General features: G+C 40.1%; 6 protein-coding genes and 5 non-coding genes across 21 annotated transcripts; 3 read left to right on the top strand and 8 right to left on the bottom strand.

Annotated features, from left to right (window-relative positions):
- Positions 1-39,405: 39,405 nt before the first annotated feature.
- Positions 39,406-39,478, bottom strand: trnaa-agc (transfer RNA alanine (anticodon AGC)). The gene has a single exon. It is a non-coding gene; the product is annotated as a tRNA-Ala (tRNA).
- Positions 39,479-39,903: 425 nt separating this feature from the next.
- trnaa-agc (transfer RNA alanine (anticodon AGC)) lies at positions 39,904-39,976 on the bottom strand. Its single transcript has one exon. It is a non-coding gene; the product is annotated as a tRNA-Ala (tRNA).
- A 662-nt stretch (positions 39,977-40,638) lies between these two features.
- trnaa-agc (transfer RNA alanine (anticodon AGC)) lies at positions 40,639-40,711 on the bottom strand. Its single transcript has one exon. It is a non-coding gene; the product is annotated as a tRNA-Ala (tRNA).
- A 299-nt stretch (positions 40,712-41,010) lies between these two features.
- Positions 41,011-41,083, bottom strand: trnaa-agc (transfer RNA alanine (anticodon AGC)). Its single transcript has one exon. It is a non-coding gene; the product is annotated as a tRNA-Ala (tRNA).
- Positions 41,084-45,939: 4,856 nt separating this feature from the next.
- On the bottom strand, positions 45,940-46,012 carry trnaa-agc (transfer RNA alanine (anticodon AGC)). The gene has a single exon. It is a non-coding gene; the product is annotated as a tRNA-Ala (tRNA).
- A 62-nt stretch (positions 46,013-46,074) lies between these two features.
- Positions 46,075-62,085, top strand: brd8b (bromodomain containing 8b). 8 transcript variants are annotated; one of them, XM_072668117.1, is made up of 21 exons: positions 46,075-46,162; positions 46,765-46,861; positions 47,556-47,625; positions 47,744-47,793; positions 48,187-48,309; positions 48,436-48,516; positions 48,679-48,743; positions 48,905-49,047; positions 49,382-49,573; positions 50,701-50,742; positions 50,887-50,989; positions 51,931-52,056; positions 52,509-52,687; positions 53,026-53,514; positions 53,999-54,189; positions 54,324-54,416; positions 54,548-54,616; positions 55,188-55,470; positions 55,667-55,765; positions 59,667-59,711; positions 60,534-61,665. In XM_072668117.1, the coding sequence occupies exons 1-21, from the start codon at positions 46,144-46,146 to the stop codon at positions 60,591-60,593; spliced, it is 2,619 nt and encodes an 872-aa protein (XP_072524218.1). In that variant the 5' UTR covers positions 46,075-46,143; the 3' UTR covers positions 60,594-61,665. The 8 variants fall into 8 exon arrangements, with proteins under 8 accessions (XP_072524218.1, XP_072524257.1, XP_072524228.1 ...); XM_072668156.1 differs by lacking the exons at positions 59,667-59,711; positions 60,534-61,665 and adding an exon at positions 61,689-62,085; XM_072668127.1 differs by lacking the exon at positions 50,701-50,742.
- Positions 62,086-62,446: 361 nt separating this feature from the next.
- On the bottom strand, positions 62,447-65,110 carry LOC140549820 (DNA damage-inducible transcript 4-like protein). Its single transcript, XM_072673562.1, has 2 exons — positions 64,826-65,110; positions 62,447-63,779 (listed from the first exon to the last, which is right to left on the bottom strand). The coding sequence occupies exons 1-2, from the start codon at positions 64,974-64,976 to the stop codon at positions 63,328-63,330; spliced, it is 603 nt and encodes a 200-aa protein (XP_072529663.1). The 5' UTR covers positions 64,977-65,110; the 3' UTR covers positions 62,447-63,327.
- Positions 65,111-73,637: 8,527 nt separating this feature from the next.
- On the bottom strand, positions 73,638-88,289 carry sting1 (stimulator of interferon response cGAMP interactor 1). The gene is made up of 7 exons (XM_072673561.1): positions 88,236-88,289; positions 83,690-83,916; positions 81,235-81,412; positions 78,717-78,825; positions 77,665-77,894; positions 75,765-75,951; positions 73,638-75,465 (listed from the first exon to the last, which is right to left on the bottom strand). Exons 2-7 carry the CDS (start codon positions 83,902-83,904, stop codon positions 75,203-75,205), a joined length of 1,182 nt encoding a protein of 393 aa, XP_072529662.1. The 5' UTR covers positions 83,905-83,916; positions 88,236-88,289; the 3' UTR covers positions 73,638-75,202.
- Positions 88,290-91,027: 2,738 nt separating this feature from the next.
- ppp3cb (protein phosphatase 3, catalytic subunit, beta isozyme) lies at positions 91,028-173,207 on the bottom strand. 3 transcript variants are annotated; one of them, XM_072668214.1, is made up of 15 exons: positions 172,810-173,207; positions 155,119-155,386; positions 126,831-127,031; positions 122,988-123,112; positions 122,316-122,427; positions 116,564-116,709; positions 114,543-114,682; positions 109,937-110,014; positions 105,153-105,247; positions 104,833-104,958; positions 102,615-102,692; positions 101,421-101,505; positions 100,907-101,004; positions 100,253-100,300; positions 91,028-93,128 (listed from the first exon to the last, which is right to left on the bottom strand). In XM_072668214.1, exons 3-15 carry the CDS (start codon positions 126,997-126,999, stop codon positions 92,950-92,952), a joined length of 1,479 nt encoding a protein of 492 aa, XP_072524315.1. In that variant the 5' UTR covers positions 127,000-127,031; positions 155,119-155,386; positions 172,810-173,207; the 3' UTR covers positions 91,028-92,949. The 3 variants fall into 3 exon arrangements, with proteins under 3 accessions (XP_072524315.1, XP_072524295.1, XP_072524306.1); XM_072668194.1 differs by lacking the exon at positions 155,119-155,386; XM_072668205.1 differs by lacking the exons at positions 155,119-155,386; positions 172,810-173,207 and adding an exon at positions 172,118-172,253.
- A 5,144-nt stretch (positions 173,208-178,351) lies between these two features.
- On the top strand, positions 178,352-187,444 carry ube2d2 (ubiquitin-conjugating enzyme E2D 2 (UBC4/5 homolog, yeast)). The gene is made up of 7 exons (XM_072668093.1): positions 178,352-178,612; positions 179,962-180,025; positions 181,837-181,868; positions 181,983-182,060; positions 182,993-183,098; positions 184,466-184,559; positions 186,175-187,444. The coding sequence occupies exons 1-7, from the start codon at positions 178,589-178,591 to the stop codon at positions 186,218-186,220; spliced, it is 444 nt and encodes a 147-aa protein (XP_072524194.1). The 5' UTR covers positions 178,352-178,588; the 3' UTR covers positions 186,221-187,444.
- Positions 187,445-189,740: 2,296 nt separating this feature from the next.
- On the top strand, positions 189,741-198,807 carry LOC140544492 (CDGSH iron-sulfur domain-containing protein 1). Of its 2 annotated transcripts, none has more exons than XM_072668081.1 (3): positions 189,741-189,915; positions 194,127-194,299; positions 197,068-198,807. In XM_072668081.1, exons 1-3 carry the CDS (start codon positions 189,843-189,845, stop codon positions 197,155-197,157), a joined length of 336 nt encoding a protein of 111 aa, XP_072524182.1. In that variant the 5' UTR covers positions 189,741-189,842; the 3' UTR covers positions 197,158-198,807. The 2 variants fall into 2 exon arrangements, with proteins under 2 accessions (XP_072524182.1, XP_072524173.1); XM_072668072.1 differs by having other exon boundaries at positions 194,097-194,299.
- Positions 198,808-212,500: the final 13,693 nt, after the last annotated feature.

The raw sequence follows: 212,500 nt of genomic DNA, 5'->3' as shown, positions 1-212,500 counted from the left end.
ATAATTAGCCTTTAACTTTCTTTTATTTAGAAATAAAAGCCACAGATACAACCTTCTTATATTTTTTGTATTTTTTACAAGAATCTCATTATTCTAGATGCCAACATTTATGAGGAACACAGACATTCCCCTCAGAATACACACACACATTTACTGATGTATTAACTCACATACCAGTAAACACTAATGCAGGCATGAATGATTAATGAAATACTAAGATTATTTAATATCAAAGCTCTAGATTGAAAGCTAAGATGTTATTGAGGTCCAGTACTCAGACTAATGTTAATAATAACATTATTATTATTATTATTATTATTATTGCTGTTGTTGCTGTTGTTATTACTGTTATTGTTTATATGTTGTCGTTGTTGATGTTTGGTTTTCTAAGCTGCCACTGTTGCCTCCCTGAGCAAGGCCCTTAACCCTCTCTGCTCCAGGGATGTCGTAGCATGGCTGACCCTGCGTTCTGACCCTGGCTTTCTAAGCTGGTACATGTGAAGAGAAGAATTCCACTGTTCTGTAAAAGTGCATATGTTTAATGACAACAAAGGTATATTAATATTACTATTAATAATCATGTTAATTAGCATAACTGATGCTGCCAAAAGCACTGTTCAAATTAATGAACACATTACACTAACGAGCGTACTATAAATATCTCTTTACCATTAGAATCAACTGCAATTACACACAGATTATGCATAACTGATATCATTCCATGTATAATAGTGTAATTGCTGGTCAAAAGTCATCTGCATCAGTATTAACACACTATATGGACTAACGTTTTGAGACACTCAGTCATTGTTCTTTTACTGGATTTTGGAGCATTTCTGTGAGGATTTGATTGCATTCATCAACAACAGCATTATTAAGGTAAGGATGTTGGATAATCCTAAAGTACTGGATGGAGCACAATCATTCCAGAGAACACTCGCTCTGGGTGACTTTATACCCCCTTGGCCCACACCTGGCATTAGGCATGGTAACAATAGGTTTATGTTTATGCTGCTCCAGAGAGTCCTATTTTATTTGCCGTCCTTGTCTAAAGGGATGAGTCAAGCTGTGTGTGTGTGAATGCATTTGCACATCTGTATCAACAATGTGTGCAACTTAAAGTAGCTGGATGCATTCTGTAGAAAGGGTGTCTGCAAACCATCGGATATATAGTGTGTATGCTGTTCTATCAAACTGGTAGCAAAAAATTATAATTTTGCCTTAAAATCTGTAGATGCGGACATGTTGCAGATCACTCAGCGAAGACGAATTCACCTCAATGCCCGCACACACATCAGCAACAGCAGATATTGATGTATTAACTCAGGAAAAAAACGAGGCATCAGTTATCAATAATGCAGAAATGCGCAAATCGCACAGCGTTAATGGATTACCGTACATTACAAGATAAACACAGCCCCAACATTCTCCATGACTCATAAACTCTTAATGGCAGTGTTACGAGACTGCAGTGTCAGTGACTTTAACATGATAGCAGATACATAGCTTCAGTGTGCTGTACTGAAGAGGTTTTCCTTAATTACAGCCTTGTTAGTTAATTGACTAGCCTGAGCCTTTTCTGTTAGAATTGACACCATGCACTGTACATCTATCAGCTCAAACACCACTGTCTGTGTGCGGATAATTAACCATAGCCATTGTTCCTGCCTCGTTTGTTTGTTTGGGCTGTTTGACGGTAATTGTCTCTGCAATGATGTAGCAGCCCTGTTGCAGCGCTCCGAGGCCGCAGTCATGGCTCTATAGCTGGAACACCATCGCCTTGCTAGAATCCCCTCTCCGGATTGCTGCATTGGCATGACAGGCTGAGCTACTGCCAAAGCAATAATGAGAACTGTCAGACCCATACAAATGAACAGGTGACAAAGAGAGAGACGTGGATATGAACTATAGCTCCTGAATATGAGTCAAAAAAACACTCTGGCATAAGCATACACACATACACACACACACAGGATTAAACTAATGTGCACTGACCTACTTGTATGCGTACAGTATACAGTCATGTAAAAAAAATGAGTAAACCCCATTAAATATTTTGTTCTTAATTAAAAATATGGACATATCAATATTTAATCCTCTGTCAAATAATGTTTATAGATAGAGGTGATGTAATTGCAACACGTTTGCAAAAACAATGCAAATTTGACTGCCATCATTTATTAAACACAACAGTGAGACAAGATGCCAATTTTATACTGAGGAAAAAGTTAATAGAACCTTAGTCCTAATTGTCAGTATTTCCCCAGCAGGCTGAAATCACCTCAATTAGACCTATAACTGTTTACGAGTCAGGAGAAGGCACCGACTGGACAAGGTTTTTTCCAACCCCTCCAAGCAGAATTCTTTCAGTTGTGTGAGGGCTTGCCTGGCTGGAGAATCGAACCTGAATATACAGTACTTAGATACAACCTTCAGTTTCGTGTGGGTGTCTGTGGCTGTGTCCAAATAGTTTACTGAATTTTCCTTTACTGTCTGTGCTGCTTAATTCTGCTGATTTTATGGATCCACATGATCCACATCAGATTGAACAGAACTTAGGAAAGTACTTTTCAGTATTTGGATGCAGCTGCCAGAAGTCAGCTGACTAGCCTAAGGATCCACATGGCTACCAGATCGAACAGATCCTGGAAGAGGATGTTTCAGTATTCGGATGCAGCTGCCAGCAGTGAGCTGACCAGTTCATGGATCTACATGGTTACCAGATTGCACAGAACCTAGGAGAGGATGTTTCACTATTCGGATGCAGCTATCAACAGTGAGAAGCTTATAGATCCACATGGCTAAACACTGCCTCGCTGAGCTCCAACACAAGTCCATCTTTCTAGACAACCTGTCCACACAAAACAATTCATTAAGTAAATTGAATGTTCATAATATGTGTCCTCTCATTCATCATTCAGGTGTAATGAAATGCTACACATCAGATTTAGCTTACCCCCACATTAAGTTCAAATCACTGAAATGAATATTTTGAGCACTAAACTGATAAAGATTGTGACACTGTTGCATCTCTACATAAATGCACACTTCCAGACATCCATAACCATCCACTGACAGGTGAACTGAAAAACATTGATTATCTTCATCTACAGTGGCTTCATCTGTCAAGGGGTGGGATATATGAGGTCTCACGTGAACAGTCAGTTCTTGAAGGTGATGTGTTAAATGCAGGGAGAAAAAATGGTCGAGCATAAGGATCTAAGACACTCTGACAAGAATCAGATTGTGATGGCTAGAGGACTGGGTCAGAACATCTCTAAAACATCAGGCAGGTCATGTGGAGTGTTCCTGGTATGCCGTGGTCAGTACGTACTGAAAGTGCTCCAAGAAAGGACAACTGGTGTAGCCGTGGGTCATTAATGTGATCCATGGAGGCCCCACCTCACAACTTAAAGGACTTAAAGTATCTGTTCTGGTTCCAGATACCGTAACACACACACACACACACACAAATGCATAGATCTATCTGCCTTCAATACAAAAACATACTGTCACATACACACATACACATGCATAATGCAATATGATCGGACCTTCATCACATGTCCTCAGACTAGATAAAGACAACATCATAGCTTTTAAATGTATTTATTAAACAGCACACATACTCAGGCCCCCCCACACACATACACACACACACACACACACAGTCAATCTGGGAGAGCTGCAGCGACAGATGTGGCCACAGAATGGTGACATATGGTTGGCACACTACTGCAGGCATAAACACACATAGACATAGCAAATCACACTCTCTCCATCTCTGCTCGAAATTATCCAAACACTCCTGGAACCCATCTACTAATTACATCCACACCCTATAGATGCCCACCCACCCACACACAGATACACACACTCTCTCCTCCTTCTCACACACTCTTTTAGCTCAGGTAGAATTGTTTTTCCAGGCTGCTGTGTTTTCCCGTATTTCTCGCTGTAGCTGTGAACTAGAGTGCGGAAATGGAAAGGGGAGCATGTTTCAAATACAAGTCAGTCATTTTCCTCCAGCAAATCAAATATCCACACAGGCGTGACCAGCTGGAATTTACCGCTGTCGCTCCGGCCTTTTTGGTCTCCATTTCTCCATTTTTGACTCCCCAGTAAATTTATGCTGGATCTAGTCGGCCCTCAGAACTTGACACAGTTAGAATCAGGACTGTAAACCAGGATTAGGTTTAGACATGGGCTGCAGCCTCAAGTTGATATCAGATATCTCTGCCTCATTAAAGGAACAGTTCAGTGAAAAATCCAATTTACATAATTTCCCCCTTACTCTGAATGTAGTTGATCAGCCAAGAAGTTGGGTGTGCTTGGTTTGGCACTGAAGCTATGAAGCTAACGCAGCCAGCAAGTGATGCAGGATCTCTTACTAAAACTGGTAGCAGGCTGAATTTTAGCACAAATTTCATCTACGTTTGTATAGATAACAGTCTGTCACATAGTGTCAGACTAGCATGGATTTCTGCCATGGCATTTTTATGCCACACACATACACACTGTGATGAACACATCTGCTTCCAGATACAAATGTTGTCTGTACGGTCACAGGAATTATTCAATTTGCCAGACAAGTGGGCACAATTATGGTCACAACCTATACTGTACATATTAATTTACAGTGCTGCTAATGGCCCACAACTTACGACACAATGTAATATGATGGGCTAGTGACATATTTTTATTTATTGCTAATGGTAAATTATTTTATCCAGAGTGACTTACAGTTTGTGTGTAATAATTCATTAACATATAAATGATACACAGCTATTTAACTAAGCAGCAAGTGTATATTTTCTCACATATTTATAGTAGAATAAATGCAATTAATAATAGCAGATATTATTATTTTATGCGCCTGTGTGTTTATGTTTCGGTTTGATTAATCAATGCTTTATTAAGAGACTTTTCACACTTATTGTTTGTTTTCTGGCCCAAATCATTTAACAAGTTTGCAAACTTGGAGCATTTCCCCCTCGGCTTTGGTTGTTTTCACCAAGGGAAAAAACCAAGCGCAACAAACCACATGAAGACATTCTCTACACAGTGGAATTAAACCAGATTAAAAAGTGCAAGTGTGAAAACCATCATCACAATATGATGCAAAGTTTAAAGCTTCATAAAAACTCATCAAATCTTGTACCAATAAACAGCAGTCATAGGCTCTCTATAAGCAGTTGCCTAGCACTGCCTAGCAAAAACTTCCCCACAAAGCAGGAGAAAGCTATAAGAAAATAGCAGTGAGGATTCAGATAGTTATTATTCTACAGCAGAATAATGATCATAAGCACACTTTTTGACACATTTGGGGATTGGCACCTTTATTACAGGAGCAGTTTTGTGTAGATTTTATATTATAAATGTACTGCACTGCCACCTGTACTCTGTGGTCCTCTAAAACTGGCCCTGGTTTGTACACTGATCAGCCAAACCATTAAGACTATCTGCCTTATAAACCCTCTCCTGATTCCACAAACCCTCTGAAGGCATCCTGTGGTATCTGGCACCAAGACGTTAACAGCAGATCCTTGGATTACAGCCTTAGGTGCCCGTGACCCTGTCGCCTGTTCAGTGGCTGTCATTTCTTGGAGCACCTGTCTGATGTTTTAGAGAAGTTCTGACCCAGTGGTCAAACCATCACACTTTTCCCCATATCAAAGTAGCTCAGATCCTTATGCTTATCCATTTGTCTTGCTTCTAACACATCACCTTCAAGAACTGACTGTTCTTTCGACTGGAGAGTTCTTTGTGAGCCCCTCTGGTCTTGTGTTAAATTCTCCCTGCACTTATTTTCACCTTGTCGGCCTTATCATTACAACCATATGCCAAAATTGCAGTGTCTGTATGAGTGTGGTGAAAAATCCAAATGGTTGGAGGTGTCAGACATGTAGGGGGAAAACCACGCCTGATTTTACCGCCTGTGCATAATCACCCTATTGGCATCCATAGAACCAAACTGTGCACGCCGGAGGCAAAGCTGCTGGTTTCCATTGTAACGTTTGATCGATGGCCACTTGTGCTGAATATCTCAGCATGGCACATCCATCACTGCCAGTGTTTCACTGTAGGCTCAGGAGAACGGCACCTGCAATGATTTGGTAATCTACAGTACACACACACTCAGGCTACAGCCACAGACCAGTCACCCAGCGTCTGGGTCCAGTGAGGGCCCAGCCTTGCTCTCAGCACAGTAGGTCATGGAAAAACTAACATGGGCTGTGTCTCAGATCTACTACAGTGTATACTACACTTTCAGGGTAAGTAGTGGATTGACACTGGAAAATTCCACAGGTTGTGGTGTACTGTTATGGTACATTCGGGCCCTGGTGGTTTTATAAGACCTTTAGCATTAGCATTCATTTATCAGTTGCACATTGACCCCAGAAGTTTGTGTGCCAGATGGTGGCACCTTTGCTTCATGTGGAGTTTCTTACCGCCCCAAAACTTAAGTCAATGATATTAGTTGCAAATTCCATGTGACTAACTTCACTTCTTCTCCAGCTGGAATTCATAAATTCATATGAACTGTGAGCCATAGAGTTGTATGAGTCTGACATTCTTTTCATGCTCCGTAAGGTGTGGCCTCAGCTTGTGAAGTCTAACTCTTGTTTTTGAATATGCTAAGCCATTTCTCCCTTTTGCCTGCCAGATTTTGCTCTGTTCTGACTCATGCTTCATATTTTTATTTTGGATTACCTGACTTGCTCTGTTTGCTGCACATTCTGACTCTGGACAGGCTTTTTGTGATTTCTGGATCATGTCTTGCAATATTAAAGCCATGGTACCTACACATGTATTCACAGGCTTCAGACAACTAGAGATTCCCATTCAAATAGTCCACAAAAACATGCCAATTTCTGTAAGTGAATTACACAGTGTAAAGTGTAAAAATACAGATAGTGAAGTTCAGTGTATAGTGTAATTATATAGATAGTTAAGCACACAGTGCATAATGTAAGACAACTATGAAGTACATAGTGTATTGTGTAAGAATATAGAGAGTAATATACACTGTGCATACTGAACGAATATAGATAGTGACATACACAGTGTCTAATGTATGCATACAGATAATGAAGTACACAGTGTATAGTCTAACAATATCGATAGTAAATAAAAGTGTATAGTGTAAGACTACAGAGATGTATACCATGTATACTGTACAATATAAATAGTGAGGTACACAGTGTGAGAATATGGATAGTAGTGACATATATAGTGCCTTGTGTAGGAACGAAGTGCACAGTGAACAGAGACACAGAGTCTCTGGGACAAGCGTGTGTGTGTGTGTGTTTGTGTGTCTGTGTGTGTGAGAGCTGATGTTGGATTGTCTGGCTTTGTTGCCACTGGGTGTATTGATGAGGACCCTGCTGTCATGTGATCATATTCTGAACAGGTTTGATAAATGAAGCCATCTGTGCCATTCTAGCTGGAGTCTGTATGTGTGTGTGTGTGTGTGTGTGTGTGTGTGTGTCGTGCGCGCATGTGTGTTTGTGTTTTTGTTAACACTGCCATTGTTTGCGCGATATGCTGAGAGTGGCGCTGGAACACACATGCACACACAGATGGGCACGCTCACAAATGCATACCGGCGCACAGCATCACAAATCAACACCAACTTCCAAATGCATTTACAGAGACACACATACACACATTAACACACACATACACACACAAATATACCCGTACCTATATATATGTGATGACAAAAAAGTACCTATATGTAATCATATGTGTTATAAACAGTCTTATGCAAAAGCCTGGGCACACTAGGTCAAATTTACATTTACATTTAAGGCCTTTAGCAGATGCTCTTATCCAGAGTGACTTACAAAAGTGATTCACTGTTTACTCAGAAAACACCCTTATCTAGTTTGTTTAGACTAGGATCCAAAAGACACCACTGAGCTTAGAGTCTACTAAACACAAAAGTCAGTATGGAGGCCACAATACTCGGCACTACACTTTGCCCGAGTACTCTTGGAAGAGGTGGGTCTTCAGTCAGCATTTGGATGTTTGGCAGAAATCTGTGTGTCAGATGGTGGGAAAGGATAAGTTAACTGTCATCAGCATAGCAGTGGAAAGAGAACCCATGGGAGGATAGAGAGAGGATAGAGAGTGAGAATAGAAGAGGACCAAGCACTGAGCCTTGAGGAATGCCTGTGGAGAGACTACAAAGACCTGGTATAAGCGCCCCTCCAGATACGACGCCAACCAATACCATGCAGAGCCAGTAATTCCGAGGCTGGCGTGGACAGACACGATGATCTTGTGGTCCACTGTATCAAAAGCTGAAGAGAGGTCGAGGAGAATGTGGACTGATGACCTCTGCTAACCCTCTATGACTTAGAACCTGCAGGACAGTTCAGCTGAGTCATGAAAACAGTGCACCTTTCTACTGTGCAGCATTACTTGAACAAACCTGATGTTGAAAGTATGCCACAGACCTATACAACCCAGATAGGTTTTGGGAATAAGTGCTGTGGACTGATAATGTCAAAAAATAACTATTGCATAGGTGGTAGAAAGGGTACAATAAATTCTGCAAAATACCTGGCAAATGCTGGGTGCAAATATTGAACCATTATACAGATATAAAATGTCTGTCCAAAGGCTGAAGCTGAAAAGAGAATAGCTTCTTGATAATGATAGAAAACATATTTTAAAACCCACCATGGTCTTTTCTTTAAACTATCAAACTACACTCACTAGCCCTCTTATAATGAACTGCTCTTACGTTCTTATTCATTTGAGTACTGACAGGAATCACCTTTTCCCCATTACTCTCACTTGTATAAAAACCTGCACTCTTTGTCCTTACATTTGCGAAGTACTGCCAGTATTCTCTGTTGTGTATTGAGGTTCCTGTCTGTTTTCTGCTACTCTATGTTTGATCTCTGCTTTGTCTTTTGCTTCTGTTGTTTAGACGTCCCTTTTGTCTTCGTTGCTTTAGCATTTGTACTCCTGGTTTTGTCTTTGGCTTGTCTTTGTTTTTTGTTTCTTTATTTGCCCTTGTCTGCTTTGGTTACCTCACTGTTAGTGCTCTGGTTGACTGTTAACTCTGGGTTTGCTCAATTGTTCCTTGTTATTAAACCTACCCAGCCATTTTAAATCCGTAAGTGTCTAGTTAGTCCTTAACGTTACAGAGAGGTGCAAACTGAAGATTTTGGAATGGCGTTCATAGTCCCCTGACCCAAACATGAAAGACAACCCAATAGTGTCTCAGAATTATACGCCTTCTTCAAGGAAAAGTGGAAAAAAAGAGTCTGATTCTATAATGTGCCAAATATCATGCATGGACAGAGTAACCTGGACAGAGTTCCAAAAGTTTCAGTCTGTGTCTCTTCAGGTTGTCCACAGTTAACGTTGAGGTTTGTTTCGGATCATTTTGGATCATTGTCCTGTTATAGAAGCCATCCTCAGTTATTCTAACAGAAGATTTGACATTGGCATCCAGGATTTGCTGGTATCATGTGGAATCCATTCTACCCTCCACCTGTGCAATATTGCTAATGCCACTGGCACCAACACAACCCCAAAGTATGATGGATCCACTCTCATGCTTTACAGTTGGCAAGTTGTTCTTTTCATTAAATGCAGCCTTTCATGAAAATCTTTTAATGAACATCTTTTAATGAACAAAGACTGTAATTAAAAACATTTGATTCAAATGCTAGGGTGAACATATTTTTGCGTTCAAAAAAGAGGACACTGGTGAAACATGGGTATCTATCAAAGTTAGGATGACATGGCTGGAGGGTTTCAATTAGGCCAACATTGTACTGAATGAAGATGATTTGTTCATGTAGGCTGTTAAGGCTATTTATTGGTCTTTAATTAATTAATGTGTATGTATTATTGTACATTAACATACTGTAGTTGCATTGTTTGAGAGGTATTTCCATCATCACATGTACACACTGCCATGGTGCTACAACTTAGGCCAACTTGAAACCCTAACAACAGTGGATTCCCGAGTGTCCCCAGTGTCCTCTTTTTTAAAAAAGAAAAGCCTTGTCACCTTAGCATTTGGATCAAATGTTTTAAAGATGATGATCAGCACATATCAACTAAGATCTTTGCTGAATGTGCTGATGTTGTGTGATATACTATACCTGTTAAGATTTATGATGAGGGTCACAGGTAGAGGTTTCCTTTTTATGTGACCAATGGTGCTCAAACCTTTGCATAAGACTGTATATGTGTAAGTACTTATATGTAATGAGTGTATGCCTGTCCTCAAACCGTACAAATACCAACACACAAACACACAGCATATCCGCAGACACCCGTCTCCCACTCTATCGCTCCTATACAAGCACACAGACACACACTAATCCACCTGGGCCATGGGAGCTCTCTATGAGTGTATGTGTGTGTGTGGGTGTGGGTGTGTGTGTGTGTTTACCTCGTGCAGGTCTACGGTGCAGATGGTATTAAGTTTTTAGCGTTAGTTCTTTAATGCTCTGGCTGCATGTGGGCCAGCGTGAACGAGGCGCAGTAATTTATGTTTGCCGGCATCAGCAAATACACTCCTCTGGAGATGGAGGGATGCTATGACAGAATGATAGAGCACAGATGAAAAGAGACCAAGTAAGTAAGTGTGTGTGTGTATGTGAGTGTGTGTGTGTGACAGAGAGTGAGTGAGAGAGTATTAACATAGCCTTGACAGCATGTTTCCTGCATTTACCATAATTTCTTTCCCTCCTCCGCTTTACACGTTGTAGCATGAAAAATAAGGTTTTCATGGTGAAAGCGTCTCCAGTCTGGTCCATCTCGCAGATTGGGCCGCATTATCTCACCTGCAGCTCCGTGAGCAGAAAGCTGAGTGGAGGGAGTCACCGAGAAACAAGTTTGGCTGAAGAATCTGCAAGGTTTGAAAGACTGTGAGAGAGAGAGAGAGAGAGAGAGAGAGAGAGAGAGAGAGAGAGAGAGAGAGAGAGAGAAAGAGAGAGAGAGAGAGAGAGAGAGAGAGAGAGAGAACAGAAGGCATAAGGCGTAAGGGAGGGAGAGAGAGAGAAAGAGAGAGAGAATAAAAGGGAGAGAGATAGCAAGATGGAGGAACAAAAGGAGATATTGAGAAGATGAGAGAGAAAGAGAGAGAGAGAGAGAGAGAAGGGAAAAGAGGTGATAGTGAGAATGTGATTAAAAAGAGGTTGAGAGGTAGAAAAAGAGGTAGCGAGGAGAGAGAGGCATTAAAAAAGAGAGAGAGAGAGAGAGATGAAGAGAGAACAGGGAAAAAAGAGTAGAAACCTGAGAGAACGAGTGAATTAAAGAGAGAGATGAAGGGAGATAATAAAAAAAGAAAAAAGAGAGGAAAGGAAAAACAGGGACAGTGAGAAAGAGCAATCAAGAGAGTGAGAGAGAGTGAGAGTGAGAGAGAGAGGCAGAGAGAGAGAAAAGGGAAAAGAAAGGAAGAGAGAGAGAGAGAGAGAGAGAGAGAGCAGAGAACACAAGAGGCCGATTTGAAAGGAGCTGAAAAGGAAGACAAGAGCAAACGAGGGGAAATTGGGTGAAAGATTAGGGGAGAGGAGCATGAAATGAAAGTATTGAATGGGGGAGATAGGGAGTGGATAATCGAAGAAAGTAATAAAGTGGAAAAAGGAGGGAGGGAGAATTAGAGGAGGAGGTGGAGAGGAGGAATACAAATAGAAGAGGAAAAGAAGGTGGAAACGGAGGCGGGACTAAATCTCAGCCAGAGAGTGAGAGAGAGAGAGAGAGAGAGAGAGAGAGAGAGAGAGTTGATGGACAGAGATGATCAGAAGGATGCAGTGTAAAGGGAAAGACAGGAAGTATCATAAATGTGGAAGGGGTACAGGAGGAGATAGAGGGAAAAATAAGCATGAGAAAGATAGGGCAGGAGAAAGAGAGTGATGAGGAACATGGAGGAAGGAGTGAGGGATGATGCGGTGAGGAAGAGAGGAGGTGGAAGAAAAAATGGTGGAGAAGCGAGTGAAAAATGAGGAGACTGTGAATGGGGTTCGATGTGAAGAGAGAGAGGGAGAGAGAGAGAAAGAGAGATGCACAAGCACTGAAACAGGACTGGAATAAGGGATGAGTAGAGAGAGAGGGGGGGGTAGAAATTGAGATGAATGAGTGAATAGGACTGGAATAAGAGATGAGGGAGAGAAATAAAGTGAGAAGTAAGAAAATATAGAAAGAGGATGAGAGTATGAGGTAAAATAGGAAGGGTGTGTGTGAGAGAGACAAAGAGTATGAGAGAAAATAGAAAGGAGGAGAGAGAGAGAGAAAGAGAGAAAGAAAGTATGTATGAAAGAAGGGGAGAGAAAGGGAAAGAGAGAGAGAGAGAGAGAGAGAGAGAGAGAGAGAGAGAGAGAGAGAGAAAGTATGAGGGTAAATAGAAAGGAGAGAGAGGGTATGAGGGTCAATAGAAAGGAAAGAGAGAGAGTATGAGGGTAAATAGGTAAATAGAAAGGAGAGAGAGAGTGTGAGGGTAAATAGAAAGAAGAGAGAGAGAGTATGAGTGTAAATAGAAAGAAGAGAGAGAGAGCGTATAATGAAAATTAGAAGGGTGGAAATAGATCGAGAGCAAGAGAAAAAGAAAGAGAGAAACAAAACTGTAGGAGAGAGAGAAAGAGAGGGGTTGGAATATAAAGAGGGGGGAGAGAAAGAGGGAATGAGGGAGAATGAGGAAAAACAGCAAGAGCAGGAAAGGAAGGAGGAGAGAGAGAGAGAGAGAGAGAGAGAGAGAGAGAGAGAGAGAATGCAGGTCCATTGCCAGTACATAGTATTATAATAGGCAAGTGAGAGGAACATACAGAATGAAGGAGCAAAGGATAGTGAGAGAGAGAGAAAGAGAGAGAGAGAGAGAGAGAGAGAGAGAGAGTGGGAGAGAGAGAGAGAGGGAGAGAGTGGGAGAGAGAGAGAGAGGGAGAGAGAGAATGAGAGAGAGAGAGAGAGAGAGAGAGAGAGCGAGAGAGAGGGAGAGAAGAAAGCCCTCAGCGATGAGACCATTACATTGTGGATAATAAAGAGGTTCCACTCTGTCATGCTGAGCAGTGGACCTCCGTCAGACTGACCCCAAAGTGTCAACAAGTTAATAGCCTGAGTATCAGCCGTATTATGACATGTCACCCCGTGCACACACTGACACACTCATCACTTACTCACACACACATACACACACACACACACACAGCGGGTATAAGAAATAACCATACAAACAAGCAGACCCACACTTACTCAATCTGTTTCTGTCTAAACAGCAAACTACAACACACTCACACTCACACACATGCTCACACACTCACACACACGCTCACACACATACATTTTATTTAATGGTTTACACTTGCTGTATTGTTATATCTATATGTATGTGTGTGTGTGTGTGTTATTATCCCCCAACCCCCTCTGCTAAAGTGAAATTTTAAAGGCCCTAGGAACACAATTTTAATATATGGAATGTTTTTAAATAATACTAAACTTGGGCGTTTAGTGAAGAGCTCGGCAAAGTTTCAACAGAAGACGCAGATCAGAAATATGATAAAACGCTCCTCAAAAATCTGACAGTGACTGACAGCCCTCTATCAGTTGTTTACGTTACCATGGCAATGCATTTGTCAGCTTCTTACTTTGGACTGTGGTTGAGATTTTACAGATCTTTAGGGTTTACTGAGGTTCTGAAATCTGTAATTGAGTTACCAGCCCACATATAGATACAAGCTCAAGCCACAACTCAACACCCCGCGTCTCCCGTCATCCCGCCTCGCCTCTCTGCTTAGGTGGCTGGCTACACGCTGTGCCGATAGGGTCGGGTATGGATCCATCCATCCCCACACCCAGCTGCTAAAGTCCATGGTGAAGCAGAGAGGCGCTGGATACGAGGGATGATGAAGCACGCAGGGCAGTCGCTCCCCCAGTCGCGGCTCGAGCTTCAGCGCTTTTGCTTAAAGAGTGGGTGGAGCCATGTTAGCCTTGATGTTAGTGATTGGTCAGGGTTATGCTGACGTACACCTGACCCACTTTTATGACCCATTCCACATTGAGAGGAGAGCAATACTGGTGAAATACAGAAGCAGACTTTTATTAGACTTTGGGAAGATATTAATAAGACATACTTTGTACATTTACACTGGGGGCCCGAGGAGCCAGATTAACTTAATAAGAAAGTAGTCAGGGACTTTAACCCTCCAACTGTGTTAATTTTATGTTAATTAGTTAATTAGTTATTCCAGTTGAAAATGACCGCCTCATTATAGCTAAATAAAAATCCATAATAAAACACATATTATCATATTATCTGACCTGAGCTCATACAACTGGTATGTGAGTAAAAAGAGCCTAATATATGGATTATTTTTACTATAACAGATACGCAGATGATACATATTTCTCACAGAACTTTTTAAAAAGACGTTTTGATATTTTTGTTGTGACACAAACTAGTGTCCCGGTATTATTTTATTAGTAAATAAAGGACATGAGGACATAATTACACATGGAAATTTAACAATATAACAATATTATTGTTAAATATACTAAATATAAATGCATTTTTAAAACACTGTAACAAGTAGAAATGGTGGTTGGTAAGGTGTTGCTGTCTGGTTGCAAGGCAGTTGGTATGGTTTCCCAGGTGGTTGCTATAGTGTCTCAGGTGGTTCCTAGCCTGTTGCCAAGTGACTGCTCTGGTACCCCATGTGGTAATGACCACAGGTGTACAAAAGTTAGAGAAAATTCACAAAATGAATGTTCAGATGACTTGTGTAGACAAAGTCAGGAAAACATTTGATAATGAAAAGTTAAATGAGCTACATTTAAGTTATAGAGAACATGCAGAGCACATAATTTACCATAAGAGCACAGTAATTAAGCATTTAACATCAAACCCCTGAAAAGACTTAATTTACATTTGAAAGACTGAATTGCTGAATATTTAAACCTACATGGAATTCCACTGTAATTGGCTACTTACTAAATTATTGTGTTAACTTATGGTCCCCAAAGAAACTATACCTTTCCCAGGTTTGCCACTATTTTACCATCATTAACATTCCATGTAAAACCCAGGAGACACTTGTATGTTCACTGGAGGGTTTGGACTGTAAATGAATGTGCTGTATTTGTGTTGTAGACCTGGTGAGCACTGGTTCCCATCACCACCACTGTAAAGAAAGAGACAGTAGGCTTCTCTGCATAGAATCATTCTACACCAAAACCCTCTGAATGACTTTATTTACATCCTGATGACTCAATGATTCTGACATTTTGAAAAATCAATGAAATTCCACCTTAATTGGGTGCTCCTCACTACAGATAATGAATTGTCTGTATTTAGAGTTAATTAGTACTTTTCCATTGTGATATTGATAAAACTCAGAAGAAAAGACTAGAAAACTAGTGCGTTGATGAGAAACATTAAGACACAATTCGGATGGGACTAAATGTAAATAATTAGATATTTACCTAGAGTTACAGTCTACTGATTAAAGCAATACTGTGGAAAATGGGTATTTTTTGCTCCTGGGCACCCCCTACATTCAGGAAGTGTAATTCACACTTTGAGCCGTCCCTAAAGGACATGCTTTTCTGGACATGCTGAGATATACAGAACAGTCACTGAGAGTAGAGCAGAGTAATATATTTAGATTTCACACAAAAATGAATATGGGTTATACTATTCTCCCTATTACAGTCAGTGGATCACCACAATGATTCAGAAGCTGTTATTTTAAGGTAAAAATGCTACAAGATTTATGCATAGTTCAATTAATAGGGTCTTAATAATCACTTTATATAAACGGAGCATGCTCTGTATTACTTAATAAATTAGTAGTGAACATTCAGCTAATCAGCAGCTGCTATTTTATTGTGGTTTATGACCTTATCATGCCCCCCTTCCCTGAAGTGTCACTAGAATAGCTCACTCAGTCTGTTAAACCTCCATCTACACCTTCATACACCCCAACACATACACACACACATACACACACACACACATACACACACACAAACACACGTTAAATTATCATACAAACACAGATCCATGCTCACTCACTCACTCACTCACTCGATCCGTCTCTGACACACGCTCACACTCGTTAAAAGAGACTGGGGGAAATGTAATGTAAAAGAAGAGCAAGCACGAGTGTGACTCAATGGATAAGTGAATGAGCTGCTGCTCAGGAGCACAAAGAGAGAGGAAGAATAGAAAGAGAGAGAGTGTGTGTGTGAGGTTGAGTTTACTGGTCTTGGGGGCTGAGAGAGTGTGTATAATTAAAGGCGTGTGTTTGCTCTTTAGTACATTGGCAGTGTGTTCTTTTTTTGTGGTTCACACACAGAGATGGAGCTTTGTTCAATAAATAAAAATACAGAGAGAAAGAGAGAGAGAGAGAGAGAGAGAGAGAGAGAGAGAGAGAGAGAGAGAGAATCAGAGACCCCCCCCCCCCCCCCCCCCCCATCATTAATGGCTATTTAAAAAAAAATTTTCTAATTGAGATTCTTTCTCTCCTCTTTTTTATAGCAGGACATCTTTTCTTCCAGCCTTTAAAATTCCCTTTCACTCCCCCCCCTCTCTCTCTCTCTCTTTTCCTCTCTCTTTAGCTTTCTTGCCATTGTTACCCCCCATTTTTCTCACTCTGTTACTCTCTCTCTCTCTCCCTCTCTTTCTCTCTTTCTTTGTGTGTCTCTGATTCTCTCTGATTCTCTCTCTCTCTCTCTCTCTCTCTCTCTCTCTCTCTCTCTCTCTCCCTCCCTCTCTGTCTCTCTCTTTTTCTTTTGTAATACATCTCTTACTCTTCTTCTCTGTGCATCTTTCTCTGTCTCTCTTTCTCTCTTTCTATCAGTCCCTCTCTCCCTTTCTGTTTTTGTCTCTCTCTCTTGATATTGTTACTCCATCTCTCTCTCCCCCTCCTCTGTCCACGTCCTTTCTCTCTCTCTCTTTCTTACTATTGCCCTTCTCCCCTTCCCTCTTTGTCCCATCTCTTTCTTACTCTCTTTCTTACCTCTTTGTCTTGCTTTCCATTCCCTCACCCCTCTAGCTCCCTATCCTCCTTTTTTAGCCCATCTCTGTTTTTGTTTCCCTCTCTTCTCTTTGTCTCTCTCCTCTCACATGCTCCCTTCTTCTCTCTCATTCTTCTTTCCTTTTCTCTTTCTCTCTTTTGTCTCTCTCTATCTCTCGTTACTTACCCCTCTCTCTTTTTCTCAACCCCTCCCCAGTCCACCTTTCTCTCTCTTTATCTTTCTCTTGCCCGTTATTCCCCCCCTGTCCTCTTTGTCCTATTACTTTTTCTTTTTCTCACTTTCCATTTCTTCTCTTTATAAATTTTTCTAACCCCCCGCTCATCCCCCAGTTTATTGTGCCTCTGGGTTTCAGAGAAAACAGTAGCATTACCAAACACATCCTTAATTAAAACCAGAGAGAGGGTGTATGCCAGTATTTTGCAGTCCCCCTCCAACACCTACAGTTAAGTCAATGACAGCTGTTCAGTGTTGTTTTGACCATGATTAGTTTCAATGAGCTTTAATTACACAGCTTAAACTGGAAACTCGATGTTATGTGGACTCAAAATCAAGTGCACTACAGTTCCTTATTACATTTAAAGCTATTTTTTGCCAACATACTGTAAAGCCTGTCGGAATCTGAGGGCAGAGCATGAATTGTTTAGTAATTAACCTTCTGAAATGATCTTCACCTGCCAGGCGTTTTCCCGTACACGCGCCTCCTGATTTTAGTCACACTTCCTTTTTGCTACATCACGTCCGGCTCCTGTAAAAGAAAGGACGTTTAATGCGCCGCATTGTTTGTTCATTAAAAATTTATAGACGGCGTATCAGAAGGCCTAATCGAATCTTAGGGCCCTCCCTCTGCGGCGACAGGCTCCTATCTCAGCCAATTAGAGAGAGCTGAGGCTGACAGTAATGGGTGCTATCTGCAGCAACCCCCCCACCCCACCCCAAAGGGGAAGCTAGAGATGGAGAGCTGGAGAGAAGGAAAAAAAAAAAGAGAGAGAGAGAGAGAGAGAGAGAGAGAGAGAGAGATAGCAGTAGTTCAGGTACCATGGACAGTGGCAGCTCCCCTATAACTCCCTCCCATCCAGCAGGGCTAATGCTGCCTAATGCACAGGACGGCCTCAGATAATACCCAGCGATTACGGACGCATCCCTCTCTAATCCAATCAGCCATCATCCTGTCCCCCTCTCTGACTCACAGAGAGAAAGAGAGAGAGAAAATGAGAGCGAGAGAGAATGTGTGAGAGTATATCTGAGCATGTGAGTCTACGTATGAAAGATTTTGGATGACCCTGGTCATTTCTGTTAGTGTGAATAGCTATGTGAATAAAAGTTGTCTTGTTTTTTAAAAGGCATGAAGTTAAAGATTTAAATACACATTTACTTAATATTTTAAGCAAGATAACTTTTAAATGTCCATCTTTTACAGTTTCAGAATAATGAAAAAGTAAAAGGGCCTAAGGCACCTTGCATGGTCAGATTTTAGTAACACCCCCTTTGGCAAGTATTACAGATTTCAAACACTATTTGTAGCAGCTAAGAGTCTTTCAATTCTTGTTTGGGGGATTTTATCCATTCTTGCCTGCAAAAGCAAGGCCATCTTGCTGCACTGCCCTTTAGAGGTCTATCCAGAGATTTCCGATGATGTTTAGGTCGAGGACTGTGAAGAATTTGCTGTTATTGAATTGAATCAATTCTTCCCTCTACCAGTGAAATGTCTCCAAACACATCTCGGCTTATTGTGGCCAAAAAGTTCTGTTTAACTTCATCAGTCCACAGAACTCATTTTTTTCAAAATGCATTAGGCTTGTTTCTTTGAAAACTTCTGAGGCTTAAACTTGAAGTTATGACAAAAATTGTTTCTTCTGATTTTTATAATTTTAAAGGTCATATTTCTGCAGGTGTCACTGCACAGTAGAACAGTGCAGCACCACTCCAGAGTCTGCTAAATCTAATCTTTATAAAAGGTCTTTTGTAGTCAAACAGGGGTTTTGATTTGCCTTTTCTAGCAATCCTATATGCAGTCCTCTCTGAAAGTTTCCCTGCTCCTTTAAACCTCATCTTGACCAGCAGCATTTCTGTTAACTGTTGTTTAATGTTAATTAGTGATTAATAAATGGCTACCCAAAATCACTTTGCTATCTCTTTATAGGCTTTACCTGCTGTGTTAGCATCAGCTATTTTCAAAAAGCATTCCTTTTTCCACACTAAAATTGTACGAAAAAATGCACTAGTCCTGATTTATATGAATAGAAAGTTTTATCCTTAACTTTATGCCTTTTGGATATTGGTCCACCTTCTTTTACTAACTATGCACTGCAGGGCTGCGACAACTAATCAGCTTTGTCGACTAAAATTAATGACCAAGTTAGTTGGCTAGTTACGCCACAAGCAGGGAAGGGTTGACATGGCTCTGGCCAAACCACGTCAAAACAAAAGTCATTAATACAAAAGCCGCAATAACATAAAATACTTTCAAACTAAAATGAAAGAACCTCAGCTAGTTAATAGACTAAAAATTCAAAGATACCTCTAAGTTTAGACACTACTAAACACAAGTCAATAAGGAGACCACCCTGCTATTCACCCAAGTACTCTCAGAAGAGGTGGGTTTTCAGTCTGGGTTTGAAGACAGCGAGCGACTCTGCTGTTTGGACACCCAGGGGAAGCTTGTTTCACCACTTTTGTGCCAGGACAGAAAAAAGCCTGGACGCTTGTCTACCGTGGATTTTGAGGGATGGTGGGTCGAGCCAAGCCATACTTGAAGCTCAAAGGGCTCGTGGTGCGGATCGGCTTTTGACCATTGCCATCAAGTACGGAGGGGCTGGTCCGTTCTTGGCTTTGTAGGCCAGCATCAGGGTTTTGAACCTGATGCGGGCAGTAGTTACAGGAAGCCAGTGAAAAGAAATGCAGCAGTGGAGTGACATGGCAGAATTTAGGAATGTTGAAGACGACCCGTGCCGCTGCATTCTGGATAAGATGCAGGGGCCTGATGGTGCACAGAGGGAGACCAGCCAGAAGAGAGTTGCAGTAGTCAAGTCTTGAAGTGACGAGACTGAACGAGCAGCTGGGTGGCCTCTCTAGAGAGGAAGGGTCGAATTTTCCAGATTTTGTACAGGAGAAATCTGCATGACCGAGTTACGTTTGCAACATGACTTGAGAACGATAACTGATCATCCATGACTTGAGCTTCTGTAGAAGGAGTGACCAGTAACTAACAACTGGAGGGAAGTGCTGTATACCTGGCTCTGACGCACCGGCTAGCAAACACCAGTGAAATTTAAAAGCTACAAAAAAGCTCAATAATTGATAGATTGTTGTTTGTTGTAGCCCTAATTCACAATAACAGACATTTTGACCAGGGATGCACAAACTTTTGCATTACACTGCTTGTGTATGTTATGTACTGTATGTACCGTAAATATTTTCCAGCATGTTAAATCCACCAAATAATTAGAAATTGTGCTCTAACATGTACAGGGCAACAAAGTCTGTAGAGGATATGTACCAATATAGTGTATAAACACATATTTTTATGATAACTGTAAGTATTCAACATTGCTTTCATTGCTCTGGAAACAGTTGTAAACCTACAGTCAGACCAATAAAGCCATTCAAATCTGAATCACAGAAGGAGGGAATAAAACGGGATGGATGGATGGGTGGAAAGAGGAATGGTTGATTAGAAAGAGAAGGGGAGGTAAAGAGAAAATGAGGGGGGAGGAGAAAGGGCAGAATAAGACGTTTGTAGATCTGGAGACACCTCGGATGAATAATAATGTCATTCACTGCCTGGTGGATGAATTTAAGGTCGTTATGAAGTCATTAATGAGTTATGAAGGGAAACAGCCCCGCTCTGACAATGGGCTCGCTCTCTATGGCCCTGCCACGCTTTCATTTCAGAACAAAACCCCATTCATCTCTCCCTCTCTCGCTCACTCTCTCACTTCTCTCGCTTGCTTCACCACCCCGCTGCCCCGAACCCTGGTCGCCCTTTCTGCCCGGCCTGCAATCAGTCGGGAGATCTGTGTGTGTGACCACAGGGTGAAGGTCAAAGGTCCCAGCACTCTCCGAGGTCACGTCTCAGTGGTGGGTTTTTTGCCAGCGCTGATGCTGCTTTAGTTGAGGGCACAGCACAGTGGGCCTGAGTCCAGCACAGATGCACTATGTGCAGAATGTGCTTTCATGATTTAAAGGACCCAGATCATTGAAAACACACATTGTATTCTATTTGGAAAAATGTTTAAAGGATTAACAAACTGGCAAAAAATCTGGTGAAACTTCATTTATTCCCAATGGTGTTAACAGAGAGGTTAAGATTAAGGCCAGAATTAGCATCCGATGTATGTTTTTGGTTGGGGTTTGAGTGAGTGTTAGGCTTAGGACTAAATAGCTAAGGAGAATTTTAAGGTCATTTAGTTAAATGTAAATCAAATATATCAGGCATTGGTGTGCTTTGAGACCACTTGCTCTTCGCCACTAGTATTTTATAATTCTTCAAATCTTAACATGAATTTAGAATTTGGTGGTGTGGTATTTGGTTATGATAGCATGTACACAGCATGCTAAACAGCAGCTTTAGAATCATGTGGATGGTCCACTGTTTTGAATTTAACACTGATACATTTGCTGTGTATGAGAGCTTCTGATGAGCAGATCAGTTCCACCTGAGAGTTGTTTGAATATAAGCTTCAGTGAAGAGATCAGACTCAAAACACTTTCTGTACAAAGGCCTTAACACAGTGTCACACTTACATTTGAAAAGTGACTCAAAAACAGCACAAAATCATACAAACATCTTTTCTTCATTTAACTAATCATAACTTTCCTTTGTTTAAAATGTTTCAAACTCTAATCCTTTCTGATCTTTCTAGATCTAAAAGAATATAATCCCACATTTTCAATGTAGTCTAAGACTTTTGGACCTCACTTTATGACCGTTCAATCCGTCCACAGCTTAAATACAAGTTTTGGCTTGTCAAAATACTATGTGCTATTAGTACACATGCAGATAAACATAAACACATTAAAATGCTAATTTCTCATTTTGACAAATGTAGGTGAGATCTTGTGAGCTAGTCTGAGGAACAAAGCTTGGTTTCAGATTTTTCCTGGATGTCCTAGCCATCACCAGCTCATCTGCTTTAACATCAATAAGCACTAATTTACCAAACCAGGTATTTAATGATAGCTAGAAATAATACTAGACTCTCATGAGGAGTGCTTTGGAGATGTTTTAATGAACACAGTGATGTAAAACCACAACTTCTAAAATTAATGTTACTTGTGTTGCATTTTATCATTTCAAAATACAAATACAGTTAAGTAATTTTAGATTCAGGTATTCTATCTACCAGCAAGGGTGTTCTAATCAGTTAATATGGACATCCATAACATTCTCTCCATGCTAATTCTACACTGGCATCCCACACGGCTCACTGCAGGGTCCTCTTCTCTTCTCACTTTACACCCACTCTCTAGGAGATTTTATATACTTCTAAAGCATTTACACAGTACTGTATATCACCAAGATGTGAAGTCAAATCAGCTCATCACAAGTGTGAAACATTTGTACACAAAAATGAACCACACAACCAGACCAAACATCAGATCATAATGACGCACCACACCAAAAACTGCCTCTTACCAACTACTGCACTTGCTCACATACAAAACAAACCCCACCCTACGTCACACACCAAAGACCATAATGACCTGAACACGAAGTACACAAAGAACAAAACCATTAGCGCACAGTACAGCCAGACCAATTAAGGTTTTTAAACGTGTTCAGTTTTTTAAATGCATTAATAGCAGCAGGAACAAATGACTGACTGAACCTGGTTGTTATAGTTCTGCCCTTAATAACCACCCATTTGACTCATGCAGACAGCGAATGAAATCATTCAGGCTACAACTAGTTGTATTAAATGTAAGTTCAGCGTTCCTTTAGCGCTACTTGCCATCTTAATTGATTTTATGAATTTGAAGTTTATGATCAGTCTGAAAGCCATTGCATTTACACGGTGAGTCACGGTGAGAGAGAGCTACAGTCTTGGCTCGTTAAAAGTCAATAACAATATCCTTAGTTTTCTTAACATTGACTTGAAGATAGTTATCTGTGCACCGCTGAATACATTTTAAGAACTCGCTCTCTCCCTCTCAAAACACTCTAAGAGTAACAAAGAATCATCCCCAGACTTTAAAACACTGACTAATGCTGCATCAACTGCACATTTGAAGAAAATACAACTTAGCTGAGAAGCTTTCCATTGGTAAAAATAGCTGTATTGAATTTACTTAATCCAAATGAATACAATGTGTGAACACAGTTTTGTCTTTCTTTCCTGGACTGACAAGTGAGCCACTCTGTGAGAGTCTCTTACTGAGTCACTGACTGATCTCTCCCTGACTGACACCCATTGTTGAAACAGGCCTGTGGACTGAGAAAACATGGTGCCATACACCTAAATAACTGAAACAAGGTTGTCACCCCATTGCTTGCAGTAAATACAGCAGAGAACACGTCTTTAAGCCTCAAAAAACAAACCCTCAACTGTTTCTAAAAACAGGAGCATTATCTGCAGTGCTGTTTTTGACACTGGGGCACATGGTTTTCACCATGGTTAAGATGTTATGGCTGTGGGGTGCACATAGGCCTCAGTTGTAAGATGCAAGGTTTGGTGGTAGTAGTCGTAATAGTCATAGTAGTAGTTGTAGTATACAGTAGTAGTACACATAGGTCCATAAGTATTCAGACAGGAACATGTCATTTTGTATTTTTGCCTCTGTATATTTTTGAAAAATCTTTTGAATTAAAGCTGAAGGTCTTCATCTCACATCTTGGCTGCTTCATTTCATATCCATTGGGTTGCTAAAATTAAAGGGAAAATACAAAGCTCGTGTCACTGTCCAAATATTCATGGACTTGAAGTTAGGTTTATTAGCAAAACGTACAAACATCCACACAGAATGCTACTTTTAATGACGACTGCAGTCTCAGAATTATTCAACCCCTGAATAGAATCCCCCATATGAGCACACATTTACGTGACAGCAAAAGACCTGCACCAAGATCTGATGTAAAATGTATCAATTTATATGACCAGTTTCCCTGTGGCACAACAGATAGCACCACTACCTGCCAGTAAGCTACTACACCATGTGGGAGACTAGGGTTCGTTTCCCAGTCTGGGTGACTATGCTGTGCTACACTAATAAGAGCCCTTGGGCAAGACTCCAAACACTGCATTGGCCCATCTTTGTAATATGGGTAACCTTGTAAGTCGCTCTGGATAAGAGCATCAGCTAAATGCCATAGATGTAATTACTTTCTTTAAATATAAGCAAGCGGGAACACAGAGGAAAACCCTCATTCTCACTCTAAACACAGACGCTCTTTATACCAAATGTAGTCAATCAGTCAAGCCATGTTTGGTGTCTCAGGTTTGCTCTGGCAATCTCAAGTTACATTTATTTAATTGCCATTATACACTAACCTCGTCTCTTCACATATCCCAGCTTGAAATCCAGGGTCAGAGTGCAGGATCAGCCATGCTGCAGCACCCCTGTTCAAGAGCCCTTGAGCCGGCAACTTAGCAGACCTTGGAATCAAACCCACAAACCTGTGATCAATAGTGCTCTAACCACTCAGTCATCACTGCCCTAAACATGCTTCAAGCTGTTGTTTCTCACCATTGTCTTAAAAGATATTGCAAAAATTATTGGTGGACAGAGGTGATGCTTGAAACCAGGCCTACCTGGTATCACACCTGAAACTTAATCATGCTACTAAAAGACCGAACCCGCCTAAACATATTTACAGTGTTCAAATGTTCAACACTCTTTCCCTTCCTTATTCTAGTTGACAGTCACCTATCTTTAAGTTCGTTGGACAGATAGCTTTAGCTTTAGCTAGCTAATATGCTTGCTAGCATGTTGCTGCTTGGTGAACAACAAGTGGTCGATTGGTTGTATGTGTTTGTCAGACCCCTTATCAAACATGCAGCAATACAAATGGACCGGCTTGTTGCTCCCACAACATGCTAATGTTAACTTACTAACTACATTTTACACAATGCACAATGCTGTGTCACCAATCGCTTCAGTTTGCACTTTTTTCACACTATATTTCAGGCCATGGGGGCACAGACCGAGGTAAACACTGCTAAATGTCTGTTTCAGCCAACACAGCCTTTCAGTAGCAAGGTTATGTTTTAGGCTTGATACAATGTTGCACCAGGCAAGACAGGCAACTGCTTAGGGCCCCTAAGGACCGACAAACTTTAAACTACAGCAGTGGCAACGTGCAAAGTTTGCAATGACAGTAAGAGAGAGCCGACTACCCTAAGGGGGCCCCACCTGATTCCACTCACTTCTGTTGCATGAAAAACAAAAAGGAGTTAACTCATCCTTCTGGGAGTGAAAGAAGAAAGAAGAAAAAAGAGGAAGAGTAGGAATAAAGCAAGACTGCTGTGAATAGAGCAGATCATACGGATTAAATGGACATAGGGATATTTATAAGGATATATATAATGAAGATTAAAAGTGTAGCTTACTCTAAATTACTATGGTTTATTGGTGAAAATGATTGTCTATTGTATTGTATTTTTCATATCTGTAGTGTAGCCAGTGCAAGCTCCAGTACATAAGTTTAATACCACTGGAACGATTACATTGTCCCTATCAAATGAAGGGCCCACAGCATTATCAGGGACAGTACAAACCCTCAACACAGCCTCTTCACTCTCCTACCATCGTGCTACAGGAGTGTGAAGCCCAGGAAAGCCAGACTGACTAACAGTTTTTATCTACAAGCCATCAGGCTTCCCTCTTTCCCCCTTCCACTCTGAACTGGCTGAACTCTGACATGCACCCATTAATATGAGCCCACTACATATATCGCTGCTGTTTTACAAATACTGTTCTTTTGTACAATGCACTTTACACATGTACTGTACTGTACATACTGTACTGTACTCTTTAACTTGCTTTCCTTGTAGTGTTTTTCTTTTACTTAGCGTTACTTTAGTGTACTTTAGTGGGAAGGACTTACATGTGATACATAAACTTTTAACCTGCCACCAATGCCCCCAGCATCACTGCACTCATAACAGCTAACAAATGCATGTGCCGGCCAACATCACTTAAGAGTGATAAGAAGAGAGAGCGCCATCTACACACCCAGAGAGATTACCAGCAAAGAGTAATGGCTTTGGATTTTTAGTCGCACTTTTGAGTCACTCAGCGCTCCCGAGAAGAATAGTTGAATTTAAGAATTTACTAGAAGATTTTTTCACTTGATGTTATTAACATGTTAGATCTGGTATAAGTATATGATATACTGTATCACTTTATTATCTTTCTTCATGATCATTTCTTACGTTTCTGGCACCAGCCACAAAGAGAAAGATATAGTGCTCCCTATACATTTATTTATTTAAATACATGTATTTAATTAAATGAATTGAAATCAAAGCATTTACATTTTGCTTTTTTTGACAATTATTTATAACCTATTGGTGAAGCACACTGGTTGGAGAGGTTCCCTGTGTGTTTTTGCCTAGGGCTCCAACAGACAGAAAGGTATATTTGTGTGCATTTAGGAGCGCGCGGTCAGCACTACAAATCAGAGGTACTGGAATGCAGACCATAAAGCAGCTGACAGTTCCATTGATATTCAACACACAGTAGATGTCATGTGGAGGCATGTATAGATAGCCCAACTGGAAAACAGAAAGATTTGTCCTCTGGTTCCACATTGGCCCTACATACATGGATGCCCTACATGGATGCCCAACAGGGTCAGTGATGGGAAAAGGATGGGTTAAGCATGGGCACCATCTGGATTATACACTGCACATGGGGCCTGGATGAGATTAAGGTGGGCTGTAAGAATACGGCCCATTAGGGCAGCTCAACTGGGTCCCAGTAACCAAGTATGTACAAATCCACTCAGAGCCCATGCCCACCTGGAACTCACCTAGCCCACATTCCACCCATGTGAGCCCCACATGAGCATGTTGGCTGGGAAGAGGCCAGATTGAGGTGAGATATTACTGGAACAAGATTCAGAACAGCCCTTCTCCCAAAATCTACCCAAATCAGGTGTTTTTTATAAGTTCTCCCCATCTTTAAGATACGTCATAAGAAGGGGGTCTTAAAATCAGAAAATCCTGCCCTGGAGACTGTTACAGCACCATTGTAGAAAAATGGCATGTTTATGACAATTGTAGTGAAGTTTTTCTTTTTGGTCAGAGTTCCCTTTTAAATTTGGTTGGTTTGTACCAGTTTAGCCTGCTAGCTCCAGTGGAGTTTGGTGTTTCATGATTGATTATTTAAAACAATCGATTGGGCAGCTGCATGAAAGGTCTCTGGTCACTTTAGAACCACCTTTTTAGGGATACTTTGTCATAAAGCTGAGTGTGTATGTGGGTGTGTGAGAGTGTGTGTGCTTCTGTTTGTCTCACACAGCTGCCCGAACAGACAGCAAGATTTTCTCATTGCTGCGTTTCTTTGCATTTGGCTTTTTCAGTCAACAACATTCTGCTCCACCTGTCTCTCTTTTTTCTGAAATGCACACACACACACACACACACACACCTGCAGTCGTGCTGAGTGCTAAAGCTGTGTGTGTCTAACACTCTTGCATGATGGAGCGCAGAAGAGCCCTATGATTTACAGCACGCCAAAGACTGAAGATAGCGTCACTTCAAGACAGTAAGGGCGAGTGTGTGTGTGTGTGTGTGTGTGGTGAGTGAGTCTTTATGTCTGATAAGCCCATCTGGTCTGGGACCATCTCTGACGCATTCTGCAGTGTGTGTGTGTGTGTGTGTGTGTGTGTGTGTGTAAAACACACTATATTCAGTTACGACACCTCCCATCGTATGGTGTTATCTCTGCTGATGTCATCAGCTGAAGCCTTCCAAGCTCTGCTTCCTACAAGCTAAACATAGAACAGACTCACACACACACACATACACACACACATGTTATGCTAACAAAGTGCATCTGGACTCTGGACACACTCACCTCTTATCTATCCTTTACACTCAGATCATATCTCAGATCAGTACTGAACTGAACTGTACTGGGGTAAAGTCCCATTGCAATACTTTAATATTATACACTGAATTATGCAAAATGTGTAGTATACAAAATTATACATAATATATAATAATAATAATATTAATATAATATTATAATATTATTAATAATAATATTTGTTTTATTTTTGGTGTTTTATTTCGTTTTATACCCTATATGGGTACAAAGTATTAAACTTCTCATTAATGTTTTCCTCTGAAATCAAGTATTAAAGCATTAAAAGAGTTTATCCTGCGTTTGATGGAGTAACTGTCTCTACTGTCCAGGGAAGAAGGCTTTCTACTAGATTTTGGAACATTGCTATGAGGATTTGATTCACTCAGTGACAAATGTGTTAAGAATGATAGATGATTACCACCCAACCTCATTCAATGGACCACCATCCTTCCAGAGAACACAGTTCCACTGCTCCACAGCTCAATGCTGGGCAGCTTTATACCACTCTATCCCGCGCCTGGCATTAGGCATGGTGCCAGTATGTTCATGTTTATCTCCAGAGAGTCCTATTGGCAATACTTGTCTACCGGGACTAGACAAGCTTTATGTGTGTGTTTGTGTTGTATGTTGTCAATGGGTAACAATTAAAGTAACACTTTATTCATTAGAAGGGGTGTTCACAAACATTTGGACATGTATATAAGTGTGACTTGAGATGTGTGAGTGTGAATAACCTTTTACATACACTGAAAGATCTTTAGATCTTTTTTCTATAATACCTAAAAATGTTTTTCTCAAATTAAATATTTCAAGATCATTATCCCCAGGCAATTAGAAGAAAATAATTATCCCAATATATTTTATGGGTAAAACAATGCATGCACAATGACATTTCTTTTTCTCATTATCCTGAGAAAATTTAAGGTAATTATCCTGAGATACTTTATATTTAAAAATCTGGTCATTTTCAGGCAGTTTTTTATCCACTGTAGAAAAAATATTGTAAGATACTTTTCTTGTGACCATTAGGTGAAAAAGTCTATTTTATATTGTGTGATGTTTATTCTTCATGTCCTATCTGGGATTTCTTTGGGCTGTATTTTTAATTCCCAGCTGTTTGTATCCATCCCTATGAATATTAGTCAATAATAAACTGCCTTAACTATTTTGAGCCTTTCTAATCTATTAGGTTTTACAGTGGTACAGCACAGTACAGTAATTACACCTCCACAATGAAAACTGTTAGTTAAGAGAGGGATTAAGCATATTCAATATTCTGATAAATTCACTACAATATATTGCAATATTTCTACATATTGTGATTATAATAGGCCTTCAATGATTGCAATCACATCAGATCATATCGTATGCTTTCTCACACATGAATAAAACACACTCACACACATCACACTGTTTTCGGGGGGATTCTATGATGTCATGTCTCAGTGTCACCCCGTGTCTCGTGCCCCTCCCGTCTTCTCTCTCTCTTGGGACATTTAGCCAATTTGCCAAAGTGCCTGGCTCACTCCCCCCAACCCCTTCTTCACACTTGACCTTTGATCTTTCCATTATCTGTGCCAAGTGACACCTCGCAGTGTCACATCGATGAGACAACGGTCACACGTGTGCTCGGAGCAGCTACATATCACCCACAACTACCTCGTAATGTGTGTGTGTGTGTGTGTGTGTGTGTGTGTGTGTGTGTGTGTGTGTGTGTGTGTGTGTGTTTGCATGTGTGTGTGCATGTGTGTGTCGTGGAGGAGAGAGAGAGAGAGAGAGAGAGAGAGAGAGAGAGAGAGAGAGAGAGAGCACACAGGCAAATAAAAGAAGGTATGTATAGAAAGAGACTAACTTCCATGGTCCTGTATAGAACCAGCTATCCTGATGATGTGGTTCTACACAGAACCAGCTGTCATGGTTCCATACAGGACCAATCATCATGATTCTGTACAGCACCAAGCATTATGATTCTATATAGGATTCTATATAGGACTATATAATGATTATATAATGATTCACTACAGGATCAGCTACAGTGATACTATATAGGATAAGCCATAATATATTGATATAGGACCAATCATCATGACTTCATTTAGACAGCCAGGACATTTCTTTCATTTACCTGGGGGAAGAAGGGAAGTGGACGGAGGTAGTGTGCTCTGGGCAACGTTCTTCTGGAAAACTTTGGGTCCTGGCACATACCGCCCAGCTAAACATTGTTTCTGACACCTCTTTGTGACAATGGTATTCATTAGCAACACTGGCATCTCTCAACGGGATAATACAGTCTGCCACACTGCAGAAATGTTTGCAGAACATGAGAAAGGTTGAAGATGTTGACTTGGCCTCTGAATCCCAAGGTTTCTATCAGATTGAGCATTTTTGGCATGTGCACCTTCAGAGGTCTTGATATGTCAAACCATCAGTGACTTATTAAACCATTCAGTTATTTCCAGAATACTTCCATCAGGACAAATATGCTTCTTCATAGGAAAGGATCAGTCAGAATAACTCTGTTTTGATTTGCAGTGGACAAGTGGACCCAAACCAGTAAAACAGTCATTTACATATTTCCTACAATATAAAAATAAGGCCTGATTCTTTTAGAGGCAATCAGCCAATAACACTGCGAGGTCAGAACAAACTGTGGTATAGTGCACACTCTGGTCCTTAGTTATACAGGTATACAGGCCTGCTGTGCTAAGCACTACTGTGAGTGTGCATACATGTACAGTATGTGTATGTAAGTATGAGTGTATCTGTGTGTGTGTTTGTGTGTGTGTGTGTGTGTGTCTTCGGACATGTTTTGTGTGTGTGTTAATCTGGGGCTCAGGTGGTTTTTGCCCTAATCACCCAAACGAGGCCACGATGATGCATGGCCTGATTTCAGCCAGGAATATCAACAAAGTTTGGCACAGAGGACAGTTGAAGAACACACACATAGAAGCAAGCAAGCAAGCACACACACACACACACACACACAGATACACACATACACGTACACACACAAACTTGTTTTTTTTATTCAATGTCAGTACATGAGGTTATAGATAGCAGCATATGTCCCCATATATTTACACAGTGTATGCTCTTCTCCTGGATATATATATATATATAAGTATTGCCATGGGTTATGGTTACTCTTCTCAAATTACAGGTTATCTTCATTTTTCTAAGTGAATATGGGATCCTTTGGCACATTTTAATATTTTAGATTTTTTTTATTTAAAGCAGCAGTATGTGATAATTGGCTCCTGAGCTCCCCCTACAGGTTAAGATTAGGTTAGGGTACGGCTTAGGGTAAGGTTAAGGTTAAGGTTAGACTTAGGGTAAGGTTAAGGTTAAGGTTAGACTCAGGGTAAGGTTACGGTTAGGGTTAGGGTACGGCTTAGGTTAAAATTAGGTTATGGTTAGGCTTAGGTTAAGGTTAAGGTTAAGGTTAGGTTAGATTAGGGTTAGGGTTAGGATTAGGGTTAGGGTTAGGGTTAGGGTTAGAGTAAGGGTAAGGGTAAGGGTAAGGTAAGGGTAAGGTTAAGGTTAAAGTTAGACTTAGGTTATGGTTAAGGTTAGGGTTGCGGCTAGGGTAAAGCTTAGGCTAAATGTTGGTTATGGTTATGGTTAGGGTTAGAGTAAGGCTTAAGTTAAGATTAGGTTATGGTTAGGGTAAGGCTTAGGTTAAGATTAGGTTATGGTTAAGGTTAGGGTTAGAGTAAGGCTTATGTTAATTTTAGGTTATGGTTAGGGTAAGGTTATGGTTAAGATTAGGTTATGGTTAAGGTTAGGGTTAGAGTAAGGCTTATGTTAATTTTAGGTTATGGTTAGGGTAAGGCTTAGGTTAAGATTAGGTTATGGTTAAGGTTAGGGTTAGAGTAAGGCTTAGGTTAAGATTAGGTTATGGTTAAGGTTAGGGTTAGAGTAAGGCTTAGGTTAATTTTAGGTTATGGTTAGGGTAAGGCTTAGGTTAAGATTAGGTTATGGTAAAGGTTAGGGTTAGGGTAAGGCTTAGGTTAATTTTAGGTTAAGGTTAGGGTAAGGCTTAGGTTAAGATTAGGTTATGGTTAAGGTTAGGGTTAGGGTAAGGCTTAGGTTAAGATTAGGTTATGGTTAAGGTTAGGGTTAGAGTAAGGCTTAGCTTAAGATTGGGTTATGGTTAGTGTTATGTTAAGTTCAGGTTGATGTTGAAGTGTGGGTTCAGGTAGTAAAATTTCATTTCACTGGTTGCTTTGTTGCATTCTCTGTTCATCTCTGGCTGCGTCAGTAATCAATGCAAATGTACGCGGGTCAAACTATATTAAGTACAAATTGTACGAATCCTGAAATGGTCTTTTAGTCACATATGTATGAATTCCTCCTGTGACCAAGCCCCTGTTTAATGATGCTGCATTAGCAACAGTTGAAAATGTGGTGGTGCTTTATGTGACTCAGAAGAGGCACATGCTAGCTTTCATCTTCTCAGCCCTGTTAACGTCCTCTCTCATATTGGTTAGGAAAGAGGTTCACAAGCAGAAGTGAAGCCCTAATATGTCAGATTAGCTTGCTAAATATAATTAGGAACTGATGAAGGTAATAACCAGACATGTTCTGATTTTCATGAGTGGGACCGGTCTCATTCGGAAAAAGGTCGCTCTGGGCCTCATGGAAGTTCTATATATATAATTGACTGTAAATACAAGGGTAGCTTAACATGAGGGAGATCATGGTCATGTTAAAGAAAATAGCTTGGTACTAGAAGGTTGCTGGTTCAGTCCCCTGGACTGGCAGGACGTTGGGTGCGTAGATTTGGGTGTTACAATGGTGATACCATGTGTTTCCTTTCCTAACCAGGGTTCAGTCTGCTGTTAGGAATGGAAAACAGCAGCTGAATAAGACACTGTTACACTGCAACAGACAAGTGAAATGTATGTTTGTCTATTATAAGCTTCAATGCAAGCTTTGAGTGTTTAATACAGAACCACCTTTGAGGGTCCCAATAAAGGGAAATTTTAGGGGGCACCTCCCTTGTACTGCTGAGTCCAGTAGATGTACAGAAGAATCTGAAGCAGGTCAGTGTTTTCCACATGCCCCACATCTCCTATGCCCTTGTCCATATGTGTTCAATTAGGCTGAGATCTGGTGACTGTGAAGGCCGTAGCATATGATTTACTTCATTTTCATCCTCATCAAACCTTTCAGTGACCTCTCGGACTTTGTTCATCAAGGACAAGAATGCTTCTATCAGGACAGAACTGTTTCATCATGGGATGGGATTTGTCAAAATGACTCTTTATTGCTTTGCAGTGGCTCTTCTACTAAGGAAACAAGATGACCCAAACCATGGCAGTAAAATAGTAAAACAAAGAGTTCACCTGGCTTCAGCAAACAAAACAAGGGAACTGTAGTGAAAATGAAGGATCACAGATGGCCCATGGGGACATCGCTGTGTGGCACACATAGTTGTTCAAGGAACTCCATACACAACACGCAAAAACACATGTGATTGGTTGGTGCTACAGACATGGTACTACGTGGTAAATCACATAGCACAACCTGCAGGACTGGAGCACTCATTAATTTAGTTAATTGCAAAGCTGGGTTCAGCTTTGTAACTCTCACAAGCTTTATTTCTCTAACAATATAGCCAGGCCTTTGGGTGCCTTTCGTCCAATACTTTTGAATACTTAATTCAGATTTCAATAGGAATGATATAATGACAGACAGCAGACACAATCGCATGGCCACACATTGACGTTACAGTCCTTTGTCTGAGTTCTACATAGTCTAATGTATCCATGCGTCATCCAACAGGAGACAGTGGGGCAGGTTTTCAGTCAGTCACAGAAATTTTAAAAAGTATATCCACCCCCAGAATCAGCCGGTCTCCTGCATGTTTAAAAATTAACATAAAATATGTGTGAAAGTGTGTATGTGAACGACTAAATACAAAGTAAAAAACTTTAAACTTAATGAGCGAGGAATGAATAATTGCTGTTAACTCACATTCAGAGCTGCACAGTCCAACTATAAGGATACAACAAGACAACAACCGCTTTGGTTAAAACTTACTTAAATGTCTTTTTTTGCTGACTTAGCATTTTTCACGCATGTCAAAAGAGTCTTGTGATCACAGTTTTCCCAGCTGTTGGATTGTCAACAATCAAACAAAATTATAGCTAATGGAACAAAGTGAATAGTGAGAGCAAGCAATGGCTGTTACATATCTCAGCTAACTGCAGCTTTTCAAAGGGGTGTAAGGCTACTACAGCCTAACAGAAATAAGCGGCACTTTCTGAGAGAAAGGTCTATTCAGGGAGCGAGTCGTTTTACTGCAGTACGTCAATCATTTGTTCAGTAGCCAGTGATTCACTAGATCCCCAACCTCACGGGGATCACAATTGGGACACTTTTTGAACTGAGAAGTGCACAACTGTAAAAGAATGCTTACTGGCTGCAAAACAGTCTTGACAGAATTTACAATGCTGTCATTTTTCCTTCTGCTTTTTGCTTCTCAGAACATTTGGCATTATTTTAAGGACTTACTTACTAAATCAGCGAGCCTGCTCTACAATATTACCTGCATGTAACAAGATTAACAACACATCACATTAGAACTACATTTACTTGAAGTCTATACAATAACAACTCCCACAATAATGATGTATCTGACATTGAATATATATATTTAATATACATTAAAGAAATGGGTTAAGATTTTTAAGGAACACAGCCAGAAGCTGGAGTCTTGCTATGCGTCACGTTTGCATCAGGTCATAACAGCAACATGGTGCTCTTCTAAGCACAAAGGATGCTTGACAAGAAGGGGTAGAATAATTCTAAGTCTACAGAAGTAGTTAAAAGTGGCTTTTGTGCTACATTTGGAGAAAACACTTTTTCTATTAGTTGTGTTGAGGTATTAAAATTGGTCTTGTTTGTTTGGTTTATTGCAAACAGCGGAAAGTTTGTACATTTGGCTAATAAACCTAATTTGCACTGGGGATTGAATAATTCTGAGTGCAACTGTATATGTACACATACTCATGGATCAGCAGAAGCTGTAGAAACAGATGGACAGTCAGAAGAAAAAAAGGCAGAGAAATAGGCTCCCACTCACACACACATATGCACACACACACACACACACACACACTGCTCATGACCTCAGCTAAAACCCAAACTGGGGTTGAGCCATGAAAAGAATGAGAGAAAATGGGAGGGATGGAGGGAGGGAGTGAGGGAGCTAAAGAGAGAGAGTGAGGGATGATGGAGGGAGATGGAGTGGAGAGGGCCAGAGCCAGAGGGAGGCTATCAGCCCTATACACTGTGTTCAGGTCTCTGTGGTTAATGGACTCTGTGGGCGGGAGAGACAGAGACAGACAGAGAAAGAGGGAGAGAGCGAGAGAGAGAGAGAGAGAGAGAGAGAGAGAGAGAGAGAGAGATGGAGGGAGTAGATGCATTACTGTAATGGCACGATGCCTTTATTAATTACACAACTGTAATAAACAAAGTCATTTCAGCCTGGTTCTGACCATGCATTCTCCTCCTCTGTTGCTTATGTGTGTGGTGTGTTTGTGTGTGTGTATATGCCTGTTTGTATTGAGTGAGTAAGCCTGTATTGGTGTGTGTGTGTGTGTGTGTGTGTAAAGTATCTTTTGAGGGTCTCGCTCACAGACATACAGTAAATAGGTCACTTTATAACAGAATGCTGCCTGCTTTCACAAAACTACAAAAGAGCCATTCCACACTTTCATTCCTTGACTGTGTCACAGTCCTTTATACTGCTCCGACCTACCCCATCCCACCCGATCTACCTTATCCCACCCATAAATATGTTACCTTCCCTTCTCCATTTACCCAGTCCAACCCACACATCCCAAACCCCTCCCTATTTACCCCAGACCAAATCATCTTACCCTGCCCACCGCTTCCTATTCACCCCATCTACCCTGATAATCTCATTCATACATTTTATATACCCCAGCCCTTCCCACCCATACCATCCTGTCTACCCCAGCCCAACCCACCCATATCATCCTGTCTACCCCAGCCCAGCCCACCCATAACATTCTATTTTTCTCAGCCCAGCCCACCCATACCATCTTAGCTTCCCCAGCCCTTCTCACCCATACCATATCATCCTGTCTATCCCAGCCTAGCCCACCCATAACATCCTACCTATCCCAGCCCATACCATCCTATCTACCCCAGCCCATACCATCCTATCTACCCCAGCCCACCCCACCCATACCATCCAATTTACCCCAGCCCTTCCCACACATGCCATCCTGTCTACCCCAGCCCATCCCACACATACCACCCTATCCCACACATACCATCCAATTTACCCCAGCACAGCCCACCCATATCATCCTGTCTATCCCAGCCCAGCCCACCCATAACATCCTATCTATCCCAGCCCAGCCCACCCATAACATCCTATCTATCCCAGCCCATACCATCTTATCTACCCCAGCCCTTCACACACATACCATCTTATCTAACCCAGCCCATCCCACCCATACCATCCTATCTACCCCAGCCCTTCCCACACATACCATCTTGTCTACCCCAGCCCATCCCACACATAACACCTTATCTACCCCAGCCCATCCCACACATACCATCCAGTTTACCCCCACCCATCCCACCCATACCATCTTATCTACCCCCGCCCATCCCACCATACCATCCTATCTACCTATCTACCTATCTATCTATCTATCTATCTATCTATCTATCGATTTGCCCCAGCCTGTCCCACACATCTACAGCTGAGTGCCCCACCTATCCATTCTGTGTACCCAGCCCATGCCACCCAGCCACCCCATCTAGCCTAACAAAACCACCTATACATTCTTTCTACCCCACCCCACCACATCTAACCCAGTCCATCCCACCTATACCATCCTATCTACCTATCTACCTATCTATCTATCGATTTGCCCCAGCCTGTCCCACACATCTACAGCTGACTGCCCCTATCCATTCTGTGTACCCAGCCCATGCCACCCAGCCACCCCATCTAGCCTTACAAAACCACCCATACATTCTATCTACCCCACCCCACCACATCTAACCCAGTCCATGCCACCTATACCATTCAATCCTGCCCACTCAGTTTACCCAAGCCCATCCCACACACACCACCTATTCTACCCCACAAACCCTATCCCATCTACCCCACTCCATCCACCCTGAACCTTCTATTTATCCCAATCCACCTCATCCTCTCCAGCCCAACCCACACATCTAACCCCAATTTACCTCACTCCATTTACCACTCCCCAACCCACACCATCCTACCCCAGCACATCCCACCCAATCTACCCACTTCCACTCCATCTCCAGAATCCCCTTATACTCTATTTCTATACAGATCCACTCACCATTTGCTCATATCCACCACATCTAACTCACCACCTTTACCCCATCCCACCCCTATACCCCCAATTTGCTGGATTAACATTTGTATATCATTTCCATGTGAATACAGAATAGTAATTTTGAATTAAACTATGTATACTGTACACACTTCATAACTATATAATACACTTCAATCATCAAATCATGTTTTTAGTGAATCCCACCCCATTCCTTCCCAGCCCTGCCCTCTCTCTCTCTTTCTTTCTCTCTCTCTTTGCTGGAGTTTTCTGAGCGAGGAGTGCCATGCCCCAGCAGCAGCTGGACTCAAGCTGTACCCGGGCTGCCTGCCCAGCTGAACTCCAGCATGGCCTCGTCTCACTCCTCCTCCATCCAGCTCAAACACGCCCCCCAGTGTCCTCTGTTTTCACTGGCCTCCCTCCGTAGCTTTACCCCCCAGGGCACGTCTTCGCTAGGCTACACCGAGCAAGATGAGACGATCAATTAAATGTAGCCCAGCAAAGGTACATATCGATTCGACTGAATGCTGCTGTAGCCGCAGGATTTCACATTATGCAGCGCGTTTTTTTATTGAAATGAGCAACGGCAGCAGCAGGACTGGAAACGCATGGCAGGGTGGAGCTTTGGGCCACATTATACAAACTCATGTGTCTGTGGGCCTGGGGTTTACAAAATGCTGAGTCCAAATAAAAAGAAGTATAAAGTCAGTGAAATTTGCTGCTATTCACGTCATTACGATATCATGCGCATTCTCTGAATTTCAATGCTACTCTAAGTGCCACAAGAGTTCAGCAGTGTGGGCCTACGCCTCACTCAGCTCACCCCAAGCTCCCAACATCCAATGGAAAAGGCAAAGTGTCATACATGTGCTGTAGATCTTATTCATCATAGGTAATACACCATTACAGTGCTTGTGAATCATGCCCATCCACATAGACCATAATTATCGGCCGCTCTGGAAAAAAGGTTCACACGGTAGGCTGGACAGAGGGCATTTAAGGCAACTTTACAGAAGGAGGAAAACCCTTTCAGACATCTCCCTGTTCTTTCTTCCACTCCATCTGCGCTATTCTCACCGTACACCCCATCTCCACGCCAAACTTTTATATTTTGGAGCGTTTCTATTGGTTCATTAATTGTGAAATTTGGATACAATGTAGGGAACAACAGCCAGATTCAGATTTGTATTTATTTATTTTTAATAAAATAAACGTGGCTGGGTTTTAGAAAAGAATGTCATGTCAAGACTTAAAACTCATGTAATCTCATAAAGGCTCTAAACAATGTGATTAAGCTGCCTAGTTGACAGTGTTTCTCAATCCTGCTTCTGGAGTCACTGGTTCAGCTTAACTGATTGAACTCATCAGCTCATTACCAGGCCCTTTATGAGTGTGTTGGCATGGAAACACTGATGTGACTGCCGGAGCAGCACTGGTGTTCGGGGCAGCTCAGGTACACAGAGTGGGAACTTCTTAGTTATGAGAGTTTTATAGCTAATAAAGCAGTAAAAAATAAAATCTTACTGTGAAACCAGAGTGGGAGTGATATCAGACCAGAATATGAAGATGAAGAAAGCTTGAACATCAGTAGAGCAGTTCCTCTGAGGAGGTACACACAGCCTTATGCAAGCGTTTCTGCACCCCTGTTCAAATGACACATTGTATTGATGTACCAAGTGTAAATAAGTGAAACAGGTTCTCTCCAAGAAACGTAAATGTGGCATTTGTCTGCCTATTTTAAACACAGTTCTTATTTATGTTCTGAATTTATTATATTGGGAACACATTATAATGTTTTTATTGTGTCTTTACTTTTTGCTTTGTACTGAAAAATGAGACTCCGTTTTGTTTTGGTTATTTAGGGAAAAATCTTAAAAGCATATTTTTAATTCTGCATTTAATATGTGTGCTTGTTTCAGTAGCAAAGTTTATTAAGAGCAGCTCTAAAAAATGTTTAAAGGAGAATCTCCTCATGTTTAAGGTGTAAAGAGTGGTCTGGAAAAACTGTACAGTCTGGAGGATGCGGGCATCGATCCCGCTACCTCTCGCATGCTAAGCGAGCGCTCTACCATTTGAGCTAATCCCCCTGCACTGACGCCTGGGTATCACGATGACGTCACATCTCAAAAGTTCAAGCTCATAAATTGCACGTACTGATGTCTCCATCTGGTGGCAGTGGAGGAAACTGCGCTTTAAACACCCAAACGTCTTGACTTGTGTTTAATGTTAATAATGCAGTGTTTACTTATCATTATTTATCTTATTTATATTTTTATTTTTTTTATTGTTGACGTCGATTCAGAGAGTTACGTTAAAATGGTTGGATTTAAAAATCTGAGAGAGGGGGGTAAAGATGATCTTGCATCTTGTGTCTGGTTGTTAAAGATATATATATATATATATATAAAATATATATTTTATTTTTTCTTTAATGCATCTAAATGCCTCTCACCACCTGCCTCGCACCTTCTCACACAGTCACTAAAATGAATCATTGAAAAATTGTACAGTCTGGAGGATGCGGGCATCGATCCCGCTACCTCTCGCATGCTAAGCGAGCGCTCTACCATTTGAGCTAATCCCCCTGCACTGACGCCTGCGTTTCACGATGACGTCACATCTCAAAAGTTCATCATAAATTGTAGATTAAAAGACAAATAAATTTGTTTTGCTTGCTTAAAAAAACGGTCAGTGATTCTGAATGAGGACTGGTATTTTGAGCAGCGTTAGTAGAAGCTCTTGTTTTATATATTTTTTAACGTACTGATGTCTCCATCTGGTGGCAGTGGAGGAAACTGCGCTTTAAACGTCCCAACGTCTTGACTTGTGTTTAATGTTAATAATGCAGTGTTTACTTATCATTATTTATCATATTTATATTTTTATTTTTCATTGGTGTCGTCGATTCAGAGAGTTACGTTAAAATGGTTGTATTAAAACAATGTGTTACTTTATTATTGTTATTGCTGTTGTTGTTGTTATTTATTATTGTTAATATTTATTTTTTCTTACCGAGAGAGAGAGAAAGAGAGAGAGAGAGAGAGAGAGAGAGAGAGAGAGAGAGAGGGAGGGAGTAAAGATTATCTTACATCTTTGTGTCTGGTTGTCAAAGAAAGACAAGCGATATATATATTATTATTATTTTATTTTATTTTTATTTTTTCTTAAATGCATATAAATGCATCTCACCACCTGCCTCACACTTTCTCACACAGTCACTATAATTAATCACAGGAAAAGCGCAGTCTGGAGGATGCGGGCATCGATCCCGCTACCTCTCGCATGCTAAGCGAGCGCTCTACCATTTGAGCTAATCCCCCTGCACTGCCGCAGCGCTTTCACGCTGACGTCACATACCCGAGAGTTGCAGGATGAAAAATTGCATAGGAAAATAAATGAGTTTTGCCTGCTTAAACAAAACGGGCAGTGATTCTGAATGAGGACTGGTGTTTTGAGCAGCGTTAGTAGAAGCTTTTGTTTTTACATCTGACTTTATGAATTTCCTCAGTCTGTGTCTTTAACATACTGATATTATTAGTTGTCGTCGGTTCAGAGAGTTACGTTGAAATAGTATTATCACACGGATAATAAAATCACTGATTGAAGAAAACGAAAAGCTTGGAGGATGCGGGCATCGATCCCGCTACCTCTCGCATGCTAAGCGAGCGCTCTACCATTTGAGCTAATCCCCCGATGCGCCCTTAGCCTGGCTGAACCACTTTCCAGGATTCACTATTGCAGTTGTTGTCTGTAACAGCGTGCGACAGGGCTATCTGTGGTCTTTATGTAAAACTACACAGCGCAATTAAAGTGATTACAATGTGTGTTAATAAAAAAGAGAGGTTTTATGCACAAGCACAATTACTACACACTCCCTTACCATCCTCAAGATCGACAAACACTAACAGCTCATTTGTGATTTCCGTTGTATTAGGAATGGTAACGTGTGGTGATCACTATAGGCAGTTATTTTTAAGTGGGTGCCTTTATGAATGATATCGAAAAACAGCATTACAGTTCTGGGAAACCGGGATTTTTAGACAGGGGCTGAAGTTAGCCTCTTATTTGGAGTTCCCGGCCGGTAGGTGGCGATATTTGACAGATTCCCAGTATCAAGACTTCAGATAAGATAAGATAAGATAATCCTGTATTAGTCCCACAGTGGGGAAATTCTCAGTGTCACAGCAGAAAGGGATAGCAAGACACTCAGATAAATAATGTACACTATATACACAATATAAATAAGAATTAAAAAAGCAATAGAAATATTATTTACAGGTTATTGCAAACTATTCTTAATTGCATATGTGTGTGTGTGTGGGGGGGGGGTGGTATTGCACATGGTATTGTTACATTGAGGGACCTCTGTTCCCTGAACATGTGTGTGTAGTTAAGTGTGTGTGTATGGTTGTGCAGCAGGAAGGAAGGACCTGCAATATCGCTTCTTCACACACTTGGGATGAAGCAGCCTGTCACTAAAGGAGCTGCCCAGTGCTGCCAGAGTCTCATACATGGGGTGGGAGCTGTTCACCCTCCTGTCTCCCACCACCTGCATTGGGTCTAAGAAGCACCTCAGGACAGAACCGGCCCTCTTTATGAGTTTGTCCAGTCTCTTCATATCTGCCATCGAGATGCTACTGCCCCAGCAGACCACTCCATAAAAGATGGCAGATGCCACCACTGTGTCGAAGAAAGTCCTCAGGAGTGCTCCCTGCACCCCAAAGGACCTCAGTCTCCTCAGTAGGTAGAGTCTGCTCTGGCCTTTCAAGAAGAAATTATGGTGATGCCCAGTTGAGCACGTTTGTTGGAGATTTGGATTCAGACGACCAGATGTCTCTTCATCTCCCAACAAATTATAAAAATCGATTTCATACGCCAGTACATCCGTGTAGACCTGTTTTCCATTCATGGGAAGTCACATGACTTGTTTTCCAGTCGTGGAAACACCTGGACAATTAGACAGTTGGTCACAATTTCCTGGAAATATTAGTGAGGTCCTGGAAAAGTGTAGCTATAGAGCTATAGAGACACTCAGATTGCATATTTTAGCCACGGATGTTCTATTTATTACAGTATATAATGCAACACTGGCATGTGAATGCATAAATACCTGGGCAATGAAGACACCTATGTCAGAATGTTGTTCAGAGACTTCAGTTCAGCATTCAACACCATCATCCCTCAGCACCTGATTGGAAAACTAAGCGTGCTGGGCCTGAACACCTCCCTCTGTAGCTGGGTCCTGTATTTCCTGACTGACAGACCACAATCAGTCAGGGAAGGCAACAACAACTCCAGTACCACCATACTGAGTACTGGTGCCCCTCAGGGCTGTGTGCTAAGCCCACTGTTGTTCACTCTGCTGACTCACGACTGTGCTGTCAAGTACAATACAGATCACATTGTGAAATTCACAGACGATACGTCAGTAGTGGGCCTCATCACCAAGAACAACAAGGCAGCTTACAGAGAGGAGGTGCAGCGGCTATCGGACTGGTGCAGAACCAGCAACTTGATATCTATGCACCTTACATTCATTACCTCTACTCAGAATTGAGTCATATTTATTGTACTGTCTTGCATGTTGCACTTTCTGCAGTCTGCTTTGTACTGTATTGTTTTTGTTCTCGTTTTGTTCCATGTGGCATCCTTGTTCTGGAAAAAGTCATTTCATTTCACTGTGTACTTGTACAGAGCCCAAATGACAATAAAAGCCACTTGACTTGACTTGAGGAGCAGCTCTGAAACCAACGAGTCTCACATTTAAAAAACACAGAGGGATCTTGCAGAAAAGATTTGCACTATTTACCACATAGTGTTATTACTGGAATGCATCCAGCAACCAGTTCATAGAATGCAATTTAGCAGGTTTTCTATACACTCATTATATGTATGTTGTCATGTGGTTAGTGGAAAGTGTCCAAAAAAAGTCATAGGAAATGTTTGGGAACCTAGAGAAGACAGTTGAAAATCCCAGCATGTGTTTTTCTTTTACTTTATTAAATTCTCATAGACGTTTACTTTTATTTTCCACCATCTCTGTTTGAAACTTAATCTACATGCTAGTCAGCTCTGCTATGAAGTTTACAGGCCATGAGCTTCATATCAAGTAGATTTTTTTTTCAGTTTCATTCAGCTCTAAGTTTTATTCACCTCTTCAGGTTCTCAAGGTGTGAAACTGAAGGCTGGTTTGACAGCCTGAAACACGATTCAGGAGTTTTTTGCTCTTACAGCTTTAGAGCTCATTTAGAGCTCATTGTGCTGATGACCTTTACAACTGCATGTCTTGCAAAATCTTGTGTTTGAAACCATCTAAAGATCAACATTGTTTACAGTGTGTTTCCAAACTATTAAAAAGAGATCACCAGACTGACCCACAAATTGTTGGCTTAACAAGTGTAGGGTCAGCCATACTACAGCAACCCTGGAGCACAAAAGGGTTAAGGGCCTTACGCAAGGGCCCAACAGAGACATCCTTGTGAAGTCTCTACCAAAAGGTATAGGTGCTCTAATTCCAGTGAAGCCAAAAAACACCTGTCAAGAGGTTGGGTTAACCCTGTGAAAGAGGACTAGTAAGTAAATAGAGTCCACAACAGTTTTGAGGCCCAGAGAGAGATCTGGCCATGGTATAATTTGATTTCATCATAATCTCATTTAATCAGTGATGCCTGTTGGGTTTAATGCTGTGGGTAACATTCAGTATTAATAACGGTGTGACATAGAACAGGATAGAATGAAATTAATGACATGCTTTCCTTTCCTCATCTGGAACGTTTTATATGTTTAATTACCTAGACATGTATTCACATGGGTACACAAGCAGCTACTACCTGGAAATTATGACAGTGATGGACCAGAGGCCCCAAGCTCAGCCAGATCAGCCAACACCCCATTCCTCCAGGGTGTCAGTCAGCAGTCAGTCATTCTCTGAGTCAGGATGGCCTCAGGACTGGTTTTGTCAGAAGGTACACTTGGTTTTGTTTTCTGGACACTTAATACTGGAGTACCACAAGGTTGTCTTCTCCCTCCTCTTCTCTTCAGGAACTACACCAATGATTTTCAATGCAACCCACCCTTCCTAGCCCCCCTCTGCATCAATGGCTCTGCAGTTTCCACTGTGGAGTCACTCAAGTTCCTGGGCACCACCATATCCAGAGACCTGAAGTGGGAGAGGAACACATTCTCCATCTCCAAGAAAGCACAGCAAATAATGTTTTTCTTGAGACAGCTCAAGAAATTCAACCTGCCGCAGACCCTGATGATCCAGTTCTACACAGCGATCATCAAGACCATCCTCACATCATCCATAACCATCTGGTTTGGTTTCTCCACCTCCGAAGAGCAAGCCAAACTACAGTGCATAATCAGGACAGCAGAGAGGATCATTGGATGCAATCTGCCAACGCTTCAGGAGATCTACACCAGCAGGGCGAGGAAGCACACTGGCAAAATTACAGCTGACCCCTCTCATCCTGGACATCACCTCTTCCAGACACTCCTCTAGTATAAGACTGAGAACCAATAAAACCAGCACAACACGGCATGCTAACAGCTTTTCCCCCAGAGCTGTAGCACTCCTAAACCTCACCTATCCACTATCACCTCACACTATCACTATCATCTATAAACCTAATCTATAACAAAACTGAGCTTCTAAATCTCACTGAACCAAACTGGACTTCACTGCAACACAGTACTGATACATAACATGCGTAACATTTGCACTATGATTATTTGCACAGCTGTACAGATGTTTATTTTCTGTAAATATTAAAATAGGGTTTTTTTGTTACTTTTAGTACTTTATTAACACATAATTCTTATTCTATTTATTTTCTAGTATATATTTATCTCTTAGTGTAATACTTGTTAACAGTCTGTTTGTTTGTTACATGTCATACTTGTGTTGCTCTCACCAAGTAAAATTCCCTGTATGCGTAACATACTTGGCGAAATAAAGAGATTCTGATTCTGAAGTGAGTCTACATTTGATGGAAACAGTTTCAAAAGCATACTGGATATGACATTTTTCTTTTATAATGACAAATACTAAAGGCTGAATCTTCAGTGAGATCTTCCTTAGACCCTGGACAGTGCCCTACAATGGCCACAAAACTATGGCTGCTGCTCCCACATAGCCGGTAAATATTAAAGAACTATATATTATATAAGATGATACAAGATAGGATAATCCTTTATTAGTCCCACAGTGGGGAAATTCACAGTGCCACAGCAGCAAAGGGATGGCAAGACACTCGTAGACAACGTAGATAAATTACCAATATATACATCACATAAATAATAGAAGTAAAAAAATGAGGATAAAACAATATTATTTACAGATTATTTGCAGATAATTGCACATTGCAATGAAAAAAAATATTGCACATTGTATTTTTACATTGAGGGACCTCAATGTACATGAACGTGTGTGTATGTGGTCCTCTGGACAGCACAAAGGAAGGACCTGAGATACCAAACATGTGAAAGAACAAGCAGGTCTTTACTTAAATGATAGAAACACTGTTCGGAATAAGAAAACATCATTTGGAGGATGCGGGCATCGATCCCGCTACCTCTCGCATGCTAAGCGAGCGCTCTACCATTTGAGCTAATCCCCCGATGTACCGCCCTGTCGTCCATGCAGCCTTTGAGTGGTCTCGGCTGCCGTCCTTCTCGCTGTAGCTTCGACGGCGGAGCTGCTAAAGGCTAAGGAAGGCGAGAACTGCGTGGCGCGGCTTTAGCATCGAAAATGTCGACCGGAGTGGGAAGTGAGTGCGCTGTTTTCCTCAATAGTGCTCCGTATGATATTCAAGTGCGCTGTAAATACTTTAAAGCCTCTAAGTGCACTGCGTTCATGTTTTAGTGTCTAGTTATTGGGGAGCAAATACCCAGCGAGTACTTTGCTGTGTGTGGGGTTAGCTAGCGTCAAGCTAACAAAAAGCTACGCTGGCTAACACGGGTCACACATAAACAGACACGCTTTGCAGTCATGTAGTCGATACGTTTAACGGTATTAAGGTAGCTTTAGTGTATTTTGGGGGTTATTGAACATATAGAGGTTTCATTGCCTTCATTTTAGTCCTGGAAAAAACCTCACCGTGCTAACGTTTACGTTAGCCGTCCCTACATGTAGCTAGCTAGCTAGCCAGCGCCAGAGCTAGAGCCAGAGCTGACAGCTAGCGAGTGCTTCGTTTACTGTCTAGCTAACGCTACACTGAATGGGACGTAAACATAGGGCCAGCCAGCTATCTGCTTCATGCAGTTTGTCGTTAAAATACAGTGTTAAACACTGACAGCTCTTGCTAGATAAGTAGTTCAGTGTTGAATAGTGATCATTTCTTTTTTTCCCCTTGAATGCTTTGCTGTACAGAGCATAAGATGCTCTCCCTGGGACCGACTGAACCATGGTCTATCCGGGAGAAACTGTGCCTTGCATCTTCTGTGATGAGAAGTGGAGATCAGAATTGGTAAGAGGATATTGCAGCTAATTAACCCCCAAGTAACCCAGTGACCCGTTCAGAGATCCAGCCACTGCAAAGTTGCAGAAGGTTACTCTTTCTCCGTGGGGTCGCTCCTGATCTGATAGAGATGTAAACAGCTCATGTTTTGGTCCAGTTTCCCATGACATGCATGCATGCATGCCATGGTTGGAGATCTGTTGGATCTTCTCTGCGGCATATCTTGAGCAACCTTGGCCCTCATTTACCAATATCTTGTCAATAGTTATCTTAAACCTGTTCTTGAGTAAAGCCCTTACAAAGAAGCACAGAATTACTCACAATTACAATCTTATCATTAACAAATTTATAATAATAAAATATTGGTGAATGTCAGAATCTTAATAACTGCATACATGTGTTTTAAGAAGATTTTTCTTCTTAGAAACGGTTGGTGAATGAGGTCCAGGCTTACTACTTGTTGTTTGTATCTCTGTGATAGGGATATGTTGAGAGATCTTAGACATAATTTAATGTCAGTGGAGTTCAATGGGTTTAATGTAATTGCTGGTGTTTGTCATGAATAATGGAGTGACTGTCAGTGGTATAGAATAGAATTAATGACTTTCCCCATCTGGGACCTTTTACAGCTTTCAGTTAGTGTATCTACTGCTTACGAGTTAAAACTTGGATGTGTTTTGAAATGCAACACTTGTTCTTCCAGGGTGTCAGTCAGCAGAGCCATCAAGCCGTTCTCTGAGCCCGGACGCCCTCCGGACTGGTTTTCTCAAAAGGTGCTCACAGAATATCTACATATGAGCATGCAAATGGTCTGAGATCATAGATTAACCGTTAGTCTAAAACTTGTAGCTTTAATATTGACACTTGTACTTTTCTTTGTTACTACTACAGCACTGTGCATCTCAGTATTCAGAGCTGTTGGAGACCACTGAAGCCCCTAAGTAAGTTTGACCAGACACATGCCACAGTTTTTACTATATGGAGACTTGAAGCCTATGGATGACAGAGCCTTCAGGACCAGGGTTTGAAAGATGTAAACAAAACCATTCAGTGTGTTTTGATGTGAAATGTTATGGAACCAAAGTTTGTGCAAATGTAGTAATTTTATTTACTATCCAAAATGACCAGTGTATGTGCAATGGTTTTCTGTGTTTTTGTATGTAATGAAAATAATGGGACACTTTGGGTCAAACTCTGGAACGGCACATTTGCAATCACACCATTCTGTGACTTTGTTTACATTTGTTTACAACAGTTTAATTACGCACATTTATTTTGTTTTTAATTGCAGTTCATTGTTGTGAATTCTGTGTCATCATGTTGCTGTTCAACAGGCGGAAGCGTGGTGAGAAAGGAGAGGTGGTCGAGACCATTGAGGATGTGATTGTGCGCAGGCTTACTGCAGAGAGGATTGACGAGCTCAAGAAGCTTCTCAAAGACACTCAGGAGAAATACAGGTGCCCTAGCTGACTTTTCCTCATTGACCACGCAGTTTTTTGAACACAGCTACATTCAAATAACTAAGTGTTCTCACTTCAGACCGTCTCAGACACCACTGTCTCTGTCTGTTTTGTCTCTTGTAGAAAGCTGAAGAAAGAAGTAGATTTGATTCAGGCTGGACACATGGACTCCAAACTGGAGGATTTATGGGGGGAGATCGAACAGTAAGACTGTTTTTATATCTAACTAGCGTCCTGCCTGGTGATTCCTGTAGCATGTATTGGCAAATATTAAAGGTAGTGACCAGGATGTTTTGGGTGTAATTAAGCCAAAACATACATTTTTGTTTGTATTTCTTACTGATGCTTTGTGAACACATCTGGCAGAAAGAAGAAGCAGGAGGAGGACGAGGCTGAGCGGAAAAGGAAAGCAACAGAGGCAGCCTATCAAGGTAGATACTTTACTTGTATAAAACATATGTAATTATGTAAAATACAGTTCCAATACAATTCATTTTGTAATACAGTCAAAATGAGGCACAAAAGGTGACTCGACATGTTCTCATGATGAAAAAGTCTGTACCCATTCTTTCCCCTTGCGATGTCTCTGCAGCACGTCAGGCAGCTAAAAACACACCAAAGAGGCTCCCTAGCGTAACTGTCCGGTCCCCGCTGGGGTCCAGTTCACCCAGCATGGACCTGCCACTCCCTGATACCCCTCAGCCTATGACGGATGAATCCTGTCCCAGTCCTGTGGTGAGTGAACTGCTTATAACCCTGACCTATGGTCAGTAAAGCTTCTAAGGCCTTCACAGACCCAAGATAGTTATGGTAGATGCAGTCATAGCAGCACATGCAAGTTTAAATTTAGTAAGCCCACTAACGCTACATATCTAGTCATCTTGTCTGTAATCTATGCAGCTTTGCCAGAAACCCTGCAGAGGTCTGTGTGGGATAATTTAAATTTCCCTTACAATAAACAAACACCAGTGTGTGTGAACACCTGATTATTGTTTATTGATTGTTATCAAGCTTTCCATCGTCTTAAATGCAGTAAATTAACCTCTTAACCACACTTTTTTCTGCTCAGGCTCAAGGAGTGGCTGTGTTTGTGCCAATGTCTGAGCCAGCTGGCCCAGGGCCTAAAGAGGGAAGTCTGGGTGCTGTGGTAGATGAATCCCCTCAAAAAAAGCTCCTTAATCAGAAGGCCACTCCACCGCCCTCCCCTTTACTCTCTGAACTCCTGAAGAAGGGCAGTCTCCTATCTGCCAGCCCCAGATTGGTAAGTATAAGGCAGGTGGGAGGTGGCAGGGAAGAAAAAAGTGCATCATGATAGATATGTAGACTACATTTATGTAAACTATAGTGCTTTTCTGTTGGGCGGTGCGGTGCAGTACAGCACAGTGCGGCTACAAATCCGAATCCTGAACTGTCCAGAACTGTCAAATACCTTTGTCACCTTAACTACTACTTTAAATGTCATTTAGCCAAATGGATTTTTACAAGAGTAAAGTATTTATAATGCAGTTAAGAGCTAGACAAATTGGCATGACCTTTGGGTGGATATTAGGTACATGGCTACCTGCTAGCTGTGTTTAGTTGTTCTGTTATTTCTTTCTTACTGATTAGCAGACAAATAAGGCAAAAAGAACAAGTCTAACATTGTTTAGAATACTATTAATAATAAACTATCAATAATAAACTACAATAACAGTAAAAAAAGCCATAATATTAATATATAGCCTAGCCCTAAGAGCTGACAGTTTTTTGACAGTAAGCTTTAATGGTTAAATATCCAGTAAAAACGACCAAACTATACCAAGGACTGTTTAACTATAAGCAAGAAAAAAAACGTTCCAGCTTACAGGTTTATGGACATGATTATTTTCTGTAAGATGTGGCCCCATTGTCTTTTTAACTGCCAAACATGGCTCTCATCCCCAACATGAAGGGTAACCAAAATTAGCATGGTGCTTAGATACAGTTCACTTGGCAGTGGAAAGACACCAAAATGTAAGATCAGAAATTTGTAGTCACACCCTGCCGTACTTGACGTACATCATCCAGTGGTAAAGTGCCATACTTAATAAATAAGGGCTTTAAAGAACATTATCTAATAATGCTTTTAGGACACCCTATGTGCCTTCTGTGGTGTTGGTATTTTTGTTTTCTTGAGCGTGCACTTCGTAAAACAAGAACAACATTAAGGGTCGTTTCCTCGACAAGAATTAAGCCTAGTCCTAGACTACATTTTCTTTACAGAATGCAGTGTAGTCCTGGACTAGGCTTATAAAAACACACATATGTTTTTAAATATGTTTGCAATCATGCTGCCATATTTCTTCTAGCCTGGGCACAAGTTCTATACCCTTTCCTGCATAATATTTGCCATTTTTCTTTTGCTTTCAGTTTTTACAAGTGGAGGCATTTTTGGCAAAGCAAAAGCATGATGTAAGCTCTTACTGTCTGGAGTTACACATGCAAATGTATTATTTTCTTTAGCATGTCAGAGATTAAATAACCACAGACGCTTGTGCTTAGAAATAACGTTGGAATGTCAGATTCAGCCACTGAGAGTTGATGTTGTGTGTTCAGGTGGTGGAGGGAGAGGCAGCTACAACTCTCAGTAACGGTGCTCATGGGGTGGAGGTTCATACCTCTGCAACTGCACTTCCCACCGGCCATGATGTATCTACAGGTAATTGCATAGATCTGGGGATTTATTTTATCACATTTATCCTCAAAAGTGGTGTGTTTTTAAAGGACAGACAAATCTGTCTTGCTTTTTTTTTTTTGAAAGGAGGTTTTTAATGCTTACATAGTACAGCAACGTCAAATCATGTTTTTAAAAAGTCAAGAAAAGCTAAGCAAAGCTCAGCTTGCTTTTTACATATTACTTGAGTACATTTAACCTATTATGACCTATTCATCCTACAACAATTTGGACCTGCTCTTGACCCTGAAGTAACAAGGAGTGTTTTGGATCTGCAGTCGTAGCAGCATTGGAGTTATTGGAGTGCAAAATGGTATTAGTTAAATGTTCCTGGCTCCCAAGAAGGAGATTTATTATTGCAACCTACTGAAGGGGCCAGCCGCCCAGTTCTTGAAAAAGGCACAACACAACACAGCACAGCCAGGATAGCCAGAGGTCATTTAGGTCACGTTCTGCATACTCCCATTGTCCCATTGTCATTGTCAAGGGACAAAGAACGGTTGGAAATTGATCAAGTAAAAATTTATTGTAGTCATTTTACTCTAATGTTCAAAGTGAACTTGCCTTAGAAAGTAGGACAAATATAGAATATGGACTCTTTCAAATACGCTTTTTTATTCTTTGCTTAATTTGTCTTATTAGTGTGTGTAAGTGTTAATTAGTGTGTTTGTGCAGCGTGTGTGGCCTATTTTATTTTCTTGGGATTAAACTGGGGTTTATCTGTAAATTGTATTCACAGGTCATGATTCTTTAATCGGTTTGTCTTCATAATAAGTCTCAAACAGGTCCTCAGGCATCCCCGAGACTGTCCACATATTTGCTGAGGACTGGTTTGAAAACCACTAATGTAAATCTGAAGTGGCTTGCTGCTTTTAGTGTGTGAGTGTGTGTTTGTAGCTCTGTGTATGTGTGTGTCTCTGTGTCAGATGCGCCCACGCTATCCCGTCTGTTGGAGAGCTCACCCACAGTCCAGATGCCAGCCAGCACTGAGCCCCCTATTCCCCACACTGTAGCTCCCCCTGCTCCAGGACACCACTTTATATCCAGCACAGGTCTTTGCCTCTCCCAGTCTTTCTCATTCACATCTACCTTCTCTCTCTGTCTCTCTGCCTGCTAGTTTAAAGGAATTAGTTTGGCCAAATTTAAGCATGATGACGTTTGCCTGATACAGATTGGTGGTTACCTGCTTTTTTGTTTTTTAGGAGTGATAACTTGGGAGACCTTGTTTGTTTATCTTTGGCTGCATTATACTTATAAATCTTGTTTGTTTGTCTGCTCAGTCATCCATTTAGTTACTTTTCTCATCTCATGTATGCTGTCTGACCTTCATCTATTAAACCAGGTTGACTCCTAGATGGGCTTTTTAATGCATTAACACAGAACCATGCATCTGAAAGCTGCCTTTTAGGATGTTGCCAAAAACACAGGGTATCATCACCAACCATATCAAACAGCTCTGCTCTTCATGATGCAGCTAAACTGTGTGTTTGGTATGTTTTGGTAGGAGCAGCAGTAGCAGAGTGTTCTGGTCCAGAGGCGGTGCTGGCGGTGCAGACCGGCGCAGAGCAGACAGAGGGGAGAGAGGGAGAGCTGGTGGAGGAGGACCTTGTGGCTGTGTCTTACATGGGGGATGAGCTAGACCTGGAGACTGTGGGGGATATTATAGCTATTATTGAAGAGAAGGTACTGCTACTTTTTCTTGGTGTGACATTGATGTGCAAATCAAAAAGCCACCCCACAATCTGTGTGATTTATACTGAGATTCTCATTCTGTGCGAAGCAGTCAATAACATTACAGATGTCTTGTAGTAAAAAAAAAAAAACATTTCTTGAAACATTTCCACACAGAGGGACATTATACTATATTATTGACAGTATATAGATATACTGTCATTCCATAGCACTAGTTGCAATATCAGCTGCATATGTTCTGATGATACACAGTACTGTACACAACTATAATCCGCAATTGATTCCCTAATTATTCAGGACCATGTATGCTGTATTTAAATTCCCTTCAGGTGGATGAATCCGTTGAGGTGCTGGATGCGGCAGCAGTGGAGGCAGCGCTCTCTCTATGTGAGGAAGCCGTGGCAGGGGGCCACACTCTTTCAGGCCCCTGGGAACACCAGGCTTTTAAACCGGTTGATCCAGAGCCCAGTGTACAGCCGAGAGTACCTGCTGGAGTACCAGCAAGTTTGCCCATCCCCGAGGTTCAGGAGGGAGAGCCAGCCATGCCGCTAGATGAGGTGGTGGAGACTGGGGGACCCGACGGGCCTCTGGGGGACTCTGAGCCTGCAGCCCCACCAGAGACAGGGCAAACACAGGAGCCTGAACCCAGAGGACCTGAAGAGAAAGAAGCAGAAGAAGGAGGAAAGGAGATAGAACAGACAGAGAACAGAACTCCCAGCCCCTCGGTGAAGGCTGAGAGTGAAGAGTGGGCTCAGCCTGAGGCTGAAACACCCTGCCTCGACTCTGAGGACAGCTCAGCATCTGGAAGAGACCCAAAGGTAGTTGGTATTTTTTTTGTGCATTTTAAAATCTTGTCCTTTACCTCAGTTTGAACTGGATATTTTGTATGAATATAGTAAATATGTGATGTGGAAATTAAAAAAAAAATGAAAGTCAATAAAAGTCATAGAAAGATTTTGTTTCACACAATGTTGAGATGATGTGAAGAACTGCTTTTTTTTTTCAAAACTGTTTCAAAATGTTTTTGTTAGTTTTTTTTTCTGTTGTTTTTTTACCCTTTATTTTTTTTTTGCATTTTAACGTAGCCCAATAATAAATAAAAATAATTATTCAGGAGATCTTGTGACATTCTGTGTTGTAAGAAAGGTAAGAAGTAAGAAGAAAAATATTAACAAAGGTTTCCAATAATGGAGTAATATCTTGCATAAAAGACTATAAATGTTAAATGTATCAGTAATCAGTAACGGGTGTATGCTGATCTATGATATGTTTTTCTGGGTGTCTCCTTATCCTTTTTTACAGGAGGTGAAGGAAGAAGATGGAGGGAGTGAGGTGGACGCAGATGAAGGGATGGAGATGAAAGAGTGTGGAGAGGGTCCATATCTCTCTGAAGTGGACCCTCCAGCCAGTGAGAGTGAGGATGGGTATGGCACCAATTCCCAGCGATACACCACTGCTGACTCCACCGCCAGCAGCCCCGCCTCCTCTCAGTTGTAAGTAGTATTTGTCTGTGGGTGTTTTTAGCAGGAGAATAGGATGATTTTTGTTTGATTTATTGTTTGCCGGATACTGTGATGAGCTCTTCTTATTTTTACACCTTATTTCATCTTGCATATCTCTATCTCAGCTCCATATGCAGTGAGGATCAAGAGGCTTTGCAGGCTCAAAAGATTTGGAAGAAAGCCATCATGCTGGTGTGGCGGGCGGCAGCCAATCACAGGCAAGTGTTAATAAATTAGATCAAGGCTGACCCAATTGCAGAAGCTGTATAGTGTCCTGAACGACATTAGCCAGTAACACATTATTTCTGTGTGTTATAAGGTTTATTTTACAATTCATACTGTGTTGCAGGTATGCAAGTGTGTTCCTACAGCCTGTGTCTGATGACATTGCACCTGGGTACCACAGCATTGTCCACAGGTACCAAAATGAACCTATAAATATCTCTTGTCCCTTTTTGCATTTCATGTCTTAAAGAGGAATTTTACTATTAAACAAATGTAAAAAAAAAAAAAAAAAATTCAGAGTAAAGTCATGATGGGAAACATTAGTTTAGGTTTAGGTGAAATCTAGTTCCTGTCACCACTTCTGTGACACGTCTATCACCAGTTGTAACTTGGCTTCCCTACTTTAAAACCACTTTTTTCTTCAAACTCAGACTGGGAGGTATTTTATTATTATCTTGGCTAAATAGATTATAATGCACAATATTTTATTAATCAAAATATTTTTTGAAAACTGTATATTGTAGTGTCATTTTATGTACTAAAATGCATATGGTACTATAATTCATTTGCCATGTCAGCCACCCCTACACCACTTACAGCAGTTTATTTAGATCAGTTGAAATTTATATTGGCATATAAAGGTATATATGGCATTGCATGTATGAAAACATTGACAAGATTCAAATAGTTAGATGAGTAGTTTGTATGTATTAAAGGTATTATCAAGGAGCTATTTGAGTATATTTCCCCTCCCCCCCTCAAAGGCCTATGGACTTGTCAGCCATCAAGAAGAATATTGAGACGGGGCAGATCCGTACAACGGCCGAGTTCCAGCGGGATATCATGCTGATGTTCCAGAATGCAGTGATGTACAACAGCTCAGACCATGACGTCTACCACATGGCTCTGGAGATGCAGCGAGACGTTCTGGAACAGATCCAGCAGTTTCTGGCCACCCAGCTCATCATGCAAACCTCAGAATCTGGCATAAGTGCCAAAAGTCTGCGAGGGCGTGAGGCTAACCGCAAGCAAGACCCCAACGACAAGGTAAGCCACACAAACGCTCACAGGGACACGCAAGGACCAGCGGACAGGAGCCCTATGAAGACAGATAAACTATCGTTAAACTATCAACTAACCCCTCAAAACGCACATATACAAACCCACCCATAACCTTTTGCTAAAGTCCCTGTCGTTATGGGTAGTGGTATTCACGCTAACCCCCAGTCTCATATATATGTAGACCCTGAGCCCAGCACACAAAGATGCACATTTAGAGCCAGAACCTGCTGCCATGCCCAGAAGGAAAAGAAACAACTCCAAACAAGATACTATGGAAAAGGTCAGTGAGACTAAAAAACACACACACACACACCCACACACCCAACAACCAAAGCTACAGGAGGCTGGCAGGAATTTTATCCTAAATTATCCTTTTTAGTGGGGTTGTGAAGTTGGAAAGGATTACTGACGAGGATCCAATGTTCCTTTTGCGTAAAGCTGAAGTGAATGCCTCAGTAATGCATCAGTGCTCTGTTGCCACTCTTGCACATGTGTGCATACATTTCTATGCTCCCAAAATTTGCTAGATATGCTGTAGGTAAAATAAAACACACATGTGCACTGAGCTTATTTTCCAGTTTTAGGAAATGGTAAGATTTTGTTATTGTTCTTTGGTACCTGAGAGTGTCATTGACTGTTACTGGCTGCATCAGCTGCATGACCTGTTTCATATGCATGCCTCCCTGTGGTGTTCAGTCATGTGTACTTCAAAGTTACTCTAACTAATAGAAACGCATACACGATTTGAATCCAAACCAACATTGCCTCTTCATCCCTACAACCCTGTCCAGCCTTTTGTCATTTATGGAAATATTGCAATTTATTTGGTTGAGTTTGTTTGTGTGCATGCTCTTGTTTAACAGCGGACAGTGTTAAAGAAGCTACAGACTCCAGTGAATTGGTTGAGTGGACCTGGATGCACATTGCATTCAGGGAGATGTGCAGCTAACTGACCAAAAGCAGATTTCTCAAAACCATATGAAGACTTAACTCAATGCTTTAAGGTGGATCTGATTCTTAGCACTTTACAACACTGGTTGTTACTAGGTCTGAAACTAATTATTTCTATAATATATTAATCTGGATTAATTGACCAATAAATCATGTCTTAACAGTAACCTAATACAGTGGGGAAAAAACATATTTAGTCAATCACCAATTGTGCAAGTTCTCCCACTTAAAAAAATGAGAGAGGCCTGTAATTTACATCATAGGTAGACCTCAACTATGAGAGATAAAATGAGAAAAAATTCTGAAAATCACATTGTCTGATTTTTAAATAATTTACTTGCAAATAATGGTGGAAAATAAGTATTTGGTCACCTACAAACAAGCAAGATTTCTGGCTGTCACAGACCTGTAACTTCTTTAAGAGGCTTCTCTGTCCTCCACTCATTACCTTTATTAATGGCACCTGTTTGAACTCGTTAACAGTATAAAAGACACCTGCCCACAACCTCAAACAGTCACACTCCAAACTCCACTATGAAGACCAAAGAGCTGTCGAAGGACACCAGAAACAAAATTGTAGACCTGCACCAGGCTGGGAAGACTGAATCTGCAATAGGCAAGCAGCTTGGTGTGAAGAAATCTACTGTGGGAGCAATAATCAGAAAATGGAAGACCTACAAGACCACTGCTAATCTCCCCCGATCAGGGGCTCCACGCAAGATCTCAGCCCGTGGGGTCAAAATGATCACAAGAACGGTGAGCAAAAATCCCAGAACCACACGGGGGGGAACTAGTGAATGACCTGCAGAAAGCTGGGACCAACGTTACAAAGGCTACCGTCAGTAACACACTACGCCACCAGGGACTCAGATCTTGCAGTGCCAGACGTGTTCCCCTCCCCAGCCAGTACATATCCGTGCGCGTCTGAAGTTTGCTAGAGAGCATTTGGATGTCCCGGAAGAGTATTGGGAGAATGTCTTATGGTCAGATGAAACCAAACTAGAACTGTTTGGTACAAACACAACTCGTTGTGTTTGGAGGAGAGTGAATGCTGAGTTGCATCCAAAGAACACAATACCAACTGTGAAGCATGGTGGTGGCAACGTCATGCTTTGGGGCTGTTTCTCTGCAAAGGGACTAGGACGACTGGTCCGTGTACATGAAAGAATGAATGGGGCCATGTATTGTGAGATTTTGAGTGCAAACCTCCTTCCATCAGCAAGGGCATTGAAGATGAAACGTGGCTGGGTCTTTCAGCATGACAATGATCCCAAGCACACTGCCAGGGCAACAAAGGAGTGGCTTCGTAACAAGCATTTCAAGGTCCTGGAGTGGCCTAGCCAGTCTCCAGATCGCAACCCCATAGAAAACCTTTGGAGGGAGTTGAAAGTCCGTGTTGCCCGCCGACAGCCCCAAAACATCACTGCTCTAGAGGAGATCTGCATGGAGGAATGGGCCAACATACCAGCAACGGTGTGTGCCAACCTTGTGAAGACTTACAGAAAACATTTGACCTCTGTCATTGCCAACAAAGGATATATAACAAAGTATTGAGATGAACTTTTGTTATTGACCAAATACATATTTTCCACCATTATTTGCAAATAAATTATTTAAAAATCAGACAATGTGATTTTCTGAATTTGTTTTCTCATTTTGTCTCTCATAGTTGAGGTCTACCTATGATGTCAATTACAGGCCTCTCTCATCTTTTTAAGTGGGAGAACTTGCACAATTGGTGACCATTAAGTAAATGCATATTTGTCTTTTTTTTCCCCTTTATTGACATTGTTTGCAGCTTATTAACAGTGTAGGCGGGTCATCGCAGCCCTAATTGGTACAATGTGAAGTTTTTGGGAACCAGCATTGGGGCAGGATTTGCAAAAGCATCACAACAGAACACTCAGCTATGATGGATCTGCTCAATCAGTTGTGACTACTCTCTCTGTCAGTTAAGATGATCGCATCACCACAAGGCTTTTGGGAAACCAGGCCTAAAATTAGTTATTTTGTTTTAGGTTGTGTTATGTGTCCGTCATTGTGGAAACTGCTCGGTCATGAACACTTCAGACTCCACCTCCCGCTGTCTCTACCAGCACAACACCGCCATGGTTCACTCATTAAGTCCTCATTCACAAAATGTGCATTTGAAATAGTTTATCACATACAGTGACCGTAACCATCATCTGATTTATCACAGACATGCTCAAACACCCATGCCAAACATACAGATCACATAAACTAGTCCATGCTTTCTCTCTGTTTCACCTGTATTTCTGTCCCACCTTTACCTGCGCCTGTTTGTGTGTGTGTGTGTGTGTGTGTGTGTGTGTCTGTGTGTGTGTGTGTGTGTGTGTGTACAACCTGCTGTGGACTAACATGAGCTTGTGTGTGAGCTTTCTTCTGATTCTCGCTGCATATTTGGTGGTCATAGAGATGCTTAGCCTGCTTCATGTTTTGTAACTTCCCTCGCTTTCATCCAGAGTTGTTCAGTAGCATCCAGCTGCATCTTCGCCGCTGGCTGGATAGAAGCCCTGTGCTGGACTGAAAAAGGCCAGTGCTGAAAAGAATGCTTTGCTCTTCTCTGTAAAGTAAATCCACGGAACAAACTAGTACGACAGATACAGCTAGCTAGCTAATTACATCCACAAAATGAACTAGTAGAGCACCTATAGTTAGCTAGGTAGTTTGCTAATTAGGCCAAGTGCTGTGCAAAACTGTTTAACATGACTTTTTTGTCACTCTTAAGTCTGAATGAATTCCTATTGAGAATTTACCTGTATTTATTTAGATTTTTTTTATTTATTTGACTAGACATATTATCAAAATTATGATTTTTCTAGATCGGCAGTGTTTTATGGTTATCTAGAGCTTTTATTTAGAAGAACATTACTCCCACCCAGCCAGTTGCCTCAGTTTCACCCAGCAACAAGGGGCTTTGTCTATGAAACACTCTCGAAATGTTGACACTGGTAATAATGGTAAAAAACTGTAACGTTATTGGGGACCAGTTAATGCACGTTCTTTAACTGGCTCCTGTTTATTATTTCATTCATTATTAGCAGTGTCATGTTGCTGTTTTTCTGTGAATTTCTGTGTGTTCTTTACTCGGCTTTGGTTTTGCCTGTAAGCTGTGTATGTCTGTGTTTTGTACGTTTATGTAGGTAAAAGGGGTGTGTGTGTGTGTGTGTGTGTGTGTGTCTTTCTCACTGCTGTTTGTCCTTCTACAGGACAGTCTCCCCATGGCCTCTCCTGCTTTCCTTCTCTCTCTCTTTGTAAGTATCCAGGTTACGGCTTTGCTCTCTGTCCCCCTAAATCCTGTCTTTCCTTTTCTCTCTTTTTTTTCTCGCACAAATGCGCACATGTAGACACATATAAATACACACATGGTTTACACTTGAGGGAGTCCACATTAGCACAGTTCACGTCCAAGTACAAAATGCAGGTATTTGCTTTGAATGGAGTGCCTATTTTTCCTTATTAGTGGGGTTCGACCAGTTAATCAGTTTAGCATCAAATACAGTGCCAGTATAGTCTGCTTGTTCATTTTACAATGAACCAGAAGCACTACTATTAGATGAATCCCACATTTAAACGGTTTAATGATCTTTATTACTTTCCTTTACAGACTCACAGTAATTATTTTGCTACTAAACTGGTAAACATAGACACAAAACACCATGTCTTAAGCCAATGAGAATCAGTAATCATGGGCAGAAGTCATCATATCCAATCTCAGCCTTTAGCAGGATAACATAGAATGTAGGATGTAGCAGTAAAAACCAATGAAACAAAAATTATTTAATTATCTTAGTTTTTACAGTCTTTTAATTGTTTCTACTATTTGAGAGATTTGGTAGCTGGTAACAACTGAGCTAAAAGTACTGGTTTCTAGGTTCTTAAATTGATTGTCCTAGGGGTCGGGCCCTACTTGTTGGGTTGTAAATATGTTGCATTTGCCCCCCCCCCTCCTTTTGTCTATTTCAATGCCTGGTACTTGACCAGTATTCCGCACACGTGGCCTGAAGTGTCAGGGCTAACAGACTCAGCAGTCTCATGTCTGCCATCCCCTATTCCCTTACTTTCTATTCTTCTAGGATGGAGGCACCAGGGGGCGCCGCAGTGCCATAGAGGCTGACATGAAGATGAAGAAATGAAGAGAAGTGGGGGGGGGAATAGGAAAACCAACAAGGCTTTAAGGGTTAGGCTTCCTTGCCCAAATCAAACCTGGCTGTGGATTAAAATGGAGTTAAAATGGACCAGATCTGCTTAGACCAGTGCTCTGATGTGAAGCAACACTCGGTTATTCTGTTTGTGTTCAGTTGAGGAAAAACTCATATTTAAAGCTTAAAGCTTAGTTTTTGAGATGTTCAATATGATAATCAGCCTTTATGCTTTGAGCTGGAATGTACAACTACCCATCACTACATGACCGAAAGTAGGAATTACTTTACTCTTACACCATCTGGATGTTTCTCGGCGGGCATTAGCACCTGGAATGCACAGCTAAAGTTGTCACGGCTTGAAGGGAGAGCTGCCGAAGAATGATCACTTGGGTCTAATCTGTGTGCAGAATAAGCATGGTTCTTGATCACGTTTGTTTGTGAAGGTGTTTTAAAAGGCTACGTAGCTTTGATTTGACGCCTGGTCCGAAATATCAGCCAGAACCAGGCCAGAACACGCAAACCAAACCAACACTAGTGTTCCGGTTTTGTCTGTTCTAGAGCAGGTCGAAAGTGGGAGAATGTTCTAGAACAGGGTTACTGAGGGGACAAGCATTCTTAGAACAGCATGATGGACAACATTCTAGAAGAGTACAAAAGTCTAAGAGCATTCTTAGAACAGCATGAATGGATGGAAGAAAACATTCTAGAACAGGATGAAGGGAGGAGAACCTTCTACAGGATTCCAGCACAGGTTTGTTAGGTCAGTGTGCTCTGGCCTTCGGACAGTGTTCTCATTAGAGTGGCGAGGAGCGGTTCTTACTGAAGCTGCTGTCTGTAGTTTTTCGATGTTGAGTTAAACGTGAGATGTCAGTAGGAGAACATGGGGTTGGAGATTAGAACGTGTGCTGGATAAATGAGTGCATAAACTGATTGTAGCTTTAACAGTGTAGAAATGGAAGGTGTTTCTTTACATAAGTGTAGTTCATGTCCGGAGCTGAATTACATGTATATGATCCTTTTCTACTTGTTTTAATTTGTGAGTTAATAAAACATTGCAAGTCAATCATTTGCTGTTTGTTTTTACAGTGTTTGACCTGAACTGATTCGAAGATGCTGATTCATTATTACAGTACTGCCAAGTCTAAGCACCCTGAAGAGGTTGGCATGTCTTCCAGGGGATATGACTTATCTGGACCTATGTATAAAGCACTGATTTTGATCACAGGGTTGTAGGTTTAATAACTTAGTCCACTAAGCTGACACTATTGGCCCCTTGAGAGCTGCTTGCTCCAGGGGACCCTGTGCGCTCACTCCAGCTTTTAAACCTCTTAAACCTTGAAAAATTTGAGATTTAACATCAATTTTAAGACTTGTTATTCATTAACCAGTGTAGATTATTATACAGTAGATTATTCTGTATCCACTTTATTTAAAAAGCTTTGTTATTCTGTGTCTATGAATCATTTTAACTATGAATTATTCAGTAACTACTATGAACAGTTCAATATCCACCATGAAATATTGTGTATTTTTTTAATTGTTTGTATTAAATGTCCACTGTGATTCAGTATCTACTATGAATTACGCTGTAGTTACTATGAAAGTAATGTAACTACAAATACATGTCATTTATGTTGCTTGAGGGTGAAGAATTGGGCCCCACAGAGACCTTTAGGGTTTAAGGGTTGAGCTGGGATATGAAAAGAGAAGTTTATTATACTGTACTTATGTATTAGGCACCGTATGTACACTTTATTAGTGCTGTAGATGTCTCAGATCACCCACTTTTACCAATGAGCATTTTTACACAGTTCCAACAGCTTGTCCCACAGTTGTCTGATTCCAATGTAAAACCTGCTTAACTCAATGGAAGAAACAATGGATATTGTGCGAGAGTGACATTTTTATTCGTCTTAAGAAAATACTGACAAATAGAATACATTGTTACTAGGAGGCAAGGCCTGCTTACCTCCATAGCCATAATTCTTCAGACAAACTGATGCAACTTAAATAATTTAATACACAAGGTGTGCACGTATCAGAGTTTTCCAGTCTTCTTAACCAAAAAGAAAAGGTATTTTAAGTTTAACCGTTACAAATTGTCAACACCAAGTAATACAGTAGTGTAGGCCTACATGAGGTACATTCAGGAGCGCTCTCCATCAGTAGGGCGGTTAATACACTGACCTAAAGAGGGATGTGCAAAATGCCTCATAACTCGTCCTACCCAAAACATTCTACAAGTTCTTCCTTTTATTCTCCCCATATCAGTCGTTCCCAACTCTGGTTCTTATGTAGCAGCGGTTCTCAAATCTGTCATTAGGGACCACCAGCTAGGCCAAGTTTTGCTCTGTTCCAGTGTGATGCAGCATCAGAAAATCTATACTGTCTGGGAGTTTCTAAGGACTGGATTGAGAACCAATGTTGTATATTACTCTAATCCATCTAGCTCTGAAATGCCATGATGGTTAGGGGTGAACTCTACAGTAGTGTAGGCCTATGGAAAGTACATTAAAAAAAAAACATTCATCAACATTCAGTAGTAGGATGTCTATCAAACTAACCCAGCGGAAGTGTGCAAAAAGGCCTGTAACATCTTTCTCATCCTCAAACAACCAAAACAAAAGTTCCCCATTCACCATGATTAGACTTCATATCAACAGAAGTCTATCACAATATGTAGTTTCCTCATACTCTGCTCGCAGCCTCACAGCAGTAGACTCCATCAGCAGCAGTCCATCACAATAGGGCTGGCAGAGGAATACAGCTTCCTCTTGACCAGCCTGTACTCGGCTCGCAGCCTCAAAGCTCCTTCAGTTCCCAGCAGGTGCCTGAGGGGTGGCCAGCCGTCAGGGTCCTCCCTGAATACCACAGACAGCTCGAACGTTGGAGTGAGGCTCTGGTCAGCTGTAAAGAAGCCCAGTTTCTGCACACCACTCTTATTTTCCAAGAACAGGTGGATGACAGCACCCCGCAGGCCGCACGGCTCGTCCCCAGAGGCTTGGAGAAGGTCGCCGGCCACCCTGGCGGTCATTCCGCCTGGAAGGAGCAACTCCTGGCAGCGTAGGCTGCTAGCTTTCGCAGAAACTAGGCAGCGCTCAATCCGCTTGATTAAATCGTGTTTAAGACTGCTCATGTCGTCTTCGTCTTCCTCCCAGCTACACTCAGATGCGAGACCTGGAAAAAATAGGTAGATGTTTGAGCAATGTGGTAATAATAGAAACACTGTATACAATTAAATGTATGACCTTTGGCTGACCCAATTGTCCCGGGGGAGAATGCAGCATTAGGACTCTCATTGGTAAAGCATTGTGTGGGGTGTTATCCACTATGCTATGAAGAAGCCTTACAGTGTACATATGGATACAGCATATTTATATTTATATATATATATATATATATATATATATATATATATATATATATATTTAGAGCTGTGTGGGGTATTATGGACGTTGTGAAAGCAACCTGAGCAAAAGAGGGGAATATATACATATCATTTATAATCATAATCATTCCTCTCTCATGAGAAGTTACAACCCTTTTCTGAGAAATGGACCTAGCTATGGAAACAGTCCAAAATGTCAGTTTAATGAAAACACGTGAATCTGATCATTTATCATTTATTAAACTATAAAATAATCATTTTTAAAAGGCTCAGAATAAAATGTGATTGTAAAGAAGAACCCGAGACTGCACTGTCAGCTATTTCACCAAGCTGCTAACGTCGCCCAGTGTGTCACGTAGTTATCAGCTGACTGAAACACTCGTGGGTGTGTAACCTCGGTAACCTTAGTTATCTTCATCTTATGTAGGTTAAAAAAAATAAAAATAACTAATATTAATAAATAACGTATTTAGACAACAATCTATTTTTTGTGTTTTCTCAAAAATGTAGAAAAGCAGGGTGGTTCTCACACACCAACGCACACACCTTGGGGTACTGGGTGACTTAAACTCAAATAATAACGAGAATAAGGAGCTAGCTAATACATCTGATGCCATAGGGCGCCATAATGTTAAGGCTGCACCATTTATCATTTACCAGCGTGAGTAAGAGGCAAGCCAACCAGAAGCCATCTTCGGTTTAAAGCTCGAACTAAGCTTTACTGCCTCTTAAAACACTGATATCGATATTTCAGCCTTACTAAAACAGAAATAAAGGCTTGCTCTAGCTCCTTTCCCACAAGTGAGCACAACCACAGCCCCCCGCAGCGACTTACTTGATGAGCTGACCGCTTTAGTGAGCGCAGTGCGGGGTCTGAAGCCTTCCTTATCAAACCTGAAGAACTTCTTCAGCATTTCTGTTAGGTTATCCTCCTCGGCACCGACGGACAAGCCGTACCCGAACACCAAAGCCTGGCTATAGACCATTGTAACGAAGTTTTCCCGCGAACCTCCTCCTGCAGCTCAGTCCCGGTTCGTTCCATGTGCGTTCTAGAAGCCCAGCAGCGTTATGCGCCGGCTCGCGCTCTCTCGCGCTGTATTTATATGCTAATCGCCGGCGTTGCGTCAGCCGCTGTTGCTCCCATGGAAACAGGCGCCATTGCGCAATCCCCTGTGAAGTTGGATCAGCCCGTCACATGCAACCGCACTGATATCTTGCATTTTATTATAACTGCAGATTTGTTACAATTACACAGTTAAATTTGATGTTACTGCTCACCATGTCTAAACTGTGCATTAATAGTTAGATGCAAATGAAGTTGTGAAGAGAACCATGGGCTACAGCCGGCAGCTTTTGTATGATTTTATTGTTATGTACCAATATAGGCTAATCATTAACACTAAAAGGGGTTGAAGCATCATGAATAAGCAGATATGCTCAGTGTAGTAATGACTTGTCAGTGCAACCTAAAAAAAAGTATGTCAGCAGTAATGCAATTGCAAATTATAGATAGAAACCTTCCATTACAGCTGACATACTCTTTTTTTTAGATGGTTAGAGCAGTGGGTAGATATATAGACAGACAGATAGACAGAGATATAGAGATATAGATGTTAAATACAGAAAGTACCATTTTACCCCCCTGTTAACCCCCCAAACCCCTCCAAAAACCCTCATAACATCTGTCCTGTTCTTCAGTGTCTAAAATTAGACAAAAAATGTTTACAACAAATGAGCATATTCTTTGTTGACTTGTAGTGAACCATCTTAATCACTCTGACAATTTACTGTGTTCTTGTGTAAATATACACCGCATTTTAAGACTTAAAAATGTCTAGAATAGAAAACCGTGTTTATCTTGGCACAGATGAATAAAGAGAGTTCAGCGTGTGGCAGTGGCACGCAGTGGACCTCAAACACTGTTGTGTATTTATCTAAAAGAAAATCTGGCATAACCAAAACAGAGCTGTAAACGGGGACAATTACAGGGCCCCCAAACTGTTACGTTAAGATCTAATTTTATTCACACTCTCAAAATGTACGTACACCCACCACGCTAGCGGGAAGCCTTTTAAGACTAACACAACAGCTGTGTCAGGAGAATCTGTGAATGAAGATTAAAAAAAGGCTATAAGCTGATGCCAGTCTAGTGAACCGAGTAAGGCACCACTCCAGCAGAATGGCTGACTTGAGCAAGCAGGAGCCAATGCGGATACTGCTGCAGGTTTCCACACATGGGATCCGAGGGGACCAGGTTGTGGTGCAGGGGAACGGCTTAAAAGACTAAAGGCTAAAAGCTAACGCTAGGCCGAGTAGGGAAGGGAGAAGGGTTAAGTGGGTGCTAGGCCAAAACAACAGCTAACTGCACATTACGCCAGGAGGACAGCAACACTATCCGGTAAGACTCTTACTCTTTTGTAATTATTACTTACTCTAAGAAAATTACAAAAAAAAAATCTTGTAGTATGCTATGCTATGCTAGGCTAGTCTATATGTGGCTACTGTGAGCTTTCCTGGTGACGTAAACCAGCCAATTAAAAGGGTAATAACAGGGTGATTGGTTTTTAACCCAACCAAAGTCACCTACTTAGTATTTATACATCAATAAACTACTTCAAACATTCAATAAATGCATTCTGTGGAACAATTCAGCTATTATAAAAACTGCAAGTAGATGAAACAGGACATTTGTTTATTTAGATATTACAGATGGAAGGAAATTAATCAGGAAAGCACAATGATTTTGGAATCAGATCAAAATAAAACAGATTAAAAAGTGATCAAACTGATCAATCAAAGAAATTCTGTGATATTTCACACTGATTTTCGTGTATGTATAACATCATGAATAGTTCCTAGCATCGCTCTCCAAAAAGACATGATGATGAGCCAGGTGAGCTGGCTAGGCTAAATTGCCCTTGTATGTCAGTATGCGAGTGAATGAGTGTGTGTGGGACCCTGGAATGGGTGTTGTGTCCAGGGGGATATTCCTGCCTTGTGCCCAATAATTCTGAGTAGACTCTGGACCTACTGTAAGTCAAACTAAGCTTGTATTTCTGTTGTATTTCCACTTTTGCTTCCACAACAGATGCCAAGTTACACATAATCCAACCCTAACATTAACTTTAGCAACCAAGAACAAATCTCTGTGTTGTAAAAAATGACACAGCAACCATATAGGTGGTGAATGTAGCCATGAATCATTTTCCGGGGTACTATGGACGTCTACAGATGTCAAAATGTTTATGTTGTCTATCATCTTAGGATCCTGCACACACCTGCAGCACTAGGTGTGTCTAGGGCAGGTAGAGTAAACGTGACAGCAGTCCTGTAGCGAGTGCAGACAGTGTGAGTCACTAGTGAGTACATGAGAAGTTTCAGACAGGAAGTGAACTCTGTGCCTTTCACCACTAGCACTACTGCTGCTCCAGCTGACTTCACACCAGACCACACCAGCACCTCTAATACTCTCAGTCCAGTCCCAAAGGCCTGATGAGTGACGTTGTACTTTCTGATTTGAACAATCAACTGATGGACACAGATCTAGTTTGTAGAACTGAAGTTCATGATCTGTACCCTAATACTGAGTCTGTCCCCCATGTGCTGCCATAACAGATCTGACCATTCAAGACATGACCTCCATTTCCTGGCACCAATAGTCAGATCCTTTAAGTCCTGTAATTTGTAAGATGGGACCTCCATGGATCACATCAATGAGTTTGTGCTTTTCTGTTTTAGAGATGTTCTGACCCAGTCATTTATCCATCTCAGTTTGGCCCTTATTATTTCCTGCTTTTAACACATTACCTTTGAGAACTGACTGCCTGATATATTAACCCTTTGATAGACGCCACTGTAGATAAAGACAGACAGACAGACGGACAGATAGATAGATAGATAGATAGATAGATAGACAGACAGACAGACAGACAGACAGACATATAGATAGATAGATAGATAGATAGATAGATAGATAGATAGATGATCAAATTCATGCCGCTTAAAATGAGGCCAATTTAAATGTTCCTTTAACTTAAGAACCATCCAGAAGTATACATCCCACACCCACCACCCATGTCTGTGTGCTGCCTGTGTGTGTGTGCGTGCATGTGTGTGATTGAGTCACTCTGGTATTTTCCCTCAGTGACCTCACCTTTGCTCTGCGCTGAGCTGATCTGTGACGTTACAGCACCTGATACTAATGAGGAAGCAGTGAACCTTCTAAAGAACTACTTAAGGAAGTTACTATAGACCAAGAAATGGTTTACCACAGAATGGCTGTGTGTCTGTGTGTGTATGAGGATATGTATATATATAAATATAGTTAGGTTTTTGTACACCACCACAATAGAAACAAAGAAGAAAAAAAAATTGTAAACATATATATAGATTTTTAAATATATATTAAATATAAATAAAATATCAAAATTAAAATATTGCATTGACCACTCTCTATTGCACTCAAAACAGCCTCATCTTTATTGCATGGATTTCACAAGATTTTGAAAACATTCCTTTGAGATTCTGATCCATGTTGCCATGTTTTATGTCACATAACTGCGGATTCATCTGGAACACTTTCATACTGTGAAACCATCTTCTACCTGAACCTTCTACCTTTCTACCTAAAAGTATTCTTATCTAGTGTCTGGGAAGGTCACTGAAGATCACTGAACTTATTGTCATGTTCATGAAAGCAGTTTGAGAAGACCTACTTTGAGACCTACTTACCTTGTATGTAATAGTTCAAAATGTTTAACATTAGTATTTTTTCATCTTAATTGTCTCTGTAATTTTATTCAGAGCCATTTCCCACTCTCCAAGTCTTCCCACATCACAAACAGGCCACTCAAGCATGTGGGGTGGGGGGGGACTTTGCTTGTGGATCTGATGCAACCAGTCTGTTGGTTTACAGTCTGCAACTTTGGTTTCCTCTGGTCTCTTGACTGTGGTGCCTGTCTTGTCTGTGGTGCGTGGGAATCGCTTTTTTTCCCTGGTTAACCTCAATAGGGATGTTGAGCCTGAGAATTACAGTATATGCCGTCATTTAGGCCACACTTTTGTGTGGTTTTCTGTTAAGAAACAAAGCTGCCCAAAATGACCCTCTTCTGAAGTGTTTCTAACATGCCTCATTTCAAATGGCCTACAGCTCATCCTCGTGATTTCTCACAAGTTGTCCTTAAGACAGTCAAAATGAGAGAAAAGGTGTTTCTGATGTTGTCAAAAAGGGTTTCTGTTTGATGGATGCTGGGAAACGGAAACCTGACAGTTGGAATGTGAACCTGAAGGTTTATGGAACTTGTCTGATGACCCATGAGGTTAAAATATGCTCACACCTTTATCACTAATGTATGTAATAGTGCAAGATGTTAGTCTTTTTTCATCTTAATTGTCTCTGTAATTTTATCCAGAGCCAATTCCCACATCACAAACAGGCCACTCATGCATGTGACACTCAAGCAATTGACCCAGATCTCACGCCACACTTGTGATTTTCCACACATTGTTTTTACTGAACCTTCCCAACCAAAACAACTTACCAATGATTTTGACTATAGCTGCCACTCTGAATTTTACTCTTCAGAGTACCCTACACAGGGTAGCTCAGCCTACCCCAAATTCTCTAAATATTTTAGACCAGAAAGAAGTGTACATTTAAATATATTTATAAGGAAAGGATTTAGAGACATATATTTTTATTTTAGACCAAAAGGATACCAAAACATGTAAAATAGAGTCTAACAGGTAGACATTGTGTGGATTTTAGTCATATAGTTCAGCTAGAGTCAAGAAACACTAGTTTTACTTGAGTGCTTTTACCTGAGTGTAGTTTTAAGCTACTCTACTCACCTCTGCAAAAAACAGCAAACTGGATGGTCACAATTTTAACATAATTCTTATTCGCTCTTTTTTACCCCTCACACTTTACTTTGCTCAAGTTTTAATTTGGTAGTTACTTATACAGTAGTTCTGCTTAATCATATAACACTACTTTTATTTGTGCCCAATGCAGCCTCTGCTTTCTGTTCTTGGCTGACAGAAGTGGTATCTGACGTGGTCTTCGCCGGTTGTTGCCCATCCTTTTCAAGGTTGAACATGTCATTCACTCTGAGATGCTTTTCTGCAATGCTGCCCAAAATGACCCTCTTCTGAAGTGTTTCTGACATGCCTTGTTTCAAACGGCCTACAGCTCATCCTCGTGATTCCTCACAAATTGTCCTTGAGACAGCCGAAATGAGAGAAAAGGTGTTTCTGATGCTATGTATTGATTGCTGTATTGATATGTGTTGATCACGAGTCAGGTCAAATCCGTGAGAGCCCGTACATCAGTGTTAATGCAGAACTGGACAAACACGTTGTGTCAGTCAGCTGATTCATGAACGACTAGAATGGTATTTGCATTGTACATCTGTTTGTAGCTGTAGCCCTTAGACTGAAAATACCCTAAAAGCACAGGTTTCTTTGGGTAATTGTTGGAGTTGCATACTTATGGTTGGTGTGGCGCAACAGATAACACCACTACCTGCCACTGAGCTACCACACCATGTTGGAGACTTGGGTTCAATTCCCAGCCTGGGTGACTATGCTGCGCTACACCAATAAGAGTCCTTGGGCAAGACTCCTAACACTCCATTGGCCCTCCTCTGTAATAAAAGTAACCTTGTAAGTCGCTCTGAATAAGAGTGTCAGCTAAATGCCCTAAATGTAAATGTAAATGTACTTATCAAATCAAATGAAACACTGTTAAACCATCTAACAGATTGCCAAGCTGGCTAGCATCGTACTAGCCTAACTCGAGTGATCAGAGGCCAGTTTTTAAACCAGAAAGGAGTATACTTTAAGTATAGTCATAAGGAAGGAATTTGGAGCCATATCTTTTTTTTATTTTAGATGGAAAGGATCTTAAAAAAGTGAAGAACTGTCTTTCACAGCCATAAAAAGTTCTACTACAGTCCTGAGTTAAGTTTAAGAGCTGAGTTAAAACGATTGACATCAGTCCTTTTTTTTCTCGTCCCTGCACTGGTTACCAGTTAAATTCCATATTGATTGCATGTAGAAATATTCCTTCTGTCTCTCAATGGTTTGGCCCCACAGTATTTTGGGGAATTTCTTAAACCCTACAATCCATTCCATACACTATGCTCACATACACTTCAAATGCTCACAAATTTATTTTCATCTTCTGTTTCTTATCATCATATTCACAAAGCAAAACACTAAACCAAACAGAGGATTTACTGTGTGTTTTGTTCATTTCTTATTTTCTTTTATTGTTATAATATTTGATATCTGCCTGATTTTAGGTAATGCCTAAAATGCCTAGGTAAACCATCAGAGTAATGGTTGCCAAGCTTCATTCACTAATGAATATTTAGTTTTACTTTTCAAGTTCCTGATATGTTTTTCCCCTAAACAGCCCCTGATTGCCACCTTGCTTCCTTACTAAGCAACTTCATTGGAACTGTATTTCCAGGTAGCACCACCTTTTACGGTTCTGAATAATTGACAATGTAGGTTCCTTGAGAAGTGTGAACCTATTCACTGTTTTGGACCATAAACTATAATCTCACCTTGTTGTTATTATAGGCAACCAAAGGGAGGAACTCTTCCAGGAAACTGCTGTGGATATATTTGACTCATTTTAGAAAAGGTGTTCACATGCTTTTGCTTTTATTTTGTGTGCATGCCACGCAGTTTCCTTTCAACTCCATTTAAAGAGAACCTGATATACTTGGAAAATGTATTAGGGAATCCTGTGTGATCATCACTGACTTGCTGGGGCCTGTCTATCTGTTTTTCCCACTCTCTCTGTATTCACTCCAGGTCATGAAAAATTAAAGTGTACACCTCCTTGTAGTTAAGTAACATTCTGACATTCTTTTTTTTTTAATTTGTAACTACTTTAGTAATTATACTTTTAAAACCCTTACATTCTTTAAGTATTTATTTGACCTTCTGATCAATTATATATATATATATATATATATATATATATATATATATATATATATATATATATATATATATATATATATGTCTTAAACAACACGTTGCATATGTGACATTTATTGCAGCAGGTTTAAAAAAATCAAAATATAAAAAACACAAAATTTGTTTTTCATCATCATATTTGTGTATTTGTTCAGTTATGTATCACTATTACTATTATTATTCCAACAATAATAGTAATAATTATAAATGTAATTAAATATTTAATTATCACACTGATAGTTTCTGATGTGACCCCATCATGTTTCTCTGCGCAAGTTGCATTTTGGCTTATACAGTGCAGTAGCTATACTGTACTGTACTGCTATGCACAGTAGTATATTTTGACTTGAGTGTTTTTACCTAATTGTCAGTTTAGGCTACTCTACTCACATCTGCAACAAAAAACAAACAAATAAAAAAACATCAATCAAATATGAACAGCATAATGTTCAAACTAGATTAATAAGTAACAATTTCAGTCCAGTATCCAGTATTCAACACACAATAATTTATCACATTTATCACAGAATGTCCAGTGTATAAGGCAGTATAAGGCATCAGACTGAGATACGTGGATGTATGGTTGTTTTGTCTGCCATGTAAATCTTTACAGTGGAAAATAAAAAACTAATCTTGCTACTGTAACCATCCACTGTTACCACCATACAGTGAAGCACCAGTGAAAATTATCTATTTTGTCATTTCTTAATTAATACAAAAATAAATGTCACATTACACATGATATTATCTGTGTAACATTTTAATTAAAATTTATTTATTTTTTTTTTTTTTTTAAATTAGTATTTGGTGCACAGACCACAAGTTTGTGTGAAAGCTCAGATGATCAGATCAGATCTACACGAGAGTCATCTGAGCACGCGCTTCAGTGCAAGAGATAAAATTCAGATCATATTTGACCTTTCTGTACAAAGGCCAGATACAGTTATCAACTAACATGGTTTGCACAGTCTGTGGCACATTTGCTTAAATTTAAATAGTGACCTAGAAATAGTGCAGAATCTTGATTAAAAAAAAAAAAAAAAAAAAATATATATATATATATATATATATATATATATATATATATATATATATATATATATATATGTTTAATACTGTTATTTTATTAAACATTGTGTTATATATTTTTGTGTTTCAAATGTGAGTGTCTTAACCAATTACAGAGTTTATGTGGGAGTTTTAATGAAACCAGTCCTAATGGATCAAAGTATTGATCTGCAATCCTTAGGCCTATAAAAAGCAGAACATTGAAGCTTTAGTAAGAATTAAAGGAGAACTGTTGAGCTTAGTAACCATAAAATGACTGGTAGGCAAAGAAAGACCTCCACAGCTGATGACAGAAGAATTCTCAACTTACACCTGTCCAAACAGGTCAAAAACACCCTTCAGAAGGCCAGTGTGAGTTTATCAATGACTGTCCAGAGAAGACTTTATGAACAGACATACCAAGGCTACGCTGTAAGATGCACACAACTACTTGTCCTTAAAAGGTTACCCTTTATTCTATGAATTAAAAAGTGTGTACAAATATAATAAACAAATATAATAAAAAATATGTAAAAACTGTGAAGTACAGAGTAATTAAGAAGAAAACTACACTGTTAAAAAAAAGGTGCCAAAAAGGTTCTTTGGAGCAGTGCCACAGATTAACCACTTTTGGTTTAATAAAGAACCTATAATTTTGTAAAATACAACATTTTACTGTCAATAATCTTTTAAACTTCTTCAGTTCTACACCAATTAAATTTTTTACTCCTAAGACTCTTAAATCTTTCGTTTTCAGAGTCCGCAGACTGACTGTGCGTATACATCTCATTATCCACACCTGCTTTGACTTCCAGTCCGGGGCTCTGTAGCCCTATCACAGTTCTTGTTGTCTGAATTCCCCTGTTGTGTTAAAGCCAGTCTGTTCCAGTGAATGACGCTGAATAGAACAGTGTGTGTAGTAGATAAGCGAGATTCACTGGTGACTCACTGGCTACTGGACTTCACTGTGGTGTGTAGAGATTGCACTCATACAATGACGTCCTCTACCGTAAGTGTAACAGCCTCCCACTGCTTAAACACACGCATCCTCCTCACACAGCCTGTGGTGTCATCTCTCATGCCACACACATGCAGGCTATGTCTCTTCACCTTATTTCCTCACTTCCCGTGTCTCACTTCCTGCGTCTTTTCATGAGATTGAGACTGTTTGGACTGACCAGTTTGCTCAAGTCATTTCCTTTAGTGGTCATGGTTTTAGAAGTTCCACATATACACTCCTCAAAATAGAGGGGCTACAAAAGGTTATTTACCAATTTAAAGGTTCACAAAAACATTCACAAAAACACTTCTTTATGGATCCAAAAATGCTTCTTCTTTGGCATCGCTCAAAGAAGCCCCTAATGTTTTAGGATGTTAATGGACAGTGTGTGTGCAGTAGAATACCTAATCTCCTAAATGTCCCAATCTCTTAAGTGTCCCAATCCCAATCTCTTAAACATCTACCCATTCATCTTATCTGCTTCTGCCCAGTCAGGGTCATGGCGGGTCCAAGGCCTATCCAGACTGATTAGGCACAAGGCAGGAATACCTACTAGACTGGGCACCAGTCCAATTTGCTTACACCTAGGACCCAAAACCCCAGGCCCACTGGAGCTGTGTGGCACAAACACTACCCGCTGCACCACCAGGTGGCCCAACAATTGTCCAGTTAGCTTAAATTATCCCCTGCGTTTTTATTGCCCTGACCCTGTGTGTGTTAATGTGACCTAATTATAAATGTCATCATTGTCAGTATACATCTACACAGAATTCTTCTGTTTGCATATCCCAGCTGGAGTCAGAATACAGAGTCATACTTGCTGAATAACCAATTCAGCAGTTCATAACCAATCACTGGTCCCTCCTTGTTGTCTCTAAAAAATATGAATATAAATTCACCTTTGATTTGGTGTATATACAGTACTTTGATGATGATTTTCATGATTATCTATATACAGTGTGCATGTATGTGTGTGTACATATATCACTACAACAGAATATCACAATTCCAAATTTCAGCAAAGAAATCTTGGGGGTGAAATAAAAAAAAAGACATGCAATATTAATAATAATAACAATGCCAAAATATGCCCAACAGAATTAGAGAACATATCACATTTCTACAATCTAAGAAATTGTTTTGGTAGAGGGATGCTCTGCTGTATGTGTTGTTCTAGTCATGGGTGTAGTCAGTGTTCTCCACGGGAATCGACCTCAGGGGCCTGGGGCCGCTGATCATCAGGCTGGGCAGGGAGCTGGGTGGCTCCTCCTGAAGGCCATTGTGCTGGACGTACACAGGAGCCCTCAATGGCCCCTTTTCTGCCACAGGGCAGGGAAGTTCCTGGGCCAAAACCATGGGGATCTCGTGTTCCTGCTGCTGCAGGGTCTTGATAAGCTCCTGGGACAGGTAATGAGGTAATGCGGCTGCCTGTTCATCTAAATTAAGATCAGCACAAGAATGATTACAACCCGATCTTCAGCAAGGCTGGAAAAAGTACAGAGAAACTGAAGTACTTCACCTCACAACACCAGTGTAAAACTAAAGATGCGGACTGCAGACATCAAACATGTCTTGACTACGTTTGGGGTAAGAAGGAAACTGTGTGAATTGAATTTTACAATAAAAGTTCAGTTCTACTGCAGTGTTTTAACATTGCAGAAAGTGGCTCGCCTTATAGCCGAGATAGGTGCATCCTATTTCCCACTGCAGAAGGTAGAGTAACAGTAAAGCTCACCTTCGAGGAGAATGAGGCGGTAGCGGTTGCGGCACTCCAGAGAATTCTCCAGAATGTGAGAGAGGGTGGTGTAGAAGAGCAAGACCTGCTGCCTCCTGTCCCATGCACTGAACCCAGCAAAGCCGTCCTGGGACATCTGATACAGAGTCAGCAGCGGGGTGGCATACTCTACCACACAGTAATAATCCTTAAAGAGAGAGAGAGAGAGAGAGAGAAAGAGAGAGAGAGAGGCTTTCATCTCAATGTCATGTCCACATGTCCTCCATGTTCTGTTTTGTCCTTCCACCAAGACCAATTCCCCATTATGAGTGGAAAATATTACAGTAATTATACTAAGCTAAGTTCTATAAACAATGAACGGTTGTACATCATACACCGATCAGTCATAACATTAGCACCACCTACCCCAAAATGAGAAGGTCCCCCTTGTGCCACGACAACAGATCTGACCAATAGAGGCATGGACCCCACGAGACTGCTGTAGGCGTCCTTTGTTATTTGCCACCAAGACATTAGTAGCAGATCCTTTAAGTTCTGTAGGTTGTGAGGTAGGACCTCCAAGCATCACATCAATGAGCCTGAAGTGACCACTGCATACCAGGAACACCCCACAAGAACAGCCTTTAACTGTTATGGAGATGTTCTGACTCAGTCGTCTAGTCATAAAAGTTTGGTTCTTGTCAAAGTGGCCCGTTTTTCCTGCTTTTAACACATCAGCTGACTGTTCACTTGCTGCCAAGCACATCCAACCCCTTGAAAGATGCCACTGTAGATAACAATAATCACTGTTCTTTTTTACTTCACCTGGTACTAATATAATGGCTGATTGGTGTTATTTGCCATTAAAAGAATTTTGACTGATTTTAAAGTGTGTGCTGTTGCTTGCCCCCTATGGGTGACACAAAGCAACAGTTTCTCAAGACCAAACCCACCTTTGTATACCTGTGTACACACCTGAAAGTATACCTGTTTCGTTTCTTCCAATGGCAGAAAATAGACCAGACCTCGACTGGGGTTGTATTTGCCTAATTATATTTTTTTCTGTCCTGACATGTAAAACCATAGAATAAAAAAGGCTGTACTTTCTTTTACCCATGACTGTACTTCATGTAGCCCTTACCATGCATTGTTAAATTACTACTGCAATAATAAAATTGAGGCTTTGTGTTTGCATACAGTTGAGGTTTAGATAGTATAATGATTCATGTTGGCATTACTTTAACTCCGTTTCTCAGTAGGCTCTTGCTCTTACTTGAAACTGAAACTTAAACATTTACATTAATGGCATTTAGCTGACGCTCTTATCCAGAGCGACTTACAAAGGGCTCTCATATTACAGAGGTGAGCCAATGTAGTGTTAGGAGTCCTGCCCAAGGACTGTTATTGGTGTAGCGCAGCATTACTGGCAGGTAGTGGTGTTATCTGTTGCGCCACACCAACCACACTGTCTAATTGAAAAAACAACAAGGCTTCACTGTCACTTAATATGGACTGTAAATCATACTGGGTTGAGCTGAGCTGAGCTGAGGTGAGCTATGTTAAACTGAATTGAACTGAACTGAACTGAATTGAGTGAGTGAGTGAGTGAACGGTGAGACCATTCAAAGGCCAGAGAATCAGTTCACGCTTAACCCACAAGGTGTTGCTGTTTCTCTAGTTGACACTAGCATTTCTGACACAGTCTTATGATGCTGTGTTCACACAAAGATCATGCATAGGGTGCACATAGTTAGAAACTCACAAGTTGGTCATTTTAACCCGACTGACCTAATATAACTTAAGAATAAGTTTCATTTCTATGGATCCAACTCCAGGATGCGGTAGTAACAAAGCAACTTTACCAGGACTAGAGCCGAGTACCCCTGTTTAAAGGCACTTTGTGCTAGCCTTTATTTTTTACCTCTTTGTTCTGGTCTGTGATTTTGTAGATGCTATGTTTGTAGACTCTCTTCCTGATCCCAGCCCGGTCCAGCTGCAGCTCAGGCAGGTTCTTGTGGTAGCACACGTTGTGGTCCACCTCCTCCAGCCTGGCTGTGGCTGCTGCACTCAGAGGCAGCAGGATGTGGAGCCGGACGGAGCTCAGCATTTCTCTGGTCTCACTGAAGTGCTTTCTCACCTGCTCCTCCAGCTCTGCAGACATATTTCAGTTCTTGATTTAGCTCCACAATTAAATACACATAATAAAAGGGTCCTAATATGAGAAAATGCATTAGTCTCCCACTTTCTCCAGATTGCCTCTGGATCCTTTGAATTTTGAGTTTGCTAGCCTAATATTATTTCAGTCTCTCTTGTACTACCAAAACAGCTTTAACTCATTAAGGCACAGGCTCCATTAGACCTCTGAAGGTGTCCTGGGGTATCTATTAAGTCCTGTAAGTTGTGAGGTGGGGCCACCATGGATCACATGAATGAGCTTTGGGAGGCCCTGACCCTGTTGTTGACCATTTTTCCTGCTTCCAACACAACTTGACCATTAATGTAATTTACGTCACTCATTAGCAGTTTTAATGTTATGGCTGATCAGTGTATAACAACACCAGCTACTCTATTTGTACTCCACTACCGATAGTCTTATGCTGTCAGTTCTGTGAGCAACAGCGTTGTGTAGATGTTTGTATAGAAAGTAATTGGGATTTAAGTAGAGCAGTGGTTAGCGCACCAGGCTATTGATAACAAGCTACCACTGTTGGGCCCTTGAGCAAGGCCCTTAACCCTCTCTGCTTCCCTGGGCGACGCAGCAATGGCTGCCCACTGCTCTGGGCATGTGTGCATACTGTTAGCTGTGTATGTTTGGTGTTCACTGCACGGATGGGCTAAAGGCAGAGGCCAAATTCCATCTGTAAATATCAGTGTCTTTGACGTTGTGTGATGTTGCTGCTCCCTATGGGTGACACAGTGTAATTTTTTCTCAGGGCTGTCTGAGGAGGGTGTGGAAGTGTGTATGGAATATACCTGGTAGCACAAGTTTCAGATAGCCCAGGTAGAAGGACCAGGCCAGGCCATGAGCCACATTCATCTTTCTAGTCTCACACACCTCCGAAATCTCCACTGGAGCAGGACCCTATGGAAAGAAAGAGAGCAAGAGAGACAGACAGACAGACAGACAGAAAGACAGCATAAAAAGGAAACAAGAGAAAGAGACAAGAGGAGCAGAAAGAAAGTGAGAACGTATACTACTATAAATACTACTATCATGATTACTATTACCCGAACAAGTGATTTCATACTGCTATTACTACTACTACTACTACTACTACTGCCATTACTACTACTACTACTACTGCCATTACTACTACTACTACTACTGCCATTACTACTACTACTACACTTACTATTACTGCCATTACAACTACTACTACTACTACTACTGCCATTACTACTACTACTACACCTACTATTACTGCTATTACTACTACTACTACTACTACTACTGCTACACTTACTATTACTGCTATTACTACTACTACCACTACTACTACTACTGCCATTACTACTACTACTACTACTGCTACACTTACTATTACTGCTATTACTACTACTACCACTACTACTGCCATTACTACTACTACTACACTTACTATTACTGCTATTACTACTACTACTACTGCCATTACTACTACTACTACACTTACTATTACTGCTATTACTACTACTACTACTACTACTGCCATTACTACTACTACTACTGCTACACCTACTATTACTGCTATTACTACTACTACTGTCATTACTACTACTACTACTGCTACACCTACTATTACTGCTATTACTACTACTACTACTACTGCCATTACTACTACTACTACTACTGCCATTACTACTACTACACTTACTATTACTGCTATTACTACTAACACTACTACAACTACTATTATTGCTATTACTACTACTACCACTATTACTACTACTATTACCAGAATCAGTCATTTTAATACTGCTACTATTACTACTAGGTTTACATCTCTATAGTATAATATAAGTTTATATGTGTTTTATCCAGTTATATCCATATAATGCAACAGAGTCACATCACTATTCACATTTATAGCTCCGACCTTTACTGTGCAATAGCACTGTTTACAACACATCCCCTCAACATCAGCCTTTAGCAATTTTACAAACAGCTTAGCTTACAAAAAATCAGGGAAAGGATGTGTTGTTATAGGAGCTTCATCCATCTAATGTTCAATGAAACATACTTACTTACATAATTACTTTTAGTTTATGTTAGTTAGAATTAGTTTTGACATATTTTTAAACATATTTAACATATGTCTCTTGAACAATATTGGGAGATATAATTTTATAAAACAGGAAAGCCTGTTCATTTTCCTTTTAAATTGTGCCTCATTTGTAAGAAAAATGCAGTTGTGGGATGAGCAGAAGAGCTAAGTATGTGGGTTGCACCCATGAAAACTTTACCAAGTCCTTTTTGCCAATGCCAAACAGCTCATTCTGCCATTGACTGGTTTGGTGTTTGGTGGAGTGGATGATAGAAGTTTAAAGAAAGAAGACATACATTAGATATTGGCAATTTAACAATTTATTCATTTAACAAATAGTCTCAGTAGCATGTGGTAGAACTATACACAGCCACAACAGCCTGGCACCTTCTCCTAATGCTGGTCACACACTGCCTGGTCACACACTGCTGTGGGATGGCATCCCATTCTTCTACCAGCATTTGTTGAAAGTCAGCCAAAGTGGTGGTGTTGGTCACACTGGCAGGAACAGCAGGCCCAAGCCGATCCCACAAGTGTTAATGGAGCTGGCAGGCCATTCCATTCTCCCCACTCCCAAATTCTGGATAGTAAGCATTGTCATCTAGGAGGACAGAGTTCGGTCCCAGACTGTGAAGATACAGGATTGCCACTGATTGCAGAATTTTATCTCAATATCTCTCTGCACTGAGATTTCCTCCAATGATGACAAGCCTAGGTTTTCCAGTGAGGGAGATGCCACCCCACACCATCACACTGCCTCCACCAAAAGATATTACTCCATCAGTGCAGCAATCAGCATAGCATTCTCCACGTCTTCCCCACACTTTGACCCTACGATCCAACTGCCATAGGCAGGATTTGGATTCATTGCTGAACATAATGTAATCAGGCACCTGGTGGCAACAAGTGTCAATAACAACAGCAGAATAAGCTGTTTGGCAATGGCAGAGAAGATTTGGCAATTTTTTCATGGGAGCAACACACATACTCTCCCTGCTGCTCATCCCACAAATGCACGTTCCTTACAAATGTGGCACCATTTAAAATGGAAATTAACAGGCTTTACAACGGTATAAGATTTATTGCCAAGAGACATTGTTACAACAAAGAAATAATAAAGTAAGTGATTACAGTATTGTAATGTCTTATAACCACATTACAGCTACTGATTTAACTGACTTGCATCTTAGACCTCAGGAATAACATTAATTGACTAGAATGAGTGTTTGAAAGATGGCAGTCATTACCAGTAGTCCAAGGGTCTTGAAAAGAGTGTAAAAAGTGCTGGTTAGGACCACGAAAGTCCCCTGCTGAGGTGTGTAAGTGAAACCTCCCAGCAGCAGCACTATAAACACCACAAACACCCCAACTACATTAGCCTTGCTGAAACAGGCGTGAAGTATCCGCTTGAAACTCCCACCATACCTGACAAAGAGCAACACACTTACATTAAACACACACAAACCTGCTTTAATACAATATTAAGTGGAATGTGCAAATCATTACTGTCAGAACAAAACCTCAAAAAACAAGAACTTCACAAAACATTCTCAAATAAATTCTTATAAATTCTTATAAAATGTAATCAGATTGTATTACAGGATACATTTCTTTTGGTCCATTTAATATAATAATAATAATGTTTTAAATTGTGCCAAAAAAGATACAAGGTTTTGTTCTGACAGTGAAAAGTACTCCCATCATGTGGTTCTTCAAAACTAGACAAGGCCAAAATGAAACACACACTTGCAATAATACAATAGCTGTCTATATTCACTGCTGTAGGAGCAATTATAAACGTATAAATGCTGTATTCTACCCTCCTGCTCTGGCTAACTGGCTGGTCAAGTCAAGTGAAGTCAAGTGGGTTTTATTGTCATTTTAACTACATACAGAGTACAGTGAAACGAAACTACGTTCCTCCAGGACCATGGTGCAACATAGACACAGTGCATACAAAACACAAGTGCAACACAATACAAGTGCGGACAGACAACACAACGCAGTACAGACAGAGAATAATAAATAAGGTAAGACTAGTCCTGTGTAAACGATAAAGATACATGATAAATATCAGAATCTCTGAATAAAACTCAAAGAGCGAATCCCAGGGGTGTAGATTGCATGGGGCTTTGCACACAGACTCCTGTCTCTCTCTCTATCTCTATATCTCTCTTTCTGACTTCTGCTATACTCTCTCTGATCTTTCCTTTCATATTCTACAGGTTGTGCTATTCATAGGTGTTATCTGTCTGTGGTAATGCGTCTTTTATCTTTGCTACAACCTTACTACTTTCTTCATTGTCCAACTGCATCATGTAACTCGTGTTATTGTGTACCATTAATAAATCCATTGGGGTGACCCTAAGCCAACATGAACAGCACTGTTTATTATTCTAACCTGAGCATAAAACTAGGCTAACTCTTAATAATGTTCTTTGGCTGTTCATGTTTGAAACTATTCACTCAACAATTACATTTACGCATTTAACCTTCAATGCTCCCCAGTAACCGATGTTGGGAGTAGGGAAAATACAGAAAATAAATTCAGAAGTTTTTTTTATCAACATATTTAACAATAATAATAAATAACATAACATACAAAATACTGGGTCATAAAGCATACAACCCATTTGGTCACAGATAAACTGATTAACTAATAAACCTATTATGTTAAATCTGAAAAACATCGCAGGTGTCAGGCCCTCATTATCGTCCTCTCCCCCGGGGCGATCCCGGGCCGCCGCCTTATTTCCGGTTCATTTGTGTTCATTTCATGTTCATGTGTTGCACCTGGGACTGGGAGCATTTAAGGAGCTTCCCTACTGCTACTCACTGCTGTGGATTGATTCTCCACATGTCTGTGGCGTGTTTCTATTGGCTAGTGTTCTGATCTGGTTCAAGTTGTCTCCTAGTCTGGTTCCAAAGGCAAGCGCATTACGTTGCTTCCAGTTCATGCTCCTTGGCGGCTCCAGCTTCAGTCCCAGGTTTGTTGTGGTCGCCATTCGGTTTGCCACCTACTGTTTGTGTTCTAGTTTTGACCATTAGTTTGCTGCACCTTGTTTTCTCTGCACCCTGTTTTGTAAGACCTTTATGTTTAAATAAAACCTGCGAGTGTTCATCCCATCTTGTCTAGCCGCACACGCCATGACAGCAGGTTTCAGATAATCCATGGAAAAGTGAGAACTATTTAGATCTAGTTATCATACTGTAGAAGTGTAGGCCTTATATGATATAATAAAATAAATACAAATGAGATACACTTAATAATACAAAAAGAAATACTAGGGCTGCGTATTAACAGGAATCTGGTAATACAATATGTGTGGCAATACAGGGGTTACGATTCAATATAGCCCATTACATTGAGATACTGCAAGCAAGGCGATGTGGGTGATTTTTAAAAAAATAAATCATATGCATAAAATCTGATTGTAAAAAAAAATCTGATCTAGCTGTCAGGGTTTAAACATAACCACCAATCATTACAATCTTGAACTATTCATCAAAAACCTATACTGTGTTTCTGAGAATCACAATAGTAATAAGTGTACTGATTTTCTCTTGCACTGCTAACAAATACCACTCTAAAAGGAATTATCAGCATGCTGCATACCAAACAGACACTAGCAGTAGGATCCTACAAAACCAGAATGACTAAAAATTCAACAAACACACATACACACACACAGGCTGTCTCACCTTTGTTGCGAATGGAACAGCAACTCCTCTGTGAGCAGACACAGGCTGTGCAGCAGCGCACCCAGGCTCAGAGAGAGTGCAGCAAGTTCACACGCTCCTTTGATGAAGTTGGGGTCCAGCAGGCTGACCAACACCAGTGCTATGAGACCCAACCCCACTGCACATGCGGCCGGAGCCCACCCCCGAGGCCGCGGAACCACATGCTCCTCTCCCATCAGCACCTCTGTCTGCACACATTACACATTTCTCAGTTAACAGATTATAAACACCAAGGAGCATGTACACAATTTTCCCCTTTCACAAAATACTGTCCACCTGTCAAGACCTGCCTGGCGTGTAAAGCTTTCATCTTTAGGAGCTACAAGGCTAATTAGTAATAGAGGCTTTTAAACACCAATTAGCATTGTGCTAATCACTTGCCTAAATAATGCAAAACCAAATGACTTAAAACATTTAAACACTGCAAGCAAAAAAAAAAAACTGTATATATTGCACTGAAAAGGGTTTTGAGGTTTTATAAAGAACCATTTACAAAATAGTTTTCCACCAACGTCCTCTTGAGACCTAGAAAGCCGTGATATAGATTCAATTTATAGATTTTTTATTATTATATATTTTTATTTGATATTTATTTGTTGTTCAAGTCTTGCTTGGTCTCAGAATGTAGGGGTTATGTAATGGTACTGTATTATTTTTTGTGTGGATTTTAATATATATATATTTTTTGTATATATATTTTTTTTCTTGACCATAAAAACAACAGAACCATATTTAAACACTAAAAGGTTTTTTTTTAAAACCCTGCATGATTGTAATAACCAGGAGGACTCCAATCTTGACGGTTGTGGCCAACTGTATCTTGCAAAGTATTTTCTATTCAAATCTATTATTAATTATATAATGCAGGGTTAATAGTTTGCCAAGCGTTCAACTGACTGTGTACTATATGAGTGTTTGAGTGTGTCTAAATTATACACACATAACTAAGATGGCACTAGAAGGCAGCAAGGGAACAGTCAGTTCTTCAAGGTTCTTGAAGCTGTTAAAAGGCAGGAAAAATGGTCAAGCGTAAGAATCTGAGCTACTCTGACTCAAAGCAGTCTGGTATGCAGTGGTCAGTACCTACCAAAAGTGGTCCAAGAAAGGACAATTGGTGAGCTGGCAACAGTGTCATGGGCTCATTGATGTGATCAATGGAGGCCCCACCTAACAACGTACCACACTTAAGTTCACTTTGCTGAGAATCTGCTGCTAACATTGTGGTGCTAGATACCATAGGACGCCTTCAGAGATCTTGTGGGGAACATGACTCGATGGGTCAGAGCTCTTCTGGCAGCTCGAGGGGCACCTACATAATTTTAGGCAAGTGTTTTTAATGTGATGGCTGATATTCCCCAACTTAACCTACAGCAGTTTAGCTCCTGCACAGCACATTATAAGGCCTGCTTTGAGCTGGAGTGTCATTTGAATAAGGAGCAATACAATATATAGTTCTGAAAGGCACAGTAATAACAGCAGCCTGAAATAAAGTACATCTGTGTTTGGTACATAGAATCACACATTTGCAAGCAGGTCTCAGCAAAAAGAAAAGAACAAAAATCTCTTCAGGCGTAAGGCTGAATTTTAGAATAGCAACATTCCCTCAGCTAGTAACCTCATGTAACTCTTACAACACAATGAAAGTAGGCTTTTAGCTTTTGGTTTCACTTCATCCTTTATATTTTGCATTAGATTTGGTTTTTAATGTGTTCACATTGTGCTACAGCAGTGCCCTGAATAAAAATTATGTTCTCTCTCCAATGCAATCCTTTAAAAGCATCTACCTAGTGGTGATCACATTCTTTATTTGCTTTGGCATTATCTACAGCAAGGATGATTGACCTGAGGCCTCATGCAGCGGTGCAGCACATAACCTGTTCTGCAGGTATGTCCTCTGCTCAGATATTGCTTAACGTGGCAGATTGTATCATATACCTGAGCAAAACAGGCGTGATTTACAAGAATCAGAGACCTTGAAGATAAGTTGTCAGCTAGCTCAAATTACACAAGAACAAACAGTGCATTGTGAGACAGCAACATGAGATGACTACGATCATAATTTGAACAAAAGTATTGGGACACACATAGTCATGCCGTCTGAATTTGAACTGGGAAATGATAAATGCTTAACTGGAATTACAACAGATAATGAAATGTATGAACATATGATATATGAAACTAATAACAGAACGCTGAAACAAGATATAACTGCAATCAACAAATACCCTCAAATATCACAATGACCTAAAGAGGGGCAAATTAGGTCACATAATACTACTAACATTAATATATACATAAAAACGTAGTGGTTTTATATGACTGTGTTAATTAAATCACCTCCAAAGTTCTCCTCTCGGGAGTCTAGTGTTATTTAAAGTTGTCATCCAACACCTGGTTTGGTAAATCAGGGCTTAATGATGGTAAATCAGGTGAGCTGGTGATGGAACTGAACACATTCACGTGCTGGCTGGGGGCCTCCAGGAGAATATGATATGAATATGACCTTCAATATGAGAAGGTCTTGTTATGTTTTATGGTATTTATGTTTTTAGCAGCAAAAAGATAAATGAGATAAATGTTTAAAATAATGTACTTAGGTGAAGAGTACTGTAGGTCCCAGCCCATTCCTTTAGCATATATTCTAACATCCCTAGACACATACTACCTCACAAGCTCTTCATAGGGGTTATCAGGTAGGCAACTCACTTCATCAGTGTTTAGCTGAATTAAGGCCAACCTGCAGAAGGCTCAACAGAAAAGTCTGGAGTCCCAGACCCACCCCCCTCCAAGCTCATTACCATAGAACCACATAGGCCTCCCTGATGACTAAGGTGGTACCTAGTCCATCAGTGCCACCTATTCCATGTGGACTCTATACACTACAGCAACAACTATAAATCCAAAACAAGCCTCAACAACAAGCCTCCCCATTGGTTAAAGCAATACCTAGCCCCACTGGCACCATTAATGCAGACTCAGCTGACTCAGTGCCATCTGCTCAATGTTGACTCTAATCGCTACATTAACAGCAGATGCTAAAACAGTCTATACTTACCCACAATGCTACACATGGGGAATCAACCACATTATACTACTTTTCTCCAACCAAACTGTCCTTCTAAATCCAAATTCAACCAGCAAGGATAAAATTACAATGGCTCTTATTTTAGAGGTGGACAATGAGGCCGGAATCATCTCAGGATCAGCAGAAAATCACATAAAGAAATACCAGAATTGGACAGATTTGACCAAAATTTCAAAACATAAAGCTGCCAAAAGGATTCTTAATGTGATGCCATAAACTCTTAGCTAATAGTACTGCAAAGGAGTTCTCTGAGTTGATAATGTTAGCAGAACCCTCTTGAAGCTACATAAATGTTGTAATTTCAGAAGAAAGAACCATTTAACCAGGCAAAGACCATGCATTTTAACCTCTGTATTGAACCCAGTCTTCACTTGAAGAACATCTTTTGTAAAAGAATTACTTTTGGTTCCCTACAAAATCTTGCAATTGATGGCTCTTGCAATAGAAATAAATTCGATTTACACTCATTTAGCTATGATAAGTTTATTATTATTTGTTTTATCAAGATCTCATGTTACTGAAGTCTTCATAATGGCATAACAGACACTGTCTTTCACTCACTCACTCACTCATTCACTCAGTCACCCATGTTTAGCAGGCTTAGTTTAGCAGGTTTAGTCTCAACGAGGGCTCAATATTTGACTTTTTGATGAACCAATGATACATTGTATTCGAGTTCGAGTTATCTCCAGGTCATGGATACTGTTGACCAATCTACCTTGATACTTCAGCTTTGAATAAACAAGCCAGAAAATGAGCATCTTTAAAAAAAAACACTGGGCTGTTCTGTATAGAGTCATATTGCAGGTGGCTGTGAAGCTAAGCTCACACTTCCCTTGTGGCCACACCTGAGTGTCTGCTTGGGAAGAAACAGAACCCTCTGACTTTAGTGCTGCTGTATTTCTGTCTATACTAACACCACTGTACCAATCCTCTGTTGTGGTGTTGTGTAATGCATTGTCCAAAATGGACTTCTTAATGGATCTCATCAAAGAATCAATAAAGACCCACATGAAGCCTTAAGAGGTTCTTTGCCTGGTGGTTCTTCTGTGATGGGAAATCTATTGTAGATGGTTTCTCTAGAGCTGTATATATAGTATATATGTATGTACTAGCACTATGTACAGTGAACATCTCTGCAAGACAATAAAGGTTGCAGTCAGCTAGTATATGTCTTGGGTGATACTAGCAAAATAAATAACAGCCTCAGAGTACATAATCACAGCAACCAAAGGCTAAAACAACTACTATTGTTCCAGTGTCCCTCAAACTCTAGCAACGTAACTGGGTATGTAGTTAAAAAATAAATAATAGCACTTAAAAAGACTTACAAAATATAATGTAACACTAATGTACATGTTGGAAGCTGGAAAACTTGCTGCAGAGATGTAGTGGAGAAATGGAAAGAGGACTAAAACTCACCTCTGATCACAGCGGAACGGCTGAGAGTGCTGTTGTGCCTGTTTGGGAAGTCTATAAGGTTAATGAACAGACGTTTACAGCAGCTTGTGTTTTTATCCTTGTTACTTCTTTTACCTCTTGCTTTTCTGCCTCCACCTTATCACTATCTCTCTCACTCTCTTCCTTTGTCTCTTTATTCTTTCTGTCTTGTCTCTGTTTTCTCGCTATCTCTTACTCTCTCCTCCTTTCTCTTTTTCAGCGTGTCAGACTCTATCCTGCTCCCACCCTCTCTGCTCTTCACTCACTCATACACACACACATACACACATACATATACTCAGGAAGCACTTCTTTCATTTTGCCGAATCAACTTTTCAGTTTCACTTTCACTAGTAAGTCACACTTTCCAGGATCTGCTAAATTCCTATTAAAACTGTTTAGTGTGAATTTCTGCTCTGATAACTCAAACACAGCGGCTGGTTCTGCACATGATCTACAATTTCTCTTTTCCAGACAGGAGAAGTGACCTCCTCATGTGACTCTTTATAGAATGCGGGAAAACTAACTTTAAACGCATCGGACGGCAGAACTTCTCCAGACAGGAAAGCCCCTCATGACCATTTCAAATTCCAAAAATATTTTTCAACTCAAAGCATGAGGACCTGGCGAAATTAACATTTAGTCATTAACATTTTCCAGCAGCATCCAACATCTACTCGTTGCCATTTCATGATTTCATATGTTCTCTCCCTTTTTTGTAGTTTTGTAGTCACTTATTTTTCCTGGTCTGATTTGGTTTTAATGGCCTCTGTGATCAGGTGGCCAGATCCTCAGGCACTTGCTGAGTTATGGGAGCATGCCTTTTGAGACCAGGTGGTTAGATCCTCTGGCATTTGTGTGTTTATAGGAGTGCTTGGAGCTTTGGTTAATGAAAGACAGGTCGGGTTGTGTGTTTGTGTGGGAGGGGCAATTACCGTAAAATCACTTTGACTGTACATGTGTGTACACCCTGTACTTGTGTGATTGCTGACTATTTTTAGCTGGTTGTCATTCAGATTTTTCCTCTAAAAGTACCAGGTGGTCTAGACAGAGGAATTATCTCTGTTTACATCTGTGTTAACTTTACAGCCATTATGCTTTAAGACGCAGACCCAGCTTCATTCAAACATAAAAGCAAATTATGGGGTCTGATTATCTGTGTAAACACGTATATGTAGGATTTTTCAGTACACTGTTGTGTGCGGTAGTGGTGATGGAAATAGAGTGGCAACCAGATGGTTGCGGGTTTAAATCCCAGGACTGACTTGGTACTCCTGGCTGTGGGCAAGGCATTTAATGGGGGTGGGCAGTGAATTGTGCAGCACCTAGTTTACAAGTGCACCTGTATGGTAGGCATTTCTGATAATATGACCAGCAAATGTTCAAATTTCTTGTGTTTTTTACTCTCCCATTATAACCCTGGGTCTAAATATAGCTGTTTGGTGTTGGCTGCTGTTGTCTTGTGTTGAGGGAGTGCACTGTAAAACTATGAAAGAGTTCCTCCCCTTTAATAACCTGGAATATATCCTGTTCAAGCCACTTTAGCTCTGTTAGCTTGATAGTTTTATTACCCTTTACCAAACCCACAAATCTTTAGTGGAGAGTAGGAGATAAGTGCCCATCTGTTTTGTCTTCAACTTTTCTGCTGTTTTTTTATTATTATTATTATTAATAATTGTCTGAGGTGCCCTGAGATGGTCAGGAGGGACATTCTATAAGTGAGCAGCAACAGAACAGAAAGCCTGATCACCTATGGTGATATTCAGTCCTAGCAGAGGAATTAAATATAAGATATATATTAAATATATATATATCTGTTTTGATTACTATTTTGGCTTATGCTCACCCCGGAACCTAGATTATCTCCACTGATTAACAACAAAGTCATACAGCGCCTCTAAAACACGGCCAAAAATGGAGACACCTGTAATCTGTGTGAATCAACGTAAGTTTGTAGTCATACCAGAAGAACACTTGCTTGTTTAAGCTACAAGTGCTCGTTTAAACTCTGCTCATAATACACTCACATACTGTGATTCCCTCATTATTCACTAAAACACCACTGAAAAGTGCTGCTTTGTCAGCTGTGCTTCCGGTAATGAAGGAGAACCACCCAGTCATATAAATTCAGTAGAGCGTTTTTGCCATCAAAGGTGGCGATTTATCACATTATAATCAAAACCTGGCTGTGCCATAGAGGCTGATGTGATTTGTCAGATTCCTTCCCTGCTTCCAGCACACCTGATTCACAGTGATCAGCTCATTAACAAGTCAACAATTTTGAGAAACACTGCTCTAGAAAACTGCCACTTCATGGTCCTTATGATCAGTACTCTATTTTAAACAGAGGGGATATTTAGTTTCTATCATTATGTTATGTTTAGATTCCTTTGCATGAAGGGTTCATGGGAAATGCATAATGGGCATCTTTTAGGCACTGAAGCAAACTGGGCTCCATTTTTCTAATGTTCGGGATTGACCAGGAGGTTTAGCATGAGGTACAATGGGCACTGGGATGTCATGCACTGCCAGCTTATTACCAACTGTAGCTGTCAGTGGAGAGAAAACAGACTGCTAGTAAGGTTGTAGTCTAGTTTGTTAGCTAGTTAGCAAGCTAGTTTAATATGTCAAGCAGATTTACTGACTTTGTTAAACTTAGAAGAAATAGCTGACATGTAAGTGTCCTTTGCTGCTGTACTGTGAACGCTTCTTAGAGTAAAACAGATACATTGTGTGATTGATTAACAGCGAGTGAAAAGACCAAAGACATAGCAAAAGGTTCATGCATATTTTATTCAAGAGTAAAAAAAGAGATTTGTCCCATGGGGCATGCTTACACTGTCTGTAGGTCAGGAAGTCATATTAATGCCGAAACTCAGTTCAGAGAAAAATTACGAGATAGAATCACAAAGAACTCATGAAACGCTTCAGTTTTTCATTTAAAGTAAACCACAATGACCAAACGAGGATCGGGTAGAGTGGAAAAAAACAGCAGAAAGCTCATAATAAATAAGAAGATTATCGTTATTGAGAATAATGATGATGGGAATATACTTCTCCTTAAAAATGTGAGGACACGGTAAGCCGTGCCTGTATTTGCTTTACATTTTTGAGTTACCCATGCAGTCATGCTTTATCAGCCCTGGATGGCTTTTCAAACAAGTATATGATCATTCACACAATTGAACGACTTCTGTACATCAACAGAGAGGAAAGAAAAAAAAATCAGAGTAATATTAATAATAATAAAATCACAAGTTTCCAAACCTTACAGGAGCTTAATTGAAATGTACAGCAACAGTAAACAAACAAATAAACTAAGGAATAAATAATTCAAGAAACAAATAAATAATACGAAAAAAAAAACAAAAATAGAACAAACGATGATCATCCCTTAAAAATATTTGCGGCTTATGTACAAAAACAAGATCCCGATGGTATCGCGTGGAGCTGGATGATTTGGTGGTCAGTCTTTTGCAGCCGGACGTGACAGGACCTGCAGTCCATTTCCATAGAGAAACCACAGCATTTCAAAAAAAAAAAAAAAAAAAAACCTGAAAAAAAACTCCCACAATTTTCTGAATTTATAAGCCGCCGTACCCAAAACAAGACTCTCCTCCGACCCGCCCGCCTTCAGGTTTGAATGAACGGGTGCTCTTTTTCAGAGGGTGCGAATAGTCCAGTGGGCAGTACGGAGAGTCCTAAAGCAAAGAGGCCGCAGCAAAGTCCCAGTGAGACGAAACGACAGCAGAGAACATCGCAGTACAGCAGACGACTGAACATGGGCTTAAGGGGGGCTTTTAACCAGAGGTGGAGGGGGGCTCAAAGACTGCATTGCGAATACATCTGAAAAGTCTTTTTGCCAAAGTCACCCCGTATTAAGTGAAGAGTACTTGAGACTAATCTGTTAAATACTAGTAGCAAAACATGGTAGAAGAGCTAGAGATTGTGAAAGTAAATGCTCATAAGTTACAGTATATTTATATATACACACACACACACACTCATATACACTCACTCACACACACACACACTCATATGATACTCACACTCCTCTGACATTAAATGAACATAGCACTGAGGCTCTATATTCAGCATGAACTGCAGTGGCAGGCAGAAAAAGAAAGAGGAATTGTCCTTTAGTGATAAAACCTACTTCCTTACCAAGTAATTACACAACTCACCCACCCACACGCAAACACACACACACACACACACACACACACACACACACAAACAGCCCTATTCATCGGAGAGAAAAGCGCACCGCCATCCTATTATCAGTTTGCAGTTAATATGTCATTATGCAACCCACACGCACTCACTCTCTCTCTTTCTCCAGCTCTCTCGCCCATAAAAACACACACTTACAGACATGCGCACACACACACACATACAAGAAAAGACCATCTTTCGAAGCCCACTGAATTAAGACATGCTCCTTCTTCTAGCTGTAAATTTGCATTGTGAAATGCTTGTGAAAGTGGCTGTCCAGTGGGCTTTCAGGACCACTCTGTGCACCACAGCTGTCTGTCTACTGCGGAGAGAAAGAGAGAAGGAGCGGCAGTGCGGATGGAGGGGGGGGGGGGGGGGGGTGTCTGCTTTAGAGGGAATATGGAGTGAGGGAGAGTGGAAATGAAGACAGAGGAACAGAATGAAGAGGAGGATGGGGAGGAGGATGCAGAGAGAAGAGGAGTCACTGGATATTGCTGTTGTCGTCGGTGCCGTTGGACTCGGCCATGTTCATGCGGCCCATGGACAGGCCCACACTGTTGACCACGTCACGGCGAGGGGGCATCCGCTCGTTAATCCGGTCCAGACCCTTTGCCTCCTCAAAACTGCTGATCTTGTGCTGCGGGGAGAAACCACGGATAGCTACAGACAGAGAGAGAGAGACAGAAAGACAGAGCGAGAGAGAGAGAGAGAGAGAGAGAGAGAGAGAGAGAGAGAGAGAGAGAGAGAGAGAGAGAGAAAGAATGAAGAATGAGAGGATGAGAGAGAATGAAAGAGAGAGAGACAGAGAGAGAGACAGAGAGAGCCAAAGACAAAATTAGAATAAAAATGATGAGGCTGAAAAAAGAATTTTAAGAATGAACAGCTCACTTAGTCCACATGCAAACTCTTGCAATCAGAATGGTTTTATGGTTTTCTCACAACACACACACTCACACACGCACACACACACACACACACACACACAAAGTCCTTTTAGAACCAAACCAAAACGGCTCTTTTACAATGAACAAAACCCTTTGCAAAACATCTGCTCTACATGTTGCCGAGTTTACATTCTGAGCGACTGATCTGGTTTATATTAGTATCCCACACTGTAACTTTACCCAGCAGCGAAGGGGAGAAGTTTTCTGCTCAGGAAGGCTGGAATCACTGCATGTCAGACAGTGACTGACATTTACAATCTTAGACCCGCCCCCTGCCTCAGATAAATGTAACAAAAATAGATGATTGTAACACGTCCACACATTCTGGGCAGCTCTCTCACCCCACACCTTTAAATGAACTCCAGTGTCGTTATAATCATGTCGTGATAATGTGCTTTAATGCTTGTGCGGGAGCGAGCGGCCAAACCTAACTAAGCAGTAACTGAAGTTTATATCCATCATTAAGTGTCCTACAAACTATAGGCCTAATCTCAAGTAGACGTGTGTATACGATTAATGACACTGTGAGTTTGTTTATACTTTGCATTAACAACTGATTCACATCTGAAATGTATCTGGTGTCAGCCCCTCGGTATCACGCCCTTCCCCGGGCCGATTCCGACTTTTGCCTCGTTTGTTTTCATGTTTGGTTCATTGTGTCGATTCAGTGTCTCGTTTCATGTTCATGTGTTTCACCTAGGATCTGGGGGTACTGGGGGAGCCTCAGCGCTTAGTCCGAGGCCGAGAATTGCATGCTTGGAACCTTGAGGTAGCCTGAGAGGTTCCCGTTACTGCCCACGGTGTGTTAAGGCCAGCTTCTGATCTATGTCCTCGTTCGCGAGCAGGCCACCCGGCCATTCAAGGACTCAGCGAGGCTCACTTGCTCTCAGCCAAGATATACCCACAACTCTCGTTCCAGCTAGGCGACCCACGCTCATGCAGCTCTGCCAGGTTTGGTTGGCCTAGCCATTCTTGCCAAGTAGCTGGTCCCCCAGTGAAACCCCCGGTCTCAGGTCTGTTTTATTTTTGCCCTCTTGTTTGTCAAGTTTGTGTTGTGTTCACGTCAATGCCCTGTAGCCGCTGCTTTGTCTGTTTTATTTTGCCCGTTTGTATTCTCTTGAGTTTTGTTAATAAACTGCTTGCATTGGACCCATTTCTGTGAGTGTTCATCCCTCTGTGTCTGGCCTAATCCGCCATGACATCTGGATACATTTAGGATAGATTCCATTCACATTCTGACCAGATAAGCCGCTTTTTTACTTACCTGTATCGAAAATACATCAAATCAAAATTGACAAAGATTTTTAACAAATCTAGAAACAAAAGATCAACAAAACATTAAACATAGGTCAAAGGTGACAGTGGTAAGGAAAAACTCCCTCAGAGCTGGAGGAAGAAACCCTGGGAGGAACCAAGACTCACGGGGGGGGGGGGGGGGGGTGACCCATTCTCCTGACTGCATGTACTGGTGTACTGGTACAGTAAATAGTAAGTGGTAATGTAAGGGTTCTTTTTTTGTTCTTAATGGACTCAACAGTGGTTCTTCTATGGAACCCTTTGAAGCACCTTCATTTTTGTGTCTAATGAGTGTAATGTTGCTATAAATATTTTATAGCAATAATTAGCTCAATGAGAATGTGATAATAAAGAATAATGGGCCATCCAGCAAGACCCCAAAACAATTTTGCATAAAATAAAAAAACTCAGATGAACATGTCTCCCATCATGAGGTCTCTGCCCATCTCCGAATGTGGTTTAAGAGACCTGGAATCCCATCTCAATGTGTCCTGGGGGTGTTTATCTGGCTCTTTTTGTGATCAAGTGAAATCCGATCACTGAAAATGCTGGGTGGCGCAAGGTGTAAACAGACTCTGTATGACATACTATCTACCAGAATGTTGTTTTATAACATGCTTTAAGTTTGACCTTTGTCCATTCTCAGTAAGGGTGAACTAGATTAGAATTGTGTATCACTTCAACAAAGTTTGTAAGTGTTAGGAAAACTGCAACCTATGCAGAAATACCTTACAGTTCTGCTTAAAGGCACAAGCACCCAGAGTTTTGGGGGCTTTTTAGGGTTTATGTGATGTATATGGTAATCATAAACCAGCTGCAAATATGAAATGAGCATCAGTATCCACAGTTTTCACAGCTTCGCTGATAAGACAGTGAAGACTTGGTGAAGAGGTGTAAAATCCATGAGAATCATTACCAGAGCACATTTAATTCAATTAAATCAGGTTAATTCTAATGCGTTTTTTTTTTTAACAGTGTGGGAACCAATGAGCATCTTATCTTTCATGATATTTTATCATCTTTCATCTTATCTAGGCCAACTGTGAGCAACAGGGTAACCAAACCAAAAGACAGAGAAAGAAGGAAGTAACTGGAATGAGGAACTGATAGAAATGATACCAAAAGAAGATAAAAGAATAAAAACAGCAACCAGAAATCTCTCCACACAGTCATGACAGTGTAAGCAGCTGCACAGATAAACTCATTCACACTCAAGTCATCTGCTCATTCACACTCACATTCATTCTCTTATGTAAAGTCCACATAATACACACATACACATGCTAACACACGCACACGCTGCATGAGGTAAATCTGTGACAGCCGAGGCCAGCTGTAAAGGAAGCTACTGTTTTACACACCTCCATGGATCTCCAAAGTTTCGCAGCGATCTACTACTAAGTAATGCACTTTATTTGAAGGCTGTCTACATAGTGGTTTCATAACACATGCATAAGCACAGCATACTCTACTTAAAAAGCAATACTTTTCTGATGATGCCAGTTATTACAAGATGCTTTAGGAAATAAATGAGGTTGCATGAGTTGAATTACGTGAGTTATAAATGTAAGCGCTTAGGTGCCCTTATGCCCATTCAATGTTATCTACTGCATAAAATGTATTATGTCATTTTCAGACGAGCAAATTCAGAAAAGCAAACCCCTGTCGGGGGCCTAGGCAGCATCACTATAACTATAACTGCTGGGACACGCACGCCCTCTTTAGTCCAACTGAGTGGCAAAGAATACTGCTACCTGGCAGCACTTAGTAGGGGCAAACCATAAATGAAACAAGCAATTATCTGCTTAGATTAAATTTAGTAGGACTCTAAATTGATCCATCCAAATGACCAAAGACTCAATGGTCCATGAACACAATATTTCCAGGAACGTCTAGCTAACTGAGGCTCAAATCACACCTGTTTTAGAGGATAAAACCTCATATCTGAAAGCACAGAGACAGAGTCGAGTAATTGGTCTTAGGAGTGTTTCCACTATTTTAAGACACATTCAGCAGTTTGGCTCATCCAGGTTTGTTTGCTTCTTTTAAACGGACTTAGCATGGCGCTAAATTTGCAACTACTGTGGGCTTTTATTGCCCATTTGTTTTCAGAGCGTGACTTGGCCATACAGTGAGCTCCTACATGTTTAGGTGCTTGGATTCCAGTTGCTTCTGTGAATTGCAGCACTCCATTAGTTTTTGAATCTTTGCAGAATCTGTTTGTACAGTCAGTTCACACTGAACGCTAACGCTGCCACTCCGTCAGTCTTTTTGCCATTCAGTGGACTGACTCTGCAGTGACTCCCGCCACCTGTGAAGTCACATGCATACCTTCTATGCAAATTTAAGTCTTGTCCAAAAATCTCCTTCTGAGACCTCAACTCTAGTATATTTAGATAGCATTCTAAAAACCGTTGACCATAATTTGTGCTTGACTTGACTTTATAATAGCACATAGTGCCTGGTCTCTGTTGACTGCCACTTGCTTTGTAATTAGAAGATGTAGGCTCAGTTCTCATAGCAGTTACAACAATTAACAGAAATGAATGCTTTCACATCAGTTACAGACTAAGGTTAAATATGAAGAGTCTGTTTTGGTTGCTTTTAATGCCAATTTCCACAAATGAACTCTCTTTATCCATCTGTTAGAAAACTGATTGTGAGAAACCAACCTCTTTCTTTCACTATCTAGTAATGTTCTTAGTTTTGATTGGCCTATAAAAATGAAATACTAAATCTGTCAGTTGCGCAAATAATTGTTATAAGCTGTTGCTGTGCTGTGTTTCTGGAATAGAGGAAGATTCCCCCTCAGAATTCTCTGCTAGCAAGAGAATCCTCACTTTCCATAACTCATCAAACTCTGCATTCTGCAATTACTAGTATAAGCTGTTCATTATTACTCAAGTATTGCTTTATGAGTGTGCCGTTCATTGCTTAAGCATGTGCAGCTATGTAGGTAACCTTCAAATAAAATATTACCCAAGTAACTCACACAAACTTTTTAATTCGAAAAGAACTCCTCACCACAAACACTGTTACCATTGATGTTTCCATTAGAAATGAGCTCCTCACCACAAACACTGCTAAGAAGTATTTTGGAAAATCTGAATAAGATTTTTTTTGTTGTTGTTGTTTATGAGAGACTTACAGGTTTTGAGTCTGATCATGTCTGGTTTGGTCTATTCTAATGGAAACATGGCAGAGATGATGTGAAAGGCGGCTCTCCAGGGGCTGCATTCACAACACAGTATTAGCACAACAGAAAGCGTTCTGCATTGTGTTATGACATGAACACCCCTGTTCAGGAGAGGTCACATGATCCCCATAGGTCACCTACTCATAGGGGACCAATCACAAACGTAGCAATTGTGAGGCAGGGCAGGGCTGGGTTGCTGTTTACTTTTACTTTTGGGCAGGATTGAAATTGACCTGATCAAGCTCTGCCCCTAAATGCATTCTTTCATAGCTCCCGTTTATAGGTTGGACTTAATTTATGTAATTTAGTGTCTGTTAATCTCAAATGAAAAAGGTTATATTTACTCTGTTCTACTTGTTATTAATTTTACTGGCCATTTAGCTGGCTAGCAACTCGATAGAGCTGGTTTCAAGCCTTTCAATCAGAGGTTTATCCCTTAACACGTGATAGCCCACCAAAGTCAATCCTAAAATCATTTATGGTCACATAGCATCACTGGGATTTGAACTAGCCACATGGTGGAGCACTTCAGGCTCACTAGATAATTGTGAACACTATAGAACATCATTTTAATAACAAACTGTATCCAAAACACCACATTAGCATTCTAACTGGGTTGTTTCTTCTCCTTTCCCAGGTGTTTTTGCTATATATTGTTTATAAGTAGCCCCACGTTTCAGTTCTGCTTTTTGTTTGTCCTGAAAGTAAGCACTGGTCATATTAAGTAACTAAAACTATTGGACAAAATTACAAAATTACAATAAAATACAAAATTAAGTACAAAATTAAAATAAACATTAAACTAAATATGAAATCAGATTGAGAAACTGTTGGTTATCAGAATTTGGGACTGTATCGATACCACTATTAGTTACAAAAAAATACTGATACTGGGCCCCAATAAAAATAAATGGCACCTGAAACTAGTGGAAAACTTCACTGAGTAACAATATATAACTTTTGCTGAATAACACTTTTGTCAGCATTTGTGAAGCTTGTCCAATGTCGCAACAGCAGCTATGAAAGCATTATTTGTGGGCTGAGCATGAATAGGTCAATTCTGGGACATCTTTAAAAGCCATGGGTATATAACCCCTTCATCCCCATGTCCCAGATTCATGCTTACTGCAGATTCATTGTGATGGATGTGTGTGTTTGTGTATATGCATGTGTATGTATGTACAGTGGCAAAAGTTGCAAACATTTGGACACCCCTGATTAGAATTTCTGTTATGGTGAACAGTTAGGTGAATAGAAGATGAACACATTCTTTTTACCATTTTAAGCAGCATAAAAAATTAGTTTATTATTTGTGCTTAAGTGTATTAAGTGCAATAGTATGGTCACTTACAGATCTCAGATAACTGGAAAGGCCAGGTCATGTAAACTGTAAGATTTAATAACTCAGACTCCTTAAACCTGGTTTCAACAGTTAGCGGCTATGGGCTTCTCAAGGCAGCAGGCCATTTTCATATGTAAGTAACTGATGTCCACAAAGCAGGAGAAGGCTATGAGAAGAAGCATTTTCAGGTAGTTGTTTCCTCAGTATGTAATTCAATTAAGACATTGTAGTTAACAGGAACAGTGGAGGACCAAGAAAAATGAGAGAACTGCTCCTAGGGGGTTGCTAGAAAGTCCTTCAGGAAGATTTGGAGTGGTACATAAGCACATAAGCCATGGCCCTCATAGTCCCTCAACCTAAACATAATTGGAAATCTGTGGACAGACCTCAAAAAAGCAATGCATGCAAAAATCTCACACAAGTAGACCTTTTTTTGCATGGAAGAATGGCAGAAAATTCTGCAAACAAGAATCGAAAGCTAAAAGCTTGCTAAAATAGAGTTTCCTAACTGTGATACTTGTCAAATGAGGTGTTACTGACCATGCAAGTGTCAAAATAATGTAAAAGAATCGTGTCATCTTTAACTTCATGCCTTGCACATTAGGCCATCTTTTACTTGCTTGACTATTCACAGCGACAGAGATTTTGACCAGGGGTGCTCAAACTTTTACATGCCACTGTATGTGTGTATGTGTGTGAGGCAGGGGAATGAAATAGAGCAGAGCGCAGTCAGGCCTCAGCGCGAGCATTTACATTTATTAGAGCTAAAGCTCCAAAAATATGTGTGTGTGTGTTTTTTCAAGTGTGTGAGGGAGGCAATGATCTGTCTGGTCTATGATAATGACACTGAAAGTGGGAACATCAGATGACGCAGCCCCCCGACCATTTCATAGCGACCACAAGCTGAGTTAGCTAGCCGACGGCATGTAGCTAGCTAGCTAGCCGAGTTCAGCGGTGGCTATGCAACCTCTGAGCAGCACAGAGAGAGAGGCCGGCTGGTGATTACCTTCTCCGTCCTCAACTGACTCGATGGCTTCTATGGCCTCGATGGTAGCTGAGAAGGCACAGACAGACAGACGGAGAGACAGACAGACGGAGAGACAGAGAGAGGAGGGGTGGAGGGAGCGTTATTGTGGCAGCCATGCACGCAGCACGACCCCCCAACCAGTCCGCCGCCAAGGCCGGGCAGTTAGCAGTTAGCGTTAGCGGCACCGCTAAGGCGGTTAGTAGTGGTCTGTGCTTCTGTGCGTATATCTGTGCGTGTTAGAATGTTTCTGTATCTGAATCAGGGGAAAAAATGTGTGAGAGAGTGGCAGAGGTGTTAAAAGAGAGAGAGAGGGAGAGAGAGAGAGAGAGAGAGAGAGAGAGAGAGAGAGAGAGAGAGAGAGAGAGAGAGGATGGGACCAAAGTAAGAAATAAAGGACAGATTGTTCAGAAGTTCAAAAAGAGACGGGGGACAGAAAGAGAGAGAGAGAGAGAGAGAGAGAGAGAGAGAGAGGATGGGACCAAAGTAAGAAATAAAGGACAGATTGTTCAGAAGTTCAAAAAGAGACGGGGGACAGAAAGAGAGAGAGAGAGAGAGAGAGAGAGAGAGGTCGAGAGAGAGGTCGAGAGAGTGGTGTTCCATCTGACTCAGGCTGTTGAGGTTTCTGGTGCTTACCGCTCTGTAAGGTCTGCTTTCCACCAGACAAAACTCCACTGGGCAACATGCCAGTTGGGGTCAGGCCCTTTAGGGTCAGCACATTCTCACTCTCCTCACTGCAAGGCAGCAAAAACACATTAAATATAATACTCCCAGTACTTCCAGTCAATGACCATTTTATCAGAAACACCTTCCATATTGGACAAATCAGCATTATGTTACAGGGTTAGTGGACTGAACCAGTATAGGTCAGAGTTTTGTGAGTGGCGTAATACAGGTATGCAACAGAAAAGGCACAGGACTAAAATGAGCATGACGTAAATGTAGGAGTATCACAAAGTGGTATGTTCATGGCAGTGTCATGGTAGTGTGTTTGGACCTGGTATATCAGTGGTGTTGCTGTGGTTTATACATACATCAGTGTTAGTGCACTGTCAATCCATAGTCATGGTGGAGCTACAAAGCTTATACATGGCCCAGTCAGGACAGTCATTGCCCTTTTTCTGGCTCTGAACACAGAATGAATACTCACCGCAAGACTGAGAACATTTTGGCCATTTTGCCGATGGCGCGGATTTTGTTCCTGATCACCTCTTTACGGGCTGCCGCAGCATTGGCTGAACAAAATAAAAAATAAACACACATACAAATAAACAGTAACATACAGGGACAGTAAATAAGTGAGACAGGGTGAAATTTATCTAGATGTTTAATGAAATATAGCTCTGCACTCGCAATGTTTCAGATTTAAGGGGCATTCCAGACAAAACCTAAAGTTTAATATTTTATGTAACATTTAGTATTTAATCTTTCACTACAGTACCCAGCATACAGCCACTGGGAATCCCTACCATACCGAAAAAGAAATCCACTGATCCAGATGTAAAAATCGTGATATTAAGCTGCCTGGCATTAACGTTGGCTATCTGGCTTCTTTCTTCATTAGTTCGTTCTACATAACCAAATATATTGTATATTAATGAATTCAGGTGTTTCATTCAGTCTTATTGCCACAGGTGTAGAAAATCAAGCGCTTAGCCATGCAGTCTGCCTTTGTGCTCATTAGTAAAAGAATAAGTGGTTTTAAAGAGCTCACTGAACTCCAGCGTGGTACTGCAATAGGATTTTATCGATGCACCAAGTAAATGTCTTCCCCTCTTGATATTTCACCATCAGCTGTGAGTGGTATTATTGAACAGTGAAAGCTTTTAGGAAACACAGCAACTCAGCAATCAACTGTCAGACCACATAAAGTTACAGTGCGAGGTCGCCATGTGCTGAGACACATACAAGTCACCAACGCTCTGCTGATTCAATAACTTCAGAGTTCCAAACCTGCTGTTAGAGCTGCACATGGAGGGGGTGTCCCAATACTTTTGTAAATATAGAGGTCTCTAGTCTTTAATCCACAATCTCATAACTTTCCTTTATTTGACTTTAAAACCAGGATGTTGACAAAAAAAGTGACACATTTTTGTTAACAATGATGGCCCAGCAAAGGAATGGGTCAAAACACGGCTTAATTTCTTTTTTTTTTTTTTGTGTAGGTCAAATTCACTAAATATGTGGTATTGCTGGCCAGTACTACAACCCAAACAGGCTTGTTTTGAATACTAAGCAGAAAACAAGTTGCACGCCTGGAGTTGTGAAAAATGTGCTGTCGTCTGTGAGTGTGAATAGAGTGTGTGAGAAAAATGGCATTTGTGAACACTGAATTTGTCCTCACCATCAAAGATCTCATCACCGTCATTCATGAGTTCATCATCCGAACAGATACTGAGCACGTTCACCAGCATCTCCGTCACTGTGCAGAGGTCAAAGCAGAAAGGTTACAGACTGAGATGCTGAAAAGAGTTCAGTGTTAAACAAGGCGTCGAATGGTTGGAGACACTGTACTCTCACGGATGGAATAACAGGATTAACCTGACAGACTATATGATAACAACACAGAGGCCTCAGGTTAAACTGCAAGGTCTATGGATTATTCACTGTATGCACTGAGTGCCACACCTATATATATATATATATATATATATATATATATATATATATATACACACACACTACCACACACATACTGTTACAGACATAACATCCACACCACCTACTCAATATCAGGCAGGTGGTATTGATGTTATGGCTGATCAGTGTACATGTACCAATGTATGTATGTGGTAAGTAAAGCTGTTATAAACTATACCATTATTTAATGTATGTACGTGCATGTTTCTGCAATTTGCATGTGGTATGGCTGTGAGTGTGACATATCTATGATGAGTCAGATGTTCTGTGAATTCTGTGGTTTTTCCAGCGAGTGATAGTGACGGTTTCCCTTGTTTTCTAGTTGATTTAGTGTTTTCTGTAGTTTCACAAATTGCCAATTATATCACTATTGTGATGGGGATAGTGTGACAGGGTGGTTCAGCAGTGGGGTTAACTGATGGATGCCAAAAGTGTATAATGGGTATGCAGTACCACAAGGTATGTTCATGGCTGTCTGGGGTGAAATATACTCATACTGCTTACTAGTGTTCCCTGTGAATTACTTTGTACTGAATCAGTTGCAGTCTGGTATTATTAGTCATGCTACATCTGTTCTCAAGAATCTGTGTCTAGAATTCAGTAGAACAGTATGAGTAAATGAGAAGTTGGTACAGATATTGTTTTGATCTGATAGGAAAGTTAACCTATTCATTTTGGACTGACATTTCTGGAAAGTGGAGATCCAAAGAAGAAGAATAAATTATAGGATAAGATGAAGCATATTTTCTTTTTGCTTGCATTTTGAACATATGATGGGCGTACCTTGCAGATATTCAGGGAATGGTTTACTCCCAATACAGTGTGTGATGTGAAAGCGAAATAAAGGTGTTGTTCTGGATGACTGCATGAATTTTTTCTCAGTATTTGTATTTGAAAGTCAGTGTTACACCATAAGGGAGTGTACAAAGTAGATGAGAGCAATGAGGTTCTTATCTTGTGGAATTTCTTCCAAGCTGTCAGAGCAGCTGCTCTTGCTGAGTTTTAAAATAGGGCTGGCGTTTGAGTGCTGAGCTAATGAAGATCAAGTATGAATTTTTAATTTTGATGCTAAGCATTGATTCTAATGGTCTCCTGCCACACCTAACACATCACTGAATATGTGAGTGTTATCACTCACATGTAGTCTCATCTCATGCAGAACAAAAAGAACAAAATAACCAAAAAAATGTAAAAATGTAAACTCAATAAAAAAAAGCACATACAGGTCAAATAAATGCATCACATTTAGTGTTGTAGCTGAGAAGACAAAAAACAAAAACCTACACATAACAAGACCAAGACTTTGGATTAGATGAGACTGAAGCAAGGCAGAGACCTGATAAATTGTTTTATATACATAATATTGAAAAAATAGTTCAAAGCTTCTATATTTGCTCAATACCTTAATAAAAAAAGCCTAGATAGTTAGTTAGTAACTTTGTATTGCTTAAGTGTAATCTAATACATAAGTCTAGGTTCATACATACACACACACACACACACACACATATATATACATATATGTACAGAGAGAGAGAAATTAATGGTTATACATCACTGAGTTCATTAAAACATATCCAAAGCTCTCCTCATGAGAGCCTAGGATTATTTCTAGTTAGGCAAAATCTGGTTTGGTAAATCACGTGAGCTGGTGATGTACTTGAACATAACTATGAGCTTTGTTCTACAAACTCGCTTACAAGATCTCAACTACTTTCTTCCAAATTAGAAATTCTTGTTATTTTTATGTTTTTTATGTTTACTTGAATCTGTTGTGATGTGATATGATGGTTTTACAAGTAGTAGATCTTTTAGTGCTGAGATAAATACTTCTAGGCTCGGACCAGACCAGACATTAAACAAAGCGTTATTTAATTAAATCAGTTAAAGGATCAGATGGTGTAGCTTCTCTCCACTTATACCTTTCTCTCCTACAAAGGGCAGAGACCATGTAAACACGTCCATGAAGTTTGGCAGCCAGTAGGGGTGTGGCGAACAGTTAAACTGCCGTATGTTCATCACGTTGTTCTCATACTTTAGCACAGCGGCTGCAGAAACAAAAAAAAAGATTTCATTCCAAAAAAGTTTTCATTCCATAGGTGCTCAAGACAGGTGCACAGGCTGGTAAGTTTAAGGTATTAGGATATGTTACACATGCACCTATCAATCTGCTAGGAGGCAACCTAGCAGATTATGCATAATACATAGTAGCACTAGATAAAGTGTTGTTTGTGATTCTGACCTTTATTATTATAAACGTCCAGATAATTCGGGGCAGAGAAGATGGTAATGAGGGAGGGAAAGCCTGTCGTCTGGCTCTTTCTGTACATGCGGTAACTGTAGAGAGAAAACACAGGAGAGTGATTTGCGCAACACCTTGGCTTTTCTTGTTCTTGTGGATACACTATGTTTTTCCTGAAACACGTGTCACACGTGGCTTATATTGCTATTCTTCTGTTTTCTTGTTCAGAAAGAGAGATTCTTATTGGGGCACCTACTCATTCATTGCTCATCCTGCTTTTGTTGGAGAAACTGTACCTACTGTTAAGGGAGAGATTTATACTAGATTCTGGAGCATTAATGTCAGGATCTGATTGCATTCAGCAGCAAGAACATTAGAGAGGTCAAGATGTTGGATTATCACCACCCCACCTTATCATTAACTGTCCAACTCCTCCTAAAGGTATTGGATGGAGCACCAACCATCATTTCAAAGAACACAGCTGCACTGCTCCACAGCTCAAAGCTGGGGGGCTTTCTACCCCTCTAGCCCAAGCCTGGCATTAGGGATGGTGCCAATAGATTCATGTTTATCCTATTCTTTTGGCAATATTTCTCTGCAGGCACTAGATATACTGTGTGTGTGCATTTGCACATCAGCAATGGGTGCAATTTGGAGTAGCTGAATGGGTTCATGTTTGTGATATCGTAAAAGTCTGTCAGTAAAGTCAGTCTCAGGTGCACAGACCTCACAGTATCCTTTTAAAAATCAATACATTTAAAACTTTCCATAATGTGGTGTTCTTTTGCTGCTTGTGTCGACCTGTGTGAGTGACACCAGTGTGCCAAACCTTCTTGAAGGTAAGACTAATGAAAGTAAGGTGTCAGGAACTCCTGTAGACAAAAAACTAATCTAAAGCAGGAGTAAATTCAGGCCAAAAGCTGTAAGAGGAGACAGACCTGAAAATGAAGTCCCAACCTGACCCAAGCTCCACAAATAGTATCTGAGGAACAATGTCCGAACCCAGCATGTCCTCCTCACATACTCAGGTCTGATCGAGATATTTTAAGCTCTAACGCACTCGGTCTTCTACTGAAGCATTTCTGCAGGGCTGGGTCAGTCATAGGTGAGATTGTTATGGTTATTTTGGTTATAATGGAGATGTAAAATGAGTATTGCTCTGGGGCCCTGGTGCCAGGCCTAGTCTCTGAAGGCAATGCCCAGATAGAAAGTACCCAGAAGCTTCTAAGCAACTTCCAATGAGAAAGCAGCCACATAAGCAGATATTTCTGCCCTTCAATCTATTTTAACCCTTTAATGGTGTGATTTCTCAATGCTGTCATTGCATTTACACACATATGTTGAGAGCATGAATTGACCAAAACTGAACATGTATAGATATTTGTACTGCTTGGGTCTTTCCATAGTGATGTGAACTCTCCATGCGAATGCATTCTACTGTGATAGTTGCATTCAAAACTTTCAGCGGTTAGCAGTAAACCAATCAAACAAGATCAACTTAAATAGCTCAACACTAGCTAGTAGAACAAGCGCTTTCTCCTAATTCAACACAAATCAACCCTTTCATGACAAGCGTCTTTAGTGCTTAGTAGAGCACCCTTTTGCTTATATAACCTGCTGTAAACATGATGCATAGCCAGACATCAGCTTCTGGCAGGATTAATGATGAATCTGAGCCCCTGGCCTCCAAGTTTATCACTCCAGAATTGTCCAGGGTTACTTATGAAACCAAGCCTTGGTGGACTTATTATATTCTTATGACTTATGATATTCTAGTATAGTATAACTATCCTGTTGGAAGGTCCAGTGACGCCAAAACTTTAGCTTCCTCACAGAAGGCATGGCGCTTTCTACTAGGATTGCCTAATAATTGATTGAATCCATCTTGCCCTCCACACTCTGCAGGTCTCCAGTGCTGAACTTTCTGAACAACTGTCACGACTCATTGACTAACCATATTTCTCAAAATGCACCCTAGCCAGTCCAGGTATTTGATGTGTTTTATCTCAAGCACACCTGATGCAGCTAATGAGGGCCGTGATTTACCTTAATCAATTTAACTTAATTGGCAAGTCTTATGATAGCTTCTGTTCAGGGGTTGATGAATTCTGAGACTGCAATCGTCATTAAGATTAGCATTTTGCGTTGAAGGAGGAGAAAGCACTTAAGTTAGTTGTGTTGAGCTATTTCATTTTGTTTTGTTTGATTGGTTTGGGTAAAACGTATATTTTATATATAACGTATATTTTGCTAATAAACCTAATTTGCAGCAAGGGATGAATCATTACACTTGCAACCTTTCCTGGAGACAGCCTGTAAGACTGACTTAATAAGGTAAGATATAAGGTAAGAAACGATTAGTGGAGCCAGAGGCACGTTTGCTGAAATTACTTCTTGTTTCGCAGACATTGTTTTTTTTGTTCTTACATTATTGTTGGCTCTTAAGATGTCCCAGCACTACTCACTCCTCTATTAATAGTACATTGCAAATATAAGATACGGTGCAAAAGTACAGTGTTAAATAGCAGTCAAAAGTTCTGAGAAGATTAGATAGAAATATGTGCATAAAGAAGAGGAAGGCAAAAGGCAATAAATAGAAAAAATAGCTTCCAAAACTGGAATTCAAATATACACAGAAAATGGGACCCATAACAACTGTCTAAGACCTGGTAGCCCACCAACACTGCACCAAGAAGCTCCACTTTCTCTTCAGTTCTGAAAACTTCTACAGGTGCTTCTATCTATCTTCCCACTGTGTGAAGACACCTCAACACTGTGGGTCTGAAAGAATGTGGAACTGATCATGAAGCTCTTACTGCTCTATTAGAAATAGAAGTGCTTTAAATGGTTATTTCAGTAATGCCACAGAAGAACTACATTTGGTAGAAATAGATGTTAGTAATAGAGATGTGTGACAGTGAAGAACTTTACATCAAGAGAAGGGTCTTTAGACCTTTATAAAGATTCTTTACACTCACATTTATACTAAACATGGAACCAAAAGTGGTTCTTCTATGCCATCGCTCAAAGAACCAACTAAGACACCTAAAGATAAAGGGTGGAGCACTAAACACTCAAACATCCCATATTAGTGTTAGTGGTTGAAGCTTCTGTTTCTTTTCCATGACAAATTGGTGTTTTCAGTCCGTTTCCTGACACTGAGAAATAAATTAATCGTATATAATGGACATTTTAAGCAGAAATTAAATAAATGAGGGATGGTCTCTTCTCAACAGCATTGTACAGCAAATAACACGGCAACTAATAGCTTGTGGTTTTGTCCTCACCCACAGCGAACAGGGTGAGGTTACTCACACGGCTTCTCATACAAACGTAGACTTGGTTTCGATTTCCGAAGTGCTAGGGACATTCTGGTGGTGTTGGGGGGTGTTAGGGGATGGGGGAGATTTTGCTGAATCATCCTCTAGCAAAATAAACTACTTAAAAAATTTTTTTTGCAACCCCAATGAGAGACATGGAGGAGGAAAAGCAGGTAGCTTTGATGATTTGGTTCGTCATACGAAACCATTTATCTCACATCAGCCTGAGATGTCCAATCCATGATCCATGTTCGACCAGCAGAATTTAAAAAGTAGGGTAATACCAAAAGGACCAATCACAGTTGTTGAGGTCTGCGTCGTCACAGTTTCTACACATTTCTAAGGAGGTGCGTGTCAGCTTATGGTGTAGTATATGCCAGGAATGCAAATGCATCAATTTGCCTTAAGGCAGTTTGTGGACATATACATTGTAGTACACACAATATGTTGTTGCTGTCACACAAAAACCTTGCATCTCCATTTGTGCCATGTTTGACATTTGCATCTGGAAGCTGTTCTTTACATTGTGGACCAATAGAAATGCTCCAAAATGACTTAAAAAATAAGAAAGTCTGAAAGTACTTTTGAGTATTCTGGTCCAATTTGTAATAGCCTGTTAACTCAAACCTTTTGAAACTTGATTGTGAACTTTAGACAGAAGTAAAGTCTTATTAGTGTCAGTAATTAGCAGTAACTTCCATTGGTCAATGACTGAGTAAAAAAAGAAATGCCAGATGACAAATGCATCATGGCCCAGTCTGTTTAGCCAGGTAGTTTTGGGGCACAAACACAATCTAAAATGTCCATTACTGACCCATAAGTGCAAGAACTGGTCCACATGTAAATCTTTTTACATTGACGCCCACTGAAAAGACTTTAAGAAATTAAAAGTCTTTAAGACACTAGAAGTTGCTAGTTTAGAGAGACAACTTTCTAAGGGACCCACAGCGCAAAGGGGCACTCCCGGCAGACTAAAACCTTTTTTAGTGATGCATGATGAAGGTGGGAGGTGCTTTGGGACAACTACAACTACTTTGCAGAAGGTTTTGAGAGTAGGCTGTTTAATATGGCTTACTAGAGACAAAAAAAATTTTCCGCACTGGAAATTCACCCCCTCCCACATTAAAAACAGAAGGGGGTTTCCTAGTCTGGCAGGACTGTTCCTTTAATTGTATTTGCCATGCCAATTGAACACATCTCTTTATATAGAGCTTCCTTAAGTGTCTCACAAGTAAAGCATTAGCACCGACAAGAAACGTAGCCAGATTAGTTACAGAAGCCTTATCTTAACCAATAGTATGTAATGCTATGTACACTGTGAGATGTTTTTGGATCACATTAAATGTAATAGGAACTTGAAACAATAACTGCTTATAGACAACATTAGCAGTGCAAACCCTCAAAATGTAGTGTAAAAGATGTAGGGCAATAAAGACGTATGGGTTAGGAAAGTGTTTTGCTTACCCTGCGTCCTGGGCTTCATGGGCTCTGATGACTGAGAGCAGGTTATTAGTCTGTAGAAACTCACACACTGCAGGGTAGCTGTACAAGTGGGAAGAAGAAAGAGAGAGAAGTGATTTTAACTATCAGTCATACATCATAAAGTACAATGTATGCAGGATTTAAGAGTGGAAAACAATGTGTGGGTCATCATGATGTCAAATATAATAAGCATGCTGTCACACTGACTGTTACATGCTGCTTGTAAATTCTCTGACAGCCACAAGGTGGAGCTACTGAGTCCACAGACCTGCCATAATAGATTCCTGATATCACACACACATGTCCTATATGAATGCTATATGATATGAATGCAGTTTGGATTGGAATTTGATCAGCTCTGAAAGTCATATATCTGTATTCTGGTCCAATTTGTAATAGATTGTATTTTCAATAGTAGTCTTAAAATATGATAATCAAAACAGACTGTCAACTTTAAAAAGAAGTAAAGTCTTATTATTTAATATTATATACTAAATATATAGACTGTAAATATATATAAATCTAAGTAAGAATCTAAATGCCAGATGAGTCATGTACAGGTAGTTTTGTAAATTCTACAGAACTACGAGGTTTAAATGTTTTAAAAGAGGTGTCCAGGCTTTGGACTGAATGTGGCCTATTTTAATTTGGCTGTATCTTCTCTCTGAGAAAGCATTACTAGGTATCCAGCCAGTCAATGTGTGCAAATTTTTCTTTTAGGTAAAATCTAATTTTACAGTCTGCTGCACCATACTGTGTTTAGCCAGTTTAGCTAAACAGTAAGTGCAGTTTAATCCAGAAAAGTAGACCGGCAAATAAATTTACTGAATTACATTTGTTTAGGATTATAGCCAGAAAATCTGTAGTTGACAGTGGTTTCAATATAGACTGAAATAGAAAAACATTTTCATTTAAAAATTACGACAAATGCACGTGTGCCAGGGGATTTAATATCAAACAATGTTAAGAAAAAAAAACACAAAGGTTGCAATTAAAATTAAAGGGACAAGAAGGCACAAAAATAAATCAGCTAGAAACAACCATGGTCTCACAGGAGCAACATTTAATTAAAAGAATAATTAGCAATTCAATAAATATCGATTGTGGTTAATAAAAAGTTGCCTCCTACTTAAGCCGTTTATGAACAATATTTTGGAAAAGCATGACAGGTCCTCTTGTATTTTGGTATGGTCCATCTGGCATTCTATGTAAAAAATCTGAGAACAAATCCTCCACAGAGAAACAAACAAATATGACTTTTGTTTGAAGAATGTAATAAATTTTTATTAATTTATTGATTTTAACATACTAAGGAATAAAAAAAAAACATGATGTACCAAAACCTTTGTACATATACTACATAAATCCCCCCCCCCCCCCCCCAATATGTTAAATTCAGCAAATACACAGTATTCGCCCATGCAGAAATCTGACATATGGCAATTTATAGATTTCAAATATATGACATATATTAGAATATATGAAATTCCATTTTCACATATTGAAATAAATGTGACATATAAGCCCAATTATTTGATTATATTTATTATTTTGATTATTGATATTTGATGCCCATTTTTAAATACAAGACACATATTCCAGCTGTACAACAACATACAATAATATATGTTTAACATATACTTAACAATTCAGATTTTTTCAAGATGGAATGTCCACTTTGCTACCAAACTGCAACTTTAAAGGAGAAGCAAAAACCTTCTTAACTTGTTTCTGCTGGTTTAAAACACAGGGAGGCGCTGTGTTCTCCCGCCAGTAAAACAGAGAGGTTCAGTGATAGTTTTATAAAGGTTCAGATATTATGGTCTGTTTTCATGTTCCACTGTAAAATAGCTCCATACTGCAGACTCTTAACTCTTTGATTTACCTTCTGCCGCACTGCTGCCGGCTGGGAATAATGTCCTTTTATGGAGCCTTGAGGGCACCAGATGGCACTCTGAACACTGTGGGTAAAACAAATACTGGAACTGGACTGCCATTAAAATGGTCCAATCCATTACAATATGTCTGTCAAAATACATATGTCTGGATCAGCCCTGATTCTGTTAATGGAACATCTCTACTTGATTTTGGAGCATTTCCTTTGGTCCAAATTTTGATACAATGTAAAAACCCAAAGGTCAGATTCACATTATGGCGGAAAGTGAAAATGGGCAAAAAAGGAGATAAAATGTATTTTTTATGGGAAAATTAAGAAAACGTCATTTGGTCTGGGGTGCCCAAACTTTTGCATACAAGTGTATGCTGCTCTTACATTTTATATTTAATTGTTAAACTACTCAGCCCTGCAGTCTCTGCACGATTTATTTTCAACTCAACTTACTGTCTGTCTTGTTCTGCACATTATTTGTTCGGTCTTGTATTTCGCAGCTGTTCACGGTTGTGTCTTGTAATTGGTATCACATCACACTGTCTTGTCTAACTGCTCTATTTGTGGCCTTTTTTTCCCATTTGTGACTTGCACTGTGTGGTCCTGTAAACACAGGCCGGTGATTATGTTGCACAGAGGCTCTGGAGGAACACTGCTCTTTGTCTGTTCCACTGATAATGATAAGGTTCTTGATCGTCTATTGCTGCAATGCTGAACTGACACATTTCAGGCTCTGGAGGGATGCTGGTCTTCATTCGTTCCACTGTATACCCGTTGGGATAACAAGAAGGTTCATCTTGTTCTTCATTGTCTATTGCTATCTGGTCTATGTTATTGGGAGATTGAGCTCATATGTATTAGATGTTATGACTGACACACTTCAGCACCTCCCAGTCTTAGTACACAGTCTTAGTACAGGTCTGAGGAGTCGATTTAAGCCCTTTAACTGGGCACTAAGTGGAAAAGCAATGAGCACAGACCGTGATGGACTTCCTTTAGAGAGAACAACAGCATAATAACTCTACACAGCCAACTCGTCCAAACAGGGCCGCTCACTGTAATGTATTCCAGATGACTTGCATAGCCTATCACTCTCTCTCTCTCTCTCTCTCTCTCTCTCACACACACACACACACACATCATCTAGTTTGTTTGCTCTCATTGATTTTGACAGATTTCATAAGATGAGAGAAAAAGCAGAGTGAGCATGCAGGCTAGCGTTAGTGTTAGTGCCTCAGGCTCCCTCTAGCGCTTCTGATTCACTGCGCCTTGAAACGGATCACATTCTCCAAAACCATCCGTCTATATATTCCCTGTTCCCTTTCATGCCATCCCTCTTCTGCTCTTGTTTAGTGCTATATATATATTTATTTATTTTCCTCTCTCTCACTCTCTTTCACACTCTCGCGCTCCCTCTCTCTCGCGCGCACGCTCTTTCAGCAGATCTGGCAGTAGTACCCAGTTGTCATAGTAACGGCAGATCGCCTGAGTCCCGGGGGATCGTGGGAATTCTGCAGGTTTTTTTTTGCTGAGGCTGGCCACTGTTTGGGGCTGCTTTACAATTCCAATTACCAAACGCTGCTTCATTTTCACGCTGCACCTAATCACTCAGCGAGCACAGCGCTCCTTACGCGCCCTATTCACCAGCCGAATTTTCATAAAACAATGGGGAAAGGGATTGGGGCCACGTTCCCCTTCGGAAAATTCACACGCCAAGCCTTTAATTCCAGAAACAACAGCCGCTGACATTAACAAAAAAACACACATTATGAGCCTCTAAATGGCGTGTTGATGGCTTTACTAGTTGGCATCAATGCAGTAAAGCAGTCCTTTCTCTTTGGCTCGCAGTGGTGTAAGAGAGTAGTACTGAAAGGCTTTAAGAGCTTTTATCTTAAAGAATAATTGAGTATACGCTATCAATCTGGAGCAAACACAATGGCTTTATGAGTGCTGGCTCTGCTTCTCTCTTTATTTCTCAAAAACAGACTCACCCATGGCCATAACTATAGTGACAATGATATATGATAATATGTCTTTAAATCTAGACCAGCAAATGTAAATACTAAAAATGAAAAAAAAAGATTAGCAGTATTATGTATTAATTTTTGCTCATTGACTCCCTCTACAGTTTGGGAGGTGTAATTCACTTTTGCTTCACTGTTGTAAATACACATCTTGCTATGAGCGCCCCCTCATGGACAGTTTACATGTGCATTAGCTGACAAGCTGATTTGCACTTTGAGCATTTCTAGGCAAGCTGAGAGATACAGAAGCAGCATCTTAAGTGAAAGAAGCATGTGGACTGAGGCGGTAGAGTAATATTGCAAGTAATATTGATTTTACACTATTATGAGGGTTCCATAATGTTGCTTAAATTAAAACTGGGTTTGCTGTGTTCAATCCAATTAACATTCACTGTTGAGAAAAGGTGAGTGATATTTATTTCCCCCCATCATTTGGTATTGAGTAATTGGATTCTATGCTTTGCATTAAAATCAAAATTCTGAGTAAAAATAAGTCATACAATATGTATAGATCCAGAGATCAGTAAATAAATATTGATGCAAACGTTCAACTGATCGACACAAAATTGTGAAGCCAGAATCAACAATTAATCACACTGTAAGCCCTGTTCTGTCAAACACACACTCACACACAAACACATACAGACAGACATGCAGACACACAGGGGTGTGTTACCTATAGAAGTAGGAGCAGCCACGGACCGTGTTGTGGCTGAAATACTCCTGAGACTTCTCATTGCCAAAGTCCTCTAATGGATCTGACCACAGCAGGTCACACATGGGTCCGAAAGCTGGAGGCTCCTTAAACCGGTCCAGCTGGAGAAGAGAGAGCGAGAGAGAGATAGAGATGGAGGAGGCACTGTATTTGTGTTACTGGTGCAGATCTCTAGTACTTTTTCAATACTTTTAGTAGTAGTAGTTTTTGAGCTGTTACATCATTCGACTTAATAAATTTCATGTTCAGAGTGCCATGATATGACAATAGAAATACTCATTTTGACAGTTCTAAATTATAACAATCTACATTATGATTTTTCTTTCAAAGCCATGTTAGAGTATCTCAATGTGAATGTAGTTTACATGAGGCATACTTGTTACTGTAGGCCTATGTCTTATTGTACCACCTAAAAGTTAAAAGCTGAGAGAATCATCTGTGCTTCTATGCCCTCCATTCAGGACTTGTACTGCTCAGAAAACGGGCAGAAAAAATAATTACAGACTCCTCGTACCCTGGTCACAACCTCTTTCAGCTGCTCCCGTCTGGCAGACGCTACAGAACTATGTCCACTAAGACTGTCAGACACAAGAACAGTTTTTACCCTCAGGCCATCACCTTCCTCAACAGCTGATCACCATCATCAGCTACAGGCTATAGATACTACTGATAAAGTATTATCACTCTTATCCTACAGTTACTGCATTACTGCACAATTATTCATTTCAGACATGTCTACACTGCTGTGCTTACACAATATTTAATCTGTATAGTATTGCAGACTGCTGTTCTGTGAATAACACTGTAAGGCACACTGTATAGAAATGTCCTCGTATAGTCTATGTATACTGTGTTTACTACTGATCTCTGTATATTGTGAGTTGTCTGTAAATTAATTAAGTTCATTAAGTTCTGTTAATTTTGTAGCTGTATATTGTTAATACTAAGACACTAACAGTCAGAAACAAATTCCTTATAATCAATAAATCTGATTCTGATTCTCAAATAATAACTAAAGTTGATGTGAAACAGACACAGATGTCTCCACCAACATAACATAATGAAATTAAATCCAAATCAGTAATTAGTAACTTAACATTGATGAGTAAAATGTAACTGAGTATGAAAGAACTATATATAATGTGAAAACATTCAGGTACAAAGACATTTGTTTTGATATTTTTCTCCATGTCACAATCAATATCATGAAGCCATCAAGGTGTATGCTGGTTATCTGCTGTTCTGTCTACGGTAAAACCTGCTAAAGACCTACCTATTTTACTGCCCTGTGTTCATTTGAGTTTTGTGGATAATACATCATTCATGTGCTGATTATTTCACAGTGTTTATTGGCTCCTTAGCTGATTTTTTAATATTATCAACAACTAGATAATACAACAAAATTGAGATACATGGTTCTGTGCCGGCATTGACAATATAAAGGAGAGCAAGAATTGATTATGTTTATTAAATTAAAAAGGACTATGTATTATGCAATGCATAATGAAGGACTTTGTCAAAGGCTTAAAGTAGAGGTGGGCAAGATGACAATATTTTATTTGTAGTACAACAAATCGGTATTGGTATCGGGTACTGCATGTTTAACTACACACAGCAGAAATATTCATGCTTAACTGAAATATAGTACAGCATACAGTGCAGTGCTTAAAATCCTGGCGCGACTTTCATTTTGCCAGCATGTGAAAATGTCTTTAGGTGTGGTGACATAATAGTCTGGCCTAGTTTAAAGTTTGCATGTGCTGTGGTATGTGAGCGCCCTCTTATGGAACCACAGGATTTTAGCACCTAAAAAATGCACATTTTAACCTGCCCTTGTCCCATTATTTTGTCTTTTTTTTTTAGGGCACCACTATAAATTCCAAATGGAACTAAATTACAGACTGAAGCCATTCACTTGATCACATTTGAGGAGTGTGTGTGTGTGTGTGTGTGTGTGTGTGTGTGAGTGTGTAGGTGCGCACCTTCTTGATGTCGTCTAACGTGTGTATCTCAGGTGAGAGGCCGCCGTGCACACACAGAAACTGCTGATTCATCAGAGCAGCCAGTGGCAGACAGTCGAACGCATCCATACATGCGTCGTACACCTGCTCTGAGTACTTTATTTTACCTTAGAGGCAGCGGTGAAGAGAGACAGAGAAAAAGAAAGAGTGAGAGAGTGAAAGAGTGAGAGAGTGAGAAAAAGAGAGACAAAGAGAGAGAGAGAGAGAGAGACAGAGAGAGAGAGAGAGAGAGAGAGAGAGAAAGAGAGAGAGAGAGAGACAAGAGACAGAGAGAGAGAGAGAGAGACAAGAGACAGAGAGAGAGACAGAGAGAGAGAGGGAGAGAAAGAGAGAGAGAGAGAGAGAGAGAGAGAGAGAGAGAGAGAGAGACAAGAGACAGAGAGAGGCAAGGAGTTAAAGAAATGCAAATGCTGTGAGATGTTCTGAGTCTGATTAGTACACACAGATCTTGCATGCATTTACACTTTCACGGAATCGAGAGAGAGAGAGGGAGTGTGTGTGTGTGTGTGTGTGAGACAATCTGCACTGTGTCAACTTTGCCATCCCAGATCTGCCCCATCTGTTCTGTCACACCACTGCATCACTCTACAACACAGCTCTACAAACTCCACATACACACACTTGTATCCCCAAACTCTCTCTCCCTCTCTTTCAAACACACACACACACACACACACACACACACACACACACACACACAGACAGATAAGTGTAACTGATCACTAACTAACTAGGCCTTCTTTTTTGGCCGAAATGTTAAAAAAGTGATCTTGGGACCAGAAGGTCGCTGGTCCAGCACTTACCCTTAAGCAAGGCTGCCCACCACTCTGGCTGTGTGCTCTCACTGCCCTAATCACTGCCACGGATGGGTTAAATGTGGAGGTGGAATTACAATGCTGTGCAATGGCCTAAAGCTGTTTATTCAAGTGTTCCTGTTCACATGATATATAAGAAAAAAATGAAAAGAGAAATCTACTATTTCCTAATAATTTTCATTAGTACACAACCATTTCCATAAATCCGTATTGACCGACATGACGTATGTCTGGGACTTATTATGATTTATTCAACATAAAAGCTTACTTTTGGTAACAAATTTAATGTGCAGTCCTCGGTTTGATTTACCACCCTGTCACACTTACTTATTTTGTCTATAAATAAATGTAGTGTATCACATGGAGAAAGTCACATAATCTGAGTTCCAATAATCTGGGAACAAAAGGATTCTGTTGATCTTTTACATTTACTTCTTTTTGTTACTTTTTAATTCTCAAAGTAGATAGGAAAACATTTTTTTATTATTAACATTAAAGAATGTGAAGAACTTCAGCCATTTTAAGATGGTTTACTACCACGTCACATATCACCTCATCACATGTTATTGTGAATATGGCTCCCATATCTGAATAAAAGGCATAATATTAATATGGAAAAATATGTTTTTGTCTTTTGAACTGAATAATTGCAATGTGGAAATGGCACCCATTACACAGAATGACTCATCCCCTTTATACTGATGTGATGTCACTTAAGATCTCTGTTTTTGATATTTTAATTTCATCGACACATGAGATTTAGACATGAAAATGATTCATTGCATCTACAAATAAGGTGCTCATCATCGTACTATTGTGTGTATTTATTGGTATATCGGTATTGAGTGTTTCGTTTTTGTGCGCACCTGCCACCAGGGTTGTCCGGTTCATGATTTTCTTATTATACTGAGCTAGTTTGAAAATGCAATCGCTTGAAAAAAGAGCATTTCATCTTCTAGTGGGCGGCTTTTAAGCACATTAGGCTTATTACTGTATCTGGCAACCCTGCCTGCCAACGGTAACACAAAAACACCACGGCAAGATCTATAGAGTATCTTTAAAAGAAAGCCAGGTTTGTTTTCCAGCACAAACCAGTGAGAGATGTTTGATGTGGGGCTTACAATCTTATCATCTTTGAGGAGTACTTTCATATTTACTTAAACAAAATGTAAAAATCATATACTGAAGGCTGCATCTCTAGAATACGCATGGCTATACTAACTCAGCGACACACTGCTGCTAGCAATGCCAGCAAACTCTGCGGTAACGGGTGTTAACATTAAAGCGGATGTTTAAGGGGATCAGACTGAGCTTGATGCTAACTGACAACTAACACAAGAGGTCTGAATCAAAATGTAAGGATGGAACATTTGAATGACAGTAAATTAGTTACAACAAAAAGACTACATAGAATCAACTCTCTTATATATAAAGAAATGGCAAATAACAGTCGGATCACAATATAAGACAACCTATCTGAAATGATCCCTGGTTGCCAGGCTTAATAGACATCTGCAGTTTGCCTTTTTAGATTAGAATGTGAGATGCTAGGCTAACGTGCTAACAAACACTGGGCTTAGACTGTCACCAATATCATTAATGTAAATACACACCCTAGCATGTTTTTACACCTTTATTATTGGTGATAATACACACCCTCAACACTAACATTTGGGCACATTCTCCATCTACTGAGAAGAAAGAAAAAAAACGTGTGTATCCCAACTGAAGTGACAGCCTCCATTACTCAGCAGACAAAAACACTACCGATTTCTCTCAACTATTTTTGAAACAAAAAAAACCTATTCCGGGTTCTGGAAGACTCCATACCCTGCACATTTTATGAAAACCATACACCAGAAGACCAGAAAGACCAGAAATGCTCTGAAAATACTTCTTAAATACGTCATTACTCACAGTTTTAGTTAAGACTAAAGACGTTTTTGCAAAGACGGAGAATCTTGGGAGGTCACTATTTGCAAGACTGCAACTAGATTTGTTTTATTTTATTTTATTGTTTTTATTGTATTATATATACCAGGAGGAGGCCTTACAAAATAAATAATTTATTATCTCTCTCGCTCTATATATATATATATATATATATATATATATATAGAGTGAGAGAGAGAGAGATAATAAATTATTTATTTTGTAAGGCCTCCTCCTGGTCTCAATTAACAGCCAGAAAGGTTCACGTAACTGCTTTGCTGCTTCCTGTTTGAACCTATTGATTATTCACAAAGTCAGTGTCACAATTTGCATATGCCAAGACTGAAAACTTGGTTGATTTTATCCAAACGTCAAGAGGAGAAAAAAAAGTTAAGACCTGGCCACCTTTCACTAAATGATCGAGATGACGGAAGTACGCTGCAACTCCAGCAAGACTCACATTATTTTATCCCAGCACTGAAAATGTGTTTACGACAGTGAAACTGCTGGAGAAGTCATTTCTCCATTTATCCTGCTCCCAACATAGCTGATCCAGCAAGTCAGCTAACTAACAAGGCATTCCTGAAGGGCAGGACTGTTGCTTTTTCGTTCCTTTTTCGTACTTAGCGGGTACAAGTTTATCAACTCATTACAACATCCATAGTCTCATCTTCAGCCCTGTATTGCCCTTTTCAAATTTGCATTATATAGCCATATATTACTGACAGATTTACAGAGTTTAGTAAATGCCTTCTGACTTCTACTGTAACTGCACTTGAAGTCAGTTTGAGGGTTTTCCGTACTTTTGTAAGAACTGGGAAACACTTACAATTTGTCCATAGTAAATGAGGCACTACAGCGTGGAATATCCCTTTAAGAAAGCGCAGCACATTCTACAGTCCCTCTCACAGGGTGGTCTCTAAAACAGAGGGCAGCCCTCTCTAGGCTATGAGCATGTCCTACAAAGTGTATGTGCTCTGACACTCAGCAGATGGAAAAGGAGGGCGCCCACTCCTTACTGTCCCCATCAGGGAAATCACACTCGTTGACTCCCTGGGCCAATCATTAACGAGCAAATTAATTTGCTGCTAATCATTCTCTCTCTCTCTCTCTCTCTCTCTCTTGTTTGAGAGAGACTGATCTAGAAAGCGTTTCTGTGAGAAAACATGAAGTTCTAGAAGAAGAAGGTGAGAAAGTATCTGATAAAAGGATGATATACAGTAGATGAAATTATTCAAAGGGAAACATAGTGGATGTTGGAAGTGATCTAGCCATCATCTGTCACAAATTATTATTTTTTTGTTGGAGAATAATAAAATATTGGCAAAAATCATTCAACCTTTATTCAACCAATGAGAAATTAAAGCTTCTTAATGGTTTCTTAAAAGCACCTTAGTATAGAGATGATTCTTAAGTGGTCAAGTGAGCACCACGCTAAACACTCTCCTACCAGTTAAAGGAATAGTTTGCTGAAAAATCTAATCAACATAAATGATTACTGATCCCAGATGCAACTGAGCAGCCAAGACAAGTTTGTATTCTGAAGTTTGCATCTGTAGTTTAGATTGGAAGACACTAGGCTAATGTTGCTAAAAAGCACTGGACTTCTCCGTTAATAGACACTGAAAAAGGTCTCCTAGTTCACTATACAGCATATAGATCTTCATTTTGTTTTTGTTACTGTGATGCTCCACTGACTGTAATTGGGAGAGTAGTGCCACTCCGGGTTCAGCATTCCAAAAACTACACTATTTAATTTTGGTGAAGCGGGCAGGACAACGCTTGCAAGAACTGTGTAACGCTATGTAACCCGAGACATATTTGAGCAAAATCCTGTGATATTAATCTACCGCTTCAGTACCACATGCTTTCTTCACCTACAGTGGCAATTCTACATCTCTCATACTTCCTGACTGTAGGTGGAGCCCAGAAGCAAGAAATAACAATTCTTAGTGACTAAATCTAAAAGTGTTTGTTAGCAACATTAGCATAGTATCTCCACTGTAAATTGAAAAAGTAGATGTAAGATGTTAATCTGATTGTTTGCCAAAATATTAAGGTGATCACCTTTAAGGCAATCACAATAGAGGTGCTGTTTGATCAGATAGCTTGAAAATATCATTGCTGTCACACAAAAACTACCTAGTATCTCAATTGTATAATAATGGAAATCTGGCATGTTGTGATTTACCAGTAGAAATACATTAAAAATGACCTGGAATAAAATCCTTTTACATTGACTTCCATTTAAGGTAAAGAAGTTTATTTTTTCCTTCCATTTGAACTGTGTTGTAGTGATGTGAAGCTAAGCAAGTTAGAAACAGCAGCGGCATTGATGTCGCCACCATGCTGATGATTAGGGCTACAATTACTACACTGAAACTGATTACACTGTTACATTGTTTGTAACAGTGTAATTTGTAAGAAAGCTGTAAGAAATGCCATTAGAAGTGCCAGTAAAATTACTTAAAATCAGTCTTCTGGTTCATGCAGATACGCTGCTAATGCATATTTTAATTTCTCCAGCAGCTGGTCGTATTTTCTGTATATATATATATATATATATATATATATATATATATATATATATATATATATAATGTAACCAACACTAAACCAAAATAGCTGTAAACTAATTAAGTGCTTTGTATGTACCAAAACTGACATAAAATCTGAGTAGTGTGCTACAGTATCTCATAAAGCTGAGCAGGATTTTTGCCAGTGTTCTGTAAAGCTTGTGCAATAGATGGTCAGACTGTCAGAGAGAGTATAGTGGCTGGACAAATGGATATATGTAGAGGAAAACAGAAAGGATGGCTGCAGAGGGAGGCAGAGAGAAAGGGAGGGGTGATGGAATTAAGAGTAATTTACTGAAATGATGGAAATGGGCCAGGCAGCCTGTTTGGGACAAAGTGCAATAGCTTGTGGACAACCAAAACCACAGTACTGCGTGATGTCATACTTACATTCTTGTTTGAAAGTGAAATATTCGGTCAAATGTCTACATTCATGGTTTCCCCGCAGTAGAAATAACGTCTTTGGATACAGGATTTTCAGTGACCAAAGATACAAAACACACTGGAAGAAACAGAGAGAAGCATGGTGACAGAAATGAGCAGAGTGTGATGCATTTCACCATAATTAGTTTTTCTACAATTCAATAAACAGATATATACAATGTTTTTTTCTTTTCCTCTTATTCTGTCTTTTCTGGAAGTACAGATGATACCTAGAGCGATACCTATCATTCATTGTTTTCACTCTTTTATTTATTCATTTATACATGTATTTCCTTTTTTTCTCTTTTAATTTTTATATATGTTCTTTTTTATGTTTTAATGGTTTGCTTATTATAATTTATTTTTTGTTTTATATCTTGTTTGTTTATATATATATATATAAACTTCTCTTTATTTTCAATCTATATTTTATGTATAGCCTTGGCTACATCGTAAATGAGGGCCACCGTCAATGTATACAATGTATATGATATTGATTATGATATGATTCACAAGATATTGTGAAGAGATAATTATTACCATTCATATTACCTTTATAATGATATCACATCATCATAAGTCTAATGAATGAGGGCACACACATACACACACAAGAGGCAGTGTGACCTGTGCACTTACCTCAATACTGAAGTAGCCTCGGTCCACATAGTCCCCTAGAAACAGATACCGCGTTGTTGCTGGCGACCCTCCAACTTCAAACAGCTTCATCAAGTCAAAGAACTGCCCATGGATATCGCCACACACTGCAGTGGAAAGAAAATAATGTCAATGAGGTGTCTACTCATGTTCCAGCTCAGCCAAAACAATCACTACAAGTCAAATAACTGAAGTGCTGAGGTTTCTTCCTCAAAGAAGAAAGAGAAGTCCATAATACTGCCACCCTCATGCTTCACAGTTAGGTCTTATCCACATGGTCTTGAGCAAATCTCACATGGGAAGCAGTGTTCTTTCTTAGAGACTAATGGCATCCTCTGTGCTAACCTGCCACGCACATCATTATTCTTCAGTGTTTTTGATGGTGGATTAATGAACACTGACATCACTCAATGTAAGAGAGGCCTGTAGATGCAGTCCTTAGATGTTCCCTGGGGTTCTTTATGACTTCCTGTTATATTATTTGCCACACTTGGAGAGTAATTGTTGCTGGATTATCACTTCTTGGGAGAGTACGGTGGACTGCCTCACTGGTATATATCTCGTAGCTTTAACATCTGAGCATGTTAAGGTGCTTAGGTTGACTATCCAGTAGCTTGAGCATGACAGATGATACTTTTAACTAGTGAATACAGGGCTTTACTTATGCTCTGGTGGCTGAATCTGTCAGAAAAACAGAGCAGTACAGTTATGTTAGCAAATAGAGATCCTAATTATGTTGCAAAATTGATATGGATCCCTTTAAGAAGAAAACACAGTAAACAACTCAACTGAAATTAGCAGTGACTGATGTCTCTCCACCAGCACTGCCTCAGCAAACGATGACTGTCAAAATCTGTTAATCAACCATGATGTGTGTGTGTGTGTGTGTGTGTGTGTGTTAAATGGGATCTCACAAATCTTCTGTAGTAACACATTTGATTGATCTTTAAAATTTTCCTGAAAGGCTCATCTAAGGAACCAATACATCCCTCAGTTCTTCTCCTCCCACTGCTGCCACATCAGAATCTCCAGATCTCACTGTTTCACACACAATGACTTCACCAACGTGCAGATAAGGAGAAAGAGTGTCACTGTATCAAATTCAAGTTTTTTGCATCATTTGTAAACATCTGCTGCCTTTTACATTTTTTGAACGCCTGAAGATGCTCGAACCAACAGTGGTCCAGTGGTCCGAAATGTTATAACATTGTACATTTTGTTTCTTTCTCCTGGAGAGGTTTTGTTATGATTGTGACCATATCTAATGCAGCTGACAAGATGGACTTTTTGTGGTTGGTGAAAAGGAAAATGCTGCAGTTCTATGAAGGTCCACAATGGCTCCATCAATTTCCATGACTTAAAATCGGGAATTGGAAACCCAAACACTCTGGATTCGAAAAGTCTTTTTATGAAAATGCTAACCTTCTCAGGCAAAAGGTCCACACCTACTCTATCCATTTCCATGACTTGGAATCAGATCTGGAAGTCCAAACTGTCTGGAATGAAACAGTCTTTATATGAAAATGCAAACCTTCTAAGTAAGAAGGTCCACATCTACTTGAGCAATTGTCATGACTTGGAAATAGATCTGGAAGTCCAGACTGTCTGAAATAGAAAAGTCTTTTTATTAAAATGCTGACCTTCAATGGTCCACATCTACTCTATCAATTTCCATGATTTGGAATTGGATTTGTAAGTCCAAACGTCTGCTGCCTTTTACATTTTGTAAACACTAAAGATGATGATGATGAAGATGATAAAAGTTACTGTATTGTTCTGATTCCATGTTAACACATTTATATTTGCACTTCATGTATCTTTACTGAATTGTTTCTGTTCCATGCTGTTCAATGTCATTTCACTCCACTGTGTCCAATTTTCCATCGGAAGCCCAAACCAATCTGCATTCGAATAGTCTCTTTCTAAAAATGCAGACCGTCTCTGTAAGAAGGTTCATATCAACTACATCAATTTCCATGGCTTGGAATCGGAATTCGACATCCAAACTGTCTGGAATCAAACAAACAATCTCTATATGATAAGCCTCTGAGTGGTCAGACCTTTCTCCAAGGTTTTGGGTATAATCCTAGCACAGCACTTCCTAGCAGTCTCCAGATATTATTTGAGGTGGGCTCTCCAGACATGCAGATGGATGTATCTGATTCTAATGATCATACACAACACTCTTTTTTTCTAAGGGATTCTATCAGAGCCACACTGGTGTTACTATTAGAGAGAACAGATTCTGCTGTAATGCCTTTACTGAATGTTCTCATCATATCAGATGTCTCTGTATATGACTCACCTTCATCTCCTTCAGCATATCCAACCACCTTCACCTCTACATTCATCAACAGAAGTCCTTTAAACAGCACAGTCTCATTGTTCAGTCTGAACAGACCAACCCTTCAGAAAACTCTTTATTAGTAGACATTTTTGTGAACTGACCCGCATTCCTTAAGGGGCAGTACTGTATGCCTTTGTGCTTTTCTTCTTTTTCTGCTGTGTGTACAACCTCCCTCAGTCCTTCTGTTGTCTGACATGTTCAATAAATATCTCCATATTCTCTGTGTCTCTGCGTCTTCCTCTGGCGCTCTCTCTTTTTTGCTCCATCTTTCAGTTTCCATTTTAGAGGTATGACAAGAATATTCGTCAGAAAAAATGAAAAATTCTTCACCTGCCACCATAAATAAATACGCCTCGGTGAAGACCAGTGTGTAAACTCCTTATATTACTCCATCTTCCTGCACTTTCCTCCTCTATCTTGTTTCCTATTCGTTCCTCTTCTGATTTGTTTGCCTTATTTCATTCACTGCTGTTCCACATCTGTCATCTTCCAGCCTCCAGTTTCCTTCCTGTTATTCTGCTCCCTGTCTCTCTTTTTTTTGGCTAGTTATTGACATCTGGATGACTCCTTTATAAGTATTTTCACTAATGTGTAATTTAAACTGATCAGAGTTAATAGCAACTAGTCATAACATAGCAAAACTAATCCAGAGTCTTCTCTGACCCCAATTTAGTCAATTTTGTGCAGGAGCTACAAAGCTAATTTAACTAACAAGTAATGGTAGCTTATGGGCCACCAGTTAGCATAGCACCTAATGGAAAAAGTAGCGGGCCCCAGTTCGCTCCCTTGAAATGGCAGGAAGTGGGGGGCTGGGGGAGTGAAGGAACAGCACTTTTGCCTCCCTCAACTTTGAGCAAGGCAACCTAACTCCCCTAGGCCGGCCAATGCTCTGGAAATGCATAATCCTGCTGCACAAACACTGTGACGGTTAAACCACTCATTACTAATGGGGGCGATAGAGGACACTGATGGTAAAACAACTTGGCTGTTGTTGTAGCGCCCCCTGCAGCAACCCAGTCTGTGTAGCCTGAAGCGGTCTAGTAAACATTGACCCTTAAAGCCCCTCCTTTTTTGGTCAGATTTTGTCAGTGATTAAAAATATGTTTTTGAAACGGTAATTTGACCTTTGATTTAGAGTATTTTGGGCTCTTCATAGAGATGTGAGCCTGGTCTTGTGTGACTGGAAATAACTGCCCAGCGGCGTTGCAAAGATGGCTATAAGTGACTTGTCTATTGACTTTGGTTCAGCTCAGCCTTTTCAGTTATTGTCAGGGATGAGTTTTAGTGTGAAAAAGCGGTCCTTGGCTGTGTGACTGTGCTGACGTAAAGTATAAATTGAATAGATTAAACAGAAGGCAGCAAAACTGAAAGTCATCTGTGAAGAAAGCTAGCTGGGCTAGCCCAACAAATAAAACACTCACTATTGTGCTTCCAATAAGATAAAGACATAACATTAATAAAGCAAGCATCTCTCTGACCTGTAACAGGGGCCTCAATGTCCAGCATGGTTTTCTCCTGCCGGAGGATGGCGGCCCCCTCGTTTATGATGCGCAGAGCAACGGGCTCCTCCACACGACCCTCCTTAGTGAGGTGGGCCTTCAGCAGGTCCACACGTGGCTTCCCCTCACAGTCAAAAACCTCCCGCATACTCAACCTATGGCTCAGCGGGAAGGGGACCGCTATAGAGTGAGAGAGGTAGAGTGAGAGAGAGAGAAAACAAGAGCTGTAAAACAGAACTACTGGCAATACAATACATACAGTAATATGCTGTATTTTTATATAACAGCTGTAGTGGTGAATATAATATAAATTCAGTGTCACACAGAAATGTATTTGACTAAAATGCAGTTACAGTATTTTCTTATAACAATAGACCATCATGTTTGTTGAATCATGTGTACACCCCATTACTGAATATTGTGAAATATCAATTGGGTACTAATGATGATAAAGAGACTGTTAGCTGAAACTGAGACAGACGCTTGAAACTACTATCCGGTCCCTTCTTTAATCCTGCACATTAGAGAAGGGCACTTGAGACAAAGAAGTAGTTTAGCTGCCAAATTAGCCTTGTATTAGAAAGACCATCCATAAGAATAATCACCATCTACAAACTGAACTTACTTATGGATGTTATAATACAGTGTATCACTGTAACTACATTGTAACTGTCACACAAAAACCTAGTATCTCCAAAATGGCAATCACAAGCCAAAAATCTAACTTTCAATGGATGGCAATGTTAAAAGAAATAAAAATATTTTCAATATTTCAAGTCATTACAGAGAGTTTCTATTGGTCCATCTGTAATGAACTTTAACACAATATTGAAGAACATCTGCTAGATTTAGATTATGTGCAAAACAGTAAAATGGAAATACAATGTTTTGCAATATGCTTGTGGTCATTGTGTTAGCTTGGGGCTAACTTGTTAGCTATTAGCTTGCAGAAAGAGTATGATCAGGACGGTGTTTAGCACAGCTTCTGTTTCTGTTGCGAATAGTGTGTATTTTTATATTGAATGCTCTAAAATGTTAAATAAACTAAAACACTGGATACATTAATATACTCAACACATCAACAAATGTTCAAATTGAGACTCTACTACTGATCTTTGTATCGAGTCAAATTTTAAATTAGCCAATCATTAACAACAAATAATTATAAATATAGAATTTCATTCAATGCGACACAGTGGCATCTTTTACATAGTAAAAAACCAAGAGTGTCTACAAAGGGGCCCTAAGTTCATCTGGCAATGTCTCTATTTTCAGTTTACTACAGCATCCAACATTATTAAAATAACAAGACTTGAAACTAAAGGGGTCCGGAGGTAAAACGCTGGCCTCGGGCTAATATGTTATTTCCTGTCAAACACACTAGCTTGCATGCTAGTCATGATACAACAGCACAACACAGTACAATAATGTACAATACAATCCACTGTGCTAAAATTGCAAGATGGAAGTTAAAGATGCAGCACTGTCGACTGGGTTTCATAACACATCGGAAACTGAGGGAAGCTGGAGAGAGTTAGGGTGAGAGAGAAAGATGCGAGAGGAAAAGTGACGGAAGAGAGCGAGAGAAAAAGGGAAGGAGCTGAGAGGGAAAGGAAACTGAGGCAGGTGTTACCGAGGCAACAGCAGCCAAAGGCTGGCATGCTGCCAGAGAGACACATCATTGATTATAACACACACACACACACACACACACACACACAACCTCTGTATATACTCCTTTCCATTCATACACAACAGACATCTACCCCTTCACACACACACACACACACACAGTATATGAGAATGAGATAAAGCTATGGGCTCTGAGATACTGTCAATACACAGTACACCACCTACCAAACACACATCACTGCACACTTACTGCTCACATCTCTATTTAAACTACACCACAACCACACCACACAAAACCCTGCACCAGCAGGGGGCACCACTGAGCTTAGCACCAGCTGCCCTCGATTTCCTAATGACCGCTGGACAGCAGCTGATGGCTTTATTCATCTGTGGTCTGCCTTTCCTAGGTGTGTAGTGATTGTACAATACTACACATTCCTGCATACACAATACTGCACGTGCATCACACAAAGGACAGCATCCGTTTTCTTTGGTCATGGCATGATTAATAGGACAATTTGAATTTGAATACATTTATACTATTGAGCTGATGCTCTTATCCAAGGACTCCAAGTGTGGTGTTAGGGCCGGGTTTCACGGTAAATCACAGTACTTTTTTTTCGATGATTGAGACTTTCTATAGGTTTGCAGATTATTTTTGTGTCAAGAGTCAAAGAATATAAAAATTAATAATCTTATCAGCGCAGGTCTACCATGGAAAGATCATCATGGCAGCACGCTCAGAAAGTCCAGGTGTGTGTGTGCTCATGTGTGTATGTGCATGGAGAGAGTTAGAGAGTGAGAGAGAGAGAGAGAGAGAGAGAGAGAGAGAGAGAGAGGGATGTGAGAGTTGTTAGAATGGCTCTGTTTATGATCAGTGTAGCTGAACACAGCTCTCTTAACTGTCTTTCAGAGTCACTGGTTAATGACCTCGCCTCTAATCTCATACATTTTGCCATTTAGCCGACAGTAGTGGCGGGTAGCCTACTCTCACTTGCAACTATCTGTGATATGCTTAAATTATGCAGCGCTGAATGTCTTTCAGCACTATTTGTTGTAAACCGTGGTATTACAGAATGTAAGAAACACGGACCATAGTATGAATTTTAACCCCTTAACACTCCATATTACACACTATGGCATATTACTCAGTAAATACAGGCACTTCTCTACAAACTGGTGGGGCTATTCTTTGGTAATAGAAGTTTGTAGACCTTTTGTAGAAGTTTGTAGAACACTTTAGGCCTACCGGCAGGGCCATAGACCTTTTTAAGAGGTTAATCTTTATGTACTGTGTACTGTCATGCTGCTCAGCAATATATGGTGTGTTTACCTTGCTGGGGAATCTAATCTACCACAGGACACATTGTGTTGTTAGCCACTACACTACACCACCACAAAGGTTTAAGGACTTTGTCAGTATTACTCTTTTTAGACAAACTAGTGAGAGCCTTCCAATTCCTTAAGCTTTGATGTGGAAAACACAATGGCTACTTAATAAAAAGCATGATGTTGTTGATACTTGTAACACTGGAGAGCAGCATATCACTTAGCCTGCCAGTTATGGGAATACAGGTTACCACTCAAACCAGGCCTCATGATCAGGGCTTTTATCGTGCCAGTGTCTGTAGAAGGGGAGACATGTTGAAGCGAAAGCCAATAAGGAAGCATGCAGATATCTATGATGGGTTAAAAGCTAACCTGGCTCCTATCTACTCAGCTAGCTAGCGGCACACTGCGGAAAGGGGACACTGAGAGGCACAGAAGGCACAGAAACACAATGTAATAATCCCCCCCAAAAAAATTTTCGTTACAGTGATAAAAACCAAGCTATGAAAAGCTATGCTGTGCTATGTGGCTCCTCCACAATTACATAAACTAGCCATTATAAGCAAAGCTCATCATTTTAAATGTTAATTTAGAAGAACACCACATTTTCCCAGTTTTTACTGTTTCACATGTGTTTCTCATGCCTCTTAGTAAAGATGATGATGCAACATTGACCTTCCATACACTCTTTCACCATTCTCAAACAGGGGCATGATCTCTTCTTACAGCCACCTCAGTTGCCTGGATCCATACAATGTAGGTGAGCACCACAGAGGGTATTAATGCCATGAATATTTACCAGTTTTCCAATGCTAGGCTAGGCTAGACTATGTGGCTTATGTAATGTGTTGTGGTGACTTAAACCAGCCAATAATAGCAGATAATTTTCATTTCACAAGGAAAAATAACAGGGTGGTAAATAACAGGATGGTAACAAAAGTATTGGGACACCTGCTCATTTATTGTTTCTCCTGAAATCAAGAGTATTGAAAAAGAGTTCATCCTGCCTGTTGGAATAAGGCTTTCTATTAGATTTTGGAACATTGCTGTGAAGATCTGACTGCACCCAGTGACAAGAACATTACTGAGGTCAGGATGTTGGGCGATCACCACCCCACCACCCCAACTCCCAACTCCAAGCTCATCCCAATAGTATTGGATGGAGCACAAGCACTTCAAAAAACACAGTTCCACTGCACCACAGCTCAATGCCGGGGGCTTTACACCCCTCTAGCCCACGTCTGGCATTAGAAATGGTGCCAATAGGTCCATGTTTATCTGCTCCAGAGAGTCCTATTTTTTTGGCAGTACTTCCTTACTGGGACTAGTCAAGCTGTGTGTGTACATCTGCACATCTGTGCTACATACAACTTAAAATACTCAATAAATGAAGGGTATTGTCTTATCATCATGTCGCACTTACTACCTGATGCTGTTTGGACTGACAGTGTTAGAACTGACAGAACTGGCTGTGTTTTTTTTCAGACTTTATTGTGCTTCAGGTTTACCTGCCTTGGAATCTGGCTTTGAGATATTTCAAATAAAAGAGATGAGTGAAAAGAGCAACTGCACATTACTGGAATTTGATCTAGGTGAGCAAATTAAAGCAGAGAAAGGATTCTGTGTGTGTGTGTCTTTATTTAGCAGTATGGGTGCATTATTGAAGTGCAGTATACAGCAGAGGGCTCTTACATAACACAGTCTCCTCAGGCGGTTGCACTAAGAGACAGTTACACAGCCGCGCACATATTCACACAAACACACAAGCATGAACACACACTGCCAGCTACACAACAACTGCACGTGCAAACACACACACACACACACACACACACACACACAGACAGACACACACAACTATCTTACTGTACCATTCCTGCATGTGAATGCATACACAGACTCACACAAATGTGCACAATACTGTATACTGTGAGCAAGACACAGATGTGCAGGTGTTTTGGTGCCCACCCTCCACCTAGTCTACCCTCTGTTTCCTGGCTCCATACATTGTGGTTAAGCAGTACAGAGGGAAAAGATGCCATTAACAGTCAGTCAAAGACCAGCAGCAGCCTTGGCCCGTATTGACAAATTTTTTTTCTCATAATCCATAGTAAATGTCTTCCCCATGTTTGTAACTGTTCTGGTATTGTCACAAACTCTTATTGGTGCCATATCAGGGCATCTGTGACAGCTCGCAGACTGTCAAAATCACAGGTGGGGTTGGGTGGGGACCGGTTTGAGGTTTATGTTTATCTGCTTCTGAGTGCAGCCTAAAGTAGCGGAATGCATTTGGTGTCCACAGTGGTGTCCAGAAACATTTGGACATATAGTGTTAGTAGCCTACAGTATATGGAGGTTTTATAGCAGTGAAAGTGTGAGAACAGTAGCTGATGATGTCAGCAATAGATCAGTGCTGTCCCTACTGTACTGCGACTCACTGTAGAGCCTTATTGCAGTGGGTCGGAATGATCTCACATGGCACTCTATCAACTGTATCAGTCTGCCACTAAATGTGCTTCTCTGTTTTTCTAGTGTTGAGTGCAGTGGGTGTGAGGTACTGTCCAAAACAGCCAGCAGCTAACTGAGAGTCCTTCATTCTGCCACAACCTCCAGAGAGTCCAACTTCACTCCCACAACAGAGCCGGCCTTCTTAATCAGTTTGTTCTTTTTTGGATGCTGCATGAGAGTTAGTTTGTCCTTCCACTGAACACTGAGGTTCCTGTAAGTTCCCAACAGCCCCATGTAAACTCTATCAATGGTGACTGGAGTGCTTTGGACTGGTCAACCACAATTTCCTTAGTTTTACTGACATTAAGCTGCAGTTGGTTTCCTTCACACCAGTCAAAAAAGTCCACCTGGCCACTTTTGATACACCACATAAAGACTGTGTCCAGTAGCCTGGGGTGCACAGGCTGAACAGATACATATTGACCAGGAATTGTTCATAAGGTCAGGGTATTGGCCATAAGCACAAGTATCTCCCACTGCCAAATGAGGGCTAGCTGTGCTAGCGTTGCAGTCACCATAGTTCTGACCTTTCATATGGGAAGTGGAGTGGAATTTTCACAATTCACAAAATTGCAAAATGTCTTGTAACAAGCATAGAATCAAACATCTGAGCAAGGGATGCACCAAAATAAATATTTGTGGCTGAAACTGAAACAGAGCATTAAAAAAGTGGCAGAATGAATGAAAACCTATGAAGAACTGTGTTGATTATTCTGTATTTGGCTTTTGGCCAAATGTTTTATTAAGGCCAAAGACCAAATAATGAACATATTGTTTCAGAGGTTTTCATTTTTTTTTGCCAATTTTTTCACCATTGCATGAACCAAATTTCCTTAATGTACTTTTGTCTTGCTTTGTCTTGTAAAGAAAAAACTAATGCAAAACTACAATAAAAATTATTTATTTAACACAAACAAACAAAGCATAATATGATTAAATAAATTAGTAAAATAATAATAATAATAATAAAATAAATAAAATAATAATGAATATTTAATTACTAAACCTAAACAGACCATATTACTAAACATAAATTAGTAAGTATTTTTATTTGTCCCTTGAATAGCCTGTTAGGCCTATAACTGACTGCTGAAAGAATGTATGTTTGCTGCATTTACAACAGCACCTCAGTCCACAATGGTTTAAAACGTCATTGCTTGGTATTAATTATTTGGCCTTTTCACTTATTACCCAAATTATTCAACCAAAAATGGCAAAAGAAAACGTGCTCGGTGTTCAGTGAAATAATTATGGATGTCCCGAATATACGGTGCATCCCTAATCTGAGCATCGCTTTACACCTGAAGATTCAGTTTACGCATTCATGCACAACGCAGTACAGCCATGTATAGCACATGTTGTCATATTATCACTGTCGGACAAAAACCTTGTATAAATATATTATATGTATATATTTTTTCACTTTTTTTCACTTTTTGAGATAATTTGAATCTTGCAATCTTGCAAAAAAAAGACATTGCACACATACATCAAATCTTGCATAATGCCAACAAAAACAAGACAGTTATACACTTACACACACGCACACATACACAGCTATGTGTTCTTATTACAAAGAAATTAAGGTTTCTTTAAAAAACACACACTAACACACACACGTATGTGCACACATTTAATAAGACATGGAGAAGGCAGCATGGTCTAGTGAACAGTGTGAATCATTGATCAGAATGTAGCGATTGGGAGCGCAACAGCGCAGGCTAAATATAAACCAACTGTTTCTAACATACACGAGCAGATGGGTCTGCTCACGGAAAGAGGAACTAAGCATACAGCATCACAAACACACATACACACACACACACACTACTGAATATTTGAATATTCTGTAAGCACACAGAAAGCTCAATGCATGTTTTGCTTTAACGAAAGAAGAAATTCAGCATTAAAATCCTAACCTGTTACTGAACCTGCTTAACAGTTAATATCCAATATTAATACTCCAAAATTGCTCCAAAACTGCTAGAACCCAGAGAACACACGAAACAGTGCTCCTTTTACAACAATAGAAGCACGTAGTTCCTCCATTTTGGGATTATTTTTAATACTTGAATGAAAATCCTTTGCAGCCAATGACCTATGGACCATCACCAAATGGTGAGATTGCTCCTTTGAGATTCCTGGCAAGGACTTTACTGTGGACGCCTTCAGTTGCAGCTTTTTTTTTGGGTCTTTCTGCCATCAGTTTTGTCTACAGTAAATGAGCAGCATCTTAACTGGGCTGAGGTGAAGAGACTATTTAAGAGCTTTCCATTAATTTGCCTTCTTGAGTTTCTTCATGGTATGTTTTGGGTCATTATCCATCTGTATTGTAAAGCACTGTACTATAACTTTGGCAGCATTTGACTAAATCTGAGCAGGAAGTATAAACACCAGTGACCCAGTTCCTTTGGCAGACATAAATGCCCATGCCTTAACACTGCCTCCACCATGTTTGACAGATGATGTGGTATGTTTGGAGCTCCATACGTTCAATTGCCATTATTCTGGTACAATGCAATCTTGGTTTCATCTGTCTAAAGAATCTTTATCCAGAACTGGGAAGGTTTTTTAGATGTATTTCTATCTAGATTCGGTTCTAATGGGATTGTCTCAGTAGTTTACATCTTAAAGTAAACCTTCTATATTTACTTTCATGAAGGCGTCAGTTGATGTAAGACATCTTTATTGATTTGCTTGCCTTTTGGCATTGCTGAGCTTGTCAGTTCATGTTTTTTATAGTTTCAGTTTACCCAGCAAATATAGGAAAATTATAATCAGAGTGCCCAACAAAATCTTCTCACATGAAGTAATAAGCTAGCTACATACTGCATATTCTCCCACAACCTACAATAAATCCTCTGATCATATATGGCTGCTTAAATTATTTTATTTGTGGTGTTTAATGGCTGAGGCCAACTTAACACGAGTTTCTCAGTAGTCTGAGATGCACTAGTGCAGTAGTGGGGAACTAAGGGCCAGAGTCCAGCACAGTTTGGTGATTTCTCTGCTTGAACATTCCTCCTAAATCTGGCAATTAACTGCTGAGATGAACGAGCAGGGAAATCGCCACATTGTGCAGGAGCCCATTCCTCCAGGACCCGCATTTCTCAACCTTGTGCTGTTTTATCCAGCAAGCGTTGTCCTCTTTCACCAGCACTCCTAACACTAGTTTTAAACTGGAGCACCACAGTTAGAACAAAAAAAAATCTTGTAACACATTACCTGCAAAATGTTATTTTTGGCCTTTTTGCCAAAATGCACTGCCACTAATGAATGGTGAGTTCAAGTTGAATATTTTGTTTTCCTTATAGATCTAAATTCAGATGTCACTGCAGTCACTGGCCAGTTGAGCAGTACTTACATCTTTACCTCTTGCCTTATTGATCCAGAATCGAGGTCAGCTGGGTGTGCTCAGCATTTGTACACATCAGAGAGCATGGTAGCATTTAACTGTATTGTACCCTTGTTATATTACTGTCATGTGAAAAAATGAGAACACCTCATGAAACCTTTGTTTTTTGAAACATATTTGAACATATTTGATCTTCATTTTAACAGTATTGAAATAAAGGTAATATAACTGAAGTTTGCCTGAGAACATCTAGACCAGGACTTCTGGAACAATGTGCTTGGGACAGAAGGATGTTTGGTCTTGAACTGATGCTTTTTTTTAACAACAAGGGTTTCTGTTTTGCACACCTCCCATGAAAATCAAACTTGTGTGGTCTCCTTCTGATGGCAGATCCTGTATGTTGACTTCAACTGTAGTAAGATCTACCTGTATGCCCTGTGATGACATTGTAGAATTGTTGGAGGACTTCTTGTTGTGTGGCCTTTTTTACGAATCGTGGTTCTGCTCTTGGGCTGAACTTAGGAAGGCCTGATCTGGCCATGTTGGAAGTTATTTCACTTATGAATTATTTTGCAGACAGTAATATCTTCTGGCATTTTCACACTTGTCCCGAATACATAAGCCCGCTCCCAGGACCGATTCTCATTATTGCTGGTTTGCTTTCACGCAGAAGAATTCCATTCGAACTGTGGATCGATTGCACAATTCGAATGTAACTTGTTCAAAATGATAGAGGTAGGACCTAGATTTATCTGTGTATTGCTTATCAATAATTTCCTTGGATGCAAACACTCAAGCAGTGAAAAACATGGCTTTCGGGAATCATAGCATTTCACCGTGCAGGAACACCTGCAAGGATCCAGAGAAGTCGAAAAGCAGGCACGTGACATAATGAACCAATCACGCAACCCCACATGCGGCGGATAGCATCCACACTCACAGCAGACCGCACCAGAGTCGGCTCAAAATGATCCCCGGGTCACCAATTTCAGGAGGACAAGAGATCAGTTCAGCTTTCGCACTTCACCAAATGTACTGTACCAAAGCGCTCGCAGGTTTTGGAAAACCGCTAGTGTGAAAACACCCTCTAAATCCCTTCCCAGACTCATGTGCATCTACAACCTTCTTCAAGAAGGGCCCCAGAGGGCTCTTTGGGTCTCACCATGGTAACGCCATTCACTTCCACAATCAAGTGCAAACCAAATGAAATATCTGAGCTGATGTGCTGCACCTGAGTCTAATTGTAGGGATGTTAAGTAGTAATAGATGTGGGGTGTTTTTACTTTTTCCTCGCAGAAAAACTACATTTTTATTAATGACATTTCTAACATGATTTGAAGAAAGAAGAAATTCAGCAATAAAATCCTAACCTGTTACTGAACCTGCTTAACAGTTAATATCCAATATTAATACTCCAAAATTGCTCCAAAACTGCTAGAACCCAGAGAACACACTAAACAGTGCTCCTTTTACAACAACAGAAGCACGTAGTTCCTCCATTTTGGGATTATTTTTAATACTTGAATGAAAATCCTTTGCAGCCAATGACCTATGGACCATCATCAAATCATGAGATTGCTCCTTTGAGATTCCTGGCAAGGACTTTACTGTGGTCGCCTTCAGTTGCAGCTTTTTTTTTGGGGGTTTTTCTGCCATCAGTTTTGTCTACAGTAAATGAGCAGCATCTTAACTGGGCTGAGGTGAAGAGACTATTTAAGAGCTTTCCATTAATTTGCCTTCTTGAGTTTCTTCATGGTATGTTTTGGGTCATTATCCATCTGTATTGTAAGGCACTGTACTATAACTTTGGCAGCATTTGACTGAATCTGAGCAGGAAGTATAAACACCAGTGACCCAGTTCCTTTGGCAGACATAAATGCCCATGCCTTAACACTGCCTCCACCATGTTTGACAGATGATGTGGTATGTTTGGAGCTCCATACATTCAATTGCCATTATTCTGGTACAATGCAATTGTATATTTACTTTCATGAAGGCGTCAGTTGATGTAAGACATCTTTATTGATTTGCTTGCCTTTTGGCATTGCTGAGCTTGTCAGTTCATGTTTTTTATAGTTTCAGTTTACCCAGCAAATGGAGTAAAATTATAATCAGAGTGCCCAACAAAATCTTCTCACATGAAGTAATAAGCTAGCTACATACTGCATATTCTTCCACAACCTACAATAAATCCTCTGATCATATACGGCTGCTTAAATTATTTTATTTGTGGTGTTTAATGGCTGAGGCCAACTTAACACGTGTCTAGAGTTTCTCTGTAGTCTGAGATGCACTAGTGCAGTAGTGGGGAACTAAGGGCCAGCACAGTTTGCTGCACCTGAGTCTAATTGTAGGGATGTTAAGTAGTAATAAATGTGGGGTGTTTTTACTTTTTCCTCGCAGAAAAACTAAATTTTTATTAATGACATTTCTAACATGATTTGAAGACATTACTTCAGTTGTATGTGTTTAGTTATGTTGCCTTCATCTCTCCACATTGTTTACTTGAAGATCAAATGTCCAGATATTTAAATATATTTAAAAAGACAAAGGTTTTCATGGGGTGTCCTCATTTTTTGTCACCTGTCGGTGTGTATACTGTACATAAACACAAAAAGGTCACCATTGTCAAAATAGTGCTGATATCCAATCCCACCGTGTGAATGTGGACTTAACACAGAGCCTTGCAGGCAGCGTGTATAGCGTAACATCTCGCACACACACGCCAGCCCTCTGCCACTTTCCTTTCCTTCTCCAATCACTCTCTTCTCCCTGTCACATCCTTAACCATCTCCACAACACAGGCCTCAGATGACTTTATGTGTGTGAGGGAATGTGCGTGCGTCTGTGTGACAGAATGGGTCAGGACAGGACAGACAGCGAGAGCGTTAGGTCAAGATGACTGGCGCACGTGTGTGTGTGTGTGTGCACTATGGCCTGCGGCTGGTGAGACAGATGCTGAGACTCCAGCCTTTATCAGCAGACCTTCTGCAAAGAAACTCCAAAAAATGACACAAGAGCTAACACTCACACACACACTCACACACACACACAAACACACACACACACACAGACAACTCAACATGCAACATGCACTAATGATTATATGCTGCTCATATGCTATTCATACTGGAGGTTTTATCTTTACCAACACACCAGCAGCCATTCCACACCATTACAGTGGAGACTGTATAATACACTTTATGTCCGAATGTTTGTGGACACCCCTTCTAAAAAAAAGCATTCAGATACTTTAAGATGCACATACTGCTGACATGACTTGTCTAGTGACATGTCTAGTCCCTGGAGAGAGGTATTGCCTACAGAATAAAAATCTATCTAATGGAAATCTAGAGCAGATAAATATAAACCTGTTGGCCAGGCGTGGGTCAGTGGGATATGAAGCCCCCCAGCATTGATCTGTGGAGCAGTGGAACTGCGTTCTCTGGAATGAGGGATGGTGCTCCATCCAATACTTTTGGGATGAGTCAGAAGGTTGGGGATGAGGTGGAGTGATCATCCAACATCCTGACCTCACTAACGGTCTAGTCACTGAATGCAATCCAATCCCCACAGCAGAGAGAGAGAGAGAGAGAGAGAGAGAGGGGTACTCAAATCAGCAATTTTCTTGCACATATTAATTAGTCTGATATCCAGGCAAGGTGTAGTGTCTGTTGTAGTGTAATGTAGGGTAGTGTATGTTGAGTATGGTGTATCTAGGTATCCATGCTGACTTTTGTAATTGGCAGTATCTAGCTTGAGGTATATTTTGGATCTTAGCCTGTACAAACTAGCTAAGGATATTTCTGAGTAAACTGTGAAGCACTTTTGTAAATCACTTTTTGTTGTTATGCATCAAACTCACTGAAAGGCAGAAAGAGAGAGGAAGAGAAAGGGAAAGGGAAAGAGAGAGAGAGAGAGAGAGAGAGAGAGAGAGATTAATATATATATATATATAGAGAGAGAGAGATGGGCTTGCATAGTTAAGTGATAGAGTGAGAGAAGAAAAAAGAGGACAAGAGAAGTGTGTGAGAGGGAGAGAGAGTATTGCATGTTAATGTCTCAAACACACTCTGAAAGATAGAAAGAGAGTGAGAGAGAGAAAGAGTTGGACTTGAACAAAACAAGGGTAAGAGAGGGAGAGACAGAGAAAGCAAAAGAGAGAGAGAGACATAGACACGAGGCACATAGACACAGAAGTGAGAGAGAGAGAGAGAGAGAGAGAGAGAGAGAGAGAGAGAGAGAAAGAGTTGGACTTGAACAAAGCAAGGGTAAGAGAGGGAGAGACAGAGAAAGCAAAAGAGAGAGAGAGACATAGACACGAGGCACATAGACACAGAAGTGAGAGAGAGAGAGAGAGAGAGAAAGAGAGAGAGAGTTGGACTTGCACAGTTAAGCAAGTGAGAGAGTGGTAGTTAGAAAGAGAGATAAGAAGTGAGTGAGAGGGAGAGAGAGATCAAGAGAAAGAGATACATAGATGAGAGCGAGAGAGAGAGAGAGAGAGAGAGAGAGAGAGAGAGAGTTGGGCTTTTACAGTTAAGCAAGTGAGAGAGTGGTAGTTAGAAAGAGAGATAAGAAGTGAGTGAGAGGGAGAGAGAGATCAAGAGAAAGAGATACATAGATGAGAGCGAGAGAGAGAGAGAGAGAGAGAGAGAGAGAGAGAGAGAGAGAGAGAGAGTTGGGCTTTTACAGTTAAGCAAGTGAGAGAATAGTAGTTTGAAAGAGAAAAAAGAGGAAGAGCGAGAGAGAGAGAGAGAGAGAATAAGATAGATAAGAAGTGTGGGAGAGGGTGAGAGAGAGCAAGGGAAAGAGAGACACAGACAAGAGGCATATATATAGACACAGAAGTGAGAGACAGATAGAGAGAGAGATACAAAGAGAAAGAGAGAGAGTTGGGCTTACACAGTTAATCAAGTGAGAGAGTGGTAGTTAGAAAGAGAGAAAAAAGAAGAAGAGAGAGAGAGACAAATAAGAAGTGTGTGAGAGGGAGAGAGAGAGAAAGCAAGAGAGAGAGACAGACAAGAGGCACATAGACACAGAAGTGAGAGATTGATAGAGAGAGAGAGAGAGAGAGAGAGACAGTTGGGCTTGCGCAGTTAAGCTGGTGTACTGCCTTATAGTACATCCTGAGAATAAACATTATCCAGGCTTTATCTCACTGCCCATTTCATTTAATTTAATTTCATTTCTCCGTTCATTTCATTTATTAACCAGGACAGTTCACTTAGCTGTCAAGGCTACTTTTTAGCCAGACCGCAGGCGCACTAAAACACAAATACACCTTGCACTAGGGCTGGGGTAAGCCAGGTATTCAAGCTACAGAGGAAGCTTGAATGAGATTTACTGCCATGTCATAGCTACTGCCTTCTACTAGGGCTGAAGGACATTGGGAAAAACTGACGTTGCAATATTATACTAATCTTCCTCTGGTAGATACACCACATTGGCAAAAGTAACGGGACACCTGCTCACTCATTGTTTCTTCTAACATAATTTTTTTTTTTTTTTTAAGAGTTTATACTGCATTTGTAGGATAGCTGTGAGGATTTGTTTGCATTCAGCAGCAAGACTGTTAGTGAGGTCAGGATGTTGGATGATCACCACCCCACCCCACTCAGCACCATCCATCATTCCAGAGAACACAGTTCCACTGCTCCACAGCTCAATGCCAGGGAGCTTTGAACCCCTCTAGCCTACGCCTGGCTTTAGTCATGGTGCCAAAAGATTTGTGTTTATCTGCCCCAAAGAGTCTTATTCCATTGGCAAGCCTTTTCTATATGTATTAGACAAGCTGTGTGTGTGTGTAAGCAATGAATGTGATCTAAAGTATCTGAATTTATTAATTTGTAGGGGTGTCCACAAACATTTGGACTTATATTGTGTGCCACATTTTCCTTTTGTGTTTGATTTAATCTGCCTTCCATGACATTGCATACCATGCAATGTGACTGTTGCGCATGGCAGCCGTACCGTCTACAGTAAAAGAGGTCCATATAGCACTGTTAAAGGGTCTGTTAAACATTCTAACTATGTATTTTTCCTGAGCTTTATTTGTAACATCTGTGTTCTTAGTCAAACTAGTCATTCATACTTGATCATTTATTATCTATTATCTTACTTAAATTAAACAGGCTGTTTGTGTTACTGTGTATTTGAGACTGATATATGTAAATAATCACTGTTTAATTGCCATTTGAAAAGCAGTCCAGGCTGAAACGCATATATGAACTGTAGAAGTAGAGGAGTCTACAATGTCTACATACTCAGGATGAAACACAGAGGTTTAGACCTCATGGTTTGGTGCGACAGGAAAAACATCAACAAAATCAACAAAAAAAAAATGTCATTCATTCTGAACAGGCATGAGTTGCAGTTTGTTCCACCTAGTGTACTATTTATTCCCCCTGAAGCAGTGAGTACAGCCTCCCCCCAGTGAGCAGGTTAAAGGCGACAGAGGCAAGGAAAAACTCCCTGGAGGAAGAACCTTGGGATGAACCAAGACTCACACAGGTGGGGGGACCCATCCTCCTCTGGTCAGAACTATCTACTAAGTCACTGTTCCACCACATAAGAGCGTTCTTTCACTCAGGCGGGCTGATATAATTACAATATAATATAACTAATATAATCATAGTAGAGATGGTAAGAATAATGAAAGTAATGATATTTAATGGTAGTAATAATAATAGTAGCTATTAGTCATATAAACTTTGACATAACTGTCCAGAAACGCAGACAACACTGTCCTCATTTAATCCAACGCTCTCACTCTCTCTGAAAATGTATAGAAAACTTAACAATTCATAGTGGATACTAAATAATTCATGAAAAATGCATGCATGACAAAAATACATCTATACTGGCTACTGAAAATGTAGAAAAAAAATACTGTACAATTCATAGTGGATACTAAATAATTAATGGAAAATACTAAATAATCCATACTGGCTACTGAAAATGTATAGGAAACTTAACAATTCATAGTGGATGCTAAATAATTAATGGAAAATACTAAATAATCCATACTGGCTACTAGAAATGTATAGAAACCTCAACAATTCATAGTGGATACTAAATAATTAATGGAAAATACTAAATAATCCATACTGGCTACTGAAAATGTATAGAAACCTCAACAATTCATAGTGGATACTAAATAATTCATATAAAAAATACATCTATACTGGTTACTGAAAATGTATTTAAAAATCTGAAGAAATAATAGTGGATTCTAAATAATATATATAATATAACTAGATACAGAACAATCCATATTGGACACTAAATAAGTCATGGTAGACACTAAATATAAAAAATGTAAAGTAGATTAAAGTAGCATTGTTCATTTGAACAGAGGTGCCAAACTTATATACAGTAATCATGTCTGTGTGTCTAATCAGCACCTCTAACTGTATACCAAGGTGGTCTGAACTGTGTTTGCTTCTGTACATACTTTCCAACCCCATGTTACTGCCAACCTCTACAGAAACACTTATGGGTCAGAGGAGTTTTTGGGGGGCTCCACAAAACACTGTATATGCGTGTATCACGGAAAGGCTCTATGGAATGATTTTGGGTTGTTTTTTACTGTTGTCCCGAGCACAGTAATCTCCTAAAAACCAAACAGCACAATAGATCAGCCTTTCACTGTTAACAGCTTATAATCTGATTGCAACACACACACACTTATACACACACACACACACTCACACACTCACACACTCACTCACTCTCTCTCTAACCTTGACCTGAGTCTGTAACACAATCACAACCAGTGCAATGCCGGCAACCCCACATTGCCTTCACACACACACACACATGCACACACACACACACACACACACTGAAAGGATTGTTCTGCTGGATCCGGTGAGCCTGCTGAAGCCCCACCAGTGCTAGCACAGATAATGGCCTAGAATTATACTTAGGGAAAGTAGGCCGCTGACTGCAGGCTCGCGCTTGTTCCTGAACCCCTGAGGTACGAGGGGAGGGACTCATCCAGGTCACAGCTGTGCTACAGCCTCTCTCTCCCCCCTCTCTCTCTCTCTCTCCTTCTTCTTTCTCTCCTTCATCTCCTTCTCTTTCTGTCCTTCTTCTCTCTCGCTCGCCCTCTCCCCTTCTCCAACACATTCTCCTTTACACCTTATTCTAGCTGTCTTTCCTTTCTTCCACCCTTCCCTCTCTCGCTCGTCCACTCCCTTCTCTCCCTCTCGCCTCCTTCTTTCTGTCCTTCTCTCTCCTCTCCTCTCCTCTCTCCTACTCTTTCATATTCCTTCACTTTCTCTCTTTTACTGCTCCATTTCCTCTCTCACTCTCTTCTGTCTCTCTCTCTCGTCTCATTGATCTTCATTAGCTCTTTTCGTTTGTCACATTCTCTCTCTCTCTCTCCTTATTCTCTTCACTCTCTTTCTGGCATTGCTCCATTCCCTCTCGCTCTTTCATTCCCTTCTCTTCCTCGTCGTCTCTCTCTTTCTATTCCTTATCGTCTCTTTCTGTCCCTCTTCTCTCTCACCTTCTCCAGCTTTCGTCTTCTTTCCTTTTTTCTCACTCCTACATTGCTTCATTCCCTCTCACTCTTTTATTCTCTCCCACTTTTTCATTACATTGCACTCTTCCATTCCCTTTCCCTCTTTAATTCCCTCTCTCTCTTTTCATTTTATCCCCACTTTTCCATTACATTGCACTCTTCTATTCCCTCTCACTCTTTCATTCCCTCTCACTCTTTCATTCCATTTCACTCTTCCATTCCCTCTTACTCTTTCATTTTCTCTCACTCTTTCATTCTCTTTCACCGCTTCATTCCCTCTCACTCTTTCATTCCCTCTCACGCTTTCATCCCCTCTCACTCTTTCATTCCCTCTCACTCGTTCATTCCCTCTCACTCTTTCATTCCATTTCACTCTTCCATTCCCTCTTACTCTTTCATTTTCTCTCACTCTTTCATTCTCTTTCACCGCTTCATTCCCTCTCACTCTTTCATTCTCTTTCACCGCTTCATTCCCTCTCACTCGTTCATTCCCTCTCACTCTTTCATTCCCTCTCACTCGTTCATTCCCTCTCACTCTTTCATTCCCTCTCACTCGTTCATTCCCTCTCACTCTTTCATTCCATTTCACTCTTCCATTCCCTCTTACTCTTTCATTTTCTCTCACTCTTTCATTCTCTTTCACCGCTTCATTCCCTCTCACTCTTTCATTCTCTTTCACCGCTTCATTCCCTCTCACTCGTTCATTCCCTCTCACTCTTTCATTCCCTCTCACTCGTTCATTCCCTCTCACTCTTTCATTCCCTCTCACTCATTCATTCCCTCTCACGCTTTCATTCCCTCTCACGCTTTCATTCCCTCTCACTCTTTCATTCTCTCTCACGCTTTTATTCCCTCTCACTCTTTCATTCCCTCTCATGCTTTTATTCCCTCTCACTCTTTCAGTCCCTCTCATGCTTTCATTCCCTTTCACTCTTTCATTCCCTCTCACTCTTTAGTGTCCTCCACTCGCTCTCTTCTGGTCTCTTTCTTTCTCTCCTTCATTAATTTTTTCAGTCCTCCTCCCTTCTCTCTACCTGATTCTCTCTCTCTCTCTCTCTAATTTTCCCTTCCATTCCCTTTTCTCACTCCTTCACTCTCTTTCATTCCCCTCTCTCTCTGTCCTTGTCTTTTTACTCTCCTTCATAGCCTTTCTGTCCTTATTCTTTCTTGCCCCCTCTCGTTCGCCCTTTCCCCATATCTCGTTTATTCTCTTTCTCTCATTACTTTATTCTCTCCCACTGTCACTCCCTCACTCCCCTTACACTTTCTCTTCACTCTCTCTCTCTCGCTCTTTCTCCTGTCTTTCTCACTTCTTTACTCTCTCTTTGATCTCTCTGACTGATCTACCACTCTCTGATCTAGAGGGCTGAGAGGAGGTTCTTCTGCACTGCCATTCAAAAATATGAAATCACTTGCCATATTCATTATTTAAACCAATGAACTAGACACCAAAAGCTATGCTTACATGCTTTATTCAATATTTCAGAGTATTTTGAAAACAAGTTAAATTACATGATGAATAAAATACTGCTGTGTTCTGTTTACAGTATTGTACAGGATAAGATTTGACCATAACTTACAAAATAAGCACAAAATGGGTATTCTGGATATTACTGTTTATCACTGTACACTAGCGCTGGTATGATGGTTCATTCTGTACACTGTTTAAAATTTGACCTATGGGACACGTGTTTTACCATCATACCGTTACACAACAAAAAAAGTGCAGAACTAAATTTAGCTTTGCGTAATTGTGACGCATCACAAACAGCTCAAACGCTTAGCATTGTGTTGCTGCCGACAGTAGGCCAGCACATAAATGCTTCCAAGGACCTTCGGGCAGTTTTCACATCCGCCTGATTTACAGTAAACTAAGGTAAGCTCACTTCTGCTAGCGAAGTCACAATTACGGAGAAGAGGCAGACATCATAAGTCCTACAAGATGTTTGGGAGAGGTCATCAACCAGCTGTGAGACACCTAAACTACAATCACGCAGTAAATTACAAACACAGAGCTTTAACTGCATCTCTGCTCAACGTCTCACTCTCTCTCTTGCTCTCTACGCACACACACACACACACACACACACTTCTGGGGTGCCAAGCACTTTCTAAACGTGCTACAGTAATGTTCAAAACTTTGTTCTAAAGTTCAGTTCATAAACCTAAAAACAACTCAACAGATTTAGAAGGTTTATTCATTGTGTGTATTCATTATTTACTTCTGTTTCACACAATAAAAATATTGACATATTTGTTGTTAAATCTGTGTATTAGTAGTAAACTACTGTTAACCTATAAAGACAGGCTTTCTGTTCTAATAGGATTCTAGTTTTAAAAGAAGGCAATTCATTAGTCCATTTTAGTTGATTTTACTGGCAAAAATAAATTGTATCTGCATAAATTCAAATATTGTGACATACTTTTAAAAACCACTAAAAAAACTAAGAAATATCATGACACACATTTTCATCATACTGCCCAGCCATACTCACATAACATTTATGTTCTATTAATGCCACTTTCAGCCTATTGGGATCATTTTGTAGCTCCTCAACAAACCTCCTTTTATGTTGTTGAAAACTTTGTTTACAAAGTTTATATTTATGTTTAGATATATTTGTAAACAGTATACTCCAATATGCACTATTCTGCCCTAACAATAAAACCACCACTATTGAGTAAGTCCCCCTTATGCCAGCAAAACAGCTCCGACCCGTCGAGGCATGGACTCCACAAGACCTTGGAAGGCGTTAAGATGTCCATAAGTCCTGTCAGTTGTGAGGTGGGGCCTTCATAGATCTCCTCGAGTTCCCATGACCCTGTCATCAGTTCACCGGTTGTCCTTCTTCTAAGCACTTTTGGTAGGTACTGACTAGGGATGACATGATACCACCTTTTCATGTCTGATACCAATACCAATTACTTGAGTAATTGCCGATACCAATAGCAATTCCATTCCATCTTTCCCCCCTCACTTAACCCATAGACCCCTAGGCCAATTTTATAAGATTTCTTTGAATGTTTGACGTAACTTTTTTCACCTAAACAAATCTAAAGAATTTATGAGACAGTCACACATGTCAGGGGATTGTAGGCTATGTAAGTATATGTCTGAATTTAGGATGTAAATATTAACATCTGTACAACTTTGACCATGTTTTGAGTATAAATTTGCTTCACACCTGCAATTTAAGTTAAGGATAGATGGGGTAAGTATATATACATGTATCTGTCTGTAAGTTACACTGATCCTGAGTTATGAAGCCTTGAATACCGGCATGCAAGCTTGCACAATGCATTTCCGTGAAAGTTAAGGACAATGGATCGGATTATCCTTTTTTTTGCTTTCAATATCCCACCCGGTAAGTTTGGCCAGTATCAGACTGACACCGATACTAAGTATCAGATCGGACCACTTCTAGCATAGACCACTGTATACAACATTGGAAACACCCCACAAGACCTGCCTGATGTTTTGGAGAAGTTCTGACCCAGTCATCTAGCCATCACAATCTGGCTTTTGGCAAAGTGTCTCAGATTCTTACCCTTGCCCTTCTTTCAGCACATCACCTTCAAGATTGGAGGGTTTACCTGCTATATCCCACCCTATGGCAGGGGCCACTGTAGCCACATAATCTACATTATGCACTTCCCCCCTCAGTGGTTTTAATGTTATGGCCGACTGGTGTATGTTCAATACATTTAAACTTTTGAATGGCACTGTATTTGTTTGGGTCATCGCTCTGTGACCCGTCCCGCCATACACCACAGCAAACACTACTCCTCGCACTCTGCAATACACCACTGCACACACCACCCCTTCTCTGTGCTAATTTCTGCTTCACCAGTGGCTGATTCACTCAAAACGTCTGTCACATTTGGTCTGTGTGTTGGGAACGTGTTATTCAACCAACTGTCTGCTAATTTACTGTGAACACTGCACTGAATCAAACCGCGTTTCAATACTGCTTCTCACGCAACACTGAGCTCCTGTCACAATTCATGGACAACTGCAGATGCAGCAGTGCAGTTCTAACCAGTTTACCCCCTTGGGTGGGGAGAGCGGCCATGCCCTGACCCCTCCAACCCCACTACAACCTCTCTCCAGCATTTGCACACCTCTGCACACACTGCTGACCTAAAAACAACGTTCTTTGCCGGTCCGTTCTTTTGATCGATTTGTTGTATTATATATTTCACTCTTGGAAGCAGCAGTTATCACTACAACATAGAAATTAATCAAAAAGTAATCAACTGACACTCCATGTCAGTTTTTAAGTCCATTTAATTGAATTCTTTTTTTATTCTGTCATCATACTACTGTGTGTGGTCACGTGACTCCGCTCCGATACTCCAATATGGTGGAGAATTCAAACAGCGAGCTAACTGAGCAACTTGAGCAGCTTATATTATCACTTATTAATCGGAATCGAGGTAAAATGTTCAATTTATCATGATACTGATTTGAGGACATATCGCCAAGCACTACTACAACAACTCAATTCTGTCGAAAGTGCAGATTCTTCCACATACGTATTTGTAAAAAGGAGAGGAGCTATCCTTACACTTTTACAGTCACTACTGTTTTAGCAACCTCCGATATGAGGTTAGCTCTGACGTATAAGGCAAAAGACAGCAGAATTGGGACAGTCGTATGCAAATGTTTGAACATCCCTGTTCAAAATGTCTTAATGATTTTGACCAGCTGTCACCAGTCGGGCATAAGAACGCTTTTTATTTTATTTCTGAGTGAAACAGGACGTGTGAGTGGAAAATTCTTGTGGACAGGACATGATTTTATCCAGATCTGAAAAGTGGGCATTTCAAAACAAGCACTTCGACAATGAATGGTGGAGAAACACAACTTTTTGACTTTTGAGTAACATGACCCAATTTACTGTTGTTTTATATTACCAAGAACATAAAGAAACACAGCAAAAATGGTCTATTTTGATTTCAGGTTGATATTAAAGGTGCAATAGAGTGCATTTCTTCAGTATTTTAAGTTGTTGGTTTGGGTGAAGAATTCTCAGATGTCGTTTAAGCCTACTTACAACCCTGTTATTTTACCTGGTTTACGGCACCGGTGGCAACTCAAAGCATACTTTTAACACTAAGTCAAAAACACTGTAATTACCACTACTCTTCTTGTGTTCTCTCAGAGTGATTGCTGTTAGCAAGCTGAAGAGATTGTAGCTTTTAACCTAGCCCCCACTTGCTTCCCCGGGTTTGAGTTTCTCAAATCTTACCAGTAAAAAAAAAGCTGGTACTTTCTCTTCTAATGTGTGTCCAGCTCCAGTGTGGTTCAGCGGAGGTAGTCCAGTTTGTTTTTTAAGGGAGTGAGTGATGGAGAGAAAAGTGATGGTAAAAACTAGTGTCGGTTAGCTTCAGCTTTCAGCCTAGCGCAGATCCTAGTCTACTCCTGTGCTGAGTTTAAGCTCTGCGGACAGGAAACGTCACGGTCATGAGGCCTGGTTTCCAGTAGCAATCCACATTCCATTATCCCATAACGAGTCTGGAGTCTGGTGGTGAGATGCTGCTCTCCAGTATCAACACCATATTCTCCCAAAGTCGTCATAGCATTTTACCAGCTTTGACTAGTTCTAGTGGGCTGGGTATGTGTAAATTATGGGGTGTAAATACAACAAGTCAAGAAAGTTTGGGGGTTTTGGAATTTCCCCCCTTATACCTACTCTGTTTTATCTTTTAGTGTGGGTGTGAGGTTCATGGTATGTCATGTCTATGTCTAATCCATGACTCTTATTGTTCAGCTATGGCATTAAAAATACAGTTTGAGATCCTGGGACCCCTTTATTTAAAAAAAATATTAATTCATAAAAATCTACAAATAAAATTCAGCAGATAAGCAGTTATTGTGCTTAAGAGTGTTCTCTATAGTGGACATGTACTTATTAACATTTAGAAACCAACAAACAAAACATGTCATTTGTACAGGGATGCCTGAAATAACTTGTTTTCCCTTTGCTGCAGTAACAGCCTCTACTCATCTGCAAAGGCCTAACACTAGGTTTTGGAACATTGCTGTGAGGATTTGGCGGCATTTCGCCAGGTTAAGAGCAAGGTTAAGGTCAAATGCCACTTAACTTATCCCAGAGATCCTGGCTGGAGCTCCAGCACTCTACAGAGGTCAGTTCCACTACTCCACAGCCCAGCATTGTGGGGCTTAATACACCTTTATCTAAGGCTTGGCACTGGGAATAGTGACTTCTCATATGTGGCTGCTCCAGAGCATTCTGTTATACTGGCAAAGTTTTTAATATTAAACAAGCCGTGCAGTAGCTGAACTCACTCATTGAGTGCCTGGATGCTTTTGTACATATTGTGCATGTTCATTTAGCAGTTTTCATCCAATGGATGAATGGATTAATAGAAATGTTCCAAAATTACCTGGAATAATATCGATTTACATTCACTGACCGTTTAGAGGGTTTTCTCTTCTCCTGTAAAACGGTCATTTTGGAGATACAAGAAGTATCTGTATAATAAAACTTGTCCTAATCATCAGAGTATGTCAGCTACAAATAATAAAATAAAACTTTGAAACAGAACAAAGTCAGCTAAAACAGTTACGCTCTCTCTATTTCATTCCACATCCTTCCCAGCAGCTCGCTCAGATGCAGTGCCATGCTCTGATTCCTCTGCTCCACTTGTCTCTCCTCAGCTCTCATCTGTCTCACACGCACTGTAAACCCCAGTTGGCCCAGTTCACTCACACGGTTTGTGGAGCTATCTTGGCTTGTTTGGGCTATCCTTGCTAAATGTATCAGTCCAGTGTTCAGTAGGGTGACGCAAATCAATCAGAACAGCCATAAAGTCATTTGAATGAGCAAAACAATGAGCATAGCACATACAGCATTACTACATGCTAGATGTGGCCCACAATGAGAACATAGTTGAATTATGCAACCGCATTACTGCACATCCTCTGCTCTAGCTAGGGGCAATATCAGAAACAGGATCTTTATTCACCAAATAGCAAAACACAATGTAATATATGTAATATGAAGCAATAGAAGATATGTGAGGTGCTGGCCAAAGGTTTGTGGAGACCGCTTTAACCCCTTAACACTCCGAGGCACATGCCATTACACACTAAGGTGGATTATTCAGTAACCACAGGAACTTCTGTACAAACTGGTGGGGCTATTCTTTGGTAATTTAAGTTTGTAATAACACTTTTGACCTGCTGGTGGATCATAGGCTTTTGCAGCTGATGCAGGAGTTGAACTCACACAGTTTGCATAATCTCCATAGAAATCCATCGATGATTCAGTGGGATGCTCTGGACTACACATGTTTAAGGTCACCATTTCCAAAACCAAGTCTCAGCAAGAGGGGTATTAAACCCACCAGCATTGGGCCCACCAGCATTGGGCCCACCAGCGCTGGGCTGCACTGTGTTTTCTGGAGTGATGGAGCTGAGCTCCATACATTTGGAATGAGTTGGAGTGGCAAACCTGATCAGCCCCTGACATCAGTACCTGACCTTACTAATGCTTTCATGGCTGAATGTCATAGAATCCTCACAGCAATCTATTAAAATCTAGTGTAAAGCCTTTTTAGAAGAGTAGAAGCTGTTGGTCTGCAGAAAAACTCCCTATTAATAAACTCCCTATTAACAGCAAGAGGGGTATTAAACCCACTAGCACTGGGCTGGGTACAACTGCATTCTATGGACTGATGGAGCTCCATTCTTTACTCATACCTTTGGGATGTGTTGGGGTGGCAAAACTGATTATCCAACATCAGTACTAATACTTTTATGGTTGAAGGCCATAAAGTCCCTTACAACAATCTATCAAAATCTAGTGTGAAGCTCTCCCAGAGGAAAATAAGCTGTTGTTCTGCAGAACCACTCCCTATCTCAACAAATGGCATTTAAAGAGAGCCTGAAACCAGGTTCATATAAAAGATACAATTCTTTCTCCATAATCTACTATCAAAATGTAGTGACTTTTACCAGCACTAACACATCTGATTTTCGATGTCATCCTAATGTACCAGTGGGCAGTGCAATTATTGCATATTTCACCTCCCCCTCCCACCACCCCAGCTATCATCAATAGAGAATACTCAGAGACCCTCCTTGATACTGTAGTTCACTCAGAAATCAAATAAACTTAATGACCAAATTAGTTAGCATAAATGTAATAGTTGTTTATTTCCTGACGTCCTTTTAGATGTGATCGAGAAAGAAAAGCACAAAACTGTGCAAGAATCCAGCCCCCCGGGACTGGAGTTCCCTGGCCCTGCTTTTACGACCACCATTATGACGAATGTCTGATTCCTATGGCCACCATACTTTTAAAGCCCAATTTTCACCACAATTTAGTCCTTTCTAATCCCTACTAGGTAGCAAAAACTCCTTCATCACATTACCCACCCAAAGACTCCAGGGGAGATTCTCTGGGACTCCTGGTCACATATCACTGTGGCATCACCAGGAATCGAATAAGCGATCTCCGGATGACAGAGCCACCACTTAGGAGCAACTTGACTTTGTAAGTTTCTTTAGAACAGAGTATTTCACACTTTGAATGAACTGGATAATTAAGAAACTTTGACACTTTGGTGAAACTGCCCTTCAAAACGATATTATGTAGGATCTTAAAATTACTTTAGTGCTCATTTACCTGTAATAATGTGAATAGCGTCTCATTACTGCTACTCTGGGTTTGGCACCCTGGTTTCTGCACGACATAACTTTGCTGAATTGGGCGGGTCAGTGCTCATGAGAATGGCATAATGTTATGTAACCTACGTCACTTTCGTGTAAAATTATCTGACTCTACCACGTCAGTACACATGCGTCTTTCACTTTAAGTGAGAGTTCTATATCTCTCAGCTTGGTTAATGTAAAAAAATTTTATTTGTGTAATTTTGGGGCATTTCCATTGGCCTATTCATTATGGAATGCTGACTGGTTTATATTATGTCAACAGGCAAAAACAGCAAAAATGGAGATACATATATATATATATATATATATATATATATATATATATATATATATATATATATATATATATAACAATACAATCATAATGGGTTATTTTGACCATGTATGTAGCTATAGTAATTCCACTGTCTAATGTTAAAGCACAAGTATGTTGTAGAAAATTTCTAATATGAACTCCCCTTAATATGAAACCCACTGCAGCAATTCCCACTCCTCTGCTGGGCCGCTTAACAAACACAAAGCCATTTCATGAGTCAGCAAAAGCAGGAGTGCCAGCTCGCTGCAGCAGCTGTATCACGCTTTTTTATGGCAAATATCTGGAACACCTGCAATTAAAGCAGTTGAACTGCAATTAAATCCCACCCCAGGGAAACAAAACTTACCACTTTCTCTACATGGAGAACACTTTCGGCCCCTCGTTGAAATTGGGTAATTTACAGTGCTGAGGTAAGCATACTAGAGGGCAGTCCAGCTGTGTTCACTACACACTCACTCTGAAACACACCAACAGAGGCTCAATCTCATCTGTAGTATTCACTCTAAATATGTGGAGGTGTCTTATGTGGGCTTTGAGAGCCCTTGGTCTAAAGAAGCCATAAGTTCAAGGCCTCCATTTTGGTACTTCAAAAGTTCCTCTCTACAACAGTGGTCACCAACCCCTCTACTGGAGATCTAGCTCCCTACAGACTTTAGTTCCAACTAGTCAGCTTGGCCTGAACCATCTAATGATTCTCTGCTGAAGGGCTTGATGACCTGAATGAGGTCTGTTGGATTTGGCTTAGATGTGAAACCTGCTGAAACCCTGCTCTACAATGAACAACTAAATGACTCAAATAGGGGGCTCTGAGTGGTCCAGCAGACTAAAGCATTGCCACTATGACCTGAATTGCTGGTTTGAATGAGGTATGTTGGATTTGGAGTGACCCGAGGTCCTTGAACCTTCAGCAGCTTGAGGCCTTGTTCTCTCCAGGTGGGCAGATGGCTCGTTCTCTTTGCCCACGTCACCTCAGGATGATTTTGTCCAGAGCGGGTGTCTGCTAGCCGATGCATCAGAGCTTGGTACCCAGCGTTATCCCAAGGAGCATGTTGTTTGCCCTATGACAGTGATGGCAGTTCGAAAAGAGGCGGTGGCTGGTTGGGGATGTGTCAGAGGAGTGTCAGTTCTCACCCTCCCAATTCATAAAAAAATTACTCTGCTTTCTAGGACCTTCAGTCTTTGGGATGGCACTATGCAGTTTAAAAAAGTCTGTTTGGACTTTGAGATCCTTGGGTTCAAGACCTTTAAGGATAAATTCTTTTCTTTAGAGGTTCTACAACAGTGGTCACCAACCCCTCTCCTGGAGATGTACCTTTCTACAGGTTGGTGACCATAGCTCTACAGAGATCAGCTTACAAATTACAAATGATCCTGCTGTCCAGGACATTCAGTCTTTGGCATGGCACAATGCAGTCTCCATAAACAATTACAAAGTACTAGTATAGTGATTACATTGCTTCATATTTGATGTGCTTTGCAACGTCTCAAATACACACTGGTGAATCGATCACTTGACTAGTCCTGTCAGTCTGTCTAAACTGTCTGAGACACATCACGATTCTGACCAATGTGTTTAGAGGGCAACAGTGAACAGTGTTTGCTTATTTGAGGTTCTGCTGGGCTCATCTACAATTGTGAGCTATGGACAACTAGAAAGCATGATAGCTAATCAGGCTTAAGGCTTAACCCTGGTCCTGGAAGAGACCTGGCTCTGCAAATGTAAGTGGTTTCCTCCTCTAATATGGAGCAATCTTTGAAAATAAACATGCTACAAAGTGTTCTTTAATCGATGCAATTGAAGAACTAATATTGATATTATGAAGAACTATTCTGTAATGGTTGATGTTTTTATGGCATCAAGATCTCTTTGTAGCGTCTTAATTTTTAAGAGTGTACCTTCTGCCCAGGATGGGCTTGTTAATTAGCTGATTAGCTGGGTCAGGTGTGTTGGGAGCAGGGGAAACACAAAAATGTGCAGAACAGGGGTCCTCCAGAAAAGAATCAACAAAAAAAGAAGTGGTAAAACTAACATGCTGGGAAGCAGGTTTGAAGAACCAGATAAAATAAGATAAAAGTCTTTAATGGAAAAGGGTAATCCACAGAAACACGATCCAGGTCAAAACCAGAGAGGCAATATAGTCCATGCGATAGGCGGAGATGTAGCCTAGAAACAGAGTTAAGATCAGAATCAATGGAGAGCAGAATCAAGACAACAAACCAAAAGGGCTAGGCAAAAACGAGAGACCCGAGAGCAGAAAAACAGGTCAAAAACACAGTAAGGCTACAAGAGAAGATAGCAACGAATAAACGATGGCAATACTTTGCTCTGAGACATACAAACAAACAGGGTTAAATGCAAAACTAAACAATAAACACGGGTGAGGGTAGTTAGTATTAGGATAGTAGTTTTCTGGTGATGTAGCGCTTGGGAACCGTTCATGATTGGACACTTCAGTCATGGAAGGCTGGGGGAATTCTGGGAAATGGAGTCCTGCACATCCTCAAAGCTAGGAAGCAAACCCAGGAGTGTACCACATGCCAACATACATCATTGCAAGGTCTGCTGATGCAGCCGCTGCTGCATTTGCCTTGTTATCCACCATTTTAGACTTTTTTCTATTTTTTCAGACATAAGTGTCTCCTCCATTTCTGTCTGACACTTTTTTTCTATATTACATACTGCATACTCAAACACTAGTTGGTATTACTAATTATAACACAGTTGAGACGCACCCTTTGATCAGTCAAAGCACCAATAGAGACTCTCAGCTGGAAATGTGATTGGACAGGACATTCAAGGCACACACTGTGATTGGTTGGAGCATCAGTCCTTCTGAGATATCAGTTTTAAGAAGATCAATACTGCAGCAGTGATTAACAAACAATGTGTTATGCAGCTCTACTCTGCAGAGAAATTATCAGACCTGAACGGACTCCTTTAGAGTTCACCTGAAGGAAACTGATGTATTAGACCACTTTATACTGTCCTTTCATAGCATATAGAAAGTGTGCTAAAGAGAGAGAGAGAGAGGGAGAGAGGGAGAGAGAGAGAAGCACAGGGTGAGTATGAGGGAAAGTAGGACAGAAGATGGAAAGCAAGCAACTCTGGGGAAAAGCTTGCTGCTGCTACAGTAAAGCATGTGACTGCTGAACTGGAGCTAAACAGTGCTGGACACTGACCAACCACAAAACCCACAACACTGTCCTGTCCCACAACACCCGGGATTGCACTGCTCCAGTGTCCAGGCCTGGAGATGCTGTGTGTGAACAGAACAGAACTAAGCATCAGTTTGGTGCTTTTCTCCACTTCTTCCCAAAAACTGTGTGCCAGCAGAGCGAAGGAACAGGAGCAGAGAACACTAAAGAGAATGAGCAAGAGAGAGAAAGACAGAGATGACACATAGAGATGAGGCACAGACAAGAAGACAGCGGGAGAAAGAGACAGGAAGTGAGAGAGACAGACAGACAGGAAGTGAGTGTGTGAGAAAGCCAGAGAGAGAGAGAGTGTTTTGCATGTTGATGCTCGAACACACTCTGACCCAGATCGAGAGGAGCTAACGCTGCACACACACGCTTTTGATGGGGGATTTTTAAAAGAGACGTTTGAAGTTGTGCAATTAATGCACACCTCACATATGAAGAGCCATCTGCACGCACACACACATGGCCGAGCTGGTAGGTGAACGGGCACACTGGGAAACAGAGAAAAACGAGCCAGTAAACAGAGAGAGCAGGGATGAGTGACAGCAGGCCAGAAGACAGGCAGACAGACACGATTGGGACAGACAGACGTACTGTGGAGAAAAATAAAGAGTGTGCTTTGAATGATGCCAGAGACAAACTCTGTACTTTTGGTTCCATGGGCCCCGTTCACATCTGGCATTAACATGCGTCCTGGGTGATCCGATCTAAAGTGGCCAGCACAAAGTACAGGTGTGAACGGGGTACAGTGTGACTTGAGAACGCATTGAAATCCGGTTACTCAGACCACATTAGTCGTTGTAGTATGAATGTCAAAGTGTCTTGATGCATCCCAGACAGAAAAGCCCCGCCCACGTCAACTGTGTCAATGCCCCAAACGGAAAATACCTAACAACTGTGAGACCACACCTTCTACCATCCGCACGAGCCATGCCCCTCCTCCAGCAAAAATGATGTGAGAAATTCGATCATAAGTGTTCACAGGAGATGTGTGTTAATGCCAGGTGTGAACAGGGCCATAAAGAACCATGTCTGTAATAAGATGAATGTGTAGAACCATTTAAAAGGTCTGAAGAACTTGTTCGCTTGTTGAGAAGATCCCTCACACTCATACATCGCTATTAAAAATGTAGTTTCTTAATGAAACCAAAAGTGGTTCTTCTCTGGCATCAGTCAAAAACCCCTTTAAAGCACCTTCATTTTTTGGAGTGTGCAGGTAAACAGGCTGGAAAGCAGAGCCTCTGTGTTGGACCAGAGTAACTTCCTGCTAAACGTGGCCTCATTAGGCCAAGGCTCTGTCCCACTCTGCTCGCTCCAAACTCATTGCTACACTATGTGTGTTAAAGGGGCTAAAATTAGCCTCTTCTCTCCTTCTCTTCCTCTCTCCTTTTCTTTTCGATCCACCTTGCTTTGCCTGCTTCCAAACTGAACTAGATTTGCACCTTCTATCCAAGTGCACCGTAGCTGAAGAAGCTGGGACCCCTATAGTGGCAGAGTCATTCTCAGGAACCGGTGGCCTTTGTGAAGACAAACAAAGTGACAATCATTCAACTCTGTAACAGCCATGCGAGCCCATCACATTCAAAAACGTACAGGGTTGAAGGTCTTGTACTAAAATGGTGAATGCCTTTCTATGCAAGCAAAACACAGTGTGTTTTCACATGAGATTTTATTTCTGTAATTGGCACTATGTCCAATGTTTTGATGTGAAAGTTTGTTAAAAAGATTATTAAAGCATTAAACTTCTTAAGATTTCTAATCTGTAACCATATTATTGAAAATATATTAAAATATACTGAGAAGAGGGAAGATAATCTTGAACTGTGTGGTCAAAGAGATGTTGATGATATCACTTCCTCAAAATAATGTCATACTAATCAAATTATTCAATTTTTACAGGAGGAAAATAGCAGTATTATAAGGTTGAAAGAGAGGCAGAAGGACAGAAAATGCAATATTTAAAAGATATAATTTTATAAATATTTAACATTTAAAAAATATAATATTAGAATAAAAAAACACATTTGTGAAGAAATCTTTAAAAAAATTACAATTATGAATGTTAATAAACATTTTGAGTAGACTTACTTTTATTTTTAAGACTTTTAAGATGAACTTTTATTTATTTAATTATTCATTTATTTATTTGTTCAACATTTGCTTTAGCATCACATGCTAAAGACATGTTAAACTATTACTTACTGTGAATCAGTTACATTTCAGTGATTTTCCTAATTAATAATATTTACTATATGTCTAGGGCACTTAACCCTAGCTCTAGGGGACTTAAAGGGCACAGAATCTTGAGGATTGCCCAGCAATAGTGTGGGCCAGTTCTTAACCTAGGGGTGCCAAACCATGGTCCGTAGAGTCCTGATTTCTAAATCAGGGTTACTTTACTTTCGACACATGAGTTTACTCTTTACCATGAGGTAGATTTACTGTTTTAGTAACTGAGTACACCAATAACAGCTTAATTTGTGTGTTTTAACCTGCCATTCAATCTACTGTAAAGAAAAGCTCATTGTAGTGTGTGGTGTAGAATTTGTATATTAAAGAACACTGCTCTTATTGGCTGCCTTAGTAAATGGGTGTAAAAGGGTTTGGCTTTGCGCTGCAGAACAGTGTGCGTCCCAGTTGAATACTAATAACTTGCTAGTTTTTGAGTATGTACTATAGATAAAAGTGTTGAGTATACTCAGATATCCATGGTATGTACTAGGGACCAGACCGCTTTTAGCTTTGGCTCCAATAGACACTATTATCCCACAATGCAATGCATTGCAAACATTCCTCCGGAATTACCTATTTTGGTTATTACTGATCTTACTGCTTGTCAATCATTTTGTTTATTATTACACTTCAACCAGGAGTGTTGGAAAGAGTCTGTTAGTCAATAGTCTTTAGTCATTAATGACCAAAGAAATGTAATATGAAATATAATGTGGAATATAAGTCCATTCATTTCACCATCAGATTTGACCATAAAGGGTTGAGCTTAATCAGGGCTTGTCAAACTGGTCCCTAGGGTTGGCTGGCCTTGCACATACAGTGAGTCCAAGAAGTATTTGATCCCTTGCTGATTTTCTTCGTTGGCCCACTAATAAAGACATGATCATTCTATACTTTTAATGGTAGATGTATTCTTACATGGAGAGACAGAATATTAAAAAGAAAATCCAGAAAATAAATCTAAGGAATATATATTAATTGATTTGTATTTCATGGAGTGAAATAAGTATTTGATCCCTTAGTATTCATTAGCAGTTCTGGCTTTTACAGACCAGTTAGACACTCCCAATCAACTTGTTACCTGACCTGAAGCCACCTGTTCTCACTAATCACTTGTGTGAAAAACACCTGTCCACAGAATCAGACAGATCACACAGATTTCAAGTCTCCAACATGGGTAAAACCAAAGAGCTGTCACAGGACCTCAGAGTCAGAATTGTTGACCTTCACAAAGCTGGAATGGGCTACAAAAAGATTAGTAAGGTGTTGGATGTGAAAGTAACAACTATTGGTGCAATTATCAGAAAGTTTAAAGAGTATAACATGACAATCAACAGACCTCGGCCCGGTGCTCCAAAGAAGATTTCGCCTCGTGGGGTGGCAATGATGCTGAGAACAGTCAGAAATCGTCCTGCAACCACTCGGCAGGAGTTAGCAAATGACCTGAAGGCAGCTGGGACCACAGTTTGCAAGGAAACAATTGGCAACACTTTGCGCAACAATGGATTCACATCCTGCAGTGCCCGAAAGGTACCCCTGCTGAAGAGAGCACATGTGGAGGCGCGCCTCAAGTATGCCAATGATCATTTGAAAGATGAACCAAGTTATTGGGAGAAGGTTTTGTGGTCAGACGAGACCAAAATTGAACTTTTTGGCCTCAACTCCACCCGCCATGTGTGGAGGAAGAAAAATGCTGCCTATGACCCCAAGAACACTGTGCCCACCGTCAAGCATGGAGGTGGAAGCATAATGTTTTGGGGGTGTTTCTCTGCCAAGGGTACAGGGCTACTTCACCGCATCACTGGGAAGATGGATGGAGCCATGTACCGCACAATCCTGAGGGACAACCTCCTCCCCTCTGCCAGGGATCTGAAAATGGGCCGTGGTTGGGTCTTCCAACATGATAACGACCCTAAACATACAGCAAAGGCAACAAAGGATTGGCTCAAGAAAAATCACATTAAGGTCATGGAGTGGCCCAGCCAGTCGCCAGACCTCAATCCGATCGAAAATCTATGGAGGGAGCTGAAGGTCAGAGTTGCCAAGCGACAGCCCACCAACCTTCATGATTTAGAGAGGATCTGCAAAGAAGAGTGGGCCAAAATTCCCCCTGGTGTGTGTGCTAAACTTGTGGTTAACTACAACAAACGTCTCACCGCTGTGCTTGCAAACAAAGGCTTTGCCACTAAGTATTGAGTGTGTTTGGCAAGAGGGATCAAATACTTATTTTCCTCATTGAAATACAAATTAATTAAAATATATTCTTTAAAATTATATTCTGGATTTTTGTCTTGATATTCTGTCTCTCCATGTTAGAATATATCTACCATTAAAAGTGCAGAAGGATAGTGTCTTTATTAGTGGGCAAACAAAGAAAATCAGCAAGGGATCAAATACTTCTTGGACTCACTGTATATTATATCAAGCACTGTCATGAACACTAAATTGCAACACTTGGATTTCCTGTACTGGCATTAAACCTTGTTCTGGATTTGTATATCATTCTGAATGAAGATTCTCCACTGAAAATGTAACCCAGGACTAAATTTAGGCTTAACCAACCAATTGTCAACGAGCCTCTTTATATGCAAAGCTAATCAACATCCGTTTATTGAATTTAGCATATTTAAAAGCTTAGAATGAGTGCACTGCTTCAGGTGAGCACCAGCCTATAAAAAGTTCTTTCATTTACATCTCTTTTATAAAAATAGAAAATTTAGGAGTGTACTGCATGATTTATCATAACATATCAAATTACATCCCATTTCACAATATGCATTTTACTGATTTAATGCAATACAGTGTGTGAAACATAGATTCTTTTTTGTGAATGTGCCACAAGAGATTCCTTTTTGTCTATTCCAACAAATCAGATGTCAGGAAAAATAAACATACACACATTTGGTGACACTGTTTATGTTTTAAGCAGTAATAGCTATGACTATCATATAGTTGTCAGACAGCCAAACACAATTCACTGACATACAGTCACCCACGGCGTGAAGTTAGAAACCAGGTTTGGCATGTGTGAGTGTGTGGTGTGTGCTGTATGTGTAAGGAGTGGAATTCACCATAGTGTCTGAACCATAGACTGTGTTTGTGGGCATGGCAGTGCTTAAGGAAGACTGTAATCTAATGGTAGGTGTTGCTCATCTCAACTATCATATCATTTCCTAATACACCGATCAGTTCTAACATTAAAACCACCTGCCTAATCTTGTGCAGCTCTGACTCCACAAGACATCTGAATGTGTCATGTGGTGTCTGGCACCAAAAAAATAGCAGCAGATCCTTTTAGACCTGTACGTTGTGAGGTGAGGCTGCATCAGTGTTCCTTAAGCATCTATGACCCTGTCACCGGTTCACCACTTGTCTCTTTTTGGAGCACTTTTGGTAGGCAAAGTCCACTCCATATTTTAGCTTTTGTCAAAGTGTCTCAAGTCCTTATACTTATTCATTTCGCCAGCTTCCAGCACATCACTGTTATGATGTTACTGTTACTGACACTTGCTGCCTGACCTATAACCCACCCCTTGGCACCCATTGTAATGAGACGGTGTGCCTAGCCTTTCTCCTAATGATCTACTCCCCCACAGCTAACCTCTTCCAATCAAGGCTTCAGGAATATGTGAATGTTCCAGACTGTTGAATGTTTGAACTAAACTCTGCAGGGTGGTAGATCACCAGGACCAGAGCTGGGCACTCCTGAGAGCGCATCACTTTCAGTGTGTTCTGAAAACCTTCCTTGTAACTTAGAGATTTTTTCTGTCAGGTACAAACATATATGGATGTACTCGCCCCCCGTACACGTCCGGGTCAGCACATTCCACATCTGAGAACTCCACCGAGATCCACTGCTCCACAGCTCAATGCTGAGGGGCTTTATACCTCTCTAGTCCTTGCTGGCATTAGCCATGGTGCCAATGGGTTCATGTTTTTTCTGCTCCAAAGAGTCCTATTCCATTGGCAATACTTCTCCACAGGGACTAGACAAGCTGTGCACTTTATGTGCATTTGCACATTAGTGTCAGCAATAGGTGCAACCTAAAATAGCTGAATGCGTTCATTAGAAGAGGAGTCTACAAATATGTGAACATATAGTGCATATTGATAATGCAAAAAAAAAACTAAAAAAATGGCAACTTTACAGGAGAAGAAAACCACCCTTCCTAACGTCAAAGTCAATGCAAACATTTTAATACCCTTTTGGAGCATTTCTTTTGGTCCAATCATCATGAAATTCTGATATAATGTAAAGAACATCTGCCAGATTCACATTACGCCAAGAAATGACACAACAGATCTGACCATTCAAGACATCTGAAGGCATTCTGCAGTGTCTGGCACAATGGCTGCAGATCCTTTAAGTTCTCTAAGTTGTGAAGTGGGGCCTCCATGAGCATCAGTTAGCCTTAAAGGCTCATGGCCCTGTTGCCAGTTCTCCAGGTGGTCCTTTCTTGAACCACTTTTGGTAGGTACTAACCACTGCATACCAGAAAAAAACACAAGCTTGATGTTTTGGATATGTTCTGACCTAGTCGTCCAGCCATCACAATTTGGCCCTTGTCAGAGTGGCTCAGATCCTAATGCTTGACCATTTTTCATGATTTTATCACATTTGGTTTAAAATTAGTTAGGGAAAACTAGGGACTTAAACTTAGGATTCTAACTTAGGACTTAGTACAGACTTTACGCACCAACTTAAGTAGAAATTTATGAATAACTTGGATTGGTACTGGAATCAGCCCAGCACTCTCTGTGCAAGTGGAGTGATTTTGTTGCTCTGGGGTAAGATGTAATTGAATTTCGCTACAATTCTACTGTGATTGGCCTTAATTGCATACGCAGTAGTCTGCAATGGAGCCCTGCAAAGGCCAATATCACAATAACAACACACACTCAAATTTCAGAAAACGGAGACTACAATTACAGTGTTACAGTATTTTCCATGCCATTACTTGCGTGCATGTGTGTGAAAGAACTTCCTCCTGTGCATCATTATGCCACAACTGTAGTGTTGCACCACAAATTAAACCAAGGTGGCCCTCCTCATAAACAACAGTGGACTCTGCTCCAAAGCATTACAGCTATAACAAAACAACAAGAGCACTTGTGTTGAATGAGAGCGTAAGAGAGCTCAATCTGAACTCAGCAGGGCCTATATCCAACTCTGCCGAGGCTCATTTAACACCAGTGATTGTTCTATGCAGAGATGCATACTGCCTACCATTGCGTCACCCACTGGCTACTGGCTATATCGTTGCATCAGGCAGGTATGTGCCGTTCGCTAATAGGGTGCTTCCATTATTACATTTAGAGCATGAGGCATACAAGGTCATCTCCTCATCCTATAAGGGCCGTCCGCATTACGCTGTTATTCTCCCATCCACTCCCGTCTTTGTAATCACCAGCGTTTTTCCCCTGAGAACTAGGGCTGTCACGATTACTTGATTATGCTTGATAACTTGATTTAAAAAACATTCATCAAAATTTACCTTCTGTATCATGAATTATTAGCAGTTTGCATGTTGATTAGAGGCAGCATTTAACCAACATCTGATATCGGAATGGGTCTGATACCATCAGAAAATGCTGTATGGGATATCAGAGGGAAAAATAATGACTCAGATCTGATCTACCCAAATCTACCCTAGAACAGCCTCACAGTCACACGGTGAGCTGCTGTGTTGTTAGCTGTGGAGTTAGGGTTGCCACCCATCATATAAAATACAGAATCGTCCTTTATTTGGCACTTAATGTTGAGTCTCGTATTGAACCAATTTTGTTCCCTATTTCCATAAATGTCCAATACAGACAAGAGTGGGAAGAGGCACATCCTAGGATGGACAGCATCAGTGGAGATGATTACAAGCCAAATTGTAAAATGCACATAGCTTATTTTAGTAGACTACTGTGGTTTGATTGATTGTTTAGAAAGTTGAGTTTTTACAGTCGAATGAATGATCGTTTCTTTAATATTCAGTAGTATTAGCTAATATAAATATTATATGTGGGCATTTACATTTACAGAACAAATCATACTAATGGAATAATAGTTAATAAATAAATACATCAGTTAAAAGAAAACATTTATTCTTACTTTTACTAGATTTAAAATGTGTGTATTTGGGCCCGTGGTGGCAATTCCTTATTTGCATTTCTGAAAGGTGGCAACCCTATGTAGAGTAGTAGAGTGTTTTAGTAGTTTTAGCACAATAGACTAGTTCTAGATGCTCATCTTAAGTGAAGAGTTCGCCAACAACTTATCATTCATCATTCAAATGCCGTTGATTAGCCACAACATGTCTGATATCTGAAGTTTAGATGGGATATGCTAAGCTAACATTGCTAATAAACATGGGACTGAAGGCCAAAGTCAGACAAAAAACACAGGTCAAGTTTTGAAAATGAACACATGTATTTTAATGTCTTTCATGTCGGGTCTGCAACTGGCAGAGTGCGACAGTGTGTAAAGTTTTTACACGTCACAGATGCATTATCATCGACTTTGTATGTTTATTTTTTTTAAGTTTGTCTAGTTGCATCCTAGTCTGTTCATGTCCACAAAGAACGGTGACTTATGGCTTCCCTCGCTAATGGGCACTCGTGTGGAGGAGGGAAATTAAAGAGCAGAAGCAGGCCAAGAGCAGAGAAAATAAATCAAAGAGTGGGAATTTGAGAATTGTGCAGTTTACAGAAAACAGATGGCAAAAAAAAAACATGTCAGACATGGTTCCACTACATTAAAAATCACATCCGTTTCCCCCAAAAACTTGGTGTGAATAGGCCTTTAGACCATCACCACTCTCTTCTGTGTAAATATCCGACCAAAACATCTCTCAACCTGCCGAAAACACATTGTCAGATATTTTCAGCAAATAAACAAAGATATTTTTGGGCGTGAAATACCTAAATACTCTGTTTCATGAAAAACACACACATCCTCTGCTGAAATTAGCCAAATTACCAATCAATCCTGATATTTTATCTCTACAAACAACCCATGGGGTTCATTTAGAAGGTGTGTATGTGTGTCAGGGAGAACTCTCTACTCTCCAAACCCTATAAAACATATAATATAATACAAATAATTAATATTTACCTAGATTGTTTTTGCCAAACATTGATACAAAGTTAGTAATAACAAAGTATGATGAAATATGGTGGCGGTATCATCAAATACCATCATAATTTATATAAATGCAGGTATAATTCCAATATTTTAATATTATTAATAATATTATTAATAATATTGTTATATTTTCTAAATCTCTGTTAGATTTGAGTTTTTATTGCTATGTTGTTGCATAACCTACACCAACTGCTATAGCCCAATTTTAGATGCTCATCTCAAGTGAAACATTTGCCAACAAACTTGATTTATCACTCACGCTGTCGATCAGTCAAGGCATGTCTGATTTCTGAAGATGGCTTCTTTAGTTTAGAACGAGAGATGCTAAACCAATGTTGCCAACAAACCATGGACACAGACTATCACATGAATGACTTTAAATACACTTCAAAATGCTGTACATACAGTCTTATGCAAAAGTTTGGGCACCCCTGGTCAATGTGTGCTAATAAGGAAACAAATTCAAACATTTTTTTTTTACATTTTAGACACAATTTCTATTTGTTTTCCAAAATTCATACAGTGTTAAACATAAAACATAACAGTTATGTTCCTTTAATGTAGCATTCACCACACTTAAATTGTACATAAACAGTAGATGTGCTTTAGTATGTTTTGGAATAAGTAGTAATGTGTCTGTAGAGCTGCAAACTTATTTACCATTAGAAAATCAAAAATGTATGCAAAAACGCATTCGCATAAGACAATATTTATGTTCAAATGTACATAATTGTAAGTGTTTTTAAGGCCATACATGTTTAGTAAAGTCATTTTTTAAAATGAATAATTCTGATCAGTCTAGTAAGGGTCAAGCCAGTAGATTGTCTGTTTACTAATACAATCAAGACAATTAAGACCTACTGAATTAACAGAGGAGAACCCTGAACCCTCCAGCCTATCAACAGTGAGACACATGTGTGAAAGCACATGTATGATGCTGCTGGTGTCAGTGACTGCGTTTTTCATGGTATGCTATGTTTTAGCAGCATTTTAGCAGAGCCCCATCCATCCTCTGCCATGAGCCTAATTCCCTGTCTGTTCCACTTCTCATCCTCTCCCCTTCTTCTTGCATTCTCTCGCTCTTTTCTTCGCCTTCCCCTCAGAAACACATCCTGTCATTTTACAGCATGCTCTTATATCACAATTCGTCATATCTTTCCACTCCACAGTCTGCTCAGGTGCCAGTGTTGGAGCCGAAGGCCTATATGACATATGACATAAAGTCAAAAGCAGTAAATATCTCTCTCTCTCTCTCTCTCTCTCTCTCTCTCTCTCAGTGTGTGTGTAATAATTCCTGGTATGAATGTAATTCAGCGAGAACACGTTTACATTAAAGCAAACAAAAAATGTACTTGCAAATAATTACCTTCTCTTTTTCGATACTGACACTGAAATCTTGCATATCAACCAATACTGATCCAATATTGTACTTAAAGAAAACGATGAAGCTTCAAAGTTAGCTGTTTTAAATTAAAGTGCTTCACTTAAAGCAACATTATGTAGCAATTATACTTTAAAGTAGCAGCTTCAGAATCATTGTAATGTGCCACTGACTGTAACAGGGAGAATGGCGTCTCACAGCTCCTGCACTACAAAACTTTGTAGGACCTGCACAAGACTGTGCCAGACTGCCGAGTCATATTTGTGTAAAATTCTGTAATATTACTCAGTCCACCGCCTCAGTCCACATGATTCTTTACTTTAGATGCCAGTTCTGTATCTCTCAGCTTGTCAACAAATGCTTGTCTAAAGCTGCCCATGAGGGGGCAATCAAAGCATGATTTGCATTTATAGCAGTGGAGTAACAGTGAATTACACTCCCCAACTGTACCCCATACTGCTGCATACTAAAGCCAACCTGGAGATAAAAAACCCTTTAACGCTAACAGAGCAGCGTTCACACTTACTCTAACAACCCATACTAACAGAGCAGTTCACACTTACTCTAACAACCCAGACTAACAGAGCAGTTCACACATACTCTAACAACCCAGACTAACAGAGCAGCGTTCACACTTACTCTAAAAACCCAGACTAACAGAGCTGCGTTCACACTTACTCTAACAACCCAGACTAACAGAGCAGCGTTCACACTTACTCTAACAACCCAGACTAACAGAGCAGCGTTCACACTTACTCTAACAACCCGTACTAACAGAGCAGTTCACACTTACTCTAACAACCCAGACTAACAGAGCAGCGTTCACACTTACTCTAACAACCCGTACTAACAGAGCAGCGTTCACACTTACTCTAACAACCCAGACTAACAGAGCAGCGTTCACACTTACTCTAACAACCCGTACTAACAGAGCAGTTCACACTTACTCTAACAACCCAGACTAACAGAGCAGTTCACACTTACTCTAACAACCCAGACTAACAGAGCAGCGTTCACACTTACTCTAACAACCCGTACTAACAGAGCAGTTCACACTTACTCTAACAACCCAGACTAACAGAGCAGCGTTCACACTTACTCTAACAACCCATACTAACAGAGCAGTTCACACTTACTCTAACAACCCATACTAACAGAGCAGTTCACACTTATTCTAACAACCCAGACTAACAGAGCAGCGTTTACATTTACTCTAACAACCCGTACTAACAGAGCAGTTCACACTTACTCTAACAACCCATACTAACAGAGCTGCGTTCACACTTAGTCTAACAACCCGTACTAACAGAGCTGTGTTCACACTTAGTCTAACAACCCGTACTAACAGAGCTGCGTTCACACTTACTCTAACAACCCAGACCAACAGAGCAGCGTTCACACTTACTCTAACAACCCAGACTAACAGAGCAGCGTTCACACTTACTCTAACAACCCGTACTAACAGAGCAGTTCACACTTACTCTAACAACCCGTACTAACAGAGCAGTTCACACTTACTCTAACAACCCATACTAACAGAGCTGCGTTCACACTTACTCTAACAACCCAGACTAACAGAGCAGTTCACACTTATTCTAACAACCCAGACTAACAGAGCAGTGTTCACACTTACTCTAACAACCCAGACTAACAGAGCAGTTCACACTTACTCTAACAACCCAGACTAACAGAGCAGTTCACACTTACTCTAACAACCCAGACTAACAGAGCTGCGTTCACACTTAGTCTAACAACCCATACTAACAGAGCAGTTCACACTTACTCTAACAACCCATACTAACAGAGCAGTTCACACTTACTCTAACAACCCGTGCTAACAGAGCAGTTCACACTTACTTTAACAACCCAGACTAACAGAGCAGTTCACATTTACTCTAACAACCCGTACTAACAGAGCAGTTCACACTTACTCTAACAACCCGTACTAACAGAGCTGCGTTCACACTTAGTCTAACAACCCGTACTAACAGAGCAGTTCACACTTACTCTAACAACCCGTACTAACAGAGCTGCGTTCACACTTAGTCTAACAACCCATACTAACAGAGCAGTTCACACTTACTCTAACAACCCGTACTAACAGAGCTGCGTTCACACTTAGTCTAACAACCCGTACTAACAGAGCAGTTCACACTTACTCTAACAACCCAGACTAACAGAGCAGTTCACACTTACTCTAACGAACCGTACTAACAGAGCAGTTCACACTTACTCTAACGAACCGTACTAACAGAGCAGTTCACACTTACTCTAACGAACCGTACTAACAGAGCAGTTCACACTTACTCTAACAACCCAGACTAACAGAGCAGTTCACACTTACTCTAACAACCCAGACTAACAGAGCAGTTCACACTTACTCTAACAACCCAGACTAACAGAGCAGTTCACACTTACTCTAACGAACCGTACTAACAGAGCAGTTCACACTTACTCTAACGAACCGTACTAACAGAGCAGTTCACACTTACTCTAACAACCCAGACTAACAGAGCAGTTCACACTTTCTCTAACAACCCAGACTAACAGAGCAGTTCACACTTACTCTAACGAACCGTACTAACAGAGCAGTTCACACTTACTCTAACGAACCGTACTAACAGAGCAGTTCACACTTACTCTAACAACCCAGACTAACAGAGCAGTTCACACTTTCTCTAACAACCCAGACTAACAGAGCAGCGTTCACACTTAAAAACAAGGCTCTGTCTGGATACAGTTTTTCCTACATGCTTGAGAGTTAGCCTTGCCAGCGCAACAGTACCAGTACTAAAGTAATCAGCAAGCAGAGTACTCAGACTAGTGACTGTAGTCTATAGGAGACGCAAACATGTTCCTTTGTGTGCATGCTCTGGATGTTCAGTCAGTCGAATACAATGCAGCACGTTGCCATGTTATGCCATAAAATACACGGCCATGTTACTGTAATTACTATGCCATCATAGTGTTATTAATGCAGTTAACAGATGGCCTCGCTCCGCTCTGCCTCAGCCTAATGCGGAACACATAATAACCACTAAAAATGATTGATTTGGACATAGGTTGTCTGACTAATTACGTGAGAGTGTGTTTGTATCTTGTGAATCCGCAGTGAAGTTCCCCCTGAACATCATTCCTCAGTTCACAGCACTGCTCTGCGCTGTCTTGGAGACCCCCCCCCCCCCCCCCCCCCATTCTGGCTCTCATCTTGTCCTGTCTCGGCCCCCTCACACGCCTCACATCTGCAGCTTTTTGGTCTCACAACACTTCTTGCCAGGCCTGCGACCCGCTAGGCGATCTTACAGTAAGCATATGCCATAATATAATTATTTAATGGTGAACGGCATATGCTGCTGAATAATTTTGGTCGGCTGCAATCCCTTGATGAGGGATAGCCCATTTAGAGTGGATCCCAATGAGACTTCTCTCTCTCCCACCCTCCCTCCCGCTCTCTACCCCTCTCTCTCTCTCTCTCACCCTCCCTCCCTCTTTCTCTCATTCTGTCCACTCACTGACTGCCAACAGTTCTGCTCTATGCCACACCGTCTTCCCAAATAACACAATTCCATTACAGAGAAAGTAAAAGCAAATGGCTAAATGCATTTAGGTTAGTGTTTTAAAGCCATCACTTTTTGCATAGTGGTTTCACCACCAACATAGCATTCACTTGCACCAGTGCTGATATCCAATCGTTTTTCAGGGAGGCACCTATATGGGAATTGTGGACGATGCTAATGTCTAATTTTGATACAAACATTAAATTAAATTAAATGTTCTGGAATTAGCCTTTCAGTTTTCCATACATATACCTGCCGATACTGACACAAACATTCAATGCAGATGGTCATGGGATTAGTACTATATAGAACTATTACTTTATAAAGGCTTTAAAAAGGGGTGATATCCCTGATATGGGAATTGTTGGTCAATGCCAATATCTGTATCTGTTTTCCATGCACATATCATTCCAGAGAAATAAAACAGTGTTGAGGCCTATACATAGGGATACACTGATATGGGAATTGATACTGATACTGACATTTCTTAAATGTTATGGAATTAGCATACCAGAGAAATATACCAGCATAAATGCATATAAATGTGGATGCAATAATAGAAAGAATTGTAGATCAGTGGCAATAATGATAGTTTTCCATGTACATTTACACTGATACAGATGCAAACGGTTATTAAATGTTTTTGGATTAAAAGTTGCATTACAGAGAAATATAGAGATATAGAGGCTCTTAAACAGGGATGCACTGATATCAAAACTGTGGATATACAGAATCTTGGCTACATCTACCTGGATTAGCATTACAGAGAAATGCAACACTTGCGGAGGGTGCATCAAAATGAATAAAATGCACATTTGGCCACAGTACCCCGGCAGCACCTAAACGTTCTGCCCTGAATAAATCTATAAGTATCAGTTTGAAATATCTAAGCAATTATCAGCCGATATCAATACGATTCTGATGTCATGGTGCATCCCCAATTCCCAGCCATGTCCTCATCTGGAATAGCTTAGATCCAGCAGGTCTACACTATTAAAATCCATCTCTCTCTCTCTCTCTCATATATATATATATATATATATATATATATATATTTGCCAGCCTATCTATTTGCTTCCCTAACGTAAACCAACAATGATGATGATGCACGATGCAGGCCATCTGTATCTGTATGGAGTGTCAATGTCATCAAGCCCACAGTCGAGCCTTCATCCATATGTGGGCAGCATCTACAAAGCAAGCCTCCTGCTTGGCTCATAACAGCCAACGCTTTCGATTGACACGTCCCAAAAGCCATGCAAGCCATAACGTTCACTTAACCGTAAAACGTCACACACCAAAACACACAGACACAGGGGCTACGTATAGCCACCGAATCGCCCAGGCTAGCTGGCGCAGCTCGTACGCATCGTTCAAACGCAGACTCTTTACCTTTAAGTCTTCCTTTCGCTGTCATCGTCAAAGTGCCAAAAAATATTTCATTGGAGATGCTAATCTCTCCCCTCTCTCTCCCCCTCTCTCTCTCTCCCTCTCTCTCTCTCTCTCCACTCTCTCTCCCACACACACGCTCTCTCACGTATTCACCAGCAAGGCGCAAGCGCGCTGTTCCATCCCTCTATCCATCCCTCCATCCCTCCAGCCCTCCAGCCAGCCAGCCAGATAGCTAGATAGCCGGGCTACGTTTAGGAAAAGCTACGAGGATTGGCTGATAGAAAATGCGCGATGAAATGAGATAAACGCATAATAAAGACTACAGGAGGGTCACATCACAGCCCATGATGTCCACGCTGAAGGCTGGGAGTGAGTTTGCCTCTTTGTAGCTAGCTTGATTTTCGACTTTTCCGTTCCACCTTAAATGGCACAACAGTTACGTTCGAGCGCCCGAGACGCCAGACTGTAACTGGTGCAGCATTTAAGGTGGAACGGAAAATTCGCAAACGAGGCGGATGAGGGAGAACAAATCGTCGTTTGTGCACAAAAATATCACCGAACATCCATCAAAACATACAAATATGCGTGTTAACTACCGAAACACCACCACGACCACCTTGTGTCCCAGCAAATCAGCCGTCTAAGCCCACCCAGCAGCAAATATGATTTGATGCCCACACACCAATACTCACATTTAATCACCCTATCCGAGGGGTTCAAACCCATGACTGCGTTTGACATCTTCATGGGCTTGTGGCGGTGCTCCTTCTCCCTCCTTCTCCCTCACGGAGAGCTGCTGTGGCTCGGCTGCAGCAGCAGCAGCAGCATCACTCGGTGCGTCTTTACGCCTGTGCTCGCCAAGGAGATGGAGATGGAGATGAAGAAAAGGAAGGAGAAGAAGGAGCAGGAGTGCAGCAGCTGTCACTCTGGACTGGTTTGAAAGACAAAGAGAGACAGAGAGAGAGAGAGAGAGAGAGGAAGGGCAGAAAGAAATAGAGACAGGGTAGGGTGGACTGGTCCACGAATAGATATCTAGATAGGTGGATTGATGGATGGATGGATAGAGTGATGGATGGAGTTGGAGGATAGAGAGAGGGGGGGGGGGGGGGCGAATACTTGTGCTCACTTTAGGGTTTCCTCGACACGCTGCTGCTGTTGCTACTGCTGCACCACCCCGACATGGCGAAGGCAGGAACTCCCACGCACGCGCTTCCACGCGCTGCCTCGTGCTGCCATCAGGTGGAGGCGCACGAGATAGAGGGGTTCCCTGCATCCTCTGGTCCACGTCTGGTATATTTATATATATAGTGTGCGTATATATATATATACGCACACTATATGTCCAAATGTTTGAGGACAGCCTTTCTAATGAATGCATTCATTAGAAAAGCATTCATTAGCTACTTTGGGTTGCACCTATTACTGAAACAGATGTGCAAATGCACACATTTATTGTCAATTGGACACTCTGGAGCAGATAAACATAAACCTTTCGCCGCCATGCCTAAAGCCAGGTGTGGGATATAAAGCCATCCAGCACCAAGCTGTGGGTAAGTGGACCTGTGTTCTCTGGAATGATGGGATGAGGTGGGTTGATGATTATCCCATATCCTGTCCTGCCCTAACGCTCTTGTCGCTGAATGCAATCAAATCCTTACAGGAATGCTCCAAAATCTAGTAAAATCTTTGGACAGTAGACAGTTACACAAACAATACACTTTTTATTTATTATACCATTGGTTGAGAAGCAGGTGTCCCAATACTTCTGTCCATTTATACATAGGTGAATATATACGATGGTAAATAGAATGGTGTTGTAGTCATAAAATCTGTATTGTAATCATGATGAACCCTGGTTCCTTTCGCCACCACAGTAAAAAGATTGCAGTTTATTTACTTTGCAAAGCAGCTATTAAAGGGGAACTCTATCAAACTTTCAACATTTCAGCATCAGTAAATTATTTAGATGTAAAAAAAAGAAAAATACACCCAGAGTGGTTTGGCGTGAAATGTTCTGTTCTATAGAAACGTACTCCATACTGAAACCAGTACTAGCTTTGTTATTGCACTCATGCCTTACTAAAAACAAGGCACAGTGTATTATATGTTATGTATTGTGCATATTTTGTTTCTAGGTATCAGTACAGACTTTTGTATCTGGCAGTTTTTAAGCTTGAGGTATCTCCGGACTCTCAGATTTCAGATCCTCTGCTTGAACAGCAAAGCATGTTTGTAGGTCGCTCTGGATAAGAATGTCTGCTAAGTGTCATAAATGTAAATGTAGAGTAGTGGGTAACAACACTGCCTTCCTCGAGGCAGAATAGGGTTTGACTCCCTGGCAGACAAACACACCACACTACACCAATAAGACTCCTAACTCTGCATTCTCCTACTTGTGTAACATGTAAGCCGCCCTGGATAAGAGCAGCAGCCAAATGCTGTAAATGAAGAAATCCTTGTAGTACTACTAGTTATTTTTTATGAGTGAAAAACAGTTTTTATTTTAGTCATTTTCACCAGTGACTTTACATCACAAGGCCTTGTCTTTAGGCCTTGTATTTATTCTGTTTTGTAACAACAGAATGTAAAATAACACTGTATATTTTAAACAAATGTGTACATTTTATACATAAAAATAAGACACCCCATTAAATCTTGTTTTTAATATATTTAAGCATTTGGACATTTGAACTTCATTTGAACAATATTGAGAGATAGAGGTAATATAACTAAACACATACAACTGAAGATACCTCTTAAAAATAATTTTAAATATATATAGTTAATTAAAAAACACCCTTTTAATATGTCCGGTTAGAACACCCCCACATTTTTTACTACTTAAAATATCTAAAATTAGAATCAGGTGGAGCACATCAGCTATAGATGATAGGAACATGGTTAGAGAGATTGAAAAAGATCTCAGATCAATAAGAAATCAGCTGTTCCAATCTTCACTAAATAATTTACAAGTAAAACAACTGCCCACATGACCAGGTCAGGCCGTCCTAGCAAGACCAGAACCGCAAGATGTGTAACAAAGTCTCCTGCTCTACAGGCAGCTCCTGCCACAGTTGATGTTAAAGTACAGGATCTACCAAAAAAAAAATCCTGCAGGAGTTAGTTTTTTTATAGGAGGTGTGCAAGGAGGTAACGCTTGTTGCACAAAGCTACTGTTTACATTTCTGTTGAATGCTAACTTAATTTTGTTGAAGGTTCAACCTATCTATCTTATCAGAGCTACTTTAAAAATGCTTCATAATGCATCAAACCTCAGATGCACATTCTTGGATATCGCTAGCATTTTCCATTGCAATTTTAGAGTTAGAATTAGTGTAATTGCGGTTAAGCTGTTCATTGTTGTTGTAATTGGGAGCTCACGCTGACTTTTTATAAAATGCATTCGGATGTTCATTCTGTCCATTATGCTGCTATTTACAAACCCCTCAGGTGAACACATGCCTCCATTGTTGATTGTTTGTTGGTTTAAGGGCCATAGTGGACTGAATGTTTATGCCAAAGCTTTACAGAGACTTTGTTTTTATGCCTAAATCGTTTCTAATGCAAATGCAACCTTTGACCCACAGAGATAAGTCAGTGCACGAACACTGCACAGGAGTTTGCTGATTGATGGCTGGCTCATTGTTTGGACATGTCTTTTCACACCTTCATTGTTGTCTAACTGTTGTTTTAAGGAGTATAAATAAACTAATGTGATGTAAAGGCTTTAGACAGAGTGAAGCGAAGAACAGAACTGTACTGATCCTGAGGCAAACTACAGTGTTACAGTAGCAGGAACATAAGACACTGAACAAACCTATTTTACATATCAGACAAATAAGATACAAAGAGCATATATATTTTGCATATATATATATATATATATATATATATATTGCAATTACAATTGATCAACATCTAAATTATTATTTATATATATATAATCATTTAGATGTAGATTCATTGTACTATTATTTTTTTATTATTATTATTATTTACATGTATGTCTGTATTAGTTGTTTTAATTTTTTATCTGGGCTTTTCATAGCTGTAAATAAAAATGATATTAATCAAAAGCAAAAGTGGGTTTACTTTACAGTAATTAAAACAGAGCTGCTTATTTGCTTGTAAAGCCCTCCTAATAATGACAGAAGAAGGTTGGTGAAGAAGGAATGTCCTTGGTTCTTGTTGGTTTTTTAAAATGTGTCCAATGCTCAGAAATGGTATCCTGTGTTTTTGGGTTAATATCACAATGTAAATTATCCTAACCTGTGACTGGATCTTGACACATTTGATAGTTTTCTTATGGGATCTACAAGAAATGTAACTATTATTAGTCATTTCAATGACTATTAGAATGCAAAATCATCAGGTTCTAGATTTCTTTCAGTAGTGAAGATAAAGAGGGTTTTGGAAGATGTGTTGGAACACAAACACTACATGGAAACTTTATGGACTAAATAAAATCCAAGGTACAGAACACCACCCCTCCCATTCCTAGTGAGCTGCAGTAAAGTATACACATTAAGTGTATAATACTGCTCACTACCTTCACAGCCCCTTCATGATCTTCAGCCCCTTCAAGAGTCCTCTACTCTTACTGCTCTCCTCGTACCCTCAGTTCATCAGACAGCAGTTTAATTCCATGCGTAGAAGACCCTTCCTAAACTGACTGTGGAATTCTCTAATCCAGTCTCTCCGGGATTGGACTACTGTCTCTTCCTGCAAATCTCTTTTGGAGTCGTTCCTTTTTGCCCTAGAATCACAACCTGTATAACCTATGTTCCTCATCAGCTTCATAGTTTTCCCTTTCCTTTCTATGCTGTATTGTTACCTACATTTGTAAAGTGACTTTGGTATTATGAGAGGCTATATATATATATATATATATATATATATATATATATATATATATCCACATTCTTATTGTGTTAAGGCAGTGGTGGCTCAGTGCTTACAGCAGGATACTGTTTACAGGGTTGCTGGTTAGATTTCTTGGCTGGGACAGACAGTCAACAGTTTTATTGTACTGTACAAGTATTAATGACAAAGGTACATTACATAATTATCATAATAATACTTATAGAAATTATTATTCATTATTATTATAATTAGAAGTAGCAGCAGTATTAATAATAAGCACAAGTAATGAAGACAGTAAGTAAATGTGCCTATGGGTTTGCTTCACCAACCTTTCAGACAGTTTGTAACTTTTGAGTTTCACACGCAGCTCAGACCTGAGACCCTGACTGAGACACGTGACCGAGACGTGTCGAGCCCTAAGCTGCCAACGATCACATCTATTAAACACATTACAAGTGTTCATATCCAGTGTCCAGTGCACCCCGGAATCTGATTGCACGCCCTATCCGAGGTCCATTTAGGATATTAAGGACGTTGCTTATAGAAATCCATGCCTGATCCAGCAGCTGAGCTCTCCCTTCTTCTCTCTCCCTCTCTCGTCGAGACTCTCGCACTGTGTCGCGATACAGATTACTCGCATGATAATATCCCTCCGCCGGCTTAACTTCTGATCAGAGCCCTTTTTTAATTAAGTAATTAGTGTTTTATTTAGTTATTAAACATATCAACTCTAAAAAACGCCAAAAAATCGAACCCTGACCACTTTAGTCATATACATTAAATAATGAGAGTATTTAATGGGAATATAACTGTAAAATAGATCCACTGACACGTTTATTAGCATTATCAAGTACCTCAAATTTAAAAGAGATCATATTCTACACTTTGCCTGTATTTTATGTATTTAAATGATCTCATATCGTGTGGTTGTGTGCACAATGTTCAGCTATTTTGTCAATCTGATTCATCACTTATTTAACCTTAAAGCCCCTTAAGCACGGACATGTAGGATCAAGAACAGAAAAAAGATTAACGTTAGTCGTGGTTGCAATAAAAATGCTGCTGAATTTGTATCACTTGGTTTTAAATAAAGACAACTGCATGATTCAGAAAAGCTGCTAACAATGCAGGAGAACAATATTTAGAGAGCTAAATAGTCCCCCAATTTAATAAAATTTAAAAAAATCAATCTTTCTCTAAATTTAACAATGTTTTCCCATCAATTTAACAATCTGTGCCCTATATTTAATAAAATCGCTTTCACGGTGCCAGAGTGCGGCCGCGCGCAAAAATAGTGCGATGAGCTTTTGGCGGAAGGATCTCATTATAGCGGCGTGAACTGGCTTTTGCTGCTGCTGCTGTTGCGGGAGGAAGAGCCGCTTTACTCTCTCTCTCTGCTTTTAGCCGAGCTACCCTTTCAGTTTCGCCTTGAAAAAATAACACATTTCTCCTCGTATCGACCGGCTCCGTCACGCCGCCTTGATCCGAGGGATTGTTGGCTTTGAATTGCGAGGTGGTCGGTCTCGGTTTAGAGGGAACGTATAGTCGTTTTCGCCTTTTTAAAATCGAGTGTAGTTCGGTTTCACTGACAGCAGCACAGGAACAACAATGGCTCTGAAAAGAATTCATAAGGTAAGAGAAGGAAGTCATCGAGCCTGCGGTTAAAAAAGGGCCTCTTTCCGCTTCGCACTTCATGGCTTTAGCACCTCGGCTTGTTTTCCGTGCTGTTTAATCGTTAGTTAAAACAAGACAGCTCGCTACGATATCGGAATTTCACCGCGGCCGTCCGTTTGTTAGCTATCTAGCCCCGCCGGTGAGCGCTCCCCGGGTCTGCCGTTCCCAGCCTCCCCGATTTGGGCCCTGTTGGCTAGGCTACGCTTTGTACGCAAGTCCCTCTCATCGCCTTTAAACGCGTTTCGCCCACCCCTAATGTCCCGCTACCGACCCCGGGTCACAATCTGAGGTGGGCCGAGCGTTTCTAACTGCTTCTGGTTGCGATAAGCGAGCGATATTTGAGGAGAAACGTCAAGCTGCTGGGCTAGAGGTGTCTAAGCTTAGCTTAGCCCGGCTAGCTCGTGTTAGCTGGCTAGCGCCAAGCTAAGTGGGTTTGAGTGATGCCAGGCTGAAGGCCTCGCTGTAAAGTTGCTTCTCCACAGCTTTCGTATTTTCCAAAAGACTAATAAATGCCATGGGACGTGTGAGAAGGCCTTTAACATCAGATGTGAGCGAGGGGATTGTTGTTCTGTTGGTTTTGGGAGCTAACAGGCGGCTAACAACGCGTTCACTCCCCGCTGGACGATCGCTGTTCCTTCATTTTCAGGATCTCCAGCTAGATGTTGGCTAACGATCTTCTCTCCAAACAGCTTGAGGGATTTCAGGGCTCCCTGCTCCTCTCTGTGCTCGTTTTTAAACATTGGGGTGATGGCAGGAGATATCCTTCCACACCTTTAGCTTTGGGAACACTTGGTGTCGCAGGCGGATCCGTATTTATGTAAGACTGAACGTGGTTTGAAGCTTAGTCACATCTGAGACCTTCTAGCTCAGGCGCTGTAGCTGGACTTCAGTGCCCACAACCCTTACTTTTACAGCTAGCTACAGAGTCAGCCTGCCCTCTGAACACCGGCAGAGCCTTTATTTAATCTGCTAACTACCTAACCCTACTAACTTAGAGCCACCTTTACGTGGTTTGGCTGCTTGGTCCCACATTTTCTTTGTCTTTCGCTTTCAGTTACTCTTAAATTTGCTCTTTATGATTGTCCAGTTTCCGTGTTGTTTTCCCCGTTGACGTCCATTCTTGCCTCTGAGCCTGCTTTACATACGTGGGCCTAATTTAGCTCCAGTCCAGTTTACCGTCAGTCTTTCCTGTTGCTCCCATAGACCTCAGCCTCCTCCTGAAGGCTTCCTGGTTTAGTTGTAGACTGTAATTCTTACACTGCAAATGTAAAAGGCTGTTTTTTTTGTTTTTTTGTTGTCTTTTACAGGAACTGCACGACTTGGGCCGTGACCCACCTGCTCAGTGCTCAGCAGGGCCAGTAGGGGATGACAGTAAGTAGTACTCAAAAGTAATGGGCGCATTAAACTAGTCTGCCCTCGGCCTTTCTTTACAAGTAAGAGTGATTCATTAAACTATTGGCAGCAGAAAATGGTCTGTTTTCTCCTTATCCCAAATAAAATACCGTCAGGTGGGACCTGGGTGATCCAAGCTTGCTGCGTTAGCCTCGCACCTTCAGTATAAAACCAAAGAAGCAAACTTCAGACTGAGAGAGAGTTTTAAGGGATGTCCATCAAAATCATTGAGTGATAATCAAGATTATTCAGTGATTTGATGTGTTTTTTTGGGGAGGGGGGGGGTACTAGAATAAAGTTCACAGTGGTCTTGAAGGGCACTGGACATCTAAAGCCTTGTAAAGCTGCAATACAGAAAGTAGTTTAAAATTGCCCCCCTGATGGCTGAGACATTTGCTTACTATAGTTTTGACTCTCTTGTCCTAAGATGGTGTGCATATTTGCGCTATGAGTAAGACAGTAAAATGTATAATAAAGTATTGACTTACTACATCTTCCCTAAGAGCTGCTTTCTCATTAACGTGACACAGCTTAGCAGATGTGTAGGTTCACAGGTCATTTGAGATTGTAAATAAAATCACTACATTATGACCCTAGGCTCCTATCACCACTACTATTAAAATGAATCTGTGATTCTCTACAATCAGAATTATTTTTTAAAAAATATTAAGCTGCTTTGGCTGTTTATATCCCAGTGATTGGATTATCCTGGAATTTGGGTTTTTTGGTGGAGTTTCTTCTATAACGTTGGCCAAAGACCTTGCCAGAACTGTAACCTTGGTTATGGCTCAAAGGTGGATGTGGAAAAACAGATAAAAGCCAATGTCTTGCTAGGCTGTTCTACATAAGACAGGTAATTCCTGAAATTCCTTAATTGTCTAGTAGGTCTAAGAGTTGCTATGCAGCATAGCACACCACAGAGGTTGGAAGCAAGCCAGCTGCTCTGAAACATTGAACATGCCTATACTACTACTAACTATGTGCTGTACACACACATTCTCTTGTGAAGGAATTAGTGAGTCAGCGGTTACGTCACAGTATATCTGAGCATATTGTGGATTTAATCAGTATCCAAGGAACATTTGATCAGCTGCATGATATGTAAGAGTAGTTAGTTTACCTGTATGTGTAGAAGTTTTTGGTATAGACGTTAATGAGCTAAAACTTGGTAGAACTCAAACGGTTTACAATCCCAGTGTCCACACCAGTTTAAGGTTTTCATTTTGGCTCCAGTCAACCATACATTAATACACTAACCCTTAATTCCAGCTTTACAGTGTGCCCCTCAGCCCATGCCGAAATGTGTCTTTTAACAAAGAAATTAGACCTGAAAACAGATCAGAATATCACTTTGAACTCTGTCTCTGGTAGTTATGAGGATCTTCACGCAGTCATGCTTTTGGCTCACTATTGTAAAATGACATGATCGAGGACACCCACTTCCCACAGTTGCCCCTGGCAGTGGCATTAGCTGTGACATAATGTCGTGATATAAAAATGTCATTTGCTGTCTACCTGTCCTCTGAGCACTCCTGATTTGATAGCTGCAGCTCATCGCTATTTAGGATGTGGTTTTAGTCGCTGCAGGCCTTTTAGTTTGAATTGATGGCACAACCTATAAAATCTCATTTTCTGATGAACTACGGTACAGTGACAGTTCAATAATAACATAAAGATTGCTTGAAGGTCACAACAGTGGAATCTAAAAGTTTGCCTTTTTTAAAGACTATAAAACCTGGATTGGTAAAAGAGTGAATGCTCACTCAATTTTTTTTAAATGTCTTTTGCAGTGTTTCACTGGCAGGCCACAATAATGGGACCAGTAAGTATCTTCCTTTCTTGTAGGCCACTTTTTTGGTCTCCGTTCTGATATTGAGCAGTGTTTTTGGAATCCATTTCCTGTTGTAATTAAAATTTAAAAATTTCCCCCCCACAGAATGACAGTCCTTACCAGGGTGGTGTGTTCTTCCTGACCATACACTTTCCCACAGATTACCCCTTCAAACCGCCAAAGGTTAGTATCTATTCTGTCTTCTCGTTCAGAAGGGCACTTTTAAAGCCCCTGGGAACCTAAATCTGAGTTTTCTTTCTAATTAAGTTAATCTGGCTCCTCTGGGCCCCCAAAGTATGTCTTATGAATGTCTTCCCAAAGTCTAACAAAAGTCTGCTGTATTTCACCAGTTTTGCTCTCCTCTCAATGTAGAATGAATGGTCTTAAGTGTTCAGGCTTACATCAGCATAATCCTGACCAATCACAAGGCTTACATGACCCTGCCATTTCTTTTGAGTCTGAGCAAACCTGGTAGCTAAAGCTCGAGCCGCAACTGCAAGAGTTGCTGCCCCATGTGCCTTGCCGTCCCTACCGTCAGGTGTCTCTCCGCTTCCCATGCGGAATTTGGCGTTTGGGTGCTGGGACGCATGAGAGGCCCTGACGCAGCGCCGTAGCCGGAGAGATCCACTGTGCACCCGTACCCCACCCTACTGGCATGGTGTATGACTGGAGGGAAGAAGGGGACGTGGTGCAGCTGCTCACCCAGTTGTGGCTCCAGTATGTGTTTATGTAAGGGCTTGTAACTCGGCTACAGAAATTAAAATCTTAGTAATACCTAAAGATCTGTGAAGTCAAACACAGTTCAAGTTAAAAGCTTAAAAATATAACTTCTGTGTCTCAAGGCTGTGTGCGTTGCCATGGTAATGTATCGCCAGTGATGGAGGGCTGTCAGACTACACCCAGACCATTCTCAGAGAGGTCTGATGAGTGAATTTTGGTGATTTTAGAGGAGTGTTTTATATTTCTGCCATTTCTCAATACTTAACACAAGTTTAGTATTATACGATTTCAGTCTCATGTTCCCAGTGGCTTTAATGCGTAATTGAGCTCAAGTAAACGCTAAGAATCTTGATCTTTAACTTTTACCCCCCCGCCCCCGCCGTCATGCCTGTTAGGTTGCTTTCACCACAAGAATCTACCACCCAAATATCAACAGCAATGGCAGCATCTGTCTGGATATTCTAAGGTCTCAGTGGTCACCTGCCCTCACCATCTCCAAAGGTACGTATCTTGCAGAAAATATCCTTTCAGGGTCTTGGGTATAAGGTTTAATTCAACAAGTGGATGACAGGATCACGGTGACATGTTAATTCTGAACTGTTCAGATGTTGTAACTGTTGGGTGAGCAGTGGTCCTGGACTGGTATTACCAAAGCAGTTGTGAGTTAGACTGCCGATCTCTGATCTAATTCCTTTGCATTTGTGGTGATCAGTCAAGTGGTTTAGAATAGCAAGCCTTGAAACTTATCCACAACGTATTGTTTAGAGTGAGGAGTTGTTGGTCTTCCCAAAGACAACGACTCCTGATTTGGCTAATCTGGCGTTTTGTTTGGACCCCCAGTGACCCTTGTGTGAGGAACACTAGTCTCACTGGGTTTTTTTGCATTGTTATTTTGTGAGCAAATTTTTAAGTTATGTTGGTCTCCTTTTTTTATTTTATTTATTTATATATTTTTAGCAATATGAAAACCCACCGTTTCCTGCTATGATGTGCGTTTTGGCGTATGGGTTTAAAGTCCATGTAAGAAGCACAGGACAATAAGGAACAAATACTATGGGGAAAACTGTGGGTAATATTCTCTTGGAAAGTTGCCTTGTCTGGTTGGTTTCCAGAACACTTTGGCCGAAATGGTTGGTAAAAACCAAATACTGAAAATTACTGGACAGAACCCTTGACACTGAAGCAGCATTAAGATTAGGGGTACCCATTAAAAAAAATTCTAGGCCAGAAACGTGTACACACAGGACAGCAGTGTCTGTCTGGGTTACAAAACAAATCCATGAATGAAAACATACATGCAAATCAAGCAGGATATTATGCACAAATGTGTCTTAAGTTATGGGAGTGTCGATATTGAGTGATTTGGAAATTGTTTTATTAACCAAGCTGATATAAATAGGCCTGCAGTCTGACCAGAAAATAAACCTCTTAATTCAAAATGGGACTATATGCTTTAAACGACTGGTCAGCAGCACTGCTCATGAAGTGACCAACCTACCCTCTAACAGACTTTAGCTCCAATGCTAGTCAGCTTTCATCTACTTGAGGGGTGGGCAATGGAGGCTGGAGTCCTGCGCAGTTTGCTGCTTACCTGCTCTGAAAGCCTGGTGAGTTGAAATCAGGTGTGCTTGAGCAGGAAAAGCAAAAGCTGTGCAGAATTCTTGCCTCAGAGGACCGGAATTGCCCATTTCTGATCTAATTGCTGCCTTCGGAAGTTCTTGATTTAGCTAAGAATTGTGTAGGGTTGGAGGTGAAGCTTGGTGGGAACATGGATCTCCTGAAGGGTTGGAGAGCAAACAAAAAAAATGGATATTACTTGAATGGTCTCTGTTATACTGGGATACTAACTGCTTCTGTTTTTTCTACAGTACTCTTGTCAATCTGCTCTCTGCTGTGCGACCCCAATCCGGATGACCCCTTAGTACCCGAGATTGCCCGCATCTACAAGACTGACAGGGAAAAGTAAGTGTTTTATTGCAGTGTAACTCATATAATTTCCCCCAGACACATTTGGCTCCTAATGCTTTTAGCAAGGGTTTTAATTAATTTATTAGTGCTCTACAGGCATTTATTAAGCTTTAGGATGGCAAAATTCTGCTGTGGGATCTGGAAGTATAAAAACAAAAGTAGAAATGGATTTTGATTAGATCTAAAGGTGTATCTTAATCTATCTTAATCTTTACATTACAGTGCAAAAGTCACCTGAGTGCCATTTTTGAAAAGATGCTTATCTGGGCTGTAAGTGAATACAAATACAAATGAATATTATGTAAGTCAGTGAGCTTAACCGTTTCCAAATATTTCCTTAAGAAAGCCCAGTACTACCCAATACTTGGATTGACTAATCAGCGTTTTAAGTTGAGTTGCGTGTGCTGCTGGAAAAGTGTGGCTAGAGACCTCAGGGAGAAATCTGGAGCCAGTGTTCCTTTGACTAGCTCATTTCAAAATGTTCAGGTTTTCTTTTTACTGTGTTTTTTAATTCTAGTGGTCAATTACATTTTAACAAGCAAAAAAGGACTTTAATGATCGTTTAGACTGCAGACTGTTGTTAATGTCTGTACTAATTATCTGGATTTAGCCATGAAAATGGCCTCCGCTGCTGATACGGCATTAAACAAGCTAAAAACATGCTTATTGCCCAGAATGGTTTAAATGGTGTCAGAACACCGGAGTATTGAAATAATTTAAAATCCTTGAAATTTTGGTTTTGGTTACACAGCATGTTTGGTTCCCTTCATGTGATCTGTGGGTTTAGCCATGTTATATTGACGTGGTTGTTTGCTGAAATGAATGGACCTAATCAGAAAAGACGCAATGTTTCAATGTCATTGTGAAGATATGAGGGAATCAGTGTATTTGTCTATCTAGAACAGCTCTTCGGGTAAGACCATCTGTCTCCTGTTTCCTGTGAGGAAGTAAACAGACCATTTCTGAAGTCTGAGATCCTGAGAATGCCACAGATAAACTGTGTACCGTGGATACTGAGTGACCCATCACTGAAATTTGGAGTTTTAAAGCGTATAGATTAAAGTAGCACTTAACAGCAGTCTAGATTTTCTAGACCTTCCTCAGCATGATCACAATCTCTTAATTCGTCTGGTATGTTGCACATGAGAAATTTGTTTTGGTGCACATGTATGACATGTAAGAGTACAGACAAGACCCATACAAGTGTTGTCTGACAGGTATTTAAACGAGGGATTATGGGAAGATGAAAATAAGGACATTAAATACTATAAATACTGATAAGTATATCAAATGTAAAAATAGCTTAATTTGTCTAAACTTACTCACTAATGCTCTCAACACTTAAAGCACTGAAGGTGTTAGAAAGGTCTTTTAGAATTGCGAAACAAGATTGAAGTTGAAAGTGAAAGCAAAGCAAACCAGAAAGAACCAAACGCTACTACAGTGCAGACGGTCAGCTGACACGAGACTGACTTGACTTAAAATAAACAGTTGACGGTCACACTCCCATGGTGAGTGGCTATGAGTGCTTCCTTGCAAGTCTCGTTAAAGTGAAGTGAATTGGTTTTACTGAAATTCTAATTGTTTTTTCCCCTCTTTTTCTCCTCAGGTACAACAGAATAGCTCGGGAATGGACACAAAAGTATGCAATGTAGTTTTGGAGTTAGAATCATGGTGGGAAAAAAAATACACCTCTCCATCTTAAGGTTAGGGGAGATTTGAAAGTTTAAGAGAAAAAAAAAAAAAGCTAAAGAAAAAAAACAGATCTTGTTGGTTTCCATTGGAGTGCTTTCTTTAAGCCACGCCTCCCCTCACCAGAGCACCTGCCCCCACTCCCCACCCTGCCCCACCCTCCTGGTAGCCATGGTGTACATACTTTCAAACTTCGACTGTAGCTCAAATCCAGCTATTTCCCCTCCACCACCAACTTCCCCACCCGAAAAACAAACAAACAAAACTCCATGTCTCTTGCTTTACCGTCTCCGTTGCTATGGTGACATGCCCGCTGCTTAGGGTCAGCCAGTCTCAATTTTTTGCAGTTGAAAATGTTCATGACTCTAAAAGCATTCCTTGTTTTTAAGCACTGGGGAGGGAGGGATTTTTTTTTTTTTTCTTTTTCTTTTTTTTTTTTTTTTTTTTTTTCCCTTCCCCAATTTGTGATATAGTGGAGATTGAGGGATATGTTCTTTATATTTTTCCATTTATTCCATTTCCTGGGCTTCCGGATGCATCTTGGATCAGGAAAAGGGTTTTTGTTTTGTTCCTTTCTTTTGGCAGAGGAGGGAGGGGGTATATGCTGGCTATCTTTTTTTTTTTTTTTTTTTTTTTTTTTTTTTGTATAAAATCTATAAGGAATTCTTTTAAAATCATAGCAGGTTATTAATGGAAAAATGTTGGACCTGTGGGTCCTCTCTTCTGGATCATTCTAAAGGACTTGAATACTATGAATATAATGTTTTTTTTTTTTTTGTTTTTGTTTTTTTTTTTGCCCCATTTTCCATAACCAATACTGTCTCTACCCCTTCCCTTAGCCACGACCAATTCATCATTCTCTCTCTGTTCTTGAGGATTTTGGACCAGTTATTTAAAGCAGATTATTAGTTAAGCACGTGTTATGAATTTTGTTTTTCTTCTCCCGCGCCCCCCCCGCCCCCCACCCCTCCCAAATAACTTAGTTCCATTTTAGCTGCATTTATTTCCCCCCCCCTCTGCTCTTGTTGAATTAGATGCTAACATGGCTGAGACAGACTCGATTGGGTCCCCGGGTGAGAGGACACAACTCCTCACAGACAAACTTCTGTATATTTAATTTCCTGACAGGCTCGTTGAGCTTTGTGTGTTGATTAAAACTGTGTAATAAAATGATTACTAAAGTCTGATCATGGTATGTGATGGAATTTTTATAAAAAGAAAATACATATTAGAGCTGGAAAATATGATTTATTATATCATGATTTTTTTTTTTTTGTATTTTCTTTCCACAATGCTTTTCTGAGCATATTGAGGATATTGTTGGTGCTTAATAAACACTGATCAACTGCAGGTTTCATTGTAAGTCTAATTAGACAGGTTTAGTTAAAGTGCAGCAGATGTAAAATATAAATCTTGATACTCCGTATGAAAGAGTATCTGAAGAGTCGTGTTCAAAAATCTGTTGCTACTGATGTATGCCTTTTAATGCCTTGAAATATCACCATAGTGTGTTTTTACTGTATTGCCCAGCCTATCTATCTATATATAATAAAATGTGAGTATAGCAGCTTCAGAATCCGGTTGATGTAACTGGTGTAGCTGCATAACTAACCATTTAAAATTAGTTTTTTGTTTGTTTTTAGTTGGGCCATAAAATAATTCTTGCTTCAATAAAGAGCCGTTTTCAGTTATAATGGTTCTTTATGGAACCAAGAAGAGCTTTTCTTTAGCATAAATTAAAGACTTGTGTAGCACCTTTTTATTTGTGTAAAATTTGTATAATTATTTTTTTTTTTTGTCCACTTGTCAATAGAAGCACATGTACAGTTGTCCAGTGTGTGACTTGGTTTTTGCAGCAGTGGAGTAAAAGTGAATTACACTGCTAGTTCATACAAGTCTGCTTTTGAGGAAATAATTGGGCCCAGCTGATCCCACCTAAAACCTCGAAAGAAGTTACACAGCTTCTGTTTAACACTGATAAATGATGTAAACAAAGTCTTTGTTTTGGAGTTAAAAAGTAATTCTGCAGAAACTGTAGTCTGAGGCAGAATTGTGAAAGAAGCCAGATGCTGGAAGTGTTTAATGCCTCTGAAAGCTGGATTTAGAGATGATTTTACATGGCCTGTTTGTGAATACCTGTCAGATCTTTTTATTATGATTTTGGAGAAGTTTTGTCTAATGTATTTTTGCCTGTAAAGCATTCATGGTGGACAGGTCTATATACAGGGCTAGTAAGACAAGATAGTCCTTAAGGACCTTTTTAAATTAATTTTCTCCCAGATTTACAACTAATTACACCGTCACCATCACACACCGAACACATGCAGGTTCACCAGTGGTTTTAGGTAGTAAATATGAAGACCTCTGGTTCCTATCACCAGCACTGTAACAAAGTAGGAGTGGTATGTTTCTGTACACTGATCCATTTCACACCAAACTCTGAATGACCATTTAGATCTTGACTGTTTACTTATGCTTTCACAGCGTTACACCAAGGCTTGTGTTTTCATGTTTCACCTCTTTGTGAGCAGGCAGAGCAGCATGTAGATGTGTAGGTTGATAAGAAAATCACTATTCAATTTTGCTCTCTCAAAGTTTTAAGATCCATTGATGCAATAAACTGAATATCTCTCACACAAATAAAGCCATGTGAGAGAGAGAGAGAGAGAGAGAGAGAGAGAGAGCTCTGCGATGGCAGATCATGTGGAGTTATTTCAATCTGGGTCAGAAGAGTATCAAAAGGGAACCAATACTCATAAAGGTAAAACATTTGAGTATTTTTTTTTTTTAAATAGAGAATATGTTCATTTAATTACTCATTTTCAAAGCAGTAAAAATGTATCATTTGACCAGTGTGTCCAAACCTTTGTTCAGGACTATATTAGTTTTTGTAAATTAACAGATAATGAATTATTAATTATGAATAAAAAGTATAAACAAGATCATGTGAATACTAACCTAACTTTAAATGTCAGTGTTTTTATAGGATTTTTTTAATTAATTATTTTTTAATATAATAATAAGATAAGATAATCCTTTATTAGTCCCACAGTGGGGAAATTCAGTGTCACAGCAGAAAGGGATAGCAAGACACTCAGTTACAAAGAAATGTAGATAAATATTTTTAGAAAGATATGTAAACTCTAAAACCTCAAAATCACACACACATATATATATATATATATATATATATATATATATATTCACATCATTATAATGAATAAAGGTTTTAGTAATTCGTTGGTTTATTATTTATAATATATGAATCCACTCCGTCACACTTAAAAGCATCTGATTTTCTGTGATTTTTTTGTTAATAAAAAACTCATATATCATATATATATATATATATACACATCATATATTTTTAAATGATAGATTTACGCAACCGGTGCTCTTGGCCCCGCCCAGCGTCTTCATGCGTAAGCAGGCCAGCCGAGCTTTCAGCTGATTGGTCAACTCGGCGATGACGTTGCGGTTCTAGTTTACAATCTGTCAGAGGGAGCGATCCGGGCGACCTTGTAGAGCAGCGGACTGCTAAATCTCTTATCGCCCAGTTCACCCAGTTCACCTCAAACCAGCAACATGCCGCTGCAGCTGTCAGCGCTTTCAAGTCTGACCAGCCCGGCGGGGGTCTCTGGGATCAGGGTCTCTAAAGGTAAGGCTTTCTTGGGCTGATTGGGAGCTGTTAGCAACAGCGAGACGCATGGTCCAACGTTAAGCTGGCTAATAACATATAACACAGCACCTGGTGCGAGCTACTCTACCTTCAGCTACCCTCTCCTCCCAAAACACCCAGTTAAACCAGCCAGTATAGCTACCGTATTTAACCGCAGTGAGCCTCAGAGAGAGGCGTGTGTTTACACTAGCTGCGACTACTGAATACCGTCTTAAGACGTTTTAAGTGCTAAAAGTAGTCACGGTTTGTTTAATTAGTTTAATTTAATTAACCTCTAAAAGCCTTCAGATAATTGTCAACATTATTCTTTAATACTGGAGTATTTTATTAAACCTAGCAGATTATTTAAAAATATAAACAACGCTTCGCAAATAGGACTTTTATTTTGTATCGTATTTGGAATTTAAATAGCTAGCTAGCTACATCAGAAATGTAAATATGTTTTATTTTATTTTTTTAATAAAACATATAAAACACCTCATACAAATGTAAATGCATTTACAATTGTACTCAAAAACTTTCTGTATAAAAAATAATCCAGCAGGGAGCAGAAAATGTATAGTAAGTTAATTATATACATATTATTATATTTATTATATTTATATAGTTTTTAATATAATATTTCTATGTTAATTTATACCTAAATAAGATCATTAATTATCACTCTGATGTAGCAGAAGTCTTAAAAGAACATGAATCAAATACCATACACTTGGGTTTAAGTAGCTAAAGCCACAAGTATACCCATTGTTTGTTTTTCTGTGTCCATCCAAAGAGAGTGAGAAGCTTAATCTGTGTAATTCTGTTTACCTACACTAAGCTAGGTATTTCATAACCGTGCATAACACGAGGGTGAAGTTCGCTTGCAGCCATTAAGCACATTTTACCTGCCTCATCTGTTAAGGGTGAATAGAAAACTGGAACAAGCAGGCAAGCTCACAGTGCTGGAGTCTCTCTGTACGTGATGTGAAGTGCTCTGCTGATCTGCAGCCTGGTCAATGCACAGACAAACTCCCTATGCAACCAATAGAGCTTTAGTTATTTAGCTAAGTGTGACGGGTTAAAAAATCCACATTTCTGCCCTCCTTGCCAGTTCTGCAGCAGTGGCCCTAGGCCCTAGGCCACTGGATGTGTTCTCAGCTCTCAGTGTACTTTTCCGATTGCAAATCTCTTAAAGCTTCTGGAGCTCAGGCCGTGTCCCCGTGTTGAGGAGGTGAGCATGAGCTAGAATGACCAGTAGGGAAATAACAGAGAAGCAACTAGTGTAAATAATCAGTTCATCAATTCTAGCTTTATCAATGTGGTTGTTGGTGGTAATCTATGCACAGTGTCCAGTACTGAGTCCATTCTTACTGTGTTTCCTTCCAATTGTGAACACTGTGTGGGAATTTTTAGGGTGCTGATAAGAGTATATTGGAAATTTGAGTGATGAAGGTTGCTTATATCCAATCAAATCTACTCCATTATAATCAAATAATAACTTAAAATGTATTATTTAACAGTTCTCACCATAGATGTCTTGTCATTGTAATTTCTGTGGATACTCAATACGCAATTTTATAAATGTATTTCTACATTTTTTTTAAATTTAAATGTATTTTAAATATTTTTTTTGTTATAATTCATAACCTTTAAACAAATCTTATTCACCCAGTAAATATGGCAGGGCTGTGGTTGATGAGATCCATGGAGGCCACACCTCACAACTTACAGGACTTAAAGCATCTGCAGCTAATGCCTTGGTGTCACAGAATACTTTCAGGTCTTGTGGAGGCCATGCTCTAACAGGTCAGAGCTTTAATTGTTATACCTGATCAGTGTAAAACTCCATAAGTACTAACTTAGCATTTCCTGATATCCCACCAGCGTACCTGTACTACTCTAAACCAGCGCAGTAGCTAATGGCTGAACCTATCGCAGATTTCTTGTGACTTTTGACCCACAAAGGCCCACATACCATAGTCAAAACAGAAAGCATTTTATGCTAGATTTACGGCACTGTCACTGTTGTTAGTTGCTCCGCAGAACATACCGGTTCATACCGGTGTATGAGTTTGTAGATTGTGTGCGGGTAAAGAAAGGCAGGTCCCTCTTGCTCCTTTAATCAAATCACGAGTTAATCTTTACAGTGCAGCAGCCTGCACTGCGGTGCACGCAGGTCATGGCCAAGTCGTTCTTAACACAGGCAGGCTGACACCACTGTTTGGTATGTGATGAACATTGCTGTAAGGATTTGATTGATTTTAACCCCTTACAGGTGAGGTCAGGTAGTAACATTCTATGGTAAGTTCTTTGCTCTAGCTTATCCCAAAGGAACTAGCTGGAGCTCCATCACTTTAGAGAACACAGTTCCACTGCTTCACAGGCCAACGCTGGGGGACTTTACACCCCTCTAGCAGACACTGGACATTAAGCTCATATGTCTTTATACAAGCTGTTTGTGCAAAGCTGAAGATCTGTGTGAGCAATGAATGCCCTTTAAAGAAGCTGAATTCTCTGATTGGAAGTGTAGCTTCGCTAGTAGGTTCTCAATAATGGAGAAGAGCTAACGTACGTAACGTACCGAGGTCACACACTGGTCTACCTGTAAACAGTCACTCATTAGAACCATTTAAATCCATCACCGGCTACTGCTAGTCAGGCTGGTCAGGTAAACGATGGGTAATGGGCAAGTGAGCTGAAGATGTAGGGTACATATTCCTGGCTCACTCTTAATCACATGGAACATAAGTTTTTGTCCAATTCTGAAACATAGTCACCTGTTATTTTACTGCACATTGATGTGAGAAAGTAGTTTTGTTAACATGCAGTATTTTCAATATGCAGCTAAACTGCATTTCAGTATAACTAAAAGACTGCAGTAGAAACCAGTTTAAATAGCATTCATATGCATGAAGTAGTGCTCTAGTTCTGTTTGGGAGGTTGTCGGAGATGACATTGTAAATCTTAACTGTTGTAATTTATAGTAACAGCAAAATAGTAATAAGTAATTATACTGAGCAACATGTGGTGCTTTTACATAATGGATATTTGCTTTCTGTCGAGTACAGGCCAGCGGTCAAAGCACTTGGCTGAGGCTCAGAGAGTCATGTGTTGGAAGCCAGTTCGTGGCTATTGCTCCTGTCCTGTTGGGTCTAGATAATATTAGCTGCCGTAGGCAAAGGTGCTAACCAAATAGAAAAGGTTTAGCCACAAATATGGCATTGAAGGTCATAAAATATAAATGATGAAATGATTTTTTTTTTTTTACTCTTAACATTCATGATGATGCCTAATACCAAGGCTGAAATACAGTCCTCATATAATAAACTGATTCTAAACAGTCCACAGGCCAGTAATGTCCAGCTCATTGTGGTTTTGTGGTCAGACACTGACCTCTGATAAAGGTCCAGAAGAAAACAGAAGTCAAGTTTGATTTACAGCTGATCACTTTAAATAAAACATTTATATTTGATGTAACGTGGTGGTATTATTGGTGGTGGTAGAAGTAGTAGTATGATTGCTATTAGTAGTTATTAATAGCACTAGCAAGGGTAGTATTATTAGAAGTGGTAGAGGATGTTAGTGGTAAGAGTATACTGAATAAAATTCAAATGTGTGCCTCATTTAAACATGTGTAAAATATATTACATTAGCACAGTTGTCTCCAAAAGTAAGTAAACTAAATGAATGTGAAATGATAATTCATGAGTATTAGTGATGGCAATGAAATCACTGTTTTTCTACTACGCTACGCTAATAAAATCTGTTTTTAATTGAAGCTCTTCAGCTCATCAGTGCCTAATATAAGCATCTAACAGTAGACTATCATACTTAAACTACTCAAACACTCGACTAAGCCTCAGGAAATTACACACAGCTGACATCACATCATAGTGAGAGTGTGTGACTGTTTCAGAATAGATTTGTTAAGCCAGCTTCTTCTGCTGCTATTGGCCGATTAGAAATGTGCCTTCTCTAATGAATGTGTTGTTGAAATTATGTACATATCTAAATCCGATATGTAAATGCAATTTTTCAGTGTTTTAACATGGTCATTGTAACAGTAGCACTATTATAATAATCAATAACCTGTTATAAGGTAGGTGCTTCACTATTAGTAGTTTTCTGATAGAGTCTGGGATGGATATCAGAGGCCCTGCTGGTGTGTGCGTTTGCAGATCACCTGACCATCGTCGTTCCTGTTGCAGTGGCTGCGGCTTTGGGCACCTACCTGCTCACCAGATACTTCAGTAGCCAGAGCTGCTCAAAGGGCAAGGTGAACCTGGAGCACAACAAAGACAGCGCCAAAGTGGTGCACAGCTTCGACATCGAGGACATTGGCAAGAAAGCCGTCTACTGCCGCTGCTGGAGGTCTAAGAAGGTGGGTTGTGCGGTGGGAGGGCATTGTGGGTATTAAGGTGCAGGGAAGGTTTACTACTGTGTGTGCTGAATCAGAACTGTGAAGTAGTGTGAATTACTAAGTTTAAAGAAGAATTAACTGTTTTTTTATTTAAATGTAATTCTGATATTTTGCAGAACAAAATAGAGCAAAATAAAATATGGAGATGCCCAATGATACCAGGACCATGGCAGTTTGGGCAGATCATTGTGTAAAATGTTATCTACACTGAAAACATATTCAGATGTGATTATATTAGATTTTGGTGGTGCTGGACTAATATGCTAAAATATCTGCATTTTATTCACATTATCATTCTATAATATACATGGGGCTATTTTATTAGTTATGTATATTTAATTCTGTATATTGCAGTCTCAGTATATTTGGTCCCAGTTTCGGCCTTTTCTAAATGTGTGTCTGTGTGTGTGTCTGTGTATGTGTCTGTGTATATATGTATGTATATCAAATTAAATCAATTAATAATAATAATAATAATAATAATAATAATAATAATAAATAACCAGCAGACCAACTCAGAAAAAGAATAAGAATAATTTATTCATGTTGTGTTGCTTAATTTGAGTTTTATTACTCATAAGTGAATCTAAAGGTAAAACATAATAGGTTTATATTGGTGTATTATCTTATTAGTGCAGATTTTAAACTGGCTGTTGTAAAATGTGGGAATACAAGGATGTTCTCATTGTTATAAATCATTTTCTGATTATTGTTGATGTCCGCAGATTGACTCGTTGTCCTGCATTATTATTTAATTGTTATTGCCATGGAGATGAATGCCTAGTCTAAGTTTACCTGATCTAGATCAATGAACAGGACCGCCTGGGTCAACGGCTGTAGTCTAGACAGTTTGTTTTAGTCTAGGACAAGTAGAGGCTTCATAGTAGTTGAATCTAAAACAAGGCTGAGACCACTGTAATAGAGACATTATGCTAGATGGTGAGGCTACAGACGTTTTGTGTCCATCTTTCTGTTAGAGTGCATACAATAAAATGTGTAGCTGTTGAGATGACATGATTGATGTGTAAATGTAGTGTTGATATTTGGGCTGTTGCAGTGCCACATCATGGTGGCAGAGAAGGTGTTGGTATGTAAGAAGTATAAAAAGTCTATAAGTTGAAGCTGTATATAATTGAACCCTAAAACATGAACCCATAAATTAGGCTGACTGAAGCGTGTAATGCCAGAAGCCACCCAGCACGGCAGTGAAGTGGAACTTTTCTGCTTCTCTTTGCGAAAAAGAGAAGTAGAACATTTGCGAGAGCTTTTTTTTTTTTTTTTTTTTTTTTTTTTTCAGGTTCTAAATGTAAGCAGCTCTCGTCGGTGCATGTTATTTGCAGCTGGTACACTGGAGTGTGCTCCACATTGTGCAGTAGATGCTTCTGGTTTAAAACGTGCAGCCACTTTACATAGCTTTGCTCTCAGGAAGCAAAACTGTCAATGAGGGGCAAGGCTTTAAGTTTTAGACCATTTAACAATGCATTGAGCTAAATGGTGTGACTACCAGAGGTTACAAGTGGGGTAAAAGAAGTTATTGCCGCAATGACAAAGATGCCAGGGCTCCCAGCTTCACTTCTCTCTGCTGTGCTTCTCTCCATTCTGGATTTCACTGACTAAACACACTCAGGGCATCCTTTTGAAGGAGTTAAGGATCTCCACCGCCCCCACAGTCGAGGCTGGATCAAACTGGAATCTCGTGTAAAGAAATATGTACAAGTTCAGACAGTTGCTTACGGCGCCTCAAGTTGCCTAGGCTTGTACCTCGCACACCATTACAAGGAGGCCTTGCTCTTGACTGGTCTCCAGGGAAAGTTAAGAGTCCTCCTCAACTTAAGATCAAGACAAAATTGAGGCAAAATGATGTGGAGACCAAGATACGACTGAAAACATTCACAGCAACACTAGATCAGATACAGTGCCGATCTAACACATTTGATGCATGATGTTCTGAAAGACCTTCTTGGTTTGAGCAGGTGTATCTCACTCTTCAGACAGATATGAACTGTAGGAGTTATTGCTGAAGTTTTATTGTACATGCTTAAAATTAAGGTGCTTCTAATGGTTCTTTAATCAATGCCGTAGAACCACTTTTGTAAAAGAGGTTTTTGTGTGAAGAACCTTTTTTACAAAATTAGATTTAAAGGTTATTTACCAAATATCTGCATATTCATATTACTGCATTAATATTCCTATTATAGACATAGGGCTCTTTTAGTAGTTACGTCAATTGCAATTCTCTATATTGCAGTCCAGGTCAATTTGGTTCCAGTTTCAGCCTTTAGCCTCTAAATGTTTGCTTAATCAGCATCAGCAGAAAAACATTGAATAGCACAGCTCCCATTATGTCTGATCATTATTTATTAAGAGCTTCATCATTGAATGTGGCATTGCAGCATAGTCCTTGGGTAATATATATAAATTATTTATTTTTTATATTTATAAATAAATGTATTTATTTTAAATGGTTCTTCTATGGCTTTGCTTAAAGAACATTTTGCAGGTTCTTTTTAAGAGTGTAGAAGATCTACAATTGCTTACACTGTCCATTGTGCTCATAAAGAATCGTTTCTTTGCTGTGTGTTGAAAAAAGCTAAAACTGTCCTACTCCAAGCTCCATCACGAACAGATCCACAACTAGCCAAGACACTTAAGGTAATGTTTTGTCTAGAGTTGGGTTGTAACTTTTTATTTTTTTTATTTATTTATTTTTTCCCTTGACTTCTCGACAGTTCCCCTACTGCGATGGTGCACACACCAAACACAACGAGGAGACTGGAGACAACGTGGGTCCTCTCATCATCAAGAGAAAAGATGCGTAATTGGGCTCTCTGTGGGCCTCCGTCGTGCTGCTGTGTTAAATGTCTGGAGTTAAGGGTCATGTGTTTATGAGTATGTGCAATCATATCCACATGTCATTACAGGGTCCTGTCATTCCTGTATCTTCTCAAATACTGTGCAGAATGTTGGGAAACGTCAAAATCAAATACAGTATTTTCATCAATCTCTCTATTGAGTGTGTCATACTGTTTATGAAACTCTGTGAAAGCCAGTTTGCTCGTCGGCATAAGATCGCTTTAATGCAGCTGCTCGACTCAAACCACAGACACACTTCCTGCTCTCACAGAGAAGTCTCTCGTTTTTTGTCTGTCTCCCCCCTCTCCCCTTTAAAAGGCTTCAACCCACAGTGCCTGTGCTCAGGCCTGCGTTACAAAACATGACTGCTTTAAGTGTTAAACCTTAACTGTAAAGCTCTCAAAGGACATAGACGCTAACACGAACATACGTCTAGAATGTTTAAATATTCAAGACCATTTTTACATGAGTTGTCCATGATGTCCATGTTTAAGGGACAGTTCAGCAAAAAAGAACAACTAATGAACACAATTTTTCACTTAGGACAGATGTATTTTTCAGTCAGCCAAGACATGCACATGTTAATGTGCTTCTTTTTTTTCAGTGATAGATGCTAGGCTAACATTTCTAACAAACACTGTGCTTAGATAGTCACCTCCATCTCATTTTGGTAAATACATGCCCATATTTGCTTGAATATATGTTAGCATTTGTAGTAAAGATTTAGATTTGGTACATCAGCTGGGTTCAACCTTTTTGAAATTTGAAATGATACTATGCTAAAAAAATGCTTTAAGGTTCTCAAAATGTCTGCTCCATCATTCAGAGAACTTTATTTTTGGGTTTATGGACTACAGTAACTCCTAGATTTGTCTGTGCCAAACAGGCCCTCCGTACTTGATTCAATGGTCAAAAGCAAATCTGTACCAAGAGCCCTTTTAGCTTAAAGTATGGCTCGGCTTGACCAACCACCCTTCAAAATCCACGGAAAATCCACGGAAAGGATTTTTTCTGTCCTGGTACCGAAGTGGTAGAACAGACTTCCCCTGGGTGTCCGAACGGCGGAGTCGCCAGCTTTCTTCAAACACTGAATAAAGACCCACCTTTTCCAGAGTACTTGGACAAAGAGTAGAGTATGTTGAGTACTGTGGTCTCCATACTGACTTTTGTGTTTAGTAGTATCTAAGCTTAGAGGTATCTTTTGGATCCAAGTCTATGTAAACTAGCTAAGGGTATTTTTTGGAGGAAACAGTAAAGCACTTTTGTGAGTGGCTTTAGATAAGGGTGTCTGCTTAATGTCTTAAATGTAAATGTATGTATAGAGCTGAGATTGGGGACAGTCTAAGTCCAGTGTTTGTTAGCAAGGTTAGCAAAGGGCCACGTTTAAGACAAGCCACTGACAGACTCTTGTTGTATGCTCTAATCATGTCTCACCCACATTTTGTTTTTTGTCACATTTGGAGGGACAATAAATAAATAATATAAGATAAACCGTCAGTCTGTAATTGCTACAAAACCATTTGGGCTGGTTTCTCACCCACCTGAGCTTTTAAACGGTGATATGAATGTGCCTGTACAAGTGAGGCATATATTTTGAATAAACATGATTGGAAGTAGTTCATCTGTGCATCATATATTTATCATTTGTTCTGCTGTTGAATCTTCCCAGCTATTTGAAAGGCAAATGGCAGTTTACCTTTACTATCTGACGTTTTGGGTTGTTGTGTTTTTTTTTCTTTTTCTTTTTCTGATGAGCCCTCTTAACTCATTAAATGTTGTACATAGGCCCACACGTCTCTCATAATTAACATCAGTTTTATTGACCCTAAACTGGAACCCTGTGGGACTCCATACAATACACTACAAAATCATTTGATCTGGTTTCTCACCCACCTGTGCTTTTAAACAGTGATGTGAATGTGCCTGTACAAGCGAGGCATATATCTGTTGAATAAACGTCGCTGACAGTAGTAGTTATTCTGTGCATCATATATTTAGCATTTGATCTGCTGTTGAATCTTCCCAGCTATTTGAAAGTTAAAGGCCAGTTACCCTGAAATGGAGCCCTGTGGGACTACATAAAATATTACTGCTGTTACCAAATCATTTGTAGTAGTTTCTGGATCTAGGATTAATAGCCGGTTAATAAACCTATAGGGTGACCTCTTATGACTGGTATAAAATAGTTTGGATCTTGATCACTGGAACTCTTTGCTTTATACAGGAAGGGATAGTTAAAACATGTGCTATCATACAGGCATGATTAGTGTACACACTTGCTACTTGATTATAAACTGTAAAACTTACCGTCCACTTTATGAGCTCCACTTGCATTACAGGTCACTTCGTGGACAAATGTTTGTGGACACTGCCGCTAATAAATGCATTCAGCTACGTTAGATTGCACTCATTGCTGACACAGATGTGCAAATGTGCGCACACACAGCTTGTCTAGTCCTTCTAATGAAGTACTAGAGCAGAAAAAAGGAACCTCTTGGCATCATGGGCTAGATTAGTATAAAGCCCGCCCAGCATTGAGCTGTGGAGCAGTGGAACTGTGTTCCCTGGAATGGTGATGCTCTATCCAGTGCTTTGGGGCTTAGTTTTGCAGTTGAGAAAGAGTTGGGGTGGTGATCATCCAACATCCTGACTAACACTCTATCACTAACACTCTTGTAGCCGAATGCAGTCAAATCCTCACAGCAGTGCTCCATAATCTAGTGGAAAAAGGCTTCCCTGGACAGCAGAGACAGTTGCTTCAACGAAAGCAGCTTTTTCAGAAGAAAGAATGAATGAGCAGGTGTCTCTGTTCTTTTGGCCATATGGTGTAGGTGCATAATTAGAGATGCCCAAGCCTGATTCTGGAGATCCTCCACCCTGGAGAGTTTACATCCAATCCACCTGTTCTGCTCTGCTGTGCAATCCTGGCTCTACAGGATCAGCTAAACTCTGTAGGATGCTACACTTTAAAAGGGTGTTCATCTCGGGTTCTTTGTTAAAGGCAATGGTTTTATTTAGAACCATGGCAATTTCAAGCACAATTTGGACCAAACAATTCTTTGGATTTAGGGAAAACCTTTTGTAGATGGCACCACTATCACTACAAGCCAAAGAACCCTTTTTGCTCAGAGTGTAGATCTCCAGGGCCAGAACTGGGCACCCCTGCTGCATACCATCTGTTACTGCACAACTTATCAGCCCCCCTTTGCCTTGGCCATCAATGGAAAGGGTCCACCGCCACTGACCAGATATTATTCTAGGGGACTATTTTCAGCACAGCAATGACACTTGCGTGGTAGTGTGAGTGATGCTGCAGCATTGCTGGGTTAATTTTAAACACTGTGCACTTGAAGGTCACTTCATTAGAAATCACTCCCTTGGAGCTCCACCTTGCTTGTTTACAGTTAGAGACTGTAGCCCATCTGTTGATGCATAATATGCCCTTCATCTGACCACAGGACCACTGATAGCTGGATATTTCAGTATTCTCTGACAAATCACTACCATATCAGAATGACTGCTGTCTTGATAGTCAACCACCATCCAAATAATATATAGGCAAGAGATCGCTGTAAACCTACAAGGTGCCCCTGTATGAGGGTAACTTCTGACAATTTGATGTACTGGTCGAAAGTTTTAGAACACCCCCAGTTTGCTGCATGGACCAGGCCAGCCTGCTTTCCTTGTTTTGCCATCTTAGCAATGACCTTCCTACTGTCACTCCACCTGTTACTCCACCTGTCAATCCTAAGGCTTTTCTCAGTTGAAACTGAGACCTGGTCCAGGTTATTGAACTGCTTCTATAAAACATCTATAAAAACTGGAAAATAAATATTTAGGATCAGCTTGCTCTCTGTTCTGGACATACAGGAAATAGAAAAAAACCTAATTTAGCTATTAGTCTAATGATGTTTTTAAGGTTGGAAAGAATAGAGAAAATCTCTACTTCAGTGAAAGTTTGAAAGTTCAGACATGACTGTAGTATAAGAAGACAATGAAAGCTGTACCAAAGAAGAACGATTTTAAAGATTTGAAGAAGTGGATATAAAGGTATATATAAGATATATAAGGTATGTCTATATATGAACCAATGTAAAGATTCACCCTCAAATCTCTTTTACAAAAAATGGATCTTCTTTAGCATCCCTCAATTCCCTCAAAGGACTGAGTTACAGGGAGGTGACTGGGTGATGTTGAGGTGTAAAAAAAAAAAAAAAAAAAAAAAAACGAAGCCAGGCGTGTAAGACAATATTGATAAATATAAAAGTATCACAATATTATTTTTTCAGTACTGTACCTTTTCCCAAAAACACAGTATTGACTGTAATGAACAGTTAGCATGTAGAGAGATTGGTGGCAGACAGTGGTTTATTTTGTGTTGTGTTTAAACCCCGGCCGCTAAATAGCAGTGTTGTCTTCAGATCTCTCTGTTTTGACTGCATAACGAGTAAACTCTTCTTTTACTCAGGTTTTATGCAGATGGTGCCGTGTTTTTATACTATGACAGTTGTCCTAAAATTTGCAAGTTAAAAATCTGCAATATATTACCACAGTATTGCAGTGTATATTGCAGTAAATTTAATTTTAACCTCTGTAATGTGATGCTCATCATGTCACCAGGTTTTTGCCAATACACAGCCCTAATAAAAGGTTGAGATGGAAATTTTTGTCATGTAGTTGGAAGAAGGTGGAGTTTAAGGCATGGTTTTAATAATAATCTAGTACAATACAAATGTTCCAAAATCATACTTAAGTACAGTTACAGAGTACTTTGCCGTCTCTGCCAGTTTTGATCTATCAAAATGAGGGCTTATATGGAACAGTGCTAAAGAAGGGTGTATGGCAGGCCTCAGGTGCACAGGATGTATGTGTCTCACCACGTGGTTGTGAAGACGCTGCTTCACTTCCTGTTCAGTTAATCAGTATTCACACAGCAGTTCGTTTGATATCCACCAGGTGGAGCCACAACTCTTCCCTTTCCTTCAGCAAATAACAAGCCAAAATATGATTATCTTCATACTTGTTTTTATGAATGGGACTGAATGGAAGAATTGCTTTGAAAGAAGTGAGTCAGCAGTGTGATCTTTCATAGTTTATCTGGTTTCGACAACTCACGTAATTATAAATAATAATCTACATAAAGCTGTTCTGTAGATTATTATTTATCATTATGTGAGCTGTAGAGACAAATAATTAAATAATAATAAAAATAAATAATTATATATTTATATATATATATATATATATATATTTTTTTTTTTTTGTTTTTATATATATATATATATATATATATATATATATATATATATATATATATATATATATATAGAATAGGTGGAGCTGATACAAAGGACTAGTAGTGGATGTAGTGTTAATGTTATGGCTCATTATGACAATACTACCACCAATTGCCTGGACCTCTGTTACATTAGGTCAGTTGAATATTTATATTTATACTTATTTTTATTAGATATTTTTATTTAATTTACATTACTTTGTGGAAATCTGTTTTCACTTTGACATTAAAGAGTTTTTTTGTGATTGTGAAAAACAACAACAACAACAACAACAAGCCAAATTATATTGACCATAATTCCATAAAAAAACAAAAAACAAAAAAAAAACATATATATATATATATGTATACACAAAAGGGGAAAACATCCAAGGGGGTAAATAATAAAGGCACGGTATATGAAGATTGATCTTAACACTGCCTTTAACTCAGTCATGCTACAGAAACCCGTTACTGTCACTGGATCATTGGATCTTCAACTTCCAAACCACTTAACCACTTAAGTTCATCTTCAAGACAATGAACACGAACTGTGGAGACCTTCATGTTTCTTTCTTCAGACCTTTTCACAGTCATGATCTAGCCCACCCTGTAATAAACATCCTTTGCACCGCAGCACTCACAGTGCTCTTCTACTGCTCTACTGACCTGCTGGACCTCCAGTAGTGGCTGCTGTTGACTGCTAGTTTGCTGATGACACAACATAGCCAACCTTCTATCCACGACTGTGGCCACACACAACACCATCTTAGTCATCAAGTTCTCTGCTGACACTGCTGTTGTGGGACTGATTATGTGATCAGAATGAATTAGCTTACAGAGGGGAAGTTAAACTGATTAAACTGCCTGTTGCAGGAATGTTGGTGAGACCAAAGATCTGTAGCTGTTAATGTATTTAGGCTTCAGTTTTCACTTACTCATCCTTTTACCCCCAGACCTTCAGTGAGCTGCTCAAATCTCTTCAGAGAAATGTTTGAGTGCAAAACATAAAGAAAGAAATTTGACCTTAAATGGTAATTACGTTGTAGTAATTAACATTTTTGTGTATTGAATGGTTGAGATGTAAAGAAAGTCAGAAAATGGTTAATCGTGGAGAAGCTTAGATTTTTTTACAGGGGTAGGAACTGGGGAACGGACGCACAAGTCCTAAGAAAGAATATTTTATATAATTATTATTATAAAATGTATATATATTTCTTTTTACCTTCATACCTAAGGTAAAAATTAGGTCCATATTTTTGAATGTTTTTCCTTTTTTTTCTTAAATTTCCTCATTAGAACAATTTAGCGTTCTCAAAAATATTCTCAAATATTTACTTTACAGCTGTATAATGTATTCCTTAAGCCTTTTTTTATGTAAGCAGCCACTGTTTGCTGACTAAGAGAGAGAAGAAAGACCATGTCCCCCGCTAGCTTCAAGTACTTGGAAACGTGCGTCTTGGATGACCTCATCTTCACACTGCTTCACATCCTCACACACACTGCTTACCTCATGAAGAAAGTCAGAGTAGTGCACAGTAGTGCAACTTTGCAAGAAAGCAAGCTTCCTCCCCAGCAGCATCACCGTCTGGAACAGCAACTGCACCATTCAATACCATAAAGCCTTCCAGATGGTGGTGAAATTGGCCCAATGAGGGTTTCTACACCGATCCGTCTCTGAATGTGGAAATGCTGGGCAAGATGGCCCTACATTGCCATCGGGGAATCCATGCACTCCAGCCGGGACATATTTCCATTTCTGTCTTCTGGTAACCGGGTTCAGCACCAGCTGCCTAAAAGACTGTTTGTAAGTCAAAAGACCTCTTGAACTCTCAATTAACTCCCTCACCCTGCTTTCTTCTATGTTACTCTCACTCTAAACAATGGATGAGGGCCTGAGCGCAGAACTGGATGACCCTATTTAACTTCAGTGGGTCATGTGCGCTGTCCATTGCAGTTTAACTTGAACTTCTTTGCTGTGGATTTTTACCTTGGCAAAAGCAGGTCTTCTCTTCATTTGGGGCTGGATATGCTGTATCATTTTTCTTTGTCCGTAGTTTGAGCAGTGGTGTGTTTATATTGCTAGACTTTGTGCCATAGCCAGTTAGCCTAGACAGTGTCTGCACAATGTCAGCTGTTTTGACCTTTGAGAAGTGGTGTGTGGTTCTGTAGTTGACCTCATGCCCATTTTAGGAACTCTGGGTCTAAGCAGTTTTCTCAATGGGAAAAATGAATGATGAAATAGCTGTTGCACTGTGTGGTAAACAGTAATGCTCTAAACCACTATGGGGCAGTGGTGGCTCAGCGGTTCAGCCACCGGGTTATTGATGACAGGGTTGTGGATTCCATACCTGGGCTCAGCAAGCTGCCGGTGTTGCCCCTTGAGCAAGGCCCTTACGCTTCTCTGCTTCCAAGCACTGCAGCGATGGCTGCCCACCGCTCCAGGCACGTGTGCTCACTGTCCACAGTGTGTGTGTGATCACTTGTGTGTGTGTGTGTGTGTTCACTGCACGGGTGGGTTAAAGGTGGAGGCCAAATTTGATCAGTGTCCAACACTAATGGTGAATATTGTTGCTGTGTGTTCATTTCCCCCCTGAATGTTTAACAGATGAAATGACGTTGCATCGGCGTAAAGATATTAATAAAGCTTAGCGATATTATATAGCAACAGTAGCTATGCTAAATACTGAAAAAATAGGCCGCTGAGAAAAACTACTTTGGCTGGAAAGTCCTAATATGGTCTTGAAGCCGACAACAGAAACACGACAAGACACCAGAGGTTTATTTTACATTACTTCCATGTTCTTACTGAACGCTGAATGTACTGTACTAAATGTACACTGATCAGCCATAACATTAAAACCAGGTGAAGTGAGTAATAATGATTGTGTGGTTCCAGTATCCCAAGAAGTGGAATCTACGTATTAGACAGCAAGTAAACTGGTCGGGTTTTGAAGTTGAAGTGTTGGAAGCAGGAAAAATGGGCAAGCATAAAAATAAAAGGACCAAATCATCATTGCTGGACAACAAAGCATTTGTAGCATCTCCAAAACATCAGGCAGGTCTAGTGGGGTGTTACCTGTATACCAAAAAAAAAGTGCATCAAAAGATACATGCTGATTCCACAGGACACTTTCAGCGGTCTTATGGAGACCAGGCCTCAGAACTGTTTTGGCAGTACAATGGGGGCCTACACAAAATTAGGGAGGTGTTTTTAATGTTATGGTATCTACTAGAATTTGGTTTGGTCAGCCAGGACCACTTTTCCTGTCCTGTCCTGCCCAAAATAATGTAATATTAAATAAAGTTAAAATTGCAAAATTAGTATCTTAGAATGATTTCTGTCACAGCCCGTCTTAAAAAGACACGAGGAAGCACACATGATAATGCTAATATTAAATGCTAATCCAGGGTTAGTCAGCTAAGTATACTGCTAACGAGTGGACAAGGGTTAACAGATCATTTACTACTGACAGTGTCTGCAATTTTGCCTCAAGTAAGAACTATGCTTTGCGGGCAGTGTAGCGCAGAGGATAACAACACTACCTTCCCCATGGCAGAACAGGGTTTCATTTCCTGGCTGGGTAAGCATACCCTTCTCTAACTCTACATTCTCCTACCTGTGTAGCGTGATTCAAATGTAAGGCATTCTGGATAAGAGCATCAGCCAAATGCTGTAAACGGACATGTAAACGCTGAGACAGATGGCTAACGCTAGCCAGCCTATTTGGCTACAAAGGCTCAGTTGACCCTAACCATACAACAAAGGTATAATGTGAGATGAGGTGTAATGGATTATCAAATGTATCATCATGAGGAAATATACAAATAAGTCAAGTAGTGCTGGGCGATATGACCTCAAATCAATATCACGATTAATTGAATTTTTAACCACCAAGCCCTAGAGTCAAGTTAAATGAATAATGTATATATATTTTAACCATAATTAAATATATTGCCATTTTCTCTTCACTTGAACAATATTGAGAGATGGAGGTAATATAACTAAACACATAAGAAGATCTGTCTGAAGTCTGAAGAAATGCCTTGTAAAATATTAATGGTGAAATGTGATCAATAGATATGCAGTTTTCCTTGTGAGGAAGCAGTTTGGACACCCCCACATTTATTACTACTGAAAATGACTAAAATCAGGTGCAGCACATCAGATGCAGATGCTTAGAACATGGTTAGAGAGGATTCTGGAGGAGCCTGTCTTATTTAAACCTCAGACATTTGGTTTGGTTTGGTCTTGATTGTTGACTGAAGTGAGTGGGATCACCATGCTGAGATCCAAGGATCTTTCCAAGGAGGCCTTCAGAATAAAGGTTGTAGACACACATGGGCCTGGCAAGGAAATAAAAAGCCTCAGAACAGTTGGAATCAACTGTCAACATGGCCAAGTTAGGCCGAACTATACCCTGAAGTTGCAATGTAGTAGCATCATGATATTTAATACATGTACCTTCAACAAATGATTTTTTCTAGTATTAAAAACAGTAATTCCATGTGTATACACACTACCCTGCAACAGTTTAGATGGTATGTCCATGTCTATAATGACCAGCATTAATATTAATTCGGTTTATTTGATGTAGAGGAGTGCAGATGGGTGGAAAGGACAGTAGCTGAATCTCCAGGCTGCAGCACGGGGAGAACTGATAGAAGAAGGTAGAGAGGAAGAGCAGGCGTGTTTCATCTTTGGAAGCACGTGGAGACGAGGGAATGGGGGGCAAGAGAGAAAGCGAGGGAGCGGTAGAGCGTTGGTTCCTCGGGGGAAACGAGGCTGCAGCATTCCTGTGTGTTTGAGAAGCCGGCTGACAGCATTCCTCAGCGTCTGTGAAACCGGACATTAGCTCCGCATCCCCCCACCCTTCCCACACGAACCACCCTCAGTCTCTTTTTCACCGTCTTTCAAGTGGGCTTTATCCTCTCCTGTGGCAAGGGTCATGTGTCTGGCTGCTGGAGGAGACCATGTGACGCTAATCCAACCCCCCCACCCCCCCACCCCTTTAAAAAAAGCCTCACGGCAGCCAGGGGATAGGGGGTGGAGGGAGGCCTCAGGCCTCAGGAGAGACGCAAGGCACTCGCTGATCATACCAAAAAGGAAGCTGTTATTCAGTGGTTCTACCATATTTGAAGGGGCCAATCTGGAGAAATTGGATTGCGGCTATAGGAGAACATTTACATGCATAATTAACATTACCAGGTTGTTCCTCTCCAGTCTGTATGGTTTCTGTATGGAAATTAAGCCCATTTTGAATTTACTGCTTTTGTGAGGTCACAGAAACCACAGCTGGTACATCTGTATCTGTTTCTGCAGCCAATTGCAGCCTAGCTCCACCCATTTGTGATGAAGCTATAAAGAGTGTTTTGGCCTGGACTGCATTTTGGCTCCTCCCACTGGTACCTACCACCAACAGGGTTTCCATAATGATTTCTCACATTTAAATTGTATTAGCCAACATTAAATGGTTCACAAGATTACGCTGTTGAAGCTCTGTTATTAAAAAATCATGTAAAAACAGGGATATTGGACATGAATGTTCTGCAATTGTAAACACAGGGAGGAAAGCTGAAAGCTAAAAGCTGATCAGACCACACATGCCTATATCCATAGGACAGCAAGACATATTATCAGGATTATACAGCAGTTGTAAAATCCCAGCACTGTAACTGTTTTACTTGATTTTAAGTATTTAATTATTATGATTTATTTCTTATTATTATTACTAATATATTATTATTTCAGTTATTTTGGTTGATTTTATTTTTCTTATTTGATGTTACCTTTAGTTTGTTTTACATTTTATCATTTTTGGTTGGTTGTTTTAAATTTGTACTTTGGCTCATTTCCTTTAAAATGATTTGCTATTACTATTATCACTATTTTTTCATATTTTGCTTATTTCATTTTGGTTCAATCATTTCTATTTCAGTTGTTTTTATTTAATGTATTTGTTTCTTTAAATCTTAAGTTAATTTGATATTTTCTAAATTTCCTATCATATTAATTGCTTTTTCTTAAATTTTTTTTTATTCATTCAAACTGGTCTTCCTCAGCTGTAGAGACAGTGGGCGTGCTGTTACTGTTTGCTTGCTTGTTGAATTAACTCGATATTAGTTCATTATAAATTCATTCTCCACTGTACACATTCCTAATTATATGGAAAATAATTAGATTTTCAAAAGTAGTTTTTGTAATTGTATACAAAACCCTGCCAATTTACAGACATTATTTGTAAATCATCAAGCCAACTGTTATTTTAAGCATTATGCTAATAACTACAAATTACATTTGTTTATTTTCTACAGATAGAAATACTATTAAACTGCCAGCATATAGTCACACTCAAAAACACAGAGACTGGTAACTTGCTCTTACAGCCTACAACACTGAGTCCAGGCAGTCAACCATTGGTTAAAACATAAGTGTATACCCAAGAGAATGTTGCCTGGGAGAAATGACAACACACTGAAAGTGAGTAAGGCGGGAGGGCACGTCCAATATCCAAATGGTTGGTGCCAGGAGCCAATGAGAAAGGTGTAAATTTTACTCAAAAATAGAAACTGCACTGATGTTGGATTTAATCATTTCTAAACAGGTTCCATGTAACTGAGTCAGCTGAGCTGTTTTAATAACATACACTGAACTTTTCCCATTGACATACAGGCCGTGTCGGCCAGTCACTGATGTGCACTGTCAATGTGTTGTCATTTCTCCAGGGCTAAATCTGTAAAATAAGGGTATTAAGGCAGAACTTTTAGTGTTATCAGTAATTTGAAGGTGTTTGATTGTAATCATTCAAGAAAGATTTGTAAAATAATGATATTTTCCTGTAGAATATTTAATGAATTAAATTACATGAATATTTAAACATTATTTTTCTGCTGAATTTGAAATCGGATATTTGACTTTAATTTTGTGGGATGTTTTTTGCTAGCAGTCATTTTTACATTTTTTGTACAGTGTTGGTACTGGGTCACTGCTAGTTTTTAAGTGAGTGAAAAGGACTGATATTTACAGTTTGAGTGTAGTTATCATGACATTGCATATTGACCAATCACATTACTAGGTCTTAAATATTTCTCAATTAAATTTAAATTTTATTTGAATTTGTACTGCAGTATAATAAACATTGTTAACCTTCACTGCTTGTTTATGTGCTGTTTTATGCCTGTATGTGAACTAAAGCTAGCCTGTGTGTAAACTCACAACAGTGTCCAGCTCTCAAATGAAATGAGGGGAACTGGTGTGCTGTTGCCACAAGGGACAGAGTCCTCTATCAGAGTCATGTCACCATTAATTCACAACTATTGTGTGTTGAATAGCTGCTGAAGTACCTGGAGACTGTGGGTTCAATTTTCCAGACATCATCATAATAAAGTTTTTTTTTTTATTTTACATAAAAACCTTACAGACATTCTCTGTAAATTAACAACCAAATGTTTTTTAAGTATTATATTTAAGTATTAGCTTAAGTATTATGCAATGTCTTATTATTTTACAGAGAAAATACCATATAATGCATACAGTACTTTTATACTTCCTTAAATTACAATCAATAATTAAAAAATTCAATGTTCTGTAAACATATTACTTTTTGGTAATATGGTATTACTGGTGCATTAAGTTACATTATTACAGGAAAAGTAATTACATTTCAGTGGCACATTACATAGAATGTCTAAAATATAAAGATCAAACAAAAAAAAAGTATCTACCAAATGCCACACATGTAGAAGTTGGCTATTAAGTAGTGAACAGGATGGGCAAAATAATGAAAACACTGGTAAGCTGTAAAGTCACTCTTTAGCTTAAAGCTTGCTCTACAAGCAACATTGAGTGGCTGCTAAGGGTCTCCAAGAAAATAGAGTTTGCTTGTGAATAGGCTTCCAAACATGAAAGTTGGTCAAAGACAACATCACATTTCTGACAGAAATCTGAACTAAACTGAAACAAAACTACAAGATGAAGATGCAAATGAAATCCCCACTTAGTGTTGGTCCTGTTTTGTCCTAAGAGCTGTTTTAGTATTCTTTAGGAATACTATACTATTCCTAAAGAAAAAACCCTTCAGAAAAAAGACTTCTGGAAAATGTGGTCTTGTCCAATGCAGTTTAACTGTGGGGACTGGGAAGGCCATTACATTGGGAAGGTGATTACATTGATTGTTGCAAATTACTTTAGCATTTGTTTACCAGTAAGGAAGAGGGTGCTTTTGGCTTTGAGTATAAAACCATTACAGAGAAATGGTGCGCAATTATGTAAAATGGCATCCTATTCCTTGACTGTTGTCATAATTCATAGTTACTGAGTAGATAATGGATGTTTGTGTTACTGAATAATGTATACCAGCTGATGAATAATTTATAGTCGTTAAGAGATCCTAGATTTACAGTAGTTACTGACTATGTTTTATAGTTAATGAATAATGTTTAGTAGTTACTAAAGAATTCATAGTTCATGAATGATGTAAAGTAGTTACTACATAATTGTAGTAGTTACTGAATAATGTACAGTAGTTACTAAATAATTGTAGATGTTACTCAATAATTCATAGTTACTAAATTATGTATAGTAGTTACTGAATGCTGTATGGTAGTTATTCAATAATTGTAGTAGTTTCTAAATATTTATAGTAGATACAGACAATTTTCACTTGTGATCTGAAATTGTTACCTGCAGATGCATCAGAATGATTTCTAAAATGTCATATTTTAAAACATTCAAATGTCTAAGGTGTCACAATTTCTCACATTATTCATATTATCAATAAACTACTGACTAGTGACTAGTAATTATTTTGCAATTTGAATGTAATTGTGTCATAAAATATGAATCAGTTGATTAATAATAATTGAATAAAGTACCTTCACTAATTGTGTATGTATGATGAGGCATGAATTCAAAGCTTTTCTTCAGCAAGACATGGCTTTACTAGTCTTCTTGCATACCTGATGAAAGTTGTTGACATTCATTTTGGGAGCTTTTGCTAACATCTAGTGAAAAAGGCTGCCATTGCCAGTGTTGCAGAAAAACTGGAAATGCAAGAGCAGCACTAAGTAGAATGTGGAACTGCAAAAGCACATTGATAGCAATGGCCCTAGAGGAGTTACACCCAATACTTTAGCGACACAAACACTGATTTAGCATTTGAGAACATTATATGAACCAACATGAATATCATAATAGAACACAACAAACAAAAATCAGCTGTTAGATGCACAGGAAATACCAGTTCATGATTTGTGCCCCCCAGAGGATATTTACATCCCATAGCTCAGTCAAGTAGTGAAGATTGTAAAATGGTGTTTTTATTAAAGAGTTATCAGTTGATTGATTTCTGATTATGTCCCACTCTGGCTGACAAAGCAGACTAAAATCAATCTTTGTCATGGAGAGCAAAGTGTGCGTGGCTATTAGTTTTTCTATTTAGTTAATTGTAGGAACAATATGCCCACTTGGCTGCTTGTAATTGTGTTTGTTTGTAATTGGGTCATATTCTAAGCACAGGCACTTTTAGGGTGTTAACTGAAATTGCATGCCGATCATGTGGACCATGCTAAACCAACCCTAGTGATGAAAATGCTCAGGAGAGGCCAGAGTTTGAAATCCTACTGTTAAAGACACTCACCTGATTACCCTCACTTGATCTTTGGGTAACCTTACATAACCTCTGAAGCCATTAACCCATTAATGCCCATCCACTGTATAAAGTACAACAGATCAGAGGTTGATTTCATGTAATTTTAAGATTTGAAATTATGTAAAATATTGACTTGTCATTCCGAAAATATGCACTGTAAAACATCATCTGTTCAACCTAAACAATTTATTGTAGTAACAAGCGGTGGAACAAGGGTTAAAATTAATGAACCAATGTTTCATTCAAACTACTCATTTGAGTTGGATACACCCGCAAGAATTGTGTTATTTTTTATGACATACAAGCAATACATTTTATTCATGAGAAATGACAAATGATTTTACCAGTATACCTGAAATTTGGTCCACATGTTCTCTGAGGTTG

This window comes from Salminus brasiliensis, chromosome 2 (genome assembly GCF_030463535.1).
Source record: "Salminus brasiliensis chromosome 2, fSalBra1.hap2, whole genome shotgun sequence".
NCBI classification, from domain to species: Eukaryota; Metazoa; Chordata; class Actinopteri; order Characiformes; family Bryconidae; genus Salminus; species Salminus brasiliensis.
The sequence above is the reverse complement of the archived record's forward strand: the minus strand, read 5'-3'. Positions and strand labels throughout refer to the sequence as shown.

Coding starts and splice junctions, on each gene's coding strand:
- brd8b (XM_072668117.1), top strand. Junction 47,794..48,186: donor GAGACCACTGAAGCCCCTAA/GTAAGTTTGACC, acceptor GCTGTTCAACAG/GCGGAAGCGTGGTGAGAAAG. Junction 54,617..55,187: donor TACCACAGCATTGTCCACAG/GTACCAAAATGA, acceptor CCCCCCTCAAAG/GCCTATGGACTTGTCAGCCA.
- LOC140549820 (XM_072673562.1), bottom strand. CDS start 64,976: ATGGTCTATAGCCAGGCTTTGGTGTTCGGGTACGGCTTGTCCGTCGGT. Junction 63,780..64,825: donor TAAAGCGGTCAGCTCATCAA/GTAAGTCGCTGC, acceptor TATTTTTTCCAG/GTCTCGCATCTGAGTGTAGC.
- sting1 (XM_072673561.1), bottom strand. CDS start 83,904: ATGGGAGAGGAGCATGTGGTTCCGCGGCCTCGGGGGTGGGCTCCGGCC. Junction 81,413..83,689: donor CTGTTCCATTCGCAACAAAG/GTGAGACAGCCT, acceptor GCTCTTTGTCAG/GTATGGTGGGAGTTTCAAGC. Junction 75,466..75,764: donor CCGCCTCATTCTCCTCGAAG/GTGAGCTTTACT, acceptor ATCTTAATTTAG/ATGAACAGGCAGCCGCATTA.
- ppp3cb (XM_072668194.1), bottom strand. CDS start 172,864: ATGAAGATGTCAAACGCAGTCATGGGTTTGAACCCCTCGGATAGGGTG. Junction 104,959..105,152: donor GGACGTTTATAATAATAAAG/GTCAGAATCACA, acceptor TTGTTTCTGCAG/CCGCTGTGCTAAAGTATGAG. Junction 93,129..100,252: donor GTCAGTTGAGGACGGAGAAG/GTAATCACCAGC, acceptor CTCTGTCTGTAG/CTATCCGTGGTTTCTCCCCG.
- ube2d2 (XM_072668093.1), top strand. CDS start 178,589: ATGGCTCTGAAAAGAATTCATAAG. Junction 182,061..182,992: donor ACCCCTTCAAACCGCCAAAG/GTTAGTATCTAT, acceptor CATGCCTGTTAG/GTTGCTTTCACCACAAGAAT. Junction 184,560..186,174: donor TACAAGACTGACAGGGAAAA/GTAAGTGTTTTA, acceptor TTTTCTCCTCAG/GTACAACAGAATAGCTCGGG.
- LOC140544492 (XM_072668072.1), top strand. CDS start 189,843: ATGCCGCTGCAGCTGTCAGCGCTTTCAAGTCTGACCAGCCCGGCGGGG. Junction 189,916..194,096: donor TGGGATCAGGGTCTCTAAAG/GTAAGGCTTTCT, acceptor GTGCGTTTGCAG/ATCACCTGACCATCGTCGTT. Junction 194,300..197,067: donor GCTGCTGGAGGTCTAAGAAG/GTGGGTTGTGCG, acceptor ACTTCTCGACAG/TTCCCCTACTGCGATGGTGC.